General features: G+C 38.2%; 7 protein-coding genes and 1 long non-coding RNA gene across 14 annotated transcripts in view; 4 read left to right on the top strand and 4 right to left on the bottom strand.

The window, feature by feature from the left end:
- The window catches only part of l(2)41Ab (lethal (2) 41Ab), a 17,598-nt gene extending 5,430 nt beyond the window's left edge, over positions 1 to 12,168 (top strand). The window contains exons 7-19 of the mRNA XM_089734295.1: positions 541 to 654; positions 1,477 to 1,607; positions 2,036 to 2,178; positions 2,814 to 2,914; positions 3,169 to 3,351; positions 3,898 to 4,143; positions 5,103 to 5,271; positions 6,041 to 6,249; positions 6,743 to 6,862; positions 7,985 to 8,080; positions 8,956 to 9,159; positions 9,959 to 10,117; positions 11,317 to 12,168. Coding sequence (XP_089590421.1) covers positions 541 to 654; positions 1,477 to 1,607; positions 2,036 to 2,178; positions 2,814 to 2,914; positions 3,169 to 3,351; positions 3,898 to 4,143; positions 5,103 to 5,271; positions 6,041 to 6,249; positions 6,743 to 6,862; positions 7,985 to 8,080; positions 8,956 to 9,159; positions 9,959 to 10,117; positions 11,317 to 11,640 — 2,199 coding nt within the window. The 3' untranslated portion in view covers positions 11,641 to 12,168. The remainder of the gene's footprint in view (positions 1 to 540; positions 655 to 1,476; positions 1,608 to 2,035; positions 2,179 to 2,813; positions 2,915 to 3,168; positions 3,352 to 3,897; positions 4,144 to 5,102; positions 5,272 to 6,040; positions 6,250 to 6,742; positions 6,863 to 7,984; positions 8,081 to 8,955; positions 9,160 to 9,958; positions 10,118 to 11,316) is intronic.
- A 199-nt stretch (positions 12,169 to 12,367) lies between these two features.
- LOC114253378 (uncharacterized) lies at positions 12,368 to 20,620 on the bottom strand. Of its 2 annotated transcripts, XM_089734292.1 has the most exons (8): positions 20,363 to 20,620; positions 19,802 to 20,216; positions 19,376 to 19,624; positions 18,027 to 18,225; positions 17,302 to 17,391; positions 16,164 to 16,310; positions 14,593 to 14,754; positions 12,368 to 13,364 (listed from the first exon to the last, which is right to left on the bottom strand). In XM_089734292.1, coding segments are annotated over exons 1-8 (1,386 nt in total). In that variant the 5' UTR covers positions 20,486 to 20,620; the 3' UTR covers positions 12,368 to 13,363. The 2 variants fall into 2 exon arrangements, with proteins under 2 accessions (XP_089590418.1, XP_089590417.1); XM_089734291.1 differs by lacking the exon at positions 12,368 to 13,364 and having other exon boundaries at positions 13,415 to 14,754.
- A 2,204-nt stretch (positions 20,621 to 22,824) lies between these two features.
- Positions 22,825 to 91,180, bottom strand: l(2)gl (LLGL domain-containing protein l(2)gl). Of its 6 annotated transcripts, none has more exons than XM_089734286.1 (27): positions 91,001 to 91,174; positions 90,479 to 90,571; positions 45,588 to 45,765; positions 44,580 to 44,826; positions 43,755 to 43,942; positions 43,065 to 43,244; positions 41,995 to 42,083; positions 41,134 to 41,253; positions 40,473 to 40,635; positions 39,614 to 39,803; positions 38,177 to 38,200; positions 37,338 to 37,458; positions 36,814 to 36,915; positions 36,284 to 36,388; positions 34,605 to 34,770; positions 33,767 to 33,900; positions 32,911 to 33,061; positions 32,335 to 32,435; positions 31,389 to 31,493; positions 30,847 to 30,987; positions 29,542 to 29,690; positions 28,365 to 28,458; positions 27,598 to 27,693; positions 26,914 to 27,030; positions 25,671 to 25,797; positions 24,831 to 24,874; positions 22,825 to 23,741 (listed from the first exon to the last, which is right to left on the bottom strand). In XM_089734286.1, exons 2-27 carry the CDS (start codon positions 90,560 to 90,562, stop codon positions 23,628 to 23,630), a joined length of 3,330 nt encoding a protein of 1,109 aa, XP_089590412.1. In that variant the 5' UTR covers positions 90,563 to 90,571; positions 91,001 to 91,174; the 3' UTR covers positions 22,825 to 23,627. The 6 variants fall into 6 exon arrangements, with proteins under 6 accessions (XP_089590412.1, XP_089590411.1, XP_089590413.1 ...); XM_089734285.1 differs by lacking the exon at positions 91,001 to 91,174 and adding an exon at positions 90,639 to 90,793; XM_089734287.1 differs by lacking the exon at positions 38,177 to 38,200 and having other exon boundaries at positions 91,001 to 91,180.
- LOC149501092 (uncharacterized) lies at positions 66,714 to 68,069 on the top strand. The gene is made up of 2 exons (XR_016324481.1): positions 66,714 to 67,419; positions 67,792 to 68,069. It is a non-coding gene; the product is annotated as an uncharacterized LOC149501092 (long non-coding RNA).
- A 29,573-nt stretch (positions 91,181 to 120,753) lies between the features above and the next one.
- Positions 120,754 to 239,453, top strand: LOC114253363 (thrombospondin type-1 domain-containing protein 7A). The gene is made up of 29 exons (XM_089734282.1): positions 120,754 to 120,954; positions 149,632 to 149,733; positions 198,128 to 198,227; positions 198,930 to 199,034; positions 204,383 to 204,528; positions 204,821 to 204,949; positions 205,643 to 205,863; positions 211,803 to 211,908; positions 213,551 to 213,759; positions 214,082 to 214,277; positions 216,022 to 216,176; positions 217,000 to 217,112; positions 222,931 to 223,040; positions 224,782 to 224,967; positions 225,240 to 225,384; positions 226,013 to 226,111; positions 226,678 to 226,778; positions 228,131 to 228,311; positions 228,745 to 228,906; positions 229,880 to 230,030; positions 231,264 to 231,417; positions 231,708 to 231,796; positions 232,623 to 232,765; positions 233,204 to 233,327; positions 234,280 to 234,453; positions 235,457 to 235,608; positions 235,942 to 236,075; positions 236,948 to 237,038; positions 237,785 to 239,453. Exons 2-29 carry the CDS (start codon positions 149,637 to 149,639, stop codon positions 237,825 to 237,827), a joined length of 3,816 nt encoding a protein of 1,271 aa, XP_089590408.1. The 5' UTR covers positions 120,754 to 120,954; positions 149,632 to 149,636; the 3' UTR covers positions 237,828 to 239,453.
- Positions 239,454 to 239,767: 314 nt separating this feature from the next.
- Positions 239,768 to 250,830, bottom strand: LOC114253328 (uncharacterized). Its single transcript, XM_089734294.1, has 9 exons — positions 250,638 to 250,830; positions 249,434 to 249,580; positions 248,751 to 248,819; positions 247,854 to 247,934; positions 247,328 to 247,454; positions 246,422 to 246,608; positions 245,401 to 245,574; positions 244,300 to 244,372; positions 239,768 to 240,356 (listed from the first exon to the last, which is right to left on the bottom strand). Exons 1-9 carry the CDS (start codon positions 250,686 to 250,688, stop codon positions 240,186 to 240,188), a joined length of 1,080 nt encoding a protein of 359 aa, XP_089590420.1. The 5' UTR covers positions 250,689 to 250,830; the 3' UTR covers positions 239,768 to 240,185.
- On the bottom strand, positions 241,178 to 244,289 carry LOC114253327 (NADH-ubiquinone oxidoreductase 75 kDa subunit, mitochondrial). Its single transcript, XM_028188165.2, has one exon. It carries the CDS (start codon positions 244,018 to 244,020, stop codon positions 241,885 to 241,887), a length of 2,136 nt encoding a protein of 711 aa, XP_028043966.2. The 5' UTR covers positions 244,021 to 244,289; the 3' UTR covers positions 241,178 to 241,884.
- Positions 250,831 to 258,128: 7,298 nt separating the features above from the next.
- Positions 258,129 to 287,878, top strand: stc (nuclear transcription factor, X-box binding stc). The gene is made up of 17 exons (XM_089734284.1): positions 258,129 to 258,324; positions 258,414 to 259,690; positions 260,311 to 260,490; positions 263,734 to 263,953; positions 265,404 to 265,567; positions 266,896 to 267,088; positions 268,077 to 268,201; positions 268,948 to 269,075; positions 269,663 to 269,816; positions 270,964 to 271,160; positions 273,923 to 274,047; positions 274,469 to 274,666; positions 275,314 to 275,403; positions 277,089 to 277,287; positions 278,611 to 278,763; positions 280,430 to 280,569; positions 281,622 to 287,878. Exons 2-17 carry the CDS (start codon positions 258,568 to 258,570, stop codon positions 281,737 to 281,739), a joined length of 3,507 nt encoding a protein of 1,168 aa, XP_089590410.1. The 5' UTR covers positions 258,129 to 258,324; positions 258,414 to 258,567; the 3' UTR covers positions 281,740 to 287,878.
- Positions 287,879 to 288,358: the final 480 nt, after the last annotated feature.

Genomic DNA, 288,358 nt, shown 5'->3' with positions numbered 1-288,358 from the left:
AATGCTCGAAATTAAATAAAAATAACAATTTCTTTTTTCCTTTGATGTGTCCCCCGTCGGACGGATTCCTTTTGTTTGTTTTAAGTTTATTTTATACAAAAGTTTAGGTCTTTTATTTATCGCTTGAAGCACTACGAAGTCTGCCGGGTCAACTAGTATTTTACTAAATTAATCAAAGCTTCTAACAAAATGATTTCAATTTACTGATTACGAGCAAGGCATCGTTTTTAGTGTAGCGCTGGTTCCCGGTCTGGGGGAACATGGACTCGGTAATAGTAACTTAGTGTAGAATTAAAAAAGTTACGATGCTGCTGACTGAGATTTGTATTAGAGGGTATACCGCAAACGACAAGGTGATATTTCAGGATTTAAATTGCGATTTACTCTATACGAATACTCGCCATACGAAAAACAACAATGAGAAACAATGTCTCTAGAATTATTATTTGTTTCATAATTTTTCTTTAGTATTCATTAGTAAGTATAATAGTGTTGAAGTTCAATTGTTGGACGCACATTTCAACCAACTCGTTGCTTTAGGATATGTTCATATTCGGCTTGAGTAATGAAGTCTGGAAGCTGGAGTCGAAACTAGAAATGTTCCAGAAACAACTCGAGATCAAGAATTCCGAAATGGAGAAAGTCAACGACAAGGTACGCATTTGTATCAAAGTAGTAATTTACTGCCGATGGTTTGTGATATTATTAAATTATTTATTTGTGTATCTAAGGCTATGGTGACTCTACTAATCATGAAACCGTCTGTGTCTTTTCATGTGTTTAAAGTAGATAAGTAATGTCAAATCATACAAGTCTGTCTGTAATTGAATGTGGTGTTGTTTTGCGAGTTGTGATCTGTCTCTAACCAATATTCCGTTAGAATTTCAATTTGGATTAAGAATTAATAAATAGTTTGATACAAGCCGTGGGTAATATTACTGTGATCGCACGACGAGAATGTAGTGTTTAAGTATCATAGAGCGACTTGTACCACAAGAAAGAACTCCAGAAAAGTCATTTATTAAATATAGTAGCCAGATGAGATAAATTTAGCGCCAGTGATCCAAAAATGTTACAGACAGGTACATGCTATGTATATTGGTGATGGTCGTCTAGTGAGACCGATCGGGTGGGTACCGTCACCCTGTCTATTTCTGCCAGGACGCAGTAAATGTATATTGCTTTGAAGGGTGGGACAGGCGTTGTTCTAGAGTTCATATCTCTAGGTGTGTGCTGGCATTTACATTGCTGATGTGTATGGGTTTCGGTAATCACTTACCTGTAAGCAATATATAAATAATCACCAAATCATGATAAGCTCTGTTGCGTTGAGATTTCAAAGATGATGAACAGATACAAACTCTAGCAGCTTGTATCTTCAGCCTTGTAGCATCTGCTGTAAGATTTAGAATATAAAGGTATACATTATTTTGCTGACAGTCTGCGACAGTAAGTGCATGTTAAACTGTATTATAGGTGACAGCGTATGCTACAGAACTGGAAGACTTGGAGTTAGACAAACGGCGTCTAGTCAGTCTCTGGAACTCTGTTCTTGTTAACATCCAACAGCGAGATCGCGTCTACGATGCTGTCAGAGACGACTACCGGTATTGTAATTGTGTTATCTCTACTACTACACTTAATTTTCAGCGCTCTACGAGTATTAGAATACTGGAATTGCACACTGGGATTTATTTATAAGGCATATTGTTAGTCTTTAAGGGGCTATGGAATAAGTATACGCAACGATTAGAGTTGGGTACGGCCCTTAATAGAAAATACTCTTAATAGAAAAAAATTGAGTGAAATAGTCGTAATCATGTAATAAATATAGAATTCATACTCTTTAGAGTTATCAAACTTCAAGATTAAAAAAAAAAGTAATACACATAATATATTACTTAAACTTCTACAAGCTTTACGTAAAATTGAGATTATTTGGATTGGAACTATTTAGTTGTACTAACTGCCAAGACTTTGTTGTTTCCTCAAATTCTAGTTTGGGGAGGGTAAAATAATGGTGTTACCTTTTTAGAACACTTCAAGAAAACTATCGCACGTTATTGAACAATTTGGAGATTACAAAGAAACTTGCAATGGAGGAGATGAACAAAGGAAAAGAAATCGCCATGAACAAGGACAAGCTGCAGTATGATTTGGATCGGGCTGTTAAATTATGTGAGTTGTTGGAGAGATATTTTGGCTCGGTGAAGGATCTAAAATAGGAAATTATGCAATCAAGTTTCTTTTTGAACCATAAACATTACCCAACGGTGAATTTATTTCCAGAGGTCTTTTTTGCCACGTACCATCCGGCTATGGAATGAGCTCCCCTCCACGGTGTTTCCCGAGCGCTATGACATGTCCTTCTTCAAACGAGGCTTGTGGAGAGAATTAAACGATAGGCAGCGGCTTATCTCTCCCCCTGGCATTGCTGAAGTCCATGGGCGACGGTAATCATTCACCATCAGGTGGGCCGTATGCTCATCTGCCTACAAGGGCAATAAAAAAAAATTAGTTTCGCTATAGGGTTTTTTTGGTTTGGTTCTGCATTTGTTCAAACATATATCTCGACAACCAGTTTGGTTCTAAACTTGTTTACACTTATCTCCATAACTGCATTTAAGCAATTTGCTTGAAGTCTCCATTCATCTGTGATGTGTTGTGTACATGAGTGATGTTTATAGAAACCTTAAGTCCTTTAAGTTAATAGAAAAAATATCTCAATTTCGGGACGCGTATGAAATTGCTCAGTAAGGAAAAAAATAAACAAAAAATATTAATAATATTGAACCATTCATTTTCATTTGTAGTTGACACTGAAGACTTGAAAAGGGTTAATTTGGAAACTCAAATCGCAGAACTAACTGAAGCTATAGAGATGACAGAGAGAGATCAGGAAATGATTAAGTCTGTAAGTTTTATATTGCGCAAATCGTAAGCGGCTGCTTGATTGAACTAATAAAATATAAATGTAGTATGAAAATTTCAATTTTTATAGAATCATTTAACTCTTAAGACTCCAATTGTGACAATTGCGACTTAGAAATATTGTGGCGCATGTACGTATGACTCGATACGAATATTTTACAACTCTGTCTTACATTAAATGATAGGGAAATTGTCAGCAACAATATTTACTTTACTAAGTGTGGTTTACATTTTCAGGAAAATCAAACGATGCGAAACATTTTGAAGAGTTCAGAGAAAGATTACGATCGTAAAAACGAGCTCAAACTCAAACTGGAAAATGACATATTAGCGAATCTACAAGAGTGTTTGTTGAATGATAAAGCAGTTGAATCAATGGCTAACGGTATCAAGAAGATGAGGGAGCTATCCAGGAAACAGGTAAAGTAATTAATGTGGATCTCTTTAACGTAGAAGATTCGAATGTTGGTCTAAAAGTAAAATTAGTTTTAAGTTAAAAAAAAAATATTTCTATCATTTAAATTATTTCGCTCTGTAATTAAAACATTTCGGAATCATTAGTTTATGATTATAGCTTGGCGTTTGAAGACGTTTTCCATCACTTGTGACTTTAAAACCGTTGATCACTGAGATTAGTCAAAAGAAATTCAGAGCTTGGGCTTTTAAAAGAATGTATATGATCAAAATGGTTTTTAAAATATTTAATCATTGTAGCGAGTACAAATAATATCACAATTATTAAATCTAGAAAAAAATTGGTCTTAGTTACTTAAACAGTGCAGTTAATTAAAAAAAAACACGCGGTTTTGTCATTTACACAATCCCTTGCTGTTTAGCAAACGATCAGATTAAAATACTTTTAATATTAAAACTGTCCATATTAGTTGTTGTTTCGCTGATGTCCATTAAGAATTCACACACAATCACTTACTACTATAGTTTGGTTAATACAAGTGGCTATCACAGGAAATATCTCTAACCACAATGGAGAACCAACACGCGAAGATGATGATGGACCTCGAAATCTATCGCAACAGGCAAGCAAAGAACCAGCAGGTAATGGACGAAACTCTCGCGCAAGTGAAGGCGAAAGAGAAGGAGCTGGAAGAGCTTCAAGAGAAGTACGATCAGAAGGCGATGGTCATCGTCAGGAAGCAACGGGAACTGGATATCGTGATGAAGAAGTACACGGCTTTGAAGGAAATTTTTGATGTGAGTAGGTACAGAGCCGTGTTGATTTTTATTACACGATGTTATTCCTTCACCGTCGAAGCCAATCGTGAACATTTGTTGAGTACGTATTTCATTAGAAAAATTGGTACCCGCCTGCGGGATTGGAACACCGGTGCATCGCTCAACACGAATGCACCGGACGTCTTATCCTTTAGGTCACGACGGCTTCAAAATATTTGTTAGATATATAATTAGATATCACTACATAGTATAAAACAAAGTCGCTTTCTCTGTCCCTATTTTTTTTATTGCTTAGATGGTTGGACGAGCTCACAGCCCACCTGGTATTAAGTGGTTACTGGAGCCCATGGACATCTACAACGTAAATGCGCCACCCATCTTGAGATATAAGTTCTAAGATCTCAGTATAGTTACAACGGCTGCCCCACCCTTCAAACCGAAACGCATTACTGCTTCACGGCAGAAATAGGCAGGGCGGTGGTACCTACCCGCGCGGACTCACAAGAGGTCCTACCACCAGTAATTACGCAAATTATAATTTTGCGGTTTTCACTTTTATTACACGATGCTATTCCTTCACCGTGGAAATCAATCGTGAACATTTGTTGAATACGTAATTCATTAGAAAAATTGGGACCCGCCTGGGATTCGAACACCGGTGCATCGCTCAACACGAATGCACCGGACGTCTTATCTCTTAGGCCACGACGACTTCAAAATATATCCCTATGTATGCTTAAATCTTTAAAACTACGCAACGGATATTGATGCGGTTTTTTTTAATAGATAGAGTGATTGAAGAGGAAGGTTTATATGTATAATAACATCCATTAAATGGTGGAGAAATACTGTTTTTTATGAGGTTTCTAATGTGATGTCGTAAATAATCAATAATAAAATTTGATGTTTCCGAAGCGAAGCGAGGGCGGGTCGCTAGTTTAATATAATTAGATGTTTATGTATAACATTTTGAGCAGTTGAAGTCGCCGCAAGAGCGTCGCATTGAAGAGCTGGAACTGCAAATCAAAGAATTGCGCGAACGAACCGAGGGGATGCAGCACGAGTGGCTTCGTCTGCAAGGACACGTCGTCAAACTGACCGAGCAACACCACAAGATGGCCACGGACATCAACTTGATTAACAAACGTAAGATATATAGATGTATAGAACAACAGTGTGCTTAGTGCGAGTTTCTTAACGTTCTCTATAGCGTCAAAGTTAAGCCATTTTTGTCTGCAGCTGGAACAGCGCCCCTAGCGGCAAACGCACGCAAACGATCCCATTCCATACAAATATGAGCTAACTTTTACGCTATCGAGAACGTTAAAAAACGAGCACACTGGCAGCAGTTTGGCTCTAGCCCTGGCATTGCTGAAGTCCATGGGCGATGGTTATTATCACTCACCATCACGTGGGCCGTATGCTCATTTGCCTACATCAGGTGGGCTGTATGGTCGTCTACTATTGCCTACAAGACCAATAATAAAAAAAAAAACAAGACGAAGGACAGATTAAATTAAAACCTGCTTTTAAAGTTTAATCTTGGGCTTATTAGTTTCATAATATCTGTGTGTGTGTCTATCTATTTGTAGGCAGCGGCTTGGTTCTGCCCCTGGCATTGCTGAAGTCCATGGGCAACGGTAACCACTCACCATCAGGTGGGCCGTATGCTCGTCTGCCTACAAGGGCAATAAAAAAAAAAAAAAAAAAATATCTAATGTTTCCGAACTGTAAACTGATGTTAACGTAATCGTGCATGACTAAAGTTTTTCAATAAACATCTAAACATTATGCTATTCTATAGAGAAAATAAAAAGCAAAAAATAATTGAATTGCAAAAACGGTAGAGCACGACTAGTGTATAAAAAAAATTACTCAAGTAATTATCGAAAATTTCTGTCTTTCCAACTAACAGAGATTCAAATATGTGAGCAGAAGATTATGCGTATACAGGCGGAGCGCGACACGGTTCAACAAGAGCGCGGTAAAGTGGAGAGATCGCTGCGAGAGTTGCGAGGGAGGCTCGAAGTGCTGGAGAGGACGAGGAAGGAGGCGAACGAACGAAACGATACGGCGCAGAAGAGTAACCTCTCTGTTACACACGAGTATTCTGCTAATTTGAAGGTGACTGACATTGTGTATTGTGCGTGCGTGCGTATATACGTGCGTGCGTGCGTTGAATACGTGCGTGCGTGCGCGCGTGTATGTGTGCGCGCGTGCATGTGTGCGTGCGCGCGTGTTAGTGTGCGTGTGGGTATGTGCGCGCGCGTGTATGTGTGCGTGCGTGTATGTGTGTGTGCGTGTATGTGTGCGTGTATGTGTACGTGCGTACGTGTATGTGTGCGTGCGTACGTGTATGTGTGCGTGCGTGCATGTATGTGTGCGTGCGTACGTGTATGTGTGCGTGCGTGCGTGTATGTGTGCGTGCGTACGTGTATGTGTGCGTGCGTACGTGTATGTGTGCGTGCGTACGTGTATGTGTGCGTGCGTACGTGTATGTGTGCGTGCGTGCGTGTATGTGTGCGTGCGTATATGCGTATGGTTGTTTTTTTTAATATTCTTTTAACACTCGCTCGAACTGTCACGACGTTGATTAGTTAACATCGAATTACCGTAGGACGCGGAGGCAGAAATAATTCAACTGGAAGAAGATATTGATGCGATGGACAAGGAGAAGATGAACTTAACTCAAGAGCTCGACCGCGTACAGAGGGAGGCTTTGGTCTGGCAGAGGAAAGTAAGTTTGTGTATTATATTTAAAAATGTATATTAAGTTGTCCGCGATCTTCAATATGATGTTAAAAAAATTTTTGTGCTCTATAATACATGCTACGAGACGATAATTAATAATAATAAATAATTAATAATTCATAAAAACAAATATGTGAATGATTGTACTAATTTTGAAATAAAGGCTTGGGTGCATCCAGTCAGTCGCCAAACTTTCAGCAAGTACGTTTAGTTACGCATCCATGTAAGACAGAGCCATCATTAACTGTCAGTCTATCTTCATTTTGGCGGTAAAAAAGTAACTTTCGGTCAATCGGGACTGTAAAGAGGAAGGCTTATAAGTTTGAGCAGCGTGCAGTCTAGAAAGTTCCTTTGGCTTTGATGGCAAAGTATCCGTCACCAGGGGGCGCTTTCTCGTGTTGTAGCAAAAACCATGAATTCCTATGTTTAGTCGCTCACTGCCCATAGGAGGAAAAACTTTTGACAAAGCAAAGTAGATCAACCATCAAAGATAGCGAACAAGCTTTGCCTGTAGCGATGGGTCGTACTCGGCAAATCATATACTAGGTCAACCTGTTCCTAATCTTAAGAAATACCTAATCCAATTCAAATTCCTAATCTCATTCACAGCCAATACGTTACTTAGCTAGCAATCTCAATCTGCCTATTCCTAATCTCAAGTTTGTTACTAGGATTTGATTAATGTGATCGTTGGATCATTATTTGAATGATTAGGCTTAGGCATTTAGGGATTATGAGATACGTTGCAACGTGTAAGTGAGTGAGATAGCGCAGAAACAGGTGGGCGCGTGTGCTGAACATTCGATTTTATATTTTAAGGTGGAACAGGTGGATTAAACACATTGACAAAATGGAATTAGGTGCAGCCTAATCTCGTAAAATACCTAATACTCGGATCTGTTCTAATAAATCCGACTCATCTCTATTTACCTGTATTTGATAATATTATCGTTGGAAATCCATTTTTAAATAAGATGAACACAATTTTGAGTTGTTTAGTTTATACAACAAAATTCGTGTTATTTGAATTTTCTTCTAAATAACTTTATTTTAGAGTCTGTTCAGTCACAGCGGATAGTGGCTTCGTTCACAGCTTTCTGATTGACAGGGCATTTTAGCCGTCGAACTGAAGAAGAACATGCAAGCCGCCAAATCAGCCGCCGGCGAGATAGGACAAATGAAAAACGAAATACACCGAATGGAGGTTAGATGTAAACAAAATCTAGCTAAAGACGAGATCAGCTATGCTGGTGTTGGATCGTTACTGGAATCCATTGACATATACTGTATACAACAGCTCTCCCACCCTTGAAACTGGTCTGAACGACTGAGTTGAGCAGGGTGATGATATCATCCTCTGGGGTCATTGTGTAGTGTTTGAATTCTTCTTTGTAGTATTTTTTTCAATTATCAAGAGTACACAATAAAAAAGTTTTATTTTAATTTAAAACTGATTGGTGACAACAATAACTGTTATGATGTCTGAAAGTTGTCGTTGCTTAAAGGATAAGACGTCCGGTGTATTCGTGTTGAACGATGCACCGGGGTTCGAATCCCGCAGGCGGGTACCAATCTTTCTAATGAAATACGTACTTAACAAATGTTCACGATTGACTTTCACGGTGAAGGAATAACTGAATAATTATATGGATAATTATTAGAATAGTTGGAGATAATCTAATGACAAAAAACAATAGTTTTAATTATGTCCTTTATTTTATGCATCATCTCATTATCGGTCCTTCTGTCACTTGAGTTACAAAGATATATTGTTTGAATATGTAATGTCGTGCTCTCCCAGTCACCATCCTCGCCGAACTCGTCGCTTGCAACGAAGAGTTCGACGAGTAAACTAACCCATAGACACAGCCCACTGAGTTTCTCGCCGGATCTTCTCGGTGGCTTGCGTTTCCGATACGGTGGTAGATTCTGAGAAGCACTGCTCTTGCTAGGGCCAGTGTTAGCAACACTCCCGGTTTGAGCCCCATGAGCTCACCTACACGTCAAGATGAAACTGAAATAGCCTCTCAAGGCTATGAGTATAGGGAGGAAAAAAAAAAGTCGTGCTCTCGTGCAAAGGTTCGTCGAGAGCACCTTCGTCGGACCAGCGAGAAGTTGGCGGATGATCTAGCGCTGTACGTGACGCGACGAGACACTGCCATGGAGAAGTGTCGCGCCGCCGCCGCCGTCGAGAAGGCGCACGGACACTCGGGACACACCTCGCAGTCTGTCTACAGACACAAGCTGAGACTGGCTAGAGCCGATGTCGCTAGAGTTACGAAGGTATATTTAAAAAATATTGCACTGTTTTATGTCGATTGAAATTTTATTCATAGCGAGATTTATATTATTCCCTCATTTAAATTTAAAGATTATGTGGTAAAAGTGTAATGAAATACGTACTTAACATGCGTTCATGACTAGCTTCCGCGCTAAAGAAATAACATCGTGTGATGACAAATTTTATTTGGCGTAATTAATAAGTGGTTGATACAACACCCTGTATTGTGATCCGCACAAATAAGTCCGACCATCCTGTCTCTATTTGCCTCAAAACACTACCGTGTTCCGGGTTGAAAGGATACACATTACAATCGAGTTTTCAAAGTATCGTAAACAAGTGCACGGTTTGCGTGTAAGTACATGTGCACACACTGTTACTTATCATTAATTTAGCCCACTGAGTTTCTCGCCGGATTTTCTCAGAGGGTCGCGTTTCCGATCCGGTGGTAGATTCTGCGAATCTGCTCTTGCTAGGGCCAGTGTTAGCAACACTCCGGTTTGAGCCCCGTAAGCTCACACGCTATGGCGAAGCTGAAATAGCCTCTCAAGGCTATCAGCATAGGTAGGAATAAAAACATTAATTCCATTTAAAAAGTTTGATTATATAATTTTGGGGATAATAGATAATAGAAAATAATAACATATGAAAAACTGTACGAATTGTAAAATTTATTAAATGACGTTTACAGCTGTTAATGATTTGACACTTTATTATATTGCATCTACCGTAGTTCATACATTATCTCGTTTATTGTCGGGGTGATAGACGCACGAACTCAGAAGAATATGATTTGATTAGGATTTAGCTGATGCGAAAAGTCATTTAGAAAATCTGGAAAAGGAACAAGAGCGCTTAGATCGGGAAGTGTTTGAAACGGGCGCAATGAACTCGCAGCTGGAGGAACAAGTCGCTTCACTCATCCAGGAGTGTCAGGACACTGAGCGACAGAAGTCATGGGTAAATATTATTGTTGTAAGAGTTTGACTACTGCCGTCTTTAAACAATGTTCTTCCATGTCCTAAGCCTCATAGCTTTTTCCGAACTGTTGCCATAAATTTAAAATACTAATATATATATCTAGTGGTTTTAACGGATGTTCCGTTATAGCTACTGAAGCATGCATCCGATTGCCTTGAAACTTGGTATCCATGTAGAAAATACATGTACTTAATGGATAGGCTAATATTTATGAGTGTTGGATTTCCTAATAATAATGTTAATTTATATGCGCAGCGAAGCGGGCGAGTACGGCTAGTTTCATATAATTCCAAAGAAAAGATAGTTTTTATAGCATAAGGCTGTTTAATTTTGCATTGTTAGTTTTAAACATATAGTACCTATTCAGTAAAAGTCATCATAATAGTATAGTGGAACCCATTCAAATTATCTCTACCACTATATCGTTGATATGCATAATATTTAGGTATGTAATTTTGACAGAACAGTTCTTAAACTTTTTATCTGTCAATCACTGCCAATAACACTGTCAATAACAAAATTATACTCTTACTAGCCCTACTCGCCCGCTTCACTGCGCCTTTAAAATTAACATTATTATTTATTGTCATTATTATTAGGGAGTCCGACACTCATATAAATATTAGCCTATCCATTAAGTACATGTATTTTCTACATAGATACCTAGTTTCAAGTCAATCGGATGCATGGTTCAGTAGTTATAACGGAACCTCCGTAAAAGCCACTGTAGATTTATATATTAGTATAGATTAATCATGTGATTATTGACAAATGTATCACACAATCAAACACGACATTTAGACGTCAACATCCAACACATTTTGATAAAATTATAGTTATCTTTAAGAGTAGTACTTTAGTCCACCAGTAGTCCACTTTTTACTGGTGGTAGGACCTCTTGAGAGTCCACACGGGTAGGTACCACCACCCTGCTTATTTCTGCCGTGAAGCAGTAATGCGTTTCGGTTTGAAGGGTGGGGCAGCCGTTGTAACTAAACTTGAGACCTTCGAACTTATATCTCAAGGTAGGTGGCGCATTTACGTTGTAGATGTCTATGGGCTCCAGTAACCACTTAACATCAGGTGGGCTGTGAGCTCGTCCAACCATCTAAGCAATAAATAAAAAAAGTAGTACGAGTTTATATTTTATTCTTGTAATATTGTATGTTCTCTAACAGCTTCTAGAACGTGTTATCAGGAGCCAGCGTCTCGGCAACGAATTAGCGACGGCCGTCAAACGTCAATCGTTTCGCGTCAAAAAATCGAAATCGACCGTCACAGCGGAATACACGCAAGCCAGGGCGGTAAATGAACAACTAAAACAAGTCATGGAAACTATGAACACGGAATTCCCACAATTGAACGACACGTTCGAAGGAATTTTGAATATGTTGAATATTAACGCGCCTGAAAATTCAGCGGGCCTACCCGAGGACGCAGCTTGTCTATGTATCGACGAGGAGAATGCTGAGAACGTCGCGGAAAAACCATTGTGTCCATAATATTTAGAATTAAAAAAATCTTATGCATATATTTCTTGTGAGTATTATTTATATACCTACAAAAAATGTGTGACGTTTTAATTGTTTGTCATTGTTAAATGCATGATTTTTTTTCGGTGGATTTATATTTTTTAAAAACCTTGTCCTTAAGGGATAAGGTACAATGCAGAAAAAAACCCAGCTAAATCGATTGAACCATTCTCAAGGGGTGCGAATGGTGGCTAATGGGCATTCATGTGGAAATTGATTTTTTATTTTTATAGATATGTCTGCATGTTTATAGCGTATGCCTTCCTATAGTACCAGATCGATTTTGATGTAAACTTTGTGCAGTTGCACTTGTGGGGTCGGGTTTGGCATAACACCATCTAACGAATTTGACTTGAGTTTCATTTGTAAGCCGTATTAGTATATGCCGAAATTAGAAGCAGAAGACGAAAAGCGTTCTCTTTTTTTAAATGTTATTCGTTCTGAGCTTTTGTGGACCTATATATAAAATGTATTTATTAATTAAATAGCGTTTGTGTGCCTATTACTTTTACGTTAAAAAAACTCGCACTAAGCACACTGATCTGGACATTATGAAACAATCGTCAACTTAAATCTCAACCAAGTTTAAAGGGTTTGTCTTTACAGATATTGAATTGACATTATCTGAGTTTTTAATTATGTACTTGTGTGTGTGTTTTTTAATTTGGATTGTATTTTACGTGGAATAAAAATAAACTTTTTTACTCAACAATTTGTTTTATTTAAACAATACATTTTTTTGAAAATATTAATAATAATGTACTCACTGACACTCTCCAAACCTTCACCAAAAGTTAACAGGATACGTGCATTTCGGAATTACCAATAAATAATACATTTAATGTCTAATTAAATATATAACAATGGTATTGAGCACAATGTTCTTATTGCCTCAACACACTTCCTTAATTAAGCTGAAAACTATTGATTAGCTATTGAATTTTACACAAAAATGAGCTTTTCCCGTGTCATATGAGTTTGCCGACAGATGCGTCTATTCATATTTCTCTATGTTCATATTTTTTGTTGAAAATTAGTAGATATTTAGATTCGTAATGGGACATTCGACCGTATTCCCCTGATGTCAACGCCTACATTGCATTGGCGACCGGTAGCGCTATGTATACCGCGCAGGAAACGATAAATGTCCCAGACAGTTGAACAAATTCGAAGCGAAAATTATCCTAAGTATTTTGATTGTATAAAACTATTTTTATTATGGTCATAAACATAAATAAAATCGACGAAAATTAGTGTTTATTAATCTATTTGGTCTTTATATTTAACTAGCGACCCGCCCTCGCTTCGCTTCGGGAACATTAAAACACACATGAAACAAAAAAAAATTTTTAAAAAAAATTAAAAAAGTAGCCTATGTTCATCAGGGACAATGTCGGCTTCTAATGGAAAAAGAATTTTCCAAATCGGTCCAGTAGTTTCGGAGCCTATTCGAAACAAACAAACAAACAAATCTTTCCTCTTTATAATATTAGTATAGATAGCTATTTAACTAATGTATGAATTTGTTTAATTTCATTTTCCTACATTTGTGCACTTTCACACAGATATTAAATCAGTTAATAAACCACCGTTATTACACTTAATTAAACCTGAAGAAACACTAAATAGACAAAATAAAATAAATCACACAACTTCACTCCTCGCGTTCCCGCCAAAAAGTTCCCTTTTGGTATAGTAACCGGCAAACTTCGTGAGCAAATGACCTTGACTGCGCAGAACCGAATTTTAGATCACTTTGGTGGTGAGGGTGAGGCGCGACGGCAGGGGAAATCGTATCGAGCGCGTTATTGGTAGATCAGTCGAACCCTGCGTCCCGCACCGCGCCCTCATTCCGCTTGCTCCCAAAAGTACGCTTGCGTACAGTGGAAAGTCTATCGTTATTAATCGTTAAGTTATTTGTTATAATCACTTGTGGACTTTGTTGCCATTGCTATTTGTTGAGTGTTTGTTGATTTTTTATAAAACATACACTATGCCGCGACAAACTGGTGTACTATTCAAAAGAAAGGGTAGAAAAATTGTGTACGACGTATATTGCTTCATTATAAAACAGGGGAAGAATGATATGGAAAAATTAAAACAGACTTCGGAAGTAACAAAACCATCAGTGAGTACTGTTAGGTGCATTATTATTAATGAAGCTAAAGGCTCTGGCTTGCTCGCCGTGTTTCGGACTCCGGGTAAGAAAATATCAAGGAAGAAGAAAGTTACCGGAATGGATAGTTTCGTTCAATCTGTAATAAAAAGATGTAATCATAATAACTACATAACAAGCAGCGAAAGTCCGTACCGTAGAAAGGCTTCGAAAAATTTAAAGAAGATATAAATTCTAATGGCTCGGAATGAAGCTTAACACGTATTATGAAAGAGCTAGGCTTCAGATGGAAAAAAAGAACAGAAAATAATCGGAAGCTGGTAATTGAAAAAAGTAACATTCGATTACTACGAATCGAATATCTTAAAAAAATAATTAATTATACACAAAAAAGAAGACCGAATCGACCGAGTTGTAAACTACACCGATGAGCCCTATGTCGACTAATCACGATGATAGCGACTCGGGTGATGAAAACAGTGATGATGATGATGGTCAAGATTATGATAACGAAAAAAAATTACAAATACCAGCTTCGCTTCAACTGAACCAAGACCTGGCAACAGCTCTAGTTTTGACTTAATAGTAGGAATATCTATTTTACCCCAAGATTAAATTATTACAATTATTGACCTACATGTTTTGTTGATGTTTTAATAAATATATAAATAAATACATATGTTGATTTTAATAATTTAATAGTATTATGACGCAGAGTAAGTAATGTTTATGCACGTGAGTGTACCATGCGCGAACTTACCCCCACTACGTCAACAAATGCTCAAGAAGTTTGCCGGCTATTATATTATATGGCAGTGAAGGGTGTGTCGTGAGCGTTGTCGAGGTGTCGGCGGTGCACGGTGTGCTCGTGGCGCCTCCTGTGGTCGGAGCGGTGGAACTTCGCCCCGCAGTACTGACATTCGAAGCGTTTCTCTTTCGTGTGGGACAGCATGTGCGCATGCAGGTACCTGCGCCACATATAATATCACACCCATAGAGCTAAAGTCTTCACGACACTCTCCAGCGTTTGCCTAAGTAGGATTTTCGAGATTTCCGGTCACGTTGCAAGGAAAAATAATAATCTTATATATAAAAATGAATCTATGTACTTTATGTACGCGCGTAACATCAGAACGCCGGCCACAAATTGAATTTTTTTTTTATCGCGTTTGTTATTTTCAGGAGAAGGTTGTTAACAAAAAAAATATTAAGAAAATTGCGCACCAAATTAGGAAATTTAAGAATAAATAATTACCATATTATTCAATTTTTTTATGATTTTCTAATGTAACCTTTTGGCGTTTGACATGACATTGACAGAATGCGTGCTGCAAATATCGTAAAAGAGAATTTAAAAAACTGAATATCGTTTAAAACGGATGTATAAAAGAAAATTCAATTCAAAATTTAAAAACTAAGACTTATTACTCGTCTCAAGGCAAGTGGCGGCATTTACATTGTTGATGTCTATGGGCTTCGGTGACTACTTAACATCAGGCGGGCCGTGAACTGGCTCACCCATGTTAGCCGCTGACCTCTGTATAGACTATTGCGATATGTCGATTAAGGGTATAATCGTGTAGTAAAATTAATTACATTCCCGATCCTGCGGACAGAATGGAAAGTAGTCGACGTCGCCAAAAACACGTCATCTCGGATCCTCCCGATCCACTAACGGTGCTTTTAGGTACTTCAAGCACCGGTCACCGTCCTCGTCGAACCCGTCGCTTGCGACGAAGGGCTCGACGAGTAAATTAACCCTCAGACCAGCCCACTTGAGTTTCTCGCCGGACCTTCTCAGTGGGTCGCGTTTCCGACCCGGTGGTAGATTCTGCGAAGTACGGCTCTTGCTAGGGTTCGTGTTAGCATCGTCGTCAGGTTTGAGCCCCGTGAGCTCACCTACTAGCCACGGTTACGCTGAAATAGCCTCTCAAGGCTATCAGCTTAGGAAGGAAAAAAAAAAAAAAAAATTAAACCCGCAAAATTTGCAAATATATATTGGGATTGGGATATCAGATTGTAATTTAAAATATCGTTTTTGTAATAAGCCTGTCTAAGAAATCTAGGATTTTTCTATACCTTTAAATAGATCGAGAGATTATTTCCTTGCAAGTATAACACAAATGTGTTAGTCTTCTTTTTTCTTCCTACCTATGCTAGCCTTGAGAGGCTATTTTAGCTTCACCCTAACGTGTAGGTGAGCTCGCGGGGCTCAAACCGGAGTGTTGCTAACACTGATCCTAGCAAGAGCAGTGCTTCGCAGAATCTACCACCGGATCGGAAACGCGACCCACTGAGAAGATCCGGCGAGAAACTCAGTATCCTGTAAGTCTCCTGTGAAATCATTAGATAAAAAAAAAAAACATCCAGCACTAACCCGTTTCTAATGAACGACATATCGCAGAGCGTGCACGCGAATCTCTTGACGTCCTCGTGTATAAGCTTGTGGTTCTTCAGCACGTTCTTCGAGCTGAACCACTTGCCGCACTCGCTGCATTCGTACGGTTTCTCCTTCGTGTGAGTTCTGCCAATAAACAAAACAAAAGAACTAACAAGACACACAACAATTAAACAAGAAGAACAAAACCAAAAGAATTAACGATTGGGCCGCGACCGCAAGAGAATCGTTCTTCATAAAAAAAACAAGTAATAATGCTCACGATTGAGAGACTTTGGATATAACGAAGAAAGGAAGATCTTCCACCGAGCGGCTGATATTGCTCGGTAGACCGACGGTCTGTATGCCGGAACTTCACTGGTGGTAGGACCTCTTGTGAGTCCGCACCGGTAGGTACCACCACCCCGCCTATTTCCGCCGTGAAGCAGTAATGCGTTTCGGTTCGAAGGGTGGGGCAGCCGTTGTAACCATACTGAGACCTTAGAACTTATATCTCGAGGTGGGTGGCGCATTTACGTTGTAGATGTCTATGGGCTCCAGTAACCACTTAACACCAGGTGGGCTGTGAGCTCGTCCACCCATCTAAGCAATAAAAAATAAATAAATAAAAAACTTGTATATAAGGTAATGGTGAGACAGCGAATGCTATAGCTGTTAAATATCACATGCTAATTATGTAAGCTGTGATCGCAGTTGCGATAGTTCTGCGCATTCAGCGCTTCAGCGACTACAAACAGCAGCGCGTAGTACAACAACATTTTTTTTTAATTTTTTTTATTGCCTTTGTAAGCAGACGAGCATACGGCCCACCTGATGGTGAGTGGTTACCGTCGCCCATGGACTTCAGCAATGCCAAGGGCAGAGCCAAGCCGCTGCCTACCTACCTAGTACCATAACTAGTCGCAAGCGATATTCACTCTGTCCCTTCGCAGTGGATTTTAGCTTGTCGTTTTGTTAATTAACTTAATTTGTAATAATTTGTTAATAATTTAACTAAATTTTCAATACTAGGTAGATTTTAGGTTATTCAAGGACCTTAATCATAACTAATACTGTTCTATAGAAATGATATAATAACACAATCACTACATAATACGTGTCGGTTATATTTATTTACCTTATATGCACCTGTAAGTGATATTTTTTGAAAAAAGTTTTCGAACAGAACTGACAGAGATGATTCTTCTCCTTTTTGTGGACTTGTCGCCTGAAAGAATAATGAGTTAGACCAAAGGGTGTCCGGACATCAACAGAGCATCTCGAAGATTTATTACTTTCACACATTTATTTTGAGCAATACTAACATAGTCCAACGTAGGATTTTCTCCAATGTTCTGAGCATTGAAGACACATATCAGAAACAACTTCTTTTTATTTTTTATTACTTAAATGAGTGGACGAGCTCACAGCCCACCTGGTGTTAAGTGGTTACTGGAGCATCTACACATCTATGACGTAAATGCGCCACCCACCTTCACATATCAGACGCGATCAGACGATCAGACGAGATCATGAGACGCAGCTTGACGTACATATTGTTTTTTATTGCTTAGATTGGACGAGGTGGCAAAAATGTCGATTAAGCACACTTTTTTTTTTGTTAATGCTCCACACACCTTGAGATATAAGTTCCAAGGTCTCAGTATAGTTACAACGGCTGCCCCACCCTTCAAACCGAAACGCATTATTGCTTCACAGCAGAAATAGGCAGGGTGGTGGTACCTACCCATAAGAGATCTTTAATATCAATTAAATACTTCAATATCAATTTAAGGTGATAATATCATCCCGGCCTGTTTAAACCCCAACTCAAAAAAGCAAAAAATAGCAAATAGTTCTTACTCGTGTAGCTGCATGCAAATCTTAGTCCTAAACCGTTTAATGCAAAATGAGCATTTATGAGGGCGATCCTTGGTGTGCACCGCCATATGAACGTCAAGGCGCGACTTCGATATGAACCCGCGTCCGCATGCTATACATTCAAACGGCAGTGATTCCGTATTGTGCACCACTAATATGTGCGCTTTCAGGTTTGCGACAGCTGAAAATTATATGAGAACATTATTATTATAGGACTGTTTAAGTGGCTCGACATCTGTGATGCAAAATCCAGGTTTGAGGTTTTGATCGGGACAAGTGATTGCTCAGTTTTTTTTTATCAATAGAATCCCTCCGTGCAGTCGAACGATCGGCTGCACGCTGCCCCACCGTTTCTGGAGGGGGGAAATACTGCCACGAAGAAGCGACAGCACGGGTCGCGTAAGGGACAGAGTCCCCACCGTGCTACTGGAGAGGTGCGATAGCCTTCTCTCGCTGCGCTCGGCGCGAAGCTCCTTGAGAGGCGATGCGACCAGTGGGCGGGAGACGCCGGGGCTGTTTGTGGACATCACACGACAGCGGACTCGGCGGAGAATGGACGCGTCGACATGGCCGAGATGCGAACGATGGTTGCCGATCTTGTCGAGCGGCAACGCAGCTAGGCCCCTGTCCCTCTTCTGCCCGAAGCTGAGTACCCCAACGTAGTCGAGGAGCTGAGGCGGCGGCTCGTCATCCTGGAGGCGAGGAGCTCCACTGTGGAGTGCGCGAGACTGTCCCTCGCTCACGAGGTGAAACATAGACCCTCTTTACTGGCGCCTGGCAGGACTGCAAAGGCCGTGAAAACCTATGGCGGATCAAAATCAGGCGCGACACGTACTGCCGCTTTCCCCGTAAGGTAGCCCCAGATAACAGTAGCACCAAAACCCACTCCCGCAAGGGCACCAACTACTGGAAAGCCCAAAAACCAGATCGCTCCTTCCCCGTCCCAGCCTGCGAAGGCGGGGCCCGGCAGGAGCCGCAATAAAAAAACGGGGGCGTTACAGTTTCCGGACTTCCCGCCGGTAGCGGGGGGGAATTTTGAACACCCCTAGATGGACACCACATGGAAGAATCATTGTTAAAAATATGAATTCCAGCAATGCTAAAGTCCAAGTAGCCAGTTGATTTTGTATATTTTTTTAAATGTTCCTTTAAATAGGTAATTTAGATTTTTTTATATATTGTCCTTTAAAAAAACCTATCACAAAATTTGATAAAATAGTCAACTACCAATAGTGGTACCTTAATTTTGAGTATAATGCACAAAACCAGTGCTTATTAATTTTAAACCTACTTTAGAATAAGGGGAAAAAGAATTCTAAGTCTATGCTTACCCTTATTACAGATTTTACAATTCTGTTTGATGTTCATATGTTTGCGTCTCACATGTTTGTATTTTGAATTGGCCGATGAAAAAGTTTCCTCACAAAGGTGACAATTGACTCTTGGTCTCTCGTCTGGAGGAAGATGTTGTCTCATATGCTCTTTTAAATCTTTTACAGTAATTCCGCATTCCTCGCACATCATTTTTAAATTATTTTTTGGATTATCTATCTTTTTGGAATTTGATTTTCTTTCAGTAGCTGTAAAAAGTAGTTTAAAATTAGACTAACTATATCTTTAACCTGTTGCTTTTTCAGCACTTGAAATATTCACTGAAATAATTTACAGTGCAATCATGTGTAATCAGAAACCATTCAACCTCTTAGTGTTTAGAACTTTATTTATTTATTAAAAATTATGTTGTTTAACATACCAACCATTTTTACGTTTGATCTTAGCATCTTTACCATCCATACCATACTCCATTTTAATTTTTTTAATTACACTCAAGTATTCATCATCAGACTCTGGAGGCTCTGATTTTCCTAACTCGATACTGTCATTTTCTGCATCATGAGCCGATACCATTTCTGTCTTGACTTGTTCTCTGAATATTATATCTTTGTTATTCATTTCAGGAGAGAGACAGTCAACCATTTGTATACTAAACTGTGGTGTGGGCCCAATCTCATTCTCATTGTTATTGAGTGGAATCTGGTGCTTGGCAGATGTACACTGACTTTCTAAATAAATATCATTTTCTATGGCCAGCGATTTAAATTTATGAAATGATAATATTTTTCTGTAGCATTTTGCACAAAGCTTTGTTGTAATGGTTGCATTTTTAACAACCTGAAAAAAAGAGATCTCATAAAAGTAAACTTTAATTTTTATGGTTCATGTTGACAGAATTATTTTACGAATATTTTTTTTAAATTAATTAGGCAGCCAGTTTATTAAAAGCGACAGTATAAATCAAGCTTAACTTCAATATTTACCATTATATCCAGACAAAATATCATCATGTCAACAAAAGTTTTGTTTTTAAACTTTTTATTCATCTTTACATTAAATATGTCCTTGTCAGTTTTGTCTGCAAGACAAGTTCTGCATACATTCATTATTAATTAGATTTTGGACAAAAATATCAAGTTAATGATTAACACGAAGGAACCTAAATTTATTTCAACACGCCACAACAAAACAAAAACAGTTTTTTTGTTTGATTCGTAACCTATGTAGCCTTTTGCCTGATTGTATTATCTATGGCCTCATCAACCATAGATAATACAATCTTTGATTACGTGATCGACAGTTGATACAACTTCCATCATAGCCACATCGATTTCAAAATGAATAGTTTTAAGGAAAATTGATATCGAAAAATGGAATTTGTAAAATAATACTAGCATTCTAAAAATCCAGAGTATTTAGCCTCGTTCCTCCTCGCGTCGTTTCCTCACTGCTGAGGGTCATGACGTGTTTCAACGAGATTTTATTCCTTGTATTGTCCTTCAGCGCCTCCGGTTATTGGTCGCATGAAGGTCTTCGTTAAATGGGATCTTTAGTGTGGTGCGGGTTTTGATCGAGCCACCTTGTCGCACTACGCCCGCGCGGTCTCTTTCCGTCGATCTTACCTGTCACGAATAGTCTCTCTAAGCTATCAGGTGTTTTCCGAGCAATATGACCGAAGTACTTGATTGCGCGGCGAAGGCAAAGTATGGAAAGTCTTAATCTGCAGTTGTTCTAAGATAGACACATTGGTTCTATTCGCTGTCCAAGGTATTCGGAGCATTCTCCGCCAGCACCACATTTGAAAAGCTTCCACGCTTTTGCGATCAGTCTCTTTAAGGGTCCAGGTTTTCGCTCCGCATAGAAAAATGGAAAAGATCAATTTTGTAAAATCCAAGTATGGTTCCTCTATAAATAATAATGTTGAATGCATCTAAATGCGATTCGAAACACAAGTTTTTTGTTTTGTTCTTACTACTACTGCTGCTACTTCATTTCTCTATCCGTTCGTTGTAGACCGTTTCTATTTTGCAGTTCTTGCTTTAAGTGCTGTTTGCACGGTAGGGTGTGTTAGGGTGAATGGCTCAACTGTATAGTAACGTAAGTTGCAAACAATGCAAATTATGTTTGCAAATTATTCTTGAATCCAGTTCTCCGACCTCATTTCCTAAAAGTGGTGGTAGTGTTGTTGTGAGCTCATTTGTTCAACTTCCTACACCTGTGATTCCATTGCTAATGAAATTATTATACCAGCCTGGGGGATTTAAACTTCAGTGTAATAGCCATAGATTATACACTTAATATGTAATAGCATCATACCCATTGATAGTACATCAGACGTCTTATTTTTTTGGCCAAGACGTCAATTGCGATTTAAATGACCGAATTGTATCGTCGGTATTGAGACCTTACAGGTGAAAGTTAACAGCATTATTCACATTATTGGTATCAACAGACTCTAGTAACCTCTTAATGCCAAATGGGTTAGGGTTTTGTCATCTACCCTACTTTTCAGAGTTTGGACCCAGGATCAAGGTTCAACAAATGAGATTCGAAGAAAGAATAGGTCACACTCATCTGTTTACCTGAAGAAAAACAATAATTGAAAAGCTCTTAAACATTAGTCTTCAAAAAGACAAACCAAATAGCTTTCAGAAGACCAGATTCATAGACACTTGAACACACACATTGAAGTAAAACCACAATTTTTTCTTAGCATTTAATCTCCTGTAAGAACGCCCGATACAAATAGCATTAGCATTTTGTATCAGTTTTAAAAATGCAATAGTCAAAGATAAATCATTCTAAAATTGTACATTCATAATATAATAGTATCAACCTTGCGAACAATCAAAACATGATGTGACACTTGTTTTCTAACTAACTATCATATTATTAATACAAAAAACTAAAAAATGTAGGCACATACAACTTAAATCTAAATAAACAACGTTTTATTGAATCAATCATTAATAAATATCACGAATTGTGATGATAATTTTAAATTTATTAATCCTCAAAGAGCTGCCTTAACGAAAACCTTCCTTCATAGGAATCAGTTTTCCAGTGTTTCTTCCCGGCAAAGTAATTCATTCTAGTAATCATTCATTATCTTTAATCAAGCTAAAAATGTTATTAAAAATCGCGTGGGTACTTAAAATTAATAAATACCTACATATTCTCTTTAAAAAGAAGCATTTCTTAAAAAGACCTTTATAATATTAGAATCGTTCTAACTTCTGAATTTACAATGAAACAATTCAAACAATGTACTTTAAAGAATAACAATTTTATATGAATAAATATGTCTCAACTCAAAATTAAATAAATTTCAGGCATGACAGTGTAATTAATGCTATTTTTAAAATTTTTGTATACAATATATAAACTCTAGTCATTACTAAATTGTCAATGCGTATTTATTTCTTATAGCTAATTATTTTTTCTAAAAAAACAGGACTTATTTTTATTAGAAATGAAAATAAATAGGCACATAATAACATTCGCAGTGAATGCTTCGAAATAAACTAAAATGCTAAATAATAAAATTTCACATCTCGTTTCTTAGGACTATTTATTTCTTTAATACAATCCACAATCTAATCGCTGTATTGAATACAACAATGGTATGGCTTAAGATTTTTGTACTACAAATTATTGTTTTATTCGAATTTTTTTTATTAAGTTGAATTTTTTCGAAGTGAATTTTTAATCTATCATACTTATTCTTATGATCATTAATAAAATGAAAAAGCAGAAATGGGCTTATTTGAAAAAAAAAATGAAACATTGTACTCGACTGTCTGCTCATTATTGGATTCATTAAAGAATTTTTAGTATAATTCAGATATCAGATTTAAAAGTTTCATAATGTATTTAGACGAAGAGTTGGTTACAATTAAGTACAATGTACTACCGACTAAATTTTAATTACCAATAAAAAGCCTAAAAATATCGAAAAAAAAACCCAGATGTAATCATGCAATTTCTTTCATTTTGCAATGTTTAGTAGTAGCTAATTCTGTTTTGAAAAAATTGAAATTCAAAATAGATTTTCCGTACCCAAACATGGCAGTATACTTAGCTGTCTAAGTAATTAATTAAAGTAATAAAAATGAAAATTTTAATAACACAACTATCGATGATACCTTTAAATTTAAACGTTAAACTAGGGGGTTGTCACGCTTCAGTAGGGGGCCGGTGACGTCACGTGACTCGTCGGTGGATAGACACCGGGGGGCGTGAGGGGTGTCAGTGCGCGTCAGTGGGGGGCGGCACGGGGACCGCCAGGGGGGACCGTTGTCGATCAAACATCTCGAGGATCAGCTTCGGATCTGTGCCGGCCGGCACCGTCACGGTTCCCGTCTGTGTGCACACCGCTTCATGAATACCACCTCACGTTCTTCTCGGTTTGTCGTGGCGGCCGTCCGTGCTTTCCGGGGTCTAGTTACGAAACGATTCCGAACATCGAATGTTAATGTACTTTCTCTAATCGATTATAATTACGTTCAAACCCCGAGACGACGTGTCACAAACGCGAGCGGACGCCACAACAATGAGTTCCACATTTATGTTCGTTAGATATTAGTATATGTACGACGAATTGGAGATTAGTAGACAGAAAGTTAGATTAAACTACATTAAATTAAAATTTCTAAATAGAACACAACATCTAGAATTTTAAAAGGGCATGCTAGAGATAGGCTTAATAAGGAAAAGTGGAGGGTATTCGACGACGGAATGAAAATTCAAACATATCAATATTTTTAAGTAACCTTTCTAGAACAATGTATCCCAACTTTTTTTCGATTCCATACTCCCTTAATAAAACTTATCGTTTATGAGTGAGTAACCCTCCCCTGATGAGCACTAACTCTTTTAGCTACTCCATTTCTTATTCTACCAAACTAACGTTCATAATTCACAACCATAGTATGATATCAGATAAGGTTCATTTTAAGCTACATACTGTAGAGATAACTGTAGAGATAATAATAAAACGACCGTCTGGTGTAGTGGTAAGTGACATGGTCACTACACAAGGGGGTCGCAGGTTCGAATCCCGCCAAGGGAAGATATTTGTATGATAAATATAAATGTCTTTTCCAGGGTTATGGATGTATATTAAATATATGTATGTGTATAATAAAAATCTTACATTTATTTCCGTTATGCTGGTACCTGTAACACAAGTTCTTTACGAACTTATCACGGGACCAGTTAACGTGGCGTGATTGTTATTAAATATTTATTATTTATTTAATTAATTACGACAATATTACAAGTTAACTGTTTTCCTCTCTCAGTATTGCCGTCACCACCGATACAATTTGCCGTCAGGGGTCCCGTGCTACAGTTTGAGAATAGCTGGTCTAGAAAGCTATGTACTTCTATTCTAATGATCATTCCGTCGTGAAAGCGTATCATAAATATTTAAGCAAAGTGTTGTGATACCTCGATGCGGGTGATGACTCCCTCCTCGCGACTGTGCTCTAGGACTACGAACAAAAACACAAAGCGCCCGTCAAACAAACACAAATCTTGACATTGTATACATACATTTAAACATTATAGTAAAAAGCGGTATATTATAATTATTTAAATTACCATTCCTCGTATTGTTACGCTGTTCTATATAAAATCTCTCGCCCAGGGCAAAAATGTTAAAATTAACTTTTTGGAGCCATTACATTTTTATTTATTTATTTAATGACCAAAATATTTTGTTTTTTGTCTATACTATTAGATAATATAAATACCGGAATTTATGTTATTGCAGAGAGATTGTGTATGCAATTAACAAAATACACTTATTACACGATAACTTAATATTCCAATTTCGGTAAAAGAATATTCTGACATTTAATTAACTTTACGAACCAATGTTTTATTGGGGACGAATACATTTATTTAATTTTGGATATTGTAAGCAAAATTCCAAGCAAATAAAATTCTGCTTTCATGCATATTCCTACTGTTTTCGCATTTCGTACGCTCGCAAATTATGTTGGAGTATCAGCTTACGAAGCTTTGCATGTTTGCGTCGTCGTGCTTAAAGCTTGCTTGGCGAACCGGATTAAAATTATCGTTTACAAATCCAATTTTATATAACTTACGTGTCAGTCAATTTACTATTTCAAAATTGACTTATATTGACTGCTACGACATAGCATATCTTGAATTTGTATAAAATAAATTATAGGGCTGTATTAAAAAAAAAAAAACATTTTTTATTGATATAGAAAAAGCTGATTAATTGCTATGGCGGTAAGCGTGACAATCCCGTGTACTCACTGTTCTCGTTGGCGTTGTTAGTGCTGGTCGTGGTGGTGGTGGTGGTGGTGCCGTCCGCGTTGGTCTCGTTCACCGTCGTGCGTGTCGTTGTCTTTATTACCATCGAACTCGTGTTCACTTGCGTGTTCTGTCGGGAAAATATTTCCTTGGTAGTGACATTAATACTAACCGTATTATCATCCTACCTTCGCAAGAGACATGTTGTGTAGTATTTTTGTTTTGTCATAAAATTCCTTAATCATCAATATCGCCAACAAAGGGAGACTTTAGCTGCACTCAGAAATGTCGAGTTTGAAGCGTTTTAATTTTATGCTCTTGTACATTCCACAAGGTAAAGAATGTCAGTCACTCCTCTTCAAAAACTTTATTTTACCACAAAGATTTCACAGCTGATTTAAATTATTAGTCTAATATATTAATTTAATCACTCTCTAAGCATATTAAGTTTTAATAAATATCGTATACAGGTAGCTCGGGTTGTAAGTGTACTGGAATCATCACCGTGAACTAGTGATACTGCTGACTGACGAATAGCATTATGAGAAAGCAACTTTGTGCACCATAGTAATTATTGTATAGGGCGTTTCAAATAAGAATGTTGACGTCAATGACCTTGATCTGTCAAAGTTCGATAAAAAAGTATGGACAGCAACAAAAAAATTTATTAAATATATTATTATTTTTATTTTTTAGTGAATTTTTTGTTTAATTATGAAGCTATCAATATGTTTGTTTTAATGAACCATACACACCTATATAATTTTCTTGATATTATGGTAAGTACTGGTAGAGGTAAATCAAACATGAATTTAGATTATATCAAATAAAAACCCATCTATTTAAAAATCAAGCCTGCAACACTGTCGGGCCCCATAATTTATGGTTGGGCGACGATAATGATGATTACTCAAGTAGTGGGATGAATGGAATCGGCAAACTCGAAGATTTGGATTATAAATTAATACCTACCTTCTTTTTACTGACTTTACCTAATTTTTTTTCGATTTTACAGCTATGACGTCATAATATGGCGCAGGTCCATGCACATTCTTATTTGAAACGCATTATACATATTCATGCTCTACGTTTTACAAATTAGCTTATTATATACTTTTTTTTCCTCCCTTTTCCTCAGTCTCTCTATATTGTATTTTTATATCAATTATATAAAGAAACAATACTAATCTGACCCATTACATCCGTGGATGCACGTATATTTACTACACAGGCGTCGCGGAGGTACCTGCAAGTTGATGTTGAGTTCGGGCGGGTGCTCCGCGCTGGTGTGGTCGCGCACGCTGTCCACGGTGATGTCCGCCGAGGCCGCCGTGACGTCATGAGCTGTCTCCGGCACCTCTTCCTGTATCGTCAATCCCATTATGAGTACACAGTCTACCTAAGTATTGTTGATGCTCCACACACCTTGAGATGTAAGTTCTAAGGTCTCAGTATAGTTACAACGGCTGCTCCACCTTTCAAATCGAAACGCATTACTGCTTCACGGCAGAAATAGGCGGGGCAGTGGTACCTACCCGTGCGGACTCACAAGAGGTTCTACCACCAGTAATTAGGCAAATTATAATTTTGCGGGTTTGATTTTTATTACATGATGTTATTACCTCACCGTGAAAGTCAATCGTGAACATTTGTTGAGTACGTATTTCATTAGAAAAATTGGTACCCGCCTGCGGGATTCGAACACCGGTGCATCGCTAGATACGAATGCACCAGACGACTTATCCTTTAGGCCACAACGACTCCTTTTACTCTTTGATTTGTCCCTTGAGATGTGCATTTGGTAGGCAGCGGCTTGGCTTGGGGAAGACCCCCGTCATTGCTGACGTCCACGAGCGACGGTAACCACTTACCATCAGGTGGGTCGTATGCTCGTCTGCCTGCGTCTCGGGTAATAAAAAAAAAAAATTACCTTATGCTCCCCGTTGGTGAGCGGCGGCTCCGGCGCGGGCCCCCGCAGCGCGGCCGCCCAGGGCGCCAACAGCACGTGGCACTCCGCGATCGTCACCTGGACAGTGCAATCGACGATTTAATACAATGGACATTGCGGCACTCGAGACCCGACACTATCGCGTCGCGTGGTACGGTCACGATACCATTGGGGCCACGAAGAATTCAAAGTATAGGTTTTTTAAAAAGAAATTTTATGACCTGGTAACTAAGACCTTTAGGTCATGTCTTATTTTAATTTATATTCTTATTTTTATGAAAAATTATAGTATGGAGTGAAATGAAAGGAAGATGATTATTTTGAGAAATTAATCAACTGGGATGAAATTAAATGAAATCAGATGAAATGATATGGGATGAAATATAATCTCAGTATAATGGTGATCATTTACTGAAAATGTTCAGCGGACTTTTTGGAGAATCCCGAGAAGTTACGTCCAGCGGCTTTGTTTCGTTTTCCCACATTTGTGCACTTTCACGGATATTAAACAGTTAATAAACCACCGCTATTACACATTTAAACCTAAAGAAACACTAAATAGACAAAATAAAACAAATCACATGACTTCACTCCTCGCGTTCCCGCCAAAAAGTCGTATACGTATTTATGAGTAATGTACCACAGGTTAGAGCTCCGTGAGCTCACCTACTCGTTCGGTGAATATAGTGTGACCCCTCGAGGTACTAAAATAGGTTAAGAAAAGTAATGTAATACAGTAAATTGTTCACCTTCGTAGCAGATAAAGTAATCCGTTGTAATTCGGAAGACGAGTGCAGGTAGAGAGCTTCTCCTCGCTTCGAGAAACATAAACTCGAAATCCCACTGAAACAAATTATATACGCGGAGCTATTATAATCAAATAAATACTATATTGTTGTATATAACGGCCGTCTGGTGTAGTGGTAAGTGACATGGTCACTACACAAGGGGGTCGCGGGTTAGAATCCCGCCAAGGGAAGATATTTCTATGATAAATATAAATGTCTTTTCCAGGGTTATGGATGTATATTAAATATGTGTATGTGTATAAAAAAAATTGTGATTCCGAGATGTTCTTTGTTCTTGAACATTTTTTTTCTGTATTACTATTAATTCTGACCCTTGCATAATGCAGAGATATCCCTACAATCTAAGATCCACAGAGTGAGCGCTGCGTACATAAACAACTTTATTTCACGGTAATTTAAGAAGCTTGTGATTCAAGTTTCGTACCGGAGCATAATTTCCGTTAAATGTTGTCTGTCAACTTTATATCACCAATTAAAATATGATTACAAAACGATATATCACGTGAGCGCGCCACTCTGTAGTGACAGTAGTGTCTATTAACTTCTGTGATACACCGCGACCCCGTTAATATATATATATAATATGTAGATTTATATAATATATAATATATAAATCTACAGTAGTTTTTACGGATATCGTGGCCTAATGGATAAGACGTCCGGTGCATTCGTGTTGAGCGATGCACCGGTGTTCGAATCCCGCAGGCGGGTACCAAAATTTTCTAATGAAATACGTACTCAACAGATGTTCACGATTGACTTCCACGGTGAAGGAATAATATCGTGTAATAAAAATGAAACCCGCAAAATTATAGTTTGCGTAATTACTGATGGTAGGACCTCTTGTGAGTCCGCGTGGGTAGGTACCACCACCCTGCTTATTTCTGCCATGAAGCAGTAATGCGTTTCGGTCTGAAGGGTGGGGCAGTCGTTGTAACTATACTTGAGACCTTAGAACTTATATCTCAAGGTAGGTGCTGCATTTAGGTTGTAGATGTCTATGGGCTCCAGTAACCACTTAACACCAGGTGGCCTGTGAGCTCGTCCACCCATATAAGCAATACAAAAAAAAAAATTTTTTTTGATTCGGCACGTGTCTGCAGGCGGCGCGACGTACTTGATGTCCTCCTTTCTGACGGCGGCGGCGTTGAGCTGGCGGCGCAGCTCCGGGCTGAGCACGAGGCAGTCCCCGAGGTTGGTGAGGCACAGCAGGCACCACTCCCGGTGCGCGCCGCACGAGAACTGCGACCACGCCGTGCGCCGAACCTGGACACACACGACTTCTCATTTACCGCGTCTGAAGCCACTCCATCTCCTTTTACTGGTAATGGGGCGAGCTCGCAAGAGTAGCTGCCACGAAGCAACTTTCATCATCATCTTTTTTTTTTCCTACCTAAGCTAGTCTGTCGCCTTAACTAGTAGGTGAGCTCACGGGGCTCAAACCTGACGACGTTGCTAACACGAACCCTAGCAAGAGCCGTGCTTCGCAGAATCTACCACCGGATCAGAAACGCGACCCACTGAGAAGATCCGGCGAGAAACTCAGTGGGCTGTGTCTGAGGGTTAATTTACTCGTCGAGCCCTTTGTCGCAAGCGACGGGTTCGACGAGAACGATGACCGGTGCTTGAGGTACCTAAAAGCACCGTTAGTGGATCGGGAGGATCCAAAATTAAGTGGATCATCATCATCGTTCTCCTGCCCTTCTCCCAGTCAACTGGGGTCGGCGCCATTTCTTCGCTCACTCCCCTCTTACACATATCGTCTTTCATGCAATCCATCCATTTCTTCTTAGGTCTACCTCATCCTCTATAGCCTACCACATTCATAGTTAACACTCTCTTACGAACCTCATTGTCATTCCGTCTCATCACATGTCTCTACCTTCCCAAATATTCACTTCTCAACTTCTCTGTCACAGGTGCTACTTTCAGAATGACGAAGCACCTTTATACTCCAAATATAAAACATTTGGTCAGTCATTAAACTCAAACTTCATAACAAATTTTCAAGGTGGACATATATGCACAGTCATAACGGGGAATAAGACAAGTTTCCGTGTCCTTTAACCCTTTACCTGCCATGTAGGTCACCGGTGCCCTACGCGGCGCACTCAAGTAATTATGTCGATTTCTATTACTAAGCGTCTGGATTGCCTAAATTTGCCATTATTTTTCCTATCCTATTTTAGTCTTTTAGGTATCCTAGAAATAGATTCATTCTCAGTATCTTCGGATTCGTCTTTCTCATTCTTTACCAGATATTCGGGCGCTTTAGTAACAGAAATCTGCATCATTTCTTTAGTGCGCCACATAGGTCACCGGTGACCTACACGGCAGCCAAAGGGTTAAACCGACAACCATGGACACTTGACACCCGAACGGTGACGTCACACGCGCTACGATGACGTCACTGTGTACGTACCCGAGCGCCCTCGTGCGCGGTCAGCTTGTACTTGTTGTGCGGCTTCAGCGAGGGCAGAGTGAATATCTTGAACTGTTCTTCCGACGTGATGACTACACGATGTGTACCCGGCTCCGGTAGTGGGGATACACCTCGCTCCACCTAGGAACATTATTATTTAAAATTTAACTCAAGTTTTTTTTTTATTGCTTAGATGGGTGGACGAGCTCACAGCCCACCTGGTGTTAAGTGATTACTGGAGCCCATAGACATCTACAATGTAAATGCACCACCCACCTTCAGATAAAAGTTCTAAAATCTCAGTTTAGTTACAAGTATACTGTATCTGTATGAACAAATTATCGCTACTGTCAAGTAGACGGGTATCAAGGTATAGCTTGATGGTAGGTCGCAGTTAGCAGACAAAAAGTCGAGCGACGGTGGCACCACACTCGCATCTTATTTACTTAAGTTGCTTAAAGTCATAGCTTTAAGCTATTGCATATCCTAGTGTGTATTTTCTCTCAGCAATTTAATTGTGTGTTCGAATAATAGTGACTCACCTCTAGGGGATCGGGCAGAGGTACGGAGGCGCCGTCGAGTACTGTGATCCCTATGACCGGGGCCCTGTGCTTCAACTGTATTTCTTTCGCTAGCTGACATGTTACCTGCGTCGTAACGAAACTAGTTTAAGAACATTTAGTTAATTCAAGGTCATATTTATACAGGGCGTGAGAAAAATGTTTCTGAAACAGAAACGGCACAGCAAATTAACGGAAAACAATCGTGATGTGAAAAGAAATTGAGAAGTGAAAAGGAAGAAGTTTTGCGAACAGAAGTTCATGAGGAAAAGCAAACTAATGACATACGGGGTCGTCGACCCCAACGCGTAATCTGATTCTTAGCTGTTATGCCGGAACCACACTGTGTTATGCGCTATTCGTTATGTGACTACGCCGTATTCGCCAAAATATTTGTTATGCGCGCAAACAACAAACATGCCATCCACACTTCGAACTGGTACGCTGAATTATGCCAAACAAGGTAAATACGTGTGTTGCTTCCGTCGAGCGATGGACGTGTTGAGAGTAGCCGCATTTTATTATTTCCTAAACGCTTCTTACCAGTACTTGTTGTAAAAGTACAAAGTTACTAAAAAACCGGAAAAAAGGCCGATACACGACCGCCACAAGCGAGCGAATGACTCACTGAAGTGCGGGCAGTCGATGCGCTTATTCGTCTTATTCGGTCCTTTGAAGTGTGTCAAAAAACCAACAAGTCGACGGATAAGCGTATTAGCTATTCGTGCTTATGTATTATGCGTACGAATAAAGCGAATATGCTCTCCACACTTCGCCGTGTGCGCGTGAATAACCCGCATAACGAATAGCGAATAACGCAGTGTGTTTCCGGTATTACATTGCGCGCAGACTATAACGCTTTTTTTTAATTGTTACTTTTCCTTGATGTGCTTCTCATTCTCACACTTGGTATGAGAATAAAACTTACTGGTTCCTCTTTCCGTTTGTTAGTGTTGGGCACGTGCAGCGTGAAGGCGTACACGGTGCCGTTGTTCGTGCCGGCCCATAGCGTCGGCGTCGATTGCTGGGCTGAAACCATTTTCATTCTCAACATTTTACTTAATCCAAAGCATGTTCAGAAAACCTAATTACTTATTATGTGACGGGTAGCCATAGTATAACAACAAGATATTTGACAGATGCCTGAATCTCGCTTTCGACATTTTCATGATAAGTTTTACATATATACAAGTTCCGAACAACAAACAACATACAGACCATCATTCTACCGAGCAATATTAGCCTATCGGTGAAAGATCTTCTCTTCATTGAAATTCTCAAAACTACATTATTTATTCACCATTGTATATTCAATAATAATTAATATAAAATTGATCAAAACACAGTAGGAGGCAATTTTTTTAAGTGTGAAAAATAACAGAAAAATTTCAAAAAGCAATCAATTTTTTTTTCGATTTTATTGCAGTAAGTAATTCAACAATTTTTTTGTTATGAATCAGACCGGTCGAGTATTAAGTTCGCGATAACGCATTAAAATACTGACTATTGATGAGGAAGGTCCTCGCGAAGTACAGGCAGCGCACCATCGAGCCGTAGGCGTCGTCCGTGGAGCGGGCCTCCACCGCGCGCTCGATCGGTTTGATTTCCGCGTCGGTTTCCGAGGCGGCTTTGTCGATTGGCTTCTTCGGGATCGGCTGTAACGTTCAATTTGTTTTGAAATCGTCGCGGCCTAAAGGATAAGACATCCGGTGTATTCGTGTTGAGCGATGCACCGGTGTTCGAATCCCGCAGGCGGGTACCAATTTTTCTAATGAAATACGTACTCCACAAATGTTCACGATTGACTTCCACGGTGAAGGAATAACATCGTGTAATAAAAATCAAACCCGTCAAATTATAATTTGCGTAATTACTGGCGGTAGGACGTCTTGTGAGCCCGCACTAACTAACTTAGAACTTATATCTCAAGGTGGGTGGCGCATATACGCTTTAGATGTCTATGTGCTCCAGTAACCATCAGGTGGGCTGTGAGCTCGTCCACCCATCTAAGCATTAAAAAAATAATAGAGCCAGTGACAGTGAAAATAAAGAGTGAAAAGTTATGGTTATTTTATGCAATACTACCATCTATTTACCGTCATATTTGAATATATACCGATATAAGAACAAAAAACACTAAAACTTAAGTGACGATAATGAATGTTTTCTCCATACATAATTTCCCATAAGATAAAAAAAAAAACGATGGTCTTAAACAAAGAGTGATATTTGAGGTGTTGCCGTGGATTCGTCCGTATTATGTTATATAAAATTTTTGTGTATTTAATTTAAAGGATTTACAAAGAAACACTTCTTTTAAATAAAACAATCATTAAACAGATGTTTCTAGGTAAACTCACTTGTGTGGGCGAGGTGGGATTCGATGTCGTCTGTCGCCGTTGTGAACGTCCTTTACGAAGCCTCCTGAACGATTCTCTCAAGGATTTCTTGAAGGACTTTCTTCTCGATATTGGCGTGTCACCGGATCCGTGATCTGTTCAAAATGTTTACATTAAAGAAGCCTATTAATTAAAAAGACTGATGCGCGTGTAACTTGGTGCACGTGAATTAAGTGACACTTCAACGTACTTTGAGAAATAACATTAGCTTAAAAATGAAATTGAAATAGTCTATTTTTCCACTCTCGCTCTTCCTTAATTGTATCTTTTCTCTCTAGCCGTAACGAATCCGTCGCAAGTTAAATTTAATTCTCAACGCGTCAGGGTTTTAATCAGAACAAATATAGAATGTCCCGAACTAGGATGGTATATCCACGTAGGGTCAAGTAGGGTCACTTTTTACTGGTGGTACGGCCACTTGTGAGTCCGCACGGGTCGGTACCACCACCCTGTCTATTTCTGCTGTGAAGCAGTAATGCGTTTCGGTTTGAAGAGTGGGGCAGCCGTTGTAACTATACTGAGACCTTAGAACTCGTATCTTTTATTTATTTTTACTTTATTTGCCCTTGTAGGCAGACGAGCATACGGCGCACCTGATGGTGAGTGTTTACCCTCGCCCATGAACTTCAGCAATGCCAGGGGCAGAGCCAAGCCGCTGCCTATCGAAGGTCAAGGTGTGTGGCGGCATTTACGTTGTAGATATCTATGGGTTCCGCTAACCACTTAACACCAGGTGGGCTGTGAGCTCGTCCACCCATCTTAGCAATAAATAAATAAAAACCATAGTAGGGGTCCGTACCGTGCGGGTTGAGCGTGCACTTGTGCAGCAGCGGCGCGGGCGCCGGGCCCAGCGCGTCCACCAGCGCCAGCCCGTGCGCGGTGCCGGCGCACACCACGCCCCACTCCCACTGCGCGCTCAGTGACGTCACGGCCGCCGGGGGCTGCAGCTGCACCACCGAGGTCGCCTGACGATTCACGCAACCGTATCAATATAAGCACAGACTGACCGACCTAACGCGGCCTCAAAGCTATTGTACTGTGCTATTACGATATCTGTCAACTATTGTACATAATGTTGCGCCCATTTCTTATAGGTATCTTGAGGTGGCCAAGAAAATGAATAAATGCGTTTACTTCTTCAAATACTCATTATATTATTTTTAATTATTTTACAAAATAGAATTGACACGCGTGTCCATATTTTTTCTTCGTGTAATAATATTTTTTAAATTTTGACAATTGGTCCGTTTATTTTGAAAGTGGTGTAAGTAAGTCCATTTTCTTTTGTTTCGAGAAAATTAAAGGTTACTATATTTGTTGATTTAAAAATACAGGCAAATCATATGAAGTCTGGCTATGCCACCTACCTCTGTCAATTGGACTTACATCACTTTCATAATCGATGATTATGCAATTTCATTTACCGACCGATTTTAAGTTGTACAAAACATGGGATTTTTTTGAGAAATTAAACACGGACTATATATAAAAAATATATATATAAATAAAAATATAAATATATATATATAAAAAAATTACATTAAATTAAGCATGAATTACGTGTTAGCTCATTCTTCTCAAAAATGGACTTACACCACTTTCAAAATAAACGGTCCAATAGGTGCCACTATTGCGTTTCCTGATTTGTGATTGGTTCGTGCGATATGACGTCATCGTTGGCCAATCACAGCCTTCAATGTATGACGCGACGTTGATTCGTTAACACATAATATTGTACAAAATACGTTTAGTAGTACCGCATATGTACGCGAACCAATAAACAAACAACATTTGTAAAAATCCTTTGTTTATGAGGCCGTCAGCGCAGAAGTGGCCTAGCCCACAATTTTCATATTCGTGCTTATAATATTATTATTTTCTTTTTTTTTTGTCAGGAAGAAATCGCCGGACTTTCGCCCTTCACTGGGGATGAAGGGCGGGGCATGTCGGAGTCGAACCGACTAAAACCTCCTGTCTCTCAACAACCAACGTCCAAACCTCGCATGAGACAAAGCTCATGAAAAGGCAAAGGGGGGAAAGTGAAGCGTTTAGTGCGGAGCACATCTCTCCCATCACCCTCCCCCTCGGGACGCCGGACCGGCGGTCGTCGGCGCCACGACCACCAGCCCTCTCGGTGTGCTTATACTACAATGCAATTTATTTCAAACATAAATAAATTTTGATGCAAAACCAGCCTATCGATAGTTTCACACATAATATATAACAGATGGATTTGTAAATATTATGTTTGCGCGTATTGTTTTTGTCTACGAAGCAGTGTAAAAGTAAATTCAAACCTCATTATCTCCATGCTAACTATGGTAGGCTTAAAGCACTTTTGCGCTGACAGCCTCATATTTATCTTCTTCTTTAGGTACCACCTTCCTTTCTATTTGATTAATTTTCTTCATTGTACAAACACGCCGAATTCTACTATGATTTTATGTATATTATGGTTATAATGAAACATAGAAAAACCTGATATCCCTGCGGGAAGGTGTGCGTGCCGGCCCTCAACGTGAGCTGCCCGTGTCCCTTCCACACGAAGCCGTCTCTGTCTGACACTATATTCACTGACACCGACTGCAAGTAAAACCAAATAATGATTAATTACTACTTCAATATTGCTTGAACTCATCCAGGCACGCGTTTTTTTTTATGACAGAGATTACTGATGGCCCGGAAGCTTTTCCAATTCCATCAAGACGGGTGGGCGAGCAAGGGCTCAGCCAGGAGGGGTGGGATTTGCTAACAGCTGCCCGAGTGCCTCCAAAGCAGACCTAACAACTCAAGGGCAGCTGCTTCGCGAATGAATTACTACCGGATCGCAATCGCGACCCGCTGAGAAGATCCGGCGAGAAACTCAGCGGGCTGATGTTTAGGTTAGGTTGCACGTCGAACTCTTTCTACCATTTTTCCCATTCTACCGTTTAATTATGTACGTATTACCATTAAGCTTCCCAAAAAATTATTAGAAATTTGTTTATTAAAAATTATTATATATTTACCTTGACTTCGGTGGTGCTCGGAGAGGTCTTGAGACTGGCTATGACAATATGGCCGGCGGCTCCGCCGATGGTGAGCATTCCAGATAACGGGCACAATATAACCTGGGAAACAAAATTATCAATAATTTGTTTAAGTCAATAAAGATATCCAAGCCTTCAAGAGGGATGAGCACAGTCAGACGAACTTGATCTGCAGTAGAAAGTGTAAGGGGAGATCATCTGTGGATGCACTAGCACTATGGGATGATGAGCATACTGGTGGTAGGACCTCTTGTGAGTCCGCACGGGTAGGTATCACTGTTCTGCCTAGTTTCTGCCGTGAAGCAATAATGCGTTTCGGTTTGAAGGGTGGGGCAGCCGTTGTAACTATACTGGAGACCTTAGAACTTATATCTCAAGGCATTTACGTTGTAGATGTCTATAGGCTCTAGTAACCACTTAACACCAGGTGGGCTGTGAGCTAGTCCACCCATCTAAGCAATAAAAAATAATGAATGATGGACGACACAGAAAGGGCTTTTTACCTTTTTGACCGCGAGCCGGGGGTCGTCACTGTACGGGTCGAAGGTGCCGACTCGCCTGAAGGGAGGCCACTCCTCTTCATCTGTGGTCTGACTGTCGTTGTTTTCACCAAGTTCTTCACCACTGATAAAAAATAAACCAATAATTTTTACTTAACAATTGCCGATTTTACGAGTATTTTACATATCAAGAATAGAGTTCAAATTCCTGTACACCAAAAAGAGATCATGCGCTGTTGGTTACTAAAATTCTAGTTCTAATTGAAACCCATTTTTGAACCACTCGCAGTCTAATCAGGAAGGCGTCCGGTGTATCGAGTAACGCAACGATACATCGGTTCAAATATTAGGAATTGTATGATTTTTTTTTTTAAATCGCCAAATTAATAAGCTCTGGTACAATATTTTTATATCGGCGAGTCGTAGACTTCCGTAGAGTCGTGTATTCATTATTCATCTTGGTACATTCTGAGTATATACTAATGACTAACTAATAATCACTTTGAAGTGGCACAGTGACGCATCCCGGTTATAAAGTCAATATACCCGGTCGATATACAGTATAATAGAGTTCATGTCTCCATGTGGAGACGGCACTCGATTTCCGGCTATGGTCCTCTATCTATTTCGACTATTCTCGTCTATTTTGACGAGCCATGCGTTCACGTGTAGTCAAAATCAACAAAAAACAAAAAAACGACCAATTAAAAAATTCGTAAAACTGCAAAAAAAATTAAAAGTGATCTTGTCAAAGCAAACGCAGACTTGCATGGCATAAACGTGCTTACAAAATATATTTAATATAATATATATAAATATATTTAATAATAATATTTGTTTACCTTGTGGTCGAACGTTTGAGGCCGCTTCGTTAGTAAGCGATAAAAGCGAGGGTAGAAAAACATTATTAAAGCTAGATCAGTTAAGCTATATATTATACACACACAAAAAAATAACAAACATCTGTGTTGTATTATTTGGCTTAAAAATCCAATGAGCACTAAGAAAGTCTTAGAGCTGAAAACCATCATCGTAGACAGCTATATATACAATATGTATCAATAGATATACTTTAAATAATTATAATCATATAAGCTTTGTAATTTAGATAAAAAAAAAAAAATATATTTTTTATTGCTTAGATGGATGGACGAGCTCACAGCCCACCTGGTGTTAAGTGGTTACTGGAGCCCATAGACATCTACAACGTAAATGCGCCACCCACCTCGAGATATAAGTTCTAAGATCTCAGTATAGTTACAACGGCTACCCCCACCCTTCGAACCGTAACGCATTACTGCTTCACGGCGGAAATAGGCGGGGCGGTGGTACCTACCCGTGCGGACTCCCAAGAGGTCCCCTACCACCAGTGATAAAATAATAATAATAGTACCTAATAAATGACTTGGCCAATGTGAATTCAAAAATTTTATGGTTCATTGTTGTTTGCATTATTTACTTTTTAAGAAGACAATTGAGAAATAAATTCAAAGTAGAAACATTGAAGTAAAAAAATAAACAAATTCAACACGAAACCCGTTAACTGAAACCAATCTCATTTCCAACATCATTGTCACTTTTCAAACAGGCTTCTTACATCGCTGTTATTGCCGGTATAAATTAAGATAACTTTGTCCAATGTTATTGTATGACGTTGTTTTAGATTCTAAGACATTTAGAAGCCAAGTCGTTGATAAGAATTATTCTAGGAATTCAGTCATAAAAAGGTTAAGCATTCATAAATAGCTTACAGCATACCTATATTGTAAAGCTATGGATGCTTCAACTTTTTATGACAAAATAATAATGGCTAAACCTATCTGAATTTATACCGGTAATAACAGCAATGTAAAAAGCCTGTTTGAAAAGTGACTGAGATTTGTTTCGCTGGTTCAATAGTAATAGGTATTACCATCATTATGGTGTAGTGGTAAGTGACATGGTCACTACACAAGGGGGTCGCGGATTCGAATCCCGCAAAGGAAAGATATTTGTATGATAAATATAAAATGTCTTTTCCAGGGTTATGGATGCATATTAAATATATGTATGTGTATAATAAAAATCTTACATTTATTTCCGTTATCTGGTAACTTTAACACAAATTCTTTACGAGCTTGGCACGGGACCGGTTAACGTGGCGTGATTGTTAGTAAATATTTATTTATTACCTTTAGAACTATAGCTCAAAAAGCACTATTACTATAAGAAAATAATTTAGAGGATATTTAGATTCCCATAAAAGTGAAGCACCCCCCCTGTGTCGGTGCGGCACCCACCTGAACAGCTGCGCGGTGGTGTACTTGTACAGGGGGGTCATGGCGACGCCGGTCACGTCCCAGAACCGCACGGAGCCGTCCTCGTGCCCCGTGAGCAGCACCTGTCTGTCGGTCAGCTCCGCCGTCTCCACCACCCCACCGGATATCGGCCACGGACTCTCAGAGTATTGATTCTCCGTTTGTTGTTGACCTGTACAAGGTTTTGTATTTTATTAGATACTTGTTAGATGCTAATTATCGTCTAGAGGTCGAGATTCGAACATCAAAAAAGACCGTCTGCGTATTGACAAAAGAGGACACCTGAAAAAAGTATGTGCCATGTATTATTACATGTTGTTGACAACTGTGCTACAGGTATGTTCAAAATGGTCTTTACTGGTAGTAGGATCTCTTGTGAGTTCGCGCGAGCAGGTACCACCCCGCCTATTTCTGCCGTGAAGCAGTAATGCGTTTCGGTTTGAAGGGCGGGGCAGCCGTTGTAACTATACTGCGACCTTAGAAGGCATATCTCAAAGGAAAACTCATTTAAAAAAAAAGTCTTAAAGTAGTATAACGACTGCCTCCCTCCCCCAAACTGAAAGACAAGGCGGTGATACCTACCTGAGCACGTTCACAATACGCCATAGTACCGATAATTATAGCTTGTGCGAGTGTTGAAGGAAGGAATCTTCATTATGGAAAACATTCGTAAATATTAGTTATAATTAGGTTTGTATTTCATTAGAATATTGGCATTTGCGTTTTATTCTTTAGCCCATTGTGACTATCAAAGTAGGGTAGAAGAGCTCTTAAAGCATTCGCGCTGAAGCGGTGAGGTACAAATAGACGGGGGGGGGGGGGGGGGGGGGGGGGTGCTGACCCGCGGCGACGATGTTGTCGTAGACTGCGGGCGCCACGCCGTCGGCCAGCTGCGCCGTGGTGACGGCGGACGCGTGCACCGACACCAGGTACGGCAGCCGCAGCGGCCGCCAGCGCGCGTCGCACAGGTCTATCACCACCAGCTCCTCTTCCGCCAGGACCACCTGTCGACAGACGGACCTTGGGTCACCACGAAGTTTATTCATTAACTATACTTGAGACGTTAAAACTTATATCTCATGGTGGGTGGCGCATTTACGTTGTAGATGTCTATGGGCTCCAAGAACCACTTAACACCAGGCAGGCTGTGAGCTCGTCCACTCATCGAAGCAATAAAAAAAAAATTTTTTCAATGTGGAAAGTTGTTAGTGCTGTTGACAGCATGAGAATGGGAGACTTGAAGACGAGTCGTTTCCCCTGGCAGGATCCCAACAATACGGTGATTACGGAAATTTATTAGGTTTGTTTCTTTGCAGACATACGATTTACTAATAATATAACGTTCGTTCTCCTGAACGTTCAATGTGTTTATTGAACTGTGACGTCATAGTTTAATTAATTTCATTTTATTGAGTATGAATGTAAAAAAAATACAACATTTTCAGTTGTACCAAATAACGTATTGCTTTATATATTTATATTTGTTACTGCGCGTGACTGACCAAAGCGGCGGCGACCTGGTTGACCGCCTGCACCTGTACGAGGGCCGGGGTGTCGGGCTGCTCCTCCTGCAGCGGCGCGCCGTCCGGGGGCACGGGGGTCGTTGTGAACAAATCTATCACCTGTTTATATACAACATATACATTTAGTAGGATATATATTATTGGAATGAAGCTCCTTATGAGATGATGCGGAGAGGTACCTTAACCGGGAAAAAACGTCCGTAACGTAAGATTTTTACTAGTAATGCACACAGTGTACCACTTAAGTTTGTAATAACGTACAAAAAATAACATTTTTTTATCATTCATTGACCACGATCTCAGAGCGTTCGTTTGCGCAATACACTAACTCTTATGCAAACAACCGTGAATGAAGTGTACCACAATAAGTTCGCACGTTACCGAGTGACCGTGAGTTGTTGCGAAACCTCCAGTTTTATTTTCTTTATACCTCGAATAGAACTTAAAATTTATATTTTTATAATAACGAACTTCGTTCCTATCCTGTGTCCCACGACACCACACATCTTTTATTTATTTATTTAGATAAACATACTCACGTTCACCTTTAATGTTAGTGCAACAGAGTACTGTTCTACCTTTTTTAATACGTCTAAATCTCTTGTATTGGTCAACTTATTAATTTCCTAATATTAAATAATCGACGCTTAACTTAGAATACAGTGCTACAATACGCTATCACAATAATTAGGCGGTAAAAAAATTACAACTAGTTTATTCCCCTACTAACTACAATGTATATTTCCATTACGAAGCCATTATGCAAGAGGTAGCCAGTCAAATGATGATAGTCTCGTAAGATGTGTTTGATGTAATAGAGTTAAAAAAAGACTAACGCACCCGGCTCGTGAAATCGAAGGCCACATGTTTCTCGCCCTGCTGCACGGTAACCGTGTACTTGTCGGAGTACGAAGCTCTGGGCATGCCACCTGAAAAAAAAAATTAGTAAGTCTGTAAGTTTGTAAGTTTATAGAGTACATACATATAATTCAGTCATAGTTATTCTTCGATAAAAATTGAAAAACATACGAGAAATAAACACATGTACGAGTACTACTGACAGTCCCATAGTACGTATTACTGGTGGTAGGACCTATTGTGAGTCCGCGCGGGTAGGTACCACCACCCTGCCTATTTCTGTCGTGAAGCAGTAATGCGTTTCGGCTTGAAGGGTGGGGCAGCCGTTGTAAATGTACTGAGACTTTAGAACTTACATCACAAGATGGGTGGCGCATTTACGTAAAAGTCTATGGGCTCCAGTAACCACTTAACACCAGGTGAGCTGTGAGCTCGTCCACCCATCTAAGCAATAAAAAATTGTATTTTGTTCAGAACTGTACAAGTTGAAAGAAATTGTAACAAAATTCAGCCTTACGACTTTTGTAATAGGGTTTAGTTTGTTTCGATACACAGACATTGTATGTTAATTCAGCAGTTTTGAAACTCGATTTCGTGGACTTTGACTGAATATTGCGAATGCGCTAACAATTTTGATTAAAACTAATTTTAAACATAGTTTCACGTCCGTGTGACCGCGAAAACTGTAAAATATTCCGTAAAAATATAACCGTAAAAGTATAACCGTAAAAATAGTTTTAAATTATATTTTAAAATTCATTTACAAATTTTAATTTCGTTTTTAACCAAACACTTTAAACCATCTCCGTAATGTGTTCTAAATGACTTATATTATTTTAACTACAAAATAAATATAATGTTACATTCGAAATGTTAATGTCTAAAACTATTAGTAGATTCATTTTGAAATTTTATTTTTAGATAAAACCGCACAAGATCGAAGACAATGCCGCTACAATTATTTTGGTTCATTTATTAAATACGAAACTGATTAAATTTCCGAACTACCCGCGTTATTTTCGTTATTTTAAGTTAAGTCGATATAATCTTACCGGCAAATATAGTGATGTCCTCTCCATCGACGCTAGTCCTGTTCAGAATCTTGGTGATGGCCTTACAAGGGTAGGGTCCGTAGGGCGTGACGGGCTCCTTCAGGGGTCGGTCGCTGGAGGCGCCGGCCACCTCCCACGTCACGTACGAACCGTCGTTGTGCGATGATGTGAAGTGCTCGCCTGATGAGGACTTTTTTTTAAAACCTTCTTTTTAACCGACTTCAAAAAAGGAGGAGGTTCTCAATTCAACAATGTTTTTTTTATGTTTGTTACCTCATAACTTTTGACTGGGTGAATCGATTTTGATGATTCTTTTTTTATTAGAAAGCTGATGCTTCCCGTGTGGTTCCATTTCAATTTAGTCCAGTTTAGATAATGGTATTCATGAGAAAACCATATAAGTCTTAAATTTGCATTAAGTACGTGCGCGACAAATATATGAATAACTCAATAACACGCCAACCGATTTCGATGATAATTGTTTTTAGTGTATATTAATTTGTTTTGGAATATCTTTTTTTTCTATCTGAAGTCAGTTTTTGTTAAAGCATGTCTATTTACAATTATATTACACTCTTCATATTTACTTTCTACCGTCATTTAGCTTATTGAACTTTTATATGCAACATTTTAAACTAAGTTTCTGCATAATTTGTAATCATCATTATTCTATCTCAATTAAATAATTACCATCGTCATTCCAGCATAAGCTCTCAAGCTGTTGATTCGAAACAAATGTATGTGTGGGAGCCGCAGCCTCTCGGTCCCACAGCACGGCCAGGCCTCGGTTGTATCCGATCAGAATACGTGTAGGAGTTTTAGGGTGTTCGTATACAGACTCCACCGCGCCTGGGTTTACTTTGTAATCCTCTGGGCAGCTGGAATATAAAGATTTGACTATTAACATCAGAGAGAACCAAGTTTGTTTCATTTTTTTTAATTGCTTAGATGGGTGGACGAGCTCACAGCCCACCTGGTGTTAAGTGGTTACTGGAGCCCATAGACATTCACAACGTATATGCGCCACCCACCTTGAGATACAAGTTCTAAGGCCTCAAGTATAGTTACAACGGCTGCCTCACCCTTCAAACCGAAACGCATTACTGCTTCACGGCAGAAATAGGCAGGGTGGTGGTATCCACCCGCGCGGACTCACAAGAGGTCCTACCACCAGTAATTACGCAAATTATAATTTTGCGGGTTTGATTTTTATTACACGATGTTATTCCTTTACCGTGGAAGTCAATCGTGAACATTTGTTGAGTACGTATTTCATTAGAAAAATTGGTACCTACTACAGATTGATAATAAAAATATCGAAGACTTCCGAAAAAAAAAACTATGCACTGCAAATCTGAGATCATAGTGTGAAGAGCAATGAATGGGATAGCTATTGAATTGTCTTCTAAAGCAGCTTTGTGGTAGAAATAAACTGGCCACATTGGTGATCAGCATGACCTCACCGAATAGACTGAGGAAACTAAAATTAAAAACAAATCTAGATTAATCACTCACTTCTGCATAACGACATCCTGGTATATGACATCTTCCGAGATCGTGAAAGCGCTCAAATCCAATGAGTAAATGTTGCCGCCTTCGGTTCCCAGTAAAGCGTTCTTCGCTGACGACTCAACGCATATGGCCGATATCTTTTTATTTTTACCTTCGAATACGTGCGACTTTAATTCCACTAGAGATTTCTCGTTGATCTCCCACAAGTGAAGGCTGTTATCGTCGCATAATGATATCAAACGGCCTGTCCCTGTAAACCGAAAGAGAATAGCTTCATTGGACGTTGCGTCATAATGATGCGGACAAATATGGTGATACCACGTAAAATCGCATGTTCCAAAAATAAAGTACAATTGGCATTGGGTTAGAGAATAGTAATTTTAGTTAATTGAGGTAGCAGCTGATCGAGAATGTGGTATTTTCTTGGTCTAACGACTACGTGGACAACTACCATGCAAGGTCACAGTATCCTTATTAGGAAACGATATAATTTAACAATATTTAGAAGTAAATTAATGATAGTAAATGTCAAAAACAGTTTCCATTGCTTCTAAGGAAAAGTATAGTAAAAGTTTAGAAGTTTAAGAGGTAAAAACTAGCTAAGTGCGTCACGTACGTAGCTCAGCAGAGATAGTTACAGTGTTACAATTTGTTTGAGTTTGAATGATGGAATTGTCAATGATGAATTTACTTTTTTGTTTGCTTTACCATAAATATGAATATATTATCATCTTATGACTTTTTTCGAAGTGTATTCATCTCTCACCATAATAATGAATTTAGATAAATGAATGGCAGAGCAGAGTAATGAAAGACTCAATTCATTTTAAAACTTTTTTTATAAATTTTGTAGACTTACTTAAAGACTTATGCGCATCGGATTATTTTCAGCTGATCATGTATAGTTCTTACTAGGTAGAATAAACAAATCGCAATGGTCTCGGAGTTATGATATGCTATGCGATATATAGTCCGAAGAGGATTAATAAGGTATTTATTTTCTTTGCTTACCTGTGATGAAATGTATCTGTGTGACTATCGATTCGTAATTGGTGTGTTGGCCGTAGAGTTCGACGCCTGGTCTGCCGTAGACCTTGAGTGCTCCGGTGGCGGTACCAAGCGCCGCGAGTCTGAGGAGTGGATCCCACGCGAGTGCTGACGCTCTGTGCGGGAAGCCATGCTGGACTGTCTGAGGATACAATAAATTATAAGAGACCGATAACCAATAGAGATCAGAAAGTCGTCGTGGCCTAAAGGATAAGCCGTCCGGTGCATTCGTACGTAGCGATGCATCGGAGTTCAAATCCCGCCGGCAGGTACCAGTTTTTTCAATGAAATATGTTCTTGGGAAATATCCACGGTGAAGGAATAACATTGTGTAATAAAAATCAAACCCGCAAAATTATAATTTGCGTAATTACTGGTGCTAGGACCTCTTGCAAGTCCGCGCGGGTAGGTATCACTACCCTGTTTATTTCTGCCGTGAAGAAGTAATGCGTTTCGGTTTGAAGGGCAGGGCAGCCGTTGTACTGTGACAAGTGAGACCTTTACAACTCATGTCTCAAGGTGAACGGCGGCATTTACGTTGTAGATGTCTATGGGCTCTGGTAGCCATTTAACACCAAGTGGGCCGTGAGCTCGTCCACCCTAAGCAATAAAAAAATAAAAACGCCAAACTTTTTTCTACATGCGTACGAGGTGAACTTTACGTAATACGAGATTTTTGGCTATTTATGAAAAAAGCAAAAAAGGATTTGATTTGATGAGCTTTGACATTCAAGCCTCGTACATTGCACACCGAACGTAAACGAAATGTAAATCATCTTTATTTTCTAAATATATCACGTTACATAAAAAAATAATGCTATATATGTAGGTTATTATATCAAAATCTGATAAAATCAGCTCAATCTTGCCCCTAGGTATATCCACAACCTACATAGAGGAAGCAAAAAAAGCTCGATTTTGTACGAGAAACCGGTTACAGTTAGAAACTTTGCAACGATAAGGAATTATCACGGAAGTCGCCGGGCAGTGCTTTGTTTTCAGAAATGTGAAGTGTGTTTACCAAGACGAGCGCTTGTATTTCAAGTGAACTAGATGATGACCGAGCTTTGCTCGTTTTTTTTTTTGATAACGCCATCTTGTTAGTTGCCCTCAATTAAGAAAACTAGTATTATTATTCGCCAATAGATGTCGGGAAGAGTTGATTATTGAAAACACGAATAAAACAACATTTTCTGAAAATAAATCGTAGCTAGATCGATTTATCGCCCCCGAAATTCCCTGTATACTAAATTTTATGAAAATCGTTGGAGCCGTTTCCGAGTTTCAGATTATATACATATATATTAATATACAAGAATTGCTCGTTTAAAGGCATAAGATAAGTAACGGCAGTGTGAAGTTATTGATTGATGAGCGTGTCAGCATTCGTTGGGTGCCACTCATATTAATTATATTAGCGTCATGGCTGACTCTTCATGTGTTAGCGATTTGAGTCTGACAGTTTACACATTAAATATATGATGCTGAAAATTAAGTATCGATTTTTTTGTTACATATTTTTGAGTAGGAAAAATTATAAGTTTTAAACTTGTTCGTTATTTTATCTAATACCAAACTCGAATTAATATTCTGGCGATTTGACAAAACTTCATCAAATAACCGCCATCAAGGGCCCGATCGACAAAAAAAGTTCTGCTATTGTTATTGAATTCCGCATAGTCGTAAAACCAACCATAAGCGACACTTCACACACAAATCTCTTTGAACAGAGTAATTGTAGCCTAGTATTATAGTATTGTATTCTAGTAACTTCAAGGCACTATACTAGATTCACAGAACTAGGGGAACGGTTAATACACAAAATAAAGTTAATCTAATTAATTATCTATTGTGAATGATGAGGAGTTAGTAATTCGAGATGACCACGCTTGTTTTCTAGGTTATTAAGACGTTACTTATTCATCTGACCTCATTTAAAAAGACCATATTTCCCGTAATAATGTTATTTCATCACACATTATTTAATTGAATGTCAATTACATCATTCAATACAATAATGGTGCGAACAATGTGAAAATACTAAGCAAATAAAAACTTGTAGGTATAGTGATTGATATTGACAAATTGGCTATTCACAGTCGAATGGCCACGCTTAGATTTAGGACCATCAACAGAGAATGACTCATCATAGTTGGACAATGTAATCGTCTTGTTTGATAAAAAAAATCTTAAATATCATTCCGTTTTTCAAAAACGTTCTTAAACTGTTGATAACAGTTGACGTTCATAGTAAGATTTTTTTAGCGCGACCCTATTTGATTCCTATAGTTTGTTTTTCATGAGTATCACACAGATATAAAGAACGAACGAACCACCCTATTTGACCTTTCAATTTGATGGTATCTATTAAGATTAAATTTGCGTAAAACCAAGTCTTTTATCCGGTTAAGTAAGCTTCGTTGTTACGTTAGTTGAAGTCATCGTGGCCTAAAGGATAAGACGTCCGGTGCATTCGTATGCAGTGTCCTAGCACCAGTGTTCGAATCCCGCAGGCGGGTACCAATTTTTCTAATGAAATACGTACTTAACAAATGTTTACGATTGACTTCCACGGTGAAGGAATAACATCGTGTAATAAAAACCAAACCCGCAAACTTATAATTTGCGTAATCACTGGTGGTAGGACCTCTTGTGAGTCCGCACGGGTAGGTACCACCACCCCGCCTATTTCCGCCGTGAAGCAGTAATGCGTTTCGGTTCGAAGGGTGGGGTAGCCGTTGTAACTATGCTGAGAGCTTAGAACTTATATCTCGAGGTGGGTGGCGCATTTACGTTGTAGATGTCTATGGGCTCCAGTAACTACTTAACACCAGGTGGGCTGTGAGCTCGTCCACCCATATAAGCAATAAAAAAAAATCCTCGAAAAAATTTACAATATTTGTTTAGTGATCGCGTCCAATGCCTTTTTAAGTTTCAGACATTAGATTAGATTGCTATATGCTACTTATAAGACATATGAAATCTGGAGCGCTAAAAATTTATTACGATATTTTACATAAGTACAAACTTTTTCTAAAATTTGTTTTAGACAAAACTATGCTATAAAAACATGATTGCAGTTTCGCATCATGCGACTGTACTAGCGCTTATTGCGAAATGATGTAAAAAAAAAACAAACCAAACGTGGGAATAATGCACACATGAACATGCGACAATACTTACACGTGCTTTTTTGTGTTCGACTTGTCGCACGTTACGTGATTTATTGAAGACGATGCACGAGAGCGAGACAGAAATGTTGCTGTACTCGTTTACATTACGTAGCAGCAATTCTTATAATTGTCTTTTTATTTAAATACCACTCTCATACGATTATGACAAGTGTTTTAACTATACTCCTCAAAGCTCACAGCCCCCTTAATGTCAGGTTAACGGAGCCGGTACATGTAAAACAATTTAAATGTTGATTTGTGACTTTCTTGGTTACCTATCGGTTATCGAAAGACTTCTTCGTTTTTTTTTTGCATTTATTATTATTTATATACTTTTATGACAAGGGCCGCATGAAAAAACCGTCTCAACGATCCCTATTTTTGAAAGTAGATCATGACTTTTTTGTGGTAGCACTTAATGTAGACCCGCGCGTATAGTTGAAATCAGTTGTGCGCTGTTTGGCGAGTTCCCACCCTTCCCACCAGACTTCGTATAATTAATTTGAGACAAAGACCTCAAGTCTCTCGGTGGCCGGCGACATCGACGTCGTGACGTCATACGATCTGGCAGCAAGTTGTTTTTTTTTCTTGAACTCATTTATTATATTGTTTACATAATTTATCGTGTATTTCCGACCACATTTGTACTCAATCAAAAATGTTTTCGTATTTTTTTACTAAACCACTGATAAAACATATTTTCAATCTAATATTTATTTAACTTTAATTATACAAATGTTTTTTTAAGCAGCGTTATGAAAGAAATAATTACCGATAGAGAAAGCTTGGTGAAAGTTTAATTGTGTTGACATATTCTTTGACGTGCCTCTTGTTTGTTCGTATCATATTTCTAGGGTCCCCAACCAACAAGCCAACAAACAACAGAAAACTATTAATAATAATCGCCATATTGTTTTACTGGTTAATGACTCAGAGTTCTGTCCCATAGGAATCACTTTTGATTCCCGGTCAAAGTATCTATCTTTAGTAGGTATTTCTGGGCGTTTTTTAGTTCTAACCTACCTACCTAAAGGATGCGCATGTATTTGACTCTTTTCATATATTGTGTTAGTGTGGCGGATATTCTAATAGAAAAAACTAAATTCAACGATGTAGTGAAAACAGAAGTTATTTGAGATAATCTGTTATTGGAGCTCTTATTTTTCTTCGGAGTTAAGTTGAGATAGACGCTAAACTTGTATAATATCTACACGAGGCGAGAAACCGTGGCTATTGGCCGGGCACGTACTATTTTATTGTGTTGCGGAAATCTTATTCCCTACCCCAAATTTCCTTGCCCCAAAGGGCAAGCGACCAAGAGGCAGGAACCCGACCCGTTGGACGGACCAGATTCGTGCAGCCCTGGATACCACAGTGCACGATGCTCTGCACTCAGCTGTAGATAGGAACAGATGGCGGTGCATTATAAAAAACAAACTGTTTGAAGGCCATGACCACGACCCTCAGCAATGAGGAAACCGACCGACCTCCAAGGAGGAGGAGGAGGAGGACCCCAAAATTGGATCATAGCACATGTTCCCGCATAAATCGACATTATTTCACCGCCTGCTTGTTGCGGGCCATTTAACACACTCCAAGGCCCACTGAGTTTCACGCCGGATCTTCTCAGCGGGTCGCGATTCCGATCCGGTGGTAGATTCTGCGAAGTACTGCTCTTGCTAGGGCTGGTGTTAGCAAATTCTCTCAGGTTAAGCCTTGGAATAGCCTCTTAGGCTACCAGCAAACAGCAAAAGAAAACACTCCAAGGGCGTTTATGGGGCGTGTTTTTACAACTAACCGATAATTCATGATACTATGTCTATACATCATCTAAAAAATACCAACGCGCAACAATGTTCTCTCAATGTTTAGTCTATATTTCACAAATTTAGTTTATTGTGTGTTATTTAAGAACTGTTTACGTTCAAAACGCAATATTCACATCCGCACGGGAAATAATATGTTTTTGTTATGAATTCTATTCTCAATGAAATCTGTGTACGCAGTAATGGACGTTCCTAAGAATTCGAATTAGTTTATATTGAAGTTCGCATGCTGGAGGAACAGTCTTGGTGCCAGGAGGAACAGGCTCGTCGCCAGAAAGAGCACACTCGGCGATAGGAGGAACAGATGCTACTGATAAAGGATTTAAAAGAAACATTCGGAAAAGACTTAACGGAGATGAAGGAGCAGGTCCAACAGCACGAGGACCGTATTTCTCAGCACGAGAGCTGGATTGCAAGCTGACGTTCAGATGGCTGTTATGAGGAAGACGCTAGAAGATATAAAAACAGGAACAGTAACTTCAGCCTCAGTTATTGCTGTTCCTTCCGCGCGGGGGTTCAAAGTGCCGCCATTTGTTGGAAAAAACTCGTGGTCAGCCTACAGGATCCAGTTTGAGGCCGTTATGAAGGCAAATGGCTGGAGCAGGTCAGAGGCCATGACGGCACTTACTCTAGGACTCCGCGAACAAGCTTTGATCATCCTGGAAACCTTAGGTAAGGATGCAACCTATGAGCAGCTCGTGGAAGTGTTGAAGTCCTAATATGGAAACGCAAACCTAGAACACCTGCCTGGTACAGCCTGCTCTTGTAAAACACCATTACGGTCGCAAGATCAGAAGCTACTACTGCCGGAGAAAGAACAGATATACCCGCGGTTGATTCCATTGCTGCTGTTTCGCCCTGTTGTTCCTCGGTCGGAGTTGCATAATCTTCAAACCGCCTCCGATCCAATTCCTGCTGCCGCTGACCTCTGATGCAAATACTTTCGATAGGGTCCTTCGGTAAAACTAGCTTTATTTATCCCACTGCTGACACCAAATTGTTATGCGCTGGGGCTTGGGATAAATAAAACTTCCATTGGAGTACAAGTTAAAACTCTATTTAACACTTAGAACACCTTAAGTACACTTTACTTCGTCCGCTACGGTTCAGATTATCCGTTCGCTGTTTCGCTTCGAAAAGAACCGATTACTAACTGATTTAAGGTCATATCTACAACGCTTTTAAAGTCGTCACGACAAGTCTACAGTCATCGAGATAATTCCCGACAGGACGAGTCGTTTCGATATGTGTTTCCCCTATTTGATAATTGATGACGTTACACTTCTCGAGCGTTCTCGGTATTACTAGGTCTTTTTCTATGCGTTTCTGCTATGTGAACACAGATGGCGTTACTTTTACAGGCGTAACAATATCAAATGTGCTGTTAGAACGACTTACAATAAAAATTATTAAAATGAAGAAAAAAAAATGCTTCAAATAATGCGTATCTTGTAATATAATGTTTTCATATGGAGTGTACGTACACATGTATGTTAGGTGTCATTACAAGTTATTCGGACCAACGCAACGTGAAAGCTTTCGAACATTGAATACAATCAGATTGTAGGCGGAATACATAAAATATTATAACAGCAATTCGATGAGTCTCAAGTCGAACATACGTGATAGACAGAACATTTACACATTACTTTTGTCGTCAGAAAAGAAATCTATATATATAAAAATGAAACCCGTTTTCCGTTGTCACGACATAACATGAAAACGGCTTGACCGATTTGGATAATTTTGGTCTTGAATTATTTGTGGAAGTCCAGAGAAGGTTTAAAAGGTTTAAAAATATGAAAATTCTCGGAATTAAATAAAAATAACAATTTTGTTTTCCCTTTGACGTGTCCCCCGTCGGACGGATTCCTTTTGTTTGTTTTAAGTTTATTCTATATAAAAGTTTAGGTCTTTTATTTATCGATTGAGGCACTACGAAGTCTGCCGGGTCAACTAATGCTCTATAAAACTGTTTAATTCATGATTTTTTATGTATGTAATTAAATAACATTAAAATTAATAATGCATTAAAACAAGCTCAGTTTGGTACACGAGAATTTTTAAACAAGTCTTTTAAATCCTGTATGGATATTTATTAATATTTGAGGTCTATAAAATCAAAGGCAGCTAAACGCCTTAATGTCGTAAAACATATTAACAATGCCGCTATCTTATTTAGTTAGTTGAACACGCTTTAGTGTTTTCATGTTATAACAAATGCAGCTACATCTCTAACAAATTCAGTTCAAAAAAGTTAAGTTTACTCTGTATTGAGTACTAATAAACGAAGTTTTATCATTTAAAATTCAGATTATTAGTAATATTCTCATTCTTTATAAATCTGCTTTAAAATAAAGAATATCGTAGCTATCCGAACAAAGTTATTTCAATTTCTCAAGCCGGGAGTGTTGCTAACACGCCCTAGCAAGAGCAGTACTTCGATTGATCGGGAGGATCCGTAATGACGTGTTTAGGGCCCATTTTTGTAGTTTACCTGAATATTTGACAGACTTGATTTAGCTGTCTTTGATTTTATAGGCCTCATTTGTCCGTCAGCATTTCACTTGAGGCTCGCCTCAGGCCGATTAGAGTTTTAAAGACATGTTTACTAACTTGTATACTGGATTTATGTAATGCAATTTTTTTTATGTAATTTTCACTAGCTTTTATACTATTTCAATAAGGCGATGCATCGCAAGACTCGCCTCGTCGTGGCTGACGCTGACAACACAAAAAAAAATCACACGTATCATAGACCGAAAATTGTACAATGATTTTGGATAGCTATTAAAGCGTCTTTCTTAACTTTTAAAACAATACTTAATGTAATAAATACGTCCTGTTTGTCTATTCTAACTGTCGATTTATCGATTCATCAAGTTTCAAATCACAACGGTGCTAAGGTACGTTTTCTTTCAACAAAACGGAAACGGTACTCCATGAAACGTCAAGCTCACTATATAGATACAGTAGGGCAGTCATTAGACCGTCAAAACGATCAAAAATATCGATTAATAAAATACTAGAACCAATCTATACTAATATTATAAAGAGGAAAGATTTATTTGTTTGTTTGTTTCGAATTGGCTCCGAAACTACTGGACCGATTTGAAAAATTATTTTTCCATTAGATGCCGACATTGTCCCTGATGAACATAGGCTACTTTTTTTTTTTTTTTTTAATTTTTTTTTTTGGTTTCATGTGTGTTTTAATGTTTCCGAAGCGAAGCGAGGGCGGGTCGCTAGTTGTAGATAAACCTTTTATGAGAGCAAGCAGATAAAATACTTCAAATTTATTTATTTGGTTCCCATTCACTGAACTATCCCTTAAGGGGCAATACATTTCCATGCAAAGTAATAAAATTCATTCAACAATTATGCAACTAATCGGATATTCCAAGTGCAAGTGAACTTAACTTGAAGACTATGTGAAGAAACCAGTTGTGCCGCACCGTTACGGAGCCTGTTCCGTCTAAATAATAATAGAACACTCGAATGAGCTTTATGCACTTGAATCTAAGGTTCATAATTCGAAATTGAACACCAAAGAGTCTAGTCTAGTAGTTTTCGATTTGAGATTTCGAGTGAGGGTCAAAATACTGTTTTGTTTCGTGCGCGGAGATGAAATTGTAGAATGATATAAAACCAAAAAGGATTTTTTGCTAAAATAGTCCAAACCCGTCGTCGGGTCGTTGTGGCCTCTTACTGAATGCACGAAGGACTGCAGGGGTCGGTACAATTCTACCTTTTCCTGAAGTGTAAGACAGTCGTTATTACAATTTATTTTGGTGATCAGTCAGGGTCATGGTCAGGGTCAAGATGTAAATGCCTCCACTCACCTTGAGATATGAGTTCTAAGGTCTTAGTTTTACAGTACAGGGGCTTCTTCATCCTTCAAACCGAAGCACATTACTGCTTTGTAGGTCTACCACCAGTATGGACCATCACCACCACCATTAGACTTAGACCTCACGTCTCAAGACGGACGACAGCATTACAATCTTCAATCAAATCTTCGTGATCCGGTAAGCTCTAAGAACTGGCGTTCGTTCCTAATAGATCATGTTTTTTAAGCGATTTCCGATCCCATGAGTCATAGACGACGCTTCAATGAAAGTTATAACAAAAAATACAACGATCACGTACAGTAATTTATTACACAAATGCAAATAAATTGAATAATCAAATCGCGAAAAAATGACATTAATTAATTCAGTTTACATCACGCAAACGACCCACAGTATGATCTAATTAACGTAACTACATATGTACTGCCATTAAGAATAATTGTCGAATGCGTTAATTGAGTAGATTGGCGATCTTTGGCATATCGGGCGTGCTATTGCTGAATTTGGTGGTGGATATTGGTGACAGGAAAGGTAGATGGCAAACGTCCCAGAGGACGCAGTCCCACGAGATGGTCGGACCAAATACGATCTTCTCTAAACATCAACTTCCACAATGCCCTCCATGAAGCTAAGGATCGCAGCAGATGGTGGGAAATCGTACGGGAGAAACTGATGCAGCGGGGAAGTCACGACCCTCAACAATGAGGAAAACGACGCGAGGAGGACAATTGGTGAATTTTTTTTAATTTAAATTTTTTAAGCTGTGTATGTATAACGGCATATTCTGCCCTCGGCCTGTCTTCGTTCTCTAGTTCGCTGCACATCTAATAGACTTGAGATCTGCTTGCTCCAAAAAATAAATCAATTTGGTAAAACATTCCTGACTGATGTTTTAACTATCGTCTGTTTAAACACAACCGTCACACGTGTCGTATCTTGTTAGTTAATGCATCTAAAAAGTACCGAATCAACATTACAAAAGAGATTTACTGAAATTAAGACGGATAGAACTATATTAATACTGGAAAAATGATTAGCTAACGATCCTACAATTTGGTATCAAAAATATTAAATTAATATGACTATACTATAACTACTTACACGTGCGTGCTCGATTTTAAATCTGAAACGAGAGCGGCACTTATTTGTGTACAGATTACAATTGTCCTATCTTGTGTTCACTCTGTGCATTGTACAGTCGTCCTGCAGTTGGACAATTAAGTTTTTAACCGACTTCAAAAAATGAGGAGGGTATCGATTCGAATGTATTTTTTATTTGGGTAACATTACAAATTTTTTTCAAGATTACCGAGATTTATGACTTCTTTTTTATTTGCTTTAAAACTGATGCCCCTTGCCACTGTCCTAATGAAATTTTATCGTTATCTGACCAGTAGTTTTTGAGTTAACCTTATGAATGCATTTTTATTTCACTTCGGCTACATTGACGATGTTTTCATTTTCATTTGCTGAATCCATTTTTTTTATAATAAAATTTTCTGTTTAGTACAACAGCAGATGAATTACATCAATGTTGATGTAATTAGCAACAATTAGCGCTTCAAATACCGACCGCCTATTCAGTTCGGTTAATTACTGCGTCGTGATTAGGTAACCAACCGGTGGCGGGTTCATCTTCATTAGTCAGACTGTGCGTACAGACAGAGGTTTTACAGTCATTGCTTATATTTGTCTGTTAATAGAGCTACATGTAAGCGGCACTTTGTTTTACCTCATAAAAGATTTAATTTAGTTACAAGTTCATCAAATATCAAGTTCCTTTGCCCAGACAATGCAACGTTTATAGACGTATGTTTGCTAAATGTTCGTACACAAAATACTGCGAAGCGATCGTTTGAATCTGAGTAATATTTGATATGCAGCCGAAATATTTTGGACGGTGATGGCGAGCTGTTTTTTTTTTTGGAGAGGGAACCGAATCCTCTTCTATCCCAATAAGAGACCCCAATAAACGTCTATATTCACTTCACCCCTGCGTCCGATCTTCGCCCGGGACAAGAACGAAAAGGTAGAAGCAGGCTGTAATAACTGAACTGATATTTTAAGCTTTACGTAAATTCAATTATAAAAGAGAGAAGAAAGAGAGCTTTGAGCTATAAATTTTAAAGTTGAAGTGGCTTATTGAGTTATTTGAAGTTTTCAAATGTGAATGTTATGCAAGGTATAAAGGGAACCCTTCTGAACGCAATGACTTTAAACAACAACAAAAAATCGTAAACTAACATTGTATGACTTAATGGAAAAGTTGTGCGGCTTCGAGGAAGCAGCGTTTCACCCGTGGAAACGGAAGCCATGTTTGTGTGTGACAGTGCTAACATTTACATTGTAAAAGGATAATGATACATGTTTTGTGTTTGTTATACACATTGTTTGTGTTACAAAATACCCCGTAAAAAATATGATATAATTAATTATCGAAGACAAAAATTTTGTCAACCCTACTAGGCTGTCATGTCAGGGAAGCAGATTATTTAACAGAAGGACTACGTACCTATTTTACCTGATAATTGTCTACTTTAATCGTTTTTCTATTTTTCATAAATGTTTGCTATCTCAATACAAGAATGTCATTTTACTCAAATATTTGTGGTACTTGTTAAAATTTTTGTCTGCGTATACTCTTTAATTTTACTGAAATAGGGTTTGCACATCAGTAAAAATACAATTTTTTTTTTTGGGGTATGTTACACTACGTTACTACGGTTTTTAAATATTGTGAAGGGACTTGTTATAAAGTCCCATTTAACCTCCTTTGGGCTTTACGGGTAGTTTTGTAACACCCTGTATAGCTATATAATGCAGGGCGTAAAGTTTCTTCGTTTGCGATGAACCCAAATGGGTTAGGACGGCCGATAAGATCGATACTTCAAACATATTCAAATGGCAAGTGATCGAAAAAAAAAACAATCAATGGATTATGGTTGGGCAAAGTTCACGCACAAATTCAAAGTCCAAAAAAAAACTATAACACGTCAAGTTCTTAACAAATTACAGTAACATTACTATCTAATCCAGAACACGTTTCTATCTCTAAAACCAAACGACCTCTATATTGGGTTATTATATTAATTAACAAAGCCATTAGGTTATCCGTTTATGAGTACACGTTAATGGTACGCGATGTGTTCACGAAATACGAGAGGGCCCTAAATGAGCTTTGGGTTCGCTTTGCGTTCGACTTTAGACAAATAAATACATGGAAGGCCTTAAATGTATACGGTTTAAGGAACTTTTTTTAAAAATATACTATATTTTCGTCTTTTATATATCGCGAAAAATAATAAAATAAATTTTTGCCCTTGTAGGCAGACGAGCATACGGCCCTCCTGATGGTGAGTGATTACCGTCGCCCATGGACTGCAGCAAGGCCAGGGGCAGAGCCAAGCCGCTGCCTAATTTTCGTCAGTGGGCAGTTTTCAATCTTAAGCATTGTCTTTAATTTAAATTCTTTTTTTATTTTATTTTGATACATTAGCGGGCTTTAATGCTTAAGGTATTCTCGACCAGCCGAATCAATTTAACAGTCCAGCTCATGGTTACAAAAAATAAACGATTTCATCATTGAAACACTTGAAACGTTACGAGATCCAAATCGATTCGTGGCTAGACCATCAGACGCTGCATCTGGCGCACAAGTCGATAATAGAAACTGCGGTTTCACAAGGACCGGGACTAGTGGCCAGATGAAGAAAAAAAAAACCTGGAATATATATAGGTCGTCTGTTCGCGTTAAAAATGTACAATTTCCTAAAATATTCGAAATTGACTTAATATGCTACCCATTTGGTATTACCAGTATTTTTTTCAAAGAGTCAACTGAGCGTAATTTTTTTTTTTTTGTTTACCTATATTTTTACTACTATTAATACATAATTTTATCTTACTTTAAAAGACACATAATGTAACAGGTTAAAAAAAAAAAAAATGTTGCAAAGATGATTAATATTAAAAATATCACATGTTAAACCTTTAAAACACTCTCGTGTATAATTAGTAAGTTTTGAGATTATACAGTTTTAATGTGAGAAGACGAGGTTTGAATTGGAGAACATAAAAAAAAAAAGTAAGTGAAAGATTATAGGTTGAACTAGTTTTCATGATTCAACAAATACGATTGAAAGTCGTTATTGGCTTACATATGACACTGGCAATTCGTGATCGGTAGCGTCGCAAAATATTGCTTACGTTTAGGGAAATAACATCACTCTCTGATTTTGTGTTCAATCTAATTTATTTTACATATGTATGAGTAACTAAAAATTAAAATTATGGATAATTAGGTATATACGTACATTTTAAATGACATGGATTCTCAAATTTCAATGTCTTGACTTATTTGCCGCCGCGCACGTCAATGAAAATACGTTGAAGACGGTCTTATTGTTTTTAATGCGCGTCCTATTTTCTCTTGTATTCGGCAATCCTTAAGCTTTATTAAATAAACGAACTGATGGTAGGACTTCTTGTGGGTCCGCGCGGGTAGTTACCACCACCCTGCCGAATTCTGCCGTGAAGCAGTACTGCGTTTCGGTTTGAAGGGTGGGGCAGCCGTTGTAACTATATTTGAGACCTTAGAAGTTTTATCTCAAGGTGGGTGCCGCGTTTACGTCGTTGATGTCTATGGGCTCCAGTAACCACTTAACACCAGGTGGGTTATGAGCTCGTCCACCCATCTAAGCAATAAATAAATAAAAGAATCGTTGCACTGTCATACGAAATTGCCATAACATCGGACGGTATGCCAATCCCATAACAAATTCAAGTGTCGATGGATCACAGACGAGTTTCCTGCTCGACATCCGGAGACAACGCACTGACGACCACGCCATTGTTGGGGACATCATTGGCTTGTGGGAGTGCGAACGTGACATCATTAACCGTGTAGGTGTTACGTGAAACATCATACACAAAAATAGTATAATATGTAGGTGTATGTATGCTCTGCTTAATCAGAGGAAAGGAATGATTGAATTGTCTAGTGCAGTTTACGAATGATTAATGTTTTTTTGTTTTTTTAAAGGAAATTCGTTTGCGAAACATTAAATTATTCTAAGCGACAATTACAAAAAATGTTTGTAAAAATTATGTAATTGCATCATATAAGTAGCCCCGGTAATCAACAAATCACAGAGCGGACGGTTAGCGTGGTATGGACATGTGATGCGTGGAGAGGAGATGCATGTAACTAGGAGATTTATGGAAATGGTAATGCCAGGTAGAAGGGGAAGAGGTCGACCGAAGAAGACATGGATGGAGTTTGTGAATGACGATATGAGAGAGAGAGGAGTAAGTGTTGAGATGACGGCTGATAGAAGAGAATGGAAGAGAAAAATTAGCTGTGCCGACCCCACCTAATGGGATAAGGTGGAGAAAAAGAAGTTTGTAAAAATTATTGCATCCCTTTTGTTCGTATTTTTTCACGAGTCATTCATCTGATTGATTTGATAATTGTTGTTGGCGCTTTCCGAATTACTTAGATTGATGAATGAGCGCACCTGGTATCAATTTTAGAGTCGGATTCTGATGCAGCACCATTCAAATAAGTTCAATGTTATCATATTTTCGACATGTTATCACATTGACAGCAACAATGTCAACAGACCGTTATCGGGATTCACTAATTAATGAAAAAAGATTAAGATTAACTTTGCTATGTTCACGAATTCCACTACTATATAATGTACTTCAGACGTTTAATATGTAACTACATTGTTGTTTAGTATACAAAATCATCAAATTAGAGGTGTTAAGATTTTTTAAAAACAACCTCTGAGTTTATTTTAATTTTAATGTTATTTACAATTTACAGCAATTTAAAGCAATTTACAACTTTTCACTGGTGGTAGGACCTCTTGTGAGTCCGCACGGGTAGGTACCACCGCCCCGTCTACTTCTGTCGTGAAGCAAGCAGTAATGCGTTTCGGTTTGAAGGGTGGGGCAGCCGTTGTAACTATACTTGAGACCTTAGAACTTATATCTCAAGGTGGGTGGCGCATTTACATTGTAGATCTCTATGGGCTCCGGTAACCACTTAACACCAGGTGGCCTGTGAGCTCCACTCATCTAAGCAATAAATAAAAAAAAGCGGTTGTAGCATATGACCAAGTGTTCAAATAAACGTCTTATAAAGGAATAATTATACACTTACTATGCACGAGTGCGTATCTCAGTTTCCTCTATTCAAAACTATAGATGCTTATATTTTCATTACCCACAATACAAATGTACTTTTCAAGTTTAGTATTAATTATTCAAAACAAGTGGGTACTATTATTATTAACGTAATGTATTATTGAAAAAAAAAAATATGTTTAAGCTTTACAATGTCAATAAAAATAACGGATATTTCTATAATTAAATTTAAATACGATTGATCTATCAATAAATACAAAAACGACAAAACAGTATAGTAACATTTCTTTATCTATATATCAAGTGATTTTTATTTATTTTAGTATTTTCAATAAGAAATAATAATACGAGATATATTTATCTTTCAAATGTCAAAAATAAGACAAAAAGAAAATGTACATACATAAAATAAATTTTAATTTTAATTTTTGCATTTTGATATTTTGGCAAACGTTGGTTAAATAAAAGTTTCCACACTTAACGGCCCAAGTTCATTATTACGAAAACGGAAAAATATTTATGGGAGACAATAGAAACAGCCAGTGTCCCGATGACGAAGACTCCGACCTGGATAGAACCCTGACTGACCCTGTGGCATAGTCATTAAATTAAATTAATAACTTAGTGTTGTTGTGTCATCAGATTTCGCGAGTCGGAGACATAATTAAAATTATTTTACGGTTTAATCTTATGTTTCATAATTGCCATTAAAGAAGATTTGACATGAGGCTGGGAGTGGTTATATTATTTTCTATGTTACAAATACTTTTACGGTTTTATTGGTCACGAACCACTAATTAAAAAGTAGTTTTAATCAAATTTCCAATCAGTCACTTTTTTAAGAAAAATACCACGATGTAAGGCGGATACCTGTGAACAAAATTATGAATCAAGATTATCTCTAAGAGTAGGTATCTCATACGACAAATTTGTATGAATCAACCGGCTAGATAACGAATGTCGCATTCAGGAAATAAGTAGGTGTAATCATGTTCTATAGTAAAACTAGTTGATTTAATAAATGGTAGCATTTCATATATGCGTTGTTATGAGATAATCGAAGCGAAATCATTGATGGAGGGCTGAGCAGAGAATAATTTTTTGCCTTTATTACTCTTTAAAGCGATGAAAGGCGATTTGATGCAGCAGAAATGCGAATATTGCGATAGATGTGAAGAGTAACGAGAATGGATAGAATATGGAATGAATATGTTAGAGGTAGTCTAAAAGTGGCACATGTGACAGAGAAGTTGAGAATGCGCGTTTGGGATGGTATGGATATGTGATGAGACGAAATGACAATAAGGTTGTTAAGAGAGTTTTAACTATTAATGTGGAATGCTTTAGGGGAAGAGGTAGACCTAAGAAAAATGGAATGCGTGAAAGACGATACCTATGTATAAGAGGGGAGTGAGCGAAGAAATTGTATATGATAGATGAGTATGGAAGGAGAAAACATGTTGCGCCGACCCTAGGGTACTGGGAGAAGAACAGGAGAATGATGACTCTTTAAAGCGGTAAGACGAACTTTAAGCAATATCAATTTTTATATATGTAATGGATAGCGCCAGTTGTACGTGGGGACTTTAGAAAGAAAAAACCAAAAACAGATTGCATGCATAGCTGGCGGAAAACCGCAAATTATCCTATGATTTTCTATAGAAGAGTGACGAATAGACGAATTGAACAGACACCGGTCTCGGATCGCATCGCTATGTGGCATCAAGCATTTACGTTAAAATTGGCTACATACATTTTCAGTCCCTAACCTGTGACCTCATAATTTCGAATCTTCCCGTATATTTTTTACGTGTGGTAGGACCTCTTGTGAGTCGGCACAGGTAGGTACCACCAACCTGCCTATTTCTGCAGTGAAGCAGTAATGCGTTTCGGTTTGAAGGGTGGGGCAGTAACTATACTTGAGACTTTAGAACTTATATCTCAATGTCGGTGGCGCATTTACGTTGTAGATGCCAGTGGGCTCCAGTGACCACTTAGCACCAGGTGGGCTGTGAGCTCGTCCACCCATTTAAGCAATAAAAAAATCGCCTAACCGCGAGCGCATCATTCCGTTTTGTTTATTTACAGCGTTCAATGTGAGCCCATGATAAAACGTCACGGAACGCAAATAGCGTGGCCGAGGCAGTGATTGCGGAGGCACGCGCGTGAGTCACCGGCGCAAGCGATCCATTGACATTCTGGACGTGTAAGCTCGACGCGATTCAATATTGACTATACTCGTGTCTTGTGACGTTCGTGAACCTTTTAAAGGACGAAACTTTAATCGATAAACTAGTTAAAGGAGTTTTTATTTATTTTTTATTGTCGTATAGGCAGACGAGCATACGGCCCACCTGATGGTGAGTGGTTACCGTCGCTCATGGACATCAGCAATGCCTACCGTTTAATAATCTCCACAGGCCTCGTCTGAAGAAGGACTTGTCATAGCGCTCGGGAAACACCGTGGCGGGGAGCTCATTCCAAAGCCGGATGGTACGTGGCAAAAAAGATCTCTGGAAACGCACTGTGGATGGTAGTGGCTCCAGGTAGTATGGATGAATTACTCCGGTGGCAGGCGGTGCGATGGTAAAAACGAGACGTTGGTATCATCTCGAACAATTCCTCAGAGCAGAAGTCGAACTGCTAACAGATTTTTTTATCTGAACGACTCTATCTGATGTTAGATGGTTACAGAATCATGGAGAAATCGCTTAGAGAAAGCCACCCAACTTGAGACGTTAAGGTCGAAATCGCAAACTAAATTCTGTCTAAATTCTCTATTCCGGAACGAACGACTAATTAGCGACAGGATTGTGGTACAAACTTTATTTAATTGGCCATGTAGGCAGGCTCATGGACGTCAGCAATATCAGGGACACAGTAGAGTCACTCTTTAGCGCTGAGTACTCGTTGAAAGCCTAGTTTGAGGAAGGACATGTCATAGCGCTGGTGAAACTCCGTAAAGTAGAATCCATTCCAGAGTCGAATGGTACGTGGCACAAGAGACGGTAATTCGAACTTACACAACAATATATTCAAGAGTGATCACGGTTAAAAATATGTTAATATATTTTTGAAGCTTATAAACAAAGTACGGCATTAAATTAAGATTTAATACTCTTCAAACAGCTTGTTCGTATACCAGGGATTAAACTTTAGGATAACATTTCGTTTGCTCGATAAACGATCTTAACTAGTAAATTACAAAACTTATTTTTATTTGTTGTGATTTAAAAAAAAATACATTTAAAACGCACCAAAAGGTACATTTGTACGATTGTACGTTGTTGATTATTGATTTGTACGTTGTCACGATACCGAGCTAATGTTACACCGTAAAAGCTTAGCTGTATATTTTTTTTTTTTTATGTTAATGCACTGTCGATTGCACCTATAATTGAGGTGACATCTGCCATGAACTTTTGTCAATTTGTCAATGTTTTGTATTGATGATCACTTTGTTGGTGCAACTTAATAAATAATAAATAAATAAATAATAAAACGTTTAGTAATTTATTCCATATACTATGCTTCCTTTTGGTTATCGTCTGCTTTTTTTTCCCTGCTGATAGCCTTGAGAGGTTATTTCAGCTTCGTCCTAACATGTAGGTGAGCTCACGGGGCCCAAACCGGAGTGTTGCTAACACTGACCCTAGCAAGAGCAGTGCTACGTAGAATCTACCACCGGATCGGAAACGCGACCCACTGAGAAGATCCGGCGAGAAACTCAGTGGGCTTATCGTCTGCAATTGCGTAACCACACTATATGACCTTTTTTTAAATTTTTTTTTTGCAAATGACCAGCATTGATATTACATTTAACGATGCGCAATTTGACAATCGTTTTTGTATTAGTATAGTATGGTTATGCAAGTAATCGATATTTATTATCGAGAATATTAAACTAAGACTTTTAGCTCTTTTTTTAAATTGACTCTTTAAAAACACACTGGTGACACGTAATATAATAATTTGATTACAGTACACCTGATGATTATTTTGGGGTATTCGTAGTCGGAACCCTGCGCTTTTGAAGGAAAAGCACTCTTGCGACTGCCGGGCCACGATCGCTTCTCGAATTGAAAAATCTGTATGCGTAGCAAAATGTTCATTCAGTAAAATTCAATTGATATGAAAACGTTAGTCAAAAATTGAGCGTTTTCCTACCCAAGTTAAGTTTGAATTTCACTTTGTATCATAAAAAAATATTAACTGAGATTAGAAGAAGTGCACTTCTCGTTGTGTCAAAAATGGACTAATTTAATTCATTCAGATTTCAGTGTTTCTTCTTCTTCTTCCAGTGCCTCTTCAATCCTGAAGGTTGGCCCTTAGCTTCCTATATTCATTTCTATCAGCAGCCAGCCGGAACAGCTGTTCGACGGAGGCAATACCGGTCCACTCCCGGATATTCCGGAGCCGTGACTTCTTTCTTCGCCCAGCACGTCTCTTTCCGTCCACTTTGCCCATCATTATCAACTGCAGCAGCATGTATCTATCGTTCCTGAGCACGTGGCCGAGATATTCTATCTTGCGCTTTTTGATAGAAGGCAACATTTTCCGGGATATATGAACGCGCTGAAGCACGGTTTCGTGCCCTGACCCTCTGCGTCCAACTAATGCGTAACATGCGACGATAGCACCACATTTCGAATAACTGTAGGCGTCTTGTGTTTATAAAAAAATGTTGTGTTTATTAATCCACATAAAATCTCTAGTTTTTTTCCGTTCCTAATCGTTAGTTACCTAAGAGAGCTCTAATTCCTAGTACTCGCGGACCGATAGGTGAGTTCACGGGCTGAACCTTAAGAGAATTGTTAACACTGGCCCTAGCGCAGTCGGATCTGAATAGCGACCCACTGAGCAGATCCAGCAAGGAACCAAGCGAGTTGTATCAATGGGATCTCTGGGATCTGGGATGGGAAGTATTTTACAGTTTGGTACCACAATTTCTAGCGCCGTCTCTGTTAGGTTATGGCGCATGTGGACCACAAAAGCTTCATTCCCTGAGAGGCCATGTATGCTTTTAAAACAAATAAGGAATCAAGGCCCTAGTGTCATAGTTTTGATATCGAAAGCCGCAATACAGTCGAAACGTCGCCCATAGAGTTCCTCCAAGCTCACCCGTATTAAAATTACCGCTGTACGTTGATCGATTGTAACGAATGTTAGGAAAAGTGAAAATCGATCGTATGCAACGATTGAATTATGCAACGGATAGGAAACAGAGCAAGGAGTGCAATCTAGAGAACGTCAAGCGAAACGGTAGTAGGCGCGGTTGTCAACGAGAATGCATGAATACCTCGTATTTGTGTGCTGTGACCATTTGACCTACACATAATATGTACATATATCTGCGTATTTTAATCTTACTTCGACTAAATTACGGGGTTTTAGATGTGTATGTTAATCTGTCTGATTCTGATTCGCAATACGAGAACTTGGTTAGGAAACATGATAATTTAAATGGGAGCTAAAAATGTAGATTATCTAAAGAATTTCAGCGTTTTAATGTTTCTGTTTTTAATTGTGGTAGAGCGTAATATTAATGGGTACAGGTAAGTATCACCAGGCAGCTCATTTCGCGCAGCGGTTTCGGATAGTAAATATTATTATGAACCCTATTCCGATGGTTAATGACGCAATTGTAAACATATTAAAATTATACAATATTCATGTTTCTTTATTCTTTGTCAAAACTTTTAATAGAACATTCGGTGTCAGCGTACAGTAAAGTTATTAGCTTCTTTAGATGCCCTAATTCTTTCGGTCAGTAGATACTGGGTATTTCCAATACATTACCTTATCGATTAGTTAAGAACCACTTACGGCCGTTTTCAATAACCTATCTATCCCTAGTTTCGGTTACTAAAGATAGACAAATCTATATTTTTGTCCTTACTTACGTTCCAATAACCTATCGACGGGCAGCAGTTCCTATCGGATTTATCTATCCATCGTCGGGAGGACGGATAGCCTGCTAAAGATAGAACGCTCATACAAATCGTGCTTACTTCCGTTTGATGATTACTTCAATATGAGTTTTAAGTAACTCTCCGGTAGGCGGCGCTATCTCTAGTATGGGCATTCGCTTATCTGTCAAAATCGGCCGGTTACATATTTATCTTTCGAAAGTAAATCGCTATAATTTAATAATTGTTTCTCTTCATATTGGCATATTGTAGCAGTGATGATAGTGATATGGAATTATTTCAAATGATAATGGATTGTGATGCAGATAGTGATAGTGAGGCCGATATCATATGGTTAGGAAAATAAAGATCGTCTGAATTACATGGCGAAGATCAATAATTACGAATTTGACTATAGATTTCTGAGCAAAGGTGTTGTGAATGAATTGATTAATTTAATGAGACCATATTTGAGTGTAACGTCAAAAAGGTAAGATAAATTTTAACCATAAAAGTACTCGTTATTACAACTTATATTTGTTTATAGCAATAGCAAAATTATACCTAATTTTTGTTGTGTTACAAAATCACACTCAACAGGAATTCTATAATACTGCTGGATTCCCATGGTGCCCTAAATGACATTCATATACTAATACAATAACCTGGTAGGCTATTTACCTTCATTCTTATTACACACTGATACCTCTACATTTTATATTTGTGTTACAGATTCAAATATAGGAGAGGAATTTAGAAATAGAAAAAGAGTATTTTGAATGTGTAATTTGTGTGCAATGCATCATTGATGTTTCAAAATGTTGTTGCTTGATGGCCTGGGTCTACTCATGATACAACTATAATTAACCATTCCGATTGAAAAGGTATTTCTTATTTATATTACCTTATTTATATTATTATTATTATATATTATTATTATATTTTTATTTATTTATATTATATATTTAGGTGTTTATATGAATTTAATATGACACTATTATAATAAATTATCTACATATCAAGAGAACATTGATAACAAGGTGGACTTGGAAATTGCTATTTGCTTGCCGATAGAGGCTATCCCCACAACCCTATCTTTTAACGTGATTAATTAACCCACATACTCAATCGGAACGATTTAAAATGAATCACATATTAAAACAAGAAATACTATAGAGAGGTAATCTTTTTTTTTAGTTAAGAGCTTGTTATACTGTATTGTAAAATAATTTAAGCGAATAATGTATAATTTTCAGATGCATTGGTGTTTGTAAAAGAAGACTCCCTGTATATCATTGAAAAGTAGATTAAAACTAGAAAACATGCAAGCTGTTATTATAGCTGCCATGCTGCATAATATCGTCAGAAGTATGAATTTAGAAGAATTAGAATCAGAAATTTCAGTCGCAGATACATTACAGGAAAATAATATAATTGTTCGTAACAATTTTTCAAAACTTACATCTGAAATACAACTATGTACTTATAAATAATTGCTTCCAAAGATAATTTATAAAATAAACTCCAAAGATAATTTGACTATTTTTTATTTTCCAAAATGATAATTACATGGTAGTTAGTACATAAAAGATATTTAATTTAGAATTTGTACATATACTTAAAAAACTATCGAACATAAAATTATTATTGCCTACTTAATTTATGAAATTTAATATTCCTTTTAAGTAATTTTTAATTTTTTAAATTATCTAAATCTAACTTAACTTTTGCTACAACAATCTCCTTTTCTTTATTTTCCAAGTCAAGTCTCTTTTTTGCTATTAGATATTCTGCTAATGTATTGTCCCTATGCTAGCCTTGCATTTCTTTTCTTCCATCTTGTTTCCGCTTGGCTGTAAAAGTGTTAAAAATATTATGTGTGACCTACAACAATGTGCATGCTTTATCCAAAATTTCATCTGCAATCCTTACCACCTCCAGCCTGTAACAAAGAGCATAATTATTTCAAATACTACGGCAACCTGAAGAAAAAATCATGTTTATCAATGTGTTATTAGAGACAAACAATCAACTAATTATACTAACCTTACTAAGGTTGTTTCTTATGTTGCCGTAGCGTTCTTTAAGTTTTCCCATTTTAGTCGAAGCTGCGATGGAGTTCGTGGGAAACGACGAATCGACGAATTAAAATCATTTACAAGGGTTTGCCAAGCCTGCTCCTTCAATTTATTGTTTGTGGCATTTGTTGCCTTATTATTGAAATGTTTTTTCGCCGCCACAAATTCTGCTAGAATCATCGTCTCATCTTTTGTCATGGGTGCTGCCTTTCTTGACTGAAAAAGATATATTTTCTAAACTTGAACTCAAAGTTTTCAAAGTAAAATTATTATTATCAATGTAGTTCATAGATACTTACAGAATTCATTTTATTTCACTGTAGCTCTTTAATTATAAGCACACTTAGAATTATAAACGAAAGTTTTAAAGCGTTTTGGAGGTAAGTCATCATCTAATATAGTAGGTAAACAATAGAAAAACAAACAAAAGAAACTGATCACTGCTTATTGGCAAACGGACTGTCAAAACGTTTCGTTTCATAATTTCGACTAGGATAAAAATAGCAATACGTCCAATTTAAAAAAATCTACATATGTTTTTATTACTTTTTGTTATAAACAAATGTGTTTGTGATAGTCTACAATATGCTGGTTAAATTATAGTTATAATTTAGAATAAAATAAAATAAGTCTTGATCCTGATGTTGTTTCGTATTTGTAGTAGAACGAAACGTATCAAGAGGCTCAGATAAATCGGAGGGAAGAAGCTATCTACTGTTGGTTAAAGAGAGATAGCACTTATCCGTGATTGTGAAACGCAAACTAAGGATAGATACGCTCTTGCTGATATTCGGAGATAGCTATCTATCCGAAAACTCAGATACGTTATTGAAAACGGCCGTTAATAATTAAAGTGAATCGATCAATACTTTCCGCGCAGTAATTTTCATACTACGTCTACAATATTTTTAATTAGGCCCAAAACTGTCCCAGTAATATATGTCAAAATTGCAATAAATAATTTTGTTTGAGCCAACTTGACGTTGAAATTTGGTTAAGGAAACCTTTAGCAGGAAGTTTATTTAAAAATAAGAACGGTAAAAGCAAAGTAATAAATATTTCTGCCATCGCTACCTTTAGATTCTAAAGCAGTGGTTGTCAAAGATTTGTAAAATCTCCATTGAGTTTTTTAAGATTAATGACAATCATGAAAAATTGATGGTAACTGGCAAGATTGCAGGCAAAAGATCTCGTGGCCGCAATCCAATGTGCTGGTCCGACCAAATCCGCACCACTCTGGATATCACAGTCTACGATGCCATACACACCGCCGAGAACAGAGAGGAAGATGGAGACACATCATCCAGAGAAAAATAATTGGAGGTGATGGTCACGACCGTCAGACATGAGGAATGTGACTCACTCAAGGAGGAGGATTGAGTTTTTTCTATTTAATTTTCAAAAACCACATAGCAACACAACTAAATGTTCAAACACATTAGTTCAGCGATAAGAAGAACGCCGGCAGCCATCGATAACATACCTGGCCGACCGATATGACCTTCAGGATAGCTTAAACCTTATCCGGATGTCAGTCGCAACGCGAACAAACGGGAGCTCACCCATAAAATTTTATGGTCATTTGATATTCGACACGTTGGGTTTTGTCTGCGTGTAATAGAAAGATGAGAAATGGATGTGTTTTTCGAAGAAGTTTATATAACAGTATTTTATACTAGCGGCCCGCTCCGGCTCCGCTCGGGTCTTTAACAAAAATATCAACGATATTTCACGTTGTGTTATTTTTTTAAATAATAGAACACTTATCGCGACATAACTATAATAGTTAGACATGTGCTGTTGTGACACTTTTTGTAAATAATAATGTGTTCTACAAAGTCGTAGTACATTATTTTATTCTATCATCAATAGTTTTCGAAGGGCACGCGATGTAAAGAATATTTTAGGTAATTTTTTTACACCTTGGGTTACTGGAGTTACTGGAGTTTTAGTAATGATCGCTAATTTTTTTCAAAAAAGGTTATAGCCTATGTCACTCGGGAATAGTGTAGCTTCCAAACAGTGAAAGAATCTTTCAAATCGGTTCAGCAGTTTCGGAGCCTATTCAATACAAACAAACAAACAAATCTTTCCTCTTTATAATATTAGCATAGATTATAATCATAGTTTTTTAGTTCAATCAATCGTATGCGGTGGCTATCGGGAGTTATAGGCTGAACGGCGGTAACTACCCGCGCTGACTTACAGTGCGCTCCACCATAAGTAATAAATGATAATCAATCTGTTACGACGAAACGTACCTTTACTCACTGTTTGTTGATTGGAAACATTAAGGAAAGGGCGCGAAGTATACCGGTCGATACGGCGATAAGCCCTTATCTATCCGATACCGCTATGCACAATCAATATTTTTAGAAACACACTCATCCGACAAACTGGTAAGTGAAATTGAGTCACGAATTATAACTGCAATTCGCAAATGAAAGTTTTTTAAAAGTCGTCGTGGCCTAAAGGATAAGACGTCCGGTGCATTCGTATGTAGCGATGCACCGGTGTTCGAATCCCGCAGGCGGGTACCCATTTTTCTAATGAAATACGTACCCAACAAATGTTCACGATTGACTTCCACGGTGAAGGAATAACATTGTGTAATAAAAATCAAACCCGCAAAATTTTAATTTGCGTAATCACTGGTGGTAGGACCTCTTGGGAGTCCGCACGGGTAGGTACCACCATTCCGCCTATTTCCGCCGTGAAGCAGTAATGCGTTTCGGTTCGAAGGGTGGGGTAGCCGTTGTAACTATACTGAGACCTCAGAACTTATATCTCAAGGTGAGTGGCGCGTTTACGTTGTAGATGTCTATGGGCTCCAGTAACCACTTAACATCAGGTGGGCTCTGAGCTCGTTCATCCATCTAAGCAATAAAAAAAATAATGATCGTTATTAAAATAATAATATTTTAAAAGGACCAGTCGAAAATGTATTTTTCATACAAATCATCGCCTTGTAGACACGGTGTAGGGAGGAGATTCATTGTGAAGCATAGACATCGTTTTAAATCAAATATCTACATGGCTACCATGAGCCCGTTAAATCAAAGGCAACCTAGGCGCGTCACCATTGCTCTGCGCGTCATATATAAATTAACTGATTAAATTTTCCCATCGCTCACGGGACAGAGCATAGTGACATAAAAACATTCGTTTCCCGAAACTATATATCGACGCTTGAAAGGCAAAGTTGACTAAACGACAATGCGTGAACTTTACAGTAGACTAATTTAAAGTTGGAATACCTGGAAAAAATTGTATTTTAACGAATCTAGCTGTAGGATTGAAATGATTTTAATAGACCTAGAGATATATTTTTTTTGCGCATCGAATATGATTACTGCCTATCAATTATGTACAAAACAGTTATTGTCGCTTAGTCACGTTTGCCTTTCAAGCGTCGATATTTAAATAAAAGCTACATAACAAGAAACACAAGTCAAAATAGTAAATAAAACACGCGATAAATGCAGCAAACAGAAATAGATCGGTTACGTACATTAGGATAATGTAATGTCATTTATAAAACGGCTGCATATAAATAAATGCTTGGTGTGTGTTTTCGCCAGTCAGCAATGTCTAGGCGCCACACACGTATATGAAGGCATCACCATCACCTATATTTTGGTCATAATATAGACTAGACTACGCTAATAATTATAGTTAGTAAATAAACAGAGGAAGCTATAAACAAACCTAAATGTAAGTATACCTAATGAAAAACATCAAAATTTTTATATCTCGGTCAAAGCTTTAGATATGTCAATACAAGTTGTTATTGCTTTGAGCCTTGAGCAAAAATTCTTAGTGACTACCAGCGGGAAACACCGCTCCCCTAAATTGTCGCAGACGTCATATCTAAAAAATTTAGCTTTTTCTTGAATACCCCGTGACTTAATAGATAAATCACCCGGTATATTGTTTTTTTTCCTATTGCTTTTAATAGGCGGCTGAACTTACTGCCCCTTGGAGTTAAGAGAATACATACCTTAGCTCATAGGTATCACAAGGTGAACGCGGCCGGCGGAGACATGCCTTGAGGCATGAGACCCATGCTTTGCGAATAGAAACTCTCCAACTTTACAAAATTTCAATTTGTATTAATTTGCTAAACTTACCTTCGCCGTTTAATTGAAAAGTTAGTTTTTTGGATAATACGATACATTTTCATCATACGTAAATATAAAAATGTATTGCTGTTCGTTAGTTTCGCTAAAACTCGAGAACGGCTGGACCGATTTGGCTAATTTTGGTCTTGAATTATTTGTGGAAGTCCAGAGAAGGTTTAAAAGGTAGATAAATATGAAAATGTTCTTAATTAAATAAAAATAACAATTTTGTTTTTCCTTTGACGTGTCCCCCCGTCGGACGGGTTCCTTTTGTTTGTTTTAAGTTTATTTTATACAATAGTTTAGGTCTTTTATTTACCGATTGAGGCACTACGAAGTCTGCCGGGTCAGCTAGTCATACGTAAATACGTAACAACAAAATTTAAATCATAAACTTTCCTCTTTTAACAATGGTTCCGTTGGTTTTTTTTTACAAACTACTTTTAAAAAAACTTCCTCTTTTCAATCTTATGTTAGCATTGAAGCGCTCGGCCTTCAAAGCCGAGGTGATCGTCCTCCAACAAAGAACTGCATACTATAAGCCAAATCTAACGTATTTTTGTTCATCACGGACAATACAAAAAAACCTTGACTGTTTAAGTTTCTTTTTTCTATTGACGTGTGTAATGGACTAACGGATATTTAAAATTAAAACGTACGAAGCGATTTACATCATCTGAGTTTACGATAACGGGTTTGTTTGTCAACGTTTTAAAAACGGTAGGTACGAAAAAAAAACGTAACCTTTTCAAAGTACATATTTCAATATTATATACATACCCATAAAAATATTACAAAAAGCACATTTTAACAAACAAAAAATTTCAATCCTAATCATAGACGCGAAATAATCGTTACGTTATAATAGCTTCCACGACATATACTCGTAGGTAAGGCATCCGATGCATTTATTTCGAATTATGCCGCTGTACTGCTATTCAAATCATACGCCATGTACTATTATAACTTTTTTTGTGGTAAATGTGTCCCTAACACAAGAAAAACTAAATGCGTGAATCTCATTTAGTTTCTCGCCGGATCTTCTGAAATACCGATCCCGTGGATTAAGCTAATCACCGTTGCGAGGGCTAGTCTCTCAGGTTGAGCCCTATGAGCTCAACTACCGTCCGCGCGTAGTTGGAACAGCCTCTTAGGCTACCAACGATTAGGTAGAGAAAGATTGTTCGTGAACGATATTCGCGGCGAAGGAACTGCGTCTTATCAATAAAAATTTTATTAAAAAAATTCGTATTTAATTTTTATTACCACAACAACCAGCCCATTTGCACTACAAAGCAGTGATACGTTCTGTTACACGGAGGTCTCTTGAATATAAGACAGATATGACACCGCTTCCTGTGATACCGATAAGTACTCTCCATCATCATCATCGACAGTGCGTATTCGTCCACCGTTGACTAAAGGACTTTGCTTAATACACGCCACTGAGCTTAATCCTCGTGTCTCACTCTTCTTGTCCAGTTCTTGTAGATTTGCGTTCTCCACTCCAAAAACTCGTTTAGTCTAACTATCCTCTGATGGTTATATACCTAGTCAGGTCATAAATTCTGTCACATGTTTAATGTAAAATAATTGAAACAAGTTTATTCATTATGTAACCATTCATATACCAAAATGAACTTAACAAAACATAGATTCTTATGACACTAAAGTTTATTCAAAATGACCTCCGTGATTTTGAATACAGGCCTTCAATCTGCGCGGACAGTCGTCTATCGCAGCACGAACGAGGTCCATGTCAATATCGGCGGCTGCCTTAATCAAGGATGTCTTGAGTGACTCCAAATTGGGATGAGGCTTTGAGCACGCCTTTTCCTCCAAGTGTTGCCATATCCTGTAATCTAACGGATTCAAATCTGGGCTGGAGGAGGGCCAGTCTTCGTGCCGGGTGAAGTCGATTTCACGCGCCGCCAGCCAGTCTTGTGTGCTCTTCGCTCTATGAGCTGGCGCCGAATCTTGTTGGAATACCCAGTGCCTGTTATTGAACATGGTATGAGAAACAGGTTCCACAAGGTTCGTCAGGACTGTATTTTGATACACAACTGCATTCGTTTTTACGCCTTTCTCACAAAAATGTACCTCTGTTAAGCCCCAATAAGAAACTCCCAACCATACCATGAACGAGGATGGAAAATGACCTCGTTGGACACGCGGAATACGGTTGCTCGCTTCTTCACTACTGTGTGCGTACACCTTATCATTTTGTTTGTTGTAGCTCTCTTCTACGGTAAAAATTTTTTCATCCGAAAAAAGAATTTCCCGATATTTTTTTCCCGCGTACCGCTTCAACAAAGCGCGGCATCTCTTCAGTCTCAGGTCCATTAGACGAGCATTCAAACGATGTCCTGTTTTTCTTCGATATGCCCGAAGCCCTAAGTCTTCATTTAACACCCTTTTCACCGTGGTTCTGCTTAACCACATCTGAAGGGCCAACAGTTTCTGCTTACGTTTGGGATTTCTTTGAATTCGGGCCTTCACAGCTTTTATCACTGCTGGAGTCCTAACAGACCGAGGGCGACCACTTCTTGACCTGTCATCTACACTAAGAGTCTTCATTGTATCGTTTGATAGTACGATAAACGAATCTTTTGGTTATATTCAAATTTTTCAGTATGTTAAAAATTTGAATTGGCGCGTAACCGCAACGATGCAACGCAATAACTGCAACACGATTTTCTTTAAGCGTCCACTCCATATTTAAAAATGAGTAAAATTCTAAAAGTATACATTTTTATTTTCATGAACAATTCGAAATTCGAATTCAATAAACTTTTTTGTGGCCAGCATTCTAAAAGAAAAGTTTTTACTGTGTGACAATACTTATGACCTGACTAGGTATATTAAACTACAAGCTGTAGATGTATCGACCTCACAGGCTACCTCGTATACCGTAGTGATTACCGGAACAATGACCCCACAATCTGAATGACTTAAATCCTTTTGAGATTTGAGGACGAACTCTTGTGTTCCGATAATATTAAACGCATGTCTGCTGCACAATAGATTTACGGCAAAATGGCTAATCGACATGCCGATTGCATGAATTGAAAAAATTACTCGTAATCTAAATAAATAAAATTTAAAAAGTAGATATGTCAAATCAGAACGTGCTTACATCAAAAGAAACAAATATTAAAATGCAAGAATACCACATTATAGTTAAACATTAAGAATCTAAGAATACGAAATCAAAAGAATGCATGCACGGTGTGCTCCTAATGACGCGCTTGTACGTGACCACACTATGGTCTGCCGTGGCTCGTGATAACATCACTAAATAGGGCTTTTTTACTGCCGCCGTTTGCTTACATTCACGAAAAAACTATTCTAGATATATGACATTCAACAGATTTATTACAATGACAGCACTCATAAATTCAGCACATGTACCGTCATAATTCTATTATGATTAACAAAACATTGAGCTTGGCTCGAAAACGATCCTCTGACTTGTTGGTTCGTAAACCCATTGCCGAATTTACCTTACGAATATCTATATATTAATACGTGGAGCAAAAACTTTGTATCCCTTTTTACGAAAATTGCGGGGACGGAGGAGTATGAAATTTTCCACACTTATAGAGAATATAGAGAAGAAGTGCACAATGCTATTTTTTTTTAAATAATGCATAAAAGATACATTAAATCAATAAAGAAAACATTACACACACTACATACCATGTATTTGACGCACACACGCATGGATACTATTTATTGTCAAACTTTGGTTTTTGACGTCTGTTGTCAAATTAAGAATAGATTAAATATTGTTTGTCTTTGTTAATATTTTTTATAGTGTAGTCTTGGCGAAATTTGTGATTATAGAAGTATAAAATACAATCATAATAGTGTACAAACTTACAATTCTAATTAATTATAGTCGAATTTCGACTACTGCAGGACCTCTAGTCTTTGAAATTTTATCAACTAAACGTTTTAAATACGTTTTAGTCATATCCCGTTGCAAATATTTGATTAGCATAGTGATACCGTATCGCGATTATAATGTAACGATGGAATGGACGCGCGGCGGTTAGCGGTGTGAATGAACGCCAATACCTGAGCCTTATCGTCCGGCGACTTATTACGGAAATATTTTAAAATTCAACATAATATGTACAATCGCAGGAAGACATTTATCTTTACACGTCAAGTCTCTGCAACTTTAACGATAAAAACTCGAACTTCTACTACTCTACATTTTTATAATAAACTAGCTGACCCGGCAGACTTCTTAGTGCCTCAATCGATAAATAAAAGACCTAAACTTTTGTATAAAATAAACTTAAAACAAACAAAAGGAATCCGTCCTACGGGGGACACATCAAAGGAAAAACAAAATTTGTTATTTTTATTTAATCTACCTTTTAAACCTTCTCTGGACTTCCACAAATAATTCAAGACGAAAATTAGCCAAATCGGTCCAGCCATTCTCGAGTTTTAGCGAGACTAACGAACAGCAATTCATTTATATATATATAGATAGATAGATAGATAGAAGATAGATAAGACACCAAATCATCAAGTGTGAAAAATTCAAAGCACATGAAATCAAAATTTTAATACCCACTATCCTAAATATCTTACAAGTCACTATAATATCCAGTAATTCTAAAACCGATTCGCAAGACCACGCCAAGACTTAGAACAGGAAGCCAATTAACGTAAATGGAACGAGACTGACAAATAGGAAACCGCCACCCTCGGGAATTGGACGAAATATCTGCCCGAACTCGTGGTATAATAGTTAGCCTGAATTGGCTATAGCTGGAACAAGTAGGAAACCGTGGGAGGCAGACCGTTCTAGCGATGACGCTTCTTAATGGAGGTTAAGATATGTGCCCCCGTGTAACGAGGCACGCTTCTTGTTTGACGCAAGTATTCCGCGTAAATTGGATATGATGTCCATTGTCATAACACATTGACGATGCTATGATTGCTTTGAGACCGTGTCAGACGTGATTCTTAATGCGACACATTCTACATTATTACAACTGCAAGCTGTATATTATTATAAACTAGCGACCCGCCCTCGCTTCGCTTCGGAAACTGTAATTTATTATTGATATCTCCACTATTTAATGGATGTTATTATACATATAAACCTTTCTCTTCAATCACGCTATCTATTAAAAAAAACGCATCAAAATCCGTTGCGTAGTTTTAAAGATTTAAGCATACATAGGGATATAGGGACAGAAAGAGACTTTGTTTTATACTATGTTGTGATAAATCGTATTTAAAGTGACTGGTGATTGTTGGAACGAAGTTCCTTACGGCAGGCTTGGAGGGGATAGAGATTTTGCTGCGCGACCGAACTGAAAAAAATGTGATAGTAAAACCGTAACAAAAATATGTGGAAAAAAGTGCGTGGAATAAAACCATTAAATGAGACGTGCGCAGGCGCGACAGTCGCATACACAAGCGAGTAGTGTATAATACCTTTCTCTTTCTCCCTCTTTCTTTTCGTTCTCTCATCCATTCTCTTTCTATTATTATTTCTATTTTTCTATTTCTATGTAATTTTATGTTGTCAAACAAAAATAAAGAGACATATTTTGTTATTTTAGTTGATAATTTGAATTACGATGTTTTTTTTATTTTAAGTAATTTATTATTTCCTAAAATACTGAATTTCCTAAATACTTTCTTGTACTTAAATAAAAACTAATCAGCAAAATTGAAGAGAAAAATCAAGAAAACCTACATAAAATTGAGCACGATTTTTTTTGCAATATGTGTCGATTCTACATTAGCCGAAGGAACTTCGTTCCTACCTGGTGTCCCACGACACCACATAATTTTTCAAAACCTACAATGCTTTTAGCATTATTTAGCAAAGACGTTTCAATTTCTTGTTAAGCCAACTAGTCTATTTGTAACTAAAATGTATACATTCGTTACGAAACAGAGCGACCACGGAGCAGCAGTTGCAACATCGTATTGATAACCGAAGCCTCTTTCTTAACTGAACCCGTTGCATAAACATCTGGACAGTATCAAAAGCACCTTTAGTAAGCCATAAAATGCATGTCGAAATTTTAAAATTACATTCACGGATTTTCGCTATTCTTTTTCAATTCTATAAGGTTCACGAATTAATAGCTTGGCTGCATAGATTCCTTATTTATCACTACATTTTATAATGTTTGTTTCATATATACCAGACCTACCTATCTGCCTTTATTGACTTCAATTGAATCAACCAAGAAAATTGAACGCGATGAACAGATACAAAAATGCAAACGATTTTTTACCCAATACTTATCGAATCTATGAGACACTTTTACGCGAACTCTTTGGCTTTTTACGTTGTTAATATCGCCAATGTACCTATGTTTACAGGTATACGGGCTTATGACTCAACCGGTCGAGGTCAAGAAGTTACCGGAGTCTTCAAATATCACAACACAATATGGCCACTTGTATTGATATGAGATCAAAGTCCCAATCTTACCAATGCGGTTTGAGGAAACGCTCTAACACCTAAAAATGCCAGTTGGCGATCGCAGTGCGTTGGTTTTAATAATTTGAGAGCGCTGCTCCTAATTCTGTGGTATATTCCTTAATCGTAAACTTTTTTCCTTAATATTAACATTAAATAAATATAATTAGAACCACACAACGTATTATCATGATAACCGACTGTGCGCAGTCAAATTGACCGAAATTTCAGCTTTGGAAGATATTCCGAACAATTCATTTCAAACAGCGATTACTAAGCAAGCTAACCAAATGTTTCGTTTTCACAGCACCAATCATCATAAAACGTGAAAGGAGCATTTGGAATGCTTCTCTGAATAGAATGTCTCAAATGAAAACAGTCCGAGAGAGCACGACGATTTGTGGAAGGGAACTCGACGGGCCACGAACGTTCTGTATGAACAATGAAAAAAGAAGAAGAGCAAAATCTAACAACGGTGCTGGCACGTGGAATGCGGTTTCGACCGACCCGACGTAATTGATTCAGAATATTAGAACTACTAGCAGTGAACTCTATAAGCGTTTGTATAATTTAAATATACACCAAATACCTACATACATTTTTATTTATTGAATAAACTAAAGTTAAGATAGTGTGAACGCTTTTATAGAAGATTTTCATGATTAAATCTCATATATTATTTATGATATTAAGATATATTTGGGTATAATTTCACAGTTCGCTACCGGAGCAGAAGTCATCACTAGAAGAGTTTCAAGAGATGAATATAACTAGCATATCATCCGGTTTTGAAAAAACCTTAAGCGATATTCGAAATCTTTAGCTGAAGACAGCGACTTGGTTATGTCTTTAGCACTACAGTTACTACAGTTAAGGTGAGCCGTGTGCTTGTCCACACCCACAATGGAAAAAAATCAGATAAATTTCATACATTTAATAGTGGTCTCCCTAATAAGGAATTGCGATGATAAGTTCTTAAAGGGCACCCCATCCCCATAGGCACAATCCATTGAGTTTCTCCCCGGATTTTTATTGGGTCGCGATTCCGATGCGGTGTTAGATTCTGCGAAGCGTTGCTGTTGCTAGGGCTAGTGTTAGGAAATTCTCTTAGGTTGAGTCTATGAGCTCACCTACCAATCCGCGTGTAGCTAAAATAGCCCCATAGGCTACCAGCGATCAGGTAGGGAAAAAAATACCTCGCCTTGAGTATTTCTGATAAGATCTGTAATATTTTTTTGTCAAATTAAATGGTACTTTGATAAGCAGCGGCTGTCCAATCCTTCATATCTCTGAACTAAAAAACGTAACTTCGAGCTGAGGGTTTACATTTCAATTACGAGATAAAAGTTATTCGTGAGATCAAATGCAAACTTGAACAATCTTAAAAGTGACAGTTGCTTTAATAAAATAATTATATTTTCAGTTATTAGTTTACTTCACGAAATACTTTTTAGGTGATTTAAAATTAGCTCTTACAATGAAAGATTTTATAAATAGGTTTCGATATATAGTTATTTAATACATGTGCATTTACGGTTGATAGCCGGTTCGTAATATATGTACTATAATGTTAATAGCCCGAGCGATTCGGATGATTGAGTGTATGACAATCGCGTACGTGAGTAAGCAAAATTATAACTAAAATATTATTTTGGTGGTTGGTTTCTACTCACAAAATACTTCTAGTTTTTGCTACTATTACGAGTGTGTAGTAGTGGATACGAACGACCGTCTAATTATTCCGAGGTTGACAGATATAATCTTGATTTGCATAACTGGCTTAAAAACGATCTATGCATGTGTATTGAGATCACCCAGCGTTGATAGGTGTCTTATCATTAAAAACTTTTCTATGCGAATAAGATAAGAATCTAAATAGAATATTACATTATTTTTTTCGGTTTATCCCTGGCGCACAGTAACCGTATGTGTTGGGAAAGTTTTAGTACCTCTCCGATTGGTATGAGCGTTAGAATTTTCTGACAAGCTGCGGGGTCTAGGAAAACAGTTGCTGTATCATCAGCGTAAGCCAAGATCTAATCACGTTTACATCAGTACACTGGATTCCGAAAAATCCCGTTATTTATTCGGAATGCTGATGTTTGTAACACGAATAATACACGGGCGAGATTAAGCCTTAAAGTTGTTTTCCATTTCTTCCTCTTGTTTAATATGCTTCTATTGGAGTTTAGTGACAGGTTGGTTGCGAATATCAAAATCATCAAAACATACTATTTATTTTAACATGACTGCAGTATTAAATGCTTAAATTTTACTAAAACTAAGTTTGATATTCTTTAGTAAATTGTAAATTTTTTTGAATTATTCTAATAGTTATTTTATACGTGTAGTATTTTTAAGTGAAATCATTTACATACCGTGTACTAGCTACACCTTTACAAAAACTGCCAATACAAAATGGAACGATTCTTTTTTTGAAGGTACTTACTATCTAATTATATTAACTATATAGGCACTCTGTCAAAATCTTAAAAACACCACGTGTCCTTATCTTTTATGTGATTTTTACTGCCCAATTGTATATAGATAAAAGTAATAATAGACTACTAACGACAAACGAGGTCGGGTGTGTCGGATTATCGCTAGTGGCCACACTGTAACATGACAACATTAGGGCCGTTTTAGGGCCGCGTTTAATGAATGTATGACGTCACCGCCAGAAAGCTTTAATTTTTATTTAGATTGTTTTTATTGCCCTTGTAGGCAGACGGGCATACGGCCCACTTGATGGTGAGTGGTTACCGTCGCCCATGGACTTCAGCAATGCCAGAGTCTATCCCTGGCATTGCTGAAGTCCATGGGCCAAGCCGCTGCCTACCGTTAAGCACTCTCCATTAGATACATTTAGAGTTTTGTTGTGTAACAATAAAATTGTCGAATGTTTGGTTCGTTTTTATGAAGTTTGTTGGAAATTATTTCACAGTTTATTTAAAATCACATACGACCTTCATTGTAAAAAAAACAATTAGGTATTAATTGTAAGCCGGACAATCTGGAAGAAACAATAGGCGAACTCCCAGTGCGGTAGGCAGTGGCTTGGCTCTGCCTCTGGCATTGCTGAAGTCCATGGGCGACGGTAACCACTCACCATCAGGTGGGCCGTATGCTCGTCTGCCTACAAGGGCAATAAAAAAAAAGAAAAAAAAAGCGTGTTCGCAGTGGAACGCAATGAATTTAAGATAAATAAAACTGACGACATAGGTTCATGCACTTACGTATGACGCGTCAATTCCAATACAGGTTGACAGTAGTTAGTGGGATCCTTGAAGTTGCCATAGCTCGGCGTATCACTATCGAAGTCATTTGGAGGATAAAGTCGAATTACGAAAGTGATAGTCCTGATCTAAATTTCGTTTCGTGACCGGCTTAAGAGTCGTGGTTAATATAAGGCAACTGAGAGCTAGTCCGTAGTCTTATTACCGATCGAAAACAATCACAGTCGTCAACAAGGACTACATTATTTCCGCATTTATTTTGTTTATCATTCCGATGAAAGGGTGTATTTTGAATCCGAATATAATATATGGGCACAACCACTTCGTTCTGTATACATCCAATTGAAATAATAGGGCACATTTCAAGGTGGGTAATGGCATTTTCACTGTGATATCTCTATTTAATGACAAACACTCACCGATGAAACCAAAATACTACACGTCTTTCTGTGAATATAAAAAAAAAGCTCCCAAATACTCACCAATGATTATTTTTTATCTCCTTGTTAATATGCACTTTTATTACCTTAAACTGTTTACGTCTATATAAAAAAATCTTTCAATGTAAATATCACAGACTAAAGGCAACCCCGATTAACTGTCGCGGACCGATGACAACATCTTAATTTTATTACCTCGGTTTAATATTTTTACTGGGATAATAACAAATTAAATATTTTCGTGTTTTTTTTAAAGCTTTTTTTCAACGGTGTATGTTTGTTTAGTCGCTCATGATTCATTCATTCATCTTTATTCAGCATGTGTTTAACGTTATCGCATTTAATTGACTTAGTACTCGAGAGCTCGGCTTTTTTTTTTCTTTTTTTTTTTCTTCTTTTGGCAGTAGTACTTTACTTTTTGCCAATGACATAAATTAAAAGATTGGGAAACCAAGTCAAAATAGGATACGAAACACGAGAAGCGATCAGATAAGTAAGAAGATGTTTGAAACGGATAATAAAAATTTCATAAATATACATAAATACACTTACAAATCAAATATTTAAACTTTAATATGGTTCTGAAGGGTGAAAGATGACGAGAGCTTGGCTTGTAAGTTTTAATTAGACGATAATGATATTTAATAGACACTGAATGCAGCTTATGGACTGCCGTAGGTCACGAGTATTGTACAGATTTTTGACATACGGCGAATTTTTTTTTTTTTTTTATAATTAAGAACGCTATTAATTAAATACGCTTATCTAACACTCTAGCTCTTATCGTGAAGATGAAAATCCAAGCCAAACAAACTGACTCACCACAAGATACTATTGTGAAATGCAACGTAACAGTCTAGAAATATTTTTATTTTTTATTTTTAATATTTTTATTGCTTCGATGGGTGGACGATATCACTTACTTAGGTTACCGGAACCCATAGACATCTACAACGTAAATGCTGCCACCGACCTTGATAAAAAAATGACTGTAGTTTGCGCATTGTTCCAATTTCAACCAACAATACCTTCGCTGTCCGTGATCACGAAGACCGTAAAATATTCAAAAAGTAAGAAATTAATATAATGACATTAAAAACGTGAGATTAAACGGTAAAATTGGTACTTAATTTTATAATTGCACCTTTTTATTTATTTATTGCTTAGATAGTTGGACGAGCTCACAGCCCACCTGGTGTTAAGTGGTTACTGTAGCCCATAGACATCCACAACGTAAATGCGCCACCCTCCTATAAGAAATAAGTTCTAAGGTCTCAAGTATAGTTACAACGGCTGCCCCACCCTTCAAACCGAAACGCATTACTGCTTCACGGCAGAAATAGGCAGAACGGTGGTACCCACCCGCGCGGACTCACAAGAGGTCCTACCACTAGTAAAGTTGTTTAGAGTAATGTGCAAAATCATTAGGTTTATCTAAATCTAAAAGTCTGGGTGATTTGTTCGAATTTCGACCAATAGGCTAACACTATCGCGTAATATTTTCAAATAAGCTCAAAGCATCAATGCGCGTTGGCCGTTCTCGTAACCTTATGTTAAATTAATGATCGACGTTCTTTGCGTTCGTATGTATCAATGGAATTCCGAGCGTCATTTGTACATTGCGTACAAATAAATAAAAACCTTAGTGACATTAAAAAACGATCGTTATTAGGCCTTACGTTTCTTTATTTTCAGTAGAAATTCCAATACACCTTGTACGTGTTTATGATGGAATTAGATGGCCCGACTAGCTCACAGTCCTATTAATTTTGAGCAGTGCCTAACTTTACTTACGAACTTTTTTTATGAATGAAGGATTACTGGTGTCTCGGAGGTCAGAGTTTCAGCAGGACAGGTGGGCGAGCAAGGGCTCATCAGCCTGGGGACTTAGCAACTTAAGGACAGTTGCTTTGCGAATGAATCTACTACTGGATCGGAATCGCGACCTGTTGAGAAGATCCGGCGAGAAACTCAGCAGGCCGACGTATCGGTTAGGGGCTTACAAACTAATGACTGCTACCAACAAATTGATGTTTTTTTTTATTGCTTACCGGGGTGGACGAGCTTATAGCCCACCTAGTGTTAAGTGGTTACTGGAGCGCATAGACATTTACAACGTAAATGCGCTACCCACTTTGAGATATAATTTCTAAGGTCTCAGTATAGTTACAACGGCTGCCCCACCCTTCAAACCGAAACGCATTACTGATTCACGGCAGAAATAGGTAGGGTGGCGGTACTTACCAGTGCGAACTCACAAGAGCTCCTACCACCGGTATATTTGATGTATTTATTACATAAAATAAGTCGCAACCTAAATATTCAAGTGCAAGTAAACTCGGCTTTTTCGTTACAAAAACGAAGTTAATCAATTGTAATGTGTTTATCGGTTGATAAAGCTCAGATAAATATTGTAAAACGAGATACTATTGTTACACGGTTTGTACACAATTGTTAATTCTTAGAACTTATTGAAATTTTAGTGTTTTATTCATTGTTTGCGTGTCGTTCGATGTGTGTGTGTGTATGTGTGTGTGTGTGTGTGTACATTGCCGGTTCATATTTACAGTATTTATTGGGTAACTTCCGTTTTGTTTATAATGAAATACCACCTCCTTGCTTCGTTCTCTCGATGCTGGAGGTCGTGATTATGAAGTTACAAATTTTTTTAAGGACAACAGTCCGCCGGCTTGCTGCAATACTTAAAGACAATAGTCTTCAACGCTTGCATGCTACCGGTCATGACATATGGCGCTGAAACGTGGACATTGATCGTTGGTCGTAAGTCCGTAAGTTCAAAGTCGCTTGGCGTGCCATGGACAGGGGTATTGCTTGGAGTTTCTTTGATGGTACGAGTCAGAAATGTGAAAATCCGTTGAAGAACCAAAGTAACCGATATAGCCCTCAAGATTGGCAAGCTGAAGTGGTATTGGGCCGGACACACGTGTCGCAGAACCGATGGCCGATGGAGCAGAGGTGTTCTGGACTGGAGACCACGTACCGGTAAGCGCAGTATTGAGCGTCCCCCTGTCCAGTGGACCGATGAGTTGCAGCGATATGCTTGAGGAGTTTGAATGCGGAAGACGGAGGATCATTCATTGTGGCGGACTATGGGAGAGGCCTACGTCCAGCAGTCCGCCAGCTAGATCAATCTTCGGCAGTGTGGTTAATCTTGGTGGCATTGGCCCGGACATGTTCGGTCCAACACATAGGACTCTGACCTTCGGATTTATTTCTACATAATTATCAACTTGCTTTCTGGTAACGCGTTCGAAATATTCAAGAATCCCGAGTCTGGCGGCAACGCTATTAATTTTACCTTCCAAATCTGAATTAATGAACGTTGAACGAATGAAGGACCATTGTTAGGTTTAATATTAGAAGTTTAGAACGCCCTCAAACTGTACACACAGCATACGATACAGCCTAAGTTAAGCACCGACCAAATACGAGGTTTTATTGTCGATTTCCCTGGTCGCAGTTCATTTTGAACCTTAAACGTGTATAAATAAAGAGTACTATTTTACAAATAAAACTTTATGTATCTACACTGACATTTCTTTTCAGACATAATCTCAAAACCATTTCAGGACTACAATTTTATTTTTTTTGAAAGTATTTTTTTAAACGATTGGCATACAAAACTGTTTACAGTTCTATATCTCCATATTCGTTGATCATACGGTTAAATATAGCGTGCATTAGAGAATGATCTATATTAATTATTGAGTGGATCGAGATAGCAATGATAAAATTCTCACAATATTGTCAAAACGTTATCAATTCAAAGAGTATCTCCTTAATATTAAGAAAATACAACGTAGTCAAATCTTGAAAAGGCAAAAAAAACATTGGGACATTTTTAGAAACGCCATAAAAGTTAATTAAACTTCATGTGAAAAATTACTCGCACCAATCACAAAGATATTGAATGTGCGATTTAAATTGAAACAATATGTCGTCGACCTTGATATCAATTTATTAACAACCATCAGAGGTTCGAAGTTACGTCAAACAAACGAAAAAAAAAAAACTAAATGAGCCAGAGCGATCTCGCCTAAATATGATGGTATCTGAACTAAGACAATCTCATTTTTTTTAATATTAATTGTAAACGTGCTAATTTCATAAAATATTATGATATTTAGTAAATTATATTTCGAAGATTTATTGCATTAGTGTACGTTGAATATTTTCTTATTGCAAAAGATTAAAAGACGGGTAAATATCCAGCATTTTGCTGACTGTTTGTGGTGGTTACTTACTATCCGTGAGTCGGAAACCTACCGGGCGCGGAATGCTGAAGCGTTTTAACGCCTGTGACATTAACAATGTAAAAACGACTAGACTTAACAGACTGTCCATCGCGCGTTCGTTACTTTGTGCCTTCAACGAGCCTGTTAGTCATTACGGATACTCCCGATCCATTAACAGTCCTTTTAGGTACATCAAGCACCGGTCACCGTCCTCGCCGAATCCGTCGCTTGGGACGAAGGGGTCGACGAGTAAATTAACCCATAGACACGGTCCACTGAGTTTCTCGCCGGATCTTCTCAGTGGGTCGCGTTTCCGATCCGGTGGTAGATTATGCGAAGCACTGCTCTAGCCAGGGCGAGTGTTAGCAACACTCCGGTTTGAGCCGCGTGAGCACATCTACACGTCAAGGAGAAGCTGGAATAGCATCTCAAGGATATCAGCATAGGTAGAGGAAAAAAAAAGAGCCTATTATCGAATTTCTTATTTCGCACTTATTTCTGTTAAAACAGGAAAAAAAATCGCCGACCTTGACTTGACAATCGTCTATATTATAGAATGTTGTCATCGTGTCAGGTTTCGTATAGTTAAACGGGGCATAGTTGTAATAAGTAGGTATTATGACGAATAAGACCAGTGATTCAGTGCTGTTTGTCGAAGCACAATACATTACATTAGCGGAAATCCAAACTCATGTTTTTTCTCGGTCGTAACTCGTTAATTTTTGACAGCGTTTTAATCTAAACTCTAAAAGCACTTCATCGGGACTTCAGTCCACGAAAACTGGACATCGATTCGAAATAAAAAAAAAAAAACGAACAAAAACCGCGCGTCTATATCTATACTTCTATACTAATATTATAAAGAGGAAAGATTTGATTGTTTGTATTGAATAGGCTCCGAAACTACTGAACCGATTTGAAAAATTCGTTCACTGTTTGGAAGCTACACTATTTCTGAGTGACATAGGCTATAATCCTTTTTTTTTAAATTAGGGATCTTTACTGAAACTCCAATAATATAACCCAAGGTGTAAAAATATTACCTAAAATATTCTTTACATCGCGTTCTCGGCGAAAACTATTGATGATAGAATAAAATAATGTAGTACGACTTTGTAGAACACATTATCTACAAAAAGTGTCACGACAACATATGTCTAACTATTATAGTTATGGCGCAATAAGTGTTCTTTTATTTAAAAAAATAAAACAACGTCAAATATCGTTGAAATTTTTGTTAAAGACCCGAACGGAGCCGGAGCGGGCCGCTAGTTTTACCATAAACGTTTTAGTAACTTCATAATCTCCTTTAAATAATGAGAAACTAAGCCCGTATTCAAATTTAAGCTTATACTAAAATATAATACTCGCATCTAGAGTGCATCTGCTTGAATGAGAATTAAGCTTGATGACTAATAGCTAAGCCCTAGCAACACAAACAGTAGCGCAGCTGACCGACAATGCCTTTGCTGGGATTATTAAATTTAGGAAAATAATATTTGTTGAGAGTAGGGGAGAAGTGTATTGCACTTTAGTGGGAATTTTTGAAACCCTTTCCCTAAAAGGTCTCAGTATCGTTCCTAAATATATCATTAGGTTTGTGTAGAAAAACATGAATGTACATAAGGTTTAGGTTAAAATCACTTATTTGGAAAAAAAAATATTTTGCAAATTTTGTAGATGATTAATTCTTGAAAAAGGATAATCATCTAGCAATGTTAGAATCAAATTCAATTTAAATTATTATATTGGAAATTTAAGACATTGTTCAGGTACATACAACAACACAATTATTACAATGTCATTTGGTAAATATAACATTACAAAAAAAAATACATGAGTTTCAAATTATCTGCATCACATTAATGTTTTTTTGAGGAGAAACTGACATATGGATGAGAATAGTGGGCGATGGAGCATTATGACATAAAAAAAGGGAAGACCTACAACCCAACAGTGGGTATCAGAGAGTTGAAGATATTATTATTTATTCAAGAAGAAATATAAGTATATCATGGTACTTTTAAACGTATATATATAATGGTATGGTATATTAAATATAAATACATAATTTTACCATCAAAGTTAACTTTATGTTTGTACTTTAAATGATTTTGAGGTGTAATGTATCATGATAAGATGTATACAACATCATAACATTCCTATGGCCGTGGCCCAATTTGATTTCACACAAACTGAATTGTAGGCACCTTAAAAATACACTAGCACATCTAATCACAAAGCAAATACTGTAGGACTTTACTTGATAAGATTAAAGAAAATAAACATTTTGTAATTTAGGCTAACAGTTTGTTATAGTTTCAATAAATCACAAACAGTCCTTGAGTTGGGGCCCATGTCTCTTATGTTGACAATGATGTTGTGTTTCAATTTTAATTTTAGTAAAAAAAAAAACTCGACACAATCAACAATTAGCATCTGGTATTTAATGACACCAAGCAATCAGGGGTAAGGTTGGAAATAATTAAAGTTAATAATTAAAGCCATTATTCTGCTGCACTAATAATAATGTCTATAAGTTGTAATATCCACTTATACTTAGGTGGATAATGAGTCACAGCCTCTCTATAGTATCGTCACTTAAATATTTAACTTTGAAAATGTTTGGTACTTTTTTTTAAATGATTTTTAATTGAACTGATCTCCTTCCATTTTTATATTAATTTCTATTCAATAAAATTGGGTTGCTTAATTTAATATGGTTATTTTCTTTCTGATCGCACAAAGTTAAAACCATTACTTAAATATCTTTTGATAGGAGGTAAAATATTAATAACAATACTCAAATAATATCCTTACTTATTCGTATTTATGACATTTTTAACTGAATATAATCATTTGGCATTCTCATTTTATCAATTCTTAAGTACGAATTAGAGATGAAATTATTATTTTCAATCACATCTCAAGATAGAAATTAATTATTGTTTTGGTTTACTTATAAAAGCAATTTACTATTTCAAAATTTATTTTTATTAAGTTTTTCAAGGTGTAATAGCCACTTGAGGAAGATTTTAATATGTGACTAATTGTATATGATATAAATGTCACATCATTGCAGTATTGAAAATATTTGTAAGTTATTTTTCATTAACTTAGTCAGTCATTATGATAAGTGTAAGGTTTTATTGCTGTTACATATAAACTTTGATTTCTATTTATATGTGTTGACTACATTAATATATTAAAAAACATGTTCTAGGATTTTTTTTACTTCATTATCATATAATTCTTGTCTATTATGTTATGTGTGGTCAGCTTTATTCAGTCCAGTTAAACTTTTCAAGTAGCGACAGGGCCTTTTTGCTTGGTTAATTGGACTTACCTTTCGGAATGCAAATAGTTCATTCTGCAACTTCTGCCTCTCAGCAGAGGGCTGCTGGCCCTTGCCGCGTATAAACTTCAACATTCTGCCTGCCTGCAACAGAAGTTACACTTAACCACGGCACACGTAGTAACAACAAATTTTTTGAAGAAACCCCCACCATTATCAATTATTGCATTCTCCGACTGGTAAACACTGGCACCCACACCGGCATCTAAAAGCCGACTGGCAAATGACAATTGCTTTTATGTTTCAACACAGCGATGCGATTACGGTATCCCGCACCCAGATAATAACATGAGACATCAAATCGCTTGATAAATCGTCAGATAAGGAAAACGATAAACGAACTGCTCTGAAAACCAGTAATTTCTGCGTTTTCGACCAAAATCCAGAGTAGCCACTTGAAAACATGACAAGACAACGCCTGTCTGTTGCTGCATTTTCGCTGGGATGCAACGTTTAATAACTTACGTTAGTACTGTTAGTAGTGACTTGTTACCGAAATTGTATATTACGTACCCAGAGACGACAGTTTGAGAACTTTTAGTTATAAAATCCAAATTTAGATAGATGACAGACAACTCACAAACGGCGTCAGAATTACACACAAACACGAAAAGTCACTTTTTCAAATCAAATCACAAATTCATGGACGCGCGCACACGAAACGCACCCACACTAATGTTCGAATGACGTGAGGCTCAGAGTTACCATTTTAAAATGTTTAATTCCACGGCTTTTTTTAAATTGACAGTGAAAAATATTTGAAATTAGAAACTTTAAAGAACTTTAAAATTTTATACTCTTATCTGTTTTACTTGAGTTATAAAAATAGTAACTAAATAAATATGCCTAACTGTCTTTCACTAAGCATTGGTCATCACCTTAAAGCCTCTACAGGCTCTGTTATTTGTTTTATTTTAGACACACCACAAGTTATCCACGAATATTCGTTTGAATTTCGCATAGTTTAATTTTAGAGGGATCTGATATGTTTTTACTGGTTTATTACACTATTTTCTTGAATTATTGAAACATCACATTCTTTTGACAATTTGAAAAATGTTGTTCCAATTTTTTTAATGGATCCAACTTGACGTCTTTTCAAAACATTACCAAAAAGTACAGTATTTTTTATTTTGCTGGCAATACTATTATTTCGTTTAAAAACGGCCTTCCTGTTTGTCAATCCACAAATAATCCGTTTAGAAACAGACGAATCTTATTTGTAAATCAATGTACAAAATTTAAGAATTTAAAATGATTTGTAAAATAATAAAAAAATCCAAATATTTTTCTTTTTTGAATCAATATTGCGATCCACATTTTTTGATACATGCGAATATTTAAAAAGTGCCTCTAAAATCTAGTCATTGTCATTCAACTACATTTTTTTTAAATATTATTATGTTCAAAATTCGAATCATAGATAATACACTCAATAATTCGAATGGTGCTAATACGTATGTACATCATTTTCTAAAGAAAATTTATTTAATAAACACGTGCCGAATAACAAAATTAAGCATTTTGGTTTACAAAAGATAAAGCTGACTGGGTGGAAGATCTTTTTAGAATGTTTTTAGTTAGAATGCTTGTAAATACTTTTTATTGCACTCGGAAAATATCAGTAGATCAAATTAGAATGGAAAGATAAAGATATTACTACTACTGAGGAATATATAACTAGGGAGATGCAGTCTTAACTAGAGCAGACCAAAGTTACCTACTTCTGTTTCTTCTGAATAATCATTGGTTGTCTATCGACAGTTAGTTTTTTTTCCTACCTATTCCAGTAACCTCGAGGGGTTATACTACGTTCTCCAAGCGAGTAGGTGAGCTCACGTGGCTCTAATCTGGTGGCATTTCTTACACAAGCCATACCAAGAGCAGTGCTTCGCAAAATCTACCACCGCGTCGGGAACGCGACCCACTGAGAAGATCCGACGAGAAACTCACTGAGCTGTATCTGTGGATTGTACTCGCCGAACCCTTCGTAACGAACGACGGGTTCGAGGAGAACGGTGACCGGTGCTTGAGGTACCTAAAAGCACCGTTAGTGGATCGTCAGGATCCGATGTGACGCGCTTAGGGCTACGACCGTTTACCATTCGGTCCGCAGGATCGGCAATGTAATTACCTGCGGCCATGATAAGAGTTTCCGTATCGTGCCGCTTTCTCGAAATAGCGGACTAATGCCGACTGAAGATACTAAGCTGTTCCGGCTGGCTGCTGACAGAAAGGAATACAGAAAGCTAACGGCCAACCTTCAGGATTGAAGAGGCACTGGAAGAAGAAGAAGAAGATACTTACTGATGGTGTTAAGCTCCATGACGACATGGAGGTCACGTTTCTCACAAACCACGTTGCTCCGACGGTTGTCCGGCAAAAACGGGATTGAAAGATTTGGTTAGTCTTTGAGATAACATCGCTTCATAGAAACGGAATTAATTCATGTTTTCGTCGCTAATACGCCATAATAATTAGCACTCATAATTTACCTAGCCTAGTTTGAATCCAAGCGACACGTCTTCACGACACGACAAGTCTAAGGCGACACGTCAATCAATAGCGGATACGACGAGGGATGTTTTTTGCTTTTAATTTCCTCAATTTCGTCAAGTCCACACTTGAAGAGGGTTCGTCGTCCCGTATTATATTACCTACGTAATTTTCCTAAATGAATTTACTAGTATTTTGTCGTTATACAAATGGCTTTATACGTTGCGGTCTAATATGATAATGATATGAATATGATAATGATTGAACGAGCCATCGGTCGATCTGATATTAAGTGGTTACCGAATTCACATACATCGCAACGTGAATGCCGCTACCCACCTTGAGACCTAAGGTCTAAACAACAGCTGTACCCAGCCCTACCACATGCCCAGCCATCGGTACTTACTTAAACATGTGGGTTTTTTTATTGCTTAAGTGGGTAAACGAGCTCACGGCCCACCTGATCTTAAGTGTTTACATTTACATTACATATTTACATTTATTTCATGCGAGCTTGTATTGTAAGACGCTTTTATTAGCTTGGTATGTTTGTACCTTGTATGTACCTATATGTGTGTGGTTTCTTTGTATGTAATTGAATCTTTGAGCATCATTTTCACTAACTTGAAGACGATTGAATTGAAAATTAGCAGGCGGGTTAAAGGCTAATGACAATACTATGATTTTATAATATCGCTCTAATATCCTGACAGGCGTGGACAGGATAAAAAATATCAATTATTAGTTCGGTCTGTGCGTGTTTTATTCAGTTTTAAATGATATTACAGTTTATGCACATTACTACAATTTTTTTTAATTGAGGAGAAAGTCCAACGTTACCACTCAGGCACACTTATAGAGCTTTTGAGTGACCAATTAACTGAGAAAATAATTGGCTTGAGGAATTTATATTCACAAATCTCCACGATTCGTATTGTTGGCTCAAGTATTTGAGATTTTGTTCTTTTGATTTCGATAGCGGTTTGAATGTTTTCTTCAAATGATTGTCTTTATTTCCTAAAATGTGCTTTAACAACAGCTTTCTATTATAAACAAGAATTATCTCGTATGCCACGTGTTTCGGAAATATATTAGACTACTAGGCTGCACTAAAAGTATCGGGAATGGAATAATTCCACTGTTCCTGTCATATTAAAATCTTTTTAATTGAAAACTCCTTGGTTTTAAAAATCGAATACCATATATTTATTTAAAAAAAGATTCTCGGTCTTGTCACGAGGTTTTGTCAAACTTGTTTAGTCGTTGAGAAAATGGAATTGACTCGAGAAAATTCAAGAGCGATGATTTATTATGACTTTCGAAGTGGTTTAACACAAAAACAGTGTGTTGACCGGATGATTTCTGCATTTGGTGATGAAGCCCCATCCAAAACCACAATTTATCGCTGGTTTGCTGAGTTTCAACGTGGACGTGTCAAGCTCAGTGATGATCCCCGTCAAGGTCGTCCAAAAACTGCAGTCACCCAAGAAAACGTTGATGCTGTGCGTAAGCTGATTGATAAAGATCGACATGTGACATACCGCGAAATTCAGGCAACTTTAGACATTGGCATGAGTCAAATACAAATAATCTTGCATGAACAATTAGGTGTAAAAAAGTTGTTTTCCCGATGGATACCGCATTCGCTCTGTGAAGAGCAAAAAGCGGCTCGCGTTACTTGGTGCGTCAGAACTCTCGAAAGATTCCACGCAGGATCCTCAAATGCTGTATACAACATTGTATCAGGTGACGAATCCTGGATATACGCGTACGAACCCGAAACAAAAAACCAGTCACGAGTTTGGGTGTTCGAAAATGAGTTAAAGCCAACAAAAACCGGCCATGTTACGACTATTCCTCTTGAGGGACAAAGAACGGTTAATGCAGAATGGTATGCTAGCATTTGTTTGCCACAGGTCGTTTCTGAACTCCGTAAAGAGAACTGCAACCGCCGCATCATCCTCCATCACGACAATGCGAGTTTTCACACCGCGCACAGAATAAAAGAGTTTTTAGAGCAAGAAAACAAAGAATTATCAGACCATCCGCCGTACAGCCTCGACCTAAGCCCTAATGATTTCTATACTTTCCCTAAAATAAAGAATAAATTGCGTGGACAGCGATTTTCATCACCTGAAGAAGCTGTGGACGCCTACAAAACGGCCATTTTGGAGACTCCAACTTCCGAATGGAATGGTTGCTTCAATTATTGGTTCCATCGTATGGAAAAATGTGTCAAATTTCGCGGAGAATACTTCGAAAAGCAATAAATACATTTTTAAATAGTAATGTTGTGTCACTTCGTTAATTCCCGAAATTTTCAGTGCCGCCCTCGTAGCTGTACCCGTCCGCTTCACTGGGCATTTTTTTTTAGATAAGACGTCAGGTGCATTCGTGTTGAGCGATGCACTGGTGTTCGAATCCCGCAGGCGGGTACCAATTTTTCTAATGAAATATGTACTTAACAAATGTTCACGATGGACTTCCACGGTGAAGGAATATCATCGTGTAATAAAATCAAACCCGCAAAATTATAATTTGCGTAATTACTGGTGGTAGGACCTCTTGTGAGTCCGCGCGGGTAGGTACCACCGCCCTGCCTATTTCTGCCTTGAAGCAGTAATGCGTTTCGGTTTGAAGGGTGAGGCAGAGGGCAAGAGACGTTGTAACTATACTGAGACCTTAGAACTCATATCTCAAGGTTGGTGGCGGCATTTACGTTGTAGATGTCTATGGGCTCCGGTAACCACTTAACACCAGATGGGCCGTAAGCTCGTCCATCCATCTAAGCAATTAAAAAAAAAGATAAAAAAACGATGCTTGCATGATATTAAAATTTTGCGACTTCCATGACTACCAGAGACGGTACGGTCTACAAAATTAAATACAAAAAGTTTTTAAAATCACAAATTTTAAAATAAAACGAACCAACTCGAGAATAAACCATTCAAAAAAACTCAAACAAAAATACTCGTTTTCAAAATTTTACTTCTTTCTTAATGACCGCCTTCATGACGGGTTTCGCGTTGAGTTTTTTGTTTTATTAATAAATCATGAAGGGATTGTTATTCCCCCAACGGTACACGAGGTGTAACTTGATCAATATATAATACGTGTATGTAGGTACCCAGAAATATACGGATAGGCAGGAGTGCCGCAGGATAATCCAGGAGAAAGTTATTAGAGGAGGCCACGACCCTCAGCATTGAGGATTATCGATGCAAGGAACAGGATCCGGAATGTTCGCATACTTATTTCAATACGGATATTCTTCAATTTTTTCCTTATACTTGACCAACAGTCGTAAATTTCATGCGGCTAGTTGTTCGATTAAAAACTAGCGTTGTTATCCTATTTTTCGGAAATTTATTTCCTCGCATTCCGTACAGTTTGCCACTTTCATTCTCCTTGGTTGCTATTAAGGTTGACCGGCGAACAAGCTCAGGACCCACCTGATGTTAAGTGGTTACCGGCGCTTATAGACATCAACAACCTTTATGCCGCCACCCACTTTGAGACATGAGTTCTAGGTCTCATGGTACGACGGCCACTTCACCCTTAAAACCGTGCACTGCTTCTACACGACAGAAATAAGCAGGTTGGTGATGCCTTCCCGTGCGGGCTCACAAGATGGATTACCACCAGTAAGGCAGAGCAGTAGTACAACGTCAATTGTACTGGAATGTATCGCATTCCAAACCTTATTGTCCTCACTTAGTCCTTCTATCGATTTAAATAATACTAGCGGACCCGACAGACGTTGTCCTGAAAAAAATCATTCAAGTCGCTCCAGCCGTTTACTTGTAGTATAGATAAATAACCTAGGTACCGACTGCAGCGCCATCTGACGGGCTAATTTGTGAATCTAAACCATTCAGGGTGCCACCCAAACGCATACAAAAAAAAATCATTCAAATCGATCCAGCCGTTTAGGAGGAGTTCAGTGACAAATACACACACAGAAGAAATATATATATATACTAGATGACCCAGCCGACTTCGTAGTGCCTCAAGCGATAAATAAAAGACCTAGGCTTTTGTATAAAAAAAACTTAAAACAAACAAAAGGAATGCGTCCGATGGGGGACACATCAAAGGAAAAACAAAATTGTTGTTTTTATTTAATTCCGAGCATTTTCATATTTATCTAAAACCTCTTTTAAACCTTCTTTGGACTTTCATAAATAATTCAAGACCAAAATTTGCCAAATCGGCCCAGCCGTTCTTCAGTTTAAGCGAGACTAACGAACACGAAGACTGGCCCTCCTCCAGCCCAGATTTGAATCCGTTAGATTACAAGATATGGCAACACTTGGAGGAAAAGGCATGCTCAAAGCCTCATCCCAATTTGGAGTCACTCAAGACATCCTTGATTAAGGCAGCCGCCGATATTGACATGGACCTCGTTCGTGCTGCGATAGACGACTGGCCGCGCAGATTGAAGGCCTGTATTCAAAATCACGGAGGTCATTTTGAATAAACTTTAGTGTCATAAGAATCTATGTTTTGTTAAGTTCATTTTGGTATATGAATGGTTACATAATGAATAAACTTGTTTCAATTATTTTACATTAAACATGTGACAGAATTTATGACCTGACTAGGTATATAGGTATATAGATAAAGATACTACGTCGTATAACACATAATTTAAATGAAAAGTCGAGCACTGTACAGTTCTAAACAAAATTCTGAATTAGCGCCACAAAATGGGTGAACTTTTCCGGTCGGGCTCCATTTTGTGTGTGAAATATGTAAATAGTTCAATGTACAGACGCCACGCCCCCGGCCACTACAAAATCCTTTCCGCATTTCCAATTACTGTTTTCAATACCGGGCAGCTTACTAATTGTTTTATTTCATCATAATATACATAGTGTTGCGTTGTAGTAATTGAGCGTGGACTGTGTTTATTGTTTTGAGATTTTATTGAACCTTCTTAATATAATTTAAAGACTTAATATAAGAGAAATATAAAACTAACTAATGCGTTGTTCTTGGCAGCTGGAATTGATAGAGAAAGAGTGTCATGGCCACTGAAGAATGAAACCTATCTATGGTCATGGCGGACGTCAATCGTTGACATTTTGACGTTCAGAAACTGAACACAGCTTATCGAGATAAAGGATTGTATACCCAGAATGGCGAACAGTGGGTGCAGTGGTACGTCAATCGTTGACATTTTGACGTTCAGAAACTGAACACAGCTTATCGAGATAAAGGATTGTATACCCAAAATGGCGAAGAGTGGGTGGAATGGTGGGTGAGAGCTTATTACAGACCAACAGTGATATTTAATAGGCTGTTAATGATAATCATGTACTAAATAGCATAGATTGAGAAATGCTTTCGGAGCTACGAGTGTTGAACCTCTGTAAGCAATTCTTCCTAAACGCAATCTGTATTATCTTAATCTGTGTTACTCATTGTAAAACAAACAGCCTACTTTTTTTTTTGCTTAGATGCGTGGACGAGCTCACAGCCCAGCCAGTGTTAAATAGCTACCGGAGCCCATATACATCTACAACGTAAATGCCCCCCTTGCCCATACCCACCTTGAAACACAAGTTCTGAGGTCTCAGTATAATGACAAAGGCTGCCCCACCCTTCAAACCGAAACGCATTACTGCTTCACGGCAGAATAGGCAAGGTGGTGGTACCAACCCATGCGGAATCACAAGAGGTCCTACCACCAGTATTACGCAAATTATAATTTTGCGGGTTTGATTTTTACTACGATGTTATTCCTTCACCGTGGAAGTCAGTCGTGAATATTTGTTAACTTCTTAGTGTTTTTATGATACTGTGAAACTGTGCAGGCCTCTTTCTTAGACTAATTCAAAGATCGTAGTAGGTAGTAGGTAGATAATTTAGTTTAAAACTAAACTCGCTAAAAATACATAAATAGCAATATCATATTTTAGTTAAAGTTTAAACTATTCTATAATTATTGACCAAGTGGCATATTTAATTAATGTTAACTTTTCCTAGTAGTTAGTCAAAATTATTATCTAGTACTTAAAACTATACTCTTTATAATTCAACGGTGTTATTGGCGGTTTCTATATTTTTTTTTATTTTTTTTTTATTGCCTTTGTAGGCAGACGAGCATACGGCCCACCTGATGGTAAGTGGTCACCGTCGCTCATGGACGTCAGCAATGCCAGGGGCAGAGCCAAGCCGCTGCCTACCATAAATTATTATATACCAAAATATTTGTGTGTAGTCAACATTATTATCTAAAATTATAGTCTTTATAATTCAACGGTGTTATTGGCGGTTTCTTTAAATGAGTATTTATTTAAAAAATAACATTTCAACATTACTCGTACTACGGAGTATCTACAGCGTGTGGCCAATAAAAACAAAAGGATTTTAATCTGACGGGACGTCTGGTCAGGACGGCGTTGCCATGGCGACCGGCATCGATTGATGCCGCATCTTGCACACTGCAATACGATACTGATATCTGTAGACTCAAAATATGTACAATATCAGTCATACTCGTATATGTAACCTTTGTTAAACAAACCAAAGATAATAAAATATGATAGAAAGAGTAATATAAAATATAAAAATATAATACATTGTGAATAAGTTTAAATTATATGATTTAGAATCGTCGGACTCAAGAAGCTAAAAAAAGAATATCTGTGTTTTATAATAGATAATAGTATTAAGCCGGAGGAGCACATGATATTAGGGAAGACTTTTGAATTTATCGTCATTTTGTTGTGGAAAATTGAGACAATGAAATTAAAAACCATTTTTTTTATCGTTAATAGGTTAGACTGCAATATATACTGCAATGTATGGCACACTTAATTTTGTGAAGGGAGCCGCCTAATTTGCGACATTAGGTTTCAGTTTTAGTTGAATGGCTATCTGCAAATTGGAAATCGAAAACGCTTCACGTGTCGAAATGGGCAGTCACCGGCGCTAGTGCTGAAAAAAGACATTAGGGAGTAAGTATGTGTGGACTCCTTTGTCTTTTTTGAGTACCTAAAGTTTTCTCTTTAAGAAACGATTTCATTTAAATAAATAAAATAATAAATGAAAATCTTTTAGCTAAAACAAAGCGCTTACAAAAAAGCATTATACTCTTTATTCAAATAGAATAACAGACTTCTATACTATAATATTATAAAGAGGAAAGATTTGTTTGTTTGTTTGTTTCGAATAGGCTCCGAAACTACTGGACCGATTTGAAAAATTCTTTTTCCATTAGAAGCCGACATTGTCCCTGATGAACATAGGCTACTTTTTTTAAATTTTTTTTTTTTTTTTTGGTTTCATGTGTGTTTTAATGTTTCCGAAGCGAAGCGAGGGCGGGTCGCTAGTTATCAAATATTCTTGAACATCAAAGTGGATTATATTGTTACGCCTACGCCACTAATTTAGACATTAGGTAGCTTTTAATACATAATTTATGTGTTACTTATTTACTCACCCTCTTTGGTGATTGTATACCATAAACAGTAACAATAGCTCTTAAAGAGTAAACTCCAGTCGCGCGTAGGAGCTAACATGCACTTTTTTAAATTGTATTAGGTATACTTTACTCGAGTTGGTGCTAAATAAATCTACACTTTTCGTATACAATTTCGTCGAAGTATCAGGGGTATTTTATAACAGTTTCACTCCCCTTTAACCGGGATAGGATATTGATAACTAATCATCATCAACATTTAAAGTCGGAATCAAAGCAAAGACATAGACCAAATCTATTTCCGTGAAACGAAAACCGTTTAATTGTTCAAAAATTATTCGAAAACCGGGCCCGTTCGTGCCATTGATAAGATAAACCGATCACAAAAGAGGTTGATTAACGAAACGACGCGTTTTGATTTAATTTCGTTCCTTTTGCCGAAGCATTTTTGTTCAAGTTTTCGTGGAACGGTTCGCTTGGATGGAATTTAATTTCGATGGCTTGTGATCTCGAAGATGTTTTGAATAACCCCCCCCCTCCCCATCGGAAATCTTATTCGGTTAAGCTAAAATAATTATGCCGCGAAAGCCTTCGAGGCGAAATTTTCAAAGGCGTTCGAGATTTACGTAAAACGTTATCTTGAGTTAGCGATAACCGGCTTAAAGATGCCTTTAATGTTGTGACAGCTTTTAGTTATTTTTGTAGCGTTCGTTGAATAAATTAGGAAATTGAATAAATGAATAAATTAGGAACCTTAATAGCAAGCAAGGAGAATAAAAGTGACAAACTGTACGGAATGCGAGAAAATAAATTTCCGAAAAACAGGATAACAATGCTAGTTTTTAATCAAACAGCTAGCCGCATGAAATTTACGACTGTTGGTCAAGTGCAGGGAAAAAATAGATAAAAGCACGATATTCAAAGTTTAATTCCTATTCCGATCCGGAGGTAGATTTAACGAAGCACTGCTCTTGCTAGGGCTAGTGTTAGCAATTTCCGCGCGTACCCGTCCGCGCGGTGTAGGAACAGCCTCTTAGGCTACCAACCTTTGAGTAGAGGACAAAAAAGTTTAATCACAAACAAAGTTCATTGCAGCGAAAAACAAACTCGCATCTGGAGGCGTCGTATCTTATTACCCTTGAGATTAAAAGGCGAAGTTTTTAATTAATTCACTAAATAACACATCAGGTAGAGATATTTCCGCAAACCCGAATTTTGAATCGAGTTCACAACTAACCCGTGTTAAATAAGGCATTCAACGTTTAGTAATTTTCCTCTAGGGTTCGAAGTCCGAAACTTTGGGGATGCATTGATTTACCATCCAGGAAATTGCTGTTGTATTTAGTTGTTTGTTAGTAGTGTAATCGTGATAATAGTAAATCTTTATTTCTGGAACTACCTTTTACATTTTTATACAAACGAAGTCTTAGTCAAATGAACGTAATTGACTTGTAACTACGCTTAGGACCTTAGAACTTATATCTCAAGGTTGATGGCGCATTTACGTCGTACCAGTTGGGCTGTGAGCTCGTCCACCTATCTAAGCAATAAAAAAAAACTTGTTCATTTTATATACAACTATATTAAACTAAAAGAAGTTTATTTTCAATCCTATAGTTTTATCTTACGTTTATTTATTTATAAATAAAGATTATTGACAATTAATTAATTTAACAACTTTTTGTAATGTGGTGACATATGTACATATTTTAATTACAGTTTTATATTCGAAGAACGTTTCGCAATTTTCAGTTCAATGCTTATAAATTGTTCAATAAATTTAATAATCCGTACTAGTAATTATGATTCTCTATTTCTATGTATCTTCTTACTCGTTTCTACTTCTCTGTACTTAATCTAAATATATGTTTATTTCTTTGTTTTTTAATTGTATTCTTTAATTGCGAAGATAGGTAAACGATTTCCACGCCCACCTGGTTTTAAGTGGTTACAGGAATCCATAGATATCAGAACATGATTATCACCATGCACTCTAAAATATGAAGACGAAATCTCAAATTTATCATAAACAGGACTAAAAGACCGCTTTGCGACCTAATAAGAAAATAGGCAAAATCGCTATACCTACCACCTACACTATCTACCACCAGTTAACGCGATTTCAGTGCCGTGATAAAAACTCAGAGATTACGCGTCCTCTAATGAGCCCAGAATGAAGAAAGAGATTCGGTGGTGTTGTTTTAAAACGCTGTACAGTCAAAATATTTTACTACTTTTGTACTTTCAACGGTAACCGACTGTCTTGCTGCAAGCCTTATGGTTGCCGCTGTCCGTGGACATAAATGTTAGACAACTATAATGTAGCCCGCTTGTAAGTAATTGCAATAACTGTAAATAGACATGCTTTAACAAAAACAGACTTCATATAGAAAAAACAAAGATATTCCAAAACAAATTAATATACACTAAAAAAAATATGTAAGTATGTATATTGGTATGTATTATATTATGTAAACGGTATATATCTGTTTATTATATGTATATGTTTTCTATAATAATGTATTGTCTATGGTACACCGCAACATACCTGCTATATTTTTATATTTTACAGAATTTCTGTAAATTAAACGGTTGTCTGGAAGAGATCGATTTTAGCGATAAAACCGCCTATTGTACAAATGTATGTGCTTTTTGACTGTTTTTTTGAATGTAAATTGTGTTGGTGTGCAATAAAGTGTATTCTCTCTCTCTCTCTCTCTCTCTCTCTAAAAACAATACTCATCGAAATCGGTTGGCGTAATATTGAGTTATTCATCTATTTGCCGCGCACGTACTTAATGCAAATTTAAGACTTATATGGTTTTTTCATGGATACCATTATCTGAACTGAACTAATTTGAAATGGGACCACACAGGAAGCGTAAGCTTTCTAATAAAAAAAGAATTTTCAAAATCGATTCACCCAGTCAAAAGTTATGAGGTAACAAACATAAAAAAAGACATACAATCGAATTGAAAACCTCCTTCTTTTTTGAAGTCGGTTAAAAACAAAAAATAATTTCCTTGTATAATGAATGCCTTATGATTTTTTGTAATGTAATGTATTTTTTTCGCAAATAATTAGTGAAAATTGTACTTACTGTATTGAACAACACATCAAATTAACATTACGTATTAGTCGTCGTGGCCTAATGGATAAGACGTCTGGTGCATACGTGTTGAGGCGATGCACCGGTGTTCGAATCTCAGGCGGGCACCAATTTTTCTAATGAAATACATACTCAACAATTGTTCACGATTGACTTCCACGGTGAAGGAATAACATCATGTAATAAAAATCAAACCCGCAAAATTATAATTTGCGTAATTACTGGTGGTAGGACCTCTTGTGAGTCCGCACGGGTAGATACCACCACCCTGCCTATTTCTGCCGTGAAGCAGTAATGCGTTTCGGTTTGAAGGGTGGGACAGCCGTTGTAACTATACTTGAGACCTTACAACTTATATCTAAAGGTGGGTGGCGCATTTACGTTGTAGATGTCTATGGGCTCCAGTAACCACTTAACATCAGGTGGGCTGTGAGCTCGTCCACTCATCTAAGCAATAAATAAAAAAATTAAAAAAAAACGTATGAAAGTTGATTTCGATGGAATTTCATGAGACATCGCGTGACCCAACAAGGTCACTAAGTCATTGAACTTGATGGTTGAGTATTTGTTTTGTAATCCGAACAAAGGAACTTTACAGGTAAGATAGTCTATAAAGCAGGGGTGGCCAAGCTGTAGATTGCGATCGACCAGTCGATCGTGGCAAGACAAAAAACATAAATACATAGATAGAACAGAATGCGTAACGTTATCACATGCAATGCTGCACGCATCATCTTCATCTTGTATCATGTGCATTTGTAACTGTTACGTCACATTATTATTTATCCTCTCTTCCACACAACAGTTCTCTTGTACTATATAATTTCAGGTTTATTTTATTTATTTATTTATTACACTTCATGTAAAATTTACATTGGCGGACTTAATGCCTAAGGCATTCTCTACCAGTCAATCAAAGGTAGTGCAGAGTAGATAGTGGTAGGTGCAATGAAATTTATATTAAGTTACAAAAAGTATATACGTACGTACATGCATACATACATACATACATTAATCTTTATAATAAAAGAAAATATACTATTTATTTATATATTGAACTACATTGTTTCATTAGATTTTAAGAAATGTCATTGGTAGATCGCAGAGTGCTTCGTTAGTAGACAATAGATCTTGGGTCTAACAAGTTGGCCATCCCTACTATAAAGCATACATGCCACATTACAAAAACACGATTTTCATTATGCTAAAACACGCTGCTTACCTACATGAGAGCTATTAGAAAAAAATTACATATGTAACCAGGAAATTTTCAACATGTTAATTTCAACGGTGGTGAATATCGAGTAAATTAACTCTCAGACACAGACCACTGAGTTTCTCGCCGGATCTTCTCAGTGGGTCGCGTTTCCGATCCGGTGGTAGATTCTGTGAAGCACGGCTCTTGCTAGGGTTCGTGTTAGCAACGTCGTCAGGTTTGAGCCCCGTGAGCTCACCTATTAGTTACAGTTACGCTGGAATAGCCTCTCAAGGCTACCAGCTTAGGTAGGAAAAAAAAATTTCTAAACTTAGGATTACTGAAACTGTTTCCGATAAGAATATTTGAGCTAAGAACAGTGGAAAATGTTTTTACAAAAGAAAACTCGAACAGGACGTTTCGAAAGGATTTTAACAGGAAATAAAACTATCTACCTATCTATTATGTAATTTATAAATCTGCAATTACAATAGATGCTCTGAATTAAATTTCACCATGGATATAGAATGATAGTTTCCTACTGTTTCTTTTTATTGGTTATTTTGGTGGATGAGCTGACAGCCCCCTGGTGTTAAGTGGTCACCGGAGCCCATAGACATATACAACTTAGTGCCGCCACCTACCCTGATATATAAGTTCTAAGATCTCAGTATAGTTACAACGGCTGACCCACCCTTCAAACAGAAACGCATTACTGCTTCACGGCAGAAATAGGCAGGGTGATGGTACCTACCCGTGCGGACTCACAAGAGGTCCTACCACCAGTAGTGTTTTCGACATCCCGTACGCACAAAACTTCGGCAGAAACTATAGTATTACTAATTAGGGGCCCAGCGAAAATTAGGTAAAATATTTCTACAACGGAACAATAAGGAAGTAGAGGTTTGGGAAAGACACTGGTATTTTTGTGAAAAATAGGGCAGAGATCAAGTACCTAAACTCACCAGGTCGGCGGTGAGCTCGACCATTCATTTAGGGCAACAAAACAAAATACAGTTTTCCTTTGTAGAAAAAAATAATACAAAACTATAATACCATACCCTTGAGTACGACCCCGTTGATTACCCAGAAACCACCTAACGACTAACCGATACCGCTGACTAAGTACGAATCGCACGAAAAACTGAAATAATAATTTCCAGAGTTGATATCACCTTCCGAGAAGTAATGCCTTTACGTAGCCAAACAACGGAACCGAAAGCGAGCGGTCTCCAATAAATAATTCGAACAAAAGAACCTCTGAATTCAATCGTGATTGCTTTTCGCTTATTCATTTACGTTTATTAGGTTCATTCAGTCCTTTTGTTTGGCGGGCGGTTTTTTTTATGACGTTTCCTAGTATTACGGAATCTTTTATTGCGTATCGATGGCTCGTAAAAATTATTTAATTAATGAACGATTATAGTTTGCAGATAGCAATCTCCGAAAGAATCCTTACAATTGCTGGTCTTAGGTGAGATTTGCTGTGATAATGTTGCGACGTTACATAATGCCATCAATAAAGTAAATAGAATGGTGAATTACAAGCACCTGGAAATGTAAATAATTTTTTTGATTTTTGATTTTGTTTCTACAATTATTGCTTATGGATTTGACTTCGACCAATTCAAAACAGCGAAGAAGTGGCTTAGGCTTTATGACCGAGAATAATAAGACATGACAACAATAAGACAAGGCGTGGCATCGGCCTTTAAAACTACCAAAATTCTCCAATTATTACCAAGAACGAGTCCTGGCTGTATGGACTAAAGTCCTTTGCCTTTCCCGTTAGAGATAAATTAATATCATCATCATCAGAATGCTGAATTATTTTCAGCAGCTCAAATATAATAAATATTGACTATAGGGCATTTAGGTACGTATTATATGAAGCTCTTGGGCATTGCTTTGCACGTTTTACGATCGCTTGATGGCATGTAACATTAAAATTAAGACGATCCTATCAACTTATTTTTACCTTCGCACGAACCTACCTTCTAGCACGAGTTCACCCTTGATTTCCGTTCATATCCAGTGGTTTAAAGTTGTAGTTTAACACATTTTTAAGAACGTCCAAGTCAGAAATAATATCCTATAAAACGTGTTCTCTGAACGAGCAGAGAGGTGATTTTTTTTTCCTATCTAAGCTGGTAGCCTAGAGAGGCTATTCCAGCGTAACCCTAACTAGTAGGTGAGCTCACGGGGCTCAAACCTGACGACGTTGCTAACATGAACCCTAGCAAGAGCCGTGCTTCGCAGAATCTACCACCGGATCGGAAACGCGACCCACTGAGAAGATCCGGCGATAAACTCACTGGGCTGTATCTGAGGATTAATTTACTCGTCGAGCCCTTCATCGCAAGCGACGGGTTTGATGAGAACGGTGACCGGTGCTTGAAGTACCTAGAAGCACCGTTAGTGGATCGGGAGGATCCGAGATGACGTGTTTTGGGCGACGTCGACTACTTTCCATTCTTTTCGCAGGATCGGGAATGTAGTTACCGGCGGCCACGATGAGAGGGTTCTCGTGTCGTGCCGCTTTATCGAAGTGGAGTGAGGTGAAAGAATGCTCAGCCGTAGCAGTGGTTGGATCGTGCTTCTAGCGCTACAAATCCACGAACGGTCTTAACCACTCATCATAAATTACGCCGTGTGCTCGTCTGGCTTCTAAGGCAATTATAAACTAATCACGAAATGATTTGTTTACACGTTGTTTTTAAGTCACGAATTAAACGCATCAATGTTGAAGCAAGACGTCGCGTCGCCGATATTATTCTCCTTTTATGAGAAAGAAGAAAAACTGCAAGTACAATTTTCCTGGATAAATTGCTCAAAATTTAGTAGATTGTCTACTGCTTGTTACCGAAATTCATTTAAAAAACCTCAACAGAATTTTAAAGCGTCCTATGCATTCGGACATCCCACAGAGTGCATCTAATTACAGAAGAAGCTCTCCTTCCATTCGTGCTGCATATTTATTAAGTCATATGACTATCTTCCCACATAATCACCTCTACAACACAAGATTTTAAAAGGACACTTTCGGAATTATTTCTTTTAGTATGAGCTAATTTAACATAAATAAATTGATGCCTTTTGTTTCTTTATTTGTGATCGAGCAAAGTATTTGTTGGTAGTAGGTAATCATGATATTAATATAATGTATTAAATTCTTTGGTATTCCGAGAATAAATAAGGAGTAATCTATCGTACAATTATTATGACATAAGAAAACTGTAATACAGCATATTTCTGATGTAGTTTTACGGCCTATTAATCGATTAACGAAAAATCCTTACATCTGTGACCACGAAAACTGTAAAGTAACGTCGGAAACAATATAAGGACAATAAAAAAAACGCGAAATTAAAACGTAAGAGACATAATTTGTATTAATGTACTTTAACCTCAAAACAACAATGTTGAATAAACCCCAATAATGTGTCAGCGAAATCTAATATTCAGTGTCAGCTTAACGTTATTAGATCGATCAGACACACCGACGTTTTAGCTGGGTAGCTGTAGAGTATTTATTGTACATAAAAAATATACTAAAGATGTGGCCATTAAAATCGAAGGAAATTAGTGTGTGTCGTGAACCCTTCAAAAATTTTTATTGAATTTCGATCTACAATTCGATTACAACCGCCAATACTTATAGCTACGGTTCAAAATAGCTTCATTTGTTTTAAAAACTGTATTTAAAATTTAAATATGTCACCAGTCGACACTCAATTCTCTATTTTAAGTAATGTAACGCTATTAATTATGTGACTCAAGTAATTAAATATTTTTGAGCAGTGGCGTATGTATCGTTTTCGGGTTCCGATGCAAAAAAATATAAATGCCTTTGTCTTTTATGAAAACGAAAGAAGACTACCCGGAATTGAGCGAGAAACCGACAAAATCAAATCAGAAAGCTGGTTTTTCTGTTAAATGAGCTTTAGCTGTAATTGCAATAATTTTTTAATCTTGAGTCTAAATTAAATCTAAAGTTGTAGTTCAGACATGATCGCAGTAGAGCCTGTGATTACTATTAATCTAAAACAGTAACAAAGGCTCGTTAGGGCATTTGTTGAAAAATTGTTATGAAACACAAAAATATATACCAAAAAAAAATTACAGCCCCCTTGGATCGCGGACCTCAAACGACTGCACTGTTTGCAATCGCATCGATTTTAACCAAACCATAAATCGGTGCGTCGAAATATGTGAATGGATGCTTATAAATACATATTGACCTAATAAGTTAGATGTAGTCATGCGATTATATCGTGAACAAACAGAATATTTAATGCAGTACCAATTTTTCTAAAAACCATATTCTGTAACGGGTTTTTCATCTATTGTTTTTATTTTATGATGTTGTTTCTTATTTTTCTAAACCGTTCCTTAGTTCTAGTTCAGTATTAGGTAATTACGTAATATATAATAATAGTATTATAACTACGAATAAAGCACGGGTTCTTGGTTGTCTTCTAGAAGTATACAGAAATAGCTCAATAAATAGAACTATTACACGCTAGGTTTCGGGATAAATAAATGTTCCACCAAACTACTTAGGAGTCATTTGGAAGGCAAAGCCAAGTTGGCGTCCAAAATGCTGGAAGTCCTCAACAGAGCGCAGCGGTACTTCACGCCTGGACAAAGGCTTTTCTATATCTATACTAATATTATAAAGAGGAAAGATTTGTTTGTTTGTTTGTTTCGAATAGGCTCCGAAACTACTGAACCGATTTGAAAAATTCTTTTTCCATTAGAATCCGACATTGTCCCTGATGAACATAGGCTACTTTTTTAAATTTTTTTTTTTTGTTTCCTGTGTGTTTTATGTTTCCGAAGCGAAGCGAGGGCGGGTCGCTAGTGCTTTATAAAGCACAAGTCCGGCCTCGCGTGGAGTACTGCTCCCATCTCTGGGCCGGGGCTCCCAAATACCAGCTTCTTCCATTTGACTCCATACAGAGGAGGGCCGTTCGGATTGTCGATAATCCCATTCTCACGGATTGTTTGACGGATATTCATTTCGGTTATTCGGCGATAGATGGCGTTACTCTTACCGACGTGACAGAACGTTCATGTATATGTTTGTAAGCGACATATGCGCTACTGGGACGCATTGGAGCAGCGCTAAACTTAAGGGTTTACTCGTTCTCGTGTGCACAGATGCGTTATATTTTCTACTAGAGTTATTTAAGGGTATTACTTACGTAAGAATATAATATGGCGAATATTCTAGAAATGTTCAATTGATAATTCGTTTTGCGATTAAACTATTTTTATAGTGCTGTTGGGAGTTACAAACTACTTTTATTGGGCCGTATCATGAATACGAGTATGTACGGATTGTTACTTCAATACTGCCCAAAACTGCCCATCCGCCTTCCTGTCCGACCGCGTTTAATCACGCCCTTAACGTGATAGGCTAGATTTCATAAATAACTTACAATAGCATTCACGTTAAATTTACAAATAACGATATACATAGTTAGCTATTCCGTGATTTTATTAACGCTGCTGCTACGCACGATTCACGTATATTCTTCGTTTTACGCGTCCTATCTATTTTCAAGGCCCAACGTGTACTCCAACACGAGACAGGCTAACAGCTAATCAATTCTCGTTTCCCACCGCCCCCTGCGAGATCCGATATTACCGCACAATTCGATGGCTTATTGAAGACACGCATTGTACGAAATGAGTTAAAAGGCTTTGTTATGATTAATAATATTTTAAATTTGATATTTTTGTTTGTCATGATTAATAGTTTCTGTCATGATTAATATTCTTGTTTGTAATGATTGTCTTACTGGTGGTAGGACCTGTTCTTAGTCCGAACGGGTAGGTACCACTACCCTGCCTATTTCTGCCGTGAAGCAGTAATGCGTTTCGGTTTGAAGGGTGGGGCAGCCGTTGTAACTATACTGAGACCTTAGATCAAGATGGATAGCGCATTTACGTTGTAAATGTCTATGGGCTCCAGTAACCACTTAACACCAGGTGGGCTGTGAGCTCGTCCACTCATCTAAGCAATAAAAAAATAAAAAAGATTAAAATTGAAATAGGTACTCCATACGAAACGGCTATGCTGACGTTAAATAAGTAAATCTGTAATGCGATTATTAATTCGCCACAGTCATGTGGGACGACTTAGACTTCGTGTACACTAGGATCCCAAATGGGATGGATCCTAAAAGGAGATTTAGTCAATCCAAAGCAAATACCAAGAGTAGAAAGCGCTAGTAGGGTTTTTACATAATGGAACGCCTAATAAAGATAAGTCTACAGAGGCCGGAGTCGTTGTGGGCTCCGCGATGCTCTGGTTAGTATTATAGAAAAAGCAAGATCCACTTCGGTAGCGGAAGGGTAAAAAAAAGCAGACTAATGTTTTTTATTGCTGATCAGCTGAGCAGATCAGCCGTTGAAGTTGGCTCACCTGGTACTAAGGGCTTATGGGAGGTCATAATGGGCCGAAAAGTTCTCGAACGGCGACCACCTACCGGAAGACGTAACCAAGCCTCCCACAAGTTGTATCGACAACCTATTGAGGTTTACGAGAATCCGATGGATCCAACCAGCGCAGGCCGGTCGTTGTGGCGAAGCTTGGAGATGGATTTTGTCCAGCAGTAGATGTCTGTGGGCTGGAAAATAGGTAGTGCGTTCATACATCATATAATATGAATACTATCACTCATTTTGAGATAGGAGTGAGTTAAATGATTTAATTGTATTGTGAAAGGATTGCACCAAACGAACCGGTACATTTGATTACTTCGGGGCAAAATTAGGCACGGTGGTAATACCCACCAATGCGCGATCACAATAAGCACTACTTATTTATGGCCAATTAGGGACCGTATTACAAAATTGCTGTAAGTTCTCGGGTCAATCTTTTAGTCGACTTTTACGAGACACACACACAGACTGTGTTTTTCTAGACCAAAAGCCAAATGTACAATAGCTACGGCTACTTCTTATGAAAAACAGGCGATAATAATTGTTATAAAAATTAGATTTTTTTTATTGAATAACAAGCGAAAACATGTGAGTTCTTATAGTTACAAACATGAATCAGAGTACATGCATCCAATTTCACCGCCTGCCTGCGAACGGAGAGACCTAGAAAAGAACCTAGAATGCTTCCAATATACTTGATTTTCTCAGATTACACAAGAAAAAAAAAACAGAATGCTTACCGAAAATTTTAGTTTCTTAAGATAAATGCTTTCGTAATAATCAAACAAACGACAATGTATAACAGAAGGTATTTCAAGTAAATTATAAACGAATGCTCTTTTGTTTATGGTAAAACAAAATTAACATCAGTTTTCTATAAATGGAGTGTACATATTATAACATTGAGAGTTGAGACTGACTGAATTCTAGGTTTCCCGAATAAAAGTTATACAATTACATAGCAAGGAAACAAAATAAGTTGTATAGTAAAAAACTAAAAGCAATCTTAAATTGTCATCGATTTGATTCTTTATCATGATAATTGTTTTTCGTCTACGATGGTACATAACCATGGTAATGAACGATTTAATGAAGTCGATTTTTAAACCCATATTTGGAATAATCGTCACTTGCTTATGTTAAAAAGCATGTTTTTCTATTGCTCACTCACAGCCCACCATTTCAGTTGTTAACGGAGTTCATTATCTTCTCAGTCGGTTGCGTTTCCGATCCGGTGGTAGATTCTGCGAAGCACTGCTCTTGCTAGGGTCAGTGTTAGCATCACTCCGGTTTGAGCCCCGTGAGTTCACCTACTAGTTAAGGTTACGGTGAAATAGCCTCTCAAGGCTATCAGCTCAGGTAGGAAAAAAAAGAGTTCATAGACAATAACGACCTAAATACCACCCCTCACCTTGAAATATGAGTTCTAAGTTTAAGTTTTTACAGTACAATGCTGTCCCGCCCTGGAAACCGTAACGTACTATTACTTTGAGCAACAATAGGCAGGGTGGTCATTTGTAAAAATAGATAAATAGAATTCTATAAATCTATATTAAAAATGTCAGTCATTACCAGTATGCGACATGCTGCCTATGCTGCATTCCGAATAAGTTAAAATAATAAATTACCTTCAGTCTTTTTAAATAATAAATTTAGTATACCCTTCTGTAGCTGTCTTTCTGTGATTGTGACGTTTTTACAAATATGTGGGAAATTCTCTTGGAAGCCATCTCCTGCATTGCCATTCGAGTGACTTATAAATAAATAAGGTTTCATGGCGAAACATAGGAGAGTCAATATTTAGAAAATTTAAATATATATCTAAGTTTTTATTTATTTATTGCTTAGATGGTTGGACGAGCTCACAGCCCACCTGGTGTTAAGTGGTTACTGGAGCCCATGGACATCTACAACGTAAATGCGCCACCCACCTTGAGATATAAGTTCTAAGATCTCAGTATAGTTATAACAGCTGCCACACCCTTCAAACCGAAACGCATTACTGCTTCACGGCAGAAATAGGCAGGGCGGTGGTACCTACCCGCGCGGACTCACAAAAGGTCCTACCACCAGAAGATTAGTAAAACATGGAATCACAAATTATTATTACATCATAAACGCATTATTTCTGTAACGTTTTTTCGTTACGTTGTAAACATGTAAAAAAAGTTCTCATAACCACTTCTACGGCTTATTTTCGTATGTTATCATCATCATCATCATCATCGTCAGCCTAGTTCACTGCTGGATATCACTCTCCAATGCTACACCACTGAGTACGATTCTGGGCTTCTCCAACTCTTGCTAGCCCCTCAGCATAGATCTCCATTCCACCGAGCCTGAGATGTTCCTGGACTACGTTTGCCAATTCACAGTCTTCACTTAAAATCAAGTTTACCCGAACGGTTATCGGTTCTCCGGCTAATATGGCCAGCACATTGCCCCTTCAGCTTACTAATCCGCGGTGCTATTTCGATAACTTTGGTTCTCTATCGGATTACCTCGTTACGGATTCGATCCTTCATAACATAGCAATTTCCATAGCTCGCTGAGCGACTTTAAGCTTGTGTCCACGTTTCGGCTCAGTATTTCATAGCGGGCAGAACGCACTTATATGATGACTTTTGGTCTTTAGACTCTGTGGAATAGGCGACGAAAATACACGGCGTAATTCCACAACATCCTAAATACCATCCATTCGAATTTTGAAGACGAATTTTGAAGTCGTCGTGGCCTAACGGATAAGACGTCCGGTGCATTCGTGTTGAGCGATGCACCGGTGTTCGAATCCCGCAGGCGGGTACCAATTATTCTAATGAAATACGTACTCAACAAATGTTCACGATTGATTTCCACGGTGAAGGAATAACATCGTGTAATAAAAATCAAACCCGCAAAATTATAATTTGCGTAATTACTGGTGGTAGGACCTCTTGTGAGTCCGCGCGGGTGGGTACCACCACCCTGCCTATTTCCGCCGTGAAGCAGTAATGCGTTTCGGTTTGAAGGGTGGGGCAGCCGTTGTAACTATAATTGAGACCTTAGAACTTATATCTTAAGGTGGGTGGCGCATTTACGTTGTAGATGTCTATGGGCTCCATTCCTCGAGGAATGGCGACGTCTGGTGAAGCGCACCACCAACCAAAGTGATGACCACGACCACTCTGCCAAGAGTGCATACAACTGAGAAGAATGGGCTCCAGTAACCACTTAACACCAGGTGGGCTGTGAGCTCGTCCACTCATCTAAGCAATAAAAAACAAAATAAAATATTATGTATAATTCTTGCGTTCTGTTGACTCAAAACACCAAAATATCGTAAGGCACTAATGTATAGAGCTGTACCTAATCCAATCAGATGAACCATATCCAGTAAATAGTGTACATCAGTTAATCCAAATTTCACTTTGAAAAGGCGGCACGACATAAGACCCCTCTTGTCGTGGCCGCTGGAAACTACATACCCGATCCTTTGGACCGAATGGTAAACAGTAAACGTCGCCCAAAACACGTCATTGCGGATCCTCCCGATCCATTAACGCGCTTTTAGGTACCACAAGCACCGGTCACCATCCTCGTCGAACCCGTCGCTTGCAACAAAGGGCTCGACTGGCGAATTAACCCGTAGACACAACCCACTGAGTTTCTCGTCGGATCTTCTCAGTGGGTCGCGTTTCCGATCCAGTGGTGATTCTGCGACGCACTGCTCTTGCTAGGGTTCAACGTAGTCAGGTTTGAGCCTCGTGAGCTCACCTACTAGTTAAGGTTACGCTGAAATAGCCTCTCAAGGCTAGGTAAGAAAAAATATATCCAAATCGTGAAGCGAAACAAACGTGGACCTATTTCAATCATAAACTCGCTATTAATGATTTTGGCAGTGAAACAAAAGCGTGGCCACTAATTTAACGACAGTGTTGAGTCGACGGCGAGTGCTCTGAAGTGCCTTCACGGGTGACTCGTTAAAATCGAGCGCTCTTCAGCCGCGCACGGCTCTTTTCATTTTCATAACACACGTGCGCTGGCTTTTCCTTTTTGCGCGGAATTCTTTTTATTAAATTATACTTCCAAAGGATTAAATAGGTCGCCGGTATAATCGTTAAGAAGTGAAGCGAATTCGGATTATTTGTGGAGCGTTTTTGCTAACTTTTTTCCCCTTTCAGCTTTAACGTTTTGATTCTTAACGAAATGAAACTGTTTTCAAAGAAGCAGTAATCCTCAACAAACCTCAACATGTACTTTTACAATAGAAAGTAGCTTTTACCCGCGGCTTCGTCCGCGTGGAATAGTTACTTTGGCTTATATCTACATATAGCGTAAGCTCTCAAAAGGGAAAAATAGCCCGATTTTGAAACATTCTTTATTGGTGATCGACTTGGTCCTGTTGGTCCTACTGGTCTTAGCGTGACGTTATATAGCCTATAGCATTCCTCAATAAATGAGCTATCTGATACTGAAATATTTTTTCAAATTAAACCAGTAGTTCCTGAGATTAGCGCATTCAAACAAACAAACTCTTCAGCTTTATAATATTAATATAGATAAAAATAAACTTCTCTTTAACGTAGCACATACAGTTAGTAGCCAAGCATGTAATGATAATATTCATGTATAGATTACGAATATCGCGCCAACCTATACAACTATTTTTTTTTAAATATAAATGGACTGATTTTTTAACCTATCTGGTCCTAAACTGCTACTTTAGGTCATAGAATCATAACGTAAGTTCTGCCACACATTCCGTCACTATCACTTTCACTTCATATGATTTTGTATCTTTTAAAAAGTACGATTGCCTTTATTATCCATAAAATAAACAATCCTAATGTTATATAGTACATAGACTAGTCAGCATGCTCTACGGTCTTTAGGCCATTGATCGCTCAATATCGAAAAGTATTTGTTGAAAAAAGAAAACTGTAAAAATTGCATTTCTATTGTCATACCTAACCTTAATACTGGATTCGTGTAACATATACTCCGCCAAATTAAGCCGATAAGTGGTCGTTACACGGTGCCTATAATTACATAACCCTGCGAGACTGAAGCCAGTGTAGGTACTACGAAACGACCGAGAAAGTTCTATACAACTCTATGCATCTAATTTAACTTGGATCTTACGCCGTGTGTCTTAGTTCTGAATAATAGTCTGTTTGCATTTTTTTTGCTATTTGTATGTGTGATGGTACGAGGGCTGCACTAAAAGTATCAGGAATGGAATATTTCCACTGTTCCTGTCATATTAAAATCTTTTTAATTGAAAACTCCTTGGTTTTAAAAATCGAATACCATTTATTTATTTAAAAAAAGATTCTCGGTCTTGTCACGAGGTTTTGTCAAACTTGTTTAGTCGTTGAGAAAATGGAATTGACTCGAGAAAATTCAAGAGCGATGATTTATTATGACTTTCGAAGTGGTTTAACACAAAAACAGTGTGTTGACCGGATGATTTCTGCATTTGGTGATGAAGCCCCATCCAAAACCACAATTTATCGCTGGTTTGCTGAGTTTCAACGTGGACGTGTCAAGCTCAGTGATGATCCCCGTCAAGGTCGTCCAAAAACTGCAGTCACCCAAGGAAATGTTGATGCTGTGCGTAAGCTGATTGAGGAAGATCGACATGTGACATACCGCGAAATTCAGGCAACTTTAGACATTGGCATAAGTCAAATACAAATAATCTTGCATGAACAATTAGGTGTAAAAAAGTGGTTTTCCCGATGGATACCGCATTCGATCTGTGAAGAGCAAAAAGCGGCTCGCGTTACTTGGTGCGTCAGAACTCTCGAAAGATTCCACGCAGGATCATCAAATGCTGTATACAACATTGTATCAGGTGACGAATCCTGGATATACGCGTACGAACCCGAAATAAAAAACCAGCCACAAGTTTGGGTGTTCGAAAATGAGTTAAAGCCAACAAAAAAAATGGTGGCCACGTTTGTCTCCAAAACCGGCCATGTTACGACTATTCCTCTTGAGGGACAAAGAACGGTTAATGCAGAATGGTATGCTAGCATTTGTTTGCCACAGGTCGTTTCTGAACTCCGTAAAGAGAACTGCAACCGCCGCATCATCCTCCATCATGACAATGCGAGTTCTCACACCGCGCACAGAACAAAAGAGTTTTTAGAGCAAGAAAACATAGAATTATTAGACCATCTGCCGTACAGCCCCGACCTAAGCCCTAATGATTTCTATACTTTCCCTAAAATAAAGAATAAATTGCGTGGACAGAGATTTTCATCACCTGAAGAAGCTGTGGACGCCTACAAAACGGCCATTTTGGAGACCCCAACTTCCGAATGGAATGGTTGCTTCAATGACTGGTTCCATCGTATGGAAAAATGTTTCAAATTTCGCGGAGAATAGTTCGAAAAGAAATAAATACATTTTTAAATAGTAATGTTGTGTCACTTCGTTAATTCCCGAAATTTTCAGTGCCGCCTAGGTATTCTAAGTTCGAAAGCCTACGGTACTCTGCCTATTTCTCGACAGAAATTATGCGATCTGTAAAGGGTGGGACAATCATAGTATTTTATAATTGAGAATTGAACCTCGTATCTCCTGAGCTGTAACCTCGTTCATACATCTGTCATTAGAAGAACTAAACTTCTACTAAATTTCAACACGGTTGTATTCGTAAAAAAATATCGATATTTTAATCATGCCTTAATTAGATTTTTAGAGAACTTCGTATATCTACTGTGTCAAACGATAAAACAGCTTAAAGAGAATCGTTTAAGGCGCTATGAGCTATGTTATTTTTTTACACTTCGTCAGCATTGAGTAGCACTAAACACACTACAAGTTACGTACGTATGAATTCGAAAAAATCCGAAAATATGCGCATCGTAACGTAAATCAAAAGTCTATGACCACTATATTTAAAAATAAAATTATACACTAATTTATTTTATACCTACTAGCTGACCCGGCAGACTTCGTAGTGCCTCAATCGATAAATAAAAGACCTAAACTTTTGTATAAAATAAACTTAAACCAAAAAAAGGAAAAACAAAATTGTTATTTATATTTAATTCCGAACAATTTCATATTTATCTACCTTTTAAACCTTTTCTGGAGTTCCTTAAATAATATAAGACCAAAATTAGCCAAATCGGTCCAGCCGTTGTCGAGTTTTAGTGAGACTAACGAACAGCAATTAATTCTTATATAATAATATATAGATTTAAATGATTGGTTTATTGTTGATTTTCAGATAAAGTTTAATTATACATATTTTTTGTTTGAGAAAGCTTATATTCAGTGGTTTTCACAAACTATTTTTTTTACGAACAATCAAAGATTAAAATCATTTAATAATAGAGAATTTCAAAAACCCATTCTTCATTCACGTTTTAAGCTTTGAAATGACAATCTTAGCCTTTCAATTACCAACAATCGTCAAGATTAATAATTTGAGATGTCATCCTGAAACATCTTTAATTTTCCACTGGCCGCGAGAATATTCATAAATTACTTCTATTCCCCATCAATACTTACGTTAATGGTTCACGTTCGCTACAGTTATCCCTCCCCTAGGTTATTATGCTTTGACAGTTATTGTCCAAGTTTCCTCTCAGCCAAAATGTGACATAGTGATTGAATCTGCATCTCGTTCGTACACATTCGGAAAGACAGAGAGAGAGAGAGAGAGAGATGATTATATATTACATACAGGTGGATAATTTTAGAACTCTATAGTTTCGTTGATGGAAACCACTTATTATGGGTTCCTCGGTTGTAGAATGTGCATATTCCAATTGTAAAATTTAATGTAACTGCATTTGATAATTTTTTTTTAAAACAACTGTTTTTGCCATAACCAAATTTTTTTTTAAACGTAATGATAGACACAAAATCTTTTTGGATATAAGAGTGGCTAGCTCATATTGTATTTTGATTAAGCTTTTAAATGGTCGTAGTGATAAAATTAAACTTCATATATTTCAAACAAAATAGCAATAAAAAAAAAAACGCATCAATATTTTAATATAAATAACATGGTACAAATTAGGTAAATACGGCGAAAACCTTCCGAAACAGGAAACCAAAATTCATTTGAGTAAAGGGTCGGCCGATAAAAAACGTTAATAGGCAGTTTTCAGGTGAAACAAAGGTTCGCAAATGGCTAACGGTCGCTTCCGTTCGCTCTATGTATCGGATACCCCGCCAACGTACAGGGAGGAACAATCATAGAGTATATTTACGTAGACACGACAATCAGAAACTAACTTCACCTATTACGATCATATTTTGGCAGCTTTCAGATTTGATGTTCATCAGAGTCAAAGAAGAATTAAATTAATACTTTGTAGGATGCTTAAAAGAAATAATTTCTACTACAATTATTGCACTTAACTCGGGGACTACAACATTCATTAATTGATTATCTCAATATATTTCATTTATTTTATAAAAAAGAGTTTATAGTAACTCTCTACAAGTTTCATAACGAAGTGTATTATATATATATGTATAGATTTTCCTACCATTTCTAGTAATACCATCTATTTATAGGATAAACCAACAAACAGTATTAACAAAATATTAGAAAAACCAATTGTGTAGTTTTGGGTGTCAGACATATAAATTAAACAGACTAACTCTATTCACACTCTGATTTAATCTGCCAATTTTACATTGATGCGTCTTATTCAACTACTGTGTTTTGACCGTCTGCATTCTCTTTTAAATATGTTTCAGCCAGCTATCACCTCTTGACTGGTCACGTGACTTTAAAAGCAGTCAATTGAACAACTAATAAACAATAATATTTAAATGTTTTGCAGTACAAACCTCATATCTAATAATAATAATTCTTTTCAATAATAATAATTCAAGGACTATATAATCATTAATATAAATAACCATAACCTTACAGTACCAATCTAGTTGTCACATGTTTTCATAAATACTATAGCTTTACATAGCTCGAACTAATTAAGTCTATATTTAATTCCCATAGTTAAGGTGGTATGGACATGTGATGCGTACAGAGAAGATGCATGTGACTAGGAGACGTATGAAATGGTAGTGCAAAGTAGAGGGGGAAGAGGTCGACCGAAGAAGTCATTGATGGAGTGTGTGAATGACGATATGAGAGAGAGAGGAGTGAGTGTTGAGATGACGGCTAATAGAAGAGAATGGAAGAGAAAAATTTGCTGTGCCGACCCCACCTAGTGGGATAAGGTGGAGAAAAAAGATGATTCATTTTTTACTGGTGGTAGGACCTCTTGTGAGTCCGCATGGGTAGGTACCACCACTCTGCCTATTTCTGCGATGAAGCAGTAATGCGTTTCGGTTTGAAGGATGGGGCAGCCTTGACTATACTGAGATCTTAGAACTTATATCTCAAGGTGGGTGGCGCATTTACGCTGTAGATGTCTATGGGCTCCAGTAAGCACTTAACACCAGGTGGGCTGTCAGCTCGTCCACATAACTAAGCAATAAAAAAATAAATCAATTTTTGAATTAAGGATTTTACATGACTATCAAATCGTTTTTGTCCCTTCTGCCGCATTACGAATCTATAATTTTCGCGTGCTGTTCGCAAAAGCGGCGCCGCGCAGCCATTCACGGCCAGTGCCCCGCGCGCAGCGATCCTCCTCGCCCGTTCGCGTCCGCTCAAACTCGCCCCCGAATACATTTGCATATCACTATACATACCTACCCCCTTTGTTCTATTTCTATGCTGTTTTCATTACAAAGACTTTAACAATCAGTTTTATACGATATTTCGAGGCATGAGGTCGCTTTTCGGTTAGCTCGTGAACCGCAGGTGAGGAATACATTTTATTTTCAATTATTTACCATTCATAATTAATTACTAGGCTAACAAAACTATCATCAATAACAAAATAGGTAACATTAACAAGATATTTATTTGATCCATCTATAATTATTTGAGTTATTTTAGATGAATCAGAAATGAATTATGGTTATATATGTCCATTTTTTCATGTTTAATTTCCGTCACCAATACATGATGTTCTATTAGACCAAAATCCGAACAACTACATAATATTACGAATGTTCAATTTTTACTTTTTTACTTTTAAATTTAATTAAATACGTAATAATAAGTAAATTTAATTTAGTTGGTGCTAAAGCAATACAAAATATATTCTGCAGAATAATACCGAATATACAGCGTTCAGTAACCGTGCACAATTTCCGAAAGCTACATCTGTTGGGGCAACAAGCTACAAACTATTGTAGCTGCGCCAAATTATACTTTTGACTAGCTATGTACTAGCGATGATAATTATTTAAATGAAATTATTGTTACATCATTTTTCACTAACAAACATTTATTAATTTTATTTTATCTATATATATATATAAAAATGAATTGCTGTTCGCTAAAACTCGAGAACGGCTGGACCGATTTGGCTAATTTTGGTCTTGAATTATTTGTGGAAGTCCAGAGAAGGCTTAAAAGGTAGATAAATATGAAAATGCTTGGAATTAAATAAAAATAACAATTTTGTTTTTCCTTTGATGTGTCCCCCGTCGGACGGATTCCTTTTGTTTGTTTTAAGTTTATACAAAAGTTTAGGTCTTTTATGGATTGAGGCACTACGAAGTCTGCCGGGTCAGTTAGTTGTTCATAAAAATCCACATCGCAAAGTATTCTTATTTATTTATCATTAAACATTAGACTTTTTACAAACATAATTCCCATTTCTTTTGATCCTTATTGATAAGACGTGAAGTAATTATTTCAAAAATAAAACGTGAACTCGTCATGCATAAAAATATAATTAGGATTTTAGGATAAACAATTTATCCTGTTATTTTCACAACCATTATTACCACAATTATTGTTTCCTTGATGATTTTTTTATTTAGTTAAATGAAATTTGTATCTTTCTCCTATAAACCGTAAAACAAAGGAACGACATTTCCAATTTAAAACTAATTAACGTCTAACGAAAGACCTTTATTTATCAAATAACTAAAACAACAGGTTGCGGGATAACTTTCCCACTACAAAATCAAATTCACTTCCCGGACCAACCAATGAAACAATAATTAGCGGAAGGAGTAGCAGCTTCAATGCGCCCGACCGGCATGCTACTAACAATGCTAATATATTGTTTAGTAATATAATGTTATTGTAATGTACTAGTTGCTGGAACTGTGAACCTACAACTGTAGATGCCACTACACAGTCTGCTTCGGCCGCGAGGTAATGAGCCGTTCGGTGTGGTGGATAGGAAGTAAATCAACCATTAATGAATAGCATTTCGGTGGGCAGCAGCTTGGCTCTGCCCCTGGCATTGCTGATTTCCATAGGCGACTGTAACTACTCACCATCAGGCGGGCCGTGTGCTCGTCTACCTACAAGGGAAATAAAAAACATTTATTATTTCGGCCTTAAGTTCCAAGCGGGTGACGGCATTCAAAGCGCATTACATAAGGTAATGCAGTACGAATTTTTTTAGCTTCCCACTAAATACTTTCAGTTTACAGTTTCAATAATTAATAAGACGCCACTGCCCTACAGGGCGTATCAAATTCGTGACTGTCTGAAAAGCGGGCGCTCTGCTGTGTTCCGATTTAATTACGGTGCTTAATTTTTCTCCCCAATTAACAATCAAAGCCTCTCCGGCTCCACGAAGCTATTATTCCTTTTATAAACGCTACGCTGGCGAAATTTCGAAGAATTCAAACTGAAATAAATGTTTTCTCGGTTAAAATCATCTGACGTATTACTTTCCATACACTCTGTTAGTCCTTATTAGAATTGTGGGTAAATGGAAATGCAAAATTGGAACTGGACGACAATTAATTAATTTATAAGCTGATTATATTACGGGGTTTTAAAGTCATGACGAAAAATCGATGGACGTTGTGATGTCTAAGGTCTCTCCCATAATCATTTATTACGAAGTGAGCTCTGACCTTGTTCACTTAACTACGCAATTAACAAAAACAATAACAATGATAAACGATAAATATTTCCCTAAAAGTAGCCTCACATTCAAGTACAAATGAAATTTGCCAATGGCTACGAAAGCGTAGAGGCCGCTACGAATCTCTATTTTGTAGCATTGCTTCATGATTTTTGCCAAGCCTTTCATTTTTGTTTCTAGAATATTTCTCACTGTTATCATCGATCATCAATTTTTTGTCTTAACCTAATTGAATAACAATAGTATCCCTAAAATAAAATTGATCGGTACTAAATAAGTTTTCCTCCCAATGTCATAATCTCCACCCAATCCCATAAGCTAAAATTTTTTCTTACTTCATTTATATTTGAAAACAAAGCATTTTCGAAGCCAGACTGGGTGGGAGCTAATTGTTAGTACACAGACCAGCAGACAAGCCCATTATCTAGTAAGTGAATTACCGGCGGAGCGCCGACCGAGTGGTGGCACTGTGAGGGAGGCGGAGGAAAATGCTCCGACGTTTTACTTGTCTGGATGATGTTGGAAAATTCATTGAACATTGCTTTCTGTGTTGCCGTCTACACTTTCGAAATGGAAAGATAAAGCGAAATGTACGGAGCGCCGTCAAATATTCACATCTATTCTGTAACTAATGTAGAAGATGGTTCTGAGACGGAAATATGGGTTTGTTATTTGCTGAATTAAGTATAAACAAAACATAAATTATTTATGTTTTTATAAGCGCCATCAAAAACAGAGTTGTTCATATATTTATTAGTGGTGTAGCTTATGGGTATCCGAAATATCACGGGGAATAGACTAGTCGCATTCATGATATGCAGCGTTCGAAGAAAAAATACTATCCGATTGACACCCGTCGATTGTAATCCGTTTGTTATTTTTTTTTTAAATAATTATTCTCATCTTGATATTTTAATTCAATGACAACTCTACTCGCCATGATAAGTCTACATGACGATTGAATGTAGCCATGTGTAGAGTAAAATAAATTGCGCAAAAAAACCTTGTCACCGGGTTTTCATAACCATTGAAAACACTAGGTGGGCTGTGAGTTTATTTACTCATCTTCGCAATAAAAAAAACTAAAGCCGATTTAAACTTAACACAATTAATATTAGCGGTTAAAATGAATTATGTATTGAATTCACCTTTGAAAATAAATAGCTACTTCAAAATACAGATTACCTTCATTTATGAATAGCACGAAAAATCCATAAACAATTGGCAAAGTACAATCGTAGAGTAAAGAGCACATTGAAGTGAACAAGGCAGTATGAAGTGCGCTCTGTACAGTCGAGCTCTGTGGCCCTTTCGAATGCGGGCCTCTTGACTCGCTGTACGACCACTTGACCTCCCCTGCACAAATTAAGAATGCTTCCCTTATAATTGTAAGCCTATGAGGATTTGGCCTCATTCTCACATCTCATTATGAGGCAACGTAATACACGCCTTTTAATCCGTGATTGAGTATTTAGTGACCAATATTTAAAGATAAAATGTTTTTTTTTCTTTACGTTATAGAACCAATACCCAAGTTATATGATTAGTGTTGTAAGCCTATGAGGATTTGGCCTCATTTTCACATCTGATTATGAGGCAACGTAATACACGCTTCATAAGCTGTGATCCGTGATTGAGTATTTAGTGACCAATATTTAAAGATAAAATCTTTAATTCTTTTCGTTATTGAACCAAAACGCAAATGGCATGATTACTGTTTTCTAAAGCCAAAAACAAACACCACAATGATAAACAAGAAACATCCTTTCTATGGCGCGTTTCAGTGTTACCATACTACTGGACAACTAGAGATAAAACCAGCGGAGGCTAAATGTTAGATAGACGTTCAGTCGCAAAACTAATGTCAAATCCCTATGCATCGTGATAAGAAGAGGATATGCTGCGCCGTCTCCAAATTGTGTGGCATACAGACAAGAAAAAGATGAATGGGGCGTATTATGATTTAGTACAATTAACACCATTCTCTCTATTTCTATTTTTTTTTTTTTAAGTGTGATTACTGGTGGCCCTGAGGCCTTTCCTGTTTCACTAGGACAGGTGGACGAGCAAAGGCTCAGCCAGGAGGGGTAGGATTTGCTAACAGCTGCCCGAGCGTATCAGAAGGAGACCTAACAACTCAAGAGCAGCTGCTTCGCGAATGATTCTGCTACCGAAATCGCGACCCACTGAGAAGATCCGACGAGAAAAACAGCTGGCTAATGCATGGGTTAAGTTGCACGACGAACTCTTTGTCGAGTTCGACGAGTACGGTTACAGGGGTCCCCAACACTACTTTCAGTGTTAGAGCTGAAGACGTTTAATGTAAAAATTATTGGATCTGATGGATCTGTAAGGACGTGCTTTCTATTTCTAGCACGAAGTAGTCTGTGTTGCAATTTGGAACTTATTTTTCCAATAAAACCATTGAAAGAAAACGATGGAGGGCTATCAAATATAACCTTAATTTCCTAAATATTAAGCAAAAACGTTTTATCAAGTTTGAGCATTTCAAATTCGGTCCAAACGACACCAGCGCTTAACTTAGTTAAGGTCTCGTTCAAAATAATTGAGTTACATCCCGCCCGGCACCTAACAGACTATTTCAGTCCGCTTCGCATCTGAAAATCGACGCCGGTTATTTAAAACTAGCATTTTAAATGTGAAACGTGTTTTGCTAGAACTTGCTCATACCAGTCATTGTAAACAACGGCCATATTGCTTTTTGTGCGGTCTTTTTATTTTGTGTTGGCCGCGTTACAGGCCCACGGCAAAATGGGAGTTCCGCCATTTTGTTGATTGAATGTCGCTTTGACTCGGTCGGATTATTATGTGCTAAACAAAGTGTAGAAATGAAATGAGTAAAAAATGTTTTTAATATTTCGTGACATTTCGATCACATTCGATACGAGTAATACTTAGTTTAAAAACAGACTGAAGAAATCTCAGTACTAAAAGTACAAAATATTATCATTTTTTTAAAATCAAATCTGTCTTTATCGTTTCCGTTTCAAACATAAATCATATGTAATTAATCTATAGATTCATATTTATTTTTGTAAACTTTATTTCTTACAAACTTTTACTGCGTTATTGAATATTAGGAGTGCCAACGGATCAGATTACGTACTGTGTGAAAATTTACCCTAAAACTTTTCAAAACTTTTGGGCAGGAGCTCAAATTTTCTCTGATAAAAAGAAAACCCCCAGGCTATTCCCGGTTACTAAATTACATGTTTGCAGAGTCAGTTCGTGTCGGGAAACAACCAAAGACGACAAGCAGATAAACAGAAATAAATAATTAGAAGATTTTTAATGTGTAAAAATATCTCAGATTATCTGCAAGCTAGAAAACAGAGCAGTAAAAGAGCATAACCATCATCATCATCATCATTTCAGCCTATCGCCGTCCACTGCTAACATAGGCCTCTCCAATAGATTTCCAGTGCGACCGGTCCATTGCCACCTGCATCCAACGAGACCCAGCGCTTTTTACTAGGTCGTCGGTCCATCTAGTAGGTGGCCGTCCCACACTGCGCTTGCCAGTACGTGGTCGCCACTCCAGGATCTTTCTGCCCCATCGACCGTCCTCTCTTCGTGCTATGTGGCCGGCCCATTGCCACTTCAGTTCACTAATTCTACGGGCTATGTCAGCAACCTTCGTTCTTCTACGGATCTCCTCATTTCGGATTCGATCACGTAGAGAAATGCCGAGCATAGCCCTCTCCATAGCTCGCTGCGCGACTTTGAGCCTTCTAAAAAGATCCCTAGTGAAGCACCACGTCTCCGAGCCGTAAGTCATCACTGGTAACACACATTGGTTGTACGCCTTTGTCTTAAGGCACTGAGGTATTTTGGACGAGAAGACGTTGTGCAGTTTACCGAACGCTGCCCAGCCGAGTCGGATCCGTCTACTGACCTCTCTCTCAAAGTTGGACCTACCTAATCGGACTGCCTGTCCTAGGTATATATATTCGTCAACAACTTCAAGAGTAGAGCTCCCAACAGTAACTATGGTGGGTGCAACATGGACATTGTACATGATTTTTGTTTTGTCCATGTTCATTTTAAGACCCACTTGTTGAGAAACCCTACTGAGGTCACCGAGCATACGCCCTAAATCTTCCAGCGACTCTGCCATGACCACGATGTCATCGGCAAACCGAAGATGAGTGATGTATTCGCCGTTAATATTGACGCCAAGTCCTTGCCATTCCAGAAGCTTGAAGGAATCCTCCAGAGCAGTGATAAACAGATTCGGAGATATCACATCTCCCTGTCTCACTCCTCTCTTTACAGGGATTTCCTTCGTGCAATGCTCCTGTACTCGGACTGACATGATGGCGTTATTATACAAACACTTCAATACTTCGATGTACCGGTGGTCAACAGAACCATAAAAAAACTAAATTGAATTGAAAGATTAACTTAATTTTTACATGTGTATTTTATGTTTTTTAATAATCTTATTACGCGCTGGGGCTCGGGATGAATAAAACTTCCACCATAGTACAAATTAAAAATCTATTTAACACTTAAAATACTTACAGAACACTTTACAAATCCCAATTCACTTCTTCTGCTTCGCTTCAGGTGAACCGTTCGCTGTTTCGCTTCTAGTAGATCCGATTACTAACTGTTTTCGTAACTATCATCTCTGCAACTCTTTTTTAGTCTATACGACATTTCTACAATTATCGAGAACATTCCTGACAGGTCGAGTAGTTTCGATGTGTGTTTCCGCTATTTGATAATAGATGACGTTATACTTCTCGAGCAATCTCGAGTTTACTAGTTCTTTTGATATTCGTTTCTGCTCTTCGACGATAGATGGCGTTACTCTTACCAGCGTAACGCGTGTATTAATAATTATATTGATTTGTCAAATTTAAAATAATAATGCTAACATTGATACATATTAAGAATTAAATGTAATCTGGCCTATGAGTCTCCATTGGTTTGATAGTGTGCTGTTAACCGTATAAATTTATTAACATAACGGATGCTTTAAGTATTGAATTGTGGAAATGATCTTCATAAATCATTCACGGTTTCCGATTCGGACATAATAGACATTCAAACTATAGTTCTGCGGCTCGAACATGATATCTCGAATGCCTGTTGCGTCCAATAATCGATAGTTCTGGACTTGTGATTTCGAATTGAGTCGACGACACTCCATATTTTGTAGTGTTACCAAAATGGTTGTTGAATTTTTTTAAATATAAATAAACAGGAAACAATGTCTATCTCAAATGGGAGTTTCTTAGGCACTTTGAAAAAAGTTCATAAGATAGCACTATTTCTAGCGTTTGACACGTCAGTACTTTCAAAAACTAGTTGACTTTTATTTTAAGGGTAAACATTGCAAAAAAATCTGTGCAAAGTATATTCTGCAAGGTAACTGCATATGTTTGCTGTATATAGCATGATATCGCATGCAAGTCTAGATTTTAAGTCAAGGCTGACGATGCCAATGTTTTTGTAGTTCAGTCCTCGAGTTTTGTATGAATCACGTTATTTATCGATTGAACACTTAAAACTACGAAAAAATGTATTTAATTTTTTTATTTCATTTGTGTCTATAAATTTTTTTTTATGAAAGAAAAAGAACAAAAACACAGTCCCATAACGTTATTTTTTTTTTATTGCTTAGATGGGTGGACGAGCTCACAGCCCACCTGGTGTTAAGTGGTTACTAGAGCCCATAGACATCCACAACGTAAAGCGCCACCCACCTTGAGATACAAGTTCTAAGGTCTCAAGTATAGTTACAACGGCTGCCCCACCCTTCAAACCGAAACGCATTACTGCTTCACGGCAGAAATAGGCAGGGTGGTGGTACCCACCCGCGCGGACTCACAAGAGGTCCTACCACCAGTAATTACGCAAATTATAATTTTGCGGGTTTCATTTTTATTACACGATGTTATTCCTTCACCGTGGAAGTCAGTCGTGAACATTTGTTAAGTACGTATTTCATTAGAAAAATTGATATCCGCCTGCGGGATTCGAACACCGGTGCATCGCTTCAACACGAATGCACCGGACGTCTTATCCGTTAGGCCACGACGACTAAAATAAACAAATAACAAATAGTAGTATTTTTTGCGTCGTCCCTACATTGAAAATTTAAATCAATGAAAAATCATTTTGAATCTGAAAAGACAACTGAGTTGATACTACTTCTACTACTACGCAAATTCATAAAAAATACTGCAAGATGACTTAGGTCATAATCTCATACCTTCTGATTGCAGACTAGATCAGCTACCGTGTAGAGAATAAAATGTTACATCAATCTATAGCCGGGTAGGTCGTGGAGCATATTTGTTATTGTATGGGTAGGCACCACCACCCTGCCTATTTCTGCCGTGAAGCAGTAATGCGCTTCGGTTTGAAGGGTGGGACAGCCATTGTAACTATACTGAGACCTTAGAACTCATATCTCAAGGTGGGTGGCGTCATTTACGTTGTAGATTTCTATGGACTCCGGTAACCACTTAAAACCAAGTGGGCTGTGTGCTCGCAAACCCATCTATGCAATAAAAAAAAGAAAAAAGTTGTGTAGCATATTTGGTGTTGTAACTGGGTATGTTGTGTAGTATCTTTGGTGTTGTAGCCGGGTATGTCGTGTAGCATCTTTGGTGTTGTAGCCGGGTAGGTTTGTGTAGTATCTTTGGTGTTGTAGCCGGGTAGGTTATGTAGTATCGTTGGTGTTGTAGCCGGGTAGGTTGTGTAGTATCTTTGGTGTTGTAGCCGGGTAGGTTGTGTAGTATCTTTGGTGTTGTAGCCAGGTAGGTTGTGGAGCATCTTTGGTGTCCACCTGGTCTCCACTATCTTGTCTATTTGTAGAGCGAAGTAATCGTGCGTATAGATTAAAAGAAGATGATAATCGGATTATATTGTTGTTAAAACCTCATTTCGTAGGCTGCACTATTCGATTGATTAACTTTCTCGATATTCCTTCCAATTCGATTTTCTTCCAAAATTGAAAAGTATCCTCAGCGGTGAGCAGCAGTTTCGATAATGTCCACGAGCGACCGATACCACTTATTATTAACCGAGTCTTAACCCATCTATTATTAAGCTTTTTACCGTACAAGGACATCTCAAAACTGTCATTAAAAACTAAAAAAACTTGACAAACTCGTTCAACAGTTTTTCACTGTTTCGCCAACAGTGCAGCCTGTATCGAGTGCCATTGGCAACGACGTTCATTATCAGGAACTTCGCTTCCCGTGGAGGCATCCATTGAAGCACCCTCCAACCGTGCGCCGTCAGAGTCCGCGTCCGGGAGCAACTTGCGACCGGAATATTAAAATTCACGCTTCAAAACGTATCGAATTTAAATAGGTACTTCGTAAAATTGTTTTCTGGGAACACGTTTTGCAGACTTATTGATTCGGCAAGTCACGAATCGTTCAAATGCTTCGATGATGGTACCTATGTATTCGAAAAATACGTACACACCGAACCTAAATAACTATACTGAGATCTTAGAACTTATATCTCAAAGTGGGTGGTGCATTTACGTTGTAGATGTCTATGGGCTCCAGTAACCACTGAACACCAGGTGGGCTGTGAATTCGTCCACCTATAAGTAAAAGAACCTAAGTTAATGTGATGTCGTATATTCCTTTTGTGTTCTCTATGGACTCTGACTATAATTAAATACCAAACCCATCTCTCCTCTTCCTCCTTTCGTCGATAATCCTCAATGCTGAGGGTCGTGGCCTCCTTTATTAACTTTCTCCTGAATTATACTGCGCCAGTCATGCCTATCGTAGAGCGTAGAGCCAACCAGCTCATTGGACTGAACTTTTTCCGCATACACTGTCTGTTCCCAGCAGGTATTCTAAATCGTAACCTCGCTCTCTGGTCATGTGCCATCTAAAACAATAACAATGTTGTTGTTGGTACTTCATAAAAGTCTTTTGAGGGCACCGGTCTTACAACGCAAGACACATTGTATACTCATACGAGTAATTTAAACAAACAGGTTTAACACATTACTTCTATCATATCCAGATTGTAAAACATGAAAGTAAAGCATGAAAGAGGAGTGCATGCGACAGAGATGCGAATGTTGAGATGGATGTATGCAGTGACAAGAATGGACAAGATAAAGAATGAGTATATCAGAGGAAGTGTGCAAGTAGCCCCGGTAATCAACAAATAAAATAGCGGACGGTTAGCGTGGTATGGACATGTTATGCGTAGAGAGAAGATGCATGTGACTAGGAGATGTATGGAAATGGTAGTGCAAGGTAGAGGGGGAAGAGGTCGACAGAAGAAGACATGGATGGGGTGTGTGAATGACCATATGAGAGAGAGAGAGGAGTGAATGTTGAGATGACGGCTGATAGAAGAGAATGGAAGAGAAAAATTAGCTGTGCCGACCCCACCTAGTGGGATAAGATGGAGAAAAAGAAGAGAGAGGCTTAACACCTGTAGCGATAGTCACAGACGAGAGTCTGATTATTTTGTGTTAATAAAAATCTCCTGTTGAATTACTATTTTAGGTAGGCAAGGTTACACTCCACGTGATGGTGAGTTGTCACTGTCGCCCATGGACTTCAGCAACATCGGGAGCACTGTCAAGCCGCTGTTTATCTATACTAATATTATAAAGCTGAAGAGTTTGTTTGTTTGAACGCGCTAATCTCAGGAACTACTGGTCCGATTAGAAAAATTATTTCAGTGTTAGATGTACCATTTATTGAGGAAAGCTATAAGCTGTCGTCTGAAGCGGTCGTAGCCTAAGGGATAAGACGTCCGGTGCACTCGTGTTGAGCGATGCACCGATGTTCGAATCTCAGGCGGGTACCAATTTTTCTAATGAAATACGTACTGAACAACTGTTCACGATTGTTCCACGATGAAGGAATTCTTCTTCTTCTTCTTCGTCGCTTTCTTCATTGCTGAAGGTCGTGTCCCTGAAACTCGACCGTTGCCTGTCTCGTGAGCTGTTTCCATCTCGTCCGGTCCTCAGCTGCTCGAATGGCGGTTGCGACTGGCAACCCAGTTAGAGCGGTTACTTGATCACACCAACGGCTAGGTAATCGGCCGCGGGGTCTTTTTCCTTCTACTTTGCCCGTCACAATCACTTTGTCCAAGTTATCTGACTGTCGGCGGGCAATATGACCGAATAATAATAAAAATAGAAATAACATCGTGTAATAAAAATCAAACCCGCTAAATTATAATTTGCGTAATTACTGGTAGGACCTCTTGTGAGTCCGCGCGGGTAGGTACCACCGCCCTGCCTCTTTCTACCGTGAAGTAGTGATGCGTTTCGGTTTGAAAGGTGGGGCAGTCGTTGTAACTAACTATACTGAGACCTTAGAACTTATGTCTCAAGGTAGGTGGTGCATTTGCGTTGTAGATTTCTATGGGCTACAGTAACCACTTAACACCAGGTGGGCTATGAGCTCGGCCACCTATCTAAGCAATAAAAAAAAACAACAACAACAAAAAGAAAAAAAAGCTGTGTAACACCACGCTAAGACCAACACAAGCCGAGCACCAATAAATAATGTTTCAAAATCGTTTTTTTTCCCTTTTTGAGAGTTTAAAGAGAAAACGGTTAAAATTTCGCTAAAATAATGTATAACAGAATTGTTCCCCCTTAAAATATCTAAGAAAAATCCGCGACAGCATATGTCTATATGTTAAGGCTAGCTCACTAGAAGGCTTTTTATGTTATCCAAATTTGTTCTAAAATAAAGCATTATTTGTGAACTATACCACGCGGACGAAGTCCCGGGCAAAAGCTATCGTTAATATAATTTAAGCGTTTTCAATACTGATCAATCGGTTGGTCGCTTTTGACTCGTTCTGTATTTATTTATTTATACCTGATAGAAATAGAACACATCCTAACTAGTTTCCGTTCTTGCCCAATTCCTTCTGATGGCGCTATTGTTTTTTTGTCCAACTTAAACCATGGTGCTGTTCTCACATCGTTATAGAATAGAATCTCAAATTTAAATCTAAATACGTATATTAATCACGATGTACTTTATTTAATAAAAATCCTACAAAATCTAAACAATAAACTAGTTAGTACGTAGTTACTGAATGCTTCAGAAAGCTAGTGAGTTTTAACTATATAGTAAAAATAATAATGAAATCAGCGCAAATTTTCCTTGACGTCTCGGAAAGTGGTTGCCTACATTCGGTTCGCGTGAATTCAGCTCGCAAACCGACACGCGGTGCATAAAACAACCGCGAGGGTAAAAACTTTCAATTTTGACTTCTGTTTGCATGACATTCAATTTCTTTGCCTTTCATAACCGAACCAAATACTGTTCTGAGCTTACGACCTTCTTCAACCGAAGTCAGCGTACTGAGAGTTTCACAGAGAATTTTGTAAGTTTTCCTCAAGTTTTTTTTCAATTCACTTATATAAAATGAAGGTAAAGTTTTGAATAAAACGAAAAGTATTTCCTTTGAAGCATTAATTTACTTCTTTTTTTGTTATATAAAGAATAATTAAAAATAAAATAGAATTACTTTAACATATTCAGTTTATGGACAGTTAATAATGATGTACGCCAGCTTTTAAGCGGGGCTTCGCCTGGGTGGATTACTCTTTATATCGCAGAGACGTAGACCCGTATTCAGAATTGCGATAAAAGATAGTGTGTCTTATTTCAGGGTTCAAATTATTGTAATATGTATAATGATATTGGGTACTCCAGAATAAGTAAATAGTAAAATACTTAATTGCGTTTTCTGTTATATGTATAATGAGAAAACAACATTTAAGCCCTTAAGTATATAATCTAATAAAATTAATATTTTTAAACAAACTGAACTGTCTTTTTACTAAATGTCAAAGGAGAAACCCCATTCTGGGCCTAAGCGTTACACGAATGGGATATGTACCAAAAAAATCGTCTGTTTTGCTTGATTAACCTATTGAAATCTTAGCTTCATTGACAATGGCCAAGTGTAGAAAATAAGTTGAATTCAATTTTTTGTTTTAAACAATCTTTGTAAACATCTGCAACACTTATTTCAATATACGTAACTAGCTCCACAAACGTGTGGGTTAGAATTAGAGTATCCCTAAAATAGGATCGATAAAAAAGTTTTCATTAAAATTAAAATAAGACTGACCTAAAGGTCCTAGTTACCAGGTCATAAAATCTCTTAAAAAAATCATTTCGTGCGCAGCGCGTTTCGCATTACGTTGTTTTTAATTTTGGCTTTCGTTCGTTTTCGTAAACAACCTAATGCACGATTTCTCGTAACAGGTTCCATTTTTATTTTCAAAGCAACCTGTTGCTGCATCAGGTTTCGTAAAAAATTACTCATCTTTTGTAGGAAACAGCCTTAAAAATATCGTTTTTTATTAAAATATCTCGAACAATAAACATAACCTAAAATGTAAACATTGTCTGATTTTACCAATTTGGCCATTGCTGGGAGATCTGAAAATTGGGCTCATGAAACCTTCTTAGGTATTGTAATTTATGTCCAAATTCTAGCACTGTAACGCCAGGCCCAAGTTTGTATGGATTTCGGGTTTCTCCTTTCACAGAATGACATAAGAAAAATTCCTTTTAGAAAACTAAAGAGTTTTAGGCTATGAAGGTTTTTCTTTACATATATACTGTATTTACAGTACCCAAAGCGAATTTCGACAAAAACCTTCCGATGCTTTGAGAACGAAAAAAAAAAAAAAATTATACAATGCGGGATAAAAGTATGTTGCAATATCCGGTTTTAATGAAAAGCCTATTTACTGCTGCAAATTAATCTGTGGAAACTACATTAAAATCCGTTTAGTAAGTACGAAGATGACGCGAACAAACAGGCAGACAGAGCAATGGCATTATTAAAATAACAGCTACTGCTTTCTAAAGTAACATAAATAATAAACTCACAGACACAGCCCACTGAGTTTCTCGCCGGATCTTCTCAGTGGATCGCGTTTCCGATCCGGTGGTAGATTCTGCGAAGCACGACTCTTGCTAGGGTTCTTGTTAGCAACGTCGTCAGGTTTGAGCCCCGTGAGCTTCACCTACATATTAGGACGAAGCTGAAGTCGTCGTGGCCTAAGGGATAAGACGTCCGGTGCATTCGTGTTGAGCGATGCGCCGGTGTTCGAATCTCAGGCGGGTACCAATTTTTCTAATGAAATATGTACTCGGCAAATGTTCACGATTGACTTCCACGGTGAAGGAATAACATCGTGTAATAAAATTGAAACCCGCAAAATTATAATTTGCGTAATTACTGGTGGTAGGACCTCTTGTGAGTCCGCACGGGTAGGTACCACCGCCCTGCCTATTTCTGCCGTGAAGCAGTAATGCGTTTCGGTTTGAAGGGTGGGGCAGCCGTTGTAACTATACTGAGACCTTACAACTTATATCTCAAGGTGGGTGGCGCATTTACGTTGTAGATGTCTATGGGCTCCAGTAACCACTTAACAACAGGTGGGCTGTGAGCTCGTCCACCCATCTAAGCAATAAAAAAAAAAAAAAAAAGTAGCCTCTCAAAACTACTTCAAAAAAAATATGTGTGGTTCCTTATTATAATAATATTAATTTTAAGTTTTATTCGAGGTATAAAGAAAATAAAACTGGAGGTTTCGCAACAACTCACGGTCACTCGGTAACGTGCGAACTTATTGTGGTACACTTCATTCACGGTTGTTTGCATAAGAGTAGTGTATTGCGCAAACGAACGTAGTCAATGAATGATAAAAAAATATGTTATTTTTTGTACGTTATTACAAAGTTAAGTCGTACACTGTGTGCATTACTAATAAAAATCTTACGTTACGGACGTTTTTTCCCGGTTAGGGTATCCACATCGTCCCATAAGGAACTTCGTTCCAAAAAAACTTACAATAATAATAACATAGAGTAACGTAGTACTAAACATGTATACAGTCGTTCCAACTGCCCTCATAATGTTTGCTTTTAATTAAATTCTCTCATTCTGTAGCGGATTCCCTTCTGGGTGCTCGAGACCTTTCTTAATTATAAACTGAATGTTATGTTTAATGGACCTACACTATGATTGCTTTCTCTTATTTACTTAAAGTGTTACGAGGCTTCGCTAGTGGCTAATGAAGAAATACGGCTGACCATTTCACTGAATGTCTTATACTGACTTATATCAACGCCGTATTGTAGAAAAATAACCCCCTCTGCTGCTTTGTAGGGAGAATTAACTGTTTTTTTATTGCTTGGATGGCTGGACGAGCTCACAGCCCACCTGGTGTTAAGTGGTTATTGGACCCCATAGACATCTACAACGTAAATGCGCCACCCACCCTGAGATATAAGTTAACTTACAGTATAATATCGTTGATGGGACTTTGTTTTTGCAAATTATGAATTAAGAGTATTTCACAATACTATTTTGAAAGGATCGATAAAGGGAAGATCTTCCATCGAACGGGTAAAGCTGCCCGGTAAATGGATTGCTCGATTCCAAATGCTTTTGTTCAGAAATTGTTTAATTGTACATTTGTATATGCAAAGTTTTATTAAAAATGCCGTTAGCGCGTCTCAGTCATCTATCCAATAACTTTTATTCGATGATAGCTTCTTCTATTTTATTTATTTTTGCAAAGGAAATTAGGTACTCTAGGGAGCTTTCATCAACTTTTTTGTTTAACCTCTATCTGTCTTGCATTAAAATATGTCTAGAAATAGTCGTGAGCTGTAGCTCGCCTGTAGCCTTAACCCTTTAGCCAATTTCTTTAGGCAAGTAAAACTCTACACGATACATATTTATTTATTTAATATTAAGATGGGTGGGCGAGCTTACGCCCACCTGGTGTTTAGTGATTGTAACCCTCCTAGGGAGGGCCTATGCCCTCTTTTCTCGGATTGTAGATGTCTATACATCTACAACACAAATGTCGCCGCACACCTCGATTGAAGGATTCGATTAATTCGACAAAAAATCTTATTTCGTTTTTCATAAATAATTAACACATGTTTTACAACGTAGACTAGCGTAATAAGCTTCGTTGAAATATAAGACGGTAATTATATCCGGTAAGATAAGATCTATCCGATTATATCCGAAGATTCATATTGGAGGTACAAACCGTCGCTCATGGGTCAATTCCAGGGATACAGCTAATACTTGCTAAATTTAAAAGTTCATTAAAAAGACACTTGTTAAATATGTTGTAACCATTTACGTAAATGAATTGTATTAATATAACCTAATTTAATAATTTATAAGCTAAGTTTATATAAACCGAGTTGCCTGCAGTCAAACTGAGCAAGCAGTTTTTCGGGGCATGGTTTAAATGAAAGTGTAACTTTTAATGAATAAATATATTACATGCATACATAGATATATACATACGAGCCGCTACGTACGAAGTATACAGTTCATCCAATCGTTTGATGATTATACTTGCCTAAATAAATTGGTTAAAGTCTTAAGGCTACAGGCGAGCCTCCAATCTACAGTTCTGGACTCTTTCCAACCATAATTTAATGCAAGACTGATAGAGGTTAAATAAAAAATTTGATGGAAGTTCCCTAGAGTACTTTCCTTCGGAAAGATAAATAAAATCGAAGAAAAATCGTATAAACACACACCATAACTTCAAATACTCTTAGCGATCTATCTAGTGATCTTTGTTAGAACATTTGATTGGTACAAAGTTCTTATCGACGCTTGAAAGGCAAACGTGACTAAGCGACAATGCGTGAATTTTACAGTGGACTAATCTAAGTTGAAATACCTGAAAACAAAATTTATTTTAACGAATCTAGCTGTAGTAGAATCTAGCTAGTACCTGTAGGATTGAAATTATTTTAATAGACCTAGAAATATATATTTTTTGCGCATCGAATATAGTTATTGCCTATCATTTATGTACAAAGCAGTTATTGTCGCTTAGTCACGTTTGCCTTTCAAGCGTCGTTATACTCTTTAATATGCACAGTTGATATCAACAATGAAGTCGTCGTGGCCTAAGCGATAAGACATCCGGTGCATTCGTGTTGAAGCGATGCATCGGTGTTCGAATCTCAGACGAGTACCAATTTTTCTAATGAAATACGTACTCAACAAATGTTCACGATTGACTTCCACAGTGAAGGAATAACATCGTGTAATAAAAATCAAACCAGCAAAATTGTAATTTGCGTAATTACTGGTGGTAGGACCTCTTGTGAGTCCGTGCGGATAGGTATCACCACCCTGCCTATTTCTGCCGTGAAGCAGTTATGCGTTTCGGTTTGAAGGGTGGGGCAGCCGTTGTAACTATACTGAGACCCTTAGAACTTATATCTCAAGGTGGGTGGCGCATTTACGTTGTAGATGTCTATGGGCTCCAGTAACCACTTAACACCAGGTGGGCTGTGAGCTCGTCCACCCATCTAAGCAATAAAAAAAAAAAAAGTTTTAAAAATGCTTTAATATATATACATATTATTTCTGTAAAACCTCTTTATCGCGAAGTAAAACGTCAGAGAAACCAAATGGAATTTCGCAAACGATCCACCGCTTAAACGCTTAATTAAATTCCTAATCAATTTCAATAACAGTTTGATAATCACGCGAACGTGAACGTACAAACATGGCCGCGCGTAATCGCAGACGAAACTTACCTAATGTTAGTTTAATTAAAGTTGTGCCCGCACGAGCGCGCCGCGTATCTTGATATCGTGCCAAATTATTAGTGCGGCCTCATCTCGAAACCCCAGACGCGGCTGAATAAAACAGAACTTGCTTTGTGTTGAAAATTGGATTAGGACTGGTAGGGCGTGTTGTGAACGCCCCGGGAATGCCAGCATTCGGTCTGTTTCTGCCCGGAGTCAATCACACATTCCAGTTTAAGAATTGCGATAGGAATAAACCAAGTTCGACCTTATGTCGGTGGTATACGTTGTTTTTTATCTTGAGCTCCTTTGATCAAGAATAATACAGTATTGGAACTGATTTATTCATATCTTAAAAACATCGAGTCTCTCCAGAAAAGAGCGTCGGAACTTTCCTACAGTGACGCCGCGGCGGTTGGCTTTATCGATAATTCATGGCTGTACGTGCAAAGGGAATGTCAAATGAGTACAGGATATTTACCAAAAAGTATTCGTTTATTTTTATTGCCCTTGTAGGTAGACGAGCATACGGCCCCCCTGATGGTGAGGGGTTACTGTCGGCCATGGACTTCAGCAATGCCAGGGGTAAAGCCGCAGCCTACCGTCATTTTTATATAAAACGAACATACCTTTCGGTTTTTGTTTTCCATTTTTGTTTAATACGTATTATTGTATTCACTCGCACTATCTAAAAATAAAGTTTGTCATTCATTTTTTTTTTCCTACCTATGCTGATAGCCTTGAGAGGCTATTTCAGCTTCGCCCTAACGTTTGTAGGTGAGCTCACGTGGCTCAACCGGAGAGTTGCTAACACTGACCCTAGCAAGAGCAGTGCTTCGCAGAATCTACCACCGGATCGGAAACGCGACCCACAGAGAAGATCCGGCGAGAAACTCAGTGGGTTGTGTCTATGGGTTAGTTTGCTCGTCGAGCCCTTCGTCGCAAGCGACGGGTTCGACGAGGACGGTGACCGGTGCTTGTGGTGCCTAAAAGCACCGTTAATGGATCGGGAGGATCCGTAATGACGTACTTTGGGTGACGTTGACGGTTTACCATTCGGTCTACTGGGTCGGGTATGTAGTTTCCAGCGGCTACGATGAGAGGGTTCTCATGCCGTGCCGCCTTCTCAAAATGGCGCAGCGATGCCGAATCTCATTCATAAAGGTCAGATTATAAAAATTGCTAAATAATTTCGACTCTAAACATTTTGAAATTGTTAAGCACGTTTTCCAACTTGTGTATATACTTCAGCAACCGAACACATACATATTATAATATGAATAGCCCGCAAAATAGATTACCAATATCGAAGTCACATTTCAGCGGAGCGCCGTATCGCATGACCCTCGTCAAACAGTTAATAATTGCTTTCGAAGTTCGTGTACCGATAAAACACATTCGTAATTTACGATGTTTTATGTAATAAACGATAGTTTAATTGGAAATTAGCAACACTGTATTTATTTATCAAGACCACGGGCTAGATTCTAATTGATTGCTTAATGACTTGACATAATAATATAAACTAGTGGTCCCGCAGTAGTCGAAATTAATTGGAATTGTAAGTTTGTACACTATTATGATTGTATTTTATACTTCTATAATCACAAATTTCGCCAAGACTATACTGTAAAAAATATTAACAACAATATTTAATCTATTTTCAATTTGACAACAGACGCCAAGAACAAAAGTTTGACAATAAATAGTATGCATGCGTGTGTGCGTCAAATACATGGTATGTAGTGTGTGTAATGTTTTCGTTATTGATTTAATGTATCTTTCATGCATTATTTTAAAAAAATATTAGCAGTGTGCACTTCTTCTCTGTATTCTGTATAAGTGTGCAAAATTTCATACTCCTCCGTCCGCGCAATTTTCGTAAAAAGGGATACAAAGTTTTTGCTTCACGTATTAATATATAGATAAAATCTTTTATAAATATCTTCGGCCGTTTTCATGGGTTATATTCAGTATTCTTACTGCAAGCTTGAGTTAAATTGAAAGACAAAGTTACGTTGTTCATTTTGTTGAGACGTAAAGAGAATAAAACTTTACGGATTGGTATGTTACGGAAGATGGATAGGACCTCTTGTGAGTCTGCCCGGGTAGGTACCACCGCCCTGCCTATTTTTGCCTGAAGCAGTAATGCGTTTCGGTTTGAAGGGTGGGGTAGCCGTTGTAACTATACTTAGACCGTAGAACTTATATATCAAGGTGGGTGGCGCATTTACGTTGTAGATGTCTATGGGCTCCAGTAACCACTTAACACCAGGTGAGCTGTGAGCTCGTCCACTCATCTAAGCAATAAAAAATTAAAAATAATAATAATAATAAAACTGCTCTAACCCAAACAAAGTTGTTGTTAATTAGACCTTATCGTAAGGCATCGCCAAACCTAATTTAAATGAAAGATAGATAATAATACATTCAAATAAAAAAAAGTATTATTTGAATAAGCATCTGAATTTTCCTTTTTGTTTAAAAAAAAGAAGAGAGTGAATGCTAATGATTCTTGACACGATAAAGTATAAATATTTGAAACAACTAAAAATTCGTTTTATTTTGGTCTTTCGTCCCTGCGAACTTCGCAACACTTAAAATCAAACGGTCGTTCTCGATTGAGGAGCGAGGTTCCCGGTTTATTATTTAACTAGCGACCCGCCCTCGCTTCGCTTCGGAAACATTAAAACACAAATGAAACAAACAAAAAAAAAAAAAAGCCTATGTTCATCAGGGACAATGTAAGCAAATCGGTCCAGTAGTTTCGGAGCGTATTCGAAACAAACAAAGTATAGATATAGAAAAAGAATCGAAAACAGTGAGTATTTTGATGTCCACGAACACTTCTAACCACTCACCCAACATGGATCGTGAAACGGAATTTGACGAAATGTTAACTTACCGCCAACTTGTGTTTGAGTGTGTGGTCACAACGAAACCCGGTCATCGTTCTCGTCGAACCCGTCGCTTGCGACGAAGGGCTCGGCGAGTAAATTAACCCTCAGACACAGCTCACTGAGTTTCTCGCCGGATCTTCTCAGTGGGTCGCGTTTCCGATCCGGTGGTAGATTCTGCGAAGCACGGCTCTTGCTAGGGTTCGTTTTAGCAACATCGTCAGGTTTGAGCCCCGTAAGCTCACCTACTAGCTCGGTGAATCTAGAATAACCCCTCGAGATTACTAGAAGAGGTAGGAAAAAAACCCAACGAAAATTGTAAATTATGTGATAATTAAGACTAACATGTTCCAGACGTTACGGCAAATCATTAATCTTGTCTACAGAATTTTGCTTAACTTGATTATTTAAGTTAAGATAGCTTATTTATAAGATAGACAGTGTCGCCATTTCTGTTTTAGTGACGACCTCTTTGTACCTGTGTGTGTTTCTAATGTATGATACTTATAAAAACAGCGTACTCTAAATAAAACTGACACTTAGACGTTTTGATTTCATACAATTTCTTATTCAACGTGCCAAAGCTTCGTTAATTCCCTTTGCCGGTTACAAAGGGTCTCATCTAAGCCTTCAGGCGAATCTGTAATAGGCACGACCTTCGCTAATGCGCCACAGAATTCCACCTTGTGAATACATAAGAAGGCAAAGGGTTGCTACATTATAAATCAGATATTATTGAAAAATGTCGGCAATAAAAAACTATAAACTTTATGTTTGTATTCTTTTTACAATCTATGATAAATTTCGTTAAAATGTATTATTAATTATGTCTCGATTTTGAATAGTTCCTCAAAATCGATTGCTAAATGTGAGAAATGACAATTGTTTTTCTTTGCATTTCCGTCCAAATTTAGTAAGTTTCACAGCACTAGTAGTCTGTTTGAAGTCGGTGCATTAGTCCACATGAAAGCGTCTTCCAGGGCGATTACTTTACCACTTACTTGGTTCACTGGCTGCTCGATACCTTTGTGTAGTACTGCGACTTATATCCTGTCTCATGAGGGTGAAGATCCTTTCTCTCGGTTGATTGACTCTTCAGTCTTATTTATTTTTGGAAAATTTTGAAGGAACAACTGTTTTTCTCTCACGAAGAGATTATAACTAACTTTTAAAAATATTTTTTCGGACGTGACATAGAAAATAAATAATATCATCCCCCGAGAACAGTATAATTTTCTGGGTAAAAGTAAATATAAAATTTCGCAATGAGCTTTAATTATCACATAACCATCTGGATGAGCGTGAAATTTGTGTGCCAATCTAGAAAAATAATAAAATAAATCAAAAATAATAAAAATAAAATGTCCATAAGCCACAATGCTAATTAACTCAATAAGCATTTAACTTGGTTTAAAGGATTTGAACTTCAGCATGCATCTAGAGATAAAAAAAACATAGAATCCGATGTGAAAATAAAGAAAGCAAAAATGACTATGACTATTCTTCTCATTAATAAGTCTATGTACGACAACAGAATCCGAGCGAATCCTAAGTAATGACTACAAAAACTTCAACATACGCTTCGTAGAATTAATTTACTTGAAAAGTTTCACAATGTTCCATTGCGAAGCCTAAAGTTACGTCTAAAATTAGAGACAATGTTCGGGGTCAAAGAATTACGAATGAAGTATAAAGTTCACGACAAAAGAGTCACGTTCAAAGATAATCTTCATTGAAAGACTTAGAACATATAATATTTTGTGTACGTTACATTGCTATTTTTATCCCGCTCACACTTTTCGAATTCAGAATGAATCCGAGTAAGACAGAAAACTCAAGCTAACGAATGTACTTGAGATCTCGCTAAATAATCTTTTTCATTGAAATTCTCGACCGACAGCGAGAAAATTTTACTTACGTAAAGAGCTTACGTAAAATTAATTACAAGAACTGAATATGAGAAAAAATTAATTAAATGATATTTACCTTTCATGTCTCGAATGAATCACACGAAATATCATTTAAATAAAAAATTAAAGGGAATGTCTTTACATTAACGACTTTTCGTTAAGAAGACACGTGTTTATTTTTTTTTAATTGCATTTTTTGCTTTTCTTGGTCCGAAATACGAAGTTCACTTTCTTTATTCAAAAATAAGTAAACAAATACGATCACAAAAGAGTAAGTTTTAGTGAAATTTTAAATTTAAATTGTGCCTTTTTGAAAGGATTCAGTTCAAAGAAATACAATTACAATACCACTCGCTTAAGAACTGTATCTTGACTGCTACTAAGGCTTATTGTGAGGGTACCACTATCCTACCTATTTCTCTTTTATTAAGTACAAGCTAACCCGAGAGACTTCGTAGTGCCTCAATCGATAAATAAAAGTCCTAAACTTTTGTATAAAATAAACTTATAACAAACAAAAGGAATCCGTCCGACGGGGGACACATCAAAGGAAAAACAAAATTGTTGTTTTTATTTAATTCCGAGCATTTTCATATTTATCTACCTTTTAAACCTTCTCTGGACTTCCACAAATAAAATTCAAGACCAAAATTAGCCAAATCAGTCCAGCCGTTCTCGAGTTTTAGCGAGACTAACGAACAGCAATTCATTTATATATAGGTATATATAGATTATTCAAACTTCGATTATAAAGACGTGTATTTTGTCTCGAATAGCAAATTATCAACTACTCACATCAAAACACAACTGTCACACACTGAGCAAAGTTCAAAACAGTATTTTGTATTTCCCAACTGACCCTAGAAACATTTCAGAAATATTAAACTACGAAAGTTGACGGCGAAAGTTACAGGACAAGACAAAATAGCTTGAGCGACATAAAAGGTGACCTCGCTTTGACAGTGTGAGTAGAAAATGACTGCCCCCGGTCCCTACGGCCTTCTTGCCTGTAGGGACAGCACAAAGCGAGCAGGGTCGAAATTAGAATTTCTAACCAGGACCCATATTGGGACCCATTTGAATTAATCGTCTGTAATACTTTCGGTGCTTGAACGTTTTGTGGTAGAAGTATTTCAAACATTTAGAATTACATATTAGGTACATTCATAAGATTAACGTTCTTAATCTAAATTTCTATATAGAACTGTCATAGTTTTCCCCAATTGGTCCAATTTCGCCCACTTTTGCATCAAATTTTTATTTGAAACGGGCAGACGTGCTCGTGAATATCTAGAGTAGCTATCTCGAGTCTATTTAAAAAGTCGAAAATTTAATTGTTTTTTTTTTGTACAGACTGGTTGTAGGGCGTGTTATGAGCCTGCATGGTTAGGTACCATCACCAAGGTATAATTTCTGTCATGAAGCTGCTATGCGTTTGAGTTTGAAGGGTGGCTATTGCAATATAAAACTGAGACTTAGAACTCATATCGCAAGGTGGGTGATGGCATTTACGTTGTTAATGTTTGCGGGCTTCGGTAACCATTTAATGCCAGTTGAACCGTGAGCTTCGTCTACCGATCTAAGCGATAAAATATAAAAAGATGACCAGGCGATCTCATGGTCAACTTAACCCTAAGAGCGTACTGACGCTCACAAATTTTAGAAAGTGAATATCTATTATGTATCATCTGTCTATCATCCTTGAAGATGAAGGTAAAATAAACTTTATTTAATAAAGGCTCATCGAACCTTCAAACTACTTCACGCCCAATGAAATTAAACTATTAGATTTCTGAGTTAATTTGGATTTAATTGCGTGGAAATGGGTACACAAGTCATTCCCACAATGCCCAGCGATCTTCTCGTCAATACGTGTAGAATTCTTTAAAATATTACACTATACAACCGTGCTACCAATTTGGCTCGTCCGAGAATACAACATTCTGGAGCCTGGTAATTGATGATCTCTCAGATACTCTGAAAGCGGAAATGCAGGCGGGGGACCTAGCACATTTCAAAGTATCTTTATTATCAGGGGACTGCGTAATATGCGTAATATAACACTGTATTAACCGCATATAAAGACGCGCTTAATATTTTTAAATTTTTACGAAATATTTGTATTAGTCCAGAAGAATTTTAAATTACATAATAATATATATTTCAAATTATACGAAACTCTTCCTCGCTTCATCCCTGTGCTGTCTCTTTGTCTGAAACTAGGCTAGCGTTAAAAGAGTCATATTCAGCGGCAAGTCGCGAATGGCCCGGAATTGTTGCTGTGCAAGGTAACATAGAAATTGTCTTTTTATACTTCTCATCATAAGAATGAAGATAGGACGTGACTTGGAGAAAATTTTGATCATACTTTACTTGTTTTCAGGATGAAATACTGAGATTCGAATATTAATATAATATACCTATTAAAATACAGTTCACGTAATTGTGGATTTTTTTTATAGACAAACGAACTCATTATTATTCAAATGGTGAAAGTTTATCAAAGCTCATGGACATTTCAACGAGAATCTGGTTTTTCGAATTGAGGATTATTGTTCAATTTCTGAACGTCAAAATATCAGCGAGCGACGTCCACCATGACACTATTTTTCTTTTAAATCCTGCTGTCAAGAGCGACACATCGATTTTATATTTCTTTTATATTAAGTCTTTAATTTGTCATATAATGACAAATAAATATCTCAAAACAATGAATACAGCCCACGCTCATTCACCACAACGCAACAATTATCAAAAACTAGCTGACCCGGCAGACTTTGTATTGCCTCAATCGATAAATAAAAGACCGAAACTTTTGTATAAAATAAACATAAAACAAACAAAATGAATTCGTCCGACGGGGGACAAATCAAAGGAAAAACAAAATTGTTGTTTTTATTTAATTCCGAGCATTTTCATATTTATCTACCTTTTAAACCTTACCTGGACTTCCACAAGTAATTCAAGACCAAAATTAGCCATATCGGTCCAGCCGTTCTCGAGTTTTAGCGAGACTAACGAACAACAATTCATTTTTATATATATAGATTAAATAGTATTGTATAAATAGGCACCGCCGTCTTACCTCTGTGCTCCCGCGAAGCAGTCACGTCTTGAGGATGGCAAGACAGGACAGTCATAGAAAGTGCAATTAAACTTTAGGCTTCGGTTGTGTCCATACTAGGTTGCACTAAAAGTATCGGGAATGGAATATTTCCACTGTTCCTGTCATATTAAAATCTTTTTAATTGAAAACTCCTTGGCTTTAAAAATCGAATACCATTTATTTATTTAAAAAAAGATTCTCGGTCTTGTCAGGAGGTTTTGTCAAACTTGTTTAGTCGTTGAGAAAATGGAATTGACTCGAGAAAATTCAAGAGCGATGATTTATTATGATTTTCGAAGTGGTTTAACACAAAAACAGTGTGTTGACCGGATGATTTCTGCATTTGGTGATGAAGCCCCATCCAAAACCACAATTTATCACTGGTTTGCTGAGTATCAACGTGGACGTGTCAAGCTCAGTGATGATCCCCGTCAAGGTCGTCCAAAAACTGCAGTCACCCAAGAAAACGTTGATGCTGTGCGTAAGCTGATTGAGGAAGATCGACATGTGACATACCGCGAAATTCAGGCAACTTTAGACATTGGCATGAGTCAAATACAAATAATCTTGCATGAACAATTAGGTGTAAAAAAGTTGATTTCCCGATGGATACCGCATTCGCTCTGTGAAGAGCAAAAAGCGGCTCGCGTTACTTGGTGCGTCAGAACTCTCGAAAGATTCCACGCAGGATCCTCAAATGCTGTATACAACATTGTATCAGGTGACGAATCCTGGATATACGCGTACGAACCCGAAACAAAAAACCAGTCACGAGTTTGGGTGTTCGGAAATGAGTTAAAGCCAACAAAAATTGTTCGTTCACGGAGTGTTGCAAAAAAATGGTGGCCACGTTTGTCTCCAAAACCGGCCATGTTACGACTATTCCTCTTGAGGGACAAAGAACGGTTAATGCAGAATGGTATGCTAGCATTTGTTTGCCACAGGTCGTTTCTGAACTCCGTAAAGAGAACTGCAACCGCCGCATCATCCTCCATCACGACAATGCGAGTTCTCACACCGCGCACAGAACAAAAGAGTTTTTAGAGCAAGAAAACATAGAATTATTAGACCATCCGCCGTACAGCCCCGACCTAAGCCCTAATGATTTCTATACTTTCCCTAAAATAAAGAATAAATTGCGTGGACAGAGATTTTCATCACCTGAAGAAGCTGTGGACGCCTACAAAACGGCCATTTTGGAGACCCCAACTTCCGAATGGAATGGTTGCTTCAATGATTGGTTCCATCGTATGGAAAAATGTGTCAAATTTCGCGGAGAATACTTCGAAAAGCAATAAATACATTTTTAAATAGTAATGTTGTGTCACTTCGTTAATTCCCGAAATTTTCAGTGCCGCCCTCGTAGTCCTAATAAAGCTCATCAAGAGCAATATGAAAACCAAGAAATTACCATCGGTGAGGCCTCTAGTTATTTCTATAACCATCACAACTTAATGACCGTCGTTAGCTTTCGGTTATAGAATGGCTTTTGCGTATGGGAATACATTTTGTGATTACCTTTCAGGCATTTAATGGTTAGTGGCATGGTTAAATGTGGGTATTAGGACGTTTTTAATACACACGACAACGATAATGTGCCTGTATGAGTTTTTGGGTCACGAAACTCAGTTTATTATGTATTTCTGTTGTCAATTGGAAATAGATTAATAATGTTGGCTTAATTTATCTTTACATGAATAGTAATTGTGTATTGATAAGTTTATTGGTTCTATTTATTGGTAGTTTGTTGATTGTCACAGATGTTGGCAGGCGATAGAAAGGGACGTCATTAGAAAGAAAAAGAGAGACGTTTTATTTTATTGAGTGCCCTGCCTAGTATTAAATAGTTATGAGAATGATGATACCTACTCATGCTTACGGCACATTACTTTTTTACACTTTTTCTTTCTATTGACCTGTGTGTGTGTTTGCGTGTGTGCGTGTGATTATCGAAATTCGAACTAATGAGCATTCTTAGGCGTCTTCAACATTTTATTCAGTAATTAACTCATTTATATTTGACATTTTTCTACTTTTTCTTTCCATTAACGTGTGTTAGTGTGCGTGCGTGTGACTTTCGAAATTCGAACCAATGAGCATTTTTAGGTGTCCTCAACATTTTATTCAGTAATTAACTTATTTATGTTTAACATTTTTCTACTTTTTCTTTCCATTGACGTGTGTGTTAGTGTGCGTGCGTGTGACTTTCGAAATTCGAGCCAATGAGCATTCTTAGACGTCCTCAACATTTTATTCAGTAATTCACTCATTTATATCTTATTTTTTCATAGTAAATATAAAGGTTGACTATTTTATCTATAACTGATTACATCATGACGATTAGAATTGAAGTTGAAGACGTCACCGTGGCCGAAATCGAGCAAGGAGTATAGGATCTAATTTAAAAAAAAAAAAAATTTAGGATACCTTTTTAATAATCATAATTTTTCCTTAATTGGGAGCTCACCGACCGCACGATTTCTTAAAAAAAAATTTATTGCTTAGATAGATGGATGAGCTCACGGCCTACCTGGTGTTAAGTAGTTGCTGAAGCCCATAGACATCTACGACGTAAGTGCGCCACCCACCTTGAGATATAAGTTATAAGGTCTCAAGTATAGTTACAACGGCTGCCCCACCCTTCAAACCGAAACGCATTACTGCTTCACGATAGAAATAGGCAGGGTGGTGGTACCTACCCGCGCGGACCCACAAGAGTTCCTACCACAAGTAATTACGCAAATTAAAATTTGCGGGTTTTATTTTTATTACACGATGTTATTCCTTCGCCGTGGAAGTCAATCGTGAACATTTATTGAGTACGTATTTCATTAGAAAAATTGGTACCCGCCTGAGATTCGAACACCGGTACATCGCCCAACACGAATGCACCGGACGTCTTATCCTTAAGGCCACGACGACTTCACGTTTTGATATTGACCACTGATAGAATTACGCTCGTGCAATATATGAGTAGCTGGAAGTATTTTGAACTCTTCACATATTGAGCTGGAACCACTTCGACTTGTTTCAGTTAAAATGGCTGCCCTACAGTGGCTGCTGCTCACCTTGGCACTGACTACAGCTACAGCCGACGAAGCTACCGACCCCAAAGGCCTTCAAGAACCTGCCACTGGTAAGAAGAAATTATAAATACCATTATAATATTTATTATAATATTATTTACCACAAGTTTACACACTTTCACATACCGCATAAAATATGGCAAGAAGGAAGGATGTACAAAAGTGGCGCCATCTGGCGTTACACTATAAATAACAGCGGAGCATACAGCCTAAAATTTAACCAATATTAGCTGTACCCGTCCGCTTCGCTGGGCATTTAAAATTAACATTATTATTTCCCACAAAGATTCTCATCATTAACGCTTCCGTAAAAATATTATCCGTAAAAACCACTGTAGATTTAAGTATTAGTATAGATTAATATGAACCGAGTGATTTTTTCGAAGACAACAAAGATCTTTTATTATATTTATTATTATTATTATACTATGATTTATTAAGCGATGTGGCTATTACACGGTATAAATAGACTATTGATTACTTAAATAAAACAACTAAATCATTACTTTAATTTAACCCGATTATGTGAGAACAATTGCAAATCATGATGCTTACTGATACTTGCATAGATTTAGGAAAAACTATTATGTAAGTACCTACGTATTGTAATAAAATTTAAAAAAAGACGCGCTTCAGACCATTATTGGAAAATGTAAATTACCTTCATTTGAAGTATTTCGTAGCACTCTACGAACATCGTAGACACTCTACGAGAATCGTAGCCGCTATATAACATCTAAAAGCGTTTAAGCTTCAAACTTGGCTCTACAAGATTAAGTTTTTTATATTGATTTCGTCTACATAATATATTGCTTTTCATTGTATTTTTACAAAGTTTTTTTAAGATTATATTATGTATAACTATAGCACAATTTCCTAGTGGTATGGCGTATAGTCAGTAATTTACTTAATGATTCTGCGAATACATTCGATTTAAATTAAATCCAACGTAAAATTTAATGTCCTTATATTTTATGCTTTCAATTTTTATTAGAACAGTAACATTACAAATGGCACCAGTTTATGAGAAATTTACGGCGCTGACGTGTTCGTAAACCGCACCTAAATTTTTATCTTTAAATATTTTCCCTTTGTTACGTAGCACTTTAGTCATAAAATCTAGGTTTTTAGACTTATTACCGTATTTCTAGACTTCAATAATTACACTATAATCTGAGCTCATTAGGCTTTGTTAGCCTTGATTGTAAAATATTAGAATTATAGTAATTTGTGTCAAGCTGAATTCCAAGGGGAACATTATAAATATACAAATTTAGTATACAGTATATGTATTTTCAAAACAGCGTGAATTTAGAATCTATGCGCTTATGTCATTTTGATATATTGAATGTTCCATAGACATAGAAAAAATTGACACGTCTTTAAAATTACTTAAATATTAGGAATTATTAGGAATAATCTTATGTTACATGTTTCAACGCCGAAGTACCACGCTTCCTTATTAACAGACTAGCGACCCGCCCTCGCTTCGCTTCGGAAACATTAAAACACAAATGAAACAAAAAAAAAAAAAGTAGCCTATGTTCATTAGGGACAATGTCGGCTTCTAATGGAAAAATAATTTTTCAAATCGGTCCAGTAATTTCGGAGCCTATTCGAAACAAACAAACAAACAAATCTTTCCTCTTTATAATATTAGTATAGAAATAAGAAGTAATTTAATACAAATTTTGAGACCGTCTATCCGTTTATATGGTTTTAAGAGACATGAGTCTCCGTGTCTAAGTGACTAACACCCGTATCTTTAGTCGTTTACACGAGCTTAACTCGACTCGACTCAACCTCCAACACGCGTTTTGGTATGATTAGTCGTAGAAATAAACTCCACTCAAACGTCCTTGGAAAAATTTCCTAACCGGAGTGAAGTGACCGAACTGTCAAGTTAAGGTACGTCGCGACGTACCTTGAACGTTCCTCAAGGCTGGTTTTCTATCAATGTCCAAATAGTATGTGGACCGCAAATGGAAATATATGATATTGTTGTGCAATGGCCTGGATCTGTGCATGATTCGCGCATATTTTGATAATTTAAGTTTGATAATATTTATTAATAAAGTAAATAGTTCGAGGTTAGACATTTGAAACTCTTTATTTTATTTACCTACATAAGAGTCATATTTTGCTTATTATTATATATATATGTATTATTTATTTTCTAACCTATTATTATTTTAGATTTCGGATCCGGCTTTGTATTTTTATTCGCCGCTTTTGTGTGATTTTGGTTGCATCGTGTTGTTGAAGTGCTTTTCCACAACCACCAGTTTATTATTATATAAATAAAACTTATAATCGCATTGACTTTATTTATCAGGTAGTAAGCAAAATATGACTCTTATGTAGGTAAATAAAATAAAGAGTTTCAAATGTCTAACCTCGAACTATTTACTTTATTAATAAATATTATCAAACTTAAATTATCAAAATATGCGCGAATCATGCACAGATCCAGGCCATTGCACAACAATATCATATATTTCCATTTGCGGTCCACATACTATTTGGACATTGATAGAAAACCAGCCTTGAGGAACGTTCAAGGTACGTCGCGACGTACCTTAACTTGACAGTTCGGTCACTTCACTCCGGTTAGGAAATTTTTCCAAGGACGTTTGAGTGGAGTTTATTTTTACGACTAATCATACCAAAACGCGCGTTGGAGGTTGAGTCGAGTCGAGTTAAGCTCGTGTGAACGACTAAAGATACGGGTGTAAGTCTCTGTCGTAAAATTTTTAAACCTTTAAAACATTATTCATGCTAGAAGTTAAATTGATTTACGGACTTTAAATTAAATTTTACGGACTCCTGTCGCGTTCACAAACACTAAAACTGTAAACGTCGGCAAAACAAAATAACAATAAAGAACGCCAGATTAAAACCGTAAAACTAGTTTTATTTGTGTATACGACTCGGGAAAACCGGAGAAAATACTAAAAATTAAAATTGAGTTTCTTTACACGTCGTGAAAATTTTCCCCCTTTTTTTCCCCAGAGCTATTCCAATTTGTATATCACTGGAACATTGTTGCTTGTATCTGGCAGGTCTCGTTGCTCGGTTGCTCAATTCCACGTGTTAGGATCCGTGCATACGAAACCAGGTTTTAGGGTTAAATTTGTAAAATAATTTTATTTGCTATTTCGGTGACGGTCCCGTAAGACAAATATAGTTTTCTGTTATAAATGGCATTCCTTTACCTTTATATAGTACATAAGTAATGTCTTCAAAGCTTGCGTAATTCTGTATAAAAATTATATGAAGTATTTCTATTACTGTACATCTTTGATACGGCTTAATGTCATTACGCATCACCGACGCTAATTTTAGATTCATGAATATTTAGTATTTACGCTAATTTGGTTTCAATAATGTATATTTTATTATATTTTTTAATTCATGAATTAATTAATAATTAATGTACCTGATGATATTCGAAGAATTTTTTTTTTGGTTCTAACTATAATAAGTCACTTAATAAAAAGTTTTGATGTAGCCCAGCGGTAGCAGACAATCGATTTGTATGCACGTTTTGTGACTATCGTAGAACGGGTATCGAAATAATCATCTAGTTAACATAGTTCTTATAAACAGCATATAATAAGTTACTGATTCACAGCAAGGAAAGTTCGATAGGATTTTCATTCGCCATCCTATTGTAGAGTTGTACTGAACATACTTCACACGGCCACAGCTTCAAAATGCTCTCGAACCTTCCCGAACTTTCCCGATAATCCTTTGCACGATTTTTTTAGTAAAATCTCGATGGTTTTCTTTCTTCATGTACTCCATATTAATGCTGCTCTGTTACTAATCAAATAATTCTCCCGGCATCTCTGGTAATTGTGACATTATTTAAGTGTTCGCGGGCTAGGTTCACGGCAGGTTTACTGCGAGAATCCTTAACGAAAAAAAAACAAATTGTACTGAAAAAGCAGTCATAAATGTTAAAGAAAAGGCCAGTTTGATTTCTATTATACGATGTTATTCCTTCACCGTGGAAGTAAATCATGAACATTTGTTAAGTTAGTACCTCATTAGAAAAATTGGTACCCGCGTGCGGGTTTCGAACACCGGTGCATCGCTAGTTACAAATGCACCGGACATCTTATCCTTTAGACCACCACAGCTTCAACGGCAACGAGGGCTTTTGAAAATAACAAGAGACGACGAGTATGCGTCAGTGAATTTTTTCGATATAAAACTTAACTATTGATCTACTGTAGATCGATAGCTTATTTTTGCTAAAATATATCACGGTCGTTTTAATATTCAGTCGAATCTTAAGCGCACATAGATTACAACCATTTTTACTGGTGGTAGGACCTCTTGTGAGTCCGCGCGGGTGGGTACCACCACCCCGCCTATTTCCGCCGTGAAGCAGTAATGCGTTTCGGTTCGAAGGGTGGGGTAGCCGTTGTAACTATACTGAGATCTTAGAACTTATATCTCGAGGTGGGTGGCGCATTTGCGTTGTAGATGTCTATGGGCTCCAGTAACCACTTAACATCAGGTGGGCTGTGAGCTCGTCCATCCAAGGAAGCAATAAAAAAAAAAACAACGTGGACGTGAATATCATCTAAAAAATATAACCGATGCCGCTTACGATCCACATAATATGAAAATATGTCGACCTTTTTATTATACAAAAACATGATACGTTCTGAACATGACCTTAGGTTCTGAGTGGCTCGTTATGAAGGCCTCGCCGGTTCGGAGTGCTTATCTCTCGTGCACACGAGACTGTTACGTAAATTATTATTGTGTTCGAGAAATTGTTGCGGTAGCTGTTCTCAAGTTGGAAAGCTCAGTGCGTCGAACAAACACCTGGAAAGCTTACTAATCGGAAAATTTTCTATTTATGTCGTCGCGTGATTGGTAAAATTATTCAATGAATATGATGTTTTGATTTCCGATCACATATTTCCTTTATACAGTTGTCTAATAATTTTTATAAAAAATCTAATTATGTTCATTCTTTTTTTTTTTTATTGTTTACATGGGTGGACGAGCTCACAGCCCACCTGGTGTTAAGTAGTTACTGGAGCCCATAGACATCTACAACGCAAATGCGCCACCCACCTTGAGATACAAGTTTTAAGGTCTCAATACAGTTACAACGGCTGCCCCACCCTTCAAACCGAAACGCATTACTGCTTCACGGCAGAAATTCGCAATAAGTTTGCAGTTATATTTAGAAATTCGCTAATTTTATTAACACCGTATTTAAATTAGAACTTATTTCATCTATTTTCTCGAATTAAAAAAGGTAATGGTTCTGTCAATGCATAATTTATTTTTTCAAAATTACCTGGATATCTATCTCTCTTGTATCTATCTATCTATTTGGCATTTTATTATTAGATTTTTTATTGATGAATTAAAAAATATAATAAAATATATATTATTGACACCAAATTAGCGTAAATACTAAATATTCATGAATCTAAAATTAGCGTCGGTGATGCGTAATGACATTAAGCCGTATCAAAGATGTACAGTGATAGAAATACTTCATATAATTTTTACATGACTTAGTGATCAACACAAAAACTGAAATTTAGACTTTGAATTTAGATTTGTACTTCATATAATTAATAACGACGATCGTAAAAGGTATGAAAACCTATTTCAAAATTATTTTGATCCTGTCACAAAACGGTAATCTTATTTGGTTTTATGCCTACAGAAACATAGTAGGTACATATGCCATATAATATAGTCCTTCAAATAAATATGTAGACAGAACCGTTAAAATACATAGAGATAAAAACGTATTTTCACAGGATTCGTGTATTACTTATTCCTGTCTAAAACTCTGATACCCGTCAAAGCCAGAGCCAAATAAAAACCCTCGGCCTATTGTTATCCGTGTATTGTGCGGCAAATCTTACATGTTTACCGGGTCCGTGTTTGTTTAGGGTATTTCTACGGATGTTCTGGCGCGGAATGCGTATTCCAAAAATAGCTTTTAAACGAGAAAGATGTGACAGATAAGTAATTTTTAAAGTTTCGGTGCATAATGATAATAATAATTAGTGTATTAAAATTAAATTCTAAGATGTATTAATATTAAATTCGAAGATGTGGGAAAGTTTTTTTTTTATTGCTTACATGGATGGACGAGCTCACAGCCCACCTGGTGTTGAGTGGTTACTGGAGCCCATAGACATCTGCAACGTAAATACGCCACCCACCTTGAGATATAAGTTCTAAGGTCTCAGTATAGTTACAACGGCTGCCCCACCTTTCAAACCGAAACGCATTACGCGTCACGGCAGAAATAGGCGGAGTGGTGGTACCTACCCGTGTGGACTCACAAGACATCTTACCACCAGTAGAACTAGGTTTCTTAAAACAATCTTCAATCATCGACGCCTTCATGCTAGTATAGTTAAAGCTTCTTATTCGCGAGGTATATGTTCCATAAATATGCCGTGAATACAGACAGTGTATATGGAAAATCGCACTTACAAAAGAATATTCGGTTACTACATATTCGATACCTACATATTGGAATCCTTTTTATCAATGTGAATGTACCTACCGATTAGATCTGCGAACAAAGAAATCTTTAGCCGCAAACATAGGAATTGGTTTGCATTTTTTTAATCCGCGAATAGGGAAAAATGCGAGTGCAAAAGGTCCTACCACCAGTTTCGTATTTTATAAGTAAAATATCTTTATTAATATTTGTAGCTAGCCGATCTTGTTTCAATACCACTAAATATATAAGATATTTTATTAAAAGAAATAAGATTTAAATGAAAAATAAGAAAGCTTTCTCATCATTTTTCTAATTGAAAATGAGTCGATCTAATGATGAAATTCGAAAGAAATTTAAATTTAATTTCAAAAAAGGGATGATTGCGGCAGAAAGCTGTGAAAGAAATTCGAATTTAAGGAACTTACAGGACTGTCAAGTAAGAGCAAAATATCGTTTTCAACAAGTCCGAGAATTTGACGTCAAAGATGAAGCTCAGTCGGGTCGACCTGTTACGAAATGATTGTCTCCAGGCGGGTAACAACACTCATGTGACGATGTCCAAGGGCTCCGGAAATCACTTAACACCAGGTGTCCGTGAGCTCGTTCACCCGTGTAAGCAATAAAAAATAATTACCGCAGATGAGCCATGAACTCACGATTCACTTGGTATTTAGTGGTTACGGGTGCCAATAAATTAGCTGGAGGTTCATAGCAGTAAAGCAAACAAAAAAATCATTAAAGAGAATTAAAAAGCCGAACATTATTCGTATAAAAAACAAATGAACTTCGATATTTTTTTAAGAACTAGCTGACCCGGCAGACTTCGTAGTGCCTCAATCGATAAATAAATTGTATAAAATAGTATAAAATAAACTTAAGACAAACAAAAGGAATCGGTCCTACGGGGGACACATCAAAGGAAAAACAAAATTGTAATTTTTATTAAATTTCGAGCATTTTCATATTTATCTACCTTTTAAACCTTCTCTAGACTTCCATAAATAATTCAAGACCAAAATTAGCCAAAACGGTTCAGCCGTTCTCGAGTTTTAGCGAGACTAACGAACAGCAATTCATTTTTATATATATAGATTTATTTCCCTTCGCCAACAACTGAGTTTAAAGATCTCCCTCGGTATATTGTGAGAATAAACACAAAAAATTACGCAATTTATAAAATGAGAACCCCCACAAAAAGGATCGAGTTAATGTAATAAATTTATTTTACATGTTCACTGTACTGTAATAATACAAACATGACGTTTCGGTAATGTGTTGTTACACCCCGTATTCCCGTGGCGGATCATGTCGAATTCAACTCAATATAAAATACGAATACAAAATATAACCTTTCCGATTTCTGTCAATAGACAAAAGGCTTAACAATAGACAATAGACAAAAGACTAAAAATAAAAATAAATTTAGAACATGGATATTGCAGTTAATAAACCATCGAGCTAATAATATGCCTGTTATTACTTCCCTATCCTACTTATATTTTATTCAAATCATTGCATTGTTTGTTCTATCTGTTTTTACAATTTTAATTTACATTGTACCTCTAAAAAATATGTTTCAAATAAATCTGTTGTATGTTAAATACACTTCTTTTTTTATTGCTTAGTAGGGTGGACGAGCTCACAGCTCACCTGGTGTTAAGTGGTTACTGGAGCCCATAGACATCTACGACGTAAATGCGCCACCCACCTTGAGATATAAGTTCTAAGGTCTCGATTATAGTTACAACGGCTGCCCCCCTTCAAACCGAAACGCATTACTGCTTCACGGCAGAAGTAGGCAGGGTGGTGGTACCTACCCGCACATATACGTACACAATGAAGGCTTTTTGTGGGAACTGGCTCATGCTCTGTTTCAAGCGCTGCCTATATACGACTGTCAGGGTATTGGGATGTGAATCGAAACACAATAGAACTTCAAGACTTTTATTAGATTTAATTAAGTATAATTAACAAACAGATTTATATATGGCACAGGACTGATGCGAGCCGGTGACGGCGTGCGATTGACTTAAGCACTAATTAACAATTGTTAACTAAGCAATATTATGCAAGCACGGCTCACGATCTTCGCCTATCTCAACAAAGAAAATATGAATAGAAAAAATAGTTTTAATTACATTCACGATTTCAACAAACCTGCTTACGACTTAAGCGTTTTCTATGTTTAAAGCTAAAAAAATGATCTAAGTGACGTTTCTATCTAATAGTGCCGAAGTCACAAGTCGTAAACACAAGCGAAATTATTCTTTGTCAATTCGGTTAGTATCAGTGATTAAATGATGTTGCTCCATTACGCCAAAGTACATGTAGCATGTTAAAAATTATTTGTTACGTAATGTTATTATTATTACATTTACATTGTTATATTATACAAATAGATTTAAATTTTAATAAATAATTGTACGTTGAACAATAATTGTACATGAATAATCAGGATTAGCGATTTTTGTTTTCCTGAGACCCGGAGTGTCTGCGTCAAGACCAAGAAAGGAACCTACCAGCCTGGTAAAAAAAGCTTTTTATCATTCATGAAAAAATCATTTTTTCTTACACTATTTTTAATTGAAATTTATTAAAATTTATTTTCTATGTTTTAATTGGATTTTCTATAAAAGAGTTTTTTTTTGTTTTTTTTAAACTATTATTTATTTATTTTTCAAACTACACGTGTAATCTTTATACAAAAATGTAATGAAATATCACGATCGAAGCTCAGCTCGTTTCGTAGTTAATTCACGTAGCAAACACGTTTCGGCATGGTCAACGCGTTGGCTTCATTTCCGCTGTCAGCACCGGGAAAGAGACGTCCGTCATTGCTGTCGGCCGACACGTGCCAGCCCTTTGAAAATGTAGCAATATTTATTTGTATACCACATAAAAAAAAGATTTTTAGGAATTTTTTGCAACAGATTTTTTATATGTGTAAACTGAGAGATCTGAAACTTTTTTTTTTATTAGTCGACTTTTTGACGTGACAACGTCTTATAATTCGATGGAGCCGGCTGCACGCACGAAAAAACATGACTCATGCGGCGTTACCTCGCTCTGAGGTGTATTTTCTTATGACGTTGTCACGTTCAACTATCGTCAGTAAACCGACTTTACAGACAACCGATTTTTTTTATTAGTCGACGGTCCTTTTTTTTCCTACCTATGCTGATAGCCTTGAGAAGCTACTTCAGCTTCGCCTTAACATGTAGGTGAGCTCGCGGGGCTCGAAACTGACGACATTGCTAACACGAACCCTAGCAAGAGCCGTGCTTCGCAGAATCTAACACCGGATCGGAAACGCGACCCACTGAGAAGATCCGGCGAGAAACTCAGTGGGCTGTGTAGGTGGGTTAATTTACTCCTCGAGCCCTTCGACGGTTCGACGAGAGCAATGAGGGAAGATCCAATGCAAGTGCCGTCCATACTATGTATTAACAATCTAAATGTGACCAGGGCTACAAGAAACTATGTTAGACAAAGTAAGTTTAGCGGCAATAATATTACAGTGTGCTTGAAGCTCAGAGAGTACTTTTGTTTCTAAATAATGATTGTATTGTCAGATATCACATTAATGTTTCAGAAAAAAATGAAATAGATAAAATGAAAATTAAATAGAAATTTGAAATAGGCACAATTTCGTACAGTGACGTCACCGTTCAAGAACGCGATACAAATTATTTACAATAATTCGTATTGCGGATATCACCACATTCGCCGCAAAAACCCGCAAAATTATAATTTGCGTAATTACTGGTCGTAGGACCTCTTGTGAGCCCCCGCACGGGTTGGTACGACCACCCTGCCTATTTCTGCCGTGAAGCAATAATGCATTTCGCTTTGAAGGGCGGGGCAGCGGTTGTAACTATACTTGAGACCTTAGAACTTATATCTCAAGGTGGGTAGCGCATTTACGTTGTAGATGTCTATGGGCTCCAGTAACCACTTAACACCAGGTGTGCATGGGCTCGTCCACCCCTCTAAGCAATAAAAAAATTAAAAAAATCCCATCAAAAGCTACTTAATTTAAAAAAAATATATAAAGCTGCCCTCACCACTTATTTTCGTTTTGATAAGCACCACATCAGTGAACGACTTCCACAACGAAGACTATTGCGTTGTAGCACGAAACCCGCTCTGCATCGTTTTGTTGCAAAGCAATCATACAATCTGCATGAAATAATACGAAATATGATATGAGAATATTATAATATCAATGTAAACAAACGACAATTAAATTTTATATACCTCATTAAGGATAACTAAAAACTGGTCAGTACTTGATGAAATTTAAAAGAGACGCTATTACAAGCACCAGCTTTTGATTATAAAGAATATTCCAAATCGGTTCAACTAATTTACACGCAATACACACATACAAAAAAAATACAATCGATTTGAAAACTTCCTCTTTTTCTTGAGGTCGGTTAAAAGTATTTCATAATTGAAATGGAACTTCGAATGTCTCACGTTAGACGTTGGGACGTCTATGAGTTTGGTACTTGCTGACTGTGGGGTTGATTACGGTTACGCCAATAATGAATCCGATCTTCAAAATAATTGGAAGCATAATGGCACGTCTTATTAAGCCATTACCTGGCAATTGTTGGACTATAATACAGCTAAGCTACGAACGTCACTCAATAGTACACAACCCGGTAATGGGATTGATCGATATCACAGTACATGGTGAGATGTATCAATCTACTGTTTCCTTGTTTGATAATCGAACGTGGAAATAAACGCTAGGGGCCGCAATATAATGTATGTGTGTACATTTATTTATATATCATTATGTTAATCATTTCGTTATGTATACATATCACTAGATTGTAATTAAATGGTTAGAAAATATTTTTTTAAGGGTCGAGGCAACATTCTTACGCTAATTCTAAACAAAATCTGAATCACTATTGATTAGTACGCAACATTCTTACGCTAATTCTAAACAAAAACTAAATCACTATTGATTAGTACGCAACATTCTTACGCTAATTCTAAACAAAAACTGAATCACTATTGATTAGTACGCAATATTCTTGCGCTAATTCTAAACAAAAGCTGAATCACTATTGATTAGTACGCAACATTCTTACGTTAATTTCTAAACAAAATCTAATCTAAACAAAATACGGGATTAGATGGAGACACACCGTACAAGTTGGAGAGAGTAGGGAGCAAAACAAGAATTATAAGTTTCGTAAGTGCTTGTGGTAGGCTACGTCTTGTGTGTCCGCACAGACGGGTACCACCACCCTGTCCATTCTGTCGCTAAGCAGCAAGGCGGTCCGGTTTGAAGTGGTACCAACAGAAAATAATAATATTTGCGGATTTCATTATTATTACACAATGTTATTCTTTCATCGTTGAAGTTATTCGTGAACATGTGCTATACCCCAACATATCTATTTACGCTGCTCGCAGTTTCTATGATATTTTTTATCTTTCAAAAATAAATGATGGTCTGTGTGTACAAATATGCTATCTTTTGCATCAAAGGCACGTTTGAAATCGCTAAGCCACGAGCCAAGTCCATGCATATTTCATTTCAAAACCAATTTAACCTTCTAATATGATTTTCCAACTCGTATCTTCTCCGATTCTTAACTTCATAAGCTCGGCGAGAAACATTTTGAAATCAATATCCAACATCGAAAAAGCCTGTGAATTGCGAAATGTAAAAATCAGATTACGGACTGTCAATTACATGAAAGTTAAATTTGCACGCAGAAAAATTGCAAACACGTAGTTTCTTTATGAAAGAATCGATTAATATAATTTTTTATAAAAGAAAAAACCTTAACGTAGTATAAATAACAAATATGGATATCTCAAATCTACGGGTATTAAATTTTTTGAATAGTAAATTATTGACCAAAAAATCATTTTTCATTAATAAGTAAGCGTCTTCGTTCAAGTCTGGAAATTAACAATTTACTTTTGAGTTTTTTTTTTATACAGTAGATCAGGAGATGACGTTCATCTGTTGTTAAGCGGTCACGTAAGCTCATAAATACCACGGGTGTCTGTATGGTTTCAATGTTTACTGATGTTACTTTTTCTACTTCGTCCGGATTTGCCTCTTGCTCTGGGTTCGAAGCTCAGAGGTTCGGATATATTTGCGCGGGATTCGTTTTGCCTACGGAATTACCACGTACCCTGCGGGTCATAGACATTACAATGTAAATACGAGTACCTACTATGATGTAGAATTACATTTATAAGAGTCAGTGTTCATTTTTTTTAATCGACTAAGTTAGAAAAAAACACAAATTTAAATGGGAAGGAACCTAATTCAAATTAAGATTGATTTCCCCTTGGAAAACCCGAGTCGCCCCACTGTTAAAAAGATACCGCTATAGCGTTAAATATAAATAGACAGAGAGGAAAGAAGTGTGTACCAAAATTGATTTTTAGGAGAATGGGAGCCAATTTTTTAATAGCCTACAAAAGTGACTCATGGGACAAAATATTTAAAATGTTTATGAAAGAGCCATCCATAAGTTTCACTTTACATTCAAATAGGCTGTAAATTACTTGACAAAACTTTTATATTCGTACAGAAAAATAAGCCCCAATTATATTTATATTTATTCATAACGTGAAATTTAATAAAGCAACATGATATCCCCTTCGATATGTCGTATTTTAAAATCGATACCTCCAATTTTCGTTCAACCCTAAATCGGATATTGAATAATCGGATTATGTCTGCCGCACAATATGTATACTCGTATATAACCTGCCAATTCTCGGCTTCGTACTCCCTGGCATGTTTCAACGGAGCCTGTCAATTAAACGTGTGATGACATTGTTCCGAGAATGTTTCCCTTGTGTTGAATGGTAAATTTTCAAAGGCTTCTGTGTTCTGGAAATTAAATTTTACTATATAAGCTAGAATTATATAGCGATTTTATTATATAATTAATAATAATAATATAATACTTTAATATGTACAAAGTAAGCATACAAAAACAAATAACAAAACAAAGATAGTCGGTGACATAAATTGGCGGCCTTATCGTTGAAAGCGATCTCTTCCAGGCAACCTTGCAGGGAGAGGAATAAGCGAACTGGACGGTGCTATATCTTAATAAACTTACATAAAAATATATACTTATATACACATGTGAACAATAAATACAATATAAGATAGACTTACATACGATTAAATACAAATAAATACTAAAAATATGCAAGTAAATACAAAATAAGTAGCAACTTGTACAGTTATGTTGTAGGAGCCATCTAATTAATATTAGATTACTATTACGAGTATTTCTAATATTTAGAATACTTTACGGTTTTCGTGGTCATCCCAAACAATAGAAATAAGTATTATTTGGGTCTAAAAGTCTCGCAAAGTTGAAGAAAATATTGAATAGATTAATTAAGGATTTCAAACGAAAAAGTGATCATGAGATTGTAATAATAATAGTTTCTGCAGATATCAATCAAATCACGAGTATTCGATCCCGGTTTTATCCCAATTGCTTCTCTTCCTGTCCACAGTAGCAGCACCTTGAACTATTATCTTCTTAACTCTAACTCCTTACCTCCTCCTATTATTAGCCATTGGTGAGAATGCATGTTACAAACGCGTAGTGAAGCGGCAATACAAACCTTATGTCTTTGAGAAGGTAGCGCCTTTCACGTTGTTGCGTTTTCAGGCTTTAACAATGCCAGTTCGTTTATCCATCCGAATAATAATAACATTTAGTTATTTTACATAAATCATTTCAAGAAAATCAATTTTTCAGAAGGTAAGCTGCTCAATACAAGAAAAATAACACAATTTTTTTAATAACACAATTTACTGGTGGTAAGACCTCTTGTGAGTCCGCGCTGGTAGGTAGCACCACCCTGCCTATTTCTGCCGTGAAGCAGTAATGCGTTTCGGTTTGCAGGGTGGGCTAGCCGTTGTAACTATACTGAGACCTTAGAACTCAAATCTCAAGGTGGGTGGCGGCATTTACGTTGTGGATGTCTATGGGCTCCAGTAACCACTTAACACTAGGTGGGCTGTGAGCTCGTCCACCCATCTAAGCAATAAAAAAAATCCTAGAATATCACAAAATATGGCGTATAATATGGTTCTTCTTAACCCTTTAAAACAATAAAGCCGTAAGTTTTCTGCTAATTTACACTACCAAATTAAAAAAAACACACCATTTCTGAACTTTATTTTTACGATAATAAATATGCATGATAATCTGTTCACGTCAACATTATAAGTTCCTGTAAGTCTCCCTTCGTTCTTATCTACCCTCGATAATAAGAAATTAATCGGTCGTTTGCTGACAAGGCCGCCTTCCACCAAATACTGAGAAGGCTCTTTGCCTCAGAAACACGCCAAATTGCTTCCATTACCTCGCATTAATGCCTCTGTCGTTCTACAAACATATACCTATTTACTATATACATCAACACAGCGGATCCGTCGCCTACAGCTTTTAACAAACAACATGGCAAACACAATCCGTTTTCAATATGTTGGAAAATAGAATTTTCGCAGGGATTTTTTGTACATTATGTGAAAATGATTCTTATTTCAGATACACGTTGTGGATCCGTTTTTTAATAATGTTTTCCTGTTTTTTTTACGACATGCTAAATGATGTACCAGAATATCATGTTTCGTGAAACGTTCGTTTGTATTTGATATGTGGTTCTTATTTACTTATAGCGTAGGTATTTTTAGTAAAGTAAGAATGCAAATATATAAATTTATCGACCGTCAAAGGGTTCAGTATGAAATCATTGAATGTTTCGATTTCTAAGGGGTAAACTCTAAATTTATGATGAAATTTTTATTTATCAAGTGCACAGACTATACGAATACCTAAAGTATCATTATAATTACTGTATGTCAAACATACTATATATGCACATCTTAGTGTATCACGTGGAAGGAAAGAGAAGTCGAGGAAGATTACCAACCAGGTGGACGGACATTATCAAGGAGGCCACAAACACCAGCGTCCCGGGCGCCATTAAGCAGGCCGAATGCAGGCAGCATTGGAGGAAGCTGGTGCAAAAACTGGACCAAGGTGGTCACGACCCTCAGTAATGAGGAAACGACAAAGAAGAAGAAGAAGAAGTGTATTCGTAAAGTTACGATTTCTGTGTGTGTGTGTTTGTGTGTGTGTGTGTTTGTTTGTGTGCGTGTGTGTGTGTTTGCGTGTAACATTTTGTTTCCTTGCAAAAGTTGTTGAATGACGTTATCATAACTTTGGATCAGGTGGATACTGGTGGTAGGACCTCTTGTGAGTCCGCGCGGGTGGGTACCACCACCCTGCCTATTCCTGCCGTGAAGCAGTAATGCGTTTCGGTTTGAAGGGTGGGGCAGCCGTTGTAACTATACTTGGGACCTTAGAACTTGTATCTCAAGGTGGGTGACGCATTTACGTTGTGGATGTCTATGGGCTCCAGTAACCACTTAACACCAGGTGGGCTGTGAGTTCGTCGACCAATCTAAGCAATTTTGAATTAATAATTTTTGAAGTAATAACTTCTTATGGGAGGGTAAATTAATTCGTTACGTAACGCGTTACGGCGACAGTCTCTCTGGCTTCCCTTTCTCTCACACTCATACAACAGCGGTACTGAAAACGTATGTAACTCCTAACCATTTATATATTTATGTACATATTTAAATCTACATACTAATAATGTATGTACCTACACAAAATTACATTATCATATTAATATACATAAAATTTAAGTAATAATCTAAGCTTTTCTCAATAATTTTTTTTGTTGCTTCGGTCGTTGGACGAGCTTACGGTCCACCTGGTGTCAAATGTTTACTGGAGCCCATAGACATCTACAAAGTAAATACCGCCACCCACCTTGAGACATGAGTTGTAAGTCTCAGTTATTACAGTATAACGGCTGCCCCGCTCTTCAGACCGAAACGCATTACTGTTTCACGGCAGAAATAGACAGGGCGGTGCACAGTTACAGACAGTTAGGTTAAGCAATTTCAATATTAAATAGTTCAACTTAAGTTAGTTTAAGTTATCACTTCTGTCGTGCGTCGCGAGATGCTCATGTTTTTTTTTATTAACAAAAATCTCGAACAAAAAGCAATAAAAATGTCTATATCTCTTGAGCTAGATAATTCTTCTCTCTCATAACTTATAAGAAGATTACCGTGATTGAAGAAAAGTCACGACAGTCTCCTCACAACCACTCCATCCTAAACAGATTCCATTATTCAATTTATCTTAATGAATTAACAATTAATATGATTAGATATGAGAACTTTGACTGAGTTATCTTACGGCTTATATCAACACAAATTATCACCTACTTACACTTCAAAAGGGAATATTATGTAAATAATTAAACGTTGCATTACATTATATAAAGTCTTAGCTTTATGGAAACAATTCCTTAGTTACGCGAGTCGCAAGGAGGCGTACGTAGTTACGGAGGGTTGCTTTTTAATTATATAAATAAGCATATATTTGTGTATTTAGAAAAACATTAGTTTCATACATCCTTCACTTTTTATACAGTTAATCACTAAACAATTCACTTTTTCCTATCATCTATTTGTATGCAGATGATTGCAGATCTATTTATCAGTTCCCTTGGCACTGGGGTCTGGCACCACAAATATCATGAACAGAGATCTTTTGACAATATCTGAGTGGAGCAAATCCTACGCTTAAGGTTAAATCCCTCGAAAAGCCAGACCATTTTCGTTGGCAGTTCGAGTATGCTAACGAGAAATAACTGTACAAAACTAACACTCATATCCTTTGATTGTATTATGTATGATCGGTGATGGATAAGCAGGTGAAGTAAGATATACAAATAGAGAAGAATTATTATAACTAGTCGAAAAATCTTTGCATCCGATCTTTGCTCATTCACTTGTCAAGCGATATGATTGTGGATCGTACTCCCAATATCAATTAGAACTGCCCAACCACTAGGTTCTTTCAAACGATTGCTGAAATACTACAATATTGCGTATAACTAAGTATCTTCTCATAAGATTCACTCTTAAGGAATTTGTATTGATTTAAATACGTAATGTTCAATTTATTTATTTGTATTTATTTATTTACTAGCAGACCCGGCAGACTTCGTAGTGCTTCAATCGATAAATAAAAGACCTAAACTTTTGTATAAAATAAACATAAAACAAACAAAAGGAATCCGTCCGACGGGGGACACATCAAAGGAAAAACAAAATAGTTATTTTTATTTAATTCCGAGCATTTTCATATTTATCTAATATAACTTTTAAACCTTTTCTGGACTTCCAGAAATAATTCAAGACCAAAATTAGCCAAATCGATCCAGCCGTTCTCGAGTTTTAGCGAGACTAACGCACAGCAATTCATTTTTATTTAAATAGATATGTAATATTTTTTTATTTTATTAAGCACGTATGTATTTTTATATTAATGCATGTATTTTGCATTCATACAGGTTCGTGTGTAAGTACATATTTAATTAATTTTGAATTTAGTAATTTCTACCTACCTCTCTTTCGCACTTAGTTCTTATTATTGCTCATTTTATTTTAATTGTGTTTGTAATTATTTAACAATTATCACCAAAATAATCGAGCTTATGATCTCGATCGCTTATCATCAATAAACTCTGGTATACTATACATATACGAAGCCGTGGAAGATTTTTTGTACCTTGGCTCTCTTATTAACAACAAGGGTAATTGCGAACCCAAAATTCTTCGATATATAGGAACGCCAAAACAGCCATGACACAGTTGAATAAAGTGCGGAAAGACAGCAACATAAAAAGACTAACAAAAGTACTTATTATTCTAGTTAGACCACTCGTCTTTTCCATTTTGCTTTATGCTTCAGAAGCCTTTTGTAATCTGGTGTTTCCGACAAATGTTAAAAATACGAAATTTTCAACATTTGGCGGAATAGCGTTACAAACAACTTTTCCTGCTGGTGGGACCTCTTGAGAGTCCGCGCGGGTAGGTACCACCACCCTGCCTATTTCTGCCGTGAAGCAGTAATGCGTTTCGGTTTGAAGGGTGGGGCAGCCGTTGTAACTATACTTGAGACCTTAGAACTTATATCTTAAGGTGAGTGGCGCATTTACGTTGTAGATGTCTATAAGCTCCAGTAACCACTTAACTGGGCTGTGAGCTCGTCCACCCATCTAAGAAATAAAAAAATAAAAAAATGCAATTTGAAGAGAGCTGAAGAGTACCAATGATAAAGGAATATCAACCTTATGTCTTCATCGCATTCTACAATATTTTAATCACATAGCCCACAAAAACTCTGATGACCTGAAAAGGCTCACCGCTGCCGACAAAATACAAGGCAAATGGCCTAGAGGTCAGTAAAACGGCTGACCTAATTTGAATTACAAAAAAATATATGTGGGATTGGGGAGTAGGTGCTTGAGCAGTTTGGGTTTACAATTAGACCGGGTTAATGCGCTATGATCAGAATCTTTATTTATTGTTTCCTTGCAGGTCAACAACGTGTGCCAAAATCGCATGCTATGTCTTAACTATACTAAAAAAGTCGATCGATCTAGAGTCGATCTCGTGTTTTATTATTTCCAAAATTAAGTACGAATTCGTAACACTTTTTGTGGTTACGGAACACGAAAGTAATATAAGGACTGTTCAATAATATAATGCCAATAAAAAATTCAACATTCAACCATACAATAGACTTAATTATGTCTATAACTCGCAAAAATCGAAGGAAATATGTGCTATGAAATCTCCAGTTTATTTCAAATATGTTTTTTTTTATGATTGAAGGATTACTGGTGGCCCGGAGGCCTTTCCAGTTTGACCAGGACAGGTGGGCGAGCAAAGGCTCAGCCAGGAGGGGTGGGATTTGCTAACAGCTGCCCGATCGCCTCCGAAGGAGACCTAACAGCTCAAGAGTAGCTGCTTCGCGAATGAATCTACTACCGGATCGGAATCGCGACCCGCTGAGAAGATCCGGCGAGAAACTCAGCGAGCTGATTCATGGGTTAGGTTGCACGGCGAAGTTCTAATGTGTATGATAGCCGGTGTATTCGTGATTTGTTTAATTATTGACAGCGTATACTGATGAGGTTGCACGTGTTGATACAATTACACTTTCGGCCTGAAGTTCGGAGCAGTTGCGTTGTAAGCGAGACTGACCTTTTTATTTTTTTATTTATGTACACACAAAAAAGAAGACATAGTACAGAGTAATAGGAAAATTATGTACAAAGGCACTGCTTATTTCTTTAAGAAATCTCTTCCAGCAGACCTGCGAGAGGATTATGAGAATAATAATTAAAAGTGGTGAGTGTGTGTAGAACATCTAAAATAACAAATACAACATGAGAATTATAGTAATGCACATACACATGGCAAATATAGTTAAACCTTTTCTGGGATTACTTTATCTTGACCGGACGTCTCGAGGTCGATGTGGTATTCACTTTGTAATTAATGTCTATGGGCTCCTATGGGCCACGAACTTCACTTTCGCGCCTTAAAAAAATATAGATCTTTTAGATCAGAATTTATAATATTGCATTATGATATGATGAAAGTGTATTGATACTCATATATGTAGGTTTACGGTTAACATTCTAAAATTGTCACAATTTTATTCTGAAGCTAAATTAGGTTACGGCTAATTTTTTTCTAGGCTAATTACCATTGAAACTGTTTAGATCACATACATAATAAATTTTATGAAATTGCTAAGTGTATTTAATTGGATTCCTTTTTGTGAAATGACAATTGAAAACGAGGTCACATTTATAGTGAGAGTTTTCGTCAGCGTTGTCGAAGAACATTATCTAGTATGAATTATTAAAAAAGATCTCCAGAGACTTAAACTCACCATGCCACCACCCATCTCAGCGTTTGCTTAGATTAGCTTAGCCTCAATTGTATTATGTTTTTTTTTACTGGTGGTAGGACCTCTTGTGAGTCCGCGCGGGTGGGTACCGCCACCCCGCCTATTTCTGCCGTGAAGCAGTAATGCGTTTCGGTTTGAAGGGCGGGGCAGCCGTTGTAACTATACTTGAGACCTTAGAACTTATTCTCAAGGTGGGTGGCGCATTTACGTTGTGGATGTCTATGGACTCCAGTAACCACTTAACACCAGGTAGGCTGTGACCTCGTCCACCCATCTAAGCAATAAAAAATAAAATATTCGCCAACATCAATAGAACTTCAACAATTGGACAACCAAAATACTACAAAATAACAAAACGTTTGTCGGTGCTACAGTGAAACGTTCTTGCAATGAAAGCGCGCCCAAACTCATTTCGTGACTTGTGTTCATACTCGACCATGCGTGCTGTGGACTTATTGCTGCCTACGACATAAAATTAATTACGATCCCAAGTACATATATAGTTGCGAAACCATATAGATAGATAAAAACAAGGAAGTGGCTAAGATAGTCAGTCGGGCTTGTGTGTCATCTGATAAGCTGGACAATTTATAGAGAATGAATATGAAATGAATGAATTAATCGTCTCTATATCTCTATATATAAAAATGAATTGCTGTTCGTTAGTCTCGCTAAAACTCGAGAACGGCTGGACCGATTTGGCTAATTTTGGTCTTAAATTATTTGTGGAAGTCCAGAGAAGATTTAAAAGGTAGATAAATATGAAAATGCTCGGAATGAAAAATAACAATTTTGTTTGTCCTTTGATGTGTCCCCCATCGGACGGATTCCTTTTGTCTTTTATTTATCGACTGAGGCACTACGAAGTCTGCCGGGTCAGCTAGTATTTTTATATAAAATTTTATTCTGGATTTTTTTGGCGAATTCAAGCTATATACAAAAACGAATATACTAAGCATGTACCTACTTTTATTTCCACGCGGTCGAACAGTTTTTCGGGTCAAGAAATTCTCGTAACCCAACTCTTGTGACAGATTTATTGCCGATTTACTTAATGTTTGCCTTTCTCGTGTTTTTACAACGGTCAGGAAACGTATTGTGTTTGTGCTAACGTTTAAATTCTCGTATATATTCGAAAATGTGCGTTTTGGAACAATTTTAAAAACATCTCACATGATAATGACATTGTTTGGATTGTTTTTCTTGTTAACCAAGTTAATCAATCTTTAAAAAAGCGTCATATACACATTTTCGTTATCCGTCCTAATCTCGAGCCGCTTGAACCCATTAGCCGAGGATATTCAATTTTTACGGCCTCGTGGGTGCAAAACGAAATTGTGGAAGAAAATCTTCGCATAAAAAATCGCGAGATGTGAACGCCCGGCGTTTTATCGTTGTGTTCGTGGACGCTTACCCCTGTAAAGTCTGTTATAGAAGCCCCCGCCCCCGCCGAGGGAATTTGCCTACCCCGCATCGCCCTGTATAATCGATCGGCACTGTCGTAAACCAAGTTAGGACGGGTGCGCATTAACGCTCCCGAAATTAAGGGCCGTTATTTAATATTAAAATGTTGTTGCCAAATTATTATGAGTAATTTTTGGCTTAAAGTTTTTACCGAGCAAAATTTTCGGTCAAGTTTTTTTGAGCGTTCAGTGTTTTTTTCCATTTATATTGGGTTACGCCATTGAAAGAGATCGTAAAGGCATATACCAGCTTCCTGTTTTCATGTCGCTATGCTGTCATGCGTCCAGTTTGAAGGGTGAGGTGAGGAGAGGGGGAATATTTTATACACTTCAATCGAGGCATATCTTAAAATGGATGGTCACTTTTTGTTGTCTCTAGCCTCTGAAGAACATTTAATACTAAGAAGGCTTTAGTGAGCATACAGGTGTTTATCTAGATAAATAGAAAAGCTTATTGGACCGTTAAAGCAATCGATTTAATAATAAACAATATAATATAACTATTGAATTCTGCATTTTTTTTATTAAAATTCGTATTTGTTGAACGAAAATGTTAACTCATCAAATTCAAAAATAAACGAGCGTTTTTATTGGTACCTTTCTGTTATTTGTGATGTTTCATTATTTCTGTTTTCTTTTACTCTCGTCGTACTACAACAATCCGGATTGTTCTAAAATTCTTCCCTATTAACTTGCTTCTAATATGATGAGTTTTCGGAAGTCTTTCCTCTCGCGTGCCTTGAGGCTTAAAAAACTTCCGGTATTTGTTATTGTAGGCAAAAAAAATGAACGGCATTACAAAAAAATTGTATATATTTAGTAGTAGACTAGAATATTTCAATTCACAGTAAATTCATCACTTGCACATCATCATTATTCTTAATACGATCGGCAAGACAATTAAGATATACACAAATGATATGCCCTGTATAGGTAAGTTTAAAATACAGAAATCCAGTAAATTATATTAGTGAGTGTCACAATTTGCTAAGTTAATTATTAAGACAACTGATAATTTCATTAACTCAGTTATGTAAGTCTCTAATGTCTGTACGTGGCTTAACGAATTATCTCCCGTAACTCTGAAAGGGAAGTTTCACAAGCTCTCGTGAAACATGGTGTCTCGCTACTCCATTAAGAGCTTAATAAGCCGTGAATATGACGTAGGTTTTATTTTAAAACATATCACCGTATATTTTTCTTGGTGTGGGTAGGCAGTAATCTTACGACCATCGGATTATAAGCGCTCAATAAGGCCTAAATGTTTTTTTAATGCGTAGATAGATGAATTACCTCATAGCCCACCCGGTGTCAAGTGTTTACTTGAGACATGAGGTCGAAATTTCGATAGTATTGCTTAACGATGGTCTTACTCTTCAAACGGGAACGCATACCTACTTTGTTGCCGAAATAGGCAGGATAGGATAACAATACAACTTACCACCAATAATTGGCAGTCGCAGTACGCTGGTATTAAACACTGAAAACGCTGCTGTCCATTGTCTAGCGAATTTTTTGGTCACCTTTTTCGACACCCACGGGGGGCATGGTGCTATTCTAATCCGACACCACACACACACCATCATAGACATACGTAACAATCGTTCTTTTTTTAATTTTTATTTTCAACTGTTTATCTGATAAATTTTCATCTGATTATTATGAAACGTAATAATAATAAAGATATAATATCCATTAAATTCTTTAAACATTTGATCAATCAAAGTCAGTACTATCTATACTTCTATACTAATATTATAAAGAGGAAAGATTTGTTTGTTTGTTTGTTTCGAATAGGCTCCGAAACTACTGGACCGATTTGAAAAATTATTTTTCCATTAGAAGCCGACATTGTCCCTGATGAACATAGGCTACTTTTTTTTATTTTTTTTATTTTATTTTTTTTGTTTCATGTGTGTTTTAATGTTTCCGAAGCGAAGCGAGGGCGGGTCGCTAGTCAATTAAAAGTAACACTCAGAAATCAGTCTTTGATATTTCATATACACTTCGTAGACAACAGCGGCTTTTGACAAATAAACCTTCAGTTATAAACAAGTCTCACACAACAGAACACAAAGCTCAAAACACGGTTCAATGTACTGAAACATTATATACAAAGGAATATTATCTACAAGTATATGATATACTCGTAAAGTCACCCTCTGCTCTCCTATTGTGATACAAAGTTATGACTAGTTCGTCTACAAACATGGCTTGTGTTTACTCGAGACAAACTAATCAAATGAAATGAATTGGTGTTTCGGCATGTGTGTTTAACGTATTGGCTGTGCACAAAAACTCAATTAGAAAGTTCGTATATATAATATGAATTTTTATTGGAAACTATTTTTTATGAAAAAAAAATACGTTTTTTTTTGTTATATTGTCATTACTTAATCGATATCTTTTACGCATTTGAAGCAGTTTTAGTTCTAAGCGTTTTTTTACCAAGCGCTTAATGGTAGTTCAGGCAGATGTAATAGAATATGTGCTTTTCTTTTGATGATTCTACGATGACCTATTGAGGTACGCGAGGATCCGCTAGATGCAAACAGCACAAGACCGATCGTTGTGGCGAGGCTTGGGGTAGGCTGATGTCCAGCAGTGGACGTCTGTGGGCTGATAGAATAGATTCTACGGAGTACTAGTAGCTATAAACGCACCTAAGCGTGATTTAAAAATATTTGCAACGCACGTGTACATATTGAATAGACCAGCATCTCGTTTTTACCATCGCACCGTCCGCCACCGGAGTAGAGTTCATCCATACTACCTGGAGCCACTGCGGTCATCCACAGTGCGTTTCCAGAGATCTTTTTTGCCACGTACCATCCGGCTATGGAATGAGCTCCCCTCCACGGTGTTTCCCGAGCGCTATGACATGTCCTTCTTCAAACGAGGCTTGTGGAGAGTATTAAGCGGTAGGCAGCGGCTTGGCTCTGCCCCTAGCATTGCTGAAGTCCATGGACGACAGTAACCACTTACCATCAGGTGGGCCGTATGCCCGTCTACATACAAAGGCAATAAAAAAAAAAAAAAAATTGAAGACCCATTATTCAGTCCAAATAGTCTTATTCTTTTTTTTTCAATATTACGATATCATTATTGCCGTAAAAAACTTCAATCAATATTATGTACACACATTATTTGTTATATGTAAAACGATATGGAGTGAAATGATATGAAGTTGATGTAGTACATGAAATAACATTCAGTAGAGATAAAATTACATGAAATAAAAAAGAAATGACGTGAGATGAAGTCACATTAATTAAACACACATATTTAACAATATCCCAGTAAAGCGGTAGGTGTTTTCTGTGACTGTAATGGAGTTTTCGGAAGAGCCCGGGACCCAAGTTCAAGCTCTATTCCATTTTTCAGCACACGTGCACTCCCACAGACACTAAGCGGTCTGTTATTAAATCCCTTCCCTCCTGGCTGATCCTTTGCTCGCCCACTTGCCCTGGTGATACTAGGCCTCTGAGCCACCAGTAATCCTTCATTGCAAAAAAACGCTAAGCTATTAATAAATCGAGAGGTCCGACGGTTGCCGATAACGGCGTAGCTTGGCAACCAGTGGGGGCATGCGCTCCGGGCGAAACGTGCCGCCTTTCCCTCAACCTACGCCGGATGAATTCCTATGAATTCTCCCACATTGGAGGCTCGACGCGGATTGTTAAGCGACAAGTAGCTTTGGTCGGTTCAGCTCTGATATACTCCGCCTACCGCCTCAAACGCGTGGGCCGAAATCCAGCGAATTCTTCCTTACCATAATAAAAGCTGATAACAAATCACCACCACTATTAGATTAAACATGAAGAACCATTCAATTGACAAGATTAAACAATTAATATGAGTGAACTCCTCGAATTCCGACCAAAAATTATCTATATCTATACTAATATTATAAAGAGGAAAGATTTGTTTGTTTGTTTGTTTCGAATAGGCTCCGAAACTACTGGACCGATTTGAAAAATTCTTCTTCCATTAGAAGCCGACATTGTTCCTGATGAACATAGGCTACATTTTTTTTTTTTTTTTTTTTTGTTTGTTTCATGTGTGTTTTAATGTTTCCGAAGCGAAGCGAGGGCGGGTCGCTAGTAATAATATTATAAAGAGGAAAGATTTGTTTGTTTGTTTGTTTCGAATAGGCTCCGAAACTACTGGACCGATTTGAAAAATTATTTTTCCATTAGAAGCCGACATTGTCCCTGATGAACATAGGCTACTTTTTTTAATTTTTTTTTTTGTTTCATGTTTGTTTTAATGTTTCCGAAGCGAAGCGAGGGCGGGTCGCTAGTTAAAAATAAAAAGATTTTATGCTCTTGAACCTAGAAGCGTTACTTTAATTTCCACAATAACTCATTCTCCTTTTAAAAAATTGGTATCCTAAGTGTAATCAAATCATATTACTATTATGCTACGTACAAAAACTCATAATGACCTCAGGTAAATGAGATAAATTAAAAGTTTAAAGTTTCCAATTTTCATTTCTGTTTATTTACATAATTCCAAGTATAACAACATTAATATTAAAGAAATAAAACCTGATAAGATAAAAGAACTACACTCAAGTAACAAATCAAGATAATTACGATATTAATAATATATTTTTCAATAGAAATCCAATCGTCCGTGACCAAAAAAAAAACCACAAAGTTTTTGAAACTTGGCAATTCGTAAATGTATACGATTTTTCACATCTTAAATATATTATAAGCTTATTCTCATTCTCATTTTATTTAAATTTATTACTAATATCTCTGTACAGTAATGATGTTTTATTCATTAGAAATGATATTACGTTGTCGATAGTTGATTAATATAATTTATTGATAGGTCGTGAATAATAAATGATGTGTCGGTGTGTATTAAGGATACGACATGAATGAAATACAGGGCGTATGATTGATGCAATGCGGCGCCAGTAATGTGTACAAATGAAAACGTATGTGACAAACAAATGACACAAACAAATGAAAAATGGGCTTGTACTGTATGTACCTCACTCTTTTAAAATTCACTAGTGGTCCCGCAGTAGTCGAAATTCGACTATAATTAATTGGAATTGTAAGTTTGTACACTATTATGGTTGTATTTTATACTTCTATAATCACAAATTTCGCCAAGGCTACACTATTAAAAAAATATTAATAAAGACAAACAATATTTAATCTCAATTTGACAACAGGCGTCAAGAACAAAAGTTTGACAATAAATAGTATGCATGAGTGTGTGCGTCAAATACATGGTATGTAGCGTGTGTAATGTTTTCTTTATTGATTTAATGTATCTTTTATGCATTATTTTAATAAAATATTAGCATTATGCACTTCTTCTCTGTATTCTCTATAAGTGTGGAAAATTTCATACTCCTCCGTTCGCGCAATTTTCGTAAAAAGGGATACAAAGTTTTTGCTTCACGTATTAATATATAGATACTTATTGCATACTTCATCTTATAAATACCAATTTGTGTCAGAAGAATGACATTAGCTACCTTTTATCCTGAAAAAATGGCTCGGCATTCCCACGGCAATCTATACCGACACTTTTCATTAACCACGCCGGAAAAGCTGCCGGTAACAGATAGTTTACTTTAAAAGTAAACTTGTAGATACTGTAACTGGAACATTTACTATTTGTAAAATTACGTTGTTCCGTTTAAACTTACCATTATCCTTATACACAAACTCATCTTAAGCTCAAGAAGAATTATAAAAGTAAGGAAAGCTACAAAATGAAAACATAACAAAAAACACGTTGGAGTTACAATAAAAATGCTTAAAAATAAACCGCCTTATCTCTGAGGTAGCGAGGTCATTGAACTATGTGATTTTCTTTTAAAACATTTTTCAGGACCGCTTCATAATCAAAAGTAAAGATTTAAGAAACGAGATTAATTCCGGAGAGTGAGCCCGACTCTGTATATAGCCGGATGGCAATCTCTTCAACCTTCCTTCATTCTAATGGCTAACGCTATGGAGAGTTTTCGTTTATTTCGAACCTTTTGTTTTCATTGGTTCTCAGAGTTAATGGAGTCTTTATTTTTTCTATGATTTTCGCGTTTCGTTTATCGTATTAACCCATGTCAAACAAACGACCGGACTTCAACATACTATTAGTTCGTTCTGTGCGAAATGAAACGTAAAAGTCTAGAATTTTTTTAAAGAAACAAAATGGCGGTAGTTGGCGATTGGTGCGTACGACGTAACGCAGACCCGGGCGGACCGTGACCACAAAAAATATTATGTTTTCAAAACGTCAGAAATAATCTAATAATAATTAATTTAAAATTCCAGACTGAACCATAGGCATAGACATTTTTAACGACACGTCTCCTGGTCTCAAAAACAAACTAGTATCCAAGTTCCTTTGTTTATAATTGATGAGAGAATGTCAAGTAGTTAACTCTTGTTTTCATGTTATTTTCAATTATTTTTTTTGTCTTACTGTTAACATTTAAATTTAGCCTATTTTTCCGCTGTTTGTAAAATTGCTGTAACATGTCATAGTATGATAAGAGATTGCTGTAACTGGCTTACATACCAGTACTTAATTTTATACATGTTAATTTTAAGCGTGAATGTTTTGTGTGTATTGCTGTTGGTGTGACTAAATAAATAAATAAATAAATAGTTTTAATTAAACCAAAATAATTTTAATAACGTATTAATAGTCAAACGCAATCAGAAGATTTCAAGTATACAAAGGTAAAGAAGAGAGAGGAAATTGAAGTTTCCCTGAAAGATCGAAACTCGCTTATAAACAATCATAAGTAAAGGACGAAGACAGTCCACAAGATTGATAAGGTGAAGTAGGATAGATGAACTTTGGTTTCGAAAAGTCGCTAATAAAAAATCCGATGACCGGGCATCAGAGTTCGCACGGGTAAGCCTCCTGAAAAATAAACTGACGACCTTATGAAAGTCGAGTTAATCCGCTGAAGATTGACAGCATAGGTCCGATCGTAGTGGCGTATCTTTCGAACCATTTGTTTTGCGGTCGACGTGTACAGACTGATTACTATTAAGTGACATAGGTATATTATGCTAAGCTGTTTCGTTCATTAGAAATAATTAATGGAACAAAGATTGCGTAAAAAGAGTTTTAACATTGAGTCACGGATCACTAATTCTAATTCTGGCAGTACAAAATACGTACATAAAAAATAAATTATGTTTTTTATTCTTTTGGAAGTCAATTTATAGAGGATCTCTTATAAAATGTAGAATACGTACATATATGACAACTTTACAAGTCAATTTTCGGGTTCTTTCCACTTCAAAGTTCTTGTTATTATGGTTCGATCCCTTATTTCTTTGAACGCCATTTTCATCACATGAACTTAAAAGAAAAGCTTTGGTATTCGACATGCGTACACGCCCACATCCACGCAGCTGACACCGCACCGCTTAGGTATAGGTTAGAAAACCATTTCAAGACATTAGCTCATCGCCTTTCGTACGGTCTGAGCAATTTACGTTCATATCGCTGCGCTTGAACAATAAATTTAAAATTTGGTGAGAGATGCGTAACGAGGATTCGCTGGATGCTTTTTTTCCTACCTATAATGATAGTCTAGAGTTAGAGAGACCATATCAGCACAACCATAACTACTAGGTGAGCTCACGGGGCTCAAACCTGACGGTGTTGTTACCACGAACCCTAGCAAGAGCCGTGTTTGGCAGAACCTACCACCAGGTCGGAAACGTGACCCACTGAGAACATCCGGCGAGAAACTCAGTGGGCTGTGTCTGTGGGTAGCTCTGGATGCAAGCAGCGCAGGACTCATATTTGTGGCGAGGCTTAGGGGAGGCCATTGTCCAGCAGTGGACGTCTCTGGGCTGATAGAGACATGCATAATGCGTTTCTCCAGATAGTCGTCTATATTCAAATAATTTGTTTTATTAAGTTTGAGTATTAAATATTAAGTTAGTTTGGACGTATTTGAGTTTGAGTATTAAATATTAAGTTAGTTTGGACGTATTTGAGTTTGAGTATAATCATTATTATAACGTGCATGCGATCTACCTGGCGTTGAGTACGTAGCATAGCTTATCGAAGACTGCGATGTGGGTGAGTGCTTCGTTTGACGCTTTCCGATTTCGAGCGGTGAAGTGATAAAAAGACCTAATTACGAATATTTTTCAAATTATTAATATTAAAACTAAAAACGTGATGACAGCAACCATTTATACTAAGAAATTATTGCTTCAAAGTACGTACGCAAGAGTAGAAATCAATACAGACACGAACTCGACATTATTTGCACGGGTCTGTACATCCGGTGGAACAACTGTTATCTTGATAGCTGTCGTTACACTGAAATAGCTTTTTGGATGGGACCTCTTTATTTATTTCATTTGTTTTTATCTCTTTGGGGTTAAAAAAAAAAGGATAAAAGTTTTTTCATCATCCATTACTCACGAGTTCAGTTCGAAATAAATCAAACAGGACAGATTCGTGATCAATTCGAATTCACGATCATGATTAGGTTGAATTATTTTCGAGCAGTTTTAGTAAATCTACAACGCAAACAAATATTGGAAGACGATTTGATTACAATTTAAGCATTTGTAAGAATTTAATGGCCTCTGGGCGGATCCCTTAACTTTTTTTTAATTGCCCTTGTAAGCAGACGAGCATACGGCCCGGTGGTGAGTGGTTACCGTCGCCCATGGACTTCAGCAATGCCAGGGGCAGAGCCAAGCCGCTGCCTACCGCTTCATACTCTCCACAAGCCTCTTTTGAAGAAGGACATGTCATAGCGCTCGGGAAACATTTTTGTGTGCTAAGTCCACAGATTTTTGTTCTTTTTTACCTACCTATTCGCTGGTGGTCTTAAGGACTATTCCAACTACGTGCGGATGGGTAGGTAAGTTCACGGACTTAACTTGAGAAAATCTGCTAACACTATCCCTATCAAGAGCAGCGCTTCGCAGAATATACAACTGGATTGGAATCGCGACCCACTGAGAAGATCGGGCGAAAAACTCAATGGGTTGGGTCTAGAGATGCAAAAGACTGAAAATTCAAATACATTCCAATTTATTTAGCTTTAACAGTATCAAGTATAAATTAAAGAATATATAGAAGAATATATAAAAATAAGCCTACCTACCCTACCTACGACAATTCATAATAAAAGTGTATTTTCCTTGAACCAGGAAGTACATGGCAGACTGTCGTCACGGGGATTACAATCATAAATCAAGGAAGTGAGGGAAATATTAATACCGCAGGGTAGGGATAGCGCCGCGAAAGTGATTTCCACATATAATACATACTAAGATCGTTGTAACGTAACATACAGAAAGAAATATTTAATGGTAATATTTATTGCATCAAATGACAATAAAGAGGCTTTTTCCAGGAAAATGTGGTAGTGTGGCTTGAATACCGAAATGAACCAAGTGAATATAAAATTCGATTTTTCAGCTTTGCTAGTTGCAATGGAATTAAAGGACTCTAATCCTGGAACAGCTACCAAAATGTTCTACTATGTAATTAACAAGTGCCCACGCAACGCCTTATATATAGAAGGAAACATTTCAACTTGTAATTCATTAAAACCCGCTGAATTTGTGGCCTGACTTACTTATCACTGACATCTTATTCTATGTCCTCAATTCTAAAAATCATACGTTCTGGTCCGTAGGGTCTATCATTGTTGCCAAATAATTCAAACTTTAACTTCAGAGCTTACTACCAGTGGCGGCACCATACTAAGACCACTTAACACCGGCATGGCTGCTGTAGGATGACAGATCTAGAGAAATAAATAAGCTCGCTAAGCCACTAAAAGCGTTCGAGATATAAAAAGTTTCCTGCTGGGTCTCGCCTTTCATTCACACCAATTTCTCTTCACGAAAAACTTTGAGCAAAAGACATATATAACGCCCGAAAATTTTAATTAAACTTGTCTTCATTGGCACCTACTATCCTTCATTTAAATAGTTACAGCGGTATAATTCGCAGCAATTCAATAACTGCGAATAATCCTCATGGCCATTCACACATAGTCAATACTTTACGTTATCCATAACCGTAGGGATGTAGCACTTTCCATTTTCACGTACTATGGCCATTGAAGCGAAAGAAATCTCATATGTTCTGTAGAAGAGCGGAGGGCTTGGGACGTGCTCAGATTACGAGACGAAATGAAAATAAACAACTCCACTCCACTCTGTCCATTAATAATAATACACTGACGCTCCGAAATTCTTGTAACTATTTATTAGATTTAGATTAATCACATTCTGGGATATTAATGTGGCTATGTATTTTGCGTGATAATTTACCTTCACAAATTATTAAAAGCGATGATATAGGGAGATTTGTGAGGAATAAAAATCTTTTCTGTCTCAAATCTCACAACGCGAGACGTTGAGATATTAGGTGGAAAGCTATTATATGACCTCTGTCCCAGAATTCAATACAAATCGATTTACTACTTCGCGGTAGAAATAGGCAGCATGGTGATACTTACCTGAGGCATCATACAGTACGCATACTACCAGTTAACACTGATTGGTGTCCCAATATACTGGTGGTAGGGCCTCTTGTACTGGTGGTAGGACCTCTTGGACTGGTGGTAGGACCTCTTGTGTGTCCGCACCACTACCCCACCTATTACTGCCGTGAAGCAGTAATGCGTTTCGACTTGAAGGGTAGGACAATCGTTGTAACTATACTGAGACCTTAAAACTTCTATCTCAAGGTGGGTGGCGCATTTACGTTGTAAATGTCTAGGGACTCCGGTAACCACATAACACCAGGTGGGCTGTGAGCTCGTCCACCCATTTAATCAAACAGAAAACGCTGCTGCCCAACAATATTTCTGATAAGAAGACAATAGCGATTCACGATAATTTCAACAATAGCTATGTACTTATATAGTAATTTTTACTTTTTGAACAGAAATAATTAAAAAGGACGTCATAAATATAAGTTGTAATTAAGATTATTTTTTATATCTACGACACTATCACTTTTATAGCTATATTACAATACATAAAAACTGATTTAAGACGCCATCTGTTTTAAACTTATGAAACTTATAATAAATAACAATAATCAACATAAGAAATCATTTTATTGTTAATTAATAAGTGCTGCGACCATTAATCGAAATAAAAACTATCCTATGGCCTAAGTTGGAACAAAACGCATATTTAAAAAAAAAAAAGTTAAAATCGGTTCAGTAGTTTCGGTGTCCATCGCGGACAAACAACGTGACACGTAATTTATATGTATATAAATGATTAAAGCTATTTTTGAAATTATCGTGAATAACTGTTGTCTTCTAATCAGAAATATTTTTATATTGAACATGAATTACGGTGTGTGGGTGATTTCCGGCAATTATTTATATTACACAAACAGGATAAGTAAGCAGTGGAAAAAAGGAGATAAAATACGTATGTAAAGACGCTACTGCCATATGGACGGATGATGGAAAAGCTTTCGCGTAGCTCAAGGTTGGCGATGTTTCATAACTGTATATGTTGGTCGATGATCCCATCAAAGAACGTAGTTCGACGATTCTAATCCAGATGAATATACCAGCAATTTAAACAAACCCCAGATATAAAACATTTAGAAAGTACCCAAATAAGGAATTTAAATCTAAAGTTTCAAAGTTTTTATTGGAAAATACCACTGACTTACCAGGTAGACCTGATAAATTCTGCTTTTTTATTGCCTGTGTAGGCAAAGCGGCGAACATACGGCCCATTGACATCAGCAATACCAGGTGCACAGACAAAACGCTGCCTGCTGCGAAACTACTCCGGTGCTCTAGTAAAGTTACTGCTTAGGATCTGATATACTTCTTTCTATCTTGTTGATATATCTTATTTTATCATGATAATTAACCATTAAAAAACATTTGCTAGTATATTTTCTTTAGAAATTGTATTTTTTTTTTATTGCTTAGGTGGGTGGGCGAGCTCACAACCCACCTGGTGTTAAGTGGTTACTGGAGCCCATAGACATCTACAACGTAAATGCGCCACCCACCTTGAGATATAAGTTCGAAGGTCTCAAGTATAGTTAATTACAACGGCTGCCCCACCCTTCAAACCGAAACGCATTACTGCTTCACGGCAGAAATAGGCAGGGTGGTGGTACATACCCGTGCGGACTCACAAGAAGTCCTATCACCATGGAATTATAACGTTGATCCCTAACATTGGTAAAAACAGTTGGCACCAACAAAAACTGTTTATAAAATTTTTAAACTTAAATTTTGTATTTCGCTGCGCAAATGTATGTATTTACATATGTATTAAATAACATTCGAAGCTTACACCCACATTGTTTGGCTTTCATCTCGCAGGATTTGTACAGAGCCGAGCTCCTGATCAAAAAAACAAACATTGAGAGAATACAAAATTTTCAAACGCGTAACTTATTCGTGTTTATTTGTGATGATTTTTTGCTGTACCAGTATAGCTGAGCGGGATTTACGCAACGAATCCCGCTTGAAGGTACCGTGTCCTTTAGACACCAAAGAAACATGCGTATCTGATGAAACATAAAAGTTATTCTTTTTTTTTTATTGCCCTTGTAGACAGACGAGCACACGGCCCACCTGATTGTGAGTGGTTACCGTCGCCCATGGACTTCAGCAATGCCAGGGGCAGAGCCGAGCCGCTGCCCACCGCAAATGCCTATTGGCAATCGATATTTCAGATTTTTACTGTTTAGGTTGACGAATTTATGTTGACAGCTTGTCTGATAAGGGTAACCGGAGCTCATAGCAAACAGATATGGCAAATGTAGACGAAAAACACCTACAAATAATAAAAATGTAAAATTAAACAAAAAAAAATAGTTTTAATAGTCTCTCAAGATTTAAGCAATAAAGAACCTTCTGACCGGCTAAGTTTACTAGTGAATAATATTACTTAGAAGAATATACGATAGGTTAATAGGATGCGGTTTGGTGGATTTTGAGATACGAAATACCTGTGCAAAACAAATCGATACTTTTATATTATGTGATTAACATAATGTTTAAATACTATTTTTGTACATAGGCAATGGTTACTTTTAAAATGAATTCTATGAATGTGTATTTTAAAAAGGCATTTCTGTATCCATTTTCTTACTGTAATTATTTGCCATTAATCTTCAAAACAAAAGTACGTATACGTTTTTTTTGTTCGTAAATAAATCCTTTGTAGTTTAATATGACCGTAAATATTCCGTTTTTAATAAAGAATTCCTCGTTCAAGAGTATGATATAACAGAATGCTTTTTCATACTCTCCAACAATTTTACGCCAGATGCTTCTCGCTCTTCGCCATAAAACATTCTTTAGGAACTTCTAAATTATAAATTTTATGTGGATTATACGTTTAGGTTTTTAAGCTGGAATTCTTCGGACATATTGCTCGTAAAGAGGGTCACAATCTTGAACAGCTGATGGTGACAGGAAAGGTGGATGGCAAACGTCCCAGAGGACGCAGTCCCACGAGATGGTCGGACCAAGTACGATCTTCTCTGAGCATCAATTTCCATAATGCCCTTCATGAAGCAAAGGATCGCGGCAGATGGAGGGAAGTCGTATGGGAGAAACTGATGCAGCGGGGGAGTCTCGACCCTCAGTAATGAGGAAAACGACGCGAGGATCTAGTCAACCACACGCGCCTTCATCGGAGTAAAACACAGCTCAGCTAATAATTGTAGACTAGAGGTCCCGCAGTAGTCGAAATTCGACTATAATTAATTGGAATTGTAAGTTTGTACACTATTATGATTGTATTTTATACCTCTATAATTACAAATTTCGCCACTATAAAAAATATTAACAAAGACAAACAATATTTAATCTATTCTCAATTTGACAACAGACGCCAAGAACAAAAGTTTGACAATAAATAGTATGCATGCGTGTGTGCGTCAAATACATAGTATGTAGTGTGTGTAATGTTTTCTTTATTGATGTAATGTATATTTAATGCATTGTTTAAAAAAATATTAGCATTGTGCACTTCTTCTCTATATTCTCTATAAGTGTGGAAATTTTCATACTCCTCCGTCCGCAATTTTCGTAAAAAGGGATACAAAGTTTTTGCTTCACGTATTAATATATAGATTATAAAACAAAAATTCTATAATAGTGTGTTTCAAAAAATAAAGTAATTAGTAGTACATTAAAAGAGACAACAATGTATGCATAGCATATACAAACATCAAAACAATGCATTTAGAAATAAATACCTGCTTCTAGAGTTACGGTACCTTCTAATAATTCTACAAGTTCATTAACAAAGTACTGGTGGTAGGACCTCTTGTGAGTCCGCACGGGTAGGTACCACCGCCCCGCCTATTTCTGCCGTGAAGCAGTAATGCGTTTCGGTTTGAAGGGTGGGGCAGCCGTTGTGACTATACTGAGACCTTAGAACTATATCCCAAGGTGTGTGGCGCATTTACGTTGTAGATGTCTATGGGCTTCAGTAACCACTTAACACCAGGTGGGCTGTGAGCTCGTCCACACATCTAAGCAATAAAAAAAAGAAAAATAAAAAAAAAGTTTCAATTCAGGAGTTTTTAATAAATTTTTGAAAACAAAAAAACAACGTTCTTTTTCACCCGCAATATAAACTATTTATTTTGGTCCAATTTACTCAGAATGTCCCACTTTTTCTACTACAGTTAGGGTTTAATGACGCGTTCACGTTACCGTGTGTTTTATACGAACAAGCCAAAGATAAATTCAGGAGTTACAGAGGCCTGGCGCTTTGATAACAAATCCTCTTTTGGTTGAGCTCACAGAGGGCGGCGACCTGCGGGGTACGAGGTTAGTGGAATAAACCAAATTGGAAAAGTTCGTAGTGAACGCTTCTGCTCTGTCATATAGCTCTCTGTAAACTTTAGATTGGATCCCAAATAGACGAAACTGTAAAACACGTTGACGGCAAAATGGCTCTTGGATTGTTTTTGTTTGTGTTATAATTGGACATACGATTGAGTTATGGGCGTTTACGGAAGGTAACGGAGATATTTCCGCTCGAAGTTAAGATAGTTTCTGTTATTGAAATACTTTTGGCTTTACTCTGTGATTTTGTAGTTTTGTAACTTCCTCCAAACTGCTGAGCGATAGAATAAAATTTTCATGGAAAGTAATAGTGCTCATCGTCATCATTGGCTAAAATAATTTTGATAGTATCTATGCAAATCAATGAATTTAACATACGTGCTTTCAGAATTTTATTTGAAACAATGACAATATTTTAAATTTAGTTGCGTGGCTCAAAGTATTCTAGATTTGTTCTATAAATGTTTTCGTGTACCCGTAATCTAATGTATACACGCCGTTTTGTTTCAAAGGCGGCCGCTGACCTGCGTCTTCAGTAATTTTTGTTTGTGCTTCATTGCGTGCAATATTTAACGATTTCACATTGCTGATTTAACATGGACTACATGCCATCATGACATTACTAGTTTTTCATAAAATCATTTTGATGATTTCGTTAAATTGTCGATTTGGCAGCGTTGATAATTTTCAGTATGAAATAAGCCGTTTGAATCAAATGTAGATCATTTATTTTTAATAAATAGGCTGTTTAAAAATAAAACCAACTCTTAATGCCGCTAAAACCCGTAGAAATCACAATAGTGCATTGATATAAAATATGTCCCCATCCATCAGAACGATACACGGTATTACTTACATCAGTGGTAATAAATAGTTCATTAAACAATGGTAATAAATAGTTCGTGCAGACCCACGACTCATTAGCGGCATTTCACATTTTATTACAATATATTTTAATTATCACTACAATATTTGAAGCCAGTTCTCTTCGGCTCTTTCATTGACGAACAATTTTAAAAAAAAAATATTGCCCCTGTAGGCAGATAAGCATAGGGGCCACCTGGCGATAATAGGTCACCATCGCCCATGGACTTCAGCAATGCCAGGAGAAGAGTCAAGCCACTGCCTACCATTAAGCACTCTCCACAAGCCTCGTTTGAAGAAGGACATGTCATAGCGCTCGGTTTAATGACTCATCGATTCTTGACTTATAAATGATGAATAAGATTAAATCGCAATTCAGCTAGGAATCCTCGAGGACTCCAATGAAAATCAGTCAATCGTGAATACATTAACAAAACGATCGCGTTCTAATGAAGCGTCCCACTCATTTATGAACGGACTGAATGAAGTACTCTCATGTAAATCATGTTCCTGAGTTAGCGACCGATTGAATTTATACGAATCATTAGTGTTCTTAGTTAAATGAAGGGTATTTATTGTGTTTCTGACATTAATTTATTTAAAACACTAATCTGAATTGAATACTAATCTACATAATCTTGAACTACTTTTTTGAGAATCAACTGTTTTATATTTAAATGGATCGGATTACGGAGTATTTCGCATTTTTTAATCGTTACTGGCATTTTTAAATTGGATAGATACAAATGATTACTGAAGTCCATAGACATTAATTACAACGTGATTACAATTGGATATGAAATCGAAATATCAATTGTAGTGTACTGCTGCCCGACACCTCAAAGCCCCTTCGCAGAAGCAATTTGTGAACGCGTGTGTGTACACAGTATTTCGCGAGAAAAATTGGTACTTTTTTGAAATATTTTAATTGAGAAATTAGGTAATTGCATCAGTCAGTCAACGGGGCACGACTACACTAAAGCAATAAGTATCTAATGTTTCTTCTCACTTCAAACGTTTATACTAGATTGATACTTAATTATATTAGTGCAAAATACGATATAACCTCAAAAATCAAGATAAAAAACTGCGTTAGCGTTATGATGTTGACAATGCAGTGCCAAGTCCCCCGCGACATCACGAAGAATAGTATACAAAATAACAATTCAATCCCCCGATTTTAGCCTTATACAGACTAAGTGTTGTGGCGAAAACAGCAGAAAAACAATTAATCTGTCATCTTTCATTAAACTCATCAAGATGCCTTTCAAAACGCGAAATTCAACCTGTCCAATCAGATCAGACTTCGCGACGAAGCCACGATAAGATGTATTATTTAAAAAAAAAAGAAAAAGTTTTAATTAAGAAAATAAGTTGTGAAACGTCCGAACGAATAAATAAATTATCGAAGGCGGTCAAAGTCGAGCGTCGTGAATTAACGAGGAAAACCGCGGCCCGCCTTCCTTTGGCTTCGACAAATTTAATGGCGCCGCCGTTGATCAAATGATTAAGCTAAAGTAATTATGGATTCTACGTGGGAAATTTTGCGAAGAGCCCGTTAATATTCGTTTCAAGAAAAAGAAAAAAAAACTGCTTTGATGAATGGACGAGATAATTTTCCAGTATATGAATATAGCATAGAATATGCAGAAGCAAAATCCCAACATCCATCCATAGCTAATTAAAAAAAGACACTGCAAGCTATGAATATTTTCATTTAAATGATTTAAAAAAAACATTACATGGGCTATTTTCTTGAATCTACATTATTTAACTATTGTTTAGACAATTTTATGTTGATAAATCCATTACCGAAGAAGGTGAATAAGTAGTCTTCTTTTACGTCTACACAGCCGCGTTTCAAAGTAAAGGGATGTTTTTTGTAAGCTAGTGCTTTAATTACATATGTCCATGAACTGCTAAACTATGAATAAATACCGTGGTGTAAAACTAAACTCCTATGTTTTTTGCGTAGCTGGTTAGATGTATTGTTAAATGACCGCGCTGTAACTACATTTCGGAAAACGCAGCGGTGTTGCATTCCAGTTTACATGTTAAGGTTACTTTTGTTTCGGCTGTAACTTCGATTTCATGTCCGTTAATTCCTTAAAAAGTGAAGCTTTGAGCACCTGCATGCCAAATAAAAAACAATCCAAGACATATAAAAATATCACCAACTTATAACAAACACTACTGTACTAGGCTGCAAAGCCGACGTCGAAAATAAAAGATTATTTGCACATTAATTATCGAGAAACAGAAGACGTTGCTATTAATTCTATGAAATTGAGTAGCATACTGAGTAGCATCCCTATTTCTTTAAGTTCACAAAATAGGGTCATCAATATTTTATTGTTCCATGAAGCTGATAAAACGGCCGAGCCTTTGGAATCTTTTTCATTTACTTCATTGCAGTTTTTTACCTCCCCGTTTCATTTCGCCCATTTCCTCTTAATTTTGAACATTGTTATGATTACCATGACAAAAAAAAACTTCACAATTTTTATTCATAAGCTTCTTCAAACGAGGCTTATGGAGAGTACGTAACGCTAGGCAGCGGATTGGCTCTGCTCCTGGCCTTGCTGAAGTCCATGGGCGACGGTAACCACTTACCATCAGGTGGGCCGTATGCTCGTCTGCCTACAAGGGCAATAAAAAATTGATTTTGAAGTCGTCGTGGCCTAAAGGATAAGACGTCCGTTGCATTCGTAGCGATGCACCGGTGTTCGAATCCCGCAGGCGGGTACCCATTTTTCTAATGAAATACGTACTTAACAAGTGTTCACGATCGGCTTCCACGGTGAAGGAATAACATCGTGTAATAAAAATCAAACCCGCTAAATTATAATTTGCGTAATTACTGGTGGTAGGACCTCATGTGAGTCCGCACGGGTAGGTACCACCACCCCGCCTATTTCTGCCGTGAAGCAGTAATGCGTTTCGGCTTGAAGGGTGGGGCAGCCGTTGTAACTATACTGAGACCCTAAAACTTATATCTCAAGGTGGGTGGCGCATTTACGTTGTAAATGTCTATGGGCGCCAGTAACCACTTAACACCAGGTGGGCTGTGAGCTCGTCCATCTACCCAAGCAATGTTTGAGCACACAAAAGTACACCTCTATTTTAAATTGCTATCGCTTAGGTAAATCATCAACGAGTAATCCTATACAATTTAGACATCACATTGACTATCGTCCCGTCAATCTCCGGGAAAATGTAAAAGTTAACAAGCTTCGCATCAGTATACATAGATAACAAGCCCTCGTAAATATACGCCTTCTTTGAAGCCTAAAGAATGGGGATACCAACAAAAAACGGGTCTCCGGAATCGCTTTGATCGTCCTCGTTACATTATCTGTGGCTTTTTATATGGATACTTTATGAAAAGTTATTTGGAATGTACGTAAAGGGCAATGTTCGGTCTTGTCCTGGAAATACTTAATGTGGAAAATGTGTTAGTCGGTTTATACGAAACTGTTATGTTACAAAACTATGAATGCGTTATTCCTGATCTCACACAGCTACCAAGTCTCGTGGATAATGATGCAATGCGAACAATACAACCAAACGAAGTCTTCATTTCCACACTAAAGAAAAAAATCTCAAGTGCCATCGAAAATATAAAGAACCAATTTATTTCAAATTTATAAGCCGATTATATTTATTTCCTCGAACAATATTTTTTTATTTTATATTTTATTAATCACTAAAGCTTCGTTGATTAAAACGCGATGCCAGCTTATTTACGGAGGGTGGATCTGTTGAGTATATTGGAAGCCATGGTGTTATAACTGAACAGACCAATTCTGTCACACAGCAATTATGCGTTCCGACCACTGAAGTAGGAAACCTATGGAAATGAAACGTCAACAAAAAATTCGTGCCACTGTGACGTCATCTGGCCACAAAACATGGCGGTTATAGTGCTGCCCAGAAGATTTTAATGTTAGTAGGTTTTATCGATAAACGTTCTTGGCTTATTTTATTTTAAATATTGTTGAGTATGAATGTATTTGTAGAATTTATACTTTAATAGGAAGTAAGTATATTGTTATGTGCAAAGATAATGTGATTCAGATATTATGTGAAATCTAAGACGAGTTCGTGCTTCAAATTTTCCAAGTAAACGATATGATGATTTTTAAAATTTGCTACACTTAATTTATAAAGTTGTCATTTGCCGCAAAACATAAAGATATGGCATAGTACAGTGCCATCAGCCCATTTCTAGCATGCTGAATGTTATCGTATTTTGAGTACGTGTTTTTCTTAGACTATTACAATCTATTTTAATTGTTTTGCTGACTCTAAAGTCCGTAACACACTACAGCAGCGCACCTCAAAGAAGGTGCACCGCACTACCGCACCGCACGCAAATTTTAAACTTATCAAGGGACCGCCTGATAAAAAAAAACACCTACAGAACATTTATTCGTTAATGAAATTACAAACGTCATTCCTTGTGACTTCCTCTCTAAAATCACTTAATTAATAAATATTTAACGAATTTACAATAGTGTTTTACTCACTGCGGAATAAAACTATTTTATTTAAATAGTTCCGAAGAGATTTTGTCGGTAGCCTTTTTCCCGAAATATCTAAACAGAATGTCTAAATATGTTTTGATGACATATTTTAAAGAGGTATTTATGATTAGTGTCATGATGAATAGATTCCGACCGAAAAATGGTGTCCGATTTTTCGGATGATTAATTTAAATATAACTAGTCAGGTCATAAGTATTGTCACACAGTAAAAACTTTTCTTTTAGAATGCTGGCCACAAAAAAGTTTATTGAATTCGAATTTCGAATTGTTCATGAAAATAAAAATGTATACTTTTAGAATTTTACTCATTTTTAAATATGGAGTGGACGCTTAAAGAAGACCGTGTTGCAGTAATTGCGTTGCATCGTTGCGGTTACGCGCCAATTCAAATTTTTAACATACTGAAAAATTTGAATATAACCAAAAGATTCGTTTATCGTACCATCAAACGATACAATGAAGACTCTAGTGTAGATGACAGGTCAAGAAGTGGTCGCCCTCGGTCTGTTAGGACTCCAGCAGTGATAAAAGCTGTGAAGGCGCGAATTCAAAGAAATCCCAAACGTAAGCAGAAACTGTTGGCCCTTCAGATGGGGTTAAGCAGAACCACGGTGAAAAGGGTGTTAAATGAAGACGTAGGGCTTCGGGCATATCGAAGAAAAACAGGACATCGTTTGAATGCTCGTCTAATGGACCTGAGTGAGACTGAAGAGATGCCGCGCTTTGTTGAAGCGGTACGCGGGAAAAAAAATATCGGGAAATTCTTTTTTCGGATGAAAAAATTTTTACCGTAGAAGAGAGCTACAACAAACAAAATGATAAGGTGTACGCACACAGTAGTGAAGAAGCGAGCAACCGTATTCCGCGTGTCCAACGAGGTCATTTCCCATCCTCGCTCATGGTATGGTTGGGAGTTTCTTATTGGGGCTTAACAGAGGTACATTTTTGTGAGAAAGGTGTAAAAACGAATGCAGTTGCGTATCAAAATACAGTCCTGACGAACCCTGTGGAACCTGTTTCTCATACCATGTTCAATAACAGGCACTGGGTATTCCAACAAGATTCGGCGCCAGCTCATAGAGCGAAGAGCACACAAGACTGGCTGGCGGCGCGTGAAATCGACTTCATCCGGCACGAAGACTGACCCTCCTCCAGTCCAGATTTGAATCCGTTAGATTACAAGATATGGCAACACTTGGAGGAAAAGGCGTGCTCAAAGCCTCATCCCAATTTGGAGTCACTCAAGACATCCTTGATTAAGGCAGCCGCCGATATTGACATGGACCTCGTTCGTGCTGCGATAAACGACTGGTCGCGCAGATTGAAGGCCTGTATTCAAAATCACGGAGGTCATTTTGAATAAACTTTAGTGTCATAAGAATCTATGTTTTGTTAAGTTCATTTTGGTATATGAATGGTTACATAATGAATAAACTTGTTTCAATTATTTTACATTAAACATTTGACAGAATTTATGACCTGACTAGGTATATAGATAATAGTTTTGGGGCATCGACTTTTTTGAGATCCTATAAAATACATTTTAATTATTATTTTTGTATGTTCTAAGCATGATAAATTATGAAATTGTATATAAGCAATCATATTAAATCGATATCAAAGTCAATAATTAATGTACAACCCAAAACAGACGGCCGAACTGACGTGACAATGACATTTGGTGCGCTCAACATGGCGGATTTTCGGCCTTATTAGACGGAGACGGAGATATTTACGTATATTCATGTTTCATTTTATGTACGCACTGAAATACTGTTATATTGTTTTCCTGCGAGTTAAAGTGCTGAGTAAGAACGAGATAGATATATGTTTATGTGTGTGCCTTCAAAATGGGTGCTATTTATATATGCAATTGTACGTATAGAACAATATGTCGTGTCCCTACTATTTAGGTCTATGGTTCCGACCTGCGAATAGACTTATTATTTATTCGTAGGTTCCGACTTTCACGGATAGGTCGGTAATCATTTCTATTGCCCTTGTAGGCAGACGATCATACGGCCCACCTGATGGTGAGTGGTTACTGTCGCCCATGGACTTCAGCAATGCCAGGGGCAGAGCCAAGCCGCTGCCTACCGTGAAATACTGTCCACAAGCCTCGTTTGAAGAATAACATGTCATAGCGCACGCACGAGTCAAAAAAGATCTCTGGAAATGCATTATGGATGTACGCAGTGGCTCCAGGTAGAAAAAAAAAAAAAAAGGTAGTATGGATGAACTCTAAGCCGGTGGCGGGCCGTGCGATGGTAAAAATGAGATGATAGCTTTCCGGCTGCTTCTTCTTCATCCGCGTGGACAACACTTTATATAACATGGGCCGTCCTCAGGAGTGGGGTAAAATATAAATATTTCGAGGGTCTTCCTAATTTCGTCACGTTATTACGGATCCTCCGGATCCATTAACGGTGCTTTTAGGTACCACAAGCAACGGTCACCGTCCTCTTCGAACCCGTCGCTTACGACGAGGGGCTCGACGAGCGAATTAACCCACAGACACAGCCCACTGAGTTTCTCGCCGGATCTTCTCAGTGGGTCGCGTTTCCGATCCGGTGGTAGATTCTGCGAAGCACTGCTCTTGCTAGGGTCAGTGTTAGCATTACTCCGGTTTGAGCCCCGTGAGCTCACCCACATGCTAGGACGAAGCTGAAATAGCCTCTCAAGAATATCAGCATAGGTAGGAATAAAAAATTATTTCGTCAAAATCCGTTCAGTGGTTTGAGCGTAAAGATGTGACAAGCAAACTTACCTTCGTATTAATAGTACCGTTTGCAATGTAACTTCTAATATCATGCAGTACAAAATTACTTTTTTTATATTATGCGAACAAACAAACAGAAAGAACATAATTCAAACGGTCGTTGGGTTTGTTTAATTTTCCTTAATTACATCTTCTTTATTTTTAATTTTTTGCTTCAATTTTTCAAATTTCTTCGGAAACTGGTTCTACTGGTTTATTAATTAATACTAGAGGTCTCGCAGTAGTCGAAATTCGACTATAATTAATTGGAATTGTAAGTTTGTACACTATTATTATTGTATTTTATACTTCTATAATCACAAATTTCGCCAAGACTACACTATAAAAAAATTAACAAAGACAAACAATATTTAATCTATTCTCAATTTGACCACAGACGTCAAGAACAAAAGTTTGACAATAAATAGTATGCATACGTGTGTGCGTCAAATACATGGTATGTAGTGTGTGTAATGTTTTCTTTGTTGATTTAATGTCTCTTTTATGCATTATTTTAAAAAAATATTAGCATTGTGCACTTCTTCTCTATATTCGCTATAAGTGTGGAAAATTTCATACTCCTCCGTCCGCGCAATTTTCGTAAAAAGGGATACAAAGTTTTTGCTTCACGTATTAATTAATTAATATATTCATTTTTATACTTCAACTCACACGTACGACTGTACGTCACTAAACTCCTACACGGCTGGACCGATATGAATGAATTTTTGTGTATGCATTCACAGGACAACGTATGTCGGGTCCGCTAGTATGCTTAAATATTATATTTAAATCGTTCAAGACTTCTTGCGTCTTTTCAAAGTCGAACCCTGTAGCGTCTACCGTTTTCGATGGGTTTTAGACTGTTAATGGTGCGGATATACGTAGGTTTTTTTTATTTTATGAAATGAATTGAAATGATTTTTTTATTGCCCTTGTAGGCAGACGAGCATACGGCCCACCTGATGGTGAGTGGTTACCGTCGCCCATGGACTTCAGCAATGCCAGGGGCAGAGCAAGCCGCTGCCTACCGCTTAATACTCTCCACAAGCCTCATTTGAAGAAGGACATGTCATAGCGCTCGGGAAACACATATATAATATATGTATATTATATATGTGTTATTTATGTGTAATAGGTAGTTACATATATAGTATTTGACATTTATAATATTACATATCACATATATAATAATATACATACTATATTAGTTAAGGATTACGACGGTAGTTCTCAAAGACAGCGGCAGCCTGTGTGTTGTCTATCATCACAGTTAATCACTTAACATCAGATCGACCGTGATTTAATCCTGCCCAACTAAATTAACTTTTATATACTAGTAAAACGTTCTGATTACCGTAATCTATCACTGCCGTTTTCGCGATTTCCCAATACAGTAAATAATTGTTTTTCACGGAGACAAATTTCTTTTACAATTAGATACCTCCATCGCTCGAGCGGTAAACAAATTGAGGGCTCTTTAAAGATAACTCGATATAGCCTGCGGAGCTTCTAATTAATTAGAGTGTATTCTGCCGGGCGGTACAACCTAACCTTGTTAGGCAAGAATTCCTAGCTGCTTTCTTTGCAACGATACAATAAATCGATTAAACAAAGGTGGTCTTAAAAACAAAAACTTCATATTTATTTTTGTTCGTCTGAATGAATGTATGGTTTGATTAATAACTATACTGAGACCTTAGAACTCATATGTCAAGGTGGGTGGTGCATTTACGTTGTAGATGTCTATGGGTTCCAGTAACCACTTAACACCAGGGGGGCTGTGAGCTCGTCCACACATCTAAGGAATAAAAAAAAAAAAAAATTAATACACTTGCACACAGTCTTTGGTTTAATTATTAATATTAATTTTAATCAAGTTTGCATTTCATATATTTACATTTAACATTATTTGTTTCAAAACAAACAGTTCACATAAAATGTTATTTGTCTTAATCACTTAACTTTAATTATCAAAAACCATTGTCAAATATCAAATAACGTTCCATCATTACTATGGCGGCTTACATTAGTTTACATCATTCCAAAAAAAGACATTAACATATCAGAAATTACAGAGGATACATCTTTTTTAGAACTATAATATAAACTCAACACTTATTATCGTTTATTGTATTAAAAACATAAAAAGTTTTTTTATAATTTTAATGTACACTTTACGTTATTATTTTCCAAATGTAAAGCAACAGTTATTAGGTTAAGGCACGCCCTCGATGAAATAGCCACGCGATAAAAATATGTTCTCACTGAAACTTTCATTCTGGCAGCTTTCAACTTGTTCCGCTTATTCAATTTACGTTCTAAAGCGCAGATTGGGTGTGATGTAAAAGTTTCCCGGCTCTAAAGAAAATTAACTTAGCGTCGATGGATGCAATTTCCCAACATGAAAACGAATAGCGGATGAAAGTTTTAACGTTCGTATTGAGTTCGATTTCTATGTAATAATATAAGAAATAGTACAGTCGAAACATTGCAATCGATTTGGTCAATTGCACTTTTATTAACTTTGTATGCGTATATTTAGTAAATTCATTATTGTGTTATTGGTGGAGTGCGGATTTAGTAAATTCATTATTGGTTATATGTGGAGTGCTACGTGGTAGAGGAAGTTATGGAAGCGAGTGCTCATTGGGTACCGGGCGCCTGGGGACCATGCCGTGTTGCCATTGAGACCACGGCACCTCTGCCTCCCGGTGAACTGAACATTTTTAAGCTCGTAATTGTATCACCGGCTTGCCCATTTCTGCCGCGAAACAATATTGCGTTCGGGTTTAAAGGGTGGATGGAACCTTACAAAAAAAATTATATCTCATATGTCAAGGTGATTGGCAACATCCCTATAAACTTCAGTAGCTACTAAACACCATGTGTATCGATAGCTCTTCGTCGAATCTACACAAATTTGTTTATCAAATGAATATTGTTGTTTAATAAATACTTACTATGTAGATTCAACATTATTTTACACACTGGCCACAAGCCACAAGATAACTCTTAGGCTTTATCCCATTGCGGGATGCCAAATACGACTTATCACTCAGCTTCTTTACACACCAGTTTTGTGTAATTACGACAAAGTAAAATAAATATGTGAATGATTAAAAGTGTGCCAATAGGAAAATAAAAATTCACAGTTAATCCAAATAGGTATGAGCAAAACACATAATTGCTGAATATGTACATATAATAAATGTTTTTAATAATATAAGATGATTAAGGTATAATGGCTTCTTGGACAGGAATCCTTGAAAGTAATAATACCCTGGCAATCATTTTGTTAACTTTTAAAAACAATGCAATGAGTCACTTGAAATACAACAAACAATCTGTATAATATTTAATAATAATACAAAATATAAAGCCTTCTATGTAACGAAATTCAATTTTTGGAACATACAAAGCTAGCTTTACTTAAAAAAATTTGATTAATATTAAACGATCGTTTGAAATTTCCTCGGGCTATTCATTGACTTTAATACAAACAACTCCAATATTACTTATACCAAATCAAATACGACTTTGAATGAAATCTACCACAAGCGCAATCATAAAAGCGCACATTGTAATGGTAATCCATTGTTACAGAGTCCGTTGTGAACGATGGTGAATACTCCGCGTACGTGGGCCCCTGGGCTGAATGCAAACTCATGGGGCAGGGGGAGCACGCCACGAGGACCGTTGAAAGGTAAAACTTTTCACTTCCCCCGGTACGGTCTGAATAGTTCGGACCGCAAATGAAAAGTTTCGCTCCACTGACGCTGTGAGGACTTATTTATTGTATGTTTCTTATTTACATTAATTCGCTAAGTTATTTTTTTGTATAGCATTTATTAACCTTAAATAAGTTTTATTTATTATGTCTGGTAATTCGTATTTTATGTATTTCTCTATTACTTTAAAATCGTGCCAATGATCTACATACCTAATAAAAAGTATTCCAATCAAACATTGATGCATAGATAATACACATAAATTAGTTATAGATAAGCAACTCAAGCGCTCAACAAAAATGTTTACGGGCGTCGGCCACTAGATGGCTTCACTTCGATTAGTTTCTCATTGCTCCTGTAAATGGTAGTAACATATTAACTATCCTATATTTTATTTTTAATGAAGGATTTTGTAAATATTCAGACACCACAAATTGATAAATTTTAATCGATTTCTCTATAACTAATAGATATGTACTTGTATGATATATTAAATTTTTATTTTATGTGTTTAGTTGTACAATAATTAAATGCCTTAACTTGAACAACATATAAGTTTAGGGGCATCTGCTACAAGAATATCGACATCTTTCCATACAATAAAAATAGTCTTAAAGTATCGCAGTTTCAGATAATTTAATTTAAAACTTAATAATAAAAATTTTAATGCTCACCAGATATCTAAGACCGGAAGCCAACTCTTTAGTTCACACGCCTTCATTGGGTATACAACGTCGCCAAGTGCAGTGTCGTTACAAGGATGGCAAGTTTGTCGAAAACATGTAAGCAACAACATTTATTAACACCCTACTAAAATAACTTGCTATTTGATGTAGATTTAAATCATAATACATACAAAACTCGCATCGCACCGCCCGCTACCGGAGCAGTGTTCATTTATAAATACTACCTCGAACTACAGATATATGTTCTGCCACGTACCATCCGACTTTGCATAGCTTATGGAGCGTAGTCAGCAGTAGGTAGCGGCTTAGCTCTACCCCTGAAATTACTGACGTCTATGAGCAACTCTAATCACTCACCATCAGGTGGTTGTTAACACACTACTAAAATAAACTGCTATTCTATGTAAATTTTAATAAAATAAGAACAGAACTTTCATCGCACCGCCCGCTACGGGAACAATGTTCATTTATACTACCTAGCACTACAGAGATCTTTTCTGCCCCGTACCATCCGACTTTGGATATCTTACGGAGAGTAGTTAGCGGTAGGAATCGGCTTAGCTCTGCCCCTGAGATTACTGACTTGTGTAAGCGACACTAAACACTCACCATCAAGCTAGCTGTACGTACAAGAGCAAAAAAAGAAGCATTTTATAAATCTTACTTAATTAGCTTACTTAGCTTATTTACTTAGGAGCTTTTTTTTTAATGCTTAGATGGGTCACAGCCCACCTGGTGTTAAGTGGTTACTGGAGCCCATAGACATCCACAACGTAAATGCGCCACCCACCTTTAGATATAAGTTCTAAGGTCTCAGTATAGTTACAACGGCTGTCCCACCCTTCAAACCGAAACGCATTACTGCTTCACGGCAGAAATAGGCAAGGCGGTGGTACCCATCCGCGCGGACTCACAAGAGGTCCTACCGCCAGTAATAAAGTAATAAAATGCCTCCAAATCCTGATTAAATCTTATTTACACGTATAGTTACATTATATTTTTAAGAAGAAGAAGAAGAAGAAAATCTTTATTCGCCAGAAATATAGTTTACAAGATATTGTGGATATAGGACATAGTTTCATATATTTCGCCTGTTTAGGCATGCGAAAATTTAACTTATTTTTATATTAATTCTAACACAAAATTTACTAAATCTATCTATTTTTACATTCTATCACTTCTTATTCTAATATTTTATTATGTACAACATTTATCATTTAAAAACTCTTGCACACTATAATAAGCCTTATCTATTAGCCATAAATATAATTTTCTTTTAAATTGAGTTAGTGGAAGATCTCTTATGCTGTTTGGTATCTTATTAAATATTCTTATAGTCATAGGATAACAGTTTGTATGGTAGCAGCGAGTATTTATATTTGGTAACATGAGTTTAGTAGGGTATCTTGTATTAAATTGACAGTACTCACCATACGATTTATATAATTGTGGGTGCTTTTTAACAAACAAACAACATTCTTGTATATATATGGATGGTGCAGTCAAAATATTATGTTTTTGGAAGAATGGTTTACAAGAAGTCAGAGGATGAATATTGCACATAGCACGAACACATTGCTTTTGTGCAATGAACACTCTATTTATGTGACTAAAATTTCCCCAGAGGGGTATACAGTATCTGATATAAGTAAACTCTATGGGTCTCTTTACTAATACAGATATCGTAGCTGCCTAAAGGAAAATTTATAAAAGTGAGGCTCACAGTTAAAACAGTTTCAACAATTTTCAATACTCCTCCTTCAGTCCTACTCGTTTTGGCGCATGATCGTGACCACCTATAACGTTTGCCCTCACGATTTTGTGCCAACTAATTCTATCTTCGGCTAATCAATCTCCAACTAACAAATCTTATAATAAAATAGGAAGACTGGGCTATGGGTATATTTTTCGAACGTAATGTTTCGAATCATGGAAAAAACCAACAATGTGTATCTAAATTAAAACGTGTCTAAGTTTTTTTTAACATATAACTTCCACAGCAAAAGAAGTATTATCATGAATTAACTTCGTTCAAAATTATTAGTGACTAGCTGACCCGGCAGACTTCGTAGTGCCTCAATCGATAAATAAAAGACCTAAACTTTTGTATAAAATAAACTTAAAACAAACAAAAGGAATTCTTCCGATGGGGATTTTTTATTTAATTCCGAGCATTTTTATATTTATCTACCTTTTAAACCTTCTCTGGACTTCACAAATAATTCAAGACCAAAATTAGCCAAATCGGTCCAGCCGTTCTCTAGTTTTAGCGAGACTAACGAACAGCAATTCATTTTTATATATATATAGAAGATAGAAGATTACGCCGTGCGTTTTAATTCCACACCGGTGAATGTAATCATTCATGTCAGCTTAAAGACTTGAACAATCTTTAAGCAACAAAATTATGACATTCGAGAACGTACTGAAAAAGCGCTACAGACTACAGAGAGAAAACCCTCACTGGTATTATCCGCCACACCATTTCCGCCACGAAATCGCGTCGCCTTTATAATGGCATGACTTGAAGAAACAGATTATGTAACAGGTGCAGGAGAAGCGTCGTAAAAGTCGAAATCTAACATGATGTTATAAAAGTATTGTAAAGACAACAAGAGCAACTCTAGAACGATCTATTGAACCGGCACGGGACAAAAGTAAATGAAAACAAAGAAGAAGAAGCTCGTAGCAGTAATTCCAATGCAATCGAGACTTTAAGTCAATACCTTAAGGCTACCGTGGCAGTATTCACGTTGTATCCCTTTGTAATCACAAATATCCACATAATACCCGATGGGCGATAAGATGCTCTAGCGAAATAAATTCAATTTCTTATAATGCGACTACTGTATGAATATATTGATTTTCCAACAACAAATAAACATAAACAGTAGACAAGAATGTACGAAAAATATATTTTGCAGACAACATAAAATAGTACAACGCTATGCCGCTCTTCAACCCGGAAAATACATTTGCTTTGTGACAGTCTAGTCCATTATTTTAGGGGTGGATATCAAATTCATCTACATACATAAACCTAGTTTCTTTGTATTTCCCAGGATACGTGTGAACTGTTTATTATACACAGTCCGTCCATAAATACTGGTACATAAAAAAATATTTTACTTGAATTCGGAACTTGTCATTCTCATTTTTCTATTCATCATTTTTACCGATTTCGCGCCAATTATTCGTTTAATTAATATTTTTTGATATTAAATTTGATATTAAGTAGTTGATGTAATAAATAGTATTGGATAAGAATCTCTTTGATATTATTATTCAAAATAGACACGAAGACTTGTTATTATGTTTTTGTACTAGGCTATTGACAGGTATATTAATATTGCAGTCCGAAGTTATAGTATAGGTACATTATCATGTGGAGCAAGTGCATATTTCAATCGATAACCGGCCACAATATTTACAAGAATATATTAAATAAATAAATAAATAATAAATATTTACTAACAATCACGCCACGTTAACTGGTCCCGTGATAAGTTCGTAAAGAACTTGTGTTACAGGTACCAGATAACGGAAAGAAATGTAAGATTTTTATTATACACATACATATATTTAATATTTTAATATTTATAATTTTTAATATTTTAATATACATCCATAACCCTGGAAAAGACATTTATATTTATCATACAAATATCTCCCCTTGGCGGGATTCGAACCCGCGACCCCCTTGTGTAGTGACCGTGTCACTTACCACTACACCAGACGGCCGTTACTATTAAGGCCACAGCAATAATAAAAAAAAAACGTTGATTTTTATAGACATATTTTCCAAAGACTAGGTATCTTGCTGTCAATATTCCTATTAGTCTTCAACGCTCATTTTCGGCTTAATATAAATTCGGTACGGATACGTACGTATCTAGTATACGTCCTTGATATACTTAATACGGATATTCATATTATTATGTGTGCACCACTAAAACAAAACGACTCTGTCCCCTCATGCGTTACTACGACTCTCATATCTGTACGTACAAACATGACCATCTTTAATATGTATCTGGTAGCGCTACTCGTTCGCAAACTGGGTCAAACATCGTTATATTGATCTGATATCACTCGTGGCGAAGAACTTGTAGCAACTTTCATATCTTTCCATTCAAAAACATTTGCCTGTTAAATCAATCTATATTTCCTTCCAATACACGTTTACAAATTACACACAATACCAATTAAATATATATATATAATCACAACATAGTATAAAACAAAGTCGCTTTCTCTGTCCCTATATCTGTCTGTTCCTATGTATGCTTAAATCTTGAAAACTACGCAACGGATTTTGATGCGGTTGTTTTTAATAGATAGAGTGACTGAAGGGGAAGGTTTATATTTATAATAGCATCCATTAAATAGTGGAGAAAACAATAATAAATTACAGTTTCCGAAGCGAAGCGAGGGCGGGTCGCTAGTACATTATAATATGTTCTAGTTAGTTCGTTCAAACAGAAGGACGATTGGTTTTTTTCTGATGCCCAGAGTCTACCAACTGTGTGTATAAGTTAGTTGCTACTGCCTACCTACCTGAGATATTCGATTGGAGTTGAAACTGAAACAGCAATGAAGTCTTAGTGGACGAAATAGACAGATTTATGGCCCCACGTCTTGACTTAATACATACTTTATACGTAGGCTGCAATAGAAACGCCACGAATTCCTTTTAAAACTTTTACGAATATATATATACACAGTGCAAATAAACTAGACTTAAATTAACACAAGACAAAATTTTAAAAGAGAAAAACTATTTACAACATCGGCTTCATTAGATTCTGTAAAAATGATAAATCACATCACAAATTAGCAAACGGCATGAATGCTAAACAAATTCAAACTTTAGTACAAAACGTTATTGCATTCGCTTTTAGAATACTCCGAAACTTTTCCATTTAGCACATAATTTTGGTTTGTGAGCGGCAATGGAAGTTGAACGTAGTGACGCCAACGATGTAAACTTCTATTTTGATTTACGCTATAATTTAAACCTTTTTATGTAGGACGCTCACATCGATATGCCGTTTTTAATATAACTAGCGACCCACCCTCGCTTCGTTTCGGAAGCTGTAATTTATTATTGATTTCTCCACTATTTAATGGATGTTATTATACATATGAACCGTCCTCTTCAATCACTCTATCTATTTAAAAAAACCGCATCAAAATACGTTGCGTAGTTTTAAAGATTTAAGCATACATAGAGATATAGGGACCGAGAAAGCGACTTTGTTTTATACTATGTAGTGATAAACAAAATAACTGCCTTCTTCAACTAAACATTTAACGGTTTAATTTTCCTGAAAACTTTTGTAAGCTTTAAAAGGGTATATATATAATAAATCTAGTATCACATCTTGTAATTGATAAGATATAAATCTTTATTCCTTTTAATATATTTTTTATTTATTTTCTAGGTATTGTGGTGCTACTCTCGCACAAATTGGCACCACGCGAATTTGTCTCATGAAAGTAGACTGCGCTCTTGGAGAATGGCTTCCATGGAGGCCCAGATCAGACGGAGCCCTTGTACGGACTAGACGCCTGAAACGACTTCCAATAGGTATTGTGCATGTTCCAAAATCATTGTTTTAGACACTGCATAACTTGTATGATTCTTGCGCGTAAATATGTTAAGCACTAGCTGACCCGGCAGACTTCGTAGTGCCTCAATTGATAAATAAAAGATAAATAGAAGATTTATCTACCTTTTAAACCTTCTCTGGACCTCCACAAATAATTCAAGACCAAAATTAGCCAAATCGGCCGTTCTCGAGTTCTCGAGTTTAGCGAAACTAACGAACAGCAATTCATTTTATATATATATATAGATATATTAAACATTTCTTCGCTAGGTGGTGGTGTGGAGTGCGACGTGGTAGAGGAAGTTCGTCCAGCGGCTATGGAAGCGAGTGCTCATTGGGTACCGGGCGCTTGGGGACCATGCCGTGTTGCCATCGAGACCACGGCACCTCTGCCCCCCGGTAAACTGAACATTTTTAAGCTCGTACTTAATATCCGACCATCAAAGCTCATTATTTAATCTGTTTTTTTTTTACCAAATGGCATTAATTTACATAGGTAGACTGCACAGGTCGTACTCAATTAGACGCCTTTGAAATACTTCAAAAAAGTAACGCAAATGACGCATAAAAAATGATTAGACAAGACATTTACCACTAATTGTATAGTAGGATCTACCATCGCTTTAAACTATACGACAACTTTATACAACATGCAATTTAACTATTTTTCTTTTAATCTTAATTCCTAGAAAGAAACTAACTATTAAAATTTTATTGTTTTATTTTTTAAAGCTTATATGAGTGATAAAATTCAAGGCCTATTTAGTGTAAATTGATTAACAGCGCTCATAAATATCACAACCTAAATGCCGACCTTCAACTTGAGACATGTGATGGAAGTCTCAATTGCAATTGCAATTCTAACATTTGTCCCTACCCTTCAATCCGTATGGTGTGTTACGTACTGGTTTGGTCTTCCACTTGCCCCACTACCATTAATAACTAGTTATATTACAGTTTCAATTGGCTTCTAGTTTCACAATGTCAATCCTCCTTAGATAATATTTTTAAAAATATTCTTCGTCAGACACGATTTAATTTCCAAGCTAATACTGGCTTATGAAATTTTAACCGTAAGTTTCATTTTCGCAGTCAACAATGACGATGATGATGATTTGGACAATGACGCGAACTACGACGACGACGACGACGATGATGATGATGATAACTCAGATGACGACAAGGACTCTGAAGCGAGCTGCGGTGGTGGGGTTCAACGGCGGGAGGCTACTTGCGTGCGTGCTGATGGAAGAGCTCTGCATCCGGCTCAATGCGCTCATGCTCTCATGCCAACACTAGTCCAACCTTGTGAGGTTAGCGAACCTTAAATATAATAAAAAGTAGATATAGAGAGAAAGAGAGAGAGAGAGAGAGAGAGAACACACTTTATTGGACACCAAAACACATAACAACAGTCAACAAGCAGATACGTTTGTACAATAGGCCGTCTTATCGCTAAAAGCGATCTCTTCCAGACAACCGCTTAATTACCCGAAGAAATTGATATACAAACTAGTAAGAGATGTACAAAGGCACTGATATTGATATTTCTCTTTCCGCGGTCCGGATAGATTAATGAGATTAAATTTTATAATAAATTCTATATTTAACAATATATATATGGTTTTAAGTATATTTTTTTTTTTTTTTTTTTTATGATTGAAAGTTTACTGGTGGCCCGAAGGCCTTTCCAGTTTCACCAGGACAGGTGGGCGAGCAAAGGCTCAGCCAAGAGGGGTGGGATTTGCTAACAACTGCCCGAGCGCCTCCGAAGGAGACCTAACAACTCAAGAGCAATTGTTTCGCGAATGAATCTACTACCGGATCGGAATCGCGACCCGCTGAGAAGATCCGGCGAGAAACTCAGCGGGCTGATGCATGGGTTAGGTTGCACGTCGACCTCTTTGTCGAGTTCGACAAGTACGGTTACCGGGGTCCCTAAGCCTGCCCCTAGTATTAGAGCTGAAGGCATCTAATGCAAAGGTTATTGGATCTGATGGATCCGTAAGGACGTGTCTAGGGCGTCGACGGTGACTGGCTCCTGCATGATCAGGATTCGGGGAGTAGTCAACGGCGGCAACGATAAGGCGATTATCATGACGCATAGCCTTATCGAAGTATCGTTCCGACGCTGACTTCATGTATTTCCGAATTGATTCGAGGCCCAGGTCGTCGTGTAGGTCAACGTTCCTCACGAACCACGGAGCCCCGACAGCTAACCTGCAAAAGCGGGATTGTAGGGATTGGAGGGTGTCTATGTGTGTGCGGGCCGCGTGAGCGAACACCACACTCGCGTAAGTCATGACGGGCCTTATGCAAGTTTTGTAAAGTGTCACCTTGTTCCGAAGGGACATTTTACTCCGCTTACAGATCATGGAGTAGAGTCTACCGAGAATAAACGCGGCACGGTCACGGACTGATTTTATATGCGGGCGGAATGTCATCGATGCATCCAGGGTAACGCCCAGGTACTTGACCTTCCTGGCCCAGGGTATGGGTTGTCTAAAGAGAGTAATCGGGGGTGTGAGATTCCTCCTCCTAATCCGGGAGGAAATCCGTGTGGAGCTTCCCCTCTGAAATAGCACCGCAGTACTTTTCGCTGGGTTGATGTCTATGCGCCATTTTCGGAACCACTGTCCTAGGGCTAGGGCTGCGCTCTGAAGCTTCTTCGCGATTAGGTACTTATTTCTACTAGAATAGTAAACAGTCGTGTCGTCGGCGAATAAAGTTAAATGGGTCGGCGGCGACCGGGGAATATCGTTGACGAATAAGCTAAATAGGAGGGGTGAGAGGACAGAGCCTTGCGGGACTCCAGCTGTGAGAGGTCGTGGGGAGGAGCGGGTTCCCTCGACTCGATATCGAAAAGAGCGGTTCGACAAGAAGTCCCGTATGATGAGCACGAGACTATCCGGCACGCCCATGTTGAATAGTTTGAAAATCAAACCATTGTGCCAGACTTTGTCGAACGCTTTTGCGACGTCGAAGAAGAGAGCTCCCGTGTATAACGGTTTTGGTCGATTAAGCCCCACAAGAATGTGCTCCGTGAGGCGGTGCACCTGTTGAACGCATGAGTGATTTGTACGGAATCCGAATTGTTCATCGATGAGAATGCCCTTGGATGAGACGAAGTCTCTGAGGCGTTTGTAGAGCAGACGCTCATACAGTTTGCCTAGAGACATGAGGAGGCTAATCGGGCGGTAGCTCGTCGGATGATTTTTTGGTTTACCGGGTTTATGTATGCCGATAACGTCCGCTTCTTTCCACACCGCGGGAAAGATACAGTTCGCCATAGCGGCATTGAAAATAGATGCCAACATCACGATGAGTTCGACGGGTAGAAGTTTAATAACGCGGTTAAATATACCGTCGGAACCGGGAGCCTTGCGAGGACGTAGGTCTTTGATCAAGTCTTTAACTTCTATCGGGGTGACGGGTGGTAACGCATCCGATGGTGGCAAGGAGGCTCTGCGTTCTACCTCACTGTCTACTAATTCTACATGAACAGGGTCCACGGATTGAGTGCTGGGCGTGCACTGGGTTTGCAATGTATCGGCCAGCAGCTCTGCTTTTTCGTCATCATCGAACGCCGCGAGTCGGCCTGAGGGGCCTACGAGGAGGGGCATAGTTACTACCGTATCCGATTTGAGAGTACGAGCTAAGCGGTAGTAAGACCTTTGGGAGGGCGCGAGTCCTTCTAAGAAATCAGACCATCTGGCATCTCGGACTTCGGCGATGCGAGACTTTACGTCGCGTTGTAGGGCACGCATTCGAATACGATTTTCCGCGGTAGGATACCTGTCGTAGGCGCGTATCGAGGCGTTCTTAGCTCTAAGGAGTTCCCTAATATCGTCGGACAATTTGAAGCGGTGAAGGAAGTCCTCCGCTACAACTTGTTTCGATGACCTATCTAATGTCGAGGTGATGTGTGACGTTAAGATGTCTATGGCTTCAGCGGTATCCTGAGGAGACGGGATAGAGTCCGGATTAAACGGGAGCGATGGTGGATCAGATTCAGCCAGGCTGATGGCCAGCGTGTGCCAATCCACCACAGTCCTCGTGACGGGAACGGAATCGGGAGCGCGACCGAGCTTCATAACGACGGGACGGTGGTCTGAATCTAACTCTGAAACTACTTCGATCGAGTGTAAGCGCAGAGCTACGTTTTTTAATAACGCTATGTCGAGTATATCCGGGCGATGCGCGATATTTAGCGGGTAGTGAGTCGGGGTTAGCGGAGCGACGATATCGAAGGCGAGATCATCGACTAACGCGTCAAGCCGCCTGCCGTTCGGGGTTGTGGTGTGTGAGTTCCACCTGATGTGTTTACAATTTAGGTCGCCCGCCAGAATGACAGAGCTCCCCATACCGAGCAGCGCCTCGATATCACTGCTTAGAACGATCTTATCCGGTGGAAGATAAACGGACGCGATAACGATCGACGCGTGTCCCGTCAGTGAGATTCGGCACACTGATGCTTCGATATTAGCGAGCGCGGGAGGATCGAGCGGGACGCAATGCAGGGCTCTTCTATAGTAAATGACGGTACCACCACCACGGGCAGAGAGCCTGTCGTTCCTGACCATGTTATAGTTCGCGATTTTAGGGTCACGGCGCGCGGGCTTAAGTAGGGTCTCCTGCACTAAAAAGATATCAATTTGATGGTCACGCAAAAAGTCAGAAACCTGATCACGTTGATTTGCGAGACCGTAAGCGTTAAAAAATCCTATCGTTACGGATAGGGGCTTTATTCTACTTATATACGCCATTGATTACCGGCGGAGTGAGGGGAGGACGTACGTATTTAATGACGCGTATACGTCGGCGTATTCCTGCACAACGGCGATAAAGTGTTGTGCAGTGGAGGCAGCGCGAATGGCGTCGCCCAAAGCGTTAACGCGCTCAAAGTTGATCGACTGAAAGAAGTCGATCGCTAAAGCGAGATTTTCGGACGCGGTCGGAGGGCAAGTCGCGGGAGAGGGACGAGTCGCGGGGGCGGGACGAATCGCGGAGGAGGGAGTTGTAGCCGTGTTCGTGTACGGCAGCGGTTTTGCCCAGGCCGAGACACTGGGCACCGCCGCCGGAACGAACGCTGGCTTAGCCTGCGACGCAGAGGGTGCCGAGGCTTTGATGTCTGGGCCGGAAGCTCGGAGGCGGTTTTGACGGGCGACGCGGCGATTTATTTTAGGGGCTCGGGGGCAACCACGGTAATTCGCGGGGTGACCCTGTGTTCGACACAGGACGCAGCTAGGCGGTTCCGTCGCGGTTATTTGGTCGCGAGAGCAGAGGGCCGTGGCGTGATCGCCCAAACACTTAACACATCGGGGGCGCGCGTGACAGTTACGGGAAGAGTGCCCGTACAATTGACAGTTATGGCACTGGCTAGGAGTGCCTTTTTTATGGGGGGCTTCGATGGCGATACCGGAGAGCCTACAGACGGTCTGTGTGTTGAAGATTTTCTTACCCTCGGGGGTAGGCTGGAGGGTGACTAGAACCATATTATATGGCTCCCTACCGCGACCGGTGTGCATACGGTGCACAGAATTCACTGGAAAGCCCTGTTCTAACAGATCGGCCTTGACGAGCTCTACATCTAACTCTTTAGGGATTCCGCGTATTACAACGCGGAGTTCGCGCTCCTCCTGGAGCGTATAAGTATGGAAACTTATACGTTCCTTACGGAGGTAAGAAGAGAGGGCCCTATGGTCGTCGGGTGTTTGAACCTTAATTTGAATGCCGTTCGCGAGGTTACGGGCATTCGTGAAATTTATATTTTTGGCCTTAAGGGCCAGGCAAACTCGATCCCAAGCTGCCTTCTCCTGAAGGATAACCGGGGGAGGGGTCTGGGTTTTATTTTGTGCCACCGGACGCGGCGACGGAGTGGCACGGGCTGGGGGCGCAACGGGAGTCTGAGGGCGGGGGCGCGACGCGTTCACGGCTTTGCTAATTTTAGCGGCCGCGGGAGCTCGAGACTCCGCGGCACGCTTCTTACCCTTCTGTACCAGGGTGAATCCATCCGTCGATGAGGCGGGGGCGAGGTCGACCTCCATGTCCGAGTCAGAGTCGGAGCACGAGGAGGCGGGTGCAGGCGACCTACGAGCAAGTGTAGGTGTTTTAGAGGGCGCGACGGAGGCCGAGGATGATCGCTCAGCTGAAACGATGGTCACGGCGGACGACGCAGCAGCTTTTCTCGCCAGTATAGGCGACACGGGAGCGGCAGGCACGACAGAGGCTGCGGTGCTTAATGCAGAAGCTCTGCACGCAGGTACAGGCGACGCAGGAGCAGCGAGCGCGGCGGAGTCCTCGAGAGGGCTCGCAGTGTGATTGGCCTTGAAGGCCAGAAACTCTGAGGCGAGCTGTGGGTGGCGAAGTCGGAGGAATTCCGCGAATACAGCGTCCATGATCGCTGAGTACCCAGGTGGGGCGGCCCCGGGTCTTGAAAACACTCGCCTTGCGGCGAGGCCCCAACTTCTCGGACCTGAGCGGTTCTATTGAACACAGGTGGCAATGCGGCGCGATTACTACAGGACAAAGAAAAAGCTCAACAAAACAGAAATTACAAAAAGAAACAAAACAAATAAATACTTGCAGGAAAACACTTTGTCGGCAAATGTTCCACGAACACAAAAATAACTAAAACAAAACAAATAAAAGCTTCCAGGAAACACACTTGGTCGGCAGATGTATCACGAACACAGGCCGCGCGAACAATGGCCGGGCTAACAAAAGCCGGGCGAACAAAGACCGGGCGATCGAGTGGACAATGAGCACGTCCGCACGTGACGGGTGCCTCTACCGGAATGTTTTAAGTATTTATAAATATCAATCGGATGCCATGATAGAACGTAATACGAATAAGTAAGACGTGCAAGGTAAAAAGTTATATAATATTAGATAGTTTAATCACAACGATACGAATAAAATCGTATTTATACACATATTCCATTATACGAATAAATTTAGCAACAACATTTAAGCAACATTTCTCTTTGTAATTAAAGGTCCGTTTTATTTGGTATTATCATCAATAATTCGTTTCTTTTTTATAAATGAACATCAATTAAGTTTACCCCGTTGAAATAGCTGAAGAAGTTTTTTTGTTGTCATACGCTTTCCAAATTTTAAGCTTTAGATGGCGCTCCTGTAAAATGTAGAAAAAAGTCGCTTAAACCACCCCTCAATATGTACATACACTGCCTAGTATGTACCCTTAAAAGCACAAAGTAAAGAGGCTTAATACAGACTTTCCGACTAGGTGCCTTGTCCGCGAGACTGCGAGGTTGGCGAATGGAGTGACTGGAGTGCCTGTCAACCTGTAGACGGCTGCCCTCTATTCCCGGTACAACAACTTACGACAACAGGTAATGGCAGTGCAACAAGTATTCTTTACTTTCCAAAGATATTTGTGTCGATTTATTATAGTAAACATTTATAACAACAAATGCATACAGCCGACAGTTGGTAAATTGTTATATTGTAAATTATTGTTTTCTTAAACATTTCTGCCGTGAAGCAGTAATGCGTTTCGGCTTGCAGGGTGGGGTAGCTGTTGTAACTTCTGCCGTGAAGTAGTAATGCTTTTCGGCTTGAAGGGTGGGGTAGCGGTTGTACTTGAGACCTTAGAACTTATATCTCAAGGTGGGTGGCGTATTTACATTGTGGATGTCTATGGGCTCCAGTAACCACTTAATACCAGGTGGGTTGTGAGCTCGTTCACCTGTCTAGGCAATAAAAAATAGATTTAGTGTATTATCTATGTTCTTATAGTTGACGACGCTAAGGCTACCATTATTTTATTATAAACTAGCAGACCCGGTAGACTTCGTAGTGTCTCAATCGATAAATGAAAGACCTAAACTTTTAACTTAGACGGGGGAGACATCAAAGGAAAAACAAAATTGTTATTTTTATTTAATTCCAAGCATTTTCATATTTATCTACCTTTTAAACCTTCTCTGGACTTCTACAAATAATTCAAGACCAAAATTTGCCAAATCCGTCCAGCCGTTCTCGAATTTTAGCGAGACTAACGAACAGCAATTCATTTATATATATATATAGATATAATAGACTGGTTCGTAGGCACAGTACTTAGCGTCCTACTTGACCAAGCGCAGTGGTTTGCATTCTCCATTCGGGCAAACATTCGTATGATATTTTGTTTGCTCTATGTCTGAGCGTTTATTAGGTACTTATATAAATTTTGATAGTATACAGGGCATCTTAGTTTGGGCCTACGTGGCCTTATATAATGTGTCCCGTATTATATATTTATATAACTTATCTCAGGCTTGCAAGGACATATGGGTAGGTATATTTGATACAGTTTCACGCAAAAACCGCTAGACGGAGCTTGATCAAGCTTCACTATATAATAGCTTATATATCAGAATGGTATATAGGTTATAACGAAACTCTGAAAGTACGAAGAGAGTGCGTAAGGCTGCCTCAATTTGTAGTCGAGACGAATGGAATTGAATAAAAAACTTTTATATTAGACTAACAGCGTTACAATGTTGAACATTAAAATTGAACACATCCATTAAAATACTCTACGTCTATATTATGTACCTACTCTGAAAATACTCTGGATTTATAATAATTAAATTCTGTTGCTACTACATTATTGCTATTTAGGGCATTTAGTGGCAAAGCAGATATCCGCTGGGTCATTCCACCAAACTCCTGCGAGTAGAAGAAAAAGCTTTTTTTTCATACAGTTAGCAATCGTTGCAATGGAGCATGACTGGATTGCAGTAGTTATGAATATTTTTCATTACGGACAACGCAAATAATATGTCTGTCTATATTTGAGGTAAAACTTTATCAGTATTATACTGAGTAACTATACTGAGACCTTAGAACTAATCTCTCAAGGTGGGTGACGCATTTACGTTGTAGATGTATATGGGCTCCAGTAACCAGGTGGGCTGTGAGCTCGTCCACCCATCTAAGCAATAAAAAAAACTATTTTTTCAACGGGTCATTCCTTTTTGCGTCCAGGGTACAGCGTCCGTCGTCGTCGCGTGATATCGGCAGCGTCAGGAGGCGGAGCTGCCTGTCCTCCGCTGGAAGAAAAGAGGACCTGTAGCACCCCCCGATGCGCGTCGTGGAAGGCTCTGCCGTGGGGACCGTGTGTACTCAACCAACCACACACGACTTGTGGTCCGGGAAGACGGAATAGAGAACTCAGATGTGTGGGTCACGATGGGGTAAGCGTCTTCGTATTTATGTTGTTTGTATTTAATCTAAATAAAATTTTCAAAGGTCCATGTCGGACATAAGTCGAAGAATAAGGTTGAATTTAAGTGGTCATATGTGTCGTGAACATTTGTTAAGTACATATTTCATTAGAACATATTGTACCCGCCTGCGGGATTCGAACACTGTTGCATCGCTCGATACGAATGCACCGGACGTCTTATCCTTTAGGCCATGACGACTTCAAAGGACTTATAGTCGAATTTCGACTACTGCGGGACCATTAGTTACGTTTATTATGTGATCTGTGATTATTGTATTCTGTTACAACAGCGAGAGGCGGAAAGGGCGTGGTGCGCCGGTACCGGGGCACCAGCGCGCGGAGAGCGTTGTCGCATCGCGTGTCCCGGTGACTGCGTGGTGTCCTCGTGGGGAGCGTGGTCGCGGTGCTCGGCTCCTTGCGCGGCACCGTCAAGACCACCGCCCCACACCAGTCGCCGGAGACATGTGCTTGCACACGCAGCGCCCGGTGAGTCACAATAAGCAGCGGTTCATTTAGGAAATTGAAATAGGAGGAATTGTTCGAGATGATACCATCATCATTTTTTCACCATCGCACTGCCCGCCACCGGAGCAGAGTTCATCCATACTACCTGGAGCCACTGCGGTCATCCACAGTGCGTTTCCAGAGATCTTTTTTGCCACGGACAATTCGATTTTGGAATGAGCTCCTTCCACGGTGTTTCCCGAGCGCTATGACATGTCATTCTTCAAACGAGGCTTGTGGAGAGTATTAAGCGGTAGGCAGCGGCTTGGCATTGCTAAGGTCCATGGGCCACGATAACCACTCACTATTAGGTGGTAGGTGGTGGTCTGCCTACAAGGGCATTAAAATTTTTTTTAACACTATTCACTATAAAACCGAAACTCACTTTATTAAAGCTCTATTCAACTGAAGTACATACGAACGTTGAATTGAAAAGTTTGCGACGAAAAGTTGTAGTTCTGAGAAAAGTGTTAAAGCGACTTTTACACGCAAAATAAAACTATCAGTCGCAAATATTTCAACAGTCGTGTTTTCCTCCGGCTGGTTGGAATAGAATAATAATAATTTTGGAAAGTTTAACGACAAAGGGAAGATCTTCCACCGAGTGGGTGATATTGCTCGGTAGACCGACGGTCCGAATGTTATTGTTCGGAACTTGTATATATGCGCTTTATCTTGAAAATGTCGTAAGCGAGATTCAGGCATCTGTCAATTATCTTACGTTGTATGATGGCTACCAGCCACAATAATAATTTATTTATTTCTCTCTTAAAGGTATAGTACAAATACAAATGGAAATTAACCTTATAATTTATTTTGTAAGCCTTTGAAAGAGCTGAAGTCTGTACTAAGTTCAAAGACCTGTATTACTGATCTCCAGGCTCCCTCCTTCTTAAGACAGATTAGGTTAGGCTAAGTCGTGAACAGATGCTGCGGACTAGTGTTGAGAGATCATTAGGTGTTATCATTTAAGAAGGTCATTATGTGTAAGTGAGAGTGGGTGTGTGTGTGTGTGTGTGTGTGTGTGCGTGTGTATGTGTGTTTGTGTCTGTGTGAGTGTGTGTGTGAATGATATGAATAATATGAAAACATATAAAGATATCTCCTAATACAAATTATTAATGAATTCAAAACACAAATAACTATATAAAAGATCACTAAAACGCAACTTATAAAATTCCTGAAATCGATCTAACGACAGTCATAACGAAGCGTGATCTGGAGTCATTATAAAAACGAAATCTAAATGAAATTAAATTATAATACAAAGTTAAGTATTATTCGTTGGTTTGTCATTGTTTAGCAGAGCTAATCAACATGGTTTTTTACAAACAGATCAATTCATGAGCGACAAAAAGCAACTTAATAATATGTCATTGGTTTAGAATCTGAATTTAGAAAGATGCTTATATACGCTTTACTACACACCTACTTTTATGTATATTTATCAAATACAAAAAAAAAACTTTGAGAAAACAATCAAGGGTTAAAAGTAACAAAGCAAAGAAAAATAAACACTTGCTGGTCAAATAGTCTTACTGTAAATGAGCTTGTTAAAGCTTTAAAACCATTTTTACTTTTAAAAATACTGTATATTTAGTGGGGCATACCAATACAATAGACTAGAATCTTCTTAAATCCTTAGTCCGATTTCGTCTGTTTGTTTTTTTTTTGACAATTAATTAATATACATTGAACAAAATTTTAGGTATGTATTTAATTACAGATGGTTGGCCGTGTCCTTCAGAAGATCAGTTAATACAAAACGAGACTTGCAACACCCACGCGTGCGCTACATACTCGTGGCTGGCAACACCGTGGGGACCATGTGAGAGAAGACGCACAGATTTCATCCCTGTTACCAACTACACTGATCTAGTGGTAAGTTTTTTTAATAACGACACACGTACATATCTGTGTGGACAGTTATTTAACGACGACCACTGGAAGCGTTTACTACACACAATGCTACATATAATCTGTGGTCGAAAAACAGACAGCCCGCCAAAAACTTAAACATTTCAAAATTATACTTCGAATATATATTGAATTGCATTCTTGTGTGTATCATTGTTAATTTAATTGAAATTCGCATAAACGTTTGAAATTTTTTTTTAATCAAGCATTGTCACGGTGCTTCTATTCTCAACCATGTTTTAATACGTGCGTCCACGGAATAGCGTGCGTCCACATGGATTAGAGTCGCTTATGTTGCTATGTTGCGAAACACAAGTTACTATGCTAAACTTAATTCGACTTCTTGCTCAAACAAATTTGGCCAGCAGAATTTAAATAACGAATAGGCATGTGTATACATATGTACATATGTATGTATCGACTTAGACATCAGAAAACCAATACTGTCGAGGTCAACACATGAGGCTTAAGTCACAATTTAATAGTATAACAGCTGGTATCTTAGGGGTTATTCCAGCTACTAACTGGTGAGCGAACTGGTTCAACCTGAGGGAGTTTGCTAACACTAGCCCTAGCAAGAGCAATACTTCGTTGAATCTACTACCGGATCGGAATCGCGACCGACTAAGAAGATTCGGCATGCACAGGGTTGTGTTTATGGGTAAGACGCATCAAACCGAAACCCATCACGGCTCAAAAGACGTCCTACCACGAGCAAAAAATCTCTTGTCTCTAGTTCCGAAAAACTAACTCGACTTTCCGTAAACGACTCCCTCACTGTGCACAGGATGGAGAAACGTTCAACGAGAGTGACGATGAGGAGCCCTGTATCGAGGAGGGGGAGATGAATCGTGACGTCATGTGCATACAAAACAACGCTGACGTCGTCCGCGAGGCTTTGTACGTTTCACTAATAGTTAATCATTGTTCACTCTATTATTTCACGGGCTCTTACTACGATTTTCATATTTAACGGCTTCCCGAGCTCCAAGCGTCATTGCGGGTAAGATATTAGGGGCAGACAAATCTGTCTACCTACTTTCTACCTTTTTTCGATGTGAGTGTATTGTGCTGGTGCGAGTCATCGAGTTCCCGTGGTAATACAAAAAAAAACGGATGAGAAAATCGTGGTAACGACCCGTTACTGTATGATGTAGATAGCCAAGAACATTCAAACAACATATAATATAGAAATTTTACCTTCCAATAAAATTTGTATTATGTTTCCTAAGACGTCCGAAGTCCATTATGAGAGTACATCGTATGATTTTCACTGCAGGTCGCTAAATTTGACTACTTCCGTTTCCTAAGTCCCATCTACAGCGCCCTCTATAACGTCTGGAACCGAACCAACAAGCAAAGACAAGCCGCCATATTTGTCATTGTTCGGCTCATAATGATGGATGTAGCCCCAGGAAGACATTATCTGGACTTCGGACGTCTTAGGAAACATAATACAAATTTTATTGGAAGGTAAAATTTCTATATTATGTGTTCCGTTTGACGTCCGAAGTCCATTATGAGAGACTGTTTGTTATCTCCTGGTGGCTTGTATTTGAAATAAAATAATATTTATTTAAAAAGCAACAATGTGACTTATTGTGTTTAATTAAGCAAAGCTTAAATTAAGCACGTAATTTAAATTAATGGAAGGTAACCGTATAATATTACCCACTTAATTCAAATCGACCTAATAAGATTTAGGACGAAAATACTGAGAAAGATTTCTCAGAATTTATATCAGTGTTTGATGCATTAATAATAAGTTTTTGATAGAACTTTCTAAAAGTATGCTCATGTTGTCAGTTATCTTTAGCTGAAATATCATTAATTTGGTAATTTCCTACCCAGTTTAAAGTTTTCACCACCGCTCTACAGCTTCCAACTGAGGCCTGAATACCTGAGTCTCCTAAAAGACTTTTTACCCAACTACTAATCCTCGCTGCAGTAGCTGGCTTAGTGGAGCCTTTAGTTGCTCGAAGAAGAATAGATTAAATATTCCCACTGGTTTGCTGTGTCATATTCACTAGATTGCGTAGCCAGTATACTGCATCGATGATCAATTGGTCAGGAGCAGCCACGAATGTCCAACTGGACTGTTGGTGTGAAGATCAATTAGTTTTCGACCCAAATATCAGTAATTTAGAAGGTGCAGGCTTTGTCAAGGAAATAGATTTCAGTATGTTTCACTGTCGGGCTCGAAGCTATTTTTTATATCCGATAGAGTTTCACAAACGGACGCTATATAACAGACTTATAAACTAGAATGGTCCGGTAGGAGAGACCATGAGATAAATACAGATAACAGAAATCTAGCTACATTTTCTAATTCGGGTACACAAGAATTAATACATTTTCTTGACAAAACCTTACCCCTTATTCCAAATAGGGGCGTATGTTCTTATCGTAGACTCTCTCCAGCACGATAATAGTAAGTTTCTCTCCTGCCGATGTCCATGTCCCTGTCAGCGTGTCCCACCCAAAATGAACCAAGCTTCCATTGCTGTGTGTGTGCATTGTGTAGATTGCTGATAGCCTGGCGGTAGCATTGTCAGTGTCCACCAGACTGATGTTCAGATCTCTGAGCTTCTTGAGTCGCTTGAGGGCAGGTGATTTCAGGTCTGGCCTCCACAGGGGCTTCTTGCACTTGGGTACCACTAGTATGTACCGACCTGAGGTTGAGTTGAGGTGGTCCAGCACTCTGGATATCAGACTGAGCGGCGGAAACGGCCATGCTAGTCAGTAATGCCAAGATCTGCTGAACGCGTTGTAGAAGCAGGCGTTCGAGTTTTGCTTTGATGGGTGGACGAGCTCACAGCTCACCTGGTATTAAGTGGTCACTGGAGCCCATAGACGTCTAGAACGTAAATGCGCCACCCACCTTGAGATGTAAGATCTAAGGTCTCAAGTATAGTTACAACGGCTGCCCCACCCTTCAAACCGAGACGCACCACTGCTTCAGGGCAAATTACCTACTCGCGCGGACTCACAAGAGGTAAACATAGTTTTTTATCCATGAGCGGTCCGAGACGCGAACAAGTTCCCCACAGGCTGAATAGCCTAGTAGTTGCTTTTTCTGTGAGATACCACTCCAAGCCGCCGCGATTGCGTAAGAGGTGATCGGCTTCAGTGTTGTACAGTCCCGGTAGGTGGTGAGGGAGAAGTACAACTTTGAGGTGGTCTATTAAGTTAAGCAATTTTCCAGTCAGATCTAGCTATTATCGTGACCCGGTTCCTCCCTCGTTCTTTATGTAGGAAAATTCTGTTCTGTTGTTTACAAGGGCTCCCCACTGAATGTCCGACGCGTCGGTGATGACGTGGTTCGTGGCCATTCTCTGTGGATGAATTGGTGTGCTCTGACTGACTCTCTAACCACCAATCCAGCTCTGTACGTACCTCGTCCGAATACTGCTTTGGTAAATGAGGATATCTCCTGAGCTTGTTGCTGTGGTACTGCAAGGATTCGGCAAAGCAACTTTCCCCGGTGGGTGATGAAAGTCGCAAAGTTGAGATATCCTAAGAGGCTTTGCGCCTGCTTTAGGTTCCAACCGCCGGCAGTAAGTCGCACGAGCAAATTCTTGGGCAGGGACTTTGTCTTGGATTTGGTGTCCCATACGATTCCCAGAAAGTCTATCAAGCTCGTCAGTGTCATAACCGGTTGCTTAGATGGGTGGACGAGTTCACAGCTTACCTGGTGTTAAGTGGTTACTGGAGGCCATAGACATCTACAGCGTAAATGCCGCCACCCACCTTGAGATATGAGTTCTAAGGTCTCAGTATAGTTACTTGAGATTTCAACAAGTCTTTTGCCCTTGTAGGCAGACGAGCATACGGCCCACCTGAAGGTGAATAGTTACAGTCGCCGGTGGACTTCGGCAACGCCAGGGGCAGAGCCAAGCCGCTGCCTACTGCTTAATTCTCTCCACAGGCCTCGTTTGAAGAAGGACATGTTATAGCGCTCGGGAAACACCGTGGAGGGAGCTCATTCCATAGCCAGCTGGTACGTGGCAAAAAAGACCTCTGGAAACGCACTGTCAATGAACGCAGCGGTTCCAGATAATATGGATAAGCTTTGCTCCGATGGCGGGAGATGTTCTGCCCTGGTGTACAAGCAGATAACCACTAGTCGCAGACCCTTCTGGCGAAGTATTTCGGCTATTTAGTTTGTCACTGAAGCAAAAATCCGCGGTGGTGCAGCTAAGCCGAATGGCAGACATATCATCTGAAGTAGACGACCCTGATAACTGATCCCGAGAAACGTCATTGATAGATGATAATAGGCCTGGCTCAAATCCAGTTTGACATTCCAATCTGTTATAAAACTTAGGAACTCGATGGTGGAAAAGGTGAAAAAGACTGTTTCATGTACTTGTTCAATGCCTTGAGGTTGAAAATTGTTCGATATTTTATTGGTCTTGGGAAGTATGAAAAGAGGAAATCTGAAAGACGGTGTCAGGGGTGCGGGTTCTAAAGCTCTATTGAATTAAATTTTGGATTTTGATTGACATCAAGTTATTATTAATTTCAATATTACGTTTGGTGGATCGAGTCCAGGTGTTTCAATATAGTCTTAGACATCCGCCTGAAAATGCTGTTGAGTAATTTATTTTTATTTCCTGATTTTCGTTCCACTTTGTACTTGTTCCCCCCTCCCCCCGTTTTTCTTGCTGAGGAATTATTTGGATAGCATCGCTCAGAATATCTGTTTTCGGCCTCTTTAGATGTATTGGAATGTGGCCTACCTCGACATGGCTTTGCATTGGCCGTACAAGCCGAGGGCTCCGGCGATGCGGGCCGGATGCGAGTAGCAGACGGTGCCGCTTTTGTAATTTATCAATACCACCAATTTTCTGTATATATGCCAATAATAAGTTGGGGTTAAACATATAATCACAAGAAGAAGATATTTTCTCTATATCTTCCCTGATATATCTATCCTTTAATTTCTTTATGAGGTATCTACGACGCTATCGTATAACCTCGGCTCGCTTATCGAAAATTATTTGAAGGATATCGTTAGAAACTTTTATAGGCGAAATCGTTACCGAATAGCGGTTTAAACTTTTCGTAAAAGGCGAAAGTATTAAGCTGAACATTCTCTGAATTTGACCCATCGGCAAGGTTTTGTATGGCAGCATAACGCATTCGTTCTGTGCCAAAAGAGCATTAGATAACGCAGGAAAACATTTTTTTTTTTTTTTGAACCTCGGAATACTGCACCGCGTTCCAAGTCGGCTAGTCAAATATTTGCATATCTGGTTCTTTTATAGAAATGCTCAAATTTCAAAACCTACCCGCTTCTGGTAACGGACGGTCTGGTGGCAGACGTAAAAACTATTCGTCGTTGTCTAATTTCGATTGGAAGTTGAAACCAGATCAGACATTATTATTATAAGATGTTGGTATTTGTAAGTGTAAAGACGGGACCACTGGTGCACGACCAGCAATAGCATGATTTGAAGTTAAAATAATATTCACATGACTCACCCATTATTGCGACAGTAAGTCAAACCTTTTATTCAGATCTCGCGACCAGTCACTTTTTCGAAGTTTTCTTGCTGGTCCCTAGTCTTTATTTTCCGACGAACCCGAAGAAATATCCGAAGAAATCGAAGAACTATCCTCACTTAAATTTTACTTTGAAAGGCGCGATAACCTCGTCACTCATTGTAGAGCCTTGGAGGTTTTCACGAAACGGAAGATAATCATAACACTTGTTTGAAACAAACTTTCTACTTCAAATCTCGAAAGTTGCTTATAACATTTTAAATTACTAACTTCTTAAAATATTAACGACTGCACGTGGGAAAAAACGACGCAACAATGACAAATATGGCGGCTTGTCTTTGCTTGTTGGTTCGGTTCCAGACGTTATAGAGGGCGCTGTAGATGGGACTTAGGAAACGGAAGTAGTCAAATTTAGCGACCTGCAGTGAAAATCATACGATGTACTCTCATAATGGACTTCGGACGTCAAACGGAACACATAATATTATATTATAATTTTTGTCGAACTATATATACTTTAAAATTCAGAGAATTAACATAAATGGGATCACTTATAATGATTCATATTCACTTATAATGAATGGTGATGTTTAAATAGATTTGACTGCCATTTTGGGTAGACTAGCATACGCCCCATCTGAAGGTCTGTCTCACTGTGGCTCATCGTCATCTGCAATACTAGGAAGCCACTGCTTAGTGCTGCTATATTAAGTGCTATGGAATTGCATTAATCTTCTTCTTCTTACCGTTATCCTACTATTTAGAGTCGGAACAGCATGTTCTCTTTTTCCATTCATGCTTATCACACGTCATCTCTGCACACATACCCTTTTCTCGCATATCCTCTTTCATACAGCTCATCCGAGTTGTTTGGTAAGTCTTTTATGACATAGCATAATTTTCAATAAATAACTTATACAATTAGTGACAAAAGATCTCTGTGAGAGCCATAGAGGGAAAGAGAAACTAATACATTATTTTTGCGACAAAAATACTCTCTCAAAACCTCCGCGCTCAATTTTTTTTTATTGCCCTTGTAGGCAGACGAGCATACGGCCCACCTGATGGTGAATGGTTACCGTCGCCCATGAACTTCAGCAATGCCAGAGGCAAATCCAAGCCGCCGCATACAGCTTAAAATTTTTGATCTCTTCAAAAATTTGCCAGGAATAGGCTACCGTATTATGTTTAAAAGGACCATGACTTCCAGATGTGCCCCTCTACGTCGTCCAGCATCTCGGCGTGCCTGTACCGTACGCTGTAGGAGAGGATGTAGGGTCGAAGCTTGGATGCCCTGGTCTCCCTGTCCCAACACATGTGGTAAGTATCTCTTCTTCTTCTTTTTCGTCGCTTTCTTCATTGCTGAAGGTCGTGTCCCTGAAACTTGACCGTGGGTTGTCTCGTGAGCTGTGTCCATCTCGTCTGGACCTCAGCACATATCTATATGCACAAATGACATATTGTACGACTTTAAAACTGTAATCTAAGTTCTGTAAATCTAAGTTTCTTCGTAACATATTTTAAGATACTCTAAGGTTTCGTGATGTTGAGGGTTTATTGTGCGCTCTCCTCCGAAAACCTCATCTGAGTGGCCAATAAAACACTGAGTATAATTACATGTTTATTCGCGTCAGCGACCGCGGTGGATCGCTGCACGTTGACCACTGACTGATAGACGTATGTTGCTCATTACTATAAATGCATAGTAGTAAGCTAAGCGGGGCGGGGTATCATTCCCCTACACTACACCCCCTCTATATTTGAAAAAAAATAAAAATTCTTAATACCTTAATTAATACCTTCCTCTACAATACCTTAGAAATGATTACAATCTTGAATCTTTATCACTGCTATTATCATATTATTTACATTTCTGTTATATGCAACACGGATGTGATATTTACATAGAACGATCTCGATTTTTTTATTTGTTCATTTGTTTGTTAGTTTGGCTCTAAACATTTTACTATGACTTTGGCGAAACACTGTGCGTACGGAGCTATGATTGAATTTAAAAATACTATATCTTCTATACTTAAAAACATATAACCTAGAAGAAAACTATATATTTTCAGAACCAAAGTCAAGTAATAAAGCATCACATTATTTATTATCAATTTAGAATTGCCGGATATATTTGATGTGATAAATGAAGATCTATTGAAGATGTTGTTCGTAACACAGACACAAAGTTAGATCGCATTAAACGTTAAGTAGTCTGTGTTCCGCGGCAGGTATATCGTTTTAGTTTAACTGCAACTAGACTCAATAAAAGACTTGAATAAATACATTCCATTAATAATAGTATTATAGTAGTTTATTTACAAATCAATTTTATTGGTTACTAGCTGACCCGGCAGACTTCGTACTGCCTCAGTCGATAAATAAAAGACCTAAGCTTTTGTATAAAATAAACTTAAAACAAACAAAAGGAATCCGTCCGACAAGGGACACATCAAAGGAAAAACAAAATTGTTATTTTTATTTAATTCCGAGCATTCTCATATTTATCTACCTTTTAAACCTTCTCTAGACTTCCACAAATAATTCAAGACCAAAATTAGCTAAATCGGTCCAGTCGTTCTCGAGTTAGAGCGAGACTAACGAACAGCAATTCATTTTTATATATATCTATATAGATTAATTTTGTTAGTACAAATATTTAAGTCCGTATTAATTTATTTTTAAACTACAAAATGTTTTCAGAAAGGACACTAATGTTTCCTTTTTTGGAGCTGTGTTCAAATTTTCGAGAAAAACGGCTACGCGTACATTCCGCATATTGCTAGATAGAATTTAAAGATCCGCTTTGAGTTTATTGGAACTTTGTGGTATTTGTATTGCATTCATAGAAATCAGGGTGAAACCAAATCAATTCACTGATTAATGCAATTTTAGAAGACCCAAAAAGACTTGTCGGGCTATTATACCACTCGCCGATAATATTTCGTGGTGACATAAAATGTTTACGACGCTTTGTTTTACAAGTCTTATTTTCTTCCCTATAGTGTGGCGAAACGACTGATTAAATTTTTATTTGTTTTTTATTCCTCCTTCGAAGATCCTGGTAAGCAAGTCCGCATGCGGGTTGTACACGGCGGGCCCAGCTGTGGCCCTCGACAGGAGACCAGAGACTGTCCTGTGGCCAAAACCTGCAGGTCCAAAGACGCTGTATGGATCGCCGGAGAGTGGAGTACTTGCAAACTGTCTCCCGGCGAGAGGTGCGGCGTTGGGCTAAGGATCAGAAGTAAGTATATCACTTATGCACACATATGTATATCATAGTATATTATAATATATCATAGTATATCACAGTATATCATAGTATATCACAGTATATCATAGTATATATATGTACACATAGTATATCACATATGCACAATGTAATTAATTAAATGCAATTATATTTTCAGAACAACGCGAAATTTCCTGCCTTTTTATTTTCACAAAAGGCACAATGGCTTGACCGATCAATAAACTTTCTGTTCTGTTCATAGTGGACCTAACTCATCTTCGCAGGTATCTGGTGCGGTTCAGATTCACATAGAGTAGAAGCCGGTGCCTGTGCTGGACAGTTAATACCTCGCAGCGTGGCCGACTGTCAGGTGCCTTGTGAACACTCCTCGCCTCCCACTTGCGATGTCATCTGCTCTGATCCGTTAAGGTAAGCAAATCATAAGCTGCGTTAAAGATATTGTGCCCTTGTGTAATGGAATTTAATAAATATGAAAGGGAAACCTTCGAAGATTCGGCACATGATTAACGACATTGAAGTCGTCGTGGCCTAAAGGATAAGACGTCCGGTGCATTCGTGTTGAGCGATGCACCGGTGCTCGAATCCCGTAGGCGGGTACCAATTTTTCTAATGAATACGTAGGTACTCAACAAATGTTCACGATTGACTTCCACGGTAAAGGAATAACATCGAGTAATAAAAATCAAACCCGCAAAATTATAATTTGCGTAATTACTGGCGATAGGACCTCTTGTGAGTCCGCGCGGGTAGGTACCACCGCCCTGCCTATTTCTGCCGTGAAGCAGTAATGCGTTTCAGTTTGAAGGGTAGGGCAGCCGTTGTAACTATACTGAGACCTTAGAACTTATATCTCAAGGTGGGTGGCGCATTTACGTTTTAGATGTCTATGGGCTCCAGTAACCCCAGGTAAGCTGTGAGCTCGTCCACCCATATAAGCAATAAAAAAAAACAACCTAATATTGAAGTGATCCTCTGCTGTATTTACAATACTAACTTATGATTCATAAACTCTAGTTTAAATACAAAATATCCGTAGATACTTGGACGCCTCAGATCCAGACATAATGAGTTGCGTCTGCAAGAATGTTTCCTTAGAGTTGTTGCCGGCTGACTCCGACTGCATCCTTCCTCCAGGGTAAGTGAATTACATTTCTCGTACTCACTCATGTAAATCGGTAATTCAAGTTTAGGGCTTCAAAATATTCTAGTAATCCTCTCTTTGTTTACACGCTTTATATTAGCTTCACTTGTATGTATGTTTGTAACTGACTCCTTCATACGGGATTTTGACCTACTTTAAACGGCCAGATTTCATTCAAACTTTGTAGATTTATTTGTCTTATATATACTTATAATTGTCTTCCTAAAAATATCTTGAAGAGCATTTCAAATGTTCCGAAACTTAGTCAATCATGATTCGGGACATTAGCTCTTAAGTATTTCTGTAGCGTTTTAACAAAATATATAGAAGAGTCTTTCTGTAGCGTTTTAAGAGAGTGTAAGTATATATTATATTTGTTTATGGAAGGAACGTAGAATAACATAATATTTTTAATGCCGATTTAATTTAAAATTTGGATGTCCCAAATATATTTAGGATACTTTGGTATTTTTATAGATATTATAGCTAGTTGAGTTACGCTTATAATATTCGCACATAAACTAACAGATTCCTCTCAATAAATTGGGCATTTGTTTTAGATTGGAATGTGGAGAGGGTAGGGCTCTGCGCGCGGCTCGTTGTATGGTAGCTGGACGAGATGTGCCCATGGACGTATGCAAGAAATTTCATCCGCTCACAGGTACCTTACCTTCTTGTTTAAACAATATCCACAATGTGTTAATTAATAGCTAGCTAATTAGTATGAGTATCGTGGTATTTGATAAATACAAAAATCGGGATTCGAATTTTTAAATATTTATCTCTATAGCTTGTTGCATGATGTGTGTGTTGATGTTGATGTTTGATAATAACTATATTATATTATATTAAAAATACGAAAATAATATAAGGATAGCATTCATTTAACGTTCTTTGCAATTTTTACTCCTACATTTCCTGCGTCATTGAATACATGTGCAAAAATGCACAGTTCACACAGCTTATGTACATAGCTTGCCTATCTCTACAGGTAAGTAATTATGAGCTTCAGTATCAAGAGTAGGGTAGCCGTTATGCCAAAACAATTGGGAGTTCAGCTTTATATCTCAAGGGGGACAGGAGTATGTCATCTTCATTCGGCCTTCGGAAGGACAGGGGACTGGTCTGACGAGCATAATTGGCAACAGAAAGGAATATTCATTCTGTTAATGCTCCAGTTATGTTTTTTTACCTTAGATGAGTGGACGAGCTCACAGCTCACCTGGTGCTAAATGGTTACTGGAGGCCATAAACATCTACAACGTAAATGCGCCACCCACCTTGAGATATAAGTTCTAAGGTCTCAAATATAGTTACAACGGCTGCCCCACCCTTCAAACCGAAACGCATTACTGCTTCACCTACCCGTGCAAACTCACAAGATATCCTACCACCAGGAAAAAAGCCTATAGCTCCTACCTAAAATTTTTACATATGATGTGTAGCATAAACCTTAATATCAAATATCTTTAAACAAAGATACCATTCCTGCCGGCCATTATATCTCGGCACAATATTGTTTTCCTATTCGTACACTCATCGTACATTCGTACACTCATGCATCAGTCGGATCCTGCGATACCGATGCTCTCGCGATGCGACGCCATGTGGCACGATGTTTCGCAGAGTGAGAGCAAACATTTATGTTGGAGTGAGTAACAGATTTTATGAGGTCGGTCCATCGTGTTGGAGATCGTCCGCGAGATCTTTTGCCCTCGACTTTCCCTTGCACCACCAACCGCTCAATGGAGTCCTCATTACGAGTGATGTGCCCGAAGAATTTGAGGATTCGTAATTGGACTGTTGAGGAGACTATCGTCAACAGTCCAATTACAATATTGTACTACAGTCATTAACTCACCACTCGATCAAGAGGAAATGTTGTCTCTGCACTCTTAAAATCCATGCGATACCCTGTCGCATAATTTTCTCACTACCCGTGCGGACTCGCAAGAGGTCCTGCCACCAGTAAACACGAAGAATACAGTTGTCATTAATTCAATTCCGTTTTAGGGCCCAGCAGGGTTCGTGAAGCGACGACCGACGGATACTCGTACGACAATGAGTTCCTGAGTCTGCTCCGTGGGGCGTGCACGGTGCGCTGTGCGCGCGACTGTACCACCGGGGAGTGGGGCGAGTGGGGACCGTGCAATGCAGAGCCCGGCTCGCGGGCCGCCTTTAGATTCAGAACAAGGTCAGTTTTATGATATTAGTATCGGTTCTGTAAAATTGAAAATTATTGAAAGAAAATTTATTCTGCTCAACCAGATGCTATGAAACTAAATCAGTAACTTCAGTGCACTTAGAATAGAGGAACTAGAAAAAGAAAATATTAGACCAGATAAGGTCTAATATATAATAAATAAATTAAAACAACTACGCCAAAATTCCCAAATTTTGTTTTTTTTCTGATTTGAAAGAAATGAGAGACACTGATTAATTTAAATTTGGTCTTAGACCTCACGTCTCAAGATTCTAAATGGCTGTTGGTATGTCTATGGGCTTCATTCACTAACTAACAGGCTCGTCTCGAATAAAAATATTAAAAGGCAGTAAAATGCAGTAAATGGTATTAAAAGGCCGTAAAGTTCCCTAAAAACCGGTCTCACTATCCCAACCTTCTCTAGGGAAGTGATGGAGGAGGGTTCGGCGGGGGGCCGTGAGTGCGGCGCGACCCTGCAGCGCTCGTCCTGCTCGGTGGGGTCCCCCCGCTGGGCCGTGGGCGAGTGGGCCCCCTGCACGCCGCCCGACGCGCTGTGCGGACATGCCGTCATCAACCGGACCGTTTCGTTAGTATCTTAACCAATCAGATAAAGGCTTTTTAGGACAAGAATCGATATTTATCTTTGTTCTAGAACAACCTTTACCACGTTATTTAATTTTAATTTATTCAAATTATAATAGTTATAAGACATGCGAGCGAACACCCAGATTTAAGATCAAGGCTGTACTACTGGACACCCATGGATTTCTGTTACATAAAAAGACCTAATTTTTTTACGAATTATGCTCGTAGAATCATATTCATTACGTTCCCTAGTTAAAAAACCAAAACAAAGAATTCTTTACCATCGATATAGTATTGTTTATCATTAAATCTTAAGCATAATAGGAGTTCGTGCTTTGTGGTGAAATGATACATAGGAATGTTAATATCGGGCATGTTAATCCAAAAAAATATTTTTTTGCGACACTATGCAGAATCGTTCGTTTTAGATTTTACTAAAAGAGCAGTATGCACTTACATGACCATAACTTAACCCAATTCTTGCGAGAATTATTCTAGATACTAGTGGTCCCGCAGTAGTCGAAATTCTACTATAATTAATTGAAATTATAAGCTTGAACATTATTATGGTTCTATTGTCAAAGACTATTTATTATACTTCTATAATCACTGATTTCGCCAAGACTACACTTTAGACAAATATTAACAAAGACAACCAATATTTAATCTATTCTCAATTTGAACTCAGACTTTATGCAATAAGAAAAGTATAAAAAAAACAAATAGTATGCATGCGTGTGTGTGTCAAATACATGGTAGTGTGTGTAATGTTTTCTTTATTGATTTAATGTATCTTTCATGCATTATTTTTAAAAAATATTAGCATTGTGCACTCCTTCTCTATATTCTCTATAAGTGTGGGAAATTTCCTACTGCTCCGTCCGCGCAATTTTCGTAAAAAGGGGTACACAGTTTTTGCTTCACGTATTAATATATACATAGATTACCGATCTAATCTAAATATTTGACACCAGCTGCGTCGACGCGGACGGCAAGTGGCTGGAAGACGCGACTTGTGAGGCGTCCGGCGCGGGACCAGCGCCGGCGCGCGAGGCCACCTGCCGGGCCCCGTGTCCCGGGGACTGCGTCGTCAGCGCCTGGTCAGATTGGAGTCCTTGCGAGCAGGTGCCTGTCCTTTATTAAAACTTCAATAATAGTTCAAAGGACTGTGACGGGAGAAGTCTAAAACTATGAGGAAAAAGGATTGTGTGGTTTTATGAAACCACGGTAAAAGTGAAACTTTTTTCATATTATAGACATTTAGCTCTGACAAACAACATTTACATTAAACACTGACAAAAACAAACAAAATAGCGTGGAGCACTGGCACAAATGAGTAATAGTCTATACACTACACGGTCAGCTGCTGCGAATTATAGGCGCCGCCATATTGGCCTTGGCTGCTCTGACGAGCGCCTTTCACTTTATCCCTACTCCGCGGCCGACCGTCACGCGACATGCAACACACAGACGAAAAAGTTCGAGACGATGTAATAAAAGTTTCACTTTAACTAAAATAATCAGAAAAGCATAATGGGGTAAAAAGGGTAATACCGAATCCTGCAAAGTTGACACAGTTGTAATCTTTAAAGAAGTTGTTTTGGAGACTTTTTTACTGATTAGGTCCTCCATGCCTATTTTATGCAATCTGAACTTACTTTAAAAAACCATATCTGTCATAACTAAATTTCGAGAAAAATTAAAACCTTGATTCTTAAGACTACAATGTCGCAAAGGCAGTCGATTGGGACAATCGGGACTCTACGTCTACGCGATTATACTTCCAGTTCGTAGCTTCAATAAACGAGTAGTATATCAAATAAAATTTTACCGTTCTATTTTAATCAAACTAATTTGTAAATCTCTGAGTCACGTTAGTTTTTTACAAGTGAGCCAAATAAATATTTGCGAAATTGCAGTCGCTACAACAGATCTATAATACAAAACAAGTATGAGATAGTTAATGGCGTACTTCTCTGAGCTTTCCTCAAACTAAATTGAACTCACAATATGACATGCAACTGTGTCGTGCTTCAACTGGCGTCACAACCTATCGGTCCCTCTATCTCTTTTACTCGTTGACAACAGTAAAAATTTTGTGAATAGTATTCAGTGTGCTTGGTGCGAGTTTTTTAACGTTCTCGATAGCGTAAAAGTGAACTCAAATTTGTATGCAATTGGAACAGCACCCCTAACGGCAAACGTTCCAACTGGAACAGCACCCCTAGCGGCAAACGTTCCAACTCCATACAAATTTTGACTTAACTTTTACGCTATCGAGAACGTTAAAAAACTCGCACTAAGCACACAGGAACTGCGGCACTTCGGTTTGTTGTATCGTTTGTTGTATTCGTGCAGACAAAGTGGGGGGGGCGCCGCGACCGTACGCGCGTGGTGCTGCGGGGGGCGCGGGCGGGCGGGGGTGCGTGCCCGCACCTCGTGGCGGCCGAGCGGTGCGCGCCCCACGCACACTCGTGGCACCTCGCGCCCTGGGACGACTGTCAGCCTCTCGGTAATCAATTCGATACTAGATTGAAAATTAGTAAAACCTTCACAACAAGAAGACAGCTGGGAGGAGACAATTTTTGACAATACCAATCACCTTTATTTATTTATTTTCAAACACTTATCAAATGACAACGAGCTGTTCTGTAATCTGTAAATACATACGTAATACATATTCACGAATGATTCCATAAGTAAGCAAATATAATGTCCTTGAAAATAAAAACCGACAATTTTTTAAAAGCGTTCAAGTTCTACAGGTATTGTTTCTCAGCCTAAAAATTAATTTCAATAAAGGTGGTTCGCCTTGTGGCGAAGGGACGAAAAAACGCGCCGTTCGATGTCTGCGCGGCGATGGGAAATTCGTTAACGACTCTTTCTGTCCTGTGAGTATTTATAATGTTCATAATAATATGCCAGGTAATTCAACAACTCAGCTCTTTCACTAACAACTTCGTTGCCATATGCAAATTAACAATCACGGATGATAGAATACTCAATCCATTTTAATTTATCTCACATGGTGGTTACAAAACAAAAAACTTCAAAAAAATCGTTCAACAACTTCAAAAAACATTAATTTATAAGATTTTATGTGTTAATTAAATATTATTTTTGAGCACAGTCCAGATTGTGGTCAGTTAGACTACCGGGTAATTGTAAATTGTCGGGTAATCACAAATTTCCTCACATCATCGCCATCATTTATCTATTTCCCTTACTTATCATTATGTTGTATGACTGTGGTCCATCGATATAAAAAGTAACTAAAACAAAGTTTGATAACTAATGAACAACTTTCATTGTACCACGACTTAGACCTCCTCCTACGAAAGAGCTGCTTCTAAAATAAAACAACGCACATGTTGAGTTAGTGTGCTCTGATTTTTCTGTAAGCATAAGTACAAGCACCTTGAAGCCCACCATTGTGATGTGATTAACCCTCCTTTGACAGTCCAAAGATTTAACGTCACATAAAATGCCAGGTTTGACTTAACGCGTTGCGCAGTAATTAGGAGCACCTAAGTGGGTTCGATTCCCACATAATGTAACGAACATATCTGTTTGTTCGCTTTCTGGATGTGTAACATCTATGTTTGTATATCTATCAGTCTTCTGTTCGATAGGAAATTCTAGTTTGGGGCGAGATGACGGTTTGTGACCTGGAGACAAGTTATCTCGTTATTTCATTTTACTGATTCTCTTCTTCAGAACCAAACGGCGATAGAAGCCAAAGAATCGTGGTGCTACGTGCCGTGCGGCGTCGACTGTGAGGTCGGAGAGTGGAGCGGCTGGGACAGCTCTGCTTGCTCCTGCGGAGACGCTTCCTCCGCAAGGCACATGCGCCGGACCAGGTAAACAAAGCGTTCAGCACAAGCTGTACCCAACTCTCTATCTTAACCCAAATATTGACTAGTCTGACTGACGGCCGTTTCGCGTTAATTGGGAAATTATAGGCAGAAAAATTGTTGTACAAAAAAAAAAGTCATGTGCCTCAAATACTACCAATGGTACGTACACTAGTGAACAATCCAGTGGTCAGCCCTAATAAATTAGAATACTTTTGAATTCACTAGAAGTTAGTTAAATGCAAAATAATCGGTATTTGAACGAAGTTTCGAGAAAAAACGGACGCTATGTGAATGAAACACGAGCTCGTCTATTTCTTCACGCGTTGAACCGTGAAGAATGATACAGAACCTTGTTATGCAAAAGAAGGCTTAAGGACGAACGCCTAACTCAATCAGCTTAAATGAATTTCAGTGAATCCATATTATTTTTTGGTGTCACAGACAACGACTAACGGCGGCGGTATGGCCAGGACGCTCGTGCCCCCCCACGGAACAACGAGCGCCCTGCCCCAGAGAACCTTGTCTCAGACTAGTGGCACGACCTTCTCTTGGATGTCACATTCAAGTAAGACATCACATGTTATTATGAATGAGGGATCATTGGTGGCCCGGAGGCCTCTCCAATTTCACCAGGACAGGTGGACGAGCAGAGGCTCAGCCAGGAGGGGTGGGAATTGCTAACAGCTGCCCGAGCACCTCCAAAGGAGACCTAACAACTCAGGGGCAGCTGCTTTGCGAATGAATCTACTACCGGATCGAAATCGCGACCCGCTGACAAGATCCGGCGAGAAACTCAGTGGACTTATGCTTAGGTTAGGTCGCACGTCAAACCCTTTGCAGAGTTTTAAATTTTAAAGCTGAAACTCGGTCATAAAAACTAACCTGCTGACGAAGACGTATTCTGTGAATTAGTTGTCTGATTCTATTATAAATTCGAAAATAGCTTATTTTGACGAAATTCGGTATTGATATAGTTTCAAACCTGAAAAAGAATATACTGCCATTCAACTTCATTGGGATCAGACGTGGACACTTGAATACGTACTCGTCGAACTCGTCAAACAGTTCAATGTAAAACTAACCAACTCGCTGAGTTTCTCGGTGGATCTTCACCAGACGTTGATCAGTTGGAGACGGCTATGTTCAGTAGTAGTGGACCGTGGACAGGCTGAGATGATGATGATGATGATGAAAAAAATTTATTAACTTACCGATGTGATCACTTAGCCCGTTTTAATCGCAAATAGCTAAATCTATATACCAATATATAAATCTACAGTGGTTTTTACGGATGTTCCGTTATAACTACTGAACCGTGCATCCGGATGACTTGAAACTCAGTATCCATGTAGAAAATACATGGATAGGCTAATATATTTATATGAGTGTTGGACTCCCTACACCAGTTGCGGGGGCGTTAATGATGAGAATCTTTGTGGGGGTGAGAAATAATAATGTTAATTTCATATGCCCAGCGAAGCAGACGGGTACAGCTAGTATAATGATAATTCTGATAGACTTCGGCGGGCGAAGAGGCAATCGGGGCTTGCGGTTTTGGAGTAAAGGCATCGCAGGCGCGTTGTGAGCTGACCAACGTCGGGGACGAGCCCCCCACCGACGCGTACCTGGAGCCCTGGCGGTGCGCGCCCGTCCTGCCTGGGAGAATCGTTGCGCCATTGACGCAGTATCAGGTACCTTATATGATTTAAATTCTTTGCCAAATACTGATACCAAAATATTGCTATCTTTTAATTTGTACTTTTGTACGTTAACACTACCGTAAAGCAGTAATGCGTTTCGGTTTGAAGGGTGGGGCAGCCGTTGTAACTATACTGATTAGATTACCTTAGAACTTATATCTCAAGGTGGGTGGCGCACTTACGTTATAGATGTCTATGAGCTCCAGCAACCACTTAACACCAGGTGGGCTGTGAGCTCGTCCACCCATTTAAGCAATAAAAAAATTATAATAATAACACGTTGACTACGGGACCGTTTTTGAGAGACTTGCAGCCAGTGTGTATGAGGTCTTTTCTAGGAAAGATTGGACCTCTTTACAGTGCGTATGAGACCTGTTAGGATTCACAGAGAAACGTATTTAAATATACTCATACTCATGGAAATATGTACATAGTCGCTTTCTTCATCGAGCGAAAGAATACGGTTTTGATTGCCTTACCAGACAGTCGCGCATGGGGCTTTTTAACTCGCATAATGCAGTCAAAGTGTTAAAGTTTCAAGTGCTCATGTTGATCTGGTGCCGGAGTCCATACAAACCATATTGCCGTCTTTGATACTCGAAGCTGCAGACTTGAAATGTTAAGTAGTTACTAGAGTCCATAAACATCAAAAACATGAATGTCGCCACCCACCTTGGGACCTGAAATCTATGCCAATAGTACAACACTGGACAAGTGTGTATGTTGAGCACTCAGGATCCAAACCAGCCTTTAGGTTAAGGTTAACGTTATGACAGGTTATGATAGATTAAGGTTTTGAGATTCATTTTTATTTTTCGTTTTATAATTATTTTATTTTTATTTTATTCCGAAAATGTATGTATTGTTTTTATGTAATTTTAATACTAAAATCTGAAGTAAATGAAATAAATAAAAATAAAATAAATTGCAATAGTTGAAGTAGGACTGACTTTAGACAATTGTAGTGATTAGTTTTTGTTTTTCCGGGTGACAGGAGGAGGGGTCGTGTGAGGTAGAGTGCGGGTGCAGACAGGCGGCGGGCCAGCCGGGGCCGTGGGGGTCGTGGGGCCCGTGCCGCGCCGGCGCGCGCTCCCGCACCCGGCAGCTGCTGCTCAGACCCACCAGGACTTGCAACACGCCTTCCAGGTGAACAATTACATCTATGTAGACTAGACGTAGCATAGTTCCGCTCGCCATAAATTATAGATTAGTGCAAGTTTTTTAACTTCTCGATCGCGTAAAAGTTAACTCAAATTTGTATGGAGTTGTTTAAAAAACCATGTATGGAGTTGGAACAGCGTCTCTAACGGCATACGAAGAGAAATGTTCCAACTCCATACAAATTTGAGTTAACTTTTACGCGATCGAGAAGTTAAAAAACTTACACTAAGCACACTGACCTAATTAGCTACACGTATTGGAATCGGAGGGAATGTATGAAATTCAATTTCTCAATTCACCGAACGTATTATCCCCTAGATACGTCACAATCGAATGGGCGAACTGCACTAGCGACTCGGACGAGCTCCCCGACGCGCCGGCCACCGAGCCGCGCGAGGAGAAGCCGCGGCAGCCCTGGGTCGACCGCGACGTCTACCATGACGGATACCTCGGTAAGAAGCGGAACGTGCATCCTGAGATGTCGTCTAAAACTATTTGCACAGATTATAACTTAGTTCGTGGATTATAATTGACTATGCAATTTCGAAAAGAGCACATGCCGCATATTTTGTCAAATACGTTTTTTTCATATACATGTAATTTTGAGGCTTACACCTACACCAATTTTATAATAATTCCAGTAATGTTCAATTGCTAATTAACGCTAAAATATATCTCAAAAGTTAATATTTTAAATTTTACACTGCTTTAGAAAATAATCAGTTTTTTTCTCATTTCCTGAACATTTTACATTTTCAGAGATGTGCCCTTTTCGAAAATGCATATTCAATTGTAAAGTCTTTGCATATGATAACAACGAATAGGAACTCGAGTTCAGGAATTGTGTTTCATTTTTACGATTAGACAATGAAGTATTCTCTGCCGTTTTTTTTTTCTGGCCTGTATCCTCTTTAGTCTCATGGCATAGACATAATTAAAATTAACTACTTAAGTACTAAGTGCTTAACGGTAGGCAGCGGCTTGGCTCTGCCCCTGGCTATGCTGAAGTCCATGGGCGACGGTAACCACTCACCATCAGGTGGGCCGTATGATCGACTGTCTACGTTGACAATAAAAAAAAATTGTCAAAAAAAACTATTTCTATAGTTTCATCGGACGTTTATTATTGTCATTATATAATTAGCGACGTTTCGATGTAAGTTCATCAGTCGTGACTGATGAATTTTAATATTAAGAGAATAATTTACTAATCTTATATCATTAAAATAGTATTCAAATATTTAATCGACAAATAAAAAAGTTTTCTTTGTGTCTACGACTCGGACGAACCGAGGGAAATAATATGCTCCATGATGTTCTACAGAGGGGAGCAGTTCAGTGCTGGCCGTGGTGTGGACGGCCACCCTGGTGCTCAGTCTGTACGGCGCGTTCATGCTGTACCGTGGATTCATTAGGTACCGCTCTTACCTGTACTGTATAAATCTACAGTGGTTTTTACGGATGTTCCGTTATAACTACTGAACCGTGCATCCGATTGACTTGAAACTTGGCATACGCCTAGAAAATACATGTACTTAATGGATAGGCTAATATTTATGTGAGTGTTGGACTCCCTACACCAGTTGAGGGGGCGTTAATGATGAGAATCTTTGTGTGGGTGAGAAGTAATAATGTTAATTTTAAATGCCCAGCGAAGCGGGCGAGTACAGCTAATATTATTATATAGCTAGCTCTAAAGTGATAGATACAAGTTTAATTTTAAAACTATTGCAGATCTGGAATTATTATTAGTACTATTTGCGGTAGGCAGCGGCTTGGCTCTGCCCCTGGCATTGCTGACGTCCATGAGCTACGGTAACTATTTACCATCAGGTGGGCCGTATGCTCGCCTGCTCGGGCAATAAAAAAATAAAAACTTTAATTTTTGTATTTTAATATTTTTTTCGACATACATTAAAATACTAGCTAGCGTCACTATCACCAAAGAGAACTATAGAAACACGATCGCCATCTTGAATAGTGAGCGCCATCTTTTTTACAGCACTTGGAAAACGCATTAAAAATAATGTATTTTTTTTATTTAATAACGTGAAATTTATATCTCAATACTATGCTATAAAATAAATAAATAAATTCCCTCAAAAGTAAACTCTATTTTGTTACAAATTAATTGAATGACATTTTTTTTATTTTATTTTAGGTGCATCAGGAGCCGAAAACTGAAGACCATTACCAAAGTGTGAATCAATCATTTGATTCGAATTCATTCGTAATGATTGAGTTCGCGACATCGCTGACTTCAGACCGCTCTGTCTATGCACTGCACTATGTTACTCACCTGTTAAAGCTATTATCGTATTTGTTAAAACACGACTTTTAGATCGTATTCGTTGAATTGCATTAAATTTTTACGTTAATGTTTGACATTAGCATTGCGTTTGCTCAGTACGTGACTCCTATATTTGTTGAGTTGCGACCATTGATAGATCATCTAGTATATTATGATATCAGTACAGACTATCGATATACTCTTAGTATTTATACCAACATATTCAGCAATGAGTCTGTCCGCGAAAGTGCTTCCATGTTTTTAATACATATATTAAAATTATGCTTAGACGGTTTTTACGGATTTACCTGCTATACAAGTTAGATCGCAGCGCCCGCCGAACTCGGGAACGACAATACTCGTGTTCAAACTATAATGAGCTGAAATGTATTGACGACATGTTGGCGGTGTACTTAATATGTTGTAGGGACGAGTTTCAGTATGAAGCTACGTTGATAATTGATGAAAAAACGTTATACGACAACCAAGGTCGTCCGTATTTATATATAAAGTTTTAGCGCTGGTTTTTTCTGAAATTTATACAATAACATCACCGATAAATGTGTACGTGTAATGAGGTGCGGTAATACATTGCTTTGATGATTTAAACGTTGACGGGTCGCTGTTTTATTTTGTCGTCAAAATCAAACAGCACTTGATTTCGTTTTGCACAAAGTTGTGACGCGCCATTTTCTTTTATTTTAGTGACATTACAATGTTCATATGAATGACGTATCAGAAATATTAGATGATGCTAGGACTGAAGGCGGCGTTCAGCAGACGAGGTGTGACACTCTTCGACCAAATAACAAATAACACATCATACCACATATCAGCAAGTTTTAATGAGTCATTATTTAACAATAGCGTTTCACAATAAACACAATATCATCTCGAGCCATCTGAATAATTCAGTTTAAGCGTAATATTTGAAAGAGTGCTTGATATATTACCGATCATCCGAGTAGAGCTTTGTCGCACAAATAACAACATTTAATACCTATATAATATGTTTAGTATGTAAGGACGTATATTAACTGATCATAATACGGTTTTGAGATAATAATCATGTTTAATACGTTTTTGTAGGTTTTGCATATAATCCCAATTAATTGTGTATTTTGATATGTGTATGTGACTTCCTTTGTGTATCCTCTTCGTCGATAAATATTTCGCATACTCGTATATTTTCTTGATACTCAACCTATTATTTAGTTTCTATCTTAATACTATCGCATCACTACATCTCGTTCCTTCATGACAATATTTAAAATTATCACCGAATATATCATATTACCATTACTATGTATATTCGACAACTTTATTTTTGTTATACTATCTATTATCGTCTATTCTAAATACTACGCTATCACTTGTGATATTTTAACTATCAATATTTTATTGTTCCAAGCAACATGCATGATATAAATTATAAACTATCATTATTCCATTATGAAATATCGATGTGAAACATAATAATTAAGGAATCGTGTTAGACAATACAATATTTGATATTTAATAAAATTTGATTGTGTTTTTACAGAATGATCTTTTATTTCACATCCCTCGCTCTGTTTGACTGACCATTGACAAGAGATTATTCGATTTTAACTATACTGACAATCAGTTGTCTATGACCACAAAAACTGTAGGTAGTATACATTCGAAACTTAATTGAAAAAAGGATTGCGTGGTTTTAGGAAACCACGGTAAAAGTGAAACTTTTTTTACATTATAGACATTTAACTAAAAATTTTTGGAATAATATTCCACTAAGGGTATAAAAATCGCTTTATCAATCTTAATTTTATACTTGGAAAATTAGAATGATAATGGAATATGATAAAAGTAGACTAAGTCTCCAACTAATATCTTTATTGAACTATGTGTCTTAGAGTACGACATACATAATACTTAACAATTATTTAAATTATATACACATTAAAAAAACAAACAAAATAGCGTGGAGCACTGACACAAATGCGTAATAGTCTATACACTACACGGTCAGCTGCTGTGAACTATAGGCGCCGTCATATTGGCCTTGGCTGCTCTCACGAGCGCCTTTCACTTTAACCCTACTCCGCGGCCGACCGTCACGCGACATGCAACACACAGACGAAAAAGTTTGAGACGATGTAATAAAGTTTCACTTTAACACTTTACTATAATGACAATAAAAAACTCGAAATTAATACGTAAATTAGTTTTAATTTTATTATGCCTGTGACACGCGAACAGCGCACAGACTTCTGCAACAATTTATTTACAATCAACGGTTGTTTGCATTCATCTTGAGTCGAGTTAACGCTTTTGGTTCATATTTCAGCTCCGCTAAGCCTTTGTGAACTATCGCGTTCACTCTCGCCGCTTGCAGTTCTCGTCGGCACTTGGCCACGTCCTTCTCCGCAACAGCAAGGTTTTCTAAATTGTTCAACAATACCTGGAAACAGCACGACGGTGCTAATATTGTTGCTGTAAGCTAAAACTTAAGTCTTACTAAGTACCTAAATAATAGGTTAGGGAAAAAGTATTTTCGCATTATAGTATGTATGAACTTGTAATAAAATCTCTTTGGCTATACCTACTATTTGTATCTGGCTGGTTTTGGTATCATTAAAAGTTTAAATTTTAAAGAAGATAATTCCAAATTCAAATTAGGAAAATGTGTGATTTTTATTTATTATATATAGTATATGTAGTCGTTGAAATTGACGATAAAATCGATTTCTCGGTACAATTGAATATTATAAAGTGTAATATGAAAAATATATGATATGTATGTAAAAAAATCCGAAATACTAAATTTTAACTTTTATCGGAAGAACGTTAATGCTATTTGAAATCGAACAATTTAAATACATTATTTAAAATGTACCTACTGAAAATCGAAGGTGGTTTCAACATGCGAAGTTTTTAATTGGTTCTCTTTTTATTTTAAGTCTATAATAGGTCTCAATGTGCAATCTTTACTAGTTCGCATTTAACATTTTTGCATTTTTTTGTAAACACAGTGACAAAGTCCTTTTTTGTACGACAGAGTTTTTTTTGTAACATGCTTACGAGCTCTTGAAAGAAAATTAGTTTCACACACCCCCATAGAGTCAGATTATAATAATATATAACCTAATACACACACTCCTAGAACGGACTTGACAAAAATCTTATGATTGTAATTTCTAGGAAATTCTAATTTTCATAGGAAACTAGTTTAAGACTTCAGCAAAAAAAAAGCCAGTGAACGCATCACTTGAGATATTTTCACGGACGAATTCTCCAATGACGGGGGAGTCATGGCTATTTAATATTTTTTAATCGTATTAAGGCCCACTTGCATAAAGATATCTTAATTTTGATGAACGAATAACATTGAAAATAAAATTTGAACTCTGACCCTCTGAATCTCTTATACAGATCGAAGAACTAGCCCATAATAATATACCTATATTACCCCGAACAATCATCAAAGCCCATAAATGTCATGTCAAATGAAATGTCACACCGTGAATGTCGAGACATGCACGTCTACAACGAAGGTTTGCTTCGCAACAGACATAGGTGGGATAGTAGTACCTATCCCTTCTGAATCATGCTCTACCACCAGTGAAATCATCGGTACTTAAATCATCAAGGCATGCTATCAGACTGTAAGTGTTAGTACTGCCAGTGAGCATGTTACTGAGCTTATGGAGTTGTATGGTCATTTTCTGATACCTATTGAGGATTCAATTGCATTCGGGTAATACGCAATCTGGATGGCGACTTTGGTAGCGCCGCTAACGCCAAGTGGACCAAGTTTTTTCAGCCCACAGTCATCCACTGCTGGACAAAGGCCCTAGCCTAACTACAACGGCCGGTCCTGCACTGCCCCCATTAAGCGTATTCTCTGTTATTTAAGTACGTCTTGCAAATTTTAGTCTATGTACTAAATAAGGGACCCAAAAACAACATTAGGATTTTAATTAAAAAATTTACAGGCAAGCGTAACTAGACTTCGCAAGCTCTGCTGCAGCTTTCTGAGCCTTTATCATCGTCGTAGAGTTGTACGTAAACACATCGGTACAATAATAATCAACCAGAGTCTTCATGTCGACATTAAGTTTACCATTCGCACTGCTATCCGAACAAATAAGAGGGGCAATCAAGTCACTGAATAATTTATCCTGATACTTTCCCAAATGTACGAAATTAGGGCTCACTTGAGACAGACGACAGGATAAAGAACTGTGATCGCTGTAGAACAAACATATCCCAGTATATTCCGCTAAAGCCCGTATAATCTTCCAATCGTGACGCGCTTTCCCTGGCGGTGTGACTGCAGGAAGTGCGTGTTGAGATCTACCCTCCATATTCAAATATAATCCACCGGCTTCGGTGTAAGCACTTCCCGGCAAAACGATAGATGCATTCTCCGAACCTTTATCACCTTGAAAACCTATATAAATAAGTTTACATGACTGTGGTGGCGACCAGTTATAAAATATTTCATCAGCACCCAATGATATCAAAACATCTGGGCATTTTTCTTGTAATGCTGCTAAAGCTCCCGGCTTCCAACCAGCTTCTAACGCACCGGCAAAACTAGCCTCTCGCGTTACAATATTCAACACTGACCAATTGTTTACCTTAAATGAAGCTGCAATATTAGTCAATTCTTTCATGATTTTCCCACCAAATGCCGATTCCAGTTGTGAAATTCCAACTAAAATAAGTGGCTTTTTAGCTTCTTTTAATACTTCACTAGCTTTACTTAATGATTGTATATCATCGCCTAAATAGTTAACAAAATAATTGAACTCGCACCGAGGACCTATTACATAAATATCACACTCGTTTGTAATATAGGCTTGTCGGATCCATGCATTCAAAATAGGAGCCTCGAATCTCGGGTTGGTTCCAACTAGTAAAATTATATCGGCTTGAGCTATATCCCTCATGTTTACATTTAAAGAATACGCCGCTCTTATATCAGCTCCCGTTTGTGTATAATACATCTCGCGCTCGACGTACGTGTTTTCTGAACCTAACATATTTAAAAAGTCTTTGGCCGCTACCAAAGTTTCAACATTACAATGGGGACCGGCAATAGCCATTACATTTTCTGGACAAGTACAATTTATCGAGTCTGCAACGGTTTTCAACGCACAATTCCATTCGATAGGACATAAACAAGAACCAACTCTGAGCATAGGGATCACTAATCTTTGTATTTCAAGTGAATCCATGGCCCACCGTCCTTTGTCGGAAAGCCATTCTTGGTTTATTTCATCGTGCTCCCGAGGGAGTATCCTTAAAACACGATCAAATCTATGATTTATTACAATATTAGTACCGGTTGCATCTGTAACGTCAATGGAATTGGTTCTCCGTACTTCCCAAGGTCTTGCTTTGAACATGTAAGGCATCGATGTTAAAGCTCCTACAGGACACAAGTCAATGATGTTTCCAGATAACTCAGATAAAAACATCTTATCGACATAAGTACCAACAAGCATTTCAGTACCTCGCCCCGCAGTACCTAAAACATCCAAGCCACAAACTTGTGAAGCAAATCTGATGCATCTAGTACAGTGAATGCAACGAGTCATTTCTGTTCGTATTAAGGGCCCTAAATTTTTATCTTCGACTGCTCTTTTTCCGTCGAAATGTACGTCAGTAAACCTTGAACGGTCATTGCCGAATCGCATCGATAGATCTTGCAAATCACATTCACCTCCTTGGTCACAGATAGGACAATCTAATGGATGATTAACAAGAAGAAATTCTAGTACACCTTCTTGAGCCGTTTGGGTTTTAGCGGAATTTGTTCGTATTTTCATGTTCTTCGACACGGGCATGGCGCAAGCTACCTGTGACTTTGACAGGCCTTCTAATTCGACCAAACACATTCTACAGTTACCAGCAATGGAGAGACGTTCGTGATAACAAAAAGTGGGCACGGTCAATTTCTCGCGACGTAAAGCTTGTAATATTGTGAAGTAGCCGGGCACCTTAACGGGTTTTCCATTAATGAATATATCAATTTCTTGCGTTGACTGTCTCCTACTTACGACATTTTGAAGATTTTTCTGGAACTTCGTTAATGATTCTCTCACTATTCTAAACATTATTGGTGTATTCAATAAATAATTTGTAACGAGATTATTTTACGGTTTGTCATATTTTATCTGTCATTTTACATAAAACATAAACGACGCACAAAAAATAGAGTTTATAATGGAATCTTATTTCTGATCGTATTTTACGATTTCTCAGCTGAATATTTAGAAAATAAACCGCTATTATTTTAAGTTCATCTTTATGTTTGTCCATCGATAAAAATGGTACTAATTTAAAATGTACTATTTTTTACTAATTAAAAATGTACTATTTCGTTGAAAACTTACTTGATGGATCGATTCGATTAAATGCACCAACGCCTCTTTGAACTCGACGAAGACTTCTGTTGCTCTTTCATACCTATAAGAAAGTTCTAGAAAATCTCAGATATACTTTTGCGTAATCTACATTTTTTTGTAGGCAGCGGCTTGGCTCTGCTCCTGGCATTGCTGAAGTCCATGGGCGACGGTAACCACTTGCCATCAGGTGAGCCGTACGCTCGTCTTCCTAAAGGCAAAAAAAAAGTATAATTAAAAGATCTAACAAATGACCTATTTGTAAACGTAATTATCAATAATTGATGACTGACTCGGTGGTCTTACTGGTGCACCGAGGGTCGTGGCTTCGATTCACACATCCGGCAAATATTCGTGTTATAAAACAGGTTTGTTTGTTATTTTTTCGGGTGTTTATTATATATCTATATATTTAAACGCATTAAGTATGTATATCAGTGTCTGGGTTCCCATAACACAGGTCGTCCTAATGCGGGATCGGACGTTCTAGCGTGACTTGTAAAAAATAATAATTAGGAATGCACTAGAGACAAGAAGATACCATACAAGATCAAATGAGATAAGACTATTATTTGAGACTAGCTGACCCGGCAGACTTCGTAGTGCCTCAATCTATAAATAAAATACCTAAGTTTTTCTATAAAATATACTTAAAACAAACAAAAGGAATTGATATTTTTATTTAATTCCGACCATTTTCATAAATATCTACCTTTTAAACCTTCTCTGGACTTCCACTAATAATTCAAGACCAAAATTAGTCAAATCGGTCCAGCCGTTCTAGAGTTTTAGTGAGACTAACGAACAGCAATTCATTTTTATTTAAATAAACAAGCTGTACCCGTCCGCTTCGCTGGGCATTTAAATTAACATTATTATTTCTCACCCTCACAAAGATTTTTATTATTAACACCCCCGCAACTGGTGTAGGGAGTCCAACACTCATATAAATATTAGCCTATCCATTAAGTACATGTATTTTCTACATGGATACCAAGTTTCAAGTCAATCGGATGCATGGTCTTGTAGTTATAGCGGAACATCCGTAAAAACCACTGTAGATATATATATTATTATAGATAGATAAGTTACTTATGGTCGTGCATGACATCGGTGAATGCGTAGTCCAGAGCTAAACGAAGAGTCCTGGCTGCCCGGGGAGCTGCCGGGGCGGCCAGCACCCTGCGAGCTCCGCGCTCAAGACACCGCGCCTGCACCAGGAGTCGGCAGGCATCAGCACAGGACGCTGTACGTTCCCAACCACTCCTGAAGCAACCGATATTATAGTGTTAGTGTATAAGACAGACCAACAGTAATATTAAGCGGTAGGCAGTGGCTTGGCTCTGCCCCTGGCATTGCTGAAGTCCATGGGCGACGGTAACCACTCACCATCAGGTGGGGCGTGTGCTCATATGCCTACAAGGGCAATAAAAAAAATGGTAAAACCGATCACACAAAAATGCTCTATGGTAATCCACGTGTAGGATAATGACAGAAAGTTTGGTATGTGTATCTATTTTTAAAAGTTTCAAGGCAAGAAAGTAATGCTTCACCGTAGAAACAGACTTGGTATTGGTACATCTATGGCGAGCTCACAAAACGCTCTACCAACAATCTGGATATATCTTTTTTTTTATTGGTTCGATGGGTGGTCCAGCTCACAGCCCACCTGGTGTTAAGCGGTTACTGGAGGCCATAGACATCTACAACGTAAATGCGCCACCCACCTTGAGATATAAGTTCTAAGGTCTCAAGTATAGTTACAACGGCTGCGCCCACCCGTCAAACCGAAACATGGTGCCTCACGCCAGAAATAGGCAGAGTGGTGGTACCTACCCGTGCGGATTTACAAGAGGTCCTACCACCAGTAATTACGCAGCTAATAATTTTACGGGTTTGATTTTTATTACACGATATTGCTCCTTCACCGTGGAAGTCAATCGTGTACATTTATTAAATACGTATTTAATTAGAAAAATTGGTACCCGCCTGCGGGATTCGAACACCGTTGCATCGCTTGAAACGACTGCACCAGGCGTCTTAACCTTTAGGCCACGATGACTTCAAATTTTGGACCAATATCTTGGAAGTGTTATTCTGTTATGACACCCACTTGCCGACTGAGGTGAGTTTCCAAGCGAGCAGAGCATCGTCGAGGAGTCTGACGGCAGCGTGTGCGTACTCCGCAGCCGCCCGTAACTTGGCACTCACAGAGGCTAGGGCGTCACGTAACGCCGACGCCTTAGTCAGGGCACTCTCTTGCGCCGTGCCCGGGCGGAGATCGTTGCCCCAAAGACTTTCTAAATAATAATTCAATTAAATAAAATCTATGAAACAGGTTAAAATTTAGAATTAACTGAAAAAAACTATATGCTTTTTATTTTTGAAGTGACACTTCTTTAGGTGCGACGAGAGTAAAATTTTACTCGCGACAAATTCGGTACGGCTGGAGAGAAAAGATACAATTTAGGAAAAGCGAGAATGAGAAAATAGCCAGAGCGTCTCACTCGTCTGCGGAGAGAGGGAAAGGACAAAGCGAGCTAGGTCGTTTCTCTTATACACAGCATTCCCTATTACAATAGTAAATTGTGCACCAAGGGAGAAAAGTTGGACATTTCCTCCGGCGTGTAAAATAAACTACTACTAATTGAATAAGAACTGTCTGATGAACTCATATTTGTTTAATACTTCACTATTAAATTTTATTGCCTTTTGTTTATTTCACTTTTACACTAAACACAATATTGCAAATTACCCGAGCAGAACAATGGCGGAGAATTTTAGGTGCGTGAGAGCAGACGTAGACACTAACGCGCATGCGCACTTGTCAGTACCCAGGGAGAAAAAGTTACACTTTCTTCCCTGTACAGCGGGACGAAAACCGAACTTTCGGCGTCAGTAGGAGAAAAAAAAATTTGATTTAAGGCAAAAGAAGTTTCACTTCTTTTATGCACGCGCACCATTTCTTTGAGTTCCAACCAGTTGACGATGTACCTAAAAGTTAATATAATGTTCTTACCCAATAGTAGTTGTTGTTGAGTGTACAAAGATCTCAGACGTAGGATCTGTGCATGCAGCCCACGTCGTTCGCGCTGTAACTCTGAATAACGAGTCCGGAGCCAGTTCAGTTCCAGACGGCGCATCTCCTTTACGTGAAATAAAGTTTACTTTTTAAATTAAACAGATATCTGTTATGTTTGAAATAAATGTTAGTATGTCACTGGTCGTCTTGAGTATCACTTGTCCCCTTACGCACTAACACAACAATATCAAATTAAAATCGATTCAATTAACCAAATCCAATATTTCAAGTATTTTACTATTTTCCAAGAAATACAAAAATATAAATTTAATTTTATGCAAATTACACAAGTTTGATTATTATTACAAGAACCTACATATTGAAAATGATTCGTGTAATAACTAGTTATTTCATTAGAAAAATTGGTACCTACCTGCCGGATTCGAACACTGGCAGGGTCGCGTCGCTTGATACGAGTCCAGCGGGCTTATCCTTTAGGCCACTACGACTGTCACACGCTTACCTTACGATTTACATTCGCAACAAAATCTTCATTCTCGGATGCTAGCAATGGCCGCCGATATAAATCCAGACCCACGAACATCTATAAATTTATTCTGATGTCAGAATCATAGTATATAATGTGGTGATGATTAATCTAATCATTCATCCCAATTACTTTTTGGCGGGAACGCGAGGAGTGAAGTTGTGTGATTTGTTTTATTTTGTCTATTTAGTGTTTCTTCAGGTTTAATTTTCGATTTAGTTTTTAACGGTGGTTTATTAACTGTTTAATATCTGTGAAAGTGCACAAATGTGGGAAATTGAGACAAAGCCGCTGGCCGTAACTTCTCGGCATCCTCCAAAAAGTCCACTGCAAAAATCTCAGTCAATGACTACCATTTTACTAAGATTATATTTCATTCCATATCATCTCATTTCATTTAATTTCACCCCGTTAATTAATGTCTCAAATTAATCATCTTCTTAAGGGTTTGGCAGTCGTTAAAAATTAAAAAGTTAAACCTTCATGTTGGTAATGTGAGGAGGAGGCATCGTAAAAGGACTTGGATGGAATGCAGTGATGACGTATGACAGGCCTCAATGGAATAATAGGACAATCAGCACCGACTCCGCATAGTGGGATCAGGACAAGAAGAAAAGAGGAATATCATGTCACTAGGCAGATGGGCATTTATTTATTTATCTATTCAACTTTACGCACAAAGGTACAATAGCGGACGTAATTCCTGAGGCATTATCTACCAGTCAACCAAGGGTGGTGTAGGGAGTCTTGTGGTAGATGCATTCCTTTTTGCATGATGTCTTCATAAAGGATGATGAACTTAATTAAGAAATCCCAGACAGGCAGCATTTCTTAGCTAATACTAACAATACGAACAATAACAAGTAATTTTACCTGGTGTAGCGTTTTAGCGTAACTCTCTTTCGTCAAATCCGTTGTAAGCTCTTCGAATGTATTCATTTCCTAATAAACATAAATATTTTTATTAATATTGATAATGTAACTGAATTATAAATCACCACAGCGTAAGTCAAGTTTCAATCGTATGATGGCAAATTCCAATGCAATAAACATCGACTTCATGACTCTTATGTTAAAATGTTTGTAACCTCTGGTCATATATCACATTAATATATAGGCCACGAACTATATTTTTATTGCCTTCGTAGGCAGACGAGCAAACGGCCCCACTAATGGTGAATGGTTACCGTCGCCCAAGGACATCAGCAATGCTAGGGGCATAACCATGCCGCTGCCTACCGTTAAACTATTCTGCGCATCTATGCCCGTATAGCTCTCGAATGAGAGGCTTAAGGTCTTCCCAATAAATGTGCACTTTAGATATCTAATTAAGCCCACTGAGTTTCTCGCCGAATCTTCTCAGTGGGTCGCGTTTTCGATCCGGTGGTAGATTCTGCGAAGCACGGCTCTTGCTAGGGTTCACGTTAGCAACGTCGTCAGGCTTGAGCCCCGTGAGCTCACCTAGTAGTTAATGTTACGCTGAAATAACCTCTCAAGGCTCTCAGCTTAGGTAGGAAAAAAAAACTAATTATTAAAAAAGAAGTAAGAAACGAGACCTGCTGCATACTCTCTAGTTCAGCGGTGACTACAGCCAGTCTAGCTGCTGGATAAGTACGCTCACTTTCTGAGATCTCCTTGTTCAATCTTGCCAAAGCGGCCACCACCGTCTCGCCTTTACTACCGGCCGTGTCGGGCCACGACACCTGAAATCAATTAATTATGCCACTCTAAAACAATATCGTCTCAAGAAACATAATATATAATAAACGCATCTGAGATCTTTGACCTTCTGAGTAAGCTTCGGAATACTTTGGACACTTTTCTTTTATTGCTTATTTATGTGGACGAGCTCACAGCCCACCTGGTGTTGCCAGAACACATTGCCAGAAACGTAGATAAATATCTCGACACACTCTACCTCACGTCGTAAGTAGAAAAATAAAATTGGTTGTCTGTAAAGTCGGTTTATGGACGATAATTTTACGTGATAACGTTAGTGGCAGAGCTAATCGAACTGCTAGTTCTAACGTCACGCAAGAAGAGTGAAACGTATCACAAGCCAACGCTTGGGCCGATCGTGCCTTTTGATCGCTTGTTCCGCGTTCTCGCTTGCACGCACAGACTCAGGCGGAACGTGACACTTTATCGTGCGTGCAGCTGGTGTTCATCAATTTATAAGACGTTATCACGTTAAAAAGAGTCCGCGGACACATTCCTTGCTCCGGAACTATCAAATTTGATGTTTGCCCGAGAACAACAATAGATTAGACAAAACATAATATGTGTGAAGCTTTACTCGCTATCCTGAGGGCATTATTTTATATATTAACGCGTGAACAAGGCGAAATATAGCGGTTTTAATTAGCGTTTGCTGCATAAACTTTTATTGTGATAGACATGATAGCATTGGAGATTTCAGACACGACAGTGTTCCGTCATTCCTTCTACGCAGTACGCGAGATACCTAGGAATCAATCTGAAAGAGGGTAACGAAGACCTCGTATGAGTGTTAGTATTTAAGCAATTTTTTAAATAATATAATATATGCTCAAATAACTCTATTTCAGAAAAAAAACACAAAGAAAATTAAGTTTGCTAAAGCAACTCCATAAATAAATTATTTAATAGTAGATGTAGTTCTGGCCTTAAATTTGGGTAGCAGTGAGCTAAAATAGCACAACAACATAGACGAAAAATAAAATTTTTAAAATCGCTTAAAGAAAGTTTATTTTAGAAAACTTGTAATCGGCAATCACTTACGCTTGACCCAGTGCTAACACCGATTCTCTGTGCGCTAGCCATGCAGCCCATACCACTACTGACTCAACAAATATTCCACGCTAGAAGTCATCGTCTAAATACCACTACAGATAATAGCAGTAAATATGCCAAGGCTACTACAGTGTTTAGTTAACGATTGATTCAAGGGAACGTTTGGGGTAGACAATACGAACGGGCGCCAAACGGCACCGCGCCTTCTTGTGCATAGATCAACAATGTATGACTAGTGGTAACATGAACTCACGAACAGTCTAATATGAATCTTTCAAATTTAGAAAACAAATTAATGTCGAATTTATTTTTAGCTTAATTGGAGCTTTTCTTTTTATTGCTTAGATGGGTGGACGAGCTCACAGCCCACCTGGTGTTAGGTGGGGACTGAAGCCCATTGACATCTACAACGTAAATGCGCCACCCAACTTGAGATATCAGTTCTAAGGTCTCAGTATAGTTACAACGGCTGCCCCACCTTTCAAACCGAAACGCAATACCTACTGCTTTACGGCAGAAATAGGCGGGGTGGTGGTACATACCCGAGCGGACTCACAAGAGGTCCTGCCACCAGTAAAAATGCATTTCTGGCCGTCTGGTGTAGTGGTAAGTGACATGGTCACTACACAAGGGGGTCGCGGGTTCGAATCCCGCCAAGGGAAGATATTTGTATGATAAATATAAATGTCTTTTCCAGGGTTACGGATGTATATTAAATATGTGTATGTGTATAATAAAAATCTTACATTTATTTCCGTTATCTGGTACCTGTAACACAAGTTCTTTACGAACTTATCACGGGACCAGTTAACGTGGCGTGATTGTTAGTAAATATTTATTTATTTATTTATTTTATTTATTTCAAACTTAACCCACATTGTAGATTTGTGTCGTTTAAATATAAGTGTTTATTATTTTTCCCACAATATTAAACTTGTCGGCGATCACGAAAACTATTTGAAACTTTTTTTTTTTTTATTGCTTAGATGGGTGGACGAGCTCACAGCCCACCTGGTGTTAAGTGGTTACTGGAGCCCATAGACATCTACAACGTAAATGCGCCAACCATCTTGAGATATAAGTTCTACGGTCTGAAGTATAGTTACAACGGCTGCCTCACCCTTCAAACCGAAACGCATTACTGCTTCACGGCAGAAATAGGCAGGGTGGTGGTACCTACCCGCGCGGACTCACAAGAGGTCCTACCACCAGTAATTACGCAAATTATAATTTTGCGGGTTTCATTTTTATTACACGATGTTATTCCTTCACCGTGGAAGTCAATCGTGAACATTTGTTGAGTACGTATTTCATTACAAAAATTGGTACCCGCCTGCGGGATTCGAACGCCGTTGCATCGCTCAACACGAATGCACCGGACGTCTTATCCGTTAGGCCACGACGACTTCAAACATCGGAAATAATATAATTACGTACAACTAAAAACTTGAGATTAAACGTAAAGTAGGTAGTTTTAATTATGTCTAGGACTCGCGAAAACCAAATAAAATATCATACTAATACTATTATATTATGACATGCCCGATTTTTTTTTATTTAATTTAAAATAAGCACTAATTTCGGATCGTGATCCATGTAAAGAAAACAAACGCATCGCCGTCTATCGAGAATAAAGACACAAGCTCCGCTATAAATTTACCTACCTACGGTAGGATCCTCCCGCCGAGTTAAAATGTATAGAAAAAAAAAACATTACTTAGTGCAGGCCCGAGATGAGAACATAATAAATATGACAGCATTATCCAAACATATGACCATGAAAGTTTATAATGTCTCGAAAACAGTGTGCTTACAGTTTTTTAACGTTCTCGATATCGTAAAAGTTAGCTCATATTTGTATGGAACGGGATCGTTTGCGTACATTTGTCGCTAGGGGCGCTGTTCCAACTGCATACAAAATTGGGTTAACTTTTACGTTATCGAGAACGTTAAAAAACTCGCACTAAGCACACAGAACGGATGCCTGCTTCGCGGATAAATAATGATGCCGATACCTACACGTGCGTCCTTAAATAAAAAACAATTACATTACACAAAGTAAGCTTTAAACTTACTTAAATCAAATAAACACCGGAACAAAAGTTTAAATTTTAATAGCTCAGAAAATGCCACATCCAATATTTCATCTTTCAAGTAAAATGAACACTCATAAATTGCTCTTGATCACGAAATATCGTTAATAAAGCCCCCAACGTACTTCGTTTCGTGTGTACAATCATAGGTACACAATTTGCCATTTAAAAGTACAAATGAACACAAAAACGTAGTATAGCGCATCAGACAACCAATTTAACTCATCCTTGAACCAATTTCATAGTTGAGTTTCATACCAAGGGTAGCCATGAAACCCTTTGTCATGCTAGATTTTTTTTAAAGATTGTTCAATTTGACAAACTCTGGATAGTATGGGGTTTACAACATGGTTCTACTAGGATTTACGCTTGTTGAAAATACACAATTTTTTATGGTTTACATAGGATAGACCAGTAGGCTTAGTGCGAGTTTCAAAAATCGAATCGAATGACTCGCATCGAGTGTACGCTCTTCACGGTGAAACGTGCGGAGCTCTGAGTGCGAGTTACTCGATTTGCAGGACGTTTATTCATCTTTAGAAGCAATAATTTTTTCTTTTATGTTGGTAGCATGCAAGTTTTTTTTTTTAGGCGTTTAATTGAAATGCCAAGCTTTCTAACGATATTTATAATTAGTCGGGTAATGGGTAATGTACCTGTGCTTAGTGCGAGTTTTTTTAATTACTCAGTCGATGTTAATGTTATGTTTAATTTGTGTGAGTTTGTATCAGTGCCACCTAGTGGTAAGCTTATGAATCTCATTTTGTGGGAGAGAGAAGGTTTGTTTATGTTGCTGTCTCATGTATCGAATAGCTTTACCGAAGTGAGCCTCTCGATTATTGTATGTGCGAGTGCGAGTTACAAATTAATGGATTTTGAGAGTATTTCTTCACTTTCAAGCAAGTTAAGTAGTCACTAAAAATTTTGCCGTGAAACCAATACAATATCAAGATTTTTTCTTTCGTTTTTAATAATAATGTTGTTTTTTAAGGTTTTATCTATTCTAATGGTTTATACACATATATTTTTTCGGTTACAAAATTTTATAGACGTCTAGCTAGTTGTAAATACATATTAATTCTTTGCTTTTTCATTTAATTCTTATTAAATCATTGCTTTTTTTTAAAGAGTTGTTTGATGAGAAAGAGAGAGCGAGATAGAGTTTTTTTTTTTATTCCTTAGATGGATGGACGAGCTCACAGCCCACCTGATGTTAAGTGGTTACTGGAGCCCATAGACATCTACAACGTAAATGCGCCACCCACCTCGAGATATAAGTTCTAAGGTCTCAGTATAGTTACAACGGCTACCCCACCCTTCGAACCGAAACGCATTATTGCTTCACGGCGGAAATAGGCGGGGTGGTGGTACCTACCCGTGTGGACTCCCAAGAGGTCCTACCACCAGTGAAAGAGTATTCTTTATTGTACACAAAATGAATAAATATTGTGAAACATTTTTTCTTGGTCTTATCGCTAAAAGTGATCTCTTCCAGACAACCATTAGATGGGCAAGAATAATTTCGAAATGAATTGCACACTGTGTATCTATCTATTATAGAAATATATACACACACGCACATACACACGCGTACACACACACACACACGCGCGCGCGCAATATACATATTTACAGGTACATACGTACAGATTTATATTTATAAATTATATAGAAATTTGAACAATGTAATAATAATTTTGCTTCTTTACACATTTATAAATAAGGATGGATGCTCGTAATAATTTTAGTATATTTGGGCCACCTAATGAAGATCATCAACACTATTACCGTAAATACAATCATTTTATAAACGTTCAACGGGTAAAAGATTAAACCTATGTAAAACATAATTTCTTTAATTAAAAAAAGCTGAAATAATTACCTATTCCAAGATTAATTATGTTAAGTATGTCTAAATATGTAATTACAATTAAATAAATTCAATAATAAACTTCTAATTCTAATACTTCTATTAAAGTTACTAAAAAAATATGTTTATGCTGGGCAGTTTTCGTGTATTTTAAAGGTTACGCCATTACGGCAAAGTTTGTTTACGAAATTGCACCCTTAGAATGGAAGTGGTATAACTAAAAAATTTAAGATTAGTTTTATATTTCAAAACACTTATGTATTATTATTAAGAACCTACATTTTAAGTAGGTAATACGTGCAGCAAAAATGTTGGACTCCTTTTCACGAAAATTGCGCGGACGGAGAAGTATGAAATTTCCCACACTCATAGAGAATATAGAGAAGTAGTGCAGATTGCTATTTTTTTTTTAATTGTGCATAAACAATATAAAAATAAACTAAATGAATAAAAAAACCTTACACACATTACCATGTATTTGACACGCACACACACATGCATTTATACTTTTTTTGTTTATTGATTTATCAATCTGTGGTCAAATTGAGAATAGATTAATATTTTTTGTCTTTAATATTATTTTTCTATAATGTAGCCTTGGCGACATAGAGCAATGATTATTATAGAAATGATGATAATAGAAAGGTGACAATAGAACTATAATAATGTTCAAACTTAAAAATTTTAATAAATTATGGTCAAATTTCGACCACTGGACTACCATTAGTAGATAATAATAAAATCATTTATTGCCTTTCACACAGATTTAGATTATTACAGGCAGCCTACAAGGAAACAACAAAAAAACAAAACACTATTATATCATTTCTGGCAAGCAGCTCAACATTTGCACTTGTAATAATATACATATATAATAGGAATTTTATTAAGAATATTGACAATTTATGAGGAATTTGACAAGTACGGATTAGTTATAGATATATGTAGTTACATATTGTAAATTAAATTAGTTTTATAAGTGCAATAAAAAATAATTTAAATGATAAAATGATAAAGCCATACCTTTTTCCAATGTGACGATTAGAGGGTATCCTATTATTCTTTTCTATATTATTCTATCAGCTTATAAAATTAAACAGTCTCTTTTAGTCTAGAAAAGGACAAAGTACTCTTTCTGTCTTTTTCAAATAAAATGGCATGCCTTAAAGTGTTTAAACCGATAAACTAAAAAAATACAATTATTGTATTACAATATTGAAGTTTACCAGAAACTAAGAATTTTTGGTTGAGCCACTTTAATTCTAAACGTACAAAATAGTATTGAACACGTGACATTACCCGAATAATTTTGAAAGTAGTAGGTTCCCATTAAAATGCTGTTAAAATGCGTTGTATTTCATTTAGACGGTCTAATGCCAAAACATCACGTGCTACCAATATACGAGAAATAATATTATTGCTGCTCTCGGTGAATAAACGCCCTGCGAAGCGAGTAGCATATCTCAACTCACACTCACAATTCTTCATTTTTCACCGTATAGAACGTAAACTCGATTTGATTTTGATTTATTCATTACAATTGAACAACTAGGAAAAAAAGATGAAAAGACATTTTGGAGGGACCGCGAGGAGCTAAATTGTGTGAATTGTTTTATTTTGTCTATTTAATGTTTCTTAGTTAATACGTATTTAATATTTCTTCGTGTATAAGTGTAATTTTGAGACCGTCCTGGCCTAAAGGTTAAGGCGTCCGGTGTATTCGTATCTTGCAATGCACCGGTGTTCTAATCCCGCCGGCGGGTATCAATTTTTCTAATGAAATACGTACTTATCAAATGTTTACGATTGACTTTCACTGTAAAGGAATAGCATCATGTAATAAAAATCAAACCCGCAAAATTAATTTTTGTAATTACTGGTGGTAGGACCTCTTGTGAGTCCGCACGGGTAGGTACCACCGCCCTGCCTATTTCTGCCGTGAAGCAGTAATGCGTTTCGGTTTGAAGGGTGGGGCAGCCGTTGTAACTATACTGAGACCTTACAACTTATATCTCAAGGTGGGTGGCGCATTTACGTTGTAGATGTCTATGGGCTCCAGTAACCACTTAACAACAGGTGGGCTGTGAGCTCGTCCACCCATCTAAGCAAAAAAAAAAAAAAAATTTGCGTTGTAGATGTCTATGGGCTCCGGTAACCACTTAAGATTAGGTGGGCCGGGAGCTCGTCCACCCATCTGTGCAATAACAAAGTAACGTGGGTTTATTAACTGTTTAGTATCTGTGAAAGTGCGAAAATTTAAAAAAATTAAACAAAACCGCTGGACGTAGCTTCTCGAAGTCTTCGAAAAGGTCCACTGAAAAAAATCTCAGTATATAATCAGCATTTTGCAGAGATTATATTTTATCCCATATTATCTGATCTCATTTCATTTCATTCCATGCCAATTGATTAATGCTTCAAATTAATCAAATCCATTTCACTCCATATTATCATTTTTCATAAAAAAAGATTAGGCTCTATGGCATGATATTTTTGCCTCTCTAGTTGGAAAAATAAAACTACTAAAGAAATACTCGATCGAAACGTTAAAATCCACTAATTTGTAACACGCACTCGCACAAATGTCATTCGTAGTACTCATTTCGGTAAAATTACTCGGTTACGAGATCACAACGTTAATATGAACTCGCACTCACAAAATAACACCGAGTACGTTTGCCGCTAGGGGCGCTGTTCCAATTGCATACAAATTTGAGCAAACTGGCTCGCTAGTGAGAACGTTACAAAACTCGCACTAAGCACACAGATGACTTTACCTTAGCTCATGTCAATCAATGCAAATGCAATTGTTTATATTCTCCAAGCATTTACACTAGTAGAATGTAACATCTAGGGGTTCTGAAAGCCTATAGAATTCGAAACGTGAATTCTGAAGCCTACACTTAAATAAAAATAGTCTTCGTCGTGCGAAGTCGTCGTGACATAACTTGAAGAGTATAAGATAACGTAAAACGTAGACAGCAATGCGACTATGCTGAATGCTGATTTTTAAATCCTGCCGGTAGGTACTAATTTTTCTCTCGAAATACGTACTTATGAATTTTTTTTGAAATGTGGACTTAGCACATATTCAAGAAATAATATCAAGTGATTAAAGTGAAACTTACAAAAACATTACAGTATCAATGGTGGGAGAACGTACACCCCAGTGTCTCAAAGTGTATATGGCATTTACGTTATTGACGTCTGTTGGCTCAAGTAACCTCTGAACACCAGGTGGGCAGTGAGCTCATCCACCGTTCAAGATTTTATTAAATAGTCAGACATGGCTTCTCGAGCTCTTTCAAAACGTGCAATTGAATTGTCAGTAAATTCGCACCATTTTACTAATTAGTTATTTCATTACAATGAACACCTGCACGGGTTTATTTAATCTCGTCTCATTTAGTTCTATTTCATTAATTCCGTTTCATTTAATTTTTAGTGCAACAGACATCATTCCGACCTTTAGTTACAAAAGTCTGTCTGTATGGAATACGTCTCGTTTGCCTATACAATAAACGAATTAAACAAAAAATAAATGGTCCATTTCCATCTGTTCTTGTCAACGTTGACTATTTGATTTTTGATTTTTCACTTCTATTCTTCCTATCATTTGTCATTACGCGAAATTAGTGCAAATTGTTATAATCTTTTATTTTTGTATTTTAAATTATTTTTGGAAAGTAAAAGTCGCTTAAAACAGCTAAGGGTAAGTGAACATCGTTATAAAATTAAGTACAGAAAAAAATAGCGTGAGCACTAGTGTGTTAATAAAACTACTGCTTTAATCATTTTCAGATCTAAAATCCGCTAGTTTTCGGCCTTGGGCTTCGGCCTGCAGGCTCCATCCCTCCTCAAACCTAAAATATATTTTATTTTATTCTAAGAACTCAATATTCATCATCACTTTCGCACAACGATTTCACAACATTACTCAGACAACTCTCAAACCATGTCGCAGTGGAACAACTCTTACTCCTACAATGGTCAATACCAAGCTAACGGCTGGAACCGAGATGTTAATGGCCAATATTCAAATTCACAGTATTATAATAACAGGCAAGATTCAAATAATCAATATGTGAGCTTCAATGAGTTCTTAACTCAAATACAAGGCGACAGTGCATCAGTCCCGGGCAATTCGGTTCATTATAATAATGTAAGATATGAAAACTATCCCACCACTCAATACAATTATCAGAACATGCCGTCTACTTCACAGAATAGATCACTAGATAGTTACAATTATCAAACAAATGTGAACCCAAGGAATCCCCAACAGTACCAAATGAATATGCAGAGTCAATATGTGCCATCTGAAAGCTATAATAATGAAATTATACTAAAATCTAACTTAACACCTACTGCAACAGAATTTGTACCAAAGAGTATGGCTAAACAGATCACTGGTCACCAAAGTTTAGCAGAACCTGCAACTAATAACGTTAAGCATAATGATGCAAACTGGAGAGAAAGAGATAGTTTACAACAAAATGGTGAAATTGTAACTAATCAGGTTTCTGAAAATAACAAAAACCAATACTCCAAATCTCAGAACAGGGTACCTAATAGCCAAGATAATGCACATTCAAATGAATCCAATGTTAAAGTTAACGAACCAAGGCACAGAAATGGACATCGTAACAATGAGGCTAATGGTAGTTACTACAATCAAAATAATCAAAGTGAAAGTAAATCTCACAGTAATGAAATAAATAACCATGGTGATTCAAGTAGTAGATACTATGAAAATCAAAGAAATTATGATAGGAATGAGAAGAAAATCATATCAAAGACGAATCCCAAATCAAAACCAAGAGATGCAGATGCTCGTACATTCTACAACAGTTCCGTTACTAAGGACAGTCAAGATGTTCGGAATGGAAGAGGTGAGAGTTCTGGCAGGCAAAGGAATTGGGCTGGAAGTCAAAGAATCAAATCTTCAGAGAAGTCAACTCCTGAAGATGAGCAATATGCTACCTCATACACTCAACAGAAACAGGAGAAAGTAGAGAGAAATAAAACAGAGAACATTCCAAGCCCAAACAGGTTTAGAAGCAAAAATATTGAACAAGGTATTAAATATATAGATAACCAGAATCCTAATATAATTATAGTGAAAATCATACTTATGTCAAATTCCTACCTTACTTATTAGTATGTAAATATCAAACTTCAACAAAAAAATAATCATATAAAATAAATTGTAATTTGGTTTGGTTGGTTATGTCCCTATGAGGATCTGTGTATTTTTAATGTTAATAGTTTTTTAAATCAATATTGTTTATGTTATGACTTAAGTTTATTCATGTTGACCCATAGACACAACTCACTGAGTTTCTTGCTGTATTTTCACAGTGGGTTGTAATTTCAATCTGGTGGTAGAGCTAGTAGCTAGGGTCTGGAGGTAGCTGGAACTGCCCCTTAGGCTATTAGCGAATTGGTAGGGGGAAAAAAATCTGACTGGGAACAGTCGCAATATCCTAAATAGTGTACATTTATTTATTTATTTATTTAATAAGTTGCACCAACAAAGTGATCATCAATACAAAACATTGACAAATTGACAAAAGTTCATGGCAGATGTCACCTCAATTACATGGCCAAAGTAAAGAACTAATAGAATGTGAAAGTTGTAGAAGTGATAAAGACAGTTTTTTTAAAGAATTAGCATTAAAACAATTTCATCTTACAGCAATAAACAAAGAAATGACACAAAGAGAACGCCTGACTGATCAATTAGAAAAAGGAACATTAGAATGTCTAGTGTGTTGCGAGAGAGTAAAACAAACAGAATCCGTGTGGTCGTGTGGCAACTGCTACCATGTACTCCATCTTAGGTGCATAAGAAAATGGGCAATGAGTAGTTTGGTTGGTGAGTTCAATTAAAAATTCAATTGTATTTGTAATTAATATTTTTTGTAAACCCTTTAAAGTGACTTTGATGGATAATATAGATATAAAAACATAGATCTTGATATTCGTCATTGTGTGGCATTAATTGAAATAACATTGTTCACAACTTAACATTGTGTCAGCATATTATTTTTATTTTTAATAAAATCTGCACTTGTGACCATTGTAAATGAACATTGAACGTTATAACAATGGTTAACTAACAGGCCTAACTAATTAACTTTTACTGGTGGTAGGACCTCTTGTGAGTCCGCGTGGGTAGGTACCACCACCTTGCCTATTTCTGCCGTGAAGCAGTAATGCGTTTCGGTTTGAAGGGTGGGGCAGCAGTTGTAACTATACTTGAGACCTTAGAACTAGCGCATTTAAGTTGTAGATGTCTATGGGCTTATTTTTTTTTTTTTTCCGGGCCGAGGGCCGAACCTCCTACGAGGTCCCCGCGCCTAGGGGGCGCGCGGGGTATGTGAGACTCAACGATCTGCAGGTGTTGAGAGCAGACCGCGGGCCCAAGGAATTTAGGGCCCACCCACTAAACGACTCCCCTGCACTCTTACACCCGGCGTCCGATCTCCGTCCGGGGTCAAAACCCGGTCAGAGTAGGGGGGTTTCCGCGGTCAACACTACAACCAGACACGCGGCGCCACCCCGAGGACGCCCGACCGACGGGTCGTCGAGGCGATAATCGACGACCAACGACGTCAGTCTCCGCGGTACGGCGGCCCCTCAGGCCGCCCGGGCGATGCCGCTGGTGTTCCGGGATACCCCGCTGGGCCAGAACCAGCCTGCCGGGTCGGAACGCGATACACCGCCGACCGGGTTGCTCTTCCACAGTATGTTCGGCGACGACAGCGACGACGAAAATGCTGACCGCATCGCAGTCCGCAGCCGCCGACGCGTCGTCCCGTCCTCCTGGTGCCAGCGCGCTAGAGTGACGGTAGCGTGCGGCGCAGTCTCAGCCCCCTTAGGTCGCCCCGTGACCATCACCGGGAGGAGACTGCCTCCTCATAGGGGCCAGAGCTGGACAAACGCCCTCCTCCGACCCCCGGCCCGACGGCGGCGGCACGGCACCGAGAGGGAGGAAGAGTTCTCCCTCTCCCGTTCCGCGGCCTCCTTCTGCGAGATGGTGGACTCGCAGAAGTCGAGCATCGCCTGCCAGGACTCATCGCTGCCGAGCATCGCAGGCACGACGGTCGGAAGCGACAAGTCCGGTCCTATTTTTGCAACGAGGACGCGGCGCTGCTCCGGGAAAGCGGTGCAGCACGCGAGCGTGTGCTCCGCCGTGTCCTCGGTCGCGATTCACCCAGTCCGAGAGGACCGGGCGGATCGCCTCGACGGTCCGTCGCCCGTAGGCGAGATCCGCCAGGCGGCGAGACCACGCCTCGAGCACAGCACGCCGAGATTGAAGCTTCCGCGCTCGAACTTCCGCCGCGCCGGGACGCGGCTCCCCCCTGAAGCGGAGATCACATCGCCACGCGTAATCCGCAGCAAGCGCCTCCGCTTCCAGGTCCCAGGGAGGCGTCCCGGCGAGCACGCACGCCGCCTCGAACGAGACGGTGCGATACCCACGAACCGCCCTGACCGCAATCGCGCGCTGCAGACGTCGCAACGCTGCGACGTTGTCACGGGTCAGGGCGTGGCACCATACGGGCGCCCCGTACAGTGCCGTTGACCGCACCACCCCCGTGTAGCGGCGGCGCACCACCATGTCGGCACCCTCTACGTTCGGCAACAGCCGACTCAGCGAGCCGGCGGCTGCCATCAGTCGTGGACCCAATCTTTCGAAGTGAGCACGGAAGCTCCAACGACCGTCCAGTACGAGGCCGAGGTACCGCAACCCGGTCGCCTCGATCTCGATGCGAACGCCTCCGATCACGAGGTGGGCCCCCTGAGGCGGCGCTCTCCGGGCCCCGTGGAACAACAGGGCCTGGGATTTATCGAACGCCACCTCCAGACCCAGCCTTCGGATCCTGCCGACGACGAAGGCCACCCCCGCGCAGGAAAGACGGGCAGACTCGCGCAAGTCCCTACCCCGGGCCACGACCAAGGTGTCGTCCGCGTAACAAACTACGCTCAGACCCGGGAGAGGAGCGCTAAGGGCACCCCGCAGGACCCAGTCGTAGCCGATGTAAATGTCTATGGGCTCCCGTAACCACTTAACACCAGGTGGGCAGTGAGCTCGTCCAACCACCTAAGCATAAAAAAAGGCCAGGGCTAAAACTGTCGAGGCGATTGGCCAACCCCACGTGGGGGCTACGGACCGTCGAGGCGGTTTACCCGGTCTTTGATGACTGGGTGAATCGTGGCGAGGGACGTCTCACCTTTCGTCTGGTGCAGGTGCTGACCGGGCACGGATGCTTCGGGAAGTACCTGCGCCGGATAGGGGCTGAGCCGATGACGAGGTGTCACCATTGTGGACACGACCTGGACACGGCGGAGCATACGCTCGCTGTCTGCCCCGCTTGGGAGGTGCAGCGCCGTGTCCTGGTCGCAAAGATAGGACCTGACTTGTCGCTGCCTGGCGTCGTGGCGTCGATGCTTGGCAGCGATGAGTCATGGAAGGCTATGCTCGACTTCTGCGAGTGCACCATCTCGCAGAAGGAGGCGGCGGGGCGAGTGAGGGAAAGCTCTCCTCACTACGCAGAAACCCGCCGCCGCCGAGCAGGGGGTCGGGACCGGGGTCGTATCCGTGACCTGGCCCCCTAAGAGCTAGGGGTCCCACCCGTTTTGTGCGGGGAGAGACCCAGACGTGGGGTGGCGTGCTTTGCACGCCCACCCGCAATAGGAAGCCGGGTGATGGTAGACCGCGTTCCCCCGACCGCTCTGGGGGAAGGTGTAACGCGGCGCCATCAAAGCGGGCTCTCGGCCCGCTGAACGAGGGAACCGGTGGTCGTGTCGCTGGCGGCCACCGGTCCGGCGTCCGTGGGACGGTGGGATGGATGTAATGTGCTCTGCGTCAACCCTGTCCCGCCGTTTCAATAGCCCCGACTGGGCTCCGGCCCGGTCCGAGGTAGGGCGCCGGTTGTGAGCGGCAGGAGTTTTTAGTGAGGTTCAACTCCCACATACCCCACCTGCCGCGCGGGTGGGGATCCGGCGATTTTCTCCTGTGGAAAAAAAAAAAAAAAAAAAGGGCTAGAACTACTACAATTATTTAACTATAAATAAACACAATATAAGATACGCTAACACTGCTTTTTACTTGTAGAGGGTAAATGGCGTTGCCCAGCTTGCCAAAATTCTAATGAGACGATTCCAACTGCGTGTCGATGCATGTGCGGCGCGATACGGTCGCCTGAATACCAACGAGGTGTGTGCGTCGCCCACACGTGCGGGAAGCAATGCCGTCGCCCACGCGCCTGCCCACATCCATGTACTTTATTATGCCACCCTGGACCTTGTCCACCGTGCCAAGCCACCGTTACAAAGTAAGTAAGCTAAGTAAGTTAAGTAAGTAAGTTGTCTATACTACACCTAAATAATAATTCTCTTAATGTCATAACTTTGAGTATTTGTTATGTTCAATTGTTACAAAATAATTGAAAGTGGCACCTGTGACAGATGTTGAGAAGCGTGCGTTTGGGATGATATGGACATGGGATGGAGACGAAATGACAATGAGGCTGATAAGAGTTTTAACTATGAATGTGGAAGGCTTTAGAGGAAGAGGTAGACCTAAGAAAAAATGGATGGATTGTGTGAAAGACGATATGATTAAGAAAAGGAGTGAGCAATGAAATGGTATATGATAGAGGAGTATGGTAAGAGAACACATGTTGCGCCGACCCTAGTTTATTGTGACAAAGGCAGGAGAATGATGAATTGTTATAAAATAATTGACAAATCGAAGGAACTGTTTGGTTTAGGCGACTTTTTGCAAGTTTACAGGATAGCCGTTTAAAATTAAGAAAAAATATAACAAAAAAAACTTGAACTATTTGAATGGGGTAAACTTAATTGAAGTACAATTAAATATAACGAATTGTTAATACTGTTACCAAAAAAACTGACCTTTAATTACAAAGATAAATGTCGCGAAAAATGTAGCTTTAACCAAATAGACTTTCATCTCACGATACGTATTTACTCTATTTCTCCTGTCTTAGAGCAACAGCAATAGACACATTTTAGTTCTTAATAAGGGCACAGTCTTTTCACGGGCTTAAACAAATATAATGACGAAATGATAGAAAACATTTTATAAAACTGATATAATATTCAATTGGATTGAAGGTTTATATGTTGGAAAATTGTTTACATTACAAACAAAATGTAGTAACATTCATTCAATGCTTTTGCTGTTCATTATACGGATGCGAAGGTCGCAAAATTCGTCGGGTCTGAATGTACATTACTTGAGCAGCTACCACAAATTCAAACCGTGTATCCAGAAGACAGGCCCTAAACACGTCATTACGGATCCTCCAGATACACAAACGGTGCTTTTAGATACCTCAAGCACCGTCCTCGCCGAACCAGTCGCTTGTGACGAAGCGCTCGACGAGTAAATTAACCCATTAACACAGCCCACTGAGTTTCTCGCCGGATCTTTTTTTTTATTGCTTAGATGGGTGGACGAGCTCACAGCCCACCTGGTGCTAAGTGGTTACTGGAGCCCATAGACATCCGCACCGTAAATGCGTCACCCATCTTGAAATATAAGTTCTAAGGTCTCGAGTATAGTTACAACGGCTGCCCCACCCTTCAAACCGAAACGCCTTATTGCTTCACGGCAGAAATAGGCAGGGCGGTGGTACCTACACGCGCGGACTCATAAAAGGTCCTACCACCAGTAAAGAGGTCCAGGATCTTCGGAAAAAAAAACAGAAGACAACAATGTCATCACAACGTTACACTATGACAACTAATTTCCCGCAGAGAATGTGGCTGCGGTGCCGAAAATCGATCAGTGATGTGCAGCAGCAAGCTACCGCAAGTATGCGGGCGTCCTTGCCAACGCATGCTACAGTGCGGCGTACACAAATGCATGAAGGAATGCCACGAGGGTCCCTGTGAAGACTGCACCGAGTCTGTTACACAAGGTAATGATATTTTTAATGACCATCTAATTATTTTAAGAGTCCATTATCTATATATTAATACGTGAAACAAAAACTTTGTACCCCTTTTTACGAAAATTGTGCGGATGGAGGAGTATGAAATTTCCCACACTTATAGAGAATATAGAGAAGGAGTGCGGAATGTTAATATTTTTTTAAATTATGCATAAAAAATATATTAAATGAATAAAAGAAAACATTACACACACTACCATGTATTTGACGTGTGTGCCGCCTACATACTATTTGTTTATTGTCAAACTTTTCTTATTGCTTATAGTCTGTGGTCAAATTGAGAATAGATTCAATATGATCCAAATAAGATATGACCTAAAGGTCTCTGTCACCAGGTCATAAAAAAAAATATAAATTCAATATGACTTTTTGGCGGGAACGCGAGGAGTGAAGTGGTGTGATTTGTTTTATTTTTTCTATTTAGTGTTTCTTCGGGTTTAAATGTGTAATAATGCTGGTTTATTAACTGTTTAATATTTGTGAAAGTGCACAAATGTGGGAAAATTAAATAAAGCTGCTGGACGTAACTTCTCGGGATCCTCCAAAAAGTCCACTGAAAAAATCTTAGTAAATGACCACCATTTTACTGAGATTATATTTCATCCCGTATCATCTCATTTCATTTCATTTAATTTCATCCCAGTTGATTAATGTCTCAAATTAATCATCTTCATTTCATTTCACTCCATAATATCATTTTTCATAAAAATATGAATATAAATTAATAATTATTTACTGGTGGTAGGACCTCTTGTGAGTCCGCGCGGATGGGTACCACCACCCTGCCTATTTCTGCCGTGAAGCAGTAATGCGTTTCGGTTTGAAGGGTGGGGCAGCCGTCGTTACTATACTTGAGACCTTAGAACTTGTATCTCAAGGTGGGAGGCGCATTTACGTTGTGGATGTCTATGGGCTCCAGTAACCACTTAACACCAGGTGGGCTGTGAGCTCGTCCACCCACCTAAGCAATAAAAATAAAAAATAAAAAAAAATTAAAATAAGACATGACTTAAAGGTCTTAGTTACCAGGTCATAAAATCCCTTTAAAAAAAATAGCTTCAATATTGTTTGTCTTTATTAATATTTGTCTAAAGTGAAAGTCTTGGCGAAATCTGGGATTATAGAAATATATTGACAATAGAATCTTAATAGTATACAAACTTATAATTTCAGTTAATTATAGTCGAATTTCGACTACCGGGGACCACTATAAATGGCACAGTTGTTAACATCCTTGCTAGTCATTCAAGGTACACTGGTGAAGGAAAGTGAACCTCATTTTTTTTACATTCCAGTGTGCTATTGCCCGCTGGCGAAGACTCGTGAGGTCCCGTGTCGCGTGGAGTCGTCGTGGTCGTGTGGCGGCGCGTGCGGGCGCGTGCTGTCGTGCGGCGCGCACGTGTGCCGGAGCACGTGCCACGAGCCCCCCTGCCCCCCCTGCGACCTGCTGCCTGCCGCTCTCATCACATGTCCGTGCGGGAAGACTAGGTTATTGTTATAATCTATATATTAATACGTGAAGCAAAAATTTGTATCCCTTTTTACGAAAATTGCGCGGACGGAGGAGTATGAAATTTTTCACACTTATAGATAATATAGAGAAGAAGTGCACGATGCTAATATTTTTAAATAATTCATAAAAGATACATTAAATCAATAAAGAAAACATTACACACACTACCATGTAAATGACACATAAACGCATGCATTCTATTTTTCTAATTGTCAAACTTTTCTTATTGCTTATAATCTATGGTCAAATTGAGAAGAGATTATAATATATTGGTTGTCATTATTAATATTTGTCTAAAGTGTAGTCTTGGCGAGATCTGTGATTACGAAAGTAAAATAATCTTTGACAATAGAATCATAACAGTGTACAAGCTTACAATTTCATTTAATTATAGACGAATTTCGACTACCGGGGGACCACTAGTATTTATAAAGTGTTCTTTTTTATTGCATTGACTTGGGAACTGGTACTTGGTAAAAATTGAAGACATGAGTGAATGAAGGGGATATGATACAATTTTTTAATTTTAAGAAAACGGGCAACAAACTTTTGCTACTTGTACTTTTTCTTTTTCTAAAAATTCTAAAAAAAATTCTAATAATATCCTTTAAACCCGGCGTTTTAAGGGCTAATATGGTTTTTAAGCACATAACACCTTCATTCAATGTAAAGAATCAAAAATCTTTAAAATGGTACTTAACCCCTTCATCCACTCATGTCTTCAATTGGTTACCGGATACCATAGACATGACAACGTGAATGCTGTCCTTGAGGCATGAACTCATTATTGCGCTCTTAGACGGAACCTCTCGACAGAAAGAAGGGCTACCTACTATATGTAACTTTGGTCGACTATTAGTCTTCGGGGGCTGATTATCGCATTTAGAGACCGTGTCTCATTTAAATTTTTTTTAATTTTCAAATTTACATCCTACATATAATGAAATGTTAAACATTCCACAGAATACCAAAAGACAAACGCAAGTCGTGCACGGATCCGATCCCGCTGTGCGGAAACATCTGCGCCAAGCCGCTGCCCTGCGGCCCGGCCGGTGACAAGCATTTCTGCAAACTAGACTGTCATGAAGGTGTGCATAATTTTCTAAATTTTAACTACATCACTACATAGTATAAAACAAAGTCGCCTTCTCTGTCCCTATATCCTTATGTATGCTTAAATCTTTAAAACTACGCAACGGATTTTGATGCGGTTTTTTTAATAGATAGAGTGATTGAAGAGGAAGGTTTATACGTATAATAACATCCATTAAATAGTGGAGAAATCAATAATAAATTACAGTTTCCGAAGCGAAGCGAGGGCGAGTCGCTAGTATATTCTAAATGAGGTCACTATCACTATATGTATGAAATACAGGAATTGTTGGTATTACTCTCACAACACCTGAGGTACTTTGAAGGAACAATGACCAAAACCTTCGCTGAAGTGTACGAAATCTCAAGTTGATCTGGTAAATCATGGGCGAAGGCATAAATAGTGAATAAACATAAAGCCATTTTTTTTTCTTATTCTTATATTTATTGATAAGTATTCACTATAAGCATGGACTCGACTATGGAATGTTATTTTGCCGAATTATAGATAAATTATTTAAGTTTAAATATCACATTGTATTGTAACTGTCGTAACTACTTATATTTTAACCGACACAGTATATATGTTTGTATCAATATAAAACACTTTTTTCATTATCATGATTTATCCATTTTATTCTACCCTGTAGATAATGACGGTAGTAAAATAAAATTAATTAACTCTTCGAAATATAACGTGATTTAATCGACAAATAATAAAATATAATTGGACTTTATCTAGGTCCTTGTCCCGTTTGTCCTGACAAGACCTTACTGCCGTGCCGCTGTGGTCATTCGAACCGCGAGGTTCCGTGCGCTGAACTACCGGACATGTATAACAATGTGTTCTGTCAGAAGAAATGTAATAAGGTAATTATTGTAGTATTTAAATTAACCATTAACCAATGTACAATTTATTTAAAAAGAAAAGTATTGCTAATTCGTAGCACGTACTCAGTGGTGGCTTTCTACCCGCTTGGAGTTAAAACTTTTTTTAAGGGATTTTATGACCTGGTAACTAAGACCTCAAGGTCAAGATTTATTTTAATATAAATTCTTATTTTTATGGAAAATGATAATATTAAGTGAAATGAAATGAAGTTCATTAATATAAAACATGGTATGGTACGAAATGAAATGAAATGAGATGAGATGAAATATAATCTCGGTAAAATGGTGATCAGTTATTGAGATTTTTTCAGTGGACTTTTTGGAGGATCCCGAGAAGCTACGTCCAGCGGCTTTGTTTAATTTTCCCACATTTGTGCACTTTCACAGATATTAAACAGTTAATAAACCACCGTTACTACACATTTCAACCTGAAGAAACACTAAATAGACAAAATAAAACAAATCACACAGCTCCACTCCTCGACTTCCCGCCTAAAAGTCTCCTAAAACTTTTTGATTAATAGCGAGATACATTCTCATCACATGAACGATGTGTGTTGAACTAGAAACTGTCGTGCGGTCGGCACCGTTGCCGCGCGTGCTGCTGCGCGGACCCGCAGCACCGGTGCGGGCTCGTGTGCGGGCGCTCGCTCGCCTGCCAGACGCACCGCTGTCAGGACTTCTGTCACACAGGACACTGTGCGCCGTGCCCCACGCTCAGTTAGTAACCCAATTTTTTTTATTGCTTTGATGGTTGGACGAGTTCACAGCCCACCTGGTGTTAAGTGGTTACTGGAGCCCATAGACATCTACAACGTAAATGCGCCACCCTTCAAGCCGAAACGCATTACTGCTTCACGGCAGAAATAGGCAGGGCGGTGGTACCTACCCGTGCGGACTCACAAGAGGTCCTACCACCAGTAATAACGATATAATAAATACAATACGAACAGTTTAATATTAGTGCTAGATGTGAATATCACTAAAAAAATAGTACAAAATAATCCAGTGAAAGTTAGTAATTTAATATGGAAACAAGTAAATCTTAAATTTAATAATGGATTATTTACCCCGTTTACTTCGATGAAACATCTTATTTTATATTATCCATCTAAAATTCTTTAAGGCTTGTGTATGGTACCTCGTGAATTCACCTATTATTCTTATATAATTCAAAGTTGTTACAATACCGTTTTTGTATAAATAAAAAGGGTTTTTTTTTAATTGCTTAGATGGGTAGACAAGCTCACAGCCGTACAATCTACAACGTAAATACGCCACCCACCTTGAGATATAAGTTTTAAGGTCTCAGTATAGTTACAACGGGTACCTCCCACCCTTCAAACCGAAACGCATTACTGCTTCACGGCAGACATAGGCAGGGTTGTGGTACTTACCCGTGCGGACTCACAAGAAGTCCTACCACCAGTGAAAAACCACCACTTCTTCATGTGACGCTTAACTACATCTTTGTACCTAAGGAGTTGTCCGCCATGCTTACGCTTGACACGAATTTACCTCTATATTAGGTTATAACACAAATCGGTAACCTTTGTTGCTTCAAATCGAAACGCATCATACATATTATAAAACAAAGTCGCTTTCTCTGTCCCTATGTATGCTTAAATCTTTAAAACTACGCAACGGATTTTGATGCGGTTTTGTTTTAATAGATAGAGTGATTGAAGAGGAAGGTTTCGATGTATAATAACATCCATGAAATTGTGGAGAAATCAATAATAAATTACAGTTTCCGAAGCGAAGCGAGGGCAGGTCGCTAGTTACTATAATATATAGGCGGGGCGGTGGTACCTACCCGTGCGGACTTACGACGGTTTTACTGTTAGCTGCTAACCTGTACCCCCAGGCTTCGAGGAGCTGAGCTGTACGTGCGGGCGCGAGGTGCTGCTGCCGCCCGTGCGCTGCGGCACGCGGCCCCCGCCCTGCAGCGCGCCGTGCCGCCGCGCGCGCCCCTGCGGGCACGAGCCGCTGCACTCGTGCCACACCGGGGACTGTCCGCCCTGCGTCGTGCTCACCACCAGGACCTGCCACGGCGGACACGAGGTACGCGTCAGAGCCGCTGCAGAGCTTGCACTTATTTTTTTTGAGGGATTTTATAACGTGGTAACTAAGACCTTTAGGTCAAGTCTTATTTTAATTGAATATGCAATTTCGAAAAGGGCACTGTAAAATGTTCAGAAAATGAAAAAAACTGATTATTTTCTAAAGCAGTGTAAAATTTTAAATATTAACTTTTGAGATATATTTTAGTGTTAATTAGCAATTGAAAATTACTGGAATTATTATAAAATGGGTGTAGGTAAGCCTCAAAACTACATGTAAATGAAAAAACCTATTTGACAAAATATGCGACATGTGCCCTTTTCGAAATTGCATATTCAATTGATATTCTTATTTTTATGAAAAATTATAATATGGAGTGAAATGGAATGAAGATGATTAATTTGAGACATTAATCAATTGAGATGAAATTAAATGAAATAAGATGAGATGATATGGGATAAAATATAATCTCAGTAAAATGGTGGTTATTTACTGAGAGTTTTTCAGTGAACTTTTTGAAGGATCCCGAGAAGCTACGTTCAGCGGCTTTGTTTCCCACATTTGTGCACTTTCACAGATATTAAACAGTTAATAAACCACCGTTATTGCACATTTAAACCCGAAGAAACACTAAATAGATAAAACTAAAACAAATCAAACAACTTCACTCCTCGCGTTTGCTAAAAAGTCCAACCTTACACTTAGGTTGTGTGTCGATACAGATTAGAGAGAGACATTAAGTGAGCGATGCAGACAAACTTTTGACGTATGATCTCGTGAACAAAATGTTAATAATACAAACACGCAATTTACAACAATTTGGAAGCCAAAGTAAGATGGTATGTGTTCACATCATCATCATCATCATCATCATCATCAGCCTTTATCTGCCCACTGCTGGACATAGGCCTTCCCCAATGCCTTCCACATAATGCGGTCCTCCGCCTTCTGCATCCAACGACTTCCCGCCGTGCGCACTAAGTCGTCAGTCCACCTGGTTGGAGGACGCCCCACGCTCCTTGTACCCATCCGTGGCCTCCATTCGAGGACTTTCCTCTCCCACCTGGCGTCGCTGGCTCGACAGATGTGACCGGCCTATTCCCACTTCAGCCTGCTAGCTTTGAGAGCTATGTCGTCGACTTTGGTTCGCCGTCGAATTTCTTCGTTCCGGATTTTGTCCCTTAGAGAAATACCTAGCATAGCTCTCTCCATCGCCCGCTGTGCGACTCTTAACTTGTATCGTATGTGTTCAAGATTATTCACAATTACTAGTACAGATATAGGCCTGTCAGTAGATAGCTCTTTGAACTTTTTTGACCTCTTAGAAACTGTTTTGTTATTATCAAAAAGGGTATTAAAAAATGAAAAAAAACGATATATAGTAATCGGCAAACTTCGTGAGCAAATGACCTTGACTGCGCAGAACCGAATTTTAGATCACTTTGGTGGTGAGGGTGAGGCGCGACGGCAGGGGAAATCGTATCGAGCGCGTTATTGGTAGATCAGTCGAACCCTGCGTCCCGCACTGCGCCCTCATTCCGCTTGCTCCCAAAAGTACGCTTGCGTACAGTGGAAAGTCTATCGTTATTAATCGTTAAGTTATTTGTTATAATTGCTTGTGGACTTTGTTGCCATTGCTATTTGTTGAGTGTTTGTTGATTTTTTATAAAACATACACTATGCCGTGACAAACTGGTGTAGTACTTAAAAGAAAGGGTAGAAAATTTGTGTACGACGTATATTGCTTCTTTATAAAACATGGGAAGAATGATATGGAAAAATTAAAACAGACTTCGGAAGCAATAAAAACATTAGTGAGTACTGTTAGGTGCATTATTAACGAAGCTAAAGGCTCTGGCTTGCTCGCCGTGTTTCGGACTCCGGGTAAGAAAAGATCAGGGAAGAAGAAAGTTACCGGAATGGATAGTTTCGTTCAATCTGTAATAAAAAGATGTAATCATAATAACTACATAACAAGCAGCGAAACTCCGTACCGTAGAAAGGCTTCGAAAAATTTAAAGAAGATATAAATTTTAATGGCTCGGAATTAAGCTTACGACGGATTATGAAAGAGCTAGGCTTCAGATGGAAAAAAAGGACAGAAAATAATCGGAAGCTAGTAAATGAAAAAAGTAACATTCGATTACTACGAATCGAATATCTTCAAAAAATAATTAATTATAGACAAAAAAGAAGACCGAATCGACCGAGTTGTAAACTACGCCGATGAGCCCTATGTCGACTCATCACGATGATAGCGACTCGGGTGATGAAAACAGTGATGATGATGATGGTCAAGATTATGATAACGAAAAAAAAATTACAAATACCAGCTTCGCTTCAACTGAACCAAGACCTGGCAACAGCTCTAGTTTTGACTTAATAGAAGGAATATCTATTTTACCCCAAGATTAAATTATTACAATTATTAACCTATATGTTTTGTTGATGTTCTAATAAATATATAAATAAATACATATGTTGATTTTAATAATTTAATAGCATTATGACGCAGAGTAAGTAATGTTTTTGCACGTGAGTGTACCATGCGCAAACTTACCCCCACTACGTCGACAAATGCTCAAGAAGTTTGCCGGTTATTATACGAGATATAGAAAGTGAGAGAGAAAGTCACATACAGAGGGCGTAACGGACTTTCCTTATGCAATTGTTTCTACCCTAATTCAGACCCTAAATCGTGTTAAAAAAAACTTCATTTCAAATACCCTAACCACTGACTTGACGTCGTATTTTTTTGACAGGAACGAAAAACCATCCCGTGTTCGCAAGAAGAGTTCTCGTGCGGCCTCCCGTGCGGCAAACCTCTCCCTTGCGGTAAACATACCTGCATCAAGGTCTGTCACAAGGGACCGTGCGATGCCGGCAAGTGAGTATTGAGTTTTACTAAAAAAAAAAAAAAATTAAAAAAAAACGTGTGGACAGATACACGATAATAAAGAATTTTATTGTTTTGTTTTTGCCTTAAAATATTTCAAAGTTAAAAAGTACTGAGGAGTGATATAACTTACTGGTGGTAGGACCTCTTGTGAGTCCGCGCGGGTAGGTACCACCGCCCTGCCTATCTCTGCCGTGAAGCAGTAATGCGTTTCGGTCTGAAGGGTAGGGCAGCCGTTGTAACTAACTATACCGAGATTTTAGAACTTATATCTCAAGGTGCATGGCGCTTTTACGTTGTAGATGTCTATGGGCTCCAGTAACCACTTAACACCAGGTGGGCTGTGAGCTCGTCCACCCAACTAAGCAATAAAAAAATAAATACACGGCGACGCACTAATGTTGTGACGCAGGTGCACCCAGCCGTGCAACGAGAAGCGGGCGAGCTGCGGGCACCCGTGCGGCGCCGCGTGCCACTCCGGCGCGGCGGGCGGCGCGGGCGCGCTGTGCCCGAGCGCGGCGCCGTGCCGCCGCACCGTGCGCGCCACGTGCCCCTGCAAACGGAAATCAGCCGAGAGACCTTGCTTCGAAAACGCACGGGATTACGATAAGTCAGTAGCGGCCTTTTAATTATCTATACAACTAGCTTTACCCGTCCGCTTCGTTGGGCATTTAAAATTAACATTATTATTTATTGTCATTATTATTAGGGAGTCCAACACTCATATAAATATTAGCCTATCCATTAAGTACATGTATTTTCTACATAGATACCAAGTTTCAAGTCAATCGGATGCATAGTTCAGTAGTTATAACGGAACATCCGTAAAAACCACTGTAGATTTATATATTAGTATAGATTTCATTGTTATAAATCTGAATACAAATAGGCAAACGAACCTACTTTAAATAAATAGAGAGAGACAGATAGAGTATTCTTTATTGTACACCAACAAAACAAACCATGCGAAACATTAAATACAAAAAAGTACAATTGGCGGTCTTATCGCTAAGAGAAATCTCTTCCAGACAACCATCAAGTGGAAAAGAATCGCTTACAAACTAATTACACGCGGTGTACCAATCAATTGAAATACACATACACACACACATACACACACATACAATACATAAATATACATACAATAGTTGCATGCTCATTAAAATCATTACACACATATCTGCTCGTAAAAATACAACAGAGTATATTAAATTTTTTAAACACATCAATAAATAAAATATTATTGTTACTTTATAGAATGATGAGTGCTCTTGCCGCCACCAAGATTCAGGAGGGAGGCTCTGTTGACTTGTCCGACGCACAGCGCGCCGTCAATATGCTCAAAACGTATGTATTGTCTGTGCTATCCAGTAAACAAATATGCAACGACTTATACGCACTTCTGGGTGTGTGTATTATGTTTATATAAAATAAAACTAACTTATCGATTCAAACAGACGAAAATAAAATGAAAATTGTTCGGTATTAGATAAGCTATAGATAGTTTAATTTTAAACTTAAAAGTGAACAGTTATTGTATGGTTTATAAAGCGAGTGAAGGTGTTAACTAACCTTTATAAAATAAAATAAGTTAGTTTCTATTTTACTCCGTATATACGTCCAATATTGTCAAGTGTCTGCCATATCGGGCGGACTATGTACGACCGACTATAACAAGCGATGTACCACACGCGCTACTCAAACTGTGTCCCTACAGTTATGTTAAAAGATATAGTGTGTCTTTTGAGTTTATGAATATACATTACTGTCTACGTACATTTTTTTGCTCAATGTTTTTTTTTTAAAGGTATTTTATGACCTGGTAACTAAGACCTTTAAGTCATGTCTTAATTTAATTTATATTCTTATTTTTATGAAAAATGATAATATGGAGTGAAATGAAATGAAATTAAATGAGATGGTATGGGATGGCGATGATATATAATCTTAGTAAAATGGTGATCATTTACTGAGATTTTTACAGTGGACTTTCTGGACGATCCCGAGTAATTACGTTCAGCGGCTTTGTTTCCTTTTTCCCACTTTTGTGCACTTAAACACAGATATTAAACAGTTAATTATTTATTTATCGTATGGCATTCGTTTACACTGCGTGGTTATAATTTAAATTTACAGTTTGTGAAATAATCGATAGCTTCTTCTGTTAAATTTTTGAGATCTTCCACTTGGCCTGCGAATTTCGTTAGTGGGCATTCCATGACAATGTGGCGCATAGTTTGCTCTGGGCATCCGCATTCACAGCTTTCGTTTTCCGTCCAGCCCCATCTCTTCCGCAGCTGGTTACAGTGGCCAACTCCCGTTCTCAGGTGGTTAAGCATGCACCAGATTGGGCGTTTTTCTCTGAAACCAGGTGGGCGGGAGTGTGGATTCAGCTCGAACAGTTCAGGTGGGATGCATCTGGCTGACCATTCTTTAACCCAGGCCTCGTTTGTGTTCCAATTGGAGTGTGGTTGGTGTGCCTGTAATGCCGGTGGGTTTCGTGACTTCAATCTCGTCGGTTTGAAGTTGGCTAGGTCCCTGTTGATAGGCAGCTCGGGTCGTCTAAGCGCCTTTTCTATCTCTGCGTATAGGTGGTGGGTGCGGCGAAGGTGGGGTGGGGTAATGCTGCTCAGAGCCGGAAGCCAGTGTAGAGGGGTTGGTTTTAAGCACCCCGTGATTAGGCGCATGGTGTGGTTTAGTTGCGTATCGACTACAGTAGTGTGGGAGCTGTTTAACCATGCAGGGGCGCAGTATTCTGCCGTCGTATATACCAGGGCCAGGGCGGATGTCCTCAGACAGTTGGCTGAGGCTCCCCACGTTGTCCCTGTCAGCTTTTGTAGGATATTGTTCCTGGTTCTCAGTTTCGCTGCGACGTTGTTCAGGTGGGCACTGTATGTAAGTTAATAAACCACCGTTATTACAAATTTAAACCTGAAGAAACACAAAATAAACAAAATAAAACAAATCTCACGCTACTTCACTCCTCGCGTTCCCGCCAAAAAGTCTCTTCAAGGTTGTATGAAATCGTGCAGGCTGGAGTGCGACGACGAGTGCCGCGTGGAGGCGCGCACGCGGCAGATGGCGCTGGCGCTGCAGATCCGCAACCCGGACGTGTCCGCCAAGCTGGCGCCGCGCTACAGCGAGCACGTGCGCACCACCGCCCAGCGCGAGCCCGCCTTCGCCTACCACGTGCACAACCAGCTCACCGAGCTCGTGCACCTCGCCAAGAAGGTGAGCGACGGTCTTTTTTTTTATTGCTTAAATGGGTGGATGAGCTCACAGCCCACCTGGTGTTAAGTGGTTACTGGAGCCCATTGTCATCTACAACGTAAATGCGCCACCCACCTTGAGATATAAGTTCTAAGATCTCAGTATAGTTAGAGTGGCTGCCCCGCCCTTCAAACCGAAACGCACTACTGCTTCACGGCACAAATAGTGCTGAACGAGTACTAGCGCTTTATACTACGATTCGAGTAAAGCGATGTAAAAGTGCTGATGTGAATGCGCGCGTGCCATGTACGATACATGACTCGTACAGGCCCCTTTTAACAAAATATATATAATACTATAGTAGAATTATTTTGTCCGTGCAGTTTGGATCATAAAACATAGCCCGGCTAGGGCAGTGAGCATGTTGCGCGGGCGCAACGCCATTATCGATAAAAACAAATGAGTTAGCGAAGGCAGGTACACGGCGGCGGGGTGGTATACGAAGGGTGGTGAGACATTGTTATGTTATGAGTCATTTGTACTTACCTGCAAATTAGAGTACATTATGTCGAAGAGAAATGTGTTTTTATGCATTCGTTCTCTGAATTTCTTTAGTGACACAATGGTTACTCCTTTGTTTTGTATCAAAACGGCAAAATTTATTCAAAATTATATTTGCACGTGTTGTTATCAACAATGTGTTAAAATTTTTCACTGAAATAAGAATAGGACCCGAAAAGTTACATAGTGTTAATTTTTACCGTTCTCGTTAACTTGCGGCGGCGATATGTAGTGTAAGTGTTCGATTAGTGATTTTTTCTTTCATTTTTATCACTAACCCACAAAATGACAAAACTAAATACACTATCGATAACGCTTATCGTCAACATTAATGCGCATCACTATGCCCGTCCATAAGACTCATGAGTGGAAGAGAGAGCGAAATACTCGCTTCACCGCTCCGATTTTTTATGACCCAAACTGCACGGACAAAATAATTCTACTATAGTAATCTATATATTATATAAAAATGAATTGCTGTTCGTTAGTCGCTAAACCTCGAGAACGGCTGGACCGATTTAGCTAATTTTGGTCTTGAATGATTTGTGAAAGTCCAGAGAAGGTTTAAAAGGTAGATAAATATGAAAATGCTCGGAATTAATTAAAAATAACAATTTTGTTTTCCCATTGATGTCCCCCCGTCGGACGGATTCCTTTTGTTTGTGTCTTTTATTTATCGATTGAGGCACTACGAAGTCTGCCGGGTCAGCCAGTAATAAATAAAAAAAACGCACCCAATCTATTGCGTTCGAATTTTTAAATTGCTCTCAATGTTCCCCCCAGTCGAAACAGAAGACTCGCTCGCACTCGTTCCCGTCGATGAACAGACAGAAGCGGCAGTTCATCCACGAGCTGTGCGAGCACTTCGGCTGCGAGAGCGTGGCCTACGACGCGGAGCCCAACAGGAACGTGGTGGCCACTGCCGACAAGGAGAAGGTACCTTATCACTGCAATTATTACCTTACGAGACGATGACCATTTTTTTTTTTTTTTTTTTTTTTCGGGTAGAGGGCCGAACCTCCTACGGGGTCCCCGCGCAAAAGGGGCGCGCGGGGTATGTGAGACTCAACGATCTGCATGGTGTTGTGAGCAGACCGCGGGCCCAAGGATTTTAGGACCCACCCACTAAACGACTCCCCTGCACTCTTACACCCGACGTCCGATCCCCTCCGAGGTCAGAACCCGGATGAGGTAGGGGGGCTACCGCGGTCAACACTACAACCAGACGGCGCGGCTCACCCCAAGGACGCCCAGCCGACGGAGCCTTCGAGGCGAATCGAAGGCTCTGAAACGTCGGCCGTCTCGGTACGGCAGCCCGTCGGGCCGCCCAGACGGTACCGCTGGTGTCCCGGAATACCCCGCTGGACCAGAACCAGCCTGCCGGGTCGGGACGCGATACACCGTCAACCGGTCGCTCTATTCACTCCACGGCAGCGCGCTAGAGTGCTGGTAGCGCGCCGCGCGGCCTCACCCCCTCAGGTCGCCCCTTCACCTTCACCGGGGGGAGGCCGCCACCTACAGGGGCCGGGACGTGCGGGCGTATTCCCGCCTCCGGCCCCCGGCTCGACGGCGACGGATCGGTGCGGAAAGGGAAGAGCTCTCCCTCTCTCGCTCCGCCGCCTCCTTCTGCGAGATGGTGGACTCGCAGAAGTCGAGCATCGCCTTCCAGGACGCGTCGCTGCCGAGCATCGTAGCCACGACGCGTGGCAGCGAGAGGTCCTCTCCTATGACCGCGACGAGGGCGGCGCGTTGCTCGTCGAATCCAGAGCAACGCGCCAGCGTGTGTTCCGCTGTGTCTTCCTCGTCGCGGTCCGCGCAGTGGTGGCACTGCGCCGTCGGTTCCCTTCCGGCTATCTTATGCAAACGAGACGATGACCAAACTTTGCTCGTTTTTTTTTTGTTTGATCGTTTAGGCATTTTTAAGTGGCTTCGGGTGGCTTAACAACGCCATCTGCTGAAATAGCTTTAGTGTTATTGTGTCTTTGAAGCAGTTAGTTGCTCTCAATTATGAAAAATAGTATTATTATTCGCCAATAGATGTCGGGAAGAGTCATAAAGTTGATTATCGATAAAGTTGATTATTGAAAACACGGATAAAACAACATTTTCTGAAAATAAATCGTAGCTAGGTCGATTTATCGCCCCCGAAATCCCTTGTGTACTAAATTTATCGGTGGTAGCTGACACGATACATAAGTCGTGAAGTTTTTTTTTTTATTGCTTAGTTGTGTGGACGAGCTCACAGCCCACCTGGTGTTAAGTAGTTTCTGGAGCCCATAGACCGCACGGCCGTGTAAGGCCGCACGGGTAGGTACCACCGTCCTGCCTATTTCTGCAGTAATGCGTTTCGGTTTGAAGGGTGGGGCAGCCGTTGTAACTATACTAAGACCTTAGAACTCATATCTCAAGGTGGGTGGCGGCATTTGCTTTGTATTTGTATGTCTATGGGCTCCGGTAACTACTTAACACCAGATGGGCCGTGAGCTCGTCCATCTAAACCACAAAAAAACGTGGAGAAGGAAGAATTTCGTACATTGCTCCTTAGAGTCGGGTAGTGTAACAAGGTAATATAGTGTGTGATATTTCATCGTTGTGTTGACAGTCGTGGTTGCCGGCGATGAGCATAATGGAGGTGTTGTCGCGTGAGGCGGGCCGGCGGCGCGTGCCCGGCCCCGTGCTGCGGACCGCGCACTCCTCCGCCGCCTCTTCATCCTCGACGACCTCCTCCTCCGCCGCTAACAAGTAACTATTAAACAATACTGTTGGGGTCCAAGGGGAAGTTTGTAAAGTTCCAAAAGAGTATGTTGTTTGAGCAACTTTATTATTGTGACGCGCTGAGGTTCGGGATAAATAAAATTTCACCAAAGTACAACTTAAAAACTGTATTCAACACTTAAAACACTTAATCACTTCAAAAACACTTTAAAACTCTCAATTCGCTTGTTCCGCTTCGCTTCAGGTGATCCGTTCGCTGTTTCGCTTCAAGTAGTTCCGATTACTAACTGACTGAGTGCCATCCCTACAACTCTTTTATAGCCGGTACCTCATCCCTAGAATCATCAAGAATTTTCCACACATCTCTAGTCGCAGTTCCCGCTATCTGGCACTAGATGGCGCTGTAATTCTCGAGCATTCTGGATCCTTCGATATTCGTTCGACTATTCGGCGATAGATGGCGTTACGCTTACCAGCGTAACATTATGTTAGCTAAGTACAAATGGTAGCGTGTTAACGAGTACGTGTTGCTAAGTGCACTGCTATACAAGAATATAATAAAATAATTTGACACCACAATAACGACGCACGGCGCGTCAACGTATTGAGTTAGGTATGTACATACCGTACAATAAAGAATAATATTATTAAACGGATTCCTATCACGGCTTATGAATTCATTGAGTTGTCGATATAGCAAACGCCATGGTCACTGTCAAATTCAAGTCTTCCGCCGATAATAATCATTTATGTATAGTGTGTTTTGTCTTTTCCTGGAAATCTGTATCTCTACCAATTATTTGGAACAAATACAAATTGAAAAACTGAAACAATTGACATCCAACCCCATACCTCTGAAGTTCGGATGAAGCTAATGATCCTGAACATTTTTTTTTACAACCCAATAAAATTATAAACATTTCAAAATTTTACAGTACACAAAGAAAAAGATAAATTTAAAAGTCGTTCACTTACCTATAATTCTATAATTAAAATGTACGATGATATAAACACCAGTCTAAGTAAAACATGGATATACAGAAATTTCTAGATGATGATAATGCTTTTCTTGTCCGAAGGTCGCCAGGCGGTTGGGCGACGCTGACGTCATCGAACGCCTGGGCGTCGCGCAGTCAGCCCAAGCAGACGGCGGCCGAACCCAAGATCGATTACTTCGACAATCCGCCAGAAAATTAACTCAAAACGTAACAACGCGTCCATTGAATTATCCAGTACTATACAACATTAACACGTCGAACGCTTTTCGACTCACCGGTGGGCCTAGAGTACTAACTAACATAAATCATTCGAGCCAATACGAAATCAGGGAATCGGTAATTTTTGATCAACTTGAGAATTTTTGATAAACGATATCAACTTGAGATTTTCATTCTAAAATGTATAAAATACGATAATTTGTATGGATGATAAAAATTAACGACTTTTACCTGACGTCTAGTTTTTAACATAATATGTATTTTAAAAGACTTGTTAATAAATACAAGTTTCTATTGAATTTTAAAATCACGTCGTTAGATTCGACTAAAGGGCCACGCGGCTCACTTCTGTTTCACGTTCGCGTTTGCCTACGTTTGCCTCTAGGGGCGCTGTTTCAACTACATACAAATTTGAGTTAACTTTTACGCTATCGAGAACGTTAAAAAAACTCGCATTAAGCACACTGTGGCTCGTAGGAAGCGCTTACGTTGAAACCCTTACGCGGCTCACGAGTGACCCTCACGGCCCAAACGGTTCAGTAGGATAAGGCTCACCGGTAAGCAATACGTGAATGAAAGTACTCGATTTTTCATATGGCGTTCAACGTGTTAATAGGCTGCTGCGGAACACTGATAACAACAACCGAGTCACGCCGGTTCGATCCTGGTCGTAGATTTATTTAATACGTGAATGCACTGTGTATGGTATGCCCAATATTGGCACCCCGTTGGCATAATTTTGACATCGTCAATAAATGTGTTCGATAAAGTGATATCGGCCGTTTTACAAACACATTTAAACTTATAAAATATATCGAATATTCCATTGTGTGTTTTTGAATAAACTCGGATATATACATTAAAAGTATCTGAATAAATAATTTATTTGTAAATCAGTGCACGCGAGTAACGTCAGTAGTGATTTTTATATTTTGTGTATGTGTAAGATAATCTTAAAATTTAATTGAACATGAAAGAGTTTGGAAGATAATATTCATTACGTTGTCTTTCACTATATGGCATATCCGAAAAATAAAATTCTATTATATGGAACAGATAATACGCATTATAATATCAGTTGGTGACGTCACATTGCTCATGCTGGTGACCTTGAGAAGCTGTTTGTGGTCTTTCGACCGATCACCCATTGTTTTAGAGTTTGTAAGGACTATTGTTCACGGTGTTTTGATTTTAGACGATAACGCTACCCGCAATCTTTGTGTTAACAAAACCTTCTTCCTCGCGTTACTTAGAAAATTTATGATGAACGAAATTAGCTCTTTTGAAAAATAGTCTAAAATATAATAAAAGAAGCGTGCGATAAAAAGAAATCTTCAGATATAATTCACTTTAACCTAAACCACAGCCTAGATATGTTTGTCTCTTTCTAGTGTCGCTTTTTCGTTTCATAGCGTTTCATATGACAACAGTGCGCTTCAAAACAACGAAGTTTTAATTAAAACATTGATCTTTTGTTTATAAACATTTTATGAAGCGATAATGCAGTCTAAATTTGAATTAACTGCTTTGATATCCTTCAAACTGAAGCCATTGCTTCGTAGTAGAACAGTGGCACCAACGCCACGCCTACCAGTAATCAAGGTTCGAATTGGAGGAGCCAGGTAGAAATTAGAACCATTCCTATGGACGATGGAAATAATTTACAAATAGTAGGAATAACTACAGGCTATTGAAATCGCATACACCAATACCTCTTGATAATTAAAACAGACAATAATTAATGAATCTCTGGCCTAAAGATAACATATTTAATTATTCTTATTGTAATCTGAGGGGTTTCGGTCTGTATTTGAGTTTGACATATTATATGATTTTATACGAACTAGTATTCGCCCAGTGATCGAAATTAGACAACAATTACTGATAGGTACCTAAAGGCTTAAATTTTTGTATGACATGTTCTCTTTTATATTGATATGAACAAAAAAATATACAAAAAAAAACATTATTGTTTTTTGTTAATGGTCGTCAATAGCTACTAAACAAAAAAATCGGTTAAGAAACAACAGGAGTTTTTTTTTTTACTGACCGCTATTAATATTAATAGTAAATGTTTTGTCTCTACTTATTTATTATAGAAATTAAAGACGCATTAGGAAGAGTTGAATATGTAATTGTTAAATCTACTTAATTTAAAGGTGTTGCCGTATAGTTGAAACATGGATACCAGATCACAAGGTAAAACTTAAAAAACCGAAAAAATATTTGTAATAAAAAATGCAAGTGTAAAACGCTTCGCATAATATTCTAATCGCTTAATATGAAAACTGGAGAAAACAGTACATAACTATTATTATTTGTCCGCGGACATATTAATAGTGCGCGTGGCAAAATGATAATCGTTTACACTTTCCGAAAAAAAAAAAAAAATCCAAACACACATTTCTTGTTCGATCTTGAACAATCCGATTCAATGTTTATATTAAAGGCAGTGGCGCACCGGCTGCATTCGTCTATAACAGTGATTCTCGACCACTGTTCCGCGGCACTTTTGTGTGCCGCCAAATTTTGCGAATATATAATAATGTTAATATTATTAAATTATATCATTTTAAAAGAAAAATATTTTAATCATGAATATATTGAAATCCACAAAAAAAAATTATAGTATATTTTAGTTTATTTCGTATATTAAAATTTTTTGTAGTAAGTAAATAATTTTTATCTTTTTTTTGTGTGCCGCCAAATTTTGAAATCGTTAAATATGTGCCGCAACAAAAAAAAGGTTGAGAATCACTGGTCTATAATATGACCTCAAAAAAGGTCACATCATTCCGTTACCTTCAATGATAAAATTTGCGACATCCAAGTTGTTATACAAAAATGCCGTTTATTTGGCTTTCTTTTACGTAAATATGAAATTAATATTACTACACTCATATATGTAGCTGTTTCATTTGACGTCCTGTTGTACTCTGTGAAGCAGTAGTGTAACAATTTGCTCAAAATCAAATCTTCGGTTAATACAGGGGAGTGCACCCGGTGAATACCCGCCTTTATAAATAGAAAACAATCTAGTAGAATTGCGATTGCCAGGACCTTACCTTGTGGTCAAGTATAAAAAAGTTTAATGATAATATCGAAAGGGACAATTATTATTAATATTATATATATGTAGTAGAAGTTTGTACATTGTATTTTGCACGATATACTCAATTTATTTAGAAATTATAAAAAAAACGGTTAGAAACTTTTATATAATAATTGTACCAGGTATTTAATCACATCTTTTGGTAATATAAAATAAATATGTATATATATAAGGATTTATAAAAGTCATTTGGTATGATTGAAATAAAAAGACAAAAATAAAATCAATGAAAATTCGTTCAAAAGGGCATTATTTATATTAATTCTCGAACATTTCCTTCAGATCAGGTTCATAAAGATCATCAATATGGATTTCAGATTTTAAAATTATTGTCAGAGCACCTACTTTTTATTTTTCAGTGTCAATAAAAACAAATCTAGAATCCTAATCCTGAATTTAATACCTTATGGTGTAATACTTATGTTAAAAGTATTTAATAGTAAATAATTAGAAACGAAATTCCATTCTTGACCATGAACGAATCTTTAAAAAATAAAAAATAAATGACCGAATAACGTCTTAAATATTGTATGTATTGTAATCACAGAGGTCGACTTTTCTATTCTATTTTTGTTTAAAATAACAGCAATGCGAATCGTATTATATTTTTTCTTTAATATTTATACCTCTTCTAGAATCTTCTAAAAACACGAAAACGTTCCCTATTATTTCTGAATTTTGAGATATTCAGTCAGTTTTTATGAGATTAAATTAAATTACATTAAAAAAACTATTATTTATTTTTTCTGATTTGGTAAATTACAAAAAAGTCTTTTGTAATATTGTACGAGTAAAATTATATTAACAAAGCTAAAACACATTATTAAAATATTACGAAACAAAATAGAATGCAGCGAATAGCTGTTCACGGAAGTCTAGATAAATAATTAATTTGGTCTGTAACACATAACTATCAACCTTCAAAATTATCACTGTTCCAGAAAAATTGGTTCTTTGCTAAAAAATCCCGCCAAAATGCTATCGCACGCGATTGGGTACGATTCGTCATCTGTTTACTAACTTTTGAATGTTTTATATAATTCCTACTTTAACCCTTTGCGGTCCTAATGCCGGCCACTCATATGCGCGCGAACATTTGCACATTGTACGGCTGTGCAAATAGGTTCGGTACTCAATTTGAAAACCCGTTTGCGCTTCCTCCTACACTTGTTTACGAATGTCTCACGAATTTATCTTCTTTTTTAATTCGTCAATAGAACATTGAAGAGTTTTTAATTCTTTCCTAGGCGTCATTAACGGCCATTCTGTTGTTATGGGATTTCTTTTGAGGGTCCCGAATGGTCGATTCATTTTACAGGAGTTCAATGAACTCCAACACCTTGGTGTTGTTTCAATCTATGATGAAGGTACGCTACACAGTAGACGTCACGGGCTATGAAAATGGAAACGTCCGTTACCTTCGCAATAGTGGGCACAACTGGTCACACGAATGTGTGGGAGACTACGCGGAGGATCGCGGTTCGTGCGCTTTGATGTCCGTTAAAAAACTGACACAGCTTGGAAAACCACGAATGTAGCTAAAACTTTGCATAATCATTTGCAAATGTCGTCCTACACTTGTGGGTTTGCGTATTCGTGCGAATGTGAGTGACCGGTATAAGACTAATGTAATGTAAGATTATTATCTGTCTATCTAATACGTGTGGACCCTAAAGGGTTAGGTTCAGCAAAAAAACAAAACAATTTTTGACGATGCTTCAGAAAAGAATTCGATTAAAATATTTCCGTATCTTTTGTTATCTTAAAAGCTACCAGAACTTGAATGCTGTCTAATCACATAATACAATGAAATCACGTAATATGTATCTTATAGTTTTAAACGTGGAGGATAGAACTAAGAATTGTCAAGTGTATTTTAAAAGTGTCCGCTAAAAAGGAGATAACTAAGGTTTTTTTTTTTTTTTATTGCCTTTGTAGGCAGACGAGCGTACGGCCCACCTGATGGTAAGTGGTTACCGTCGCCCATGGACTTCAGCAATGCCAGGAGCAGAGCCAAGCCGCTGCCTACTGAAATGTGGCGCCATAGTAGCATGTGGAAGGATTTTAAAAACTGCGCCGTAATCTACCACACTTCACTTAAATCCAGCAACTTCATTCTGCTTAATGCCGTTATATTCATATCATTTCCATTTCCTGTACTAGCGCTATTTCGGTGAGACTCCCAACAATAATTTGCTGTTTACAGATGGACACTTTTTCAACTCGTCCCCTATAAAAGATGGTGCTCCTTGTTTTAAACACCTTACAAGTTTACATCCCATGGCCAAGTTTATTTGTCAAATTCAATTCGTACAGAATTAATGTTGGTTCATGGAAAATGTCGACTTATGATACCAAGTCATTTATCACACCATATTGTATGAATTAAGTTTTCTTAAGGTGCCAAATTGTACACGACACAGCTGGCGGTAGCTTCGTGGAGAATTTTTGTAATACAATAAAATATAATTTCTGAACTTAAATTTAAAAAGAAAAACTTGTAGATTCTTCTATTTGCAGTGGATGATGATATTAAATTCAAATCGAAATGAGGGTTTTTTTTTGTTTTAAATATTTGTTTTACTCTCAAGCTGTCTTTTATTATATTATTAGGAATTTATTATTTATATAGTGTTAATTCATGGTGATAGGGAATAATGTATAACTGTATCCTAACCTATATTACAAACAAATGTGAGATGTATTACGAAACAATTGTTGAAAATTATCCTGTCTGCCGTTGATTTAGATGTTATTCTACAGTCAGTACAGTCTAGGTATTACAGTTTAAACTCGTACAGATTCTAACAGATGTTCGACAGTTGTGCGGGTAACAAATGTATCATGAAAATAGATTTGATAAAATCTACTTTAGATTATTTGATTTGATATTGAAATATCAAATACTTTTGTTCGTACTCCATTCAATTGCCTGGTGTTCAGGAATTAATATAACACGCTCCAGAACATATAATATGAATACATTAATAAACAGTTACACATTAAATTGTATTTTACTCATTTCTTCCCCGCATTTGTATTCCAATGGATAATCCAATTTCAAACGTGCTTAAATGTAAAAAAAACTAACAACCCGCCCTCGCTTCGCTTCGAAGACTAAAATTTATTATTGATTTTATTAAATTTTCTTATAAACGAATCTGATATTTGCAGCACGCATTTTGTCAATGTCATGTCAAAAGCCATAAGGTTACATTAGAAAATTTAATATGGTGGTTCAGTTTTCTTAAATTTTATAATTTTGCGCGGAATTTTCTTATTTTATAAGATCCTTCTCCTGACTAACAATCACAACAAGAAAAGAATGATCCAATTTGTTGCCAGCGTTTTGAAGTTATGCGCGTACATACATTACGCAGATTCATTTTTATATCTTCTTCTTTCTTTCCTATTACCCTATACTGGGTTGTAGAGCTCAATTCAAATCCCTCCATTTACATCGCTCTTGGGCAGTCTGTTTAAACTC

Source organism: Bombyx mandarina, chromosome 17 (genome assembly GCF_030267445.1).
Source record: "Bombyx mandarina strain Sakado chromosome 17, ASM3026744v2".
Taxonomy (NCBI): Eukaryota; Metazoa; Arthropoda; class Insecta; order Lepidoptera; family Bombycidae; genus Bombyx; species Bombyx mandarina.
This window is presented reverse-complemented; position numbering and strand designations above follow the sequence as displayed.

Bases quoted from the DNA above. Each gene is read 5' to 3' on its own strand.
- LOC114253378 (XM_089734292.1), bottom strand. From the start codon at position 20,485: ATGAATGTATGCAGAACTTGTCTTGCAGACAAAACTGACAAGGACATA. The intron at 17,392-18,026 runs GTAAGAACTATT...TTATTCTTTCAG, and splicing joins ATTTGCATGCAGCTACACGA to GCGACAAGTCCACAAAAAGG. The intron at 16,311-17,301 runs GTAAATAAATAT...GTTTATTGGCAG, and splicing joins CACTTACAGGTGCATATAAG to AACTCACACGAAGGAGAAAC.
- LOC114253328 (XM_089734294.1), bottom strand. From the start codon at position 250,688: ATGGGCTGCATGGCTAGCGCACAGAGAATCGGTGTTAGCACTGGGTCA. The intron at 245,575-246,421 runs GTGGGTGTCATA...CGGTTGCTTCAG, and splicing joins AAACTCACCTCAGTCGGCAA to GAGTGGTTGGGAACGTACAG. The intron at 240,357-244,299 runs GTAAGTTTTCAA...TGCTGTTTCCAG, and splicing joins TAATCGAATCGATCCATCAA to GTATTGTTGAACAATTTAGA.
- LOC114253327 (XM_028188165.2), bottom strand. From the start codon at position 244,020: ATGTTTAGAATAGTGAGAGAATCATTAACGAAGTTCCAGAAAAATCTT.
- LOC114253363 (XM_089734282.1), top strand. From the start codon at position 149,637: ATGGCTGCCCTACAGTGGCTGCTGCTCACCTTGGCACTGACTACAGCT. The intron at 204,529-204,820 runs GTATTGTGCATG...TTTCTTCGCTAG, and splicing joins CCTGAAACGACTTCCAATAG to GTGGTGGTGTGGAGTGCGAC. The intron at 237,039-237,784 runs GTACCGCTCTTA...ATTTTATTTTAG, and splicing joins CTGTACCGTGGATTCATTAG to GTGCATCAGGAGCCGAAAAC.
- stc (XM_089734284.1), top strand. From the start codon at position 258,568: ATGTCGCAGTGGAACAACTCTTACTCCTACAATGGTCAATACCAAGCT. The intron at 269,076-269,662 runs GTAATTATTGTA...GTGTTGAACTAG, and splicing joins GTCAGAAGAAATGTAATAAG to AAACTGTCGTGCGGTCGGCA. The intron at 277,288-278,610 runs GTGAGCGACGGT...TGTTCCCCCCAG, and splicing joins TCGTGCACCTCGCCAAGAAG to TCGAAACAGAAGACTCGCTC.